Source organism: Ranitomeya imitator, chromosome 2, assembly GCF_032444005.1.
Source record: "Ranitomeya imitator isolate aRanImi1 chromosome 2, aRanImi1.pri, whole genome shotgun sequence".
NCBI classification, from domain to species: Eukaryota; Metazoa; Chordata; class Amphibia; order Anura; family Dendrobatidae; genus Ranitomeya; species Ranitomeya imitator.
The window spans coordinates 51,265,563-51,553,920 of record NC_091283.1 but is presented as its reverse complement, the minus strand read 5'-3'; the positions used below and the strand labels follow the sequence as shown (position 1 = coordinate 51,553,920).

The following is a 288,358-nucleotide window of genomic DNA, read 5'->3' as shown; positions in this document are numbered from 1 at the left end:
ACACTGACTGCTGGGAGTATGGAGCGGGGAGTATGGAGCGGGCGCCGGGGACACTGACTACGGGGAGTAAGGAGCGGGCACTGTGACTGCAGGGGAGTAAGGGAGGGACTAATCGGACTGTGGCCGTCGCTGATTGGTTGCGGCAGCCATGACAGGTAGCTCGTGAGACAAATCAGCCACTTGGATTCCATGACAGACAGAGGCCGCGACCAATGAATATCCGTGACAGACAGAAAGACAGAAGGACAGAAAGACGGAAGTGACCCTTAGACAATTATATAGAAGATTCTTCACATGAGCAGAAAAATTGCAGGCACTTGCACAAAAATTCTACTCCTTGCAGGATGAAGGAATCTGGTGCGTGCGCTGTGCGCCAATGAAATCAGTGTAGGTACACATAGCTTTAATGTGCCTAGGAACTAAAAAAACAACAGCGCGGAATGTAAGAGAGGGCTTGTGATGACATATTCTAATGTCACAGGCAGTGGTGTATTTCCAAAAGCAGAAGACCACACAGTCGTTATGTGACCCCTGAGTGGGGGGAGCCTGGTGCCAGTGCTAGGCCCCTTTCCCACCCAGGATCACACTTTCAACTCTATCTGTATTCTGATGTCTCAGGGAATTTGACGCTATGACGTTCCTACATCGCACTTGCTCTGCAGAGCTGTACAGGGCTTCAGACTACAAACTACGAAGGGGGCCCTTATTCAGATAGGAGGGCTATGTGGGAGGCCATCATACTTACTGTAGGGCTGTGTGGGGCCTTACATACAATTTGGAAGACTATGTGAGGGCTTTTATACAGTTTGAAGGGCTATGGGGAGACCACTATACTATATGGAGTGCTATGTGGGGGCATTATATGTTTTGGAGAGCTAGTGGGTGCCATTATTCTGTGTATGTGCCATTTTGCAATGTGGAGGATTGTGTTGGGACCACCATCTTGTGTGGAGGACTATGTTAGTGCCATAATACTGTATACTGGTCAATGTTGGGTTATGATACTTTTCAGGGGAGAGGGGGTATAGTAGGGTCATCATACTGTGCGTGTGGTGGGTCCTGTGAAGGAATTCACTGTCGGAGTGTAACAACCGGTAAGTCGGTCGTTGCTTGAGATGGGAATACGGCGCTGCTATGAATGACTCAGAACCCAATATGAAGGTAAACCGACTTTTTCTTTATATCTACTGCAGAGAATTACAGAATTTTCTCTCCCAACACATTATGGGCCACAACAGCCACAACTCACACAATACAAGTTATGCAGCCTGAGAGAACCCAAGTGCCAGCTTCACAGACAGGAATCAGACTACCCCACAACTATACCCAGGGGCGGACACAGACTGCAGAGGGCCCCTGTGCAAGAAATCTTCCCGGCCAAACCCCCCCCCCAATAGCGCAATAAAGTTATGTAAACATATAGGCAGGGGTGGGATTCAAATTTTTAACAACAGGTTCTGTGTTTGTGTGTAGGAAAACCACACCCATTTTGTAAGCCACACCCATTTACACACACCTTTTCCTAAAAAATATACAAGTAGGGGCGCAGTTAAACCATACCTCCCAGCTTTTGAAGAGGGGAAAGAAGGATAAAGTTTGCGGCGCGTGCAGCGGCAAATTTTAAGCCACGCCTCTGACCACACCCATTTCACAACTAGTCACACCCATATCCACATCCGAACCACAGCCATTTAGCACTGCTGATCACACTGTTTCATAAACAGTAATTATTAGGGTTGAGCGACCTTTACTTTTATAGGATCGGGTCGGGTTTCACGAAACCCGACTTTTTCAAAAGTCGGGTCGAGTGAAATCGGCCGATCCTATAAAAAAGTCGGGGTCGGGGTCGGACGAAACCCGAAACTCAATGCAGTGCATTGGGTTTCCATGGTTCCCAGGGTCTGAAGGAGCGGAAACTCTCCTTCAGGCCCTGCGATCCATATTTTAGTGTAAAATAAAGAATTAAAATAAAAAATATCGCAATACTTACCCTCTGACGCGCCCTGATACCAACCGGGAACCTTCCTTCCTTAGAAACAGCCTTCCAGGACCTTGCGATGACGTTCGCGGTGACGTCGCGGCTTGTGATTGGCCGCGCGGCCGCCCATGTGACCGCTCGCGCGGCCAATCAGAAGCCGTGACGTCACCGCGACGTCACCGAAGGTCCTGGAAGGGCTGATTATTAGGAAGGAAGGCTGCCGGAAAGAAGCAGGGCGCGTCCGAGGGTGAGTATATTCCTATTAGGTATATACTCACCCTCGGACGCGCCCTGCTTTTTTCCGGCAGCCTTCCTTCCTAAGAATCAGCCCTTCCAGGACCTTCGGTGACGTCGCGGTGACGTCGCGGCTTGTGATTGGCCGTGCGAGCGGTCACATGGGCGGCCGCGCGGCCAATCACAAGCCGCGACGTCACCGCGAACGTCACCGCAAGGTCCTGGAAGGCTGTTTCTAAGGAAGGAAGGTTCCCGGTTGGTACCAGGGCGCGTCAGAGGGTAAGTATTGCGATATTTTTTATTTTAATTCTTTATTTTACACTTAAATCTGAATACCGATACCAATTCCCGATATAAACATATCGGGAATCGGTATCGGAATTCCAATTCTAGATTCAAAAGATCGCCGACTTCATGGCCGACCCCACACAGGGGTCGGGTCGGGTTTCATGAAACTCGACTTTGCCAAAAGTCGGCGACTTTTAAATATTTTCGACCCGTTTCGCTCAACCCTAGTAATTATAAACAAAAAAATATGGCCACACAGTGCTCCATATTGTATAATGGCCAGACATGATGCTCCACACTGTATAATGGCCAGACACGATGCTCCATACTGTATAATGGCCACACAGTGCTCCATACTGTATAATGGCCACACATAATGCTCCATACTGTAAAATGGCCACACTCACATGATACTCCATACTGTATAATGGCCACACATGATGCTCCATACTGTATAACGGCCACACATGATGCTCTATACTGTATAATGGCCACACATGATGCTCCATACTGTATAATGACCTCACATGATGCTCCATACTGTATAATGGCCACACATGATGCTGCATACTGTATAATGGCCCCACATGATGCTCCATACTGTATAATGGCCACACAGTGCTCCACACTGTATAGTGGCCACACATGATGCTGCATACTGTATAATGGCCACACATGATGCTACATACTGTATATTGGCCACACATAATGCTACATACAGTATGATGGCCCCACATGATACTACATACTGTATACTCCCACACACGCGGCTCTGCTCCATACATCTTGCATACACAGCGCCGCTCTGTACACCTCATACACACACACGGCTCCGCTCCGTACACCTCATACACACACATGGCTCCGCTTCGGACACCTTATACGCACACACGGTTTCGCTCCGTACACCTCATACGCACACACGGCTCCGCTCCGTACACTCATACGCACACACGGCTCCTCTTCGTACACCTTATACACACATGGCTCCACTCCGTACACCTCATTCACACACACGGTTCCGCTCCGCACACCTCATACACACACGCGGCTCCGCTCCATATACCTCATATACACACGGCTCTGCAACGTACACCTCATACACACACACGTCTCCGCTCCGTACACCTCATACACACACACAGCTCCGCTCCGTACACCTCATACACACACACGGCTCCGCTTCATACACCTCATACACACACACGGCTTCCCTCCGTACACCTCATACACACACACGGCTCCGCTCTGTACACCTCATACACACACGGCTTCCCTCCGTACACCTCATACACACACACACGGCTCTGCTCCGTACACCTCATACACACACACGGCTCTGCTCCGTACACCTCATACATACACACGGCTCTTCTCCGTACACTTCATACACACACATGGCTCTGCTCCGTACACCTCATACACACACACGGCTCTGCTCCGTACACCTCATACACACACGGCTCCGCTCCGTACACCTCATACACACACACGGCTCCCCTCCGTACACCTCATACACACACACGGCTCCGCTCTGTACACCTCATACACACACGGCTTCCCTCCGTACACCTCATACACACACACGGCTCTGCTCCGTACACCTCATACACACACACGGCTCTGCTCCGTACACCTCATACACACACGGCTCTGCTCCGTACACCTCATACACACACGGCTCCGCTCCGTACACCTCATACACACACACGGCTCCGCTCTGTACACCTCATACACACACGGCTCCGCTTCCTTTTTGGAAGTGCATTTCGACAGCAAGGTGGATTGCTGTTAAGGGAACTAGAGAAAAAAAAAATCTATAAATCTTCAGCAGAGCGAGTGTGAGCGAGCTGAGTGTGAGCTGAGCGGAAGTGTGAACAGCGGTAAGTGTGACTTGTGATTCAGTGACTTTGGGAGTTTCCAAGGGAGGAATTACTGAATTGCTGTCTGTTTTGTATTAATACTTTGTATTTTTTTTTTTTTTTATTATTTAACTGTTCTGTCTGGTGCAATCCCCATTAGGAAATGTGCTCCACTCTTGTTAATGCCATCCAGTGCACATCTTGCCACATGTATGCAGTCCTTGAGCAGCCGATCGAGGGTGCATACTGCTGTGAGAGATGTGAGCACGTTGTGCATTTGGAGACCCAGATTCTGACTCTAAATGTGCAGCTGGCAACACTGAGATCCATAGACAACATGGAGAGGAGTCTTCTGCTCACGGAGCAGACGCTCAATGGGACAGATGAGGGGGGGATGGTGGGATGGAGCTGCAGGACAATGAAGTAGCAAGCTGGGTGACAGTTAGGAAGCGGGGTAGAGGGAAGAGTGCCAGGGAGGCTAGTCCTGACCTGGCACACCCCAATAAGTTTGCTAAGTTGGCAGATGAGGGGGGTGCCAGTACAGGGGTAGCACTGCTGCAGCCAGGCATGTCCTCTGAAAGCCGGAGGAGTGACTGCTCCAGTAAGGAGGGAAATAGGAGAGCAGGGCAGGCCAGGCAGGTGCTGGTAGTGGGCGACTCAATTATTAGGGGAACAGATAGGGCAATCTGTCACAAAGACAGGGATCGTCGAACGGTGTGCTGCCTACCTGGCGCTCGAGTCCGACACATCGCTGATCGGGTGGACAGATTACTGGGAGGGGCTGGTGACGACCCTGCGGTCATGGTGCACATTGGCACAAATGACAAAGTTAGAGGTAGGTGGAAGGTCCTTAAAGATGATTTCAGGGAATTAGGCTGCAAGCTGAAAGCAAGGACCTCCAACGTGGTATTTTCCGAAATACTGCCTGTACCACGTGCCACGCCAGAGAGGCAACGGGAGATTAGGGAGGTTAATAAGTGGCTCAAGAATTGGTGTAGGAAAGAGGGGTTTGGGTTCCTGCAGAACTGGGCAGACTTCTCAGTTGGCTACAGGCTCTACGCTAGGGACGGGCTGCACCTCAATGGGGAGGGTGCAGCTGTGCTGGGGGAGAGAATGGCTAGAAGGTTGGAGGAGTGTTTAAACTAGGAATTGGGGGGGAGGGTATTCAATTTATAGGAGGGGAAGATAGTGCAGATAGAGACCTGGGCACAAATAAGGAAGATGGGGGTGGCGGTGGCATGGGGGGTGGGGTTAGAACAGTTAATAATTTAAGAAAGAATAGAGGTGCAGAGAGATACATAAAATGTATGTATACTAATGCCAGAAGCCTCGCCAACAAAATGGACGAATTAGAACTAATGTTGTTGGAGCATAATTATGACATGGTGGGGATATCTGAGACATGGCTGGATGAGAGCCATGACTGGGCTGTTAACTTGCAGGGCTATAGCCTGTTCAGAAATGACCGTACAGAGGGGGGCGTGGCCAGCAGCTGAAGGAGCAGGACGTGCTTCCACTAAGCTCCTCTGCTGGCTGTTCAAAATCCAGCATAATCCGCGCTTAATAATAACCCATTGGCGGGACTTGGGGTCTTTATTCAGTCCCTTAAGGGTTTGAGAGACTTTTATACCCTTTTGATCCCCCAAACTTATCAATTCTCAAGCCTAGACCCTGAGGCCTACATGTGGGCCTGAGGCCGACTGGAAGACCCTCCTCCCCGCTGTGGACGGACTGAATGGAATATCAGGTGCGTTGATCCAGCCGACTTTCTGCAGCGGGGGCCCCCTCCACCTCCACCTGCATCTACATGTAGGGCACCCGCTCGCCGAGCATATAGAGTGCCCGGCGAAGACGAAAGAACTGGGCTACGGTGACGTGAGTAGAAAGGAGGACTGAGAGAGAAGTGCGCCCCGCGGCGCCATTGCTCCTCCCCTACCAACCGCTGACACCAACAGAGCTCTGCTGTGTCCTGGCGGAGAGGATCAGCCGACGAAGCGACGCTGAGCCGCTGTAAACCCCAGACTGCATCTGAGAGAGCTGCCGCACGGAGGTACCGTTGTTGAGCGCTGCTCCCTCCCCCACTTGCCCCGACCTGGAGACTATACTTACCTGCCTCCCGCCGCTCCGGCTTATGATCACCGGTCTGCGGAGTCTCTGCCTGTGCGTTAGCGTTGCTCTCGCCTCCAGCCCTTAGACGCTGGGAAGCAGGAGAGGGGAGCGCGGTGTGGTTGGCGGTTCGCGGCCCCTCTGCCCCGGCGGGGATAGGCGACATCTGCACTCCTGGAGAGGCGCGGGGTTTTTTCGCGCCAGCGCCATTTTGGTAGTGGCTCTGACACAGTAAAGAAGCCCTGCGCTTGCCGAAGGTAGGGAAGTAGCGACTCGCTCTGATATATCCCCCTCCCTATGGGGGCTCATCTCCTGCTGCCCCATACCCGGAGAAGCTAACTATATACAACAGGGCAGTGTGTTATTAACCCCCTGTGGTGAACAGTACTGGAGCGATTTGTGAAGCCGCTGTTTTTTGTGCTGGGATCCCTCCTGCCTCTCCTTCCCTTGCTGTTAGACTCACTGGAGTCATTTCATACCCCCTGAGGCTGTGGGAGTCAGGCTGCAGATGCTAATAGTGGCTTTGTTTAAAACTTGTTGAGCCTGGATGCTTACTGAAGCCATTATCTACCCCCTGAGACTGTGGGAAGCTAGCTGTGTAGATCACTAATAACCACACACTAGGTTGGCCACACCTTGTGATTCCGCTGCAATAAAAGACTATAAAGAACTGTGCTGTGCCTCAGACCGACCAGGGAGCAACTTGTTTTCATCTATAAAATATTGTGGCTCTCTTGCAGCTTGCTCGTATCTACAGAGAACTAGGGGGTCTGACATACAGTACTTCACTGCCACCTTCTGGTGACCTAGGGAAATCGCTGCTCCAACAAATTTTTACTTAATTTTTCACAGTTACATTTAGTTATTTTTGCTGTTTATTCTGCTCTCTATCTCCGGGAAAAGCAGGACAGCCACAAAGAACAAACTTATGCTCAAACAATAAAAGATCGCTTTACGCTCAATAATGATCTAACACTTCTCATTTGAATGTTCAGGTGGTGACCATTGCATATCACGCCATTAAAAGCTTTACTATGGGCAAAATAAACAAAGAGCGTGAGAAACTTTCAGCTAAATCCCTTGCTGATACTCAGATCCGTAAAACACATGGAAATTTGGAAAAATACCTTAAAAAAGGAACAGAAATGCCTCAGACCCCTTCAAAAAAATCAACTAAGAGACGAATCTCTCCAGACGTCTTGGAAGAATCAGATTCTAGTGGAGAGGGTTCAGACTGTGAATCCACCTTAGAAGACTCAGCCCCAATCTCTAGAGCCTTCATGAAAAAACTACTTGCACAAAGTATACAGCCACTCCTAGAAGAAATTTCTGGTTTACGGGCAGACCTACAACATATGGGCCAGAGAGTAGAAAGTCTGGAGTCTGCCAACATGGAGGCGACCGATGCTATCTTATCCTTACGCGACCAACTCCTACAACAACAACACCAACTTAATACTGCCCTTCTTGCTGCGGAAGACCAGGAAAACCGCAGTAGGAGAAAAAACATCAGGTTGAGAGGTGTTCCTGAATCCTTTGCTCGGGAGTCATTGGACAAGGTTGCCAGAGAAATATTTTCTGATCTCCTAGGGAAAGAAAGAGCGGACTCCATTGCCATTGAGAGAGTCCATCGCGCCCTTAAACCTAAGCCTAAACAGGGAGAGCCGCCAAGAGACATCATCGCCGGCCTCCTGAGCTTCGTTGACACCGCAGCAGTTCTAGCTGGTGCAAGGGAAAAAGACAATCCCTCATATGAAGGAGCTCAATTACAACTTTTCCAGGATCTCGCCCCATCTACGCTGGCTAAACGGAGGGTTCTCAGGCCACTTCTAACCGAACTGAGGTCACGCGGTCTGATGTACAGGTGGCTCTACCCCTTCGGTTTGGCCATCACGGTGGGTAACCGCCAGATTACAATACGATCCCCGGCGGATCTGGAGGAGGCCTGGTCGACCCTCGACATCTCACCGATAGACATCCCCTCCTGGATGCCAGTTGATACAGGATGGAACTTCCCTAAACTGACAAAACCACAGGAATGGTCTATTAAAAAAAAGCACGCTTCGCCTAAACCGAAGAAGACCGCTCCTAAAGTGCTACCAACCTGAATTGGGTCAAAAGTGCTGGTCTGGTTCTTTTTGTTTTGAACAGGGCACTGTTGCGGTTGCCCCTAAGTACCATTTTTTCTTGGTCGTTTCTATTTTGTTACTAATGCTTTTATTTTTCTATTGCAATGACTGGAGATGATGGAGTTTTTGATTTTTCTCTCCGGACTTGGAGAACTTCTCTACATTGCTAGATGTTATACGTTTTATTATCTTAACATTAATACTTTTTCCAATACCTTGAAATTAGCTTTATAGCTATGTTCACATATTTTTTGTTTTTTAAAATAATCTACAAATAAGAGGTCACCACTTGGACCTTCCCTCGCTTATGTCTGGGATTGTGTACCCCCCCCCTGCGATGAGCGAGCTTTATTATGTATATAGTTGGTTAATCACCCTGTTCTGTCATTCTTTCAGGCTCTATGGTGTGATGGAGGACTTTGAGGAAGGAATGGATGGTGGCTAATCGTGTTGATGTGGGTACGGTCACGGTAGCGTCTTTCAATGTAAAAGGTTTGAATTCTCCCGCAAAACGCAGTCAGATCCTTACACTACTTAAAAAACAAGCAACACAAATAGCTTTCTTCCAAGAAACTCACTTTAAATTGGGGAGAACTCCAAATATGTCTTTCTCCTCTTTTCCCACATGGTATAACAGCTGTTCTTCCTCCGCTTCTAAGGGTGTAGGTATAGCACTTAAAAAAGGACTCCCATTCACACTGGAGGATAGTCTAACTGATTCGGAAGGCAGATTTATTTTTATAAAAGGGCTACTAGCAAATACAAGAATAACCTTAGCCAACTTGTATGCCCCAAACATAAATCAGACACAGTGGATCATTAAAACACTGGACACCCTACAACTTTTTAAGGAAGGTTTACTGATTGTGGGTGGAGACCTAAATCTGACACTACAACCCAATCTAGACACCTCCAGCGGCTCCTCCTCCCTATCTCAAAAATCGAGACAAAAACTCTTAAATAAACTAAACTCTTTACAACTAATAGATCCATGGCGCAACTTCAACCCCACCATTAAAGACTACACTTTCTTTTCGCCCCCACACAACTCTTATCATCGTATTGATTTTTTCCTAATACAATCTCGAGCCTTACACTTAATAAAGTCTTCTAAAATTGGCGCAATTACTTTATCAGACCACGCTCCTGTCTTCATTGAAATTCTCATTACAACACTACCCAGACCTGCCATGACTTGGAGACTTAATGAGTCGTTGCTTGATAACCCACAACATGTAAATAAGCTCAAATCTACCATCTCTCAATTCTTTAGTGAGAATATAAATACGGGGCACCTTACTCCCATTATATGGGAAACACATAAAGCTGTCCTCAGAGGAGAACTCATTTCACTTGGCTCATATATTAAAAAACATAGAGAAAAAGAGATCCAATCCCTCCTTCACCAAATAACTATTGCAGAACGCACACATAAATGCACTAAATCACCTGAGTCATACCAAGAACTTAGTCTCCTTCGTAATAAACTTAAAGATTTACTTAACGTGAATTCGGCTAAACTATTTATGTATTGCAAACACCGCTTTTATTTACATGGCAACAAAAGTGGGAAACTCACCACACAACTATTAAAGAAACAAAAAGAGAAAAAATTCATAAAAAGTATTCTCACGACGGCAAACAAGAAAGTAGTAGACTCAAAAGAGATTGCCGAGACCTTTCGGCAATACTATGAGTCCCTCTATAATTTACCCCTTTCCGATGATATGAAAAACTGCTTGACGGCTGAGGCTAAAATTCAAGCCTTTTTGGCTCCTCTTTCCCTTCCGACAATTTCTCCTGAAGATTGTAAAACACTGACGGCCAAAATCACACTTAAAGAACTAAACGACATCTTAAAAACCATCCCGAATGGGAAAGCACCTGGCCCTGACGGTTTCCCGGTGGGTTATTACAAAAAATTCTCCGATATCCTCCTCCCTTACCTAGTAAATCTTTTTAATTCCTTTCTAGAAGGGAAGCTTCCACCTCGCCAAGCATTAGAGGCTTACATTACCATCATACCAAAGGAGGGAAAAGATGATGGCCTGTGCAGCAATTATCGCCCTATTTCATTGCTCAACACAGACCTGAAACTGTGGGCTAAAGTGTTGGCTTCAAGGATGAGTGATGTTTTGGGCAGGATCATTTACCCAGACCAGGTGGGTTTTGTGAAGGGCCGCGAAGGCAAAGACAATTCCACTAAAATTCTTCACGCTATTTCGTATGCAAAGAAAACTAGGACTCCACTGACCATTCTGTCGACTGATGCTGAAAAAGCATTTGACAGAATCAGTTGGAGATACATGGTCTCCACGCTAAAAAAATTTGCCTTCCCGACAGCTTTTATAGACGCTGTTATGTCCCTCTACGTAGATCCATCTGCTAAAGTCGGGGTGAATGGTATTTTTTCCGAAACCTTTAACATAACTAATGGGACCAGGCAGGGCTGTCCCCTCTCACCCTCCCTATTTATCTTGGTAATGGAAACCTTGATGGAAAGGATTAGACAAGATATCGAGATCAAAGGCCTTCGGGTAGGCAAACTAGAAGTTAAAATAGCTGCCTTTGCCGACGACCTTCTAATCCTGACCTCCAATCCCAAAACATCTTTTCCGAAATTAATGTCCCTGTTTGCTGACTTCGGCGAGGTCTCTAATTTCAAAATAAACGCAAATAAATCTGAAGCATTAAACATCTCAGCAAAGATCTCAGACATCTTAGAATTGAAAGAAAGCACCCCTTTTAATTGGCCTTCAGAAAAACTAAAATATCTTGGAATTTATTTAACAGCTAACCCCTCCTCCCTCTATAAATGCAACTACACTCCACTTCTGGTACGGCTTCAAGCGGATCTAAAAAATTATGATCTACCCTATTTATCTTGGATGGGAAGAATAAATGTCATTAAATCCTACATATTCCCAAAAATTTTCTATACCATGAACATGGTCCCCATACCACTTCCCAATTTATTCTTCCATTCAGCCAACCAATTGATCTCTCAATTTATATGGAAATACAAAAAAGCCAGACTCCCTTTTAAAATTCTCTCTCTCCCCAGAGGTAAGGGCGGACTTGGCCTTCCAGATATCAAAACTTATTATAAAGCCATACATCTAGCTAGATGGATAAACCTGCTAAAACCTAATCCAGAAAACCTTAACGCGAAATTAGAACTTGCCCTGCTAGGTGAGGAAGTTGAGCTTTATCTCTGGTCGTCCTTCAACTGCCCACGCAAAAAACCTGATGAGATTCTACATAACACCATATCTATAAGACGCTCTCTTATACCAAATCAGCTCCCGTACTGTCACTTTCTAGACAATATTCCGATGAGGATCATTCCATGGTTGGTAGACCCTACATACAAAGATATCTATGGACTCTGGGCATCGCTTCCAGATGCCTCAATCTCTCAATTCCTATCAAATCAAGTACCTTGCAAAGATAATTGGCCGATCAAAGCCACAAAAAAACCTACTAATTTCCTACAAAAAGATCATATATACCACATATTGGCAAATTTTAGAACCAAGATAAGTAACTCTTCGGATTGGCTTTGGCTTGATTTACTAATAAAGTTAAAATCCCCAATCACCAAACTAGTTTCTAAACTTTATGCGAACCTCCTCAAAAGCCCGACACAATTCAAACCCCTATATCTCTCTTCTTGGGAAACGGAGTTGGGGGTGACATTATCCTCCCAGGAAACACAACAGGTGCTCGCCAATTCCCATGGGTTTTCCAGATGTATCCTACTACAAGAAAATTCGTTTAAGATTCTCTCTAGGTGGTACCGAACCCCAGAAAGGTTGTTTCATTTTGGTTTGGTAGACTCCCCGCTGTGTTGGAGATGCTCTCGATCCGTGGGTTCTTTAACTCATATCTTCTGGTTTTGCCCGGAGTTAAAGCAATTCTGGATGGACATAAACAAATCTCTTCATAGTATGGATCTAATAGATCGAGACCTAACTCCTCAAGATGTTTTGCTTTCCCTCCCGTCTTCCTCCTTTAACCCAAAGAAACACGGTTTGCTACCCATTCTATTAGCAGCTGCAAAACATTTGATCTCAATACACTGGAGAAAAACAATCCCTCCATCGTTCAATGAATGGATCCTTAAAGTCCAAGACCTATACCGCTTGGAGGAATTGTCTAGTTGGGAAACACGAACCCATGAGAAATTTTGTGTCTCTTGGCTCCCTTGGGTCTCTTTTTCATCCCCCAGCCCTAGATCTAGGACAGGAAATTTATAATAAGGTTAGTCTCTATCAGTTCTCTACCAAGTGTCCCTTCTATTTCCCCCTAACTTGAATTTTTCAAATAAGATGCGATGACCGACCCGTCTCCACGTTTGCACTAAATTTTTTACATATTTCAGCCACTTTTCCTGCCATCCATTCCTCCTCCCCAATTAATAACAACTTTATCCGCGATATTATTGTCCTTCCGTTTACACCTCCTAGCCTCACAAATCTCATCTATAGATAATTGATATCTAAGGCTAGTTTTTTCTATGAACCTGAAATTTCGTTTTATGTGTTGTAGGCTCAACTGTTATTATTATCTAAAGACTACATATTGATAATACAGTCTCACTTGTTCATCTTATGACTTGTTTTATGGTAACAAAACATCTGCATTCTAGATTCGAGAGCTTATGTTAATTGTTTTTTCCTTATGTTTATTGAAAATTTAAATAAAGAATTAAAAAAAAAAAAAAAAAAAAAGAAATGACCGTACAGATAAGCGAGGGGGAGGGGTGTGTCTATATGTAAAATCATCCTTAAAACCCATCCTGCGTGATAATATAGGTGAATTTAATGAAAATGTAGAATCCCTGTGGGTGGAGATAAGGAGAGGGGGAAAAAATAATAAATTACTGATAGGGGTTTGTTATAAATCTCCAAAAATAATGGAAGCAATGGAGAATATTCTCGTAAAGCAAATAGATGAAGCTGCGACTCAAGGAGAACTCATTATTATGGGGGACTTCAACTACCCTGAAATAGATTGGGGAACAGAAACCTGCAGTTCCAGCAAAGGTAATCGGTTTTTGACAACTATGAGAGACAATTACCTTTCACAACTGGTTCAGGACCCAACAAGAAAGGGGGGCACTGCTAGACCTAATATTAACCAACAGGCCAGACCGCATATCAAATATAAGGGTTGGGGGTCACTTGGGTAATAGCGATCACAAAATAATAAGTTTTCATATATCCTTTAATAAGATGTGTAATAGAGGGGTTACAAGGACACTAAACTTCAGGAGGGCAAATTTCCAACGGATGAGAGAGGATCTTGGTGCAATTAACTGGGACGATATCCTGAGACACAAAAATACACAGAGAAAATGGGAGACGTTTATTAGCATCCTGGATAGGACCTGTGCACAGTATATACCGTATGGGAATAATCATACTAGAAATAGGAGGAAACCAATATGGCTAAATAGAGCTGTAAGGAGCGCAATAAGTGACAAAAAGAAAGCATTTAGAGAATTAAAGGAAGTAGGTAGTGAGGAGGCATTAAATAAATAAAAAAAATTAAATAAATTCTGTAAAAAGCAAATCAAGGCAGCAAAGATTGAGACAGAGAGACTCATTGCCAGAGAGAGTAAAAATAATCCTAAAATATTCTTTAACTACATAAATAGTAAGAAACTAAAAAATGATTTTGTTGGCCCCCTTAACAATAGCCTGCGTGAAATGGTGGATGAGGATGAGGAAAAAGCCAATATGCTAAATGACTTTTTTCATCAGTATTTACACAAGAAAATCCCATGGCAGACAAAATGACTAGTGATAAAAATTCCCCATTAAATGTCACCTGCTTAACCCAGCAGGAAGTGCGGCGGCGTCTAAAAATCACTAAAATTGACACATCTCCGGGCCCGGATGGGATACACCCTCGAGTACTGCAGGAACTAAGTACAGTCATTGATAGACCATTATTTTTAATCTTTAAAGACTCCATAATAACAGGGTCTGTACCGCAGGACTGGCGTATAGCAAATGTGGTGCCAATATTCAAAAAGGGGACAAAAACTGAACTCGGAAATCATAGGCCAGTAAGCTTAACCTCTACTGTGGGTAAAATCCTGGAGGGCATTCTAAGGGACGCTATACTGGAGTATCTGAAGAGGAATAACCTCATGACCCAGTATCAGCACGGGTTTACTAGGGACCGTTCATGTCAGACTAATTTGATCAGTTTCTATGAAGAGGTAAGTTCCGGATTGGACCAAGGGAACCCAGTGGATGTAGTGTATATGGACTTTTCAAAAGCTTTTGATATGGTGCCACACAAAAGGTTGATACATAAAATGAGAATAATGGGGATAGGGAAAAATATGTGCAAGTGGGTTGAGAGCTGGCTCAGGGATAGGAAACAAAAGGTGGTTATTAACCCCTTAGCGACCGCCTTTTAACAGCGGCCGCTAAGGGTACTTAAACCACAGCGCCGTTAATTAACGCTGTGGAAAAAGTAAATAGCGCCCCCCAGAGTCGGATTTTCTCCGGGGTCTCGGCTGCCGGGGGTAGCCGAGACCCCAGAGAACATGATTCGGGGGGTTTTTTACCCACCCCGCTTTTGGGATCGCCGGTAATTAACCGTTTACCGGCGATCGCAAAAAAAAAAACAAAACGCGATTTCTTTTTAATTTCTCTGTCCTCCGATGTGATCGCACATCAGAGGACAGAGAAAAGGGGAGAAAAGGGGTCCCAGATAGCCCCCCGATACTCACCTGTCTCCCCCGATGCTCCTCGTGGCTCCCGATGGGCGCCGCCATCTTCAAAATGGCGGGCGCATGCGCAGTGCGCCCGCCGGCCGGCCCCGGGAGAATCTTAGGGGTGTTGGCTACCGGGGGTAGCCGAGACCCCAAAGAGCATGATCGGGGTCGGTTTTACCGACCCCTGTTTTGCGATTGCCGGTAATTAACTGTTTACCGGCGACCGCAAAAAAAAAAAAAGCTAAGTGTAATTCTCTGTCCTCTGATGTGATCGCACATCAGAGGACAGAGAAATAGGGGGATTCGGGGACCCTATCATACTTACCGGTGAACCTGGGTCCTTCTGCTGCTCCTCCTGGCCACCGGCGTCTTCTGGGGAAAAGAAAATGGCGGGCGCATGCGCAGTGCGCCCGCCATTTGTCTCCATCTGCCGGCCGGCAGGAGAAAAGCAGTTGGGGCTAAAATTAGGGTTAGGGTTAGGGGTAGGGTTAGGGTTAGGGTTAGGGCTAGGGTTAGGAGTAGGGTTAGGGCTAGGGTTAGGGTTAGGGGTAGGGTTAGGGGTAGGGTTAGGGGTAGGGTTAGGGGTAGGGTTAGGGTTAGGGGTAGGGTTAGGGCTAGGGTTAGGGCTAGGGCTAGGGGTAGGGGTAGGGTGAGGGCTAAAATTAGGGTTAGGGTTGGGGCTAAATTTAGGGTTAGGGTTGGGGCTACATTTAGAGTTAGGGTTGGCGCTAAATTTAGGGTTAGGCTTCTTTCACACTTACGTCGGTACGGGGCCGTCGCAATGTATCGGCCCGACATCCCGACGCACGTTGTGAAAATTGTCTACAACGTGGGCAGCGAATGTAGTTTTTCAACACATCCGCTGCCCAATCTATGTCCTGGGGAGGAGGGGGCGGAGTTACGGCCACGCATGCGCGGTCAGAAATGGCGGATGCGACGTACAAAAAAACGTTACATTGAACGTTTTTTTGTGCTGACGGTCCGCCAAAACACTGATCAAGTGCACGACGGACGTGACGTGTGGCCATCCATCACGATCCGTCGGCAATACAAGTCTATAGGCAAAAAACGCATCCTGCGGGCACATTTGCAGGATCCGTTTCTTGTCCAAAAGGACGGATTGCGATGGATGCCAAACGACGCAAGTGTGAAAGTAGCCTTAGGGCTAGGGTTAGGGTTGGGGCTAAAGTTAGTGCTAGGGTTGGGGCTAAAGTTAGGGTTAGAGTTGGGATTAGGGTTTGGATTAAGGTTGGTATTAGGGTTAGGGTTGGCATTAGGGTTACGCTTGGGATTAGGGTTAGGTTTGGGATTAGGGTTAAGGTTAGGGTTGTGATTAGGGGTGTATTTGGATTAGGGTTAGGTTTGAGGTTAGAGTTGAGATTAGGATTAGGGGTGTGTTGGATTTAGGGTTTTGATTAGGGTTATAGTTAGGGTTGACATTAGGATTGTTTTGGGGTAAGGGTTGTGATTATGGTTAGGGTTAGTGATTAGGATTATGGATCAGGTTGGGATTAGGGTTAGGGGTGTGTTGGGGTTAGGGTTGGAGCTAGAATTGGGGGGTTTCCACTGTTTAGGTACATCAGGGGGTCTCCAAACACGACAGCCAATTTTGCGCTCAAAAAGTCAAATGGTGCTACCTCCCTTCTGAGCTCTGCCGTGCGCCCAAACAGTGGGTTATCCCCACATATGGGGCATCAGCATACTCAGCATAAATTGGACAACAACTTCTGGGGTCCAATTTCTCTTGTTACCCTTGTGAAAATAAAAACTTGGGGGCTACAAAATCCTTTTTGTGGAAAAATATATATATATTTTTTTTTATGACTCTGCATTATAAACTTCTGTGAAGCACTTGGGCATTCAAAGTTCTCACCACACATCTATATAAGTTCCTTGGGGGGTCTAGTTTCCAAAACGGGGTCACTTGTGGGGGGTTACTACTGTTTAGGTACATCAGGGGCTCTGCAAACGCAACATAACGCCCACAGATCATTCTATCTAAGTCTGCATTCCAAAACGGCGCTCCTTCCCTTCCGAGATCTGCCGTGCGCCCAAACAGTGGGTTACCCCCACATATGGGGCATCAGCGTACTCAGGATAAATTGGACAACAACTTTAGTGGTCCAATTTCTCCTGTTACCCTTGTGAAAATAAAAACTTGGGGGCTACAATATCTTTTTTGTGAAAAAAAAATTTTTTTTTATTTTCACGACTCTGCATTCTAAACTTCCGTGAAGCACTTGGGCATTCAAAGTTCTCACCACACATCTAGATAAGTTCCTTGAGGGGTCTAGTTTCCAAAATGGGGTCACTTGTGGGGGGTTACTACAGTTTAGGTACATCAGGGGCTCTGCAATCGCAACATAATGTCCACAGACCATTTTATCAAAGTCTGTATTCCAAAAAGGTGCTCCTTCCCTTCCGAGCTCTGCCGTGCGCCCAAACAGTGGTTTACCCCCACATATGGCGCATCAGCGTACTCGGGATAAATTGGACAACAACTATTGCAGTCCAATTTCTCCTGTTACCCTTGTGAAAATAAAAACTTAGGGGCTACAATATCTTTTTTGTGGAAAAAAAAATATTTTTTATTTTCACGACTCTGCATTATAAACTTCTGTGAAGCACTTGGGCATTCAAAGTTCTCACCACACATCTAGATAAGTTCCATGGGGGGTCTAGTTTCCAAAATGGGGTCACTTGTGGCGGCTTTCTACTGTTTAGGCACATCAGGGGCTCTCCAAACGCGACATGGCGTCCGATCTCAATTCCAGCCAATTCTACATTGGAAAAGTAAAACGGCGCTCCTTCACTCCAAGCTCTGCGGTGCGCCCAAACAGTGGTTTACCCTTACATATAGGGTATCGACGTATTCAGGAGAAATCGCACAACAACTTTTGTGGTCAAATTTCTCCTGTTACCCTTGTGAAAATAAGAATTTGTGGGCGAAAAGATCATTTTTGTGTAAACAAAAGCGAATTTTTATTTTCACGGCTCTACGTTATAAACTTCTGTGAAGCACTTGGGGGTTCAAAGTGCTCACCACACATCTAGATAAGTTCCTTAAGGGGTCTAGTTTCCAAAATGGTGTCACTTGTGGGGGGTTTCCACTGTTTAGGTACATCAGGGGCTCTCTAAATGTGACATGGCGTCCGATCTCAATTCCAGCCAATTCAGCATTGAAAAAGTCAAACGGCGCTCCTTCACTTCTAAGTTCTGCGGTGCGCCCAAAAAGTGGTTTACCCCCACATCTGGGGTATTGGCGTATTCAGGAGAAATTGCATAATAAAATTTATGGTTATATTTCTGTTTTTACACTTGTGAAAATAAAAAAAATGGTTCTGAATTAAGATGTTTGCAAAAAAAAGTTAAATGTTCATTTTTTCCTTCCACATTGTTTCAGTTCCTGTGAAGCACGTAAAGGGTTAATAAACTTCTTGAATGTGGTTTTGAGAACCTTGAGGGGTTCAGTTTTTAGAATGATGTCACACTTCATTATTTTCTATCATATAGACCCCTCAAAATGACTTCAAATGTGATGTGGTCCCTAAAAAAAAAATGGTGTTGTAAAAGTGAGAAATTGCTGGTCAACTTTTAACCCTTATAACTCCCTAACAAAAAAAAATTTTGTTTCCAACATTGTGCTGATGTAAAGTAGACATGTGGGAAATGTTATTTATTAACTATTTTTTGTGACATATCTCTCTGATTTAAGGGCATAAAAATACAAAGTTTGAAAATTGCAAAATTTTAAAAATTTTCGCCATATTTCCGTTTTTTTCATAAATAATCGCAAGTAATATCGAAGAAATGTTACCACTATCATGAAGTACAATATGTCACGAAAAAACGATCTCAGAATCAGCGGGATCCGTTGAAGCGTTCCAGAGTTATAACCTCTTAAAGTGACAGTGGTCAGAATTGCAAAAATTGGCCCGGTCATTAAGTACCAAATTGGCTCTGTCACTAAGGGGTTAATGGAGCACACTCGGACTGGGTAGCGGTTAGCAGTGGGGTACTACAGGGGTCAGTATTGGGCCCTCTTCTTTTTAACATATTTATTAATGACCTTGTAGGGGGCATTCAGAGTAGAATTTCAATATTTGCAGATGACACTAAACCCTGCAGGGTAATCAATAGAGTGGAGGACAATTTTATATTACAGGATGATTTATGTAAACTAGAAGCTTGGGCTGATAAATGGTAAATGAGCTTTAATGTGGATAAATGTAAGGTCATGCACTTGGGTAGAAGTAATAAGATGTATAATTATGTGCTTAATTCTAAAACTCTGGGCAAAACCGTCAATGAAAAAGACCTGGGAGTATGGGTGGATGACAAACTCATATTCAGTGGCCAGTGTCAGGCAGCTGCTACAAAGGCAAATAAAATAATGGGATGCATTAAAAGAGGCATAGATGCTCATGAGGAGAACATAATTTTACCTCTATACAAGTCAGTAGTTCGACCACACTTAGAATACTGTGCACAGTTCCGGTCTCCGGTGTATAAGAAAGACATAGCTGAACTAGAGCGGGTGCAGAGAAGAGCGACCAAGGTTATTAGAGGACTGGGGGGTCTGCAATACCAAGATAGGTTATTACTAGAGTTGAGCGACCTTGACCTTTTCAGAGTCGAGCCAGGTTTTGCGAAACCCGACTATGTCCAAAGTCGGGTCGAGTGAAATCGGCCGATTATGACGTAAAGTCGGGATCGACCGAAACACGAAACCCAATGCAAGTCAATGGGGCAGCATAGTCGGCAGTGAGTGGGGGCCAGGAAAACACCTAGAGTACCCATTTTAATGTCAAAACCATCCATTCTTCTTAATGAAGCTTGTCAAGCGTAATTTACCTTATAATAATTGGAAGGCATTTGAAATTGGGGGTCATTTGGCTAAAGTTGTGGGGGGTAGGGCTGGTTCAAGTAATTAGTGGGCCCAGGAAATCTGGACCACGTCACGGCAGTGGAGCAGGGAGAGGTAAGTATTTCAACTTTGCAAGTGCTGTGAACCTGAGCAAGCAGGGGGGGCCCACTCGTTGGCATTGGCACTGGCACAGGTCCCCTCAAAGTACAGCGGTGTGTTTGCACGGCGGGGGCGCCTCCCACCGGCAGCAACACTTTTGCGTACTATGAGAGGCCCTGTGCCAGTGACGTCGCCAACTAGTATTCCTCCCCCCACCTGATGAAGGAACCTGCACTTTCATCTGCACCTTCCTCTTTGTCCCCGTGTAAGGTGGTATGGTATGCGGGAAGAGCAACCTGACTTTCAGCAGGGTCACAATGTTGTTGTGTAGCGTGCACGGGGAATGTTGCGTTATGGGTCAATGTACCAGCAGACTCATCTATCACTGGCTGGGCAATGGGCACGATGAAGTGGAAACACAGATATAGGCCCAAAGAAGAAAGTGGGCTAAATGCAGTTCAAAATTGGTAACACAGGAATAACCAGGGGGCATTGCAGTGGAGGACAACTGGAATGAGAGGCTGACACAGAGAGTAGGGCCAAATCAGTAAGTAGTCGAAATGCAGTTCAAAATTGGCAACCGTAGTAAACAGGCGGCACAGCTTTGTTCAGTGGAGGAGAACAGCAAGGAGTGGCAGACACCGATAGTAGGCCCCAACCCAACTAGTAGGCCAAATGCAGTCTAACATTAACAACTACTTAACGAGAGGCTGAAAATTGGAATTTCAGGACAGGAAACCAGGAGAACAGCAAGGAGTGGCAGACACCGATAGTAGGCCCCAAACCAACTAGTACGCCAAATGCAGTTGTTCCATTTAACCACAATTTAATGAGAGCCTGAAGATAGAAGCTCAGGAAAGGCAACCTGGGGAACACCTTGGAGTGTAACACACCATCTCTCTCCACCCCATACCCATTTTGTAGGCCTAATGCTGTGTACTTTTCTACAACTACTAAACGAGAGTCGGAAGACCGAAGCAATGGCAAGGAAACCTGGGGAACACCTTGGAGTGTAACACACCATCTCTCTCCACCCCATACCCAATTTGTAGGCCTAATGCAGCCTACTTTCCGACACCTACTAAACGAGAGCATGAAGATCGAAGCTCAGGAAAGGCAACCTGGGGAACACCTTGGAGTGTAACACACCATCTCTCTCCACCCCATACCCATTTTGTAGGCCTAATGCAGCGTACTTTTCTACAACTACTAAACGAGAGCATGAAGATCGAAGCTCAGGAAAGGCAACCTGGTGAAAACCTTGGAGTGTAACACAACCTGTCTCTACACCCCATACCAAATTTGTAGGCCTAATGCAGCGTAGTTTCCACCAACTACTAAACGAGAGCCGGAAGATCGAAGCTCATGAAAGGCAACCCGGGGAACACCTTGGAGTGTAACACAACCTCTCTCTACACCACGAAAGGGCTGATTCTTAGGAAGGAAGGCTGTTGTAAATAAGCATTGCGCGTCCGAGGGTGATTATATTCTTATTCGGTATCTACTCACCCTCGGACGCGCCATGCTTCTTGATTTGTAATTAATGTTTATTTGCAATGTGCTTTTGACTTACTCAATTATTTTTTTAATTATTGATTTTATTAAATTAATAGTTTAACATCTTATTGGAAATAATTTAAAGGAGACGCGACAGGACAACACTCGGTGGATGCCATATCTGTGTTAACAACTCCAAAAAACTTTCAGTTAACTTCTTGCAGGAGAAAGAAATTGTAGCTGTTGGACCTTTGTAGTACAGTTCCAGATATTTGTTGTGTGTTTGTTTTGATTGTTAAAATGTCTGCATTTGAGATCTCAACACGATCTTATTTTTTATAATCAAATTAATTTTTTAAATATTTTATTAGGTTGGTTCAAGGGGTACACGGGCCGCAGTAGACAGGTCAGTGGAGGCCTAGTGGAAGGAGGGACCGCAGATGCGCCACTGTTTCACCCATACACAATTAGTAGGCCTAATGCAGCGTAGTTTCCAACAGCTACTAAACGAGAGCCGGAAGATCGAAGCTCAGGAAAGGCAACCTGGGGAACACCTTGGAGTGTAACACAACCTCTCTCTACACCACGGAAGGGCTGATTCTTAGGAAGGAAGGCTGTTTTAAATAAGCATTGCGCGTCCGAGGGTGATTATATTCTTATTCGGTATCTACTCACCCTCGGACGCGCCATGCTTCTTGATTTGTAATTAATGTTTATTTGCAATGTGCTTTTGACTTACTCAATTATTTTTTTAATTATTGATTTTATTAAATTAATAGTTTAACATCTTATTGGAAATAATTTAAAGGAGACGCGACAGGACAACACTCGGTGGATGCCATATCTGTGTTAACAACTCCAAAAAACTTTCAGTTAACTTCTTGCAGGAGAAAGAAATTGTAGCTGTTGGACCTTTGTAGTACAGTTCCAGATATTTGTTGTGTGTTTGTTTTGATTGTTAAAATGTCTGCATTTGAGATCTCAACACGATCTTATTTTTTATAATCAAATTAATTTTTTTTATATTTAATGATGTTGGTTCAAGGGGTACACGGGCAGCAATAGACAGGTCAGTGGAGGCCTAGTGGAAGGAGTGACGGCAGACAGGCATCAAAGGCCTAACATTGGGCTGGCTGTAGGCAAGTTAAAATTGGTTCCAGGGGAACACGGCCATCAGTGGCCTGGTCAGTGTAGTTGTAGTTGAAAGAACGGGACGCAGACAGGCTTCGAAGGCCTAACATAATAACATAGGGCTGGCTGTAGGCAAGTTAAAATTGGTTCCAGGGGAACACGGCCATCAGTGGCCTGGTCAGTGTAGTTGTAGTTGAAAGAACGGGACGCAGACAGGCTTCGAAGGCCTAACATAACAAACTTGGGCTGGCTGTAGGCACTTTTAAATTGGTTCCAGGGGTACACAGGCAGCAGTGGTCTGGTCAGTGGAAGTCTAGTGGAAGGAGTGACCGCAGACAGGCTTCCAAGGCCTAACATAACAAACTTGGGCTGGCTGTAGGCACTTTTAAATTGGTTCCAGGGGTACACGGGCAGCAGTGGTCTGGTCTGTGGAAGTCTAGTGGAAGGAGTGACCGCAGACAGGCTTCGAAGGCCTAACATAACAAACTTGGGCTGGCTGTAGGCACTTTTAAATTGGTTCCAGGGGTACACGGGCAGCAGTGGTCTGGTCAGTGGAAGTCTAGTGGAAGGAGTGACGGCAGACAGTCTTCGAAGGCCTAACATAACAAAATTGGGCTGACTGTAGGCACTTTTAAATTGGTTCCAGGGTAACACGGCCAGCAGTGGCCTGGTCAGTGTAGTAGTTGTAGAAAGAAGGGACCGCAGACAGGCTTCGAAGGCCTAACATAACAAAAATGTCAAAACAATGGTATTGTCAGTGCCAGGCATTGAAGGATGTCAGCGCCTAGACTACACATTGGTGAAGCTGTGAGAGATAATTTTGCTAGTGGTAGAGCACTGTTTGAGCTGGGGGGGGGAACTGTCTTGTGGCCGGCGGTACAGGCACAGCGCCCCTCATATTACAACGGTGTGTCTGACGTTGGGTGCGCACCACCACCGCCAGAGACACTTTATTGTACTATGAGGGACCCAGTGGCAGTGCCGTCGACCAAAAGCGGCCACACCCACCTCTTCAGACAAACAGCACTCTCACGGGTCCAAGCGCAAAGTGGCGATAGCACGGCCCCGTGTGGGGAGTTTGGCCATTTCGTGAGGTGGAAACATGTCGTATGCTGGACAATCAGGTGAAGAAAATTACGAGATTGGAAAAGTCATTCAGAATAGTCCACAGGCAAGACCTTTTCATAGGAAAGCTAGGTGTCAGCCGGGCAGGGTGGGGCAAAAGATTTTGAAATCCAGTTGTGGTTCATTTTAATGAAGGTTAGATCATCTACATTTTGGGTAGCCAGACGAGTCCTTTTTTCTGTTAGTATTGAACCTGCAGCACTGAATACTCTTTCTGATAGGACACTAGCTGCCGGGCAAGCAAGCTCCTGCAATGCATATTCTGCCAATTCTGGCCAGGTGTCTAATTTGGATGCCCAGTAATCAAATGGGAATGACGGTTGAGGGAGAACGTCGATAAGGGATGAAAAATAGTTTGTAACCATACTGGACAAATGTTGTCTCCTGTCACTTTGAATTGATGCTGCAGTACCTGTCCTGTCTGCGGTCATAGAAAAATCACTCCACAACCTGGTCAGAAAACCCTTCTGGCCAACGCCACTTCTGATTTCTGCCCCTCTAACACCTCTGGTCTGCTGGCCCCTGGAGCTCGTGTGAGAACGATCACGGGCGCTGTGTGCAGGGAATGCCAGAAGCAAACGGTCAACAAGAGTTGATTGTTTTGTTGCTAATATTAGTTCCAAGTTCTCATGTGGCATAATATTTTGCAATTTGCCTTTATAGCGAGGATCAAGGAGGCAGGCCAACCAGTAATCGTCATCGTTCATCATTTTTGTAATGCGTGTGTCCCTTTTGAGGATACGCAAGGCATAATCCGCCATGTGGGCCAAAGTTCCCGTTGTCAAATCTGCGGTTGTGCTTGGTTGAGGGGCAGTTGCAGGCAAATCTACGTCACTTGTGTCCCTCAAAAAACCAGAACCCGGCCTTGCCACGCCACCAATTTCCCGTGCCCCCGGGAAAGCTTCCTCATTAAAAATATACTCATCCCCATCATCCTCCTCATCCTCCACCTCCTCTTCGCCCGGTACCTCGTCATGTACACTGCCCTGACCAGACAATCGCTGACTGTCATCAAGGCTTTCCTCTTCCTCTGGTGCAGACGCCTGATCCTTTATGTGCGTCAAAGTTTGCATCAGCAGACGCATTAGGGGGATGCTCATGCTTATTATGGCGTTGTCTGCACTAACCAGCCGTGTGCATTCCTCAAAACACTGAAGGACTTGACACATGTCTTGAATCTTCGACCACTGCACACCTGACAACTCCATGTCTGCCATCCTACTGCCTGCCCGTGTATGTGTATCCTCCCACAAAAACATAACAGCCCGCCTCTGTTCGCACAGTCTCTGAAGCATGTGCAGTGTTGAGTTCCACCTTGTTGCAACGTCTATGATTAGGCGATGCTGGGGAAGGTTCAAAGAACGCTGATAGGTCTGCATACGGCTGGAGTGTACAGGCGAACGGCGGATATGTGCGCAAAGTCCACGCACTTTGAGGAGCAGGTCGGATAACCCCGGATAACTTTTCAGGAAGCACTGCACCACCAGGTTTAAGGTGTGAGCCAGGCAAGGAATGTGTTTCAGTTGGGAAAGGGAGATGGCAGCCATGAAATTCCTTCCGTTATCACTCACTACCTTGCCTGCCTCAAGATCTACAGTGCCCAGCCACGACTGCGTTTCTTTCTGCAAGAACTCGGACAGAACTTCAGCGGTGTGTCTGTTGTCGCCCAAACACTTCATAGCCAATACAGCCTGCTGACGTTTGCCAGTAGCTGCCCCATAATGGGAGACCTGGTGTGCAACAGTGGCAGCTGCGGATGGAGTGGTTGTGCGACTGCGGTCTGTGGACGAGGTCTCGCTTCTGCAGGAGGACGAGGAGGAGGAGGAGGGGGTGCGAACGGCTACAGCCAACTGTTTCTTAGACCGTGGGCTAGGCAGAACTGTCCCAAACTTGCTGTCCCCTGTGGACCCTGAATCCACCACATTTACCCAGTGTGCCGTGATGGACACGTAACGTCCCTGGCCATGCCTACTGGTCCATGCATCTGTTGTCAGGTGCACCTTTGTGCTCACAGATTGCCTGAGTGCATGGACGATGCGCTCTTTAACATGCTGGTGGAGGGCTGGGATGGCTTTTCTGGAAAAAAAGTGTCGACTGGGTAGCTCGTAGCGTGGTACAGCGTAGTCCATCAGGTCTTTGAAAGCTTCGCTTTCAACTAACCGGTAGGGCATCATCTCTAACGAGATTAGTCTAGCTATGTGGGCGTTCAAACCCTGTGTACGCGGATGCGAGGCTAAGTACTTCCTTTTTCTAACCATAGTCTCATGTAGGGTGAGCTGGACTGGAGAGATGGAGATCGTGGAACTAGCGGGGGTGCCGGTGGACATGGCAGACTGAGAGACGGTGGGAGATGGTATTGTTGCCGCCGGTGCCCTAGATGCAGTGTTTCCTACTACGAAACTGGTGATTCCCTGACCCTGACTGCTTTGGCCTGGCAAAGATACCTGCACAGATACAGCAGGTGGTGCGCTAAATGGTGGTCCTACACTGCCGGAAGGGATGTTGCGTTGATGACTAGCTTCATTGGCCGAGGGTGCAACAACCTTAAGGGACGTTTGGTAGTTAGTCCAAGCTTTCAAATGCATGGTGGTTAAATGTCTATGCATGCAACTAGTATTGAGACTTTTCAGATTCTGACCTCTGCTTAAGGAAGTAGAACATTTTTGACAGATGACTTTGCGCTGATCAATTGGATGTTGTTTAAAAAAATGCCAGACTGCACTCTTTCTAGCATCGGATACCTTTTCAGGCATTGCAGACTGAGCTTTAACCGGATGGCCACGCTGTCCTCCACCAGGTTTTGGCTTTGCCACGCGTTTTGGGCAAGATACGGGCCCGGCAGATGGAACCTGTGGCGATGTTGATGCCTGCTGCGGCCCCTCCTCCTCCTCTGCTTCAGAACTGCTGCCGCCTGCACCCTGTTCCCCCAATGGCTGCCAATCGGGGTCAAGAACTGGGTCATCTAATAACTCTTCTTGTACCTCCTGCGCAACTTCGTCTGTGTCACCGTGTCGTTCGGTGGTATAGCGTTCGTGATGGGGCAACATAGTCTCATCAGGGTCTGATTCTTGATCAGCACCCTGCGAGGGCAATGTTGTGGTCTGAGTCAAAGGACCAGCATAGTAGTCTGGCTGTGGCTGTGCGTCAGTGCACTCCATGTCAGATTCAATTTGTAATGGGCATGGACTGTTAACTGCTTCACTTTCTAAGCCAGGGACGGTATGTGTAAAGAGCTCCATGGAGTAACCCGTTGTGTCGCCTGCTGCATTCTTCTCTGTTGTTGTTTTTGCTGAAGAGGACAAGGAAGTGACTTGTCCCTGACCGTGAACATCCACTAACGACGCGCTGCTTTTACTTTTACCAGTTTCACGAGAGGAGGCAAAAGAGCTAGAGGCTGAGTCAGCAAGATAAGCCAAAACTTGCTCTTGCTGCTCCGGCTTTAAAAGCGGTTTTCCTAATCCCAGAAAAGGGAGCGTTCGAGGCCTTGTGTAGCCGGACGACGAACCTGGCTCCACAGCTCCAGACTTAGGTGCAATATTTTTTTCCCCACGACCACCTGATGCTCCACCACTACCACTACCCTCATTACCAGCTGACAATGAACGCCCCCGGCCACGACCTCTTCCACTAGACTTCCTCATTGTTTTAAAAACGTAACCAAACTAACGTTATTTGTTGCAGTCACACAACTTACACGGTGAGCTATAACTTCAGTATGATTTAGCTACCCCTTTACAGGTTGGTGAGACCACAGCGAAAATCAGGCCCAATGTTACACACTCTTTTTTTGGTGGCTGCAAATTAGAGAGATGCCCCACACGCAGGACTGTCACTGAAGCACAAATGTTAATATTAATGTCACACTATTATTTTTTTTTTATTTTTATTTTTTTCAGGAACACTTTAGAAACCCCCCCCCAAAAAAAAAATAGATTTTTGCAGGGAGAATTTAGAAAACAAATGTAACAAACTATATGCTTTCTATGGGCCACTGAGTGAGAGATGACGCACACAGGAATCAGGAGTGGCACACAAGCCCAGAGGCCAATATTTTTCTACCAATGATTGATGGAGTTATTTTCTCTGGTAGATTTTGGAACCCAAATCAAGGAAAAAAAATATAGGCTTTCTATGGACCACAATTGGAGAGAGAGAGAGAGAGAGAGAGAGAGATGGCACACCCAGGAGTCAAGACTGGCACACAAGCAGAAAGGCCAATATTAATCTCCCATTTTTTTGGGGGGTTTTTTTTTTTTTTTTTTTTTTTTTTTTTCAGGGAGACTTTAGAAAAAAAAATAATAAAAAAAATATGATTTTATCAGGAAGAATTTAGAAACCAAATAAAATAAAATGATTTTTTCAGGGAGAATTTATAAAACAAATAAAAACTAAAATAGGCGTTCTATGGCCCACTGACTGAGAGATGACGCACACAGGAGTCAGGAGTGGCACACAAGCCCAGAGGCCAATATTTTTCTACCAATGATTGATGTAGTTATTTTCTCTGGTAGATTTTGGAACCCAAATCAAGGAAAAAAAATATAGGCTTTCTATGGACCACAATTGGAGAGAGAGAGAGAGAGAGAGAGAGAGATGGCACACCCAGGAGTCAAGACTGGCACACAAGCAGAAAGGCCAATATTAATCTCCCACTGTTTTTTTTGTTTCTTTTTTTTTTTTTTTTTTCAGGGAGACTTTAGAAAAAAAAAATAATAAAAAAAATATGATTTTATCAGGAAGAATTTAGAAACCAAATAAAATAAAATGATTTTTTCAGGGAGAATTTATAAAACAAATAAAAACAAAAATAGGCGTTCTATGGCCCACTGACTGAGAGATGACGCACACAGGAGTCAGGAGTGGCACACAAGCCCAGAGGCCAATATTTTTCTACCAATGATTGATGTAGTTATTTTCTCTGGTAGATTTTGGAACCCAAATCAAGGAAAAAAAATATAGGCTTTCTATGGACCACAATTGGAGAGAGAGAGAGAGAGAGAGAGAGATGGCACACCCAGGAGTCAAGACTGGCACACAAGCAGAAAGGCCAATATTAATCTCCCACTGTTTTTTTTGGTTGTTTTTTTTTTTTTTTTTCAGGGAGACTTTAGAAAAAAAAATAATAAAAAAAATATGATTTTATCAGGAAGAATTTAGAAACCAAATAAAATAAAATGATTTTTTCAGGGAGAATTTATAAAACAAATAAAAACAAAAATAGGCGTTCTATGGCCCACTGACTGAGAGATGACGCACACAGGAGTCAGGAGTGGCACACAAGCCCAGAGGCCAATATTTTTCTACCAATGATTGATGTAGTTATTTTCTCTGGTAGATTTTGGAACCCAAATCAAGGAAAAAAAATATAGGCTTTCTATGGACCACAATTGGAGAGAGAGAGAGAGAGAGAGAGAGAGAGAGAGAGAGAGAGATGGCACACCCAGGAGTCAAGACTGGCACACAAGCAGAAAGGCCAATATTAATCTCCCACTGTTTTTTTTGGTTGTTTTTTTTTTTTTTTTTCAGGGAGACTTTAGAAAAAAAAATAATAAAAAAAATATGATTTTATCAGGAAGAATTTAGAAACCAAATAAAATAAAATGATTTTTTCAGGGAGAATTTATAAAACAAATAAAACCAAAAATAGGCGTTCTATGGCCCACTGACTGAGAGATGACGCACCCAGGAGTCAAGACTGGCACACAAGCAGAAAGGCCAATATTAATCTCCCACTGTTTTTTTTTTTTTTTTTTTTTTTTCAGGGAGACTTTAGAAAAAAAAATAATAAAAAAAATATGATTTTATCAGGAAGAATTTAGAAACCAAATAAAATAAAATGATTTTTTCAGGGAGAATTTAGAAAACAAATAAAACCAAAAATAGGCGTTCTATGGCCCACTGACTGAGAGAGAGAGAGAGATGGAACGCTTAGTACTGGCACACAAGCCCAAAGGGCAATATTAATCTCCCTTTTTTTTTCAGGGAGAATTTCTAAAACCCCAAAAAAAAAAAAAATAGGCTTTCTATGGCCCACTATTTGTGAGAGAGATGGGACGCTCAGGACTGGCACAGATGGCACGCTCAGGACTGGCACAGAAGCCCAGAGGCGAATATTAATCTCCCTTTTTTTCTGGGAGAATTTATAAAACCAAAAAAATATTTAAATAGGCTTTCTATGGCCCACTATTTGTGAGAGAGATGGCACGCTCAGGACTGGCACAGATGGCACGCTCACAACTGGCACACAAGCCCAGAGGCCAATATTAATCTCCCTTTTTTCAGGGAAAATTTATAAAACCAAAAAAAAAATTAAATAGGCTTTCTATGGCCCACTATTTGTGAGAGAGATGGCACGCTCAGGACTGGCACAGATGGCACGCTCACAACTGGCACACAAGCCCAGAGGCCAATATTAATCTCCCTTTTTTCAGGGAAAATTTATAAAACAAAAAAAAAAAATAGGCTTTCTATGGCCCACTATTTGTGAGAGAGATGGCACGCTCAGGACTGGCACAGATGGCACGCTCACAACTGGCACACAAGCCCAGAGGCCAATATTAATCTCCCTTTTTTTCAGGGAGAATTTATAAAACCAAAAAAAAAATTAAATAGGCTTTCTATGGCCCACTATTTGTGAGAGAGATGGCACGCTCAGGGCTGGCACAGATGGCACGCTCAGGACTGGCACACAAGCCCAGAGGCCAATATTAATCTCCCTTTTTTTCAGGGAGAATTTATAAAACCCAAAAAAAAATAAAATAGGCTTTCTATGGCCCACTATTTGTGAGAGAGATGGCACACTCAGGACTGGCACACAAGCCCAAAGGCCAATATTAATCTCCCACTGTATTTTTATCAGGGAGAATTTATACACCCCACAAAAAAAAATACAGAAAAATGAAAAGGCTTTCTATGGCCCACTATGTGAGAGAGATGGCACACACAGGGATGGCACTCTAGCAGAAATGCCAAATTGCCAATCTTAATCTCCCACCAAAAAAAAAAAAAAAAAAAAAACAGGGAATGTCCTACAATTACTATCTCCCTGCCTGCAGTAATCTCAGCCAGGTATGGCAGGCAGCAATAAGGAGTGGACTGATGCACAAATGAAATAAAAAGTGTGGACAAACAAAAAAGATAGCTGTGCAGAAAGGAAGGAACAAGAGGATTTGTGCTTTGAAAAAAGCAGTTGGTTTGCACAGCGGCGTACACACAGCAATGCAGCTATCAGGGAGCCTTCTAGGGCAGCCCAATGAGCTACAGCGCTGAGGGGAAAAAAAAAAAAAAAAAACTTCCACTGTCCCTGCACACCGAGGGTGGTGTTGGACAGTGCAAATCGCTGCAGCACAAGCGGTTTTGTGGTTAATGGACCCTGCCTAACGCTATCCCTGCTTCTGACAAAGCGGCAGCAACCTCTCCCTAAGCTCAGATCAGCAGCAGTAAGATGGCGGTCGGCGGGAACGCCTCTTTATAGCCCCTGTGACGTCGCAGACAGCAAGCCAATCACTGCAATGCCCTTCTCTAAGATGGTGGGGACCAGGACCTATGTCATCACGCTGCCCACACTCTGCGTTTACCTTCATTGGCTGAGAAATGGCGCTTTTCGCGTCATTGAAACGCGACTTTGGCGCGAAAGTCGCGTACCGCATGGCCGACCCCGCACAGGGGTCGGATCGGGTTTCATGAAACCCCGACTTAGCCAAAAGTCGGCGACTTTTGAAAATGTTCGACCCGTTTCGCTCAACCCTAGTTATTACACTTGGGGCTATTTAGTTTGGAAAAATGAAGACTAAGGGTGATCTTATTTTAATGTATAAATATATGAGGGGACAGTACAAAGACCTTTCTGATGATCTTTTTAATCATAGACCTGAACAAGGTTAATCATAGACAGGGACAAGGGGGCATCCTCTGCGTTTGGAGGAGAAAAGGTTTAAGCATAATAACAGATGCGGATTCTTTACTGTAAGAGCAGTGAGACTATGGAACTCTCTGCCGTATGATGTTGTAATGAGTGATTAATTACTTAAATTTAAGAGGGGACTGGATACCTTTCTGGAAAAGTATAATGTTACAGGGTATATACACTAGATTCCTTGATAGGGCGTTGATCCAGAGAACTAGTCTGATTGCCGTATGTGTAGTCGGGAAGGAATTTTTTTCCCCAATGTGGAGCTTACTCTTTGCCACATGGTTTTTTTTGCCTTCCTCTGGATCAACATGTTAGGGCATGTTAGGTTAGGCTATGGGTTGAACAAGATGGACTTATAGTCTTCCTTCAACCTTAATAACTATGTAACTATGTACACCTCATACACACACACAAGGCTCCGCTCCGTACTCATCATACACACACACACGGCTCCGCTGCGTACACCTCATACACACACACACGGCTCCGCTCTGTACACCTGATACACACACCGCTCCACTCTGTACACCTCGTACACACACACATACGGCTCTGCTACATCCACACTGTAAACAACTCCTGACATTACACATAAGCTTACCATCTAGCACCATGACAGCACAGCAGAGTCCTGCAATACACGGAGGCCCCTGATCATGTGAGTCCTGACTCCTCCCCTCCTGTGACCTCATCACAGGTCCTGAGCAAGCTTCAGTGACTCCTCTCTTCCTGGTCCAGTGTCTGCTACCCATCACCTCACCGCAGACCACAGCAGTGACAGCAGCATAATATATGCTAGCAGATAAATAATAAATAAATAATCTTTATTTTTATATAGCGCTAACATATTCCGCAGCGCTTTACAGTTTGCACACATTATCATCACTGTCCCCGATTGGGCTCACAATCTAGAATTCCTATCAGTATGTCTTTGGCATGTGGGAGGAAACCGGAGCGCCCGGAGGAAACCCACGCAAACACGGAGAGAACATACAAACTCTTTGCAGATGTTGTCCTGGGTGGGATTAGAACCCAGGACCCCAGCGCTGCAAGGCTGTAGTGCTAACCACTGCGCCATGAGGAGGGGGGCCCGTTTAACTGTCATATCACATGCGTGCAGCAGAGCAGGCCCCCCTGCTTCTCCTGTTAGCAGTAATACTACCGCCGGCTGTCATTCACATTCATTGCTTTGTATGCCCGTTGGGGGCCCCCTCCCGCTCTGGGCCCCTGTGCGGTTGCACAGGTTGAACAGGCGGTATGTCCGCCCATAACTATACCACTCCCTCCCTTAACTGTAATGGGCCTACACGGGGTTATACTGTGCCTGTGACACGTGGTCCTCTCAGGAATGCAATCTTACACCCGCCTCCCGCCTAATTTACAATAAATCACGGGTACCCGGTTTTTCCCAACATATATATATATATATATGTATATCACAGTATAAACTCAATGTATACGCAGTGCACCGGCTTATTGTTGAGCGCTCAGAGTGTACTCCTTCACAAAATATGCTTCAACAATCAATAACTGAATTTGTTATACAGACGGCCAGCAGCAGATTAACCCCTTACCGGCATCGGACGTACTATACCGTCCGATGCCGGCTCCCCTGCTTTGATGCAGGGCTCCGCGGTGAGCCCGCATCAAAGCCGGGACATGTCAGCTGTTTTGAACAGCTGACATGTGCCCGTAATAGGCGCGGGCAGAATCGTGATCTGCCCGCACCTATTAACTAGTTAAATGCCGCTGTCAAACGCAGACAGCGGCATTTAACTACCGCTTCTGGCCGGGCGGCCGGAAATGACGTTATCGCCGACCCCCGTCACATGATCGGGGGTCGGCGATGCGTCTGGATGGTAGCCATAGAGGTCCTAGAGACCTCTATGGTTACTGATCACCGGTGGCTGTGAGCGCCACCCTGTGGTCGGCGCTCACAGCACACCTCCATTTCTGCTACATAGCAGCGATCAGCAGATCTCTGCTATGTAGCAGAGCCGATCTTGCTGTGCCTGCTTCTAGCCTCCCATGGAGGCTATTGAAGCATGGCAAAAGTTAAAAAAAAAAGTTTAAAAAAATGTGAAAAAAATAAAAAAAACATAAAAGTTTAAATCACCCCCCTTTCGCCCCAATCAAAATAAATCAATAAAAAAAATATCAAATCTACGCATATTTGGTATCGCCGCGCTCAGAATCGCCCGATATATCAATTAAAAAAAAGTATTAACCTGATCGCTAAACAGCGTAGCGGGAAAAAAATTAGAAACGCCAGAATTACGTTTTTTTGGTCGCCGCGACATTGCATTAAAATGCAATAACGGGCGATCAAAAGAATGTATCTGCACCGAAATGCTATCATTAAAAACGTCATCTCGGCCCGCAAAAAATAAGCCCTCAACCGACCCCAGTTCATGAAAAATGGAGACGCTACGAGTATCGGAAAATGGCACAATTTTTTTTTTTTTTTATTAGCAAAGTTTGGAATTTTTTTTCACCACTTAGATAAAAAATAACCTAGTCATGTTAGGTGTCTATGAACTCGTACTGACCTGGAGAATCATGATGGCAGGTCATTTTTAGCATTTAGTGAACCTAGCAAAAAAGCCAAACAAAAAACCAATGTGGGATTGCACTTTTTTTTCAATTTCACCGCACTTGGAATATTTTTCCCGTTTTCTAGTACACGACATGCTAAAACCAATGATGTTGTTCAAAAGTAAAACTCGTCCTGAAAAAATGAGCCCTCACATGGCCAAATTGATGGAAAAATAAAAAAGTTATGGCTCTGGGAAGGAGGGGAGCGAAAAACGAACACGGAAAAACGAAAAATCCCCCGGTCATGAAGGGGTTAAATGGCTTTTTTTGAGCCACCAAATCTTCTGATGCAGATCCAGAAAAAAGTTCACAATTAATTCCAGGAATGTCCCAAGCCAGAATTTTGGAGCACAGGCATCCGCACATTCTCTATTAGTTCATATGCAATTCTTAGTACAAAAGTGTCCTTAAATAGGCTGTGATTCCTATCTAGCTATCCCTAGCTAATTACACAATTGGGGACCGGTCACACTTCTCTGTTTGTTTAAAAGAGCTGTTTTCTAGAAATCACTCGGTCCCGAAACAGGAATGCCTAAAGCTCTGGATTCCCCACTCTCCATCACCGCGCTGCTTCTCCTCAAACGCCCAAATAACTCTCTGAGGTAACTGTCCTGTTTCCAGAATCTTCTTGTCTGTAACTCAAGGATGACCTCCGGTGGCTGGACAAAATTACTGCAACAACATTTTGATACAGGAAAGATATACATGTATATCTTGGTACCATGTTAGGCTACTTTCTCACATCAGGCTTTTTGTTTCAGGCACAATCCGGCAATTTTTTTGAAAAAACTGATCCGTTTTTTTTACGCCAGATCTGTTTTTTTTCCCCATAGAGTTGTATTAGCACCGGATTGTGCCCGATGGCCAGATGTTTCATCCGTTTTTTTCCGGATCCAACGGAGAAAACATTCACTGCAACCTTTTTTTCTCGGTCTCCCATGACAGCACTACGGAGAGAGGGGATCCGCCCTTCAGGGACAGGAAACCTACAGATAAAAGGGTGGTACCTCTCCCTCGCATCAGTTGGTTTCCTGTCCCTGAACAGGGAACCTCTTTTCGGTGGTACCTGTTAGGAAGACCGATGGACCAAGACTGGGCGGTCGGGTACCGGCAGCGAGGAGTCTCCTGCCGCGGCTTGTCCGGCTCCCGAAGCCGCCACCGCTGGAACCGAGGGGTTCTTCAGGGTGAGCAGAGGGAGAACGCCGCCAATTCGGAATGATGAAGGGGCGCTGGATCACCCGGAGCTCCTGTGCCGGTAAGCGCACGCTCCGGGTGTACTAAGATGGCCGCCGCTCCGGAAATGCGGCTGGACTTCCGGGTCATCGCCGCGCGCATGCGCAGTAGCTTCTTTCTCCCGGGAGGATGTGACGCAGGACCGGAAGTGCGGGGAACGCCGGGGGTGGCGCCAATTACAAATAGGGAGATAGTGCGACAACTAAGTGAGCACTATCTCCCTGTAAATCATGGAAGACAGCGATCCACAGGAGCTGCAGCCGAGGCAGCAGCACCATAAGAAGACAGACCCTAAGAGCGCCAGGAGTGGGTCTAGCAGCCGTTCTACACAGCGCAGCAGATCTGCTGCGAAGACTAATTCACCTCCTCGGGAACCGTCCCTTCCAGACCCAGGGCCCCCTCCAGAACCGGTTACCTGCCTGCACGTCCGAATGGTGAGTGATCTTCGTGAATGTGTATATTATAATGGGGCTCCCTCTTCTCCCTTAATGGGGAAAGAAGAAGTTGGAGAAAAGAAAAAACAAATCCTGCCCCATCTGTGACAAAGCTTTACCAGTAGCCTGGGACAAAAAGCTTTGCAAATCATGTATCCAGCGTGTGCTATGTGAGGAGACTCCCAACTTTGCATCTGAACTAAAAAACATAATTAGATCTGAGGTTCAGAATGCTGTATCTTCCTCCAAAAAAGGGAAAGATAAAATAAAGGAAGCAGTACATTCCCACTCTGTCCGATCTTCATCTGAAAACGCAGATTCGGACGATTCTGACTCCTCCCTATCCTCCTCCGAGGAAGATTCGGGCCGACATTGTTTCCCACTCGAGGAAGTGGATACCTTAGTGAGAGCCGTTAGGGCTACTATGGGGGTTGAGGAGCCTAAACCTGACAAAACGGCCCAAGATGTAATGTTTGGTGGTTTGGGACAAAAAAAGCGGAAAACTTTTCCTCTAAATCCCAATGTCCAATCTCTAATCAAAAAAGAATGGGAGAAACCAGATAGGAGAAACTCTTCGGTGCCCTCGCTTAAAAGAAAGTATCCCTTCGAAGATGACGCATCCACTTCCTGGGATATGGCACCAAAATTGGATGTAGCTGTGGCAAAGGCCTCGAAAAAATTTGCGCTCCCATTCGAGGACATGGGTACCCTCAGAGACCCTTTAGATAAGAAAGCAGACACATTTCTTAAAGGGGCATGGGAATCGGCTGGGGGTAGCTTGAGGCCTGCTGTTGCGGCGACCTTCACCTCTGATGGTGTGGGTTGACCAATTAGAAAATCAAATTAGAGACGGGCTACCCAGAAATAAATTACTGGATTCTATCCCTGCAATTAGAGCAGCAGCAGCATTCCTGGCGGACTCCTCGGCAGACTCCGTACGTCTAACATCTAAGGCCGCTGCTCTCTCCAACGCAGCCAGAAGAACCTTATGGCTCAAGAGCTGGCCTGGAGACCTCCAGACAAAGCTAAAGCTATGTTCTATTCCATGTGAAGGAAATTTTCTGTTTGGAGAGACCCTGGATGACATCCTCCAAAAAGCGGGAGACAAAAAGAAGGGGTTTCCAAATTTAGGTCCAGCCCCATTCAGGCAGTCCTTTCGGAATCGGAGATTTTTCCGCCGCAGACCCCCCAGGGAGCAGAATAAATGGGAAGAAGGCAGGAGAAGGGATAGAGGTTACCTCTTTGGCAATACCTCTCGCGACAAAAAACCCTCCAAATGACATTTTTCCTACGGTGGGGGGGGGGGGGGAGACTCACATCATTCCTTCCCGCCTGGAAGAAAATATCCAACAACATCTGGATTCTAAACATCATACAGTACGGTCTAAAAATAGAATTTGTTTCTTTTCCTCCCCGGAATTACATAGAAATGAAAATAAGATCCTCGGCAGCAGAACAAGCAGCTTTAGAGAAAGAAATTATTTCCCTACTGCAAAAGTCTGTGATTCAAGAAATCTCCCCTCAGGAAATAGGAGAAGGTTTTTTCTCCCCTCTTTTTTTAGTACCAAAACCCGACGGGTCCTTTCGGACCATTATAAATCTAAAAAACCTAAACAAATACGTAAGAAATCACAAATTCAAAATGGAAACAATAAAGTCCACCATAAAAATCCTGTTTCCGAATTGCTACATGGTCGTGATAGACCTAACCGACGCATATTATCATGTGCCCATCCACGATCAATCTCAAAAATTCCTAAGATTGGCAGTTCCCATAAAAGGGCAATTAAGGTTTTTCCAGTACAGAGCTCTTCCGTTCGGGATCTCTATAGCTCCTCGAATATTCACGAAGATAATAGCGGAAATGATGGCCCACATAAGGGAACAAAATATATTAATAGTTCCTTACCTAGACGACTTTCTCATTGTAAGCAACTCGGCTCAAAGTTGCAGAGAACAGAGAGACCGAGTAATGACTATTTTGACGGACTTGGGGTGGCTCATAAACATAAAAAAATCAAAGTTGGAACCCTGTCGGGTACAGGAGTTCCTAGGTCTGACATTAGACTCCCGAGTCCAAGAATGTCGACTTCCAGACCCCAAAAAAGACAACATATTAGCCATGATAACACGAACATTTCACCATCCTTCCATGAGGAGAGCAATGTCGCTACTAGGCTCTTTGTCCTCATGCCTACCAGCGATACCCTTCGCACAATTCCACACAAGGGAGCTTCAGTGGCACATACTAGAATGGCAGTCAGTACTAAAGAACAACTTGGAAAGTCGAATTACTCTAAATTCCTCAGTTATTCATTCCCTTCGTTGGTGGGGGGAAAGCCAAAACTTATCAAGGGGAGTTCCTTGGGTGACAAAAATATCCCGGGTAATAACAACCGATGCGAGTCCCAGAGGCTGGGGGGCTCACATGGGGGACAGAGTGGCTCAGGGAACCTGGTCAGTTCAGGAACTATCAGCATCCTCAAACCAAAAAGAACTTTGGGCAGTGCTTCAGGCTCTTCTTTCTTTTCTGACCTACATTCAGGGACATCATGTCCGAATTTTTTCGGACAACAAAGTGACTGTAGCGTATATAAACCACCAGGGAGGAACAAGGTCTCGGGCACTCATGAGTTCTTCCGCCAAAATTTTCAACCTTGCGGAAGAAAATCTACGATCCCTCTCTGCACTACATATTCAGGGTTCAAACAACGAGAGAGCAGATTATCTGAGTCGATCTCAGTTAAAACAAGTCGAGTGGTCCCTAAACCGATCCATCTACGATCAGATCACAGAAATGTGGGGAACACCGACAATAGATTTATTCGCCAATTCCAAAAACAAAAAGGTGAACAAATTCTGCTCACTGAACCCGGAAGGGAATCCACAGGCTCTAGATGCCTTTATGATTCCATGGACTCAAAAATTGACTTATGCTTTTCCTCCAGCTATTCTGATCCCGGCAGTCATTCGGAAAGTCAGAGAGGACAAAACGAAAATGATCCTTATAGCCCCGTTCTGGCCAAAAAGGACGTGGTTCTCCTGGCTGAGGATGCTATCAGTCTCGGACCCATGCGTCCTACCGAATATACCAGACCTTCTACATCAAGGGCCGATCTTCCACCCACAGGAATCGAACTTACATTCGACAGCCTGGCTTTTGAACGGGGACTATTAAAAGAAAGAGGTTTTTCAGACAACTTAGTCACCACGTTGTTAAAAAGTAGAAAACCCATCACTACTAGAATATATGGGCAGCACGGTGGCGCAGTGGTTAGCACTACAGCCTTGCAGCGCTGGGGTCCTGGGTTCTAACCCACCCAGGACAACATCTGCAAAGAGTTTGTATGTTCTCTCCGTGTTTGCGTGGGTTTCCTCCGGGCACTCCGGTTTCCTCCCACATTCCAAAGACATACTGATAGGAATTCTAGATTGTGAGCCCAATCGGGGACAGTGATGATAATGTGTGCAAACTGTAAAGCGCTGCGGAATATGTTAGCGCTATATAAAAATAAAGATTATTATTATTATTATTTATATGGGAAAACATGGAAAAAATTTCTGTCCGTCTCCAAAGTAAAAGTCCAAGATGGGCCCTCAATTCCTAAAATACTTGAGTTCCTACGAAAAGGTCTGGAACTGGGGTTGTCGGTTAGTACTCTTAAGGTACAAATAGCAGCTCTAGGAGCACTCTATAATCATAATATTGCGGCCAACCCATGGATAATCAGATTTATTAAGGCAGTAACAAGATCAAAGCCCTTAGTTTCTCAAAAAGTGCCCTCATGGGACTTAAATTTAGTCCTCTCGGCGTTAACGGGTCCTCCATTCGAACCCATAGAGACGATTCCCATTAAAATATTATCACTTAAAACTATTCTCTTGGTAGCGTTAACATCTGCACGCAGAATAAGTGACATTCAAGCCTTACCCTCCAATCCACCCTTCACTAAAATATTAGATTATAGAATCACTCTTAGACCTGACCCGGCCTATTTGCCAAAAGTGGCATCAAAATTCCATAGGTCACAAGAAGTATCCCTGCCGTCCTTTTGTCCAAACCCAAAAAATGAGAAAGAGCAGAACTTCCATAATCTAGATGTCAGAAGATGCCTAATCCAATACTTGGATTCCACCAGAGAGTATAGGAAGGAAGGCTCTCTGTTTGTCTGTTTTCAGGGTCCCAGAAAAGGATTTCGGGCATCCAAGGGTACTTTGGCGAGGTGGATAAAGAAGGCGATAGTCTTGGCATATTCATCCTCGGGGAATGAGATCCCAGATGGTATAAGAGCACATTCCACAAGAGCAGTAGCTACCTCATGGGCTGAGAGGTCAGAGGTATCGATAGAGCAAATCTGTAAAGCGGCCACCTGGTCATCACCATCAACCTTTTTTAGACACTATAGATTAAATCTAGCCTCTGTGTCTGACTTAACCTTCGGACGAAGGGTTCTCGAGGCGGTGGTCCCTCCCTAAGCTTAGTCTCTGCAATTCTCTCCATAGTGCTGTCATGGGAGACCGAGAAAGTCGTAGTTACTCACCGATAACGGTGTTTCTCAGAGCCCATGACAGCACTCGCTTATTCCCTCCCATCACGAGTGCGGTGAGCACCTTTAATTACATATAATTTATATAGTGTATATAGTATAAGTATAGGCACGGGGTTCCTCTATTAAGAAATGCTATAATATGATTTTTTCTCTGTTGTAAACTAACCTGGAGGTCCTCTGATGCTCTGTAAACCAACTGATGCGAGGGAGAGGTTATTATTATTATTATTATTATTATTTATTGTTATAGCGCCATTTATTCCATGGCGCTTTACATGTGAGGAGGGGTATACATAATGAAAACAAGTACAATAATCTTAAACAATACAAGTCATAACTGGTACAGGAGGAATGAGGACCCTGCCCGCGAGGGCTCACAATCTACAAGGGATGGGTGAGAATACAGTAGGTGAGGGTAGAGATGGTCATGCAGCGGTTTGGTCGATCGGTGGTAGCTGCAGGTTGTAGGCTTGTCTGAAGAGGTGGGTCTTCAGGTTCTTTTTGAAGGTTTCGATGGTAGGCGAGAGTCTGATGTGTTGTGGTAGAGGGTTCCAGAGTAGGGGTGATACGCGAGAGAAATCTTGTATACGATTGTGGGAAGAGGAGATAAGAGGGGAGTAGAGTAGGAGATCTTGTGAGGATCGGAGGTTGCGGGTAGGTAAGTACCGGGAGACGAGGTCACAGATGTATGGAGGAGACAGGTTGTGGATGGCTTTGTACGTCATGGTTAGGGTTTTGTAGTGGAGTCTCTGGGCAATGGGGAGCCAGTGAAGGGATTGACAGAGGGGAGAGGCCGGGGAATAGCGGGGGGACAGGTGGATTAGTCGGGCAGCAGAGTTTAGAATAGATTGGAGGGGTGCGAGAGTGTTAGCGGGGAGGCCACAGAGCAGGAGGTTGCAGTAGTCAAGGCGAGAGATGATGAGGGCATGGACTAGGGTTTTTGCAGATTCATGGTTGAGGAATGAACGGATTCGTGAAATATTTTTGAGGTGCAGTCGGCAGGAAGTGGAAAGGGCTTGGATATGTGGTTTGAAGGAGAGATCAGCGTCAAGGATTACCCCGAGGCAGCGAGCTTGTGGGACTGGGGAGAGTGGGCAGCCATTTACTGTAATTGATAGGTTCGTTGGGGGGGTCGCGTGAGATGGGGGAAAGATGATGAATTCTGTTTTGTCCATGTTAAGTTTCAAAAATCTAGCGGAGAAGAAGGATGAAATAGTGGACAGACATTGAGGGATTCTGGTTAGAAGGGAGGTGATATCTGGTCCAGAGATGTAGATCTGTGTGTCGTCAGCATAGAGGTGATACTGAAAGCCATGAGATTCTATGAGCTGTCCCAGGCCAAAGGTGTAAATGGAGAAGAGCAAGGGCCCAAGGACTGAACCTTGTGGGACTCCGACAGATAGAGGGCGAGGTGAGGAGGTGGTGTGTGAGTGGGAGACGCTGAATGTCCGGTCTGTTAGGTATGATGAGATCCAGGATAGGGCCAAGTCTGCGATGCCAAGGGATGAGAGGGTTTGTAATAATAGGGAATGGTCCACTGTGTCAAAGGCAGCCGACAGGTCGAGGAGGAGGAGAACAGAGTAGTGTCGCTTGCTCTTGGCGGTTAAGAGGTCATTGGTGACTTTAGTTAGGGCAGTTTCGGTGGAATGGTGTGACCGGAAGCCAGATTGTAGGCGGTCAAAGAGGGAGCAGGAAGAGAGATGGGAGGACAGTTCAAGGTAAACGTGTTGTTCCAGTAGTTTGGAGGCATAGGGGAGAAGTGATATAGGGCGATAGCTAGATACAGAGGATGGGTCAAGAGAGGGCTTTTTGAGGATAGGTGTGATGGAGGCATGTTTAAAGCTTGAGGGGAAAACACCAGTTGTTAGAGATAAGTTGAAGAGATGGGTTAGGGTTGGGATGAAGATTGTGGTGAGGTTTGGGATGAGGTGGGATGGGAGTGGGTCAAGTGCACAGGTGGTGAGATGTGATCTTGAGAGTAGAGTGGAGAGTTGATCTTCTGTAATGGTGGAGAAGTTGGTTTTGGAGGTGGAGGGCTGTGAAATCGGGAGGAAGAGCTCTGGGGGTTGTTGACCAAAACTGTCTCTACTGCTATCAATCTTCTGCTTGAAAAATGAGGCAAAGTCTTCAGCAGAGATAAGTGGGGAGGGAGGAGGTGCTGGGGGACGGAGGAGAGAATTGAAGGTGTTGAATAACTGTTTAGGGTTGTGAGAGAGGGAGGATATGAGAGATGAGAAGTAGGTTTGTTTAGCTGTGGCAAGTGTGGTCTTGAAAGTAGTGAGGGACTGTTTGAATGCGATGAAGTGCTCGTTAGAGTGGGATCTTTTCCATCTGCGCTCAGCAGCTCTGGAAGCTCGCCTAAGTTCTTTGGTCAGGCTGGTGTGCCAGGGCTGTCTGTTGATTTTGCGAGCTTTGGTATGTGTAAGTGGGGCAGCAGATTCCAAAGCTACAGCTATTGTGGTATTATATAGAGCAGCAGCGTCATCCGCATTGTGTATGGAACTTATGCCTGTGAGGGGGAGGAGGGATTCAGAGAATGAATGTAGGTCAAGATGTTTAATATTTCTGCGAGGGTGTGAAAGTTTGTGGGGTGGGGATTGTAGACATGGAGTGGAGAGAGATGAGAATGTGAGAAAGTTGTGGTCAGAGAGAGGAAGAGGTGAGTTAGAGAGGTTAGATAGAGAGCAGAGGCGGGTGAAGATGAGGTCCAGTGTGTGACCGTCTTTGTGAGTGGCTGCAGAAGACCATTGAGTGAGGCTGAAGGAGGAAGTGAGAGATAGAAGTTTAGTGGCAGCTGAGAGGGAAGTGTCAATGGGTATGTTGAAGTCGCCCATGATGATAGTGGGGATGTCCGCAGAAAGGAAATGAAGTAGCCAGGTGGTGAAGTGGTCAAAGAAGATGGTGGCTGGCCCTGGGGGGCGGTAAATGACAGCCAGTTGGAGGTTGGTGGGGGAATAGATGCGCATAGAGTGCACCTCAAAGGAAGGGAGGGTAACAGAGGGTGGCAGTGGGATTGGGGTGAAGGAGCAGTTATCTGACAGGAGAAAACCAACTCCTCCGCCATGTTTGCTGCTGGGGCGGGGTGTGTGGGAAAGGTGGAAGCCACCGTAAGAGAGTGCAGCAGGGGAGACTGAGTCAGAGGGGGTGAGCCAGGTTTCGGTGATGGCAAGGAAGGAAAGTTTGGTAGTAACAAAGAGATCATGGATGTAGGAGAGCTTGTTGCAGACAGAGCGAGCGTTCCACAGAGCTCCCGTTAGTGGGACTGGGGAAGCGGGGGCTGGGTGAATGGGTATTAGGTTAGAGAGGTTACGGAAGTTTGTGCTAGAGCGTGGATGGGAGGTAGAAATGATTGTGGGAATATGGTGAGGAGGACCAGGATTTGGAGAGATATCACCAGCAGTAAGAAGGAGCAGAGAAAGTGTTAGCAGGTGGGAGCAGGAGAGGGCTTGAGGGGGCTGTCTGTGCTTGGAGACAGAGGATTGTATGTTAAGGAACAGTTTGGAGGAGGAGGTGAGGTTGATGGGGAGGATTGAAGAGGAGATGAACAGTTCCTTACTAGGTGTAGGGATCAGGGGAGGTAGCAGAAAGTGAAGGATTATAGGGGTGAAAGTGAAAACAAACAGAAACATTCTTTTCAAAGACTGTGGCCAGTTACCTTCAGTTCCCTTCAGGTTCAATTCAGGTTTTAATTCTACTGTAATCCACACTTTTAAGGACACACTTCTAAGGGATCACACTGCAGACTGAAGTCCATGCAGACTTATACTATGCAATATATGGCAAACTAAGTGCGTTCAGGTGTGAAGCAGAGAGGAGTGGTCTCTGCTCATCTTGGTCAGAGAATTAAGGGTGGACCAGATGCATACAATCAGGCCTGAGTAAACAAGGTCATAAATAACACAGGGTATGCTGGGGTTAGCTGAAAAGCATACCATGAGAATGCTAGGAGCAGAGGAAAGTCTGTGTGGAAAGCTGGGTGATGTAATTATGTGCACTTCATAGACAGACAGCGCAGGGAAGCTGGCTGGATAGACATACCATGAGAATGCTAGGAGCAGAGGAAAGTCTGTGTGGAAAGCTGGGTGATGTAATTATGTGCACTTCATAGACAGACAGCGCAGGGAAGCTGGCTGGATAGACATACCATGAGAATGCTAGGAGCAGAGGAAAGTCTGTGTGGAAAGCTGGGTGATGTAATTATGTGCACTTCATAGACAGACAGCGCAGGGAAGCTGGCTGGATAGACATACCATGAGAATGCTAGGAGCAGAGGAAAGTCTGTGTGGAAAGCTGGGTGATGTAATTATGTGCACTTCATAGACAGACAGCGCAGGGAAGCTGGCTGGATAGACATACCATGAGAATGCTAGGAGCAGAGGAAAGTCTGTGTGGAAAGCTGGGTGATGTAATTATGTGCACTTCATAGACAGACAGCGCAGGGAAGCTGGCTGGATAGACATACCATGAGAATGCTAGGAGCAGAGGAAAGTCTGTGTGGAAAGCTGGGTGATGTAATTATGTGCACTTCATAGACAGACAGCGCAGGGAAGCTGGCTGGATAGACATACCATGAGAATGCTAGGAGCAGAGGAAAGTCTGTGTGGAAAGCTGGGTGATGTAATTATGTGCACTTCATAGACAGACAGCGCAGGGAAGCTGGCTGGATAGACATACCATGAGAATGCTAGGAGCAGAGGAAAGTCTGTGTGGAAAGCTGGGTGATGTAATTATGTGCACTTCATAGACAGACAGCGCAGGGAAGCTGGCTGGATAGACGTACCATGAGAATGCTAGGAGCAGAGGAAAGTCTGTGTGGAAAGCTGGGTGATGTAATTATGTGCACTTCATAGACAGACAGCGCAGGGAAGCTGGCTGGATAGACATACCTGTTGGAAGAATAGAGATGCTTGTTAGAGTGCGATGGTGGCAGGTAGCAGGGCACAGTCTGTATACATCTTTCAGGTTTTAATTCTACTGTAATCCACACTTTTAAGGACACACTTCTAAGGGATCACACTGCAGACTGAAGAGGTTCCGCCCTTTTAGCTGTAGGTTTCCTGTCCCTGAAGGGCGGATCCCCTCTCTCCGTAGTGCTGTCATGGGCTCCGAGAAACACCGTTATCGGTGAGTAACTACGACTTTTGTCCGGCGGAAAAAAACGCACAGTAATGGAATCGGCCAAAAACACATGAAACGGAGGTGTGAAACAATGAATCCGGCGCCCGAATCCAGTTTTCAAAGCATTTGCCATACAAATCATGCAGATTTTCCATTCTGGTCTCTCTCTCGGATCCAGCGCATCAGTTTTTCACAATTTATGTCGGATCCGTTATTTTTTTTAAATTAGCCGGATTTAGCATGAAAACGAAAACTGATGTGTGAAACTAGCCTTAGCCAGTGGATAGAAAAATATGTAGAATTGAGAGTCCTCAGTGGTTGATACCTTTTAATGGCTAACTGAAAAGATGCTAACAAATTGCAAGTTTTCGAGACTACTCAGGTCCCTTCATCAGGCATAGACTATGCCTGATGAAGGGACCTGAGTAGTCTCGAAAGCTTGCAATTTGTTACCGTCTTTTCAGTTAGCCATTAAAAGGTATCAACCACTGAGGGCTCTCAATTCTACATATTTTTCTGCAACAACATTGTAATTATCTTGTCTATTACTCAAGGTTTACTTCCGGTGGCTGAACAAAGTTGTTGGATCAGAATTGTTTGGAACCGAAAACATCAGGATTAAATTAGTGCATCATTACTGTTTATGATAGAAAAACATCACCATACTACAGGGGTATCATACTGTGTTTGGGGGTCACTTTTGTTGGCATCATACTTTGTTGGGGCCATGAATGGGGTGATTTTAATGCGTCTGAAAACTAAAGGGCTTCAATAAGAAGAAAATTAACTTGGAAGGGCTACAAACTTGTGAGATATGATCTTCTGTGACCCGTTCAAATATTATTATTTTATTTCGTGGGGTGTGCCCAATTATGAATTCTGCTATAGGACCCCAAGATTTCTATGTACTTTGTTGGTCAGGGTCTTCAGAGAAGCCAGAAAGGTCTTGTTAAGGAGGAGATACTGCACTAGAAGAAGACAGAGAAGCAGACAGATGGACGGGTAGTAGAAATCTAAGTAAGCCGAAAAGTTGTGCACAAGATCTGCTGTAATTCACTTGCTCTGTAGACAGATGGCACTGCGGCTCTGTCATTACTGATAAGATTCAATGGTTGAATGCTGCAATGTGTTATAAAATATGAAAAATAGATAACGCTAAATAAATTGTCTGCTAATAAGCAACATTCAGTTTTCCCAGTCAGTAAAAGAGCCCATACATTATTTTGACTTATGTGATATAATAATATAATAGGGACTAGAAATAGTTGGTTCTTCAGCTGAAACTCTGTCCACCCATAATAACCAGTGACTCCATGAATATGAAACTTGTGCAGTCATTGGGCCACTCTGAGTGGCAAGATTTTGCAGCTGTCCTCTTATGTGTGTGTATGCCATCTGCACATACATAGTATAGAAAATGTTTCAGCACAGCCTGCTAGGGAGGTGCACAAATATAGGTTCCCAAACCTTAAAGGGAACCTGTCACCCCGTTTTTTCAGATTGAGCTATAAATACTGTTAAATAGGGCCTGCGCTGTGTGTTACTATAGTGTATGTAGTGTACCCCGATTCCCCACCTATGCTGAGAAATACATTACCAAAGTTGCCGTTTTCGCCTGTCAATCAGGCTGGTCTGGTCAGGTGGGCATGTTCACAGCGCTCTTTTCTTCCCCAGCTTTCCGTTGGTGGCGTAGTGGTGTGCGCATGTCCAAGGTCCGAATTCCTTGCGCCCATGTGAAGACACAGCACGCGATCTGCGCTGTCATCCCTTTCATCGGTGGGGGCGGCCATCTTCCTGGGGCCGCGCGTGCGCAGATGGAGTACTCTGCTGCACGGGGCTTCAGGAAAATGGCCGCGGGATGCTGCGCGTGCGCACAAGAGATCGCGGCGGCCATTTTCCCAAAGCCGAGATGCAAACTCGGCTTTGGGAAAATGGCCACCGCGATCTCTTGTGCGCACGCGCGGCATCCCGCGGCCATTTTCCTGAAGCCCCGTGCAGCAGAGCACTCCATCTGCGCACGCGCGGCCCCAGGAAGATGGCCGCCCCCACCGATGAAAGGGATGACAGCGCAGATCGCGCGCTGTGTCTTCACGTGGGCGCAAGGAATTCGGACCTTGGACATGCGCACACCACTACGCCACCAACGGAAAGCTGGGGAAGAAAAGAGCGCTGTGAACACGCCCACCTGACCAGACCAGCCTGATTGACAGGCGAAAACGGCGACTTTGGTAATGTATTTCTCAGCATACAGTGGGGCAAAAAAGTATTTAGTCAGTCAGCAATAGTGCAAGTTCCACCACTTAAAAAGATGAGAGGCGTCTGTAATTTACATCATAGGTAGACCTCAACTATGGGAGACAAACTGAGAAAAAAAAATCCAGAAAATCACATTGTCTGTTTTTTTAACATTTTATTTGCATATTATGGTGGAAAATAAGTATTTGGTCAGAAACAACAATCAAGATTTCTGGCTCTCACAGACCTGCAACTTCTTCTTTAAGAGTCTCCTCTTTCCTCCACTCATTACCTGTAGTAATGGCACCTGTTTAAACTTGTTATCAGTATAAAAAGACACCTGTGCACACCCTCAAACAGTCTGACTCCAAACTCCACTATGGTGAAGACCAAAGAGCTGTCAAAGGACACCAGAAACAAAATTGTAGCCCTGCACCAGACTGGGAAGACTGAATCTGCAATAGCCAACCAGCTTGGAGTGAAGAAATCAACAGTGGGAGTAATAATTAGAAAATGGAAGACATACAAGACCACTGGTAATCTCCCTCGATCTGGGGCTCCACGCAAAATCCCACCCCGTGGGGTCAGAATGATCACAAGAACGGTGAGCAAAAATCCCAGAACCACGCGGGGGGACCTAGTGAATGAACTGCAGAGAGCTGGGACCAATGTAACAAGGCCTACCATAAGTAACACACTACGCCACCATGGACTCAGATCCTGCAGTGCCAGACGTGTCCCACTGCTTAAGCCAGTACATGTCCGGACCCGTCTGAAGTTTGCTAGAGAGCATTTGGATGATCCAGAGGAGTTTTGGGAGAATGTCCTATGGTCTGATGAAACCAAACTGGAACTGTTTGGTAGAAACACAACTTGTCGTGTTTGGAGGAAAAAGAATACTGAGTTGCATCCATCAAACACCATACCTACTGTAAAGCATGGTGGTGGAAACATCATGCTTTGGGGCTGTTTCTCTGCAAAGGGGCCAGGACGACTGATCCGGGTACATGAAAGAATGAATGGGGCCATGTATCGTGAGATTTTGAGTGCAAACCTCCTTCCATCAGCAAGGGCATTGAAGATGAAACGTGGCTGGGTCTTTCAACATGACAATGATCCAAAGCACACCGCCAGGGCAACGAAGGAGTGGCTTCGTAAGAAGCATTTCAAGGTCCTGGAGTGGCCTAGCCAGTCTCCAAATCTCAACCCTATAGAAAACCTTTGGAGGGAGTTGAAAGTCCGTGTTGCCAAGCGAAAAGCCAAAAACATCACTGCTCTAGAGGAGATCTGCATGGAGGAATGGGCCAACATACCAACAACAGTGTATGGCAACCTTGTGAAGACTTACAGAAAACGTTTGACCTCTGTCATTGCCAACAAAGGATATATTACAAAGTATTGAGATGAAATTTTGTTTCTGACCAAATACTTATTTTCCACCATAATATGCAAATAAAATGTTAAAAAAACAGACAATGTGATTTTCTGGATTTTTTTTTCTCAGTTTGTCTCCCATAGTTGAGGTCTACCTATGATGTAAATTACAGACGCCTCTCATATTTTTAAGTGGTGGAACTTGCACTATTGCTGACTGACTAAATACTTTTTTGCCCCACTGTACATGGGGAATCAGGGTACACTACATACACTATAGTAACGCACAGCACAGGCCCTATTTAACAGTATTTATAGCTCAATCTGAAAAAACGGGGTGACAGGTTCCCTTTAATACGTGAAATAATTTATAATTGGCACACTCCAGAAATGTGATGCAAAGGGGAAAATTTAATGTACATACAGTAGTCACAAACGTTTTGGTCCGCGTGGACCTTCATCAGAGTGCTAGATATATAGCCAAGGTGATGTGACCCCAGTACAGTTAGTTTGCATCAACTGGAGAGTGTTGCGGAAAACACTAAATGATGTGGCAGTCCAGCCGTAGAAGGAAAGGAAAAAGGTCAAAGGCGCGCAGAGGACTGGTGCAGCTACACGGTATCCACCGCAAGTACATGGTTCTCCCACTTAAAAAGATGAGAGAGGTCTGTAATTGACATCATAAGTAGACCACAACTATGAGAGCCAAAATGAGAAAACAATTCCAGAAAATCACCTTGGCTGATTTGGCAAGATTTATTTTGCAAATTATGTTTGAAAATAAGTATTTGGTCACCTAAAATATACAAGTTTCTGTCTCTCACAGACCTGTAACTTCTTCTTTAAGAGGCTCCTCGGTCCTCCACTCATTATCTGTAGTAATGACACGTGTTTGAACTTGTTATCAGTATAAAAGACAACTGTCCACAACCTCAGTCACACTCCAAACTCCACTATGGTGAAGACCAAAGAGCTGTTGAAGGACACCAGAAACAAAATTGTAGCCCTGCACCAGGCTAGGAGGACTGAATCTGCAATAGGCAAGCAGCTTGGTGTGCTGAAATCAACTGTGGGATCAATAATAAGAAAATGGAAGACATACAAGACCACTGATAATTTCCCTCGATCTGGGGCTCCACGCAAGATCTCACCCCGTGGTGTCAAAATGATCACAAGAACGGTGAGAAAAAATCCCAAACCACATGAGGGACCTAATGAATCACCTGCATAGAGCTGGGACTACCATAACAAAGGCTACCATCAGTAACACACTACGCTGCCAGTGACTCAGATTCTGCAGTACCAGACGTGTCCCCCTGCTTAAGCCAGTACATGTCCCATGGCCCATCTGAAGTTTGCTAGAGAGCATTTGGATTATCCAGAAGAGTATTGGGAGAATGTCATATGGTCTGATGAAACCAAAGTAAAACTGTTTGGTAGCAACAAAACTCATCGTGTTTGGAGGAAACAGAATGCTGAGTTGCATCCAAAGAACACCATACCTACTGTGAAGAATGGGGGTGGCAACATCATGCTTTGGGGCTGTTTCTCTGTAAAGGGACCAGGACGACTAATCCGTGTGCATAAAAGAATGAATGGGGCGATGTAACGTGAGTAGTGATGAGCGAATATACTTGTTACTCGAGATTTCCCGAGCACGCTCGGGTGTCCTCTGAGTATTTGTAAGTGCTCAAAGATGTAGTTTTCCTTGCAGCAGCTGAATGATCTACATCTGTTGGCCAGCTTGATTACATGTGGGGATTCCCTAGCAACCAGGCAATCCCCACATGTACCTATGCTGGCTAGTAGCTGTAAATTATTCAGCTGTGGCGATGAAAACTAAATCTCCGAGCACTTAAAAATCCTCGGAGGACACCAGAGCATGCTCGGGAAATTTCGAGTAACGAGTATATTCGCTCATCACTAATCGTGAGATTTTAAGTGCAAACCTCCATCCATTAGCAAGGGCATTGAAGATGAAACATGGATGGGTCTTTCAGCATGATAATGATCCCAAGCACACCGCCAGGGCAACGAAAGAGTGGCTTTGTAAGACGTATACGATTGTCCTGGAGAGGCCTAGCCAGTCTCCAGATCTAAGTCTGACAGAAAACCTTTGGAGGGAGTGGAAAGTCCGTGTTGACCAGTGACAGGACCAAAGTATCACTGGTATAGAGGAGATCTGCATGGAGAAATGGGCCAACATACCACCAACAGTGTGTGGCAACCTTGTGAAGACTCACAGAAAACGTTTGACCTCTGTCATTGCCAACAAAGGAAATATAACAAAATATTGAGATGAACTTTTGTTAATGACCAAATACTTATTTTCCACCATAATTTGCAAAATAAATTTTGTCAAATCAAACAAGGTGATTTTCTGGATTTGTTTTCTCATTTTGATTCTCATAGTTGTTGTCCACCTATGATGTCAATTACAGGCCTCCCTCATCTTTTTAAGTGGGAGACCTTGCACAAGTCGTGGCTGACTAAATACTTCAACCCCCCACCCCCCCCTTCCCCACTGTTTTACAGCTTTCTTATATCTGTTTCATATGGATTCTAAACTGTAATGAACCTTGGGAGACATTAACCAATCAGAGGTTTAATATTAATTAACAAATACATAAACTTTGATCACCCGAGATTAAACCCATTTGCCCTGTGTTTTCTGGCTTCAAATAAGGATCTGATATCCAGAAGGTCCACACCGAGGAGGTGAATCAAGTTAATTATGGAGGTAAAGGTAATGATAATGATCATGAGGCAAAGTGTTCTATACTGCGAACTCATATTCTCTGCTGCACTTTCACAGTTTGATGTCAAACTAAACAGTCCCTTTAATTCACACACACATTGTAATGTCATAGATGTCTCTATGGTGCTATATGTGCACTAATGGCTCAGTACCGTATGTTGCTTAGTTGATACCTGGTCCATTAGCTTATATTTAGAACAAAAAAGTGTGGTAACTCAAAGGAAATATTTATATATTGACCTGTGAATCTTTAGAGTACACTTCCTATGCCCATGGCATACAAGAGATCAGCAGACATTTATGGTTCCTAACAGCCAGTTGGGCGCTTGGAGAGTTGTGATGTGGGGGAGGGGAAAGCCTAATTGGGGTGCCACCGCTGAGCACTGCATTGTGTGTGATGTTAAGGTGGAGGAAGAGGAGCAGAGGCCACTTCATGCAGCGCTTGCCATCTACTGGAGCTCTTTCTGGCTCTCATCTACAAAGTGTACTGTTACCAATACTCCCCCGGAAGAAGGCACTCGCAGCCGAAACGCGCGTTGGGGTCTTGGCACATCAGACCAGAGGTAAATGATACTATATAAATAGGATACTAAGTATAACTACTATGCTGATTGTTCACTGGCCTATAGGTGGTAACTTTGGATGTCTATGCCATTGTATAGCAAGAGATATTAATTATCCACTGGGTTAATCTTCACTATGGCATTAAGTAGTATATGTTTGTGATACAATTGCCTCTTTGTCTGTGGTGTTTTTGTGTTTATTGGTACCATTACCATTGATAGTGTTTATGACTTTTTTACATGTTATTACTAATAAAATGTATAAAAAATTTTGGTATTGAAGTTCTATGGTGCGCAATTTATTATAGGTTTAAAGCGTACTGTTGTATGGGTGCCAAAGAAAGGGAGCAGAGTTGCCCGTCCAGTAACTGAAGTTGTAAAAATGCTGTGCAAATTCTGACTGCAGCAAAGCAACTTCTCATCCCTCACATCATACCTGTCTCACAACCCTAAACAGCTATTCAGTACTTCAATTCTTTCCTGCGTCCAAAAGTTCCCCTCCCTCTCTTCTGATCTCAACTGAATAGTTTGCCTCACCACCTGTGAACTTGACACAATAACGTCCCACCTCATTCCAAACTTTACCACAGTCTTCATCACAATCATAACCCACCTCTTCAACCTGTCACTAGTGTCTTCCATCCTGATTGAAACATGCCTCACTCACACCCATCCTCATAAAGCCCACCTTTGACCCATCCTTTGTGTCTACTTGTCGCCCCATATAATTTATCCACAATGCCACTAAACTTCTGGAACAACGTGTCCATTTTGATCTATCCTTCCACCTCTCCTCTTGCTCTCTCTTTGACCATGTACAATCTGACTTCAAACCACACCATGCCACTGAAACTGCCCTGACTAAAGTCACCAACGATCTACTAACCGCCAGAGGAAAGCGACGCGAGTTTGTCTTCCTCCTTCTCCCAGGCCTGGCATCTGTCTTCGACACAGTGGACCATTCCCTCTTACTACAGACTTCCTGATCTGTTGACATTACAGACTTGGCCTTTTGTTGGATCTCCTTGTGTAGTGACCAGGAAAGCCATTACTAATGTATGTTATATATCATTTGGTAAGTGTGTTCTCTATTCCTTACATGATTACACTTGCAACACCGGCTTCTTGTCTTGCCTTGGGAGGAGGTAAACTATTTAATTCTATGCTGCCCTCTCCTACCTTGTTTTGGTATTACAACTTGTAGTATTATATTGCCCTTTTCTGCCTTAGTTTGGCATTGCAACGTGTTTTTCTGATTTGAAGATAAGTGGCTGTTGGAGGTGGTGCGTGTGGGACAAAAGGACTTAAAGGACTTTATGGATGGTTTTGGTGGGGAGAGGAGGTAGAAAATTGGGGCTTCTGAATTGGGACAAGTGGCGTGTACAAATAGCACCCTATTCGGAGTGCCCCGTGTCTTACAGCAACAGAGTGCTGAGACAAGAGAAGGAACTGCAAAACTGTGCAGCAGATTCCCTGGATACTCCGATCTGATTAAGGTCAGTTTGATCCTCCCCTCCATGCAGCACAGTTAGTCAAATGAAAAGTTACCCCCATCCTCCCAAAGGCCGGGACCGAGAAAGGGCTATGACCGTCACAATTGTAAGAAAAATTTTATTGGCTTCCCATAACTGTTATATTTTTAAAAATATAAGGATTGTTACAAGTCTTCAGTAAAGTTCATCTTTCAAGTTTGCACGAGACCCTGGTGTATGCTTCTTTCGTCCGCAGCCTCATCCCTTGCGGGCATCAACATAATTCACAGTCTCATATATCCGTCGTCTCCCCCTTTATAAAAGCCACCGAACATAGGGATTGTTAGAGCCATCGGAATCACCGTGACTGAACCATCCTCTGAGATACTAGGCCCTGCATCTCACAAGGCGGTGCGTCACTTGTACCTAACAGACAGGAAATTCAATGTCTCCCACTCACACACCACCTCCTCATCTCGCCCCCTAAAGGCCCTATGTGTCAGTGTCCACCACGATTCGGTTGAAGGAACGGGAACTATGCTTATATGGCACATGCGCATGCTCCCTCCCTCTTAAAGGAACCACTCGCATCAACCTAAGGTATTCCCAACCTATAACTGGGCGACATCTTCTATTTAATGCTTCTCCTCCAATATGGAGGTGCTTGAGCAATGTTGTTAGTTTGCCTTGCATACTTTCTAGTTTTCAGGTTCCCCAGGTCCCCCTGTCTGCTTTTCTACCCTGTACCCATCTGCTGTTACCTGTCTGTGCCCATCTCTTTGTGTGCTGTTCTGTCCATCAGCCAGTCCAGATCTCACCTGCCAGTGTTTTTCTGTTCCTCAGCCAGTCCCAGCTGCACCTCCAGAGTCCCTACAGTGCCTGCCTGCATTTTTTCATCCCTTCTTTGGGCAGTAGCAGCTTACCTGCTGTAGGGGGTCAGCTGCCACATTCTGTAGGTCAGCCATGGAGTAGCACCTGGTGCAAGCTCTTTGTACCTCTTTGGGTCGCAATTTTCGCCTGCTACCACTTGTCCGAGTAGGGATTTGGTACGCCACCTAGTTACGCACCTTACAGGTTTTCAGAGGGATACGGAACAGTAATTACACCACCTTGCCAGTTGCAGTCTCCATCTGCTGGGTTGGCTGTAGTGGAAGAGGTGTCGGGCCCAGCTATACCAATTATACTTTATTGCAATTGATGCCATTTTGTTGGTGTCTGCCAATAATTTTTGCAAATGTGTAGACTCCTTGTTTGGTCTCCTTCATGCGTTTTTCCTGTAGCAGTTAGTGTTAGGGGTTGAGTTCCCGCTTCTGCACAAGGAGAATCTCGGGCCATCTCCGCTGTGGTCTCCCATTCTTCTCCTGCCGCAGTGGAGTCTGCTCAGCGGAGATGTCGGTCCCAGCGTCTCGCTCAGTCTGACTCTGTGCAAAGGGTTACTGCCGCCTTTCCAGCTTCTGCCATTGTAGCCAGTACTGGGCAGCGGCGAGCAGATGTTTTTGGGACTAAGTCCTACTTTTCTCCTTCTGAGCATGCCCAGGGTAAGATCTCTCGTTGGAGATCAAGGGTCACATGCTCAGATACTGCAGCAAATCCCATTGGTCCTCTAGGAAGGCCTGAAGGTGCTCAACTTCTGTGGCAGCCTCCCATTGGTCCTTCTGGGAAGGTTCTGTACTTGCTGCATCTATAAAAGGTTTGCATGACCGCACGGCCATGCGCTGGTGTACATTTGAAAATGTGTGTTGATGAGTGCAAGTTGTTCTTTAAACATCCCCTCCCTTGTTTATGACTGCTCGCATAAGGTGGATGTCTGCTGTCTAGCGCCCGACTAAGCTATCAACATTAAACATACGATACAGTGTCTATTGCTGTGACTGCCAGTGCGGCGCTGTGCGCTATTAGAGCACTTCTCTAGCCCAAGTCTGGGTGGTTGGTGGCGTCCGCCAGTGCGACACTGCTCGTACTCTTGTGCTTAATTTTACTATTATTAGTTATAGTCTGACACCCAGTAGCGATGTCGAGCGCAAGTGGTCTAGACGAACTCTATTCCCGAGTCTTGGGATTGAGTTCTGTGACTCCTTGCTTGCGCTCTTGGTGCGGTACCATGACCCTGTGACGTAACAGAGTTCGCTTCCACCACCATATAGTGCCGCCATTTACCAGCCGCAGGTTCTCTCCTGCACAGTGGACCCCTGGCTGCAAATGCACCAAATATCATCTCACTATTTACTCGGTGCGTTCCGCCTGTCCTAACAAGTAGGCCTCCATGACCGTCAGGTTTCCACTTCCTTGGACTCAAATACCCGTGTTAGGGTATGTGCACACGTCAGGATTTCTTGCAGAAATTTTCCTGACAAAAACCGGACATTTCTGCCAGAAATCCGCATGCATTTTTACCACGATTTTACCGCGATTTTGACGCGGTTTTGACGCGTTGTGGTGCGTTTTTTGTGCGTTTTTTCCCAAATGCATAGAATTGCGGGAAAAACGCAGAAAATCCGCAAAAATAATGAACATGCTCATTTTTTTACCGCGATGCGGTTTTTTTGCGGAAAAAAACGCATCCATGTGCACAAAACATGCAGAATGCATAATGATAGAATGCATAATGTATGCGTTTTTAATGAGTTTTTATAGCGTTTTTAGCCGAAAAAACGTGAAAAAAACGCGAAAAAACCTGTACGTGTGCACATAGCCTTACTATCCTTACATTTTTCTGACAATGGTAGTCTACAAAAATGATATCAGTGCCATCTGAGTGTAGCTCAGCATGAAAGCAGGTAGAGGTGTTACATGTGTTAGTGTACGTTCACATTAGCGTTACGCTAATGTGCGTCGCTGTTGCGTCGGCGACGCAGCGGCGACGCAGCGGCGACGCGCCCCTATGTTTAACATAGGGGACGCATGCGTTTTTTTGGTCGCGTTTTTCGACACGTGCGCTAGCGTCGGACGCAAGAAAATGCAACAAGTTGCATTTTTCGTGCGTTCGATTTTCGTCAAAAAACGACGCACGCGTCGCAAAACGCAGCGTTTTTGCGCGCGTTTTGCGCGCGTTTTTTGAGCGTCGTGCGTTGCGTCGCCGACGCACCGGCGCGCAACGCAAATGTGAACGTAGCCTTATAAGGACTCCCAGCACAGGGGCCCTACACCGATCCCTCACCCACATCGTCTTACTGTGACGCTAAATTGATAGCTGTAAATGCTGTCCCAGACCCCGATACCTCATGCCTGGCTGATGGCTGCAGTGCTGTGCTAAAATCTGTTCAGTGGGTGAATTGAGCCCACTTTCCTGGTGTCTGTCCCACATTTCATGTGTTTTGGCAGCATTTGGGGTCATTATAAGGTCTTGTGCATGCGTTTGTTTTTGCCTCCCATAAACGTGAATGGCGTTAGGCAATGTCCTGTTAATATTTGACAAATTAATCGGCGAATACTCAAATTCGGCGAACGTAATCTGAACCGCACATTGAAATATTCGCTCATCTCTAGCGCTAAAGGAAAACAACGATTATGTAAGGATGCTTTCACACTGTGTTCTGACTCCTGTTCGTTGGTCCCACAAAACAGGATGAGGGCTAATAGACTATAATGATGCTGACAGAGCTAATGTGCATTCTGTCATGCCTCGTTTTTGTGCGTGTACGCCTACTGGAGATGCAAACCCAGACACGGTCTACCAAACATTGTCCATCAAAAGTTGTAAAGGCGTTAAATCTAGGAAACTGTGATAGACTGTAGATAGATTCATAGATAGACATCAAGGAGATTATTTTTTTACATTACAGCTTTCTTATATCTGTTTCATATCTAATATATAATTGCCTAGAATACTACTTCCTGCAATTTGTGCCAACTTCCTGTCCGGAGCTAATGTCCGGAGCTAATGTCCGGAGCTAATGTGCGGAGCTAATGTCCGGAGCTAATGTGCGGAGCTAATGTCCGGAGCTAATGTCCAGAGCTAATGTCCGGAGCTAATGTGCGGAGGTAATGTGCGGAGGTAATGTGCGGAGCTAATGTCCGGAGCTAATGTCCAGAGCTAATGTCCGGAGCTAATGTCCGGAGATAAGTGACGTCAACAGTGTCCAGTGTCTGATTGGTTGCCGCCTGCTGCGAGCGACCAATCAGAAACGTGCCGTACTGTGACACACTCCGCCCGCCATTTTGGTGTGATTTTTGAATTTTTACCTCACAGCAAGTTTCTACTGCGTGGAGGCGGGCCCAGTGACGTTGCTCTTCAAGCTCCTGCCGAATTTCGTCAAAAAAATGATAATACCATTTACCAACACTATATATATTTAGTTGTGAAGTGGTTCAGTGACATTTTCACACCAATTTTGAACTTTTGTTTGGTGTTTTCTCCATATACTGCCTATTATTCACTGACTGTTATACTGAGAGACTGCCGTTTATTAACCTCTTCTTTGCCACATTGGGTATATTGCTCTATTATTTGCCACATAAGGACATTGTCCATTATTGCCCAGCAATTTCTCTGCAATGTAAACTGCCTATTTATTAATATCTGCATTCCTGCAAAGAACTATTGCCTATTATTAACTGGCTATTTTCCTACTACCTGACATTGTTCTTAAGCAAAGAACCGTTGTTGTGGCATTTGCCACAACACGCAAAGTTGTCGTCTGATGTCTTTCATCCCTCCCCTCATAAGCATGTTCATGGATCCTGTGTAACTGTACCTTAAATAACAAGAATTGTCAAGAGCTGGTGAGTGCAGCCATTTTTTGTTCTTTCTTACTATTATTTATTAATTGTATTATTCTTACATTTGAATAAATAAAGTATATATGGATTCTAGACTCCCGATTCTTTAGAATCGGGCTGCCATCTAGTGGATAATAAACTGCGATGAATCTTGGGAGACATTAAACAATCAGAGGTTTAATATTAATCAAAAAGCACATAAACTTTGATCACCCGAGATTAAACCCATTTGCCCCGTGTTTTTCTGGCTTCAAATATGGCAGAAACAGGGAGTCAAAAGATACGGAGCAAGTCAGGGTTCACAGCAGGACAGATCAAGAGTTACCAGAGTCAGGTTCACATGCCGAAGGCAGAACTATAGCTGACACCGCCAGCAGGATGCATCGGAGCTAAATAGCAAACCTGATTCCAGAATGAGGCAGAGAAACGTTAACCCTTGACATGATCCACCCGGAAAAAGGGCAGACAGGATTAAACCCTGGAATGGATCATGACAATTTATATATTGACTTTATTGACCATTTGTGGGGTTGTGGATTTAATTCAGGCAATTCTCAATCAGGCCAAGTGAAAGGCTGTCAATCAAGTTCAGGGGAGGTGCGTGGCATGTTGATTTAGGTGTCGGACTGGTGTCAGCTTTTGGCCATGACAACAGTATACCCAGGAGCCCTCATTTGCATAAGCAATAAAAATGTTTTAACAATCAATTAAAGATAGGAAATTCATACTGCAGGTGTTTTATAGGGTATAAGTCCAATGTTTGTCTATTTGCTGCTCCACCTGGGAAGGACAATTATAGAGATAAACGTTTTACTCACTGCAAGTATCATGCATGGATTTTATTAAATAGACAGTTTACATGCATGATGGAAAGGGGCAGAGAGACAGACCATGCTGCTTTACAGTAAGCGTGTATTTCACAACAATGCTGGATTCACAGCTACACTGTTCACTACTGCTACAGAATGTCCCCCAAGCTGCTGCTTCTGATTATGTGAAACATAGAGAAAGGCGAGCAGAAATACCTCATGTCTGTGTGTTGCTGTGTATGGGAGACAGTTTTTTCAGCTGGTTAAAAGACAACTGAACTAAATAGAGCCCAGGAGAAAAAGCAAGATACAAGTCTTATAATGACCACAAATTGTGTTATTGCAGATGTAGACACACGACTAGCTCTTGAGCCTGCTCCAGGTGATGATAGTGCTCTTTACCTTACATGTATGGCAGTAGTCGCCAATGGGTTAAAAGAGTGATATAATCTAAGGCTAAGTTCACACTTGCATTCGGCAACCCTGCGCAGGGCTGCGTACTTTTTCCCTTGAGCTCTGCCTATGCCCCGCCTACTTCTGCATGCATCCCAATGTTAAAGGTAGGTACGCAGGACGATGCAGGACGCATGCGGAAGTAGGCGGAGCATAGGCGGAGCTTAAGGGAGAAGGTACGCAGCACTATGCAGGGCTGCTGCACGCAAGTGTGAACCCAGCCTAATATTCTACTAATATTATCTCTCTTACAGTTCTGTAGTTCTGTTTCTTTCCTAGAACTGACATAATGATAATTTAAATCTCTATACTACGTGGCTTTGTGCTGGGCAATATACTACGTGGCTCTGCTATATACTAAATGGCTGGGCAATATACTACGTGACTGGGCAATATACCGTACTATGTGGCTCTGCTATATACTACGTGGTTGGGCAATATACTACGTCAATGGGCAATATACTACGTGACTGGGCAACATACTACGTGCCTGGGCAATATACTATGTGACTGGGCAATATACTACGTGCCTGGGCAATATACTACGTGACTGGGCAATATACTACGTGACTGGGCAATATACTACGTGACTGGGCAATATACTACGTAGCTGGGCAATATACTACGTGGCTGGGCAATATACTACGTGGGCTGTGCAATATACTATGTGGCTGTGCAAAATACTATGTGGCTGTGCAATATACTACGTGGCTGTGCAATATACTACGTGGACATGCATATTCTAGAATACCCGATGTGTTAGAATCGGGCCACCATCTAGTAATTAATATTTAGCTAGGTCTTTTTCTCGCTCAGCATCTTCAGGGGCTCATGATAATTCCTGGAGACCATCCAGCAGATGTCACCAATTGCTTCTCCTTTTTACAAACTGAATTTACACCTTGCGGCCCCACTGCATTTTTCATTTTGTGTATTTTCGCTCTATTTTCTCTATTTTCGTTTTTTCTTCCCCCCTTCCCCCCCCCCTTATGGTGTACTTACTTTTATATCCATTTGCTTCAGCCAGAAATTGTATGTACCTATATTTCTTTCCATTCCTTTGTAATTTGAAAAAAACAAAAACCCACATATTCTTTGTCTAAGCTTGTTTACTGTGTCATAACCAACTGGTGTCAGGCTGGCAACATGTTCAGCAGTCTAAAGCAATGAGTCTTTCTACTGCTGCTCCTCCTCCCCTCTCACAGCATGCAGAATAAGTGAAACTGCAGCTGCATCTCCCTCCTCCCTGTCTTATGTTTGCCATTTTATACTAGGTGATTTTTGGCATCTGTGGAAGTTTCTTAACATTTACAGAGAATTTGTGTGCAGATGCAAAGGGGCTGCAGACTGCTGGAATTGAAGGAAATATTTTCCATCAATAGGACCCTGTTCACATTCAATTTTTCCCCTATGTTTAGCATGTCCACTGAGAAAGCTCCTGATGGACACAATAAGAGTTTCTATAGGGCTCAAATGTCAGACAAAGGCTAAAGGTGCTTCCTTTTGTCCACCACCTGGCCAAAAGTTCTGTATACTGCAAATAACATAACATGGAATAGTGGTAGTAGTCTATACTTTTTCACCTTTCTGAGGTCAGTATAAGAAATATAGGAACTTTAATTTATTTTCAAACCTATGAGTGTCTGATTCCAATGTATCAATTTATTGGATATATCATAAACAGATGTGATTAAAGCCTATGATTAATGGATGCCCATGATGGATGACTTAAAGTGGCCTCCATCACCCAAAGACTGTAGTAAATGATTGATGACTGCCATTTTTAGCCTTCCATCATAGCCTTTCTTTAACATGTAGGTAGGGAACTTTCTTTGACTTGTACATATGTATAGTGAACGGAGCCTAAAATTCGAGATGAGCAAAAAGATTTCTAGGACCTTCGTCCTATGGCCTTCTTGGTAGTCTGCGGTCGAAGGACCAGAGCACTGAAAACATCTTACTAGCTGAGATGTCTTCTGATTATTTGGCTCCTTTAATGCCATCCGTGCGTCTCATCACAACATAATGGTGTCTCAGAGCCTACTAATCAGAAGAGGCTCCGGGAATGCTGCAGGTAGGAGGAGATTCACAGTGCTCTTGTCTGGTGACCATGGATTACCGGTGTGGCCATAGGAGAAAAAACATTACAATATTTAATTTACCATAGAAGGGTTTTAATAAGTCTAGCATCAACACTGGAAGATTTTGAAGAACATCTTTTCGAACTGAATATTAGTAGTCCATAGAGAAACTATTCAAGTAAGTAGGTCTTCTATCACGTGAGGCCTCCATATAATGAATCATCCAATTTTCTTACTTTCTTACTTACTGTAGTCATAGTGCCACTACAACAGAGCCTAGGACAATGACAATTTGCAATAGTGCTCTTATAATAAAGCCCAACTACAACAGAAGAAGACCTATGGTTATCAGATGAAGTCTAGATGCATATATATTCAAAGAATGTCTTTATGAGACAACCCCCATTAATATATAGAGTAGCCTGTATATGACTTTATATGATTAATAGCTTAAAGGAAAAACACTGGAGAATCTCCTTCTTTCCTTCTGACTTTTAGGTAACTTGCTCAACACCTTCTGCTCTAGTACATAGGTGATTAGTTGGATAGGTATAAAGAGAACCTGTCACTAGTTTTTGCTTTTATTTTATTCCTGCAGCTCCCCACAGTACTGCCATATGGTTCCAGAGATATAAGGCTTTTTTTTTAGTGCTAATTATTATGACATGGCACGCAGGATCCTCTGGGGTGTGTCTTCAGGCTGCTCTGCCTTACTATCCTGTGAACCATCCTCCCTTGGTAAATATGTTAAAAATTAGCACTAAAGGCCTTTATCACTGTAACTGTATGACGGATTTAAAAAAAAAAAATAGTAACACAAATGCGAGCTGTGGCAATGAAATAAGACCAAAAAACTGGTTACCTTGATCTTGTGCTTTTTCAGGAGCTACAGTTCATCACTTTGAGAGGCATACTAGCTTCTCTTGCCCACTGCTGGTCATTAGCATTCATCTAGTTAAACATTATCTATTTATATAATTGCCTTGTAATATTTTTATTTCCTGTTCTGTCCAGATGTCACCGTATCCCAGAATTCCAAGCAGAAGTTCACCGACCTCCATATTGGGACACCCAAGTGATGGGTGTCTCAATATGGAAACTGCTGCTGTACCAACCTATTGTGCGGTACCACCAGCTGAACACCGTCACACCACACACACACTCTATACGCCGTACACACCACACACACACACACTCTGTACGCCGTATGCACCACACACACACTAACGCTTACACAGTCACACACTCATGCAGCCTCTTGTGTGGTACCACCAGCGGAACACCGTCACAAACACGCCGCCACCTGGATCAGCCGAATGATTCACTGACTGCCGCCATCTTTGTACATTAGGAGCGCATGTGCAGTTTTAATGTGAACCAAAAAGAAACGCAATATCCTAAAAAATACTTTATTAATAATATCTAAAATTATCATAGAAAAAAATACTTAAATGTATGCTACCAACATCAACCACCAGGGTTCGGGTAGGGTAGGAAAAATTCAGGAAGTAGTAACAAATGTATTCCTGACACAGTCCCTGTTAGGTGGCCCTATAGTATCTTTCACCTGCCTAACAGCGGAGGTTGGCACCCTAAATTGCGATGTGGCACCCCCGCTCCACGTCGACTGTCCCTTCTTGCCCTACTGGGCCCTACCAACTACCCACGCCCAGGAGCCCCACAGACATACACACAAATTGACCAAAAGGTCACACTAACCAAAAACGTGAAAAAAGGTGTAAAAAGGTGAAAAAAGTGTAACAAAACCTACTAAAAAACCACGCAGCAAAAAATAGTGCTGCGTAAAAGTCCACTAGATTACATGTACCCCAAGGCTGTGTCAGCCAAACTGGTATATATATTGCTCGAAAAAATATAAATAATAATACAGTGGATCACAGTGGATTCATTTTGTGAGGTAAAATATTTTACTGACTGTTTTAAAAAAAATATTTTACCTCACAAAATGTATTCTCTGCGATTTCCTGTTGTAATGTCAGTATTGTCTTTGAGGGGAGAACACAGCACAGGAAGGAGAGAGACCGGGGGGAGATAGCACATAGGGTATACAGGTCAAAGAAGAGAGCACAGACGGGAGAAGTCAGCACATGGGGAAAGAGAGAATGGATAAGTGGGTGAGCACATGGGGAAAGAGATTCTTATGCATGTTGCCTGTAGCAGTAGGCCTCCGAGACCGTCAGGACTCCACTTCCTTGGACTCAACTACCCGTGTTACTACCCTTAAATTTTTCTGACAATGGTAGTCTACAAAACTGATATTTGTGCCACCTGAGTGTGGCTCAGCATGAAAGCAGGTAGAGGTGTTGCATGTGGTGTCAGGGCTCCCAGCAAAGGGGCCCTACACCGATCCCCCACCCACCTCGTCTTACTGAGACTTTCAATTGAAAGCTGTTAATGCTGTCCCAGACCCTGATATCTCATGCCTGGCTGATTGCTGCAGTGCCATGCTAAAATCTGTACTGGGGTGAATTGAGGCCACTTTCCTGGTGTCTGTCCCTCATTTGATGTGTTTTAGCAGCATTTGGGGCCATTCTAAGGTATTGTGCATGCGTTTGTTTTTGCCTCCCATTGACGGTAATGGCGTTTGTTTATGTTCGATTAATTAATCGGCGAATAATGCAAATTCGGCCAACGTAATTTGAACCGAACATTAAAATATTTGCACATCTCTAATTATGATAAGCACGAGGAAATCAGCCAAAAACTGATCAACAGAAGAACATGTTAGCTGAAGCCACCTAGTGTCAGCAGTAGTGTTGAGCATTCCGATACCGCAAGTATCGGGTATCGGCCGATATTTGCTGTATCGGAATTCCGATACCGAGTTCCGATATTTTTGTGATATCGGGAATCGGTATCGGGATTAAGATTAATGTGTAAAATAAAGAATAAAAATAAAAAATATTGATATACTTACCCTCTGAAGCGCCCTGGTTGTCACCGCTGCCACCGCCTTGCTTTCGTTCCGAAGAATGAGCGCGTAAAGGGCCTTCGATGACGTCGCGGCTTGTGATTGGTCGCTGAGCGGTCATGTGATACCATCCGATACCGATACTTTCAAATATCAGACGGTATCGCTCAACACTAGTCAGCAGTGCAAGAGTTAAAAGAGACGGATAAAGATAATCATGTGGTGTACCAGCTACTTGACATTGTGTAGGGAAATATTTAGTAAAACTTGTTATTACCGTACTTTATTTTGATTACTGCTCATTCTGGTTTTTGGAAGCCAGTTGACCAGGCTACTCAACGATTGACAGCTACAGTATACCTGTAAGCCTCTCAATCACTAATATGACTAGGTTACCTAACCCAGAAAGAGCAGGGTGTTAAAGGGGGGCTATCAGCACAAAATGACTGTTCAAACTAAGTAGACGCACTCGATGCAACCTTGCAATTGAGCAGTTCATTGCATCATCTCACCTTCTTGTATTTCATCTATCTGCACTGTCCCTTTGCTCCTGCAAAGACTGAGCGGTGTCTCAACGCAAGAGGAGGGTGCAGACAGATGAAAAACAAGTAGGTAGGAAGGTGCGCTGAATTTCTCGACCATGCTAAGTTTGCACTTGAATGTCATTTCTTGGTTTGAATAGTCATCTTGTGCTAACAGTTTGCATTCTTGGCTTCTCTAAACAATTTGGCGCATCTTCCCACCTACTTGTTTTCCATTTTTCATCACCCTACATTTCCTTAATTGACAGCTCTGACTTTAAAGGTGCTGGTGGAAAACAGAGAGAGATGGAACAGTGCACTAAACGGTTTGGCCACAAAAAAGGAGCACCGAGCACCTGAGCTTGGTTTCTATCACTTTCAATTTTTGTACTGGCAGAACCCTCTCAAATTAATGCTCAGCTCTATAACAAGCCAGGCGGCCAGAGATCAAACATTCAAGGTCAAAGAGACGGGTTCTTTTTAAATCTTTGACCATTTTGTGTCCTTACATAACCTCTTGCATTTACTTTTTTCATGAGAGAATCTTAGTTTGCTTAGAGCATTACTGAGACGGCAGTTTATTTTGGCCGAGGTTCATTTTATACAAAGATTCCAAATGAAATACATTGCAAAAGAATGGATAAATGAGGCCTGTGATGGGGCTGGCGGGTTAACTATTTTCCTTTCCAAATACTGATTACATAAGGTTTTTATTAGGCATCTCTGTAGTTAGCTGGTAGCATATTCAAACAATTATAATAAAATACTAAACATCATATTGAATTCTTATATGTTTAAATGTGTTTATAGTAAAAAAAATGTGACCCATGCCAAACAGAAAGTATTAATGGGTAACAAAAAATAGAGGTAAAATGAAAAGTTTTTCTGAAAAATAAATGTATATATTTTTACAAATCAAATTTATTACTGAGTGTCAGTAAGGCTACGTTCACATTTGCGTTGTTGTGTCTTGCGTCGGCGACGCAACGCACAACGTATGCAAAACGCATGCAAAAACGCATTGTTTTGTGACGCATGCGTCCATTTTTGGCCGATTTTGGACGCAAAAAAAATGCAACTTGCTGCGTCCTCTGTCCATGCGCCCCCATGTTAAATATAGGGGCGCATGACGCATGCGTCGCCGCGGTTGCGCCCGACGCACCACAAATGTGAACGTAGCCTAATACCTTTACATAAGTGACTGAATACTGTACAATAGTATCCTTAGTCAGTGATGTTCATTGTATGGTAAATTTAATTACAGGGGTTGTACATTTAGAAAGAATGAGCATAGATTCATTGAATCATAGAATGTTAGAGTTGGAAGGGACCTCAAGTGTCATCGTGTCCAACCCCCTGCTCAATGCAGGATTCATTGAACCATCTCAGACAAATGTCTGTCCAACCTCTGTTTAAAGACTTCCATTGAAGGAGTACTTGCCACCGCTAGTGGCAGCCCGTTCCACTCATTGATTACCCTAACTATCAAAAAGCTTTTTCTAATCTCTAATCTGTGTCTCCTCCCTTTCAGTTTCATTTTATTACTTTTTGTGTTTTCATGTACAAATGAGAATAATGATGATCCCTCTAAACCAGTGTTCTCCAACTCTGGTCCTCAAGAGCAACGAACAGGTCATGTTTTCAGGATCTCCTTAGTATTGCCTGTACAGGTGATGCAATTATCACCTGTGCACTACTAAGGAAATATTAAAAACATGACCAGTTGGTGGCACTGCTCTAAACCGTGACATCCCTTCAGATATTTGTAGACAGCTATTAAGTTTCCTCTTAGCCTTCCTTTTTGCAAGCAAAACGTTCCCAGATCCTTTAACCGTTCGTATTTTCCGGCGTATAAGATGACTGGGCGTATAAGACGACCCCCCAACTTTTCCAGTTAAAATATAAACTCTTCTTCAAAGTCGGAGGTCTTCTTATATGCCATGTGTCGTCTTATAGGGCTGGTGACTAATGTGCCTTTTGGGGGGGGAATGGTCCCGATGACGAAGAGAGGGGGCGTCTCACAGGAAAGTGTGAGTTGAGTATCCCCCTATTACCTCATTGTGGGGTCTCTGTGCTGGGGAGCGGCGGCGGCGGCTCCTCTTGTGCCACGTGGGTGCTCTGTGCTGTGGGGTGGCGGCGTATCTTCGTGTCACATCAGGGCTCTGTGCAGTGGGGCGGGATGAGATCTGAATCTGAGCATGCACCGCCCCCAGTGACCATTTTCCCGGAGGCCAACGCATCTCAGCAATGGAGCTGCCGGTGCCTCTGGGCTTTGAGGAAATGCTGGATGGAGCCCTGACGCTGCATGAAGGCTTGCCGCCGCCGCCGCCGCCCCACAGCACAGAGCACCCACGCGGCATAAAGAGGAGCCGCCGCTGCCGTTTACCAGCACAGAAACCCCACGTTGCCACAATGAGGTAATAGGGGGATACTCCACTCACACTTTCCTGTGAGACGCCCCCTCTCTTCGTCATCGGGACCACTCCCCCCCACCCACCATATGCACATTGGTCTGCACCCGGCGTATAAGACGACCCCTGACTTCTAAGAAGATTTTCAGGAGTTAAAAAGTCATCTTATACGCCGGTAAATACGGTACTTTGCAGTCCGCTCACCATCCTGGTAGCTCTTCTCTGAACTTGCTCCAGTTTTTCAATGTCGTTTTTTTTAAATGTGGTGCCCAGAACTGGACACAGTATTCCAGATGAGGCCTGACCAGGGAGAAGTAGAGGGAGATAATTACTTCATGTGATCTAGACTCTATTTTTCTCTTAATACATCCTAGAACTGTGTTGCCTTTTTTGCTGCTGCATCAAACTGTTGACTTGTGCAGTCTGTGATCTATTAATATGCCCATGCCTGTTATCTACTGAGTGAAGTCAGAAGAGCCACCTAATTTTGTCAAAATCATAGGGCCATTTTATGTGTAGGGATGAGGCAGTTTGAAATTAAATGTCCAATTCTTTCATTATTTGTCCTAAACAAGCCACTTCCAGAAGCGCATGTGAGGTGATGGTAAATATGCTGCTGACCGTCGTCCACCATTATCGGTTTGAATGTAATTTGCATTACTGTTCTCTTTTAATAGTAATGTACAATTGACAACATTCTTGCTTGCAGTACTAATCACTGGCCGCAGGAGGCCACTGTTTCCCCTGCAACTGATTGATGACTCTTGCTTATACTGGTTTGTGCAGGGTTTTTATTGAGAGACGATTAATCGGTTCTGTGAGGAGAAATAGAAACAGATTCTGTTAGCAGAGACTTGTGTTATGTTAAACAGACTCTGTTCTGCTGTGTGAACTGTAATTTGGGCAGAACCAGATGGAGCCCCAGCTCAGGGGGCAGTTCAGGCAATTGGTAGGAAATGCCTGACAGGAAGGCGTTGGTTCGGTGGCCATCTTAGGAGAGCGAGGTGAGAGCTGGAAGAAGGAAGAAGAGTGACGTTTCCGTCAAGCACCATTTGCGGAGCCGAAATCCCCAGGATCTGACATCCATGATGCACAGTCAGCTGTAATGCCATGCACTATTTAGAAAGTCCTGAGCTCAGGCCCACCATGAGGATTATGGTGGGAGCATGCACACATCTTTTCTCATACATTCCTAATCCAATTGTCTTTACGATTTTTCCTTAGATGTCCCGATCACCTGGAATTCAGTACCTCATCATGTCAGATTGTCTCCCGTATTTGGAACCTTAAAACTCATGTCTTCAGGAAAGCCTACAATTTACAATAACTCCGCTGCCACCTTGCTACCATGGCATCTGCTACAACCTTCCAACCTACAGTACTGTCTCCTCAGATTGTAGGTCCATGAGGGCAGGATCCTCTCCTCCTTTGTCAATATATCTACTTTATTTCATGTATGTTCTATATATGTAATACATATGTTACCCCTTTCACATTTGTGCAAAAAAATGTAAGAATAAATAATAAATATAATCATAAAAATAAATTAATGCTAATGGTCTAATGCTGGGTCCTCCACAGTGAGAAATGCTTTATGTATCTTTAAGGAGCGGACTTGGAGGATCTCTGCTGGAATGGAATGAAGCCATTTACACTGTCTAAATTGAATACTGATGGAATATTCCATTCCATATTTGTACAGAAGAAGTGTACACTGTGATTTTGACATTTGCTATACAGCAGCAATGAAAAGGAGAAAACGTTAGTACTGATTCTTGTTTGTTCATAACTGCTTTTTGTAAGTATTCTCCGCTTTGAACTCCTGATACGAAAAGACATAACGCCAAATTATAAGGTGCAAATTAACAGTAGAAACAAAGTACAGTATACTGCACCATGTGTATCAAGCATACCATATATACCAAAATGTATCAGGTTCCTTTATTACTGTGCATGTGCAGCGCCCCAGAGTCCTGGTCGTTGCAGTAATGTCGCTCTGCCACTAAGGGGAGTGATGTTATGTCTGATTGCACTAAAGGAGTTCACCTGACCAGGTATCACAGTCACACATTACACTTCACACTCCGGCCACCAGGGGGAGCAAAAGGCACTATGTATTAGGCCACTCCTCACACTTTGGTAAAACTGGGGGTTGGATAGGAAGTTAGAGAGAACACAGCCTGGGAGAGCTCCAGGGAGGACCTGTCAGGGGTGGGTTCCAGGCAGGTACCTAGCAGAAAGGACAGAACGTACGGAGCCGTGCCTGCACTACCTTGAGGCGGCATCCTAAGGAAGGACACGAAGCGAAGGATATTGTGGAGAAGTGAGAAACTAAATCGCAGCACAAGGAGATATCCAGTTGGAGTCGTGCCCCATGATCGGCAACATCCTGCTGAGGCTCGTAGCCGGTGGCCGGAATGCCGAGGAAGTAACAGACTCCAAACATTACTTCAAACAGCGGCAGGACAGTTGATTTTAGGTTGGCTTTCTACCTTACATCACCTAAGCAGACATAGGGGGCAAAGTTGGAGAGGGGCATCTCTAGGGTCCCAGAATAGCTCAGAGCCTTCCCGTTAAATGGGTGCATCCTATCCAGACAATACCTTGGGGGACGGAGAGAAAGAGAAAGAACAGATACGAAAGTTGTGAGGACTATCCCAAATGCTCAGCAGGGAAGAACTACAACACACAGGCGCTAGTTGGTAGGCACTGATTTCCACCTGCAAAGGGAGCTCTGGATGTGCCTTCGGACCGGCCGGACTCAGCCAGCCCTGTTAGCAGTGCTCTGGATTGCGGATCCTGAAGCCTTCAGTAAAAGGTAAAGAGACTGCAACCTTGTGTCCTCGTTATCAACTGCGCCTCACATCATCACCACCTACACTACTGGGAAGCCCTGGGGATGTACTTCACCTGTGCGAAGGTATACCATCTAGCTGCCATTCCATCACCCCAGCGGACCCCTAAGCAGCGTCGGTCACCCTGACCGAAGACCATAGGTGGCGTCACGAACCCTTGACAAACTACCATCACCCCTTTAATTGGACGCCCCTTAGCAGGGTCACGGACCGGGTCCAGCCACCGTGACAACCCCAGCGCCGAGACATAGAAGACTGGTACCGAGTAACCCGCTGCCCTGTGTCTGGGGGTGCTCCAACTTGGCGTCACGAACAGGATCGTACTTAAGCCTGAAGAATCAGGTCATGTGTGCCTTGGAACTGTGATTGAATTGTGCTTAAACTGTGATTTATTGCAAAGACTGTGTATTGCTAGTTGCCGCCAAGATTCCCGCCAAAACCGCCGCCATTGCCGCGCCACGAGGAGCGCAGGAGAAGAAGAAGGGTGTGGAGTTGTGGGCGTGAACGGACTGAGAAGTAATGGCCGCCCAGTCTAAATATTTCTGTACGTTGAGGACATGTCCGTCAGCAGCCGAGATCCGCCTCCTGATCCTCAATGGGGGTGGAGACCAAAGAAGCAAAACCGCCCACGAAGGAGAGAGCGGGAAAAGGACAAGGAGGGAGAAGAAGTGAGCCACGTGGGAGACGCCATGGCCAGCCGCCCAGGATCGGAGCGTGGGGTCGGAGCCGAGGACTTCCCCAGCTACCCAGAGAGATACCGCGGCCAGGCGTCACCTGTTGGCCCCACCTTCCTGCAGGCCGGAGTGGACAAGCTCAGTGATCAACTCCAGCGGACGCAGCTGAGCACTGAGGCCGGGTGGAAGGAGACCGTCATCGGGGGCCTCACCAGACGTCTGTCGGCAGCCTCGTCTGGTCCAGAGCAAGAAAGAAGTTCCAGCGATCCGAAGCCAGAAAGCAAGGCCCTGCCAGAAAGCGAGATACTGCAAACAGAGATTCCATCACCCCAGCAGACCCCTAAGCAGCGTCGGTCACCTTGACTGAAGACCAGAGGTGGCGTCACAAACCCTTGTCAAACTACCATCACCCCTTTAATTGGACGCCCCTTAGCAGGGTCACGGATCGGGTCCAGCCACCGTGACAACCCCAGTACCAAGACAGAGAGGACCGGTACCGAGTAACCCGCGGCCCTGTGTCTCTGGGGGCGCTCCACATGCAAGCAGTCTTTTTATTTACTTTCCGTCTATTAAACATCCTGTCCTGCAATAAGTAAAATCAAACCAGATTATATCTGTTTCCTAAGATTGTCTGGTGCATTACTTATCTCTGCAAATATTACGCAGCATTTAACTCAGGGATGGGGTTGTGAAAGGTAAGCAGCAGTCACAATAAGAAACTGCTGCATGTAGATGCGTCTATTCCCAAACCGTTCTTCAACTGTATCAATAGTAAAAGAATCATAAGTGAAAGTGTAGGCCCCTTAAAAAAATGTGAGGAAAGAATGGTTGTAGATGACAAGGAAAAAGCTATTTTAAACACTTTCTTCTCCACAGTATTCACGGTGGAAAATGAAATGCTAGGTGAAATGCTGAGAGACAAAGAAAACCCAATATCAAGGGTCACCAATCTAACCCAAGAAGAGGTGCGAAACCGGCTAAATAAGATTAAAATAGATAAATATCCACGTCCGGATGGCATACACCCATGAGTACTAAGAGAACTAAGTAATGTAATAGATAAACCATTATTTCTTATATTTAGGGACTCTATACCAAGGGGTCTGTTCCACAGGACTGGTGCATAGCAAATATGATACCAATATTCAAAAAGGGCTCTAAAAGTGAATCAAACTATGTAAAGCAGTCAATACAAGAGAAGATAGTATTTTGCTACAGATAGATCTGGATAACTTGGAAACTTGAGCCGAAAGGTGGCAGATGCGGTTTAACAATGATGTAAATGAAAGGTTACTGCATACACATGGGAAGAAGGAATCAAAATCACCATTACACGCTGAACGGGAAACCACTGGGTAAATCTGACATGAAGAAGGACTTGGGGATCCTAGTTAATGATAAACTTACCTGGAGCAGCCAGTGTCAGGCAGCGGCTACCAAGGCAAACAGGATCATGGGGTGCATTAAAAGAGGTCTGGATACACATGATGAGAACATTATACTGCCTCTGTACAAATCCCTGGTTAAACCGCACATGGAGTACAGTTTTGGGCACCAGTGCTCAGGAAGGATATAATGGAACTAGAGCAAGTACAAAGGAGGGCAACAAAATTAATAAAGGGGATGGGGAAGTACAATACCAGAGAGATTAGCAAAATTAGGATTATTTAGTCTAGAGGTCTAGAAAAAATACGACTGAGGGGTGCTCTATTACCCATGTATCTACTATATAATTGTCTAAGGGTCACTTCCATCTGTCCTTCTGTCTGTCTGTCACGGTTATTCATTCGCTGATTGATCTCGGCAGCTGCCTTTCATAGCTGCCGCGACCAATCAGCGACGGCCACAGTCCGGAAGAAAATGGCGGCTCCTTCCTCCCCGCAGTCAGTGCCTGGCGCCCGCATACTCCCCTCCGGTCAGCGCTCACACAGGGTTAATGGCAGCGTTGACCGCGGTGTAACGCACCTCGGTTAACGCTGCTATTAACCCTGTATGACCCCCTTTTTACTATTCATGCTGCCTATGCAGCATGAATAGTAAAAATATCTAATGTTAAAAAAAAAAAATAAATAAAAAATAGTTACACACTCACCCTCCGGTGGCCCCCCAGGATCAGGAACCGGCCTTTTCTGCTCTGCACGACGCCCTGGTGACCGCTGCATGCATTGCGGTCTCGCGAGATGATGACGTACGGTCTCGCGCAACCGCTACGTCATCATCTCGCGAGACCGCAATGCACTCTTCAGACCGGAGCGCGCGGCATCGGGAGCCGGCCGCTTAGATCCGGAGGCTCCAGGAGGTGAGTATGTAACTTTTTTATTTTAATTCTTTTTTTTAAACAGGGATATTGTGCATACTACGTGACTGTGCTGTATACTACGTGACTGGCCAATATACTATTCAAAAAACCTGATCTGCACATCCAAACATAGACACAGTGTGAACAGGTGCTGAACCCAGAGTCGCCAACTCGTATATATTTAAGTAAATAAGGCAGCACACTGCAGCGCCAAAACATGCAAACTTGAAAACACAAAATTTGAACTGCATTACTGCACTGAAAATATGAAAAATGAGAGCTTTTAGCGCATAAAAATGGCCAATTTTATGTGTACCTCGTAGCCACGATAAGGCATCTCTCTTATACGAGGCCCTACGCTTGACCTACCTCTCTGAGAATAAACGTCTCCATCTGAATGGGTACATGTGAAACCTCTCCTTGGGGAGTGCACGACCAGAAGGCTAGAGAATACATTTCAAAAAACCTGATCTGCACATCCAAACATAGACACAGTGCAGATCAGGTTTTTTGAAATGTATTCTCTAGCCTTCTGATCGTGCACTCCCCGCCTCCTAGCTTCAGGTGTTTTAATTACAATAGGTCCAATACCCCTCCACAGTGAGAGAGAATTTGAGTCCAAGGAGAGGTTTCACATGTACCCATTCAGATGGAGACGTTTATTCTCAGAGAGGTAGGTCAAGCGTAGGGCCTCGTATAAGAGAGATGCCTTATCGTGGCTACGAGGTACACATAAAATTGGCCATTTTTATGCGCTAAAAGCTCTCATTTTTCATATTTTCAGTGCAGTAATGCAGTTCAAATTTTGTGTTTTCAAGTTTGCATGTTTTGGCGCTGCAGTGTGCTGCCCTATTTACTTAAATATGGCCAATATACTATGTGACTGGCAGTATAATACATGGCTCTGTGCTGTATACTACATCGCTGGGCAATATACTACGTGACTGAGCAATATACTATGTGGCTCTGTGCTGTATACTACGTGGCTGGGCAATATACTACGTGGCTCTGTGCTGTATACTATGTGGCTCTGTGCTGTATACTACGTGGCTGGGCAATATACTACGTGGCTCTGTGCTGTATACTACGTGGCTCTGTGCTGTATACTACGTGGCTCTGTGCTGTATACTACATGGCTCTGTGCTGTATACTATGTGGCTCTGTGCTGTATACTACGTGGCTCTGTGCAATATACTATCTGACTGGGCAAGCTGGGCAATATACTCTGTGGCTGGGCAATATACTCTGTGGCTGGGCAATATACTATGTGGCTGGGCAATATACTACGTGACTGGGCAATATACTACGTGAACTACGTGGCTGGGCAATATACTACGTGGCTGGGCAATATACTACATGGTTGGGCAATATACTACGTGGACATACATATTCTAGAATACCCGATGCGTTAGAATCGGGCCACCATCTAGTAAGTATATAAGGGGCAATACAAATATCTCTCCGAAGATCTGTTTATACTAAGGAATGTGATGGTCACAAGGGGGCATTCCCTGCGTCTGGAGGAGAGAAGGTTTTTCCACCAACATAGAAGAGGATTCTTTACTGGTAGGGCAGTGAGAATCTGGAATTGCTTGCCTGAGGAGGTGGTGATGGCGAACTCAGTCGAGGGGTTCAAGAGAGGCCTGGATGTCTTCCTGGAGCAGAACAATATTGTATCATACAATTATTAGGTTCTGTAGAAGGACGTAGATCTGGGGATTTATTTTGAAAGAATATAGCCTGCGCTGGATGGACAAATGTCTTTTTTTGGCCTTGATAACTATGTAATTCTGTGCTCTTTCTACATTTTTCTATGCCTCTAATTATCATCTAAAAATATCATACAGCTGATAGGAAGAAAGTAACATGATTAAATGCAGATGAAATACGAAGAACCCAAGAGAACTTAGGCTGTTTATACACTAAAGTTTGACTAGCATTCTATGTACTGTACAATGAGTGGGCTTTCATGGACAGGCATTGCACAAGCCATTCTGTTCTGCAGGACACAGGACTCCCCCCCCCCCCCCCGGGGCTTTGGTGAACACAGGGATCTAGTCTTTTCCTCAAGGACCCCTGGGATGGGTTTAACAAAGTAGGTGCTTGCTGGTAAAGCGAATTTCAGGAAATGCTAAACAAACCAGGTGAGATTCAGAGACTGGAAGGACAAAATAGGATCCAAAAGAAACTTAGTCTGAGAAATGGAAGTAAGGCAGTAAAAATAGGCAAAGAGAAGGTCAAACACAATCAAAGGGGCAATCCAAAATGGCATCCAGGGGTTAGTTATATATATTTCCAGGACCAGAGCCGGGTCAGAATCACAGAAGATCAAACCAATATCACAGCAACAGGGTAGTTTAGAAACACAATACTGGAAAACACACTGGTGACATAAAACTGTAGGTTTAAATAGGGCATCCTGAGAGCTCATTGGTCATTGAACCTGCCTTTGTTCACTTATTGATCCCATTAATATACTAACTATCCTACAGTGTCCTGTCAATCATATTTGCAGCCCGCAATCAAACCAAGCACTGCCCATACCTCAATTCTGAAACTAGGGACATAGTGGCATCATCTGGCAGAGGTGATGAGCTCAGTATAGGAACATTTTTGGTCAACGATATGTAAAAGCAAAATCAAGAGATGGTAATAAAGCATAAAACACTGTTGTTACATCAATCATTGGGCCATTATTACAAGCGCCGCCGCCTGCGATACTCACCTCACTCCTCCCACCAGAGATGCTCACCATCCTCCTTGCTCTTCCCGGCGTGTCGCTGAGCGGGGCTTCCTGCATGTCTCTCTGGCACTTCCTGCTGTGTGGCCTCTCCGGGGATTCTGCTGCCCGCGTATGCACGCTGGGCAGCTTAGGTCGTGTGCACACGCTCTTCCTGCCCTTCATGCAGCCAGGAGGTCCTGACTCAGAAGTATCCTCCTGGCTTGGCGGTATGTGCTGGGTATATCAGGCTGCTTCCTGCTAGAGAAGGCGCCTGATTATAACTTTAGTGCCTGCTCTACTGCCTGTCCTGGTGCTCGGTTAGGTGTTTTCTTTTAACTCAGGTCCCAGTGAGCTCTCTGCTTAGTCTTGATCCCAGTGTGCTTCCCACTGCGTGCTCTGCTCAGTCCTGATTAAGGTTGAGCGAAACGGGTCGAAAATTTTCAAAAGTCGCCGACTTTTGGCAAGGTCGGGTTTCATGAAACCCGACCCAACCCCTGTGTGGGGTCGGCCATGAAGTCGGCGATCTTTTGAATCTAGAATCGGAATTCTGATACCGATTCCCGATATGTTTATATCGGGAATTGGTATTGGGATTCAGATTTAAGTGTAAAATAAAGAATTAAAATAAAAAATATCGCAATACCCTCTGACGCGCCCTGCTACTAACCGGGAACCTTCCTTCCTTAGAATCAGCCTTCCAGGACCTTGCGGTGACGTCGCGGCTTGTGATTGGCCGCGCGGCCGCCCATGTGACCGCTCGCGCGACCAATCACAAGCCGCGACGTCACCGAAGGTCCTGGAAGGGCTGATTCTTAGGAAGGAAGGCTGCCGGAAAGAAGCAGGGCGCGTCCGAGGGTGAGTATATACCTAATAGGAATATACTCACCCTCGGACGCGCCCTGCTTCTTTCCGGCAGCCTTCCTTCCTAAGAATCAGCCCTTCCAGGACCTTCGGTGACGTCGCGGCTTGTGATTGGTCGCGCGAGTGGTCACATGGGCGGCCGCGCGGCCAATCACAAGCCGCGACGTCACCGCGACGTCACCGCAAGGTCCTGGAAGGCTGATTCTAAGGAAGGAAGGTTCCCGGTTAGTAGCAGGGCGCGTCAGAGGGTATTGCGATATTTTTTATTTTAATTCTTTATTTTACACTAAAATATGGATCACAGGGCCTGAAGGAGAGTTTCCGCTCCTTCAGACCCTGGGAACCATGGAAACCCAATGCACTGCATTGGGTTTCAGGTTTCGGCCGACCCCGACCCCGACTTTTTTATAGGATCGGCCGATTTCACTCGACCCGACTTTTGAAAAAGTCGGGTTTCGTGAAACCCGACGCGATCCTATAAAAGTAAAGGTCGCTCAACCCTAGTCCTGATCCCTGTGTGCTTCCAGTGCGCACTCTGCCCAGTCCTTATCCAGTTGCGCTTTCCCTATTTTTTAGTGCCTGTCATTGTCTGGGTCCCTAGAGGTCCTTGGATCAGTCCTGTCTCCTCAGTCACTGGTCTTCGGTACCCGTTTCTTCATCTCAACCTCCCGCCTCTGGTTTCTGCATCCCAGTGTGTTTCTGGTTCTTCCTGGCTCCTCAGTGTCCTCCGTCCTTCATTGCTTCCTCCGTCTCCTACCAGCCGTCCTCTAGTTACCAGCCATTGTGGCATTTTGAGCCCCCTGGGCCTGCCCCTGATGATCCCTGTATAGGGGTTGGTTTCAGTAGGTCAGCTCATTCAGGGGAGGTTTTGTATCACGACCCAGAGGGTCCACTCTAGGAAGCGTGACAGCCATCCACATAATCCATGGACATGTCGGGTTCTCCAAATTTAGAGACTCCTTTTGATGCATTGATAGGTACAAAATCCAACTCCTACCTGTCCCCAGATGGATCTCTGCCTCTTCTTGTTATCATATCTATAGTGTGTTCCAAAGGCTAAGTTTACAATTATAGTAGAAATGATGATTTTGCATGACGAACAACAATACATCTAAAAGAAGATTGTCAATTCACTAAAAACTAATGCATATGGTAAAAAAATGTCCATAGTATGAAGGCATAAGAATTTTTTGTGTCAGCCCATGGTGCCTTCTTGCAATTCTTCTCCAAAGTTATGAACTTTACACTCGGTTTCAATCTGTTACATCTTTAATATTAATATTTTTAATCACATTCAACAAACCTACTATTTAATGTTTTGAAATGATTCACAAGGTGATTTGCCTCTTCTTGTAGAGGTTCTTCTCAATTCTTCCCTATTTTCATTCCAAAATCTTTGAGGGTCATGAGAAAAAATTATCTTAGTTGACTCCAAGGTTTATTATTAAGAGGCACCAATCCTTAACCCTAGAAGCCCCGAAATTTTGAGCTCCAAAGGTTCCAAAGGTAGAAATGTTAAATGACCCCTCTCTGGGGACCACGTGGCGAAGAACCCAGAGGATTCATCACCGTACATAGACAATGTATTTCCTACCTACGAGACCGGATTGGAGACTTCTTGTGCCGCCTGCGGTACCACCGAGGGATCTTCCAGCCACCTTCTTCCAAGACCCTAAGACTGATAAGTTGAACCGTTGCTTCCCCCTTATTGTTCTTCCCTGCACTCATGAATCTATATTTTACCCCTCTGCTTTCACCCATATACTCCCTGTGCGGAGGGACACTGCTACCCCTATAGTTTTGATAAAATATACCTGTCTAACCCTTGTTCTGCCTCCTCTGTTTCACTGCATCCTACGCACCTTCTAGCAACCTACAATATATCCACTATTGCCAGCAAATATATTTTTGTTTATTATAAACTTACCTTTACTGTGGAATAAATCATCACAAACTGGTACAGTGCCCCGATTAGTAAAAGCATCTCCCAATTCATTTAGTACCAGAGATCTTCTTAGAGGATCGCCTTTCTTTTTCACAATTTCACTTTTTAGCATTGTGCATAGTTGTCTCATGTTCGTAAATTGTTAAAATTGTAAAGTGCACAAACTTTTGTGTCTAGTTCCAGGGTGACGCATTTTTGTGGATTGCAGTTAAAATTATAGCTTCATATATTACGGTTTAGTCGGGAGTGTTGGCGGCAAAATGGCATACAGATGTGTCTTTTCCTATCTTTCTGCTTGGTCTGAAAAAGTCATCATGTTGGTCTGAGATAAATGGAGAAGAAAAGGGAACAACTGAAAGAATTGAGTGAGACCTATTCTCTGTATAAATAAATGTATGTTTGTAATATTAGTCTTTGTAAGTTTTCCTTTAAGCAGTTTTAATATGATTATATTATTTTGTCATTATGTGTCTGTAGTTTGTTTATGGTCCAAAGCTGAGCTAATGTTGGTTGGTGCCATTTGTGATACCTTGATTTGTCACTGTATGATGTATAAATAAATATAAAATACTGTATCTGATGATAAGCAGCACCATACAGTATTAATTCCCTGTTCACATCAATTTGTGAGCTTTTCATGGAGGTATATGTTTGGAAGTCTCCCATATTAAACCTCAAATGGAAGACTACAACTTATATTGCCTTGTAAAGCAGCTTTGTGTCCTATGGAGAACAGGTCGCATGCCCGCAGTGTAGACAAATCTTGTTCCCAGGACTGCTAAGCTTGGGGCAATATGGATAACTGGGGGATGATGGTGTTTCAACATCAGCAGTAATCCACCACTCTCAACACCATTGCAACATCATCGGGTACTGTTGATGTAAAGTGGGGTCTAAAAGTTTCTCTTTCCTATAGTCCGGGTTGCACTAACTACTCAGTTCTCCTATCGATTTCCATGTGAACAGGCGCTTACTGCACCCTTCACCCTCTCTCTAGAGATGTGACTTTTAGCAGGTGGAGAGCATGAAGAAGCCTTCAGAATTATTTGTGGATTTTCCACCTGGAGAAGGTCCAGTGACCGCTGTCCATAGATAAAAATACAATGTACCGTGCGCACAACTATATATGAGGGTGCCTGGGTAGGTTCCCACACCATGAATATACATTAGAAAAACCCAGCACTCATCTTAAATGATCAAACGGGATTTAATAGAATTCACTGTAGTAGAGAAACGTTTCGGTCTTGACTTCAGACCTTCATCAGTTACAGTGTATTAAGATGCAAATTCACTGTGAACCAGAGGTGATCCCATTTATATAGGTAGTTCCGTACCGGAAGAGCTTTTTATGAAGAGATGGATGGTGATGTTGAAATCTGGGAGCAGACAAAGTGCAGCACTAAACCAGACGGATTAGAAGTAATATTCTTGGTATAGGGGTATTATTTGGTCTACCATGAATTCATCCACAATAGATCCATTTACAATGGCTACAAATTGATACATGAATAATTGGTGGCATAATAAGTTTGTGCCTAGGGCAGCATTTATTTTGAACCTGGACCTGTATGTTATGGTGTTATATGGCGATTATCACATTGCAACTCTACAAAGAGGAAATTGACAATGGTAAGAAACGTACCTATGTCAAATATGGCATCAATCCCTCATAATGGAAAACCACACAGCTGCATAAGCTTGTGGATGTCACAGACCTGGCAGTGTATTAATCAGAGTTCAGTTTATCAAGGGTTAATCTGACTGAGGGCTCAGCTACAGCTTAAATGAGTTTGTGTTGTTTGATGGGTTTTTGTTATCTTTCCTCATGAACAGGTCTGGTATGATTGGGCCAGAGAAAGGGCGCCAAAATGTAAACGATAAATAGATCTACATACCTGTCAAGACTGCTGAGCAGCTGAAGAATTCGTTAAGTTCCTGCCCGCCCTCCTAGACTTTTATGGACTTTGCTATTGTATACTGTGGAGGTCCTTTATTAGTGAGAATAAGTCTCCTATCCAAGGTGGATGAGTTTCTGGTTTGTTGCTGTTTACAGCTAAAATCGCCCAGTAATCTGGGCGGATTGGTTCTGGTATTTTATTACATTGATTATTTAATTATTATTTATTCTATTTATGGATTTATGAATTCAAACTCATACTAATATTTTCAGGTAATCTCTTAATAAAGGCACCTCAGCCAATTTTTTGACACCACAGCAGTTGTCACGTGTCTTATTTCCCAGCAGAGTTAAATGGGGTTGGTGCAATAGGTCTTGTGTCATCACGGATCAGGAGAAAGTTGTCCAAAAATTGGCAATTAGAGAGTTCCAAGTGGCATCCTTCCTCTCTTCCATAAAGGTTTTCACTAAGATAAAAAAACAAGAAAAAAGCTGAATGGCACTAAGAAACAGGTGAGTACTCACTGTTTGAGCTAGTCCAGTAAGATGAGCTGAGTCAACAACCCCACCAAACGGTAATCCACTGGAATAAGCCATGCTTGCTTGAAAAAACTTGAGTGGAAATCCAGACAGGAAGAAAATAGCAGCACCACACAAGTCTTCCAATTAAAAAACCCTTGTCCTTTATTTCAACAATCTGATGATCTGGACCCGTTGAAGCGTATACCACGTGAAACGGCCATAGTCCATTAACCTAACCAGTTCATCTTGCAACTATCCTGCCCTCTGTAACCATGTCCACAGCACGTTGTTGAAATAAAGGACAAGGGTTTTTTATTGGAAGACTTGTGTGGTGCTGCTATTTTTTTCCTGTCTGGATTTACTCTAAGATAAGACAACCAGAAAAATAATACCACCAACCAAGATGGCCAAGGCATTCTGCTGGTCAACCATGACTTTGGAATTGCCTTGGTGCTCAGCCTCGTTGCCTTGTATGTGCTAATATGTTGATACTGTTAGGTTCCATTGGATCATTCCCAAATTGTGTAAGAACTTTTCCTGGAGCGGTGCTCTTCAGCTGGCTCTGATTAAGCAGAACTTGCACAAGGACACAGAGAATGCAGACTCGGTGGTAGAGTGAAACAACTTATTTATTAACTATTTACAGGTCAGCAAGTAGAAATGCAATAAACGATATATGGCAATCAGCAAGTTACTGGTAATAAACCCGAGCACAAGTCTTGGAATCTTTCTTTCTCGTTACGGCTATTCTCTGTCCCTACAACCATGGTATCTGACCTATAAAACAATAACCCCCTCACTACATACATAGAAGTGCGACACCGAAAGGTTAATTGTTGACTAAGATTTCAAGGGGTATAGTCTCAGGCCCTCAATTTTTTCTTATTATCCAAAGCACTAATGCTATTTACATTTCATATATTTTAGATTTACATGATTTTATCACTACAAAGTGCAGCTTTATCTGTTTGTTATATATAGAGATGGCCACTCCTGGTTCGCACCTGTACACACCAGTTTTCTGATTTGGAAGTGCCAGTCAGTTTTGTGTTATTTGTACATTAGCTCTCTGACCGAGCACTCCAACCTCCAGTCTGTGGCGGTTTTAATTACAGCAGGATCCTACTTACCCATAAATTGAGGCTTTAACCTAAGAAAGCTATTCACAATAGACACGTAGGTTCCCAGCAAACAGATCGCCTTGTCGTTGGCTGCTGGGCATGCATGAATTGGCCAAATTATGTGCTAAGCATCTCCACTTTTTCTTATTATCTAGAGTAGTAATGATATTCATATTTCATATTTACATGCTTTATCACTACAGAGTGCAACTTTATTTGTTTGTTACTGACAATATACCTGAGCACAACTCTTGTAATCTTTCTTCGATGTTACGGTTATTCTCTGTCCTTACAACCCTGACCACTGCCCTTTGAAACAATAACCCCTGCGCTACATATATAGAAGTGCGACACCGATCGGCTAATTGTTGACTAATATTTTAAGAGCTATAGTCTCAGGCACCAGAGGCTTCACCCCTGGCTATTCTCCAAGGCTGTTATGTTTTGGAGTAGTTGTCATAGACAGTGACCAATGCATAAGAGAGAGGTTTGAGAGTGATACAGAGGCAGAGATTGTGTAGTTTTAGACAACCCCTGTCATTCTTTAATTTATGGGACAACAGGATTACGGGAAAATGATAATTGTGGTGTACTGCGTTTTTTAAAATTCAGAGATTTGAGAGATTTGTGTGCATGAGCCTTGGTGCAAGACTTTATGGTGAAATTTATCCATCCTTTTAGAATTTCATATACAATTTGGCTAGAGAAAATATTTTGTCAATTATTTTTCAAAAATTGTGTTGTGGGCATCGATGAGAGTCTATTGCACAAACAATCCATTATATCCCTGTCATGAGATATAAGAAATACATTGCCAGCTTTAGAAAATATGATATGAAAGGGGGTGTTATGGTGGAATATCACAGACCATTCCTTTTTGGTATAAAGCAAAATTATTTATTTTTCTCACACAGAGGCACAACAGCTTGATGGTTACAGTCACAGTAAATGGTACAATATACTTGATAATTTCTCTCAAACTTGGAAATATTTTTGAATGGATGAATGGTGGAACAGTTGCAGAAATGTAGGTAGTTACATACTTTGGCCGATAGTGCTGTGCTTCACTACAAATTCTTCAGTTGAGCATTTATACAGTTGAGGCATGGAGTAGAAATGAGAAATACTGGATGCAAAGTTTACGGAAGAATCATGTATTGTGTTCTAAAGTAGTTAAAATATAAAATCATGTGTAAGGCGTACAGATCTTCAATTCCTATTCATAAAACGTTGGTTTTCTGACGATAGTTTTCTGCACAGCAAAAGTGGGAAGTTGGAAGTTCCTTAACTACCAATAACTGATAGTATATGTGACCTAAAAGAAGCGACAGCGACCTAATGGAAGACATATTTAGACAATTGCATTCCCAAAGCAACAGGAAGAGAAGAATCTAACCCCAGAAATTACATTTCTCATAATAATTAGTATTACAGTTATATGAAAAAGTTTGGGCACCCCTATTAATCTTGAGCTTAATGTTTTATAAAAATTGTTTTTTTTGGCAACAGCTATTTCAGTTTCATATATCTAATAACTGTTGGACACAGTAATGTTTCTGCCTTGAAATGAGGTTTATTGTACTAACAGAAAATGTGCAATCTGCATTCAAACAAAATTTGACAGGTGCATAAGTATCGGCACCATTATCATTTTCTTGTTTTAAATACTCCTACCTACTTTTTTACTGACTTACTAAAGCACTTTTTTTGGTTTTCTAACCTCATTGAGCTTTGAACTTCATAGCCAGGTGTATGCAATCATGAGAAAAGCTACTTAAAGGGACTCTGTCACCTCAATTTGGAGGGAACAATCTTCAGCCATAGGGGCGGGGTTTTCAGGTGTTTGATTCACCCTTTCCTTACCCGCTGACTGCATGCTGGCTGCAATATTGGATTGAAGTTCATTCTCTGTCCTCCATAGTACATGCCTGCACAAGGCAAGATTGCCTTTTGCAGGCCTGTACTACGGAGGACAGAGAATGAACTTCAATCTAATATTGCAGCCAGCATGCAGCCGGCGGGTAAGGAAAGGGTGAATCAAACACCCGAAAACCCCGCCACTATGGCTGAAGATTGTTCCCTCCAAATTCAGGTGATAGATTCCCTTTAAAGTGGCCACTTGCAAGTTGTTGGAAAAAAAATGTATTCAGCTTACCGGTCTTAGAAGGAATCCCAGACCTGCCAACGCCCAGCACGGATAGGAGTGAGCGCCCACAGCAAATGGAGATAAGAGGAGAAATTATCCAGCTGAAGTCTTACTCATGAGTAAGACTTCATAGTTGAAACGCGTTGATCCTCCCTACTGGTGTGCCAGGTGTTTTCTATGTAAAGACTTTTTTAAAGAACGATTTATCACTTCAGTTGTCTAATAAAGTCTCACAAAGTGTGAACCTCCTCTGCCTTCAGCTGGATAATTTCTCCTCTTATCTCCACTTGCAAGTTGTTCTCCTGTTTGAATCTCCTCTGCATCATGGGCTCCTCAAAACAACTGTCTAATGATCTGAAAACAAAGATTATTCAACATAGTTGTTCAGGGGAAGGATACAAAAAGCTGTCTCAGAGATTTAACCTGTCAATTTCCACTGTGAGGAACATAGTAAGGAAATGGAGGAACACAGGTACAGTTCTTGCTAAGGCCAGAAGTGGCAGGCCAAGAAAAACATCAGAAAGGCAGAGAAGAAGAATGGTGAGATCAGTCAAGGACAATCCTCAGACCACCTCCAGAGAGCTGCAGCATCAACTTGCTGCGGATGGTGTCACTGTGCATCGGTCAACTATACAACGCACTTTGCACAAGGAGAAGCTGTATGGGAGAGTGATGCGAAAGAAGCCGTTTCTGCAAGCATGCCACAAACAGAGTCGGCTGAAGTATGCAAAAGCACATTTGGAGAAGCCAATTTATTTTTGGAAGAAGGTTCTGTTGACTGATGAAACCAAGATTGAGTTGTATAGTCATACAAAAAGGCGTTATGCATGGCGGCCAAAAAACACAGCATTCCAAGAAACACACTTGCTACCCACAGTAAAATTTGGTGGAGGTTCCATCATGCTTTGGGGCTGTGTGGCCAATGCCGGCACCGGGAATCTTGTTAAAGTTGAGGGACGCATGGATTCCTCTCAGTATCAGCAGATTCTTGACAATAATGTTCATGAATCAGTGACAAAGTTGAAGTTACGCAGGGGATGGATCTTTCAGCAAGACAATGATCCAAAACACCGCTCCAAATCTACTAAGGCATTCATGCAGAGGAACAATTACACTGTTCTGGAATGGCCATCCCAGTCCCCAGACCTGAATATCATTGAACATCTGTGGGATCATTTGAAGAGGGCTGTCCATGCTCGGCGACCATCAAACTTAACTGAACTGGAATTGTTTTGTAAAGAGGAATGGTCAAAAATACCTTCATCCAGGATCCATGAACTCCTTAACAGCTACATAAAGCGACTAGAGGCTGTTATTTTTGCAAAAGGAGGATCTACTAAATATTAATGTCACTTTTCTGGTGAGGTGCCCATACTTATGCACCTGTCAAATTTTGTTTGAATGCAGATTGCACATTTTCTGTTAGTACAATAAATGTCATTTCAAGGCAGAAACATTACTGTGTCCAACAGTTATTAGATATATGAAACTGAAATAGCTGTTGCCAAAAAAACTATTTTTATAAAACATTAAGCTTAAGATTAATAGGGGTGCCCAAACTTTTTCATATAACTGTAAATCATTAAAAATAGGTTGAATGTTTATACATTGTCTTGAAATAGTATTCATACTCAATAAATGTTTCCACAATATTTCATGTTACACCCAAAAACTTAGGGGAATAGCTATGGAGGATACCCACTAAATTAAAATATAACCTTTAATAAATATAAATAAAAAACTTGGATCCTAACACAACACACATATAAACATTATATATGTGTTGTGTTAGGATCCGAGTTTTTTATTTATATTTATTAAAGGTTATGTTTTAATTTAGTGGGTATCCTCCATAGCTATTCCCATATTTATCCTGAGGATATAGACAAGGCAAGTTCCTCTCTACGCCTTAGCTATTTTTACACCCAAAAACTTAAATATTTTATTAGATTGTAGGTGATATTAACATTAAGTAGCAAGTATTTGTAAAGTGTAAAGAAAATTATACATGGTTGCTAATTATTTTAAAATTATAAATCTGAAAATTGTTGCGTTCATTTATATTCAGCACCCTCCCCCAGAATCAATACTCAATTTTCAAGTCTTATCACAGATTCTCAGCAGGATTTAGGTCTGGACAGTGCTTAAGACATTCACTCACATACATATATTTTGATCTTAACTATCCATTGTAGCTGAGGCAGAGTGTTTAAATTCGTTGTCCTACTGGAGGTTGAACCTATGCCCCAGTCTCAAGTCTTTTGCAGCCTCTAACAGATTTTCCTCCAGGATTGCCATGTATTTTGCTCCATCTATCTTCCCATCTACTCAAACTAGACTTGCTTTCCTATCCCTGCTGAAGGAAATCAAATTCACAGCATGATCCTGCCACCACCATGTGTGAAGGTGGGATGGTGTTTTCAGGGCGATGAGCAGTGCTAGGTTTCCCCCAAACATAGCATTTTTCATTTGGCCAAAAAAGCTCTACCTTTGTCTCACTTGACCAGAGCACCTTTTTCCACATGCTAGCTGTTTCCCCTACATGGCTTTTTGCAAGATGCAAGTGGGACTTTTTATGGCTTTCTTTTAAAATTGTCTTTCTTTTTTCCAGTCTTCCATAAGGCCCAGGTTTGTGGAGCACAATATGTGTCCTGTGGACAGAGTCTACCACCTGAGATATGGATCTCTGCAGCTCTTTCAGGGTGACTATGGGTCTCTTGGTTGTGTCTCTAATTACTGCTCTCCTTTCTTGGGATATCAGTTTAGGTTGACAGCCATGTCTTGGTAAGTTTGCAGTCCATACTGCTTCAATTTTTGGGTGTTGAGATTAATTGTCCTTTGTCGAATGTTCAGAACTTGGGCTATTTTTTTTTATAACCTGCTCTATTCTTCTCTACAACTTTATCCATGACCTGGCTGGTGTGTTCCTTGGTTTTCCTGATGCGGTTTGATCCCTAATATTCTTTTTTTTTTAACTCAAATAAATTTTTATTGAGAATAACAAGGCAATTAACATATTTCATTTACATTTTCAATACAGAGTATTTCCCCCCCCCTCCCCCTTCAAACAACCCCCTTCGGTCCCAAAGCCCTCCTCCCCCACCCCACAAAGCAGCTCATCTTGTTAATTACTACCATCATTAAAACAATAGAGTATCTAATCCCTCAACCACTCGTATAAGCCACACTTCACATTACTATCCCATAGCAATCCATGGAGACCACGTTTTATTGAACGTTTCAGTTTTCCCTTTCTTCTTATAAATCCCTTTTTCTAGTGTCAGGCCCTGTTTCACATACTGGAGGAATTCTCCTCTTGACGGCTGCTCTTCCCTAATCCAGTTTCTAGCTATCACCATCCTAGCCATGTACAACAATCTAGCTATAGCTATCTTTAGGTGTTTATCCACCCCAATCTCATCCACGCATCCCAACAAACAGACAACTGGGTCCCTTGGCACCGTGCATCCATACGCACCTTCCATACGACTCAAAACTACCACCCAGAAGGCAGCCAACCTCGGACATGTCAACATCATATGGAAAATGTCTGCATCCGTAGACCTACACCTCGGACATTCAGAGTCATTACGCAATCCTGCCTTATATAGCACCATCGGAGACCTATAAACTCTGTGTATCACATAGAGCTGTGACAGTCTATACAGTTCACTCAGCGACAGTCTTGGGATCCATTCCAACACTGACTCCCAAGTCTCATTATCTATTGGGCCCAGATCTCTTTCCCATTTAGCTCTCGCCATTATTGGAAACCCCAATAGGAAAGTGTGCAACAGATCCCTGTACAGAGTGGATATGACTCCTCCAGTCGTCCCGTCATTACACACATACTCCAATACTATATCCCTTTGAATCCTAATACCTCCGTTCCTACTCTGAGCTCCAAAGGCATGCCTCATCCGCAAATACTGATACTCCCCTGCAGTCCCAAGACCAAATTCCGCCTGCAATTGGGAAAATGATTTCAGTTCACCTTGTTCAATTATTTGATACACATACTGAATCCCTTTGCCCAACCATTCTATCAATACCCCTAATGCCTCAAATTCTTTCATATTGTTATTATGCCATAACGGCGAGTATCTAGTCAAGTCCGTGATCCCATGTACGTGCCTCAATCTACTCCACAGCTTGCGTATCAACAGCAAAGTCGGGTATAGCTTCCCCAAACTCTCCAAGGATCCATCCTCCAAACATTGCACCACTGGCCTTCATTTTGTCACCACTTCCATCAACCGCTGTACTGCCCCAGATGACCCCTCATGCGCCCAGCCCCTTAGATGCTGACTCTGGGCTGCAAGGAAGTACAATTCAGGGTTAGGCAATGCCAGACCCCCATCATTCTTGGGTCGCTGAAGTGTCTCCAGTTTAATACGCGGATGTTGCCTCCCCCAAATCAAATTCCTAAACAGAGAGTTGATCTGTCTAAATTTCCCACGTGGTATCCAGACCGGTGCATTGTGGAGAATATACAGTATTTTCGGCATCAGAATCATTTTGATAAGATTCACCCTACCTACCACAGACAAATGTAGCTTGAGCCATGCATCCACTTTTGCCTTGAGGGCACCCAAGATTGGAGTCAGATTCTCATGTATATAGTCAGTGACCGGCATCCCTAATATTCTTATACAAACCTCTGATGCCTTCACATAACAGCTTTAGTTATACCAAGAATGAATTACACACATGTGGACTCAGTTGATTAATTATGTGATTTCTAGAGGCAATTACTTAGGATTTCATGTAGAGGTACAGGAGGCTGAATACAAATGCATGTCTTAATTTTCTGATTTGTTTTGGTAAACACATAAAATCCTAATAAAATACATTTATGTTGGAAGGAATACCGTATATACTCGAATATAAGCTGACCCAAGTATAAGCCAAGACCCCTAATTTTGCCACAAAAAACTGGGAAAACTTAATGACTCGAGTATAAGCCTAGGGTGGAAAATGCAGCAGCTACCGGTAAATGTCAAAATAAAAATAGATATCAATAAAAGTAAAATTGAGACATCAGTAGGTTAAGCGTTTTTGAATATCCATATTGAATCAGGAGCCCCATATAATGCTCCATAAAGTTTATGATGGCCCCATAAGATGCTCCATATTAAAATATGCCCCATATAATGCTGCACAAATGTTGATTATGACCCCATAAGAGGCTCCACACAGATATTTTCCCCATATAATGCTGCACAAATGCTGATTATCGCCTTATAAGATGTTCCATAGAGACATTTGCCCCATACAATGCTGCACAAATGTTGATTATGGCCCCATAAGATGCTCCATACATACATTTGCCCCTTATAATGCTGCACAAATGCTGATTATGGCCCCATAAGGTGCTCCATAGAGATATTTGCCCCATATAATGCTGCATAAATGCTGATTATGGCCCCATAAGATTCCCCATAGAGATATTTACCCCATATAATGTTGCACAAATGCTGATTATGGCCCCATAAGATGCTCCATAGACTATTCTGTCCCATTCTGTTGCTGCGATTAAAAAATATATATATATTTTCACCTCTGGTCGCTCAGACACCGGGCACCGCTGTGTCTTCCCCGTCCTCTGCACTGATGCTCAGGCAGAGGGCGAGCACTAACCACGTCATCGCGCCCTCTGACCTGAGCGTCACAGGCAGATGATGCGGAAGACTGCGCCCGGCGGTGGAACGAGGAGAGGTGAATATTTCCATGCTCCCCCTCCCCATTAAAATCACCTGCTCCCGGCACGGTCCCTGGCAGCTTCTGTGATGGACTCTCTGGGCTTTGAGCGGTCACTGGTACCGCTCATTACAGTAATGAATATGCGGATCCACCCCTATGGGAGTGAAGTGCCATCCATATTCATTACTGTAATGAGTGGTACCATGTGACCGCTCAAAGCTGGAAGAGCTGCCGCGCCTGGAGACCATTCGGGATGCAGGGACCACGCCAGGAGCAGGTATGTCACAGCCACCACTCCCCCTCCCCCGCTGACCCCCCCAGGGACAGTGACTCGGGTGCAAGGCGAGAGGGGCACTTTCAGCCTAAAAAAATGGGCTGAAAAATCTCAGTTTATACTTGAGTATATATGGTAACTTGAAAAAAATTGGAAAAGTTCACTGGTTATGAAGGCACTGCTAATGGCAGTTTGGTCTGTTCATGCAATTACATTGACCCAACTTGACCTAGCTTTCCAGGCTACGAGCAATGAATTGAATTTTATGGTGTGGAGGAATATTTTCAAAACCACTTTCTGTTGGAGTGATATCAAAGTCCTTGGGGTCCACTGTAGACTTCAGAGTGAATTTTTGCAGGATGAAAGTAAAGAAAATAAAAAGTTCCTGGATCACCAACCTTTCGGCGACGCATGCTCTCTTTCCTGCAATGGTGGGAATGTAAGGTACAGTAAATTAGCAGAATAAATCGCTCAGATAAGAATGCATTGAAATATTGACATACAAGACTATGGAGAATTTGCAACATTGGTAATATATGGGCTTAAAGAGGTTTTTGAGAACTAACATATTGATTTTTAGGACACGTTGTCAATATCAAATCAACGGTGCTCTGACATCCAGCACTTTCATCAATCTGCCGTTTGCAGCTTCCATGGTGGCTGCATGTTCACGCATCCATCTGACTTGGGAGCTGCAAACAGCTGATAGGTGGGGCTCCACTAAATTGGTATGCATGACCTTCATTAAGGCTGGGCTATCAGACCCCTTTAAAGAAAAAAACTGTCATCTGATCCATGCTGGCAAAACCACTGCCAGCATAAGTCATAAACAATTCAGCGTTTTAGAGAAATTAACAGTTGAAGAGCCAACTCTTTCCTTGGCTGTTTCAAGTGTTTGACAGGTCTCTCCTTTGTTTATAGATAGTGAGAGACCTGTCAGTCACCTGGTGCAGTGCTGGGAGGAGACGGCTGGAGCAGTGCCGGACTAGTCTGGTCACCGGCTACCTAAGATTTGAACAGCATTAATCAGAAGACAGGATCCCTTTAAAGGTACCGTCACACATAACGATATCGTTAACGATATCGTTGCAACGTCATGCTTTTGGTGACGTAGCAATGATCCCGCTAACGATCTCGTTATGTGTGACAGCGACCAACGATCAGGCCCCTGCTGGGAGATCGTTGGTCGTTGGGGAATGATCAGGACCATTTTTTGGTCGCTGATCACCCACTGTCATCGCTGGATCGGCGTGTGTGACGCCGATCCAGCGATGTGTTCACTTGTAACCAGGGTAAATATCGGGTTACTAAGCGCAGGGCCGCGCTTAGTAACCCGATATTTACCCTGGTTACCATTGTAAAAGTTTAAAAAAAAAACACCACATACTCACATTCCGATGTCTGTCACGTCCCCCGGCGTCCACTGTGTCAGTGCCGGCCGTAAAGCAGAGCACAGTGGTGACTTCACCGCTGTGCTCTGCTTTACGGCCGGCGCTGACACAGTCAGTGCAGGGAAACTCTCGGCAGCAGCGCGTGCATTAGCAGCGCTCCTGCCGAAAGCAGTTTTAACCCTGTTGACGCCGGCAGGGAACGTGACAGACATCAGAATGTGAGTATGTAGTGTTTTTTTTTTTTTTTTACTTTTACCGTGGTAACCAGGGTAAATATCGGGTTACTAAGCGCGGCACTGCACTTAGTAACCCGATGTTTACCCTGGTTGCCGGGTGCTGCAGGTGGACTTTGGCATCGTTGAAGACAGTTTCAACGATGCCGAAGTCGTTCCCCTGATCGTTGGTCACTGGAGAGAGCTGTCTGTGTGACAGCTCCCCAGTGACCACACAACGACTTACCAACGATCATGGCCAGGTCGTATCGCTGGTTGTGATCGTTGGTAAATCGTTTAGCGTGAAGGTACCTTTAGTTTGGTGTTCAGAAGACGTAGACTATGCTATGTAACAGCCAATATTTTTTTAAACGGAAATCAAGTTATTTTCTTTGTAGATTTATATTTTATATGCAGATGCTATGCTACAGAGTCACAATTTATGGGATTGTCCACCTTGTACAACTTGGTTTCTAAATAGTATATACAGGTGCTTCTCACAAAATTAGAATATCATCGAAAAGTTAATTTATTTCAGTTCTTCAAAACAGAAAGTCAAGCTAATATATTATATAAAGTCATTACAAAAAGAGTGATCTATTTCAAGTGTATATTTCTGCTAATGTTGATAATTATGGCTTACAGCCAATGAAAACCCAAAAGTCATTATCTCAGAAAATTAGAATACTTTATAACACCAGCTTGAAAAAGGATTTTAAAATCTAAAATCTTGGCCTACTGAAATGTATGTCCGGTAAATGCTCTCAATACTTGATCGGGGCTCCTTTTGCATCAATTACTGCATCAATGCAGCGTGGCCTGGAGGCGATCAGCCTATGGCACTGCTGAGGGGTTATGGAAGCCCAAGTTGCTTTGATAGCAGCCTTCAGCTTGTCTGCAGTGTTAAGTCTGATGTCTCTCATCTTCTTCTTGACAATACCCTATAAATTCTCTATGGGGTTAAGGTCAGGCGAGTTTGGTAGCCAATCAAGCACAGTGATACTGTTGTTTCAAAACAAGGTATTGCCACTTTTGGCAGTGTGGACAGGTGCCAAGTCCTGCTGGAGAATGAAATTTCCATCTCCATCACTGTGCCAAGCCACTCATGACCAATAGACAATGCCAGAAGCGTCTTACCTGGGCCAAGGATAAAAAAGAACTGGACTGTTGCTCAGTGGTCCAAGGTGTTGTTTTCAGATGAAAGTAAATTTTGCACTTCATTTGGAAATCAAAGTCCCAGAGTCTGGAGGAAGAGTGGAGGCCACAATCCAAGCTGCTTGAGGTCTAGTGTGAAGTTTCCACAGTCAGTGATGGTTTGGGGAGCCATGTCATCTGCTGGTGTAGGTCTGCTGTGTTTTATCAAGACCAAAGTCAGTGCAGCCATCTACCAGGACATGTTAGAGCACTTCATGCTTCCCTCTACGGACAAGCTTTTTGGAGATGGAAATTTCATCCTCCAGCAGAACATGGCACCTATCCACACTGGCAAAAGTACCAATACCTGGTTTACAAACAACAGTATCACTGTGCTTGATTGACAAGCAAACTCGTCTGACCTTAACGTCATAGAGAATCTAAGGGGTATTGTCCAGAGGAAGATGAGAGACACCAGACCCAACAATGCAGATGAGCTGAAGGCTATCAAAGCAACCTGGGCTTCCATAACCCCTCAGCAGTGTCACAGGCTGATCACCTCCAGGCCACGCCGCATTGATGCAGTAATTGATGCAAAAGGAGCCCCGACCAATTATTGAGTGCATTTACTGAACATACATTTCAATAGGCCAATATTTTGAACTTTAAAAAAAAATTTTCAAGCTGGTGTTATAAAGTATTCTAATTTACTGAGATAATGACTTTTGGGTTTTCATTAGCTGTAAGCCATAATTATCAACATTAACAGAAATAAACACTTGAAATAGATCACCCTGTTTGTAATGACTCTATATAATGAGTTTCAGTTTTTGTATTGAAGAACTGAAATAAATTAACTTGTTGATGATATTATAATTTTGTGGGAAGCACCTGTATATAATTCAGAATTGCAAAATACATTCTGGCAGCAACCCTAAACCTGGGAACCTCCTTCAATTATGTCAAGATGCCACAAAAGGAGAGATAAAAATGGAAAGTTCCTACTGTTCTCCTATGTTCACAAAAGTTCTCTGAGGTCTGGACATCACCCAATAGAGATGCGCTAATTAGCAGAAATAAGATTAGCCAAATTAGCTCTGGCTCCTGTTTGTTCTTCCATCTTCAGTCTTCTTCCCTCTTGGGCTCCTGTCTGGGTCTCATATGATGTCATGACGTGAGGCACCCCACATCATCATCACATGAGACCCATTCAGCGCCAGAAGCGCCGAAGAATGAGAATGGAAAAGAACATCAGATCCTTAGAGTGGAAATGGACTGCGGATGACTAGGTGGGGATCGGTAATGCAAGTGTTATGAGTTTTGTTTTTACCCCTGCCTTTCCCTAAAAACAATCAAGGCTGACATTTTATTTAATTTTAGTGAATTAAATTTGCCAAAAAAAATTCATGAAATTCAAAGTGAATTTGATTCACCTTGATTCAATTGAATCGTGATAAGGAGCCATTCATAGCTTTAAAAAAATATTTTTTAGATGAAAATAATGAAAATATTTCAACTATATTCAGTGTAGAGATAGGAGGGGGTGGACTGAATACTAGTCAGTGACTTGTATTTGGTTGGCTGCTAATTGATTTCAAAAAAGCATTAGGGGATTCTGTGCATGCAGAATTTGTGGGGGATTTGAAGACATAGCATAATGTATAGGCACATGTATGAGGAGTACTGTAAGTATAAAATATACAAACCTGCAGACAATGGCATAAATGCATTATTTTTCTTAAATGTATTGTTTTCATCCAAAAAGTGATTGACATAGAACTCATCTGGCTTTTCGAATTGTGAAGGGTCCCGCAATACAGTCGTCAACATGGCAAGAACTTCTGTACCCTGAGAAAAAAGATAGAAATGAAGAATACACGTAACACATGAGCTGTCATCTGCTGATTGGTTGTGTCATGGAATGCATTTTATGTCATTCGACAGACTAAAGGCTGCTATAAGCAGCCCCTTAAATGGAATCTATCATCAAGGTTTTGCTATGTAATCTGAGAGCAGCACGATGTAGGGACAGAGATGCTGATTCAGTGATATGTCACTTACTGGACTGTGCGTTGCTATTTCAATACAATCACTGTTTTATCAGCAGGAGATTATCACTAGGAGACTAGGTATCTCATGCCTCCTAGTTCTCCTGCTATGTAACCCCGTCCTCACAACTGATTGGCAGCTTTCTGCCAATAAACAGTGTGCACAGAAAGCTGCTAATCAGTGGTGTGGGTGGGGTTATAAAGAGCTCAGCAATTCTAGGTCTGCTAGATTTGTGACAGAGAAAAACTGGGTTTTATAAAAAATGGCAGCATGTAGCCCAGTAAGTGATGCATCTCTGAAATGAAGGTCTCGGTCCCCACACCATGCTGTTCTCAAATCCTTATATACTTACCTTGTAATGTCTTCACATCCTGTTCCATCCAGATGTGTCCAGATCCCAGAATTCCAAGCGGCGAAAGTTCACCGACCTCCATATTGGGACACCCAAGTGATTGGTGTCTCAATATGGAAACTGCTGGTGGTACCAGCCTCTTGCGCAGTACCACCAGGGGAACACCGTCGCAACCCACACACACAAACACACTGTATACCCAGTATGCACCACACGCACACACACAAACACACTGTATATGCCGTACACACCGCACACTGTATACACCATAGGCACCACACACCCTATACACCATACGCAGCCTCTTGTGTGGTACCACCAGCGGAAAACCATCGCGAACACACTGCCGCTGGGATCAGATGAATGATTCACTGACTGCCGCCATCTTTGTACAGAAGGAGGGCATGCGCAGTTTTAATGTGATCTCCGCTATTTGGTTGCACAAAGATGGCGGTGGTCTGATTTACTGTGCCTGCGTGAATTCCACGCAGGCGCAGTGAATCATTCAGCTTTTCACGGCGACAGATGCACAACGTGTCTACAGGAGGGAAGAAGACAGCACAGTGGTGGAGAGAGAGAGCAGACAAGGGGGGAGCACATGGGGTATACAGGTCAATGAAGAGATGACATGAGAGGAGAAGACAGCAGATAGGGGAGAGAGAAAGTGCACAGGGGTGAGAGAGACAGCGCACAGAGGAGAGACAGCTCAAATGGGACAGCACAAGAGGGGAGAACACCGCACAGGAAGGAGAGAGACAGCAGACAAGGGGGGAGCACATGGGGTATACAGGTCAATGAAGAGATGACATGAGAGGAGAAGACAGCAGATAGGGGAGAGAGAAAGTGCACATGGGTAAGAGACAGCGCACAGAGGAGAGACAGCTCAAATGGGACAGCACAAGAGGGGAGAACACCGCACAGGAAGGAGAGAGACAGCAGACAAGGGGGAGCACATGGGGTAGACAGGTCAATGAAGAGATGACATGAGAGGAGAAGACAGCAGATAGGGAAGAGAGAAAGCGCACATGGGTAAGAGACAGCACACAGAGGAGAGACAGCTCAAACGGGACAGCACATGAGGGGAGAACACCGCACAGGAAGGAGAGAGACAGCAGACAAGGGGGAGAGCACATGGGGTAGACAGGTCAATGAAGAGATGACATGAGAGGAGAAGACAGCAGATAGGGGAGGGAGAAAGCGCACAGGGGTGAGAGAGACAGCGCACAGAGGAGAGACAGCTCAAACGGGACAGCACATGAGGGGAGAACACAGAACAGGAAGGAGAACAAGGGGGATAGCACATGGGGTAGACAGGTCAAAGAAGAGAGCACAGACGGGAGAAGTCAGCACATGGGGAAAGAGAGAGGGGATAGGTGGGTGAGCACATGGGGGGAGACATTCTCAACGCTGTAAAGCCTGCCCACATCGTGACATTACCGCCCTCCCAATGCGATAGCATCGGGCCTCCACCTAGTTATATAATAAACTCCTGGTGATGGATTCCCATTAAAGGGATTGACTCATCTTCAGGAGCATGCTGTTCCTCTGCCTTTTGCTTTCCTAGGGGGCAAGGTGCACTCCTGATGATTGACAGTTCGTGCGACTAGCCCAAACTGTGCACTTTCCAATGCTGTAAGCAAACACAGTTTTACCTTTGCAGCATCAGAGGAGCACATGAGAAATCCTATTATCGATTTAGTCTAAAGGCCCCTTCACACTCAGCGACACTGCAGCGATACCGACAACGATGTCGATCGCTGCAGCGTCGCTGTTTGGTCGCTGGAGAGCTGTCACACAGACCGCTCTCCAGCGACCAACGATGTCGGTAACCAGGGTAAACATCGGGTTACTAAGCGCAGGGCCGCGCTTAGTAACCCGATGTTTACCCTGGTTACCAGCGTAAAAGTAAAAAAAACAAACACTACATACTTACCTTCTGCTGTCTGTCCCCGGCGCTGTGCTTTCCTGCACTGACTGTGAGTACAGAGGCCGGAAAGCAGAGCGGTGATGTCACCGCTGTGCTTTCCGGCTGGCCGGCGCTCACAGCCAGTGCAGAGAAGCACAGCGCCGAGGACAGACAGCGGAAGGTAAGTATGTAGTGTTTGTTTTTTTTACTTTTACGCTGGTAACCAGGGTAAACATCGGGTTACTAAGCGCGGCCCTGCGCTTAGTAACCCGATGTTTACCCTGGTTACCAGTGAAGACATCGCTGAATCGGTGTCACACACGCCGATTCAGCGATGTCTGCAGGAGGTCCAGCGACGATATAAAGTTCTGGACTTTCTGCTCCGACCAACGATGTCACAGCAGGATCCAGATCGCTGCTGCCTGTCAAACTGAACGATATCGCTATCCAGGACGCTGCAACGTCACGGATCGCTAGCGATATCGTTCAGTGTGAAGGTACCTTTAGACCAGTGATTACATTCTCTGTGGCAAAGAGCTTGTATGAGCTATTTTACTTGCCTAGGAGATAGTCCACTGCTGACAGACTGCAGAGATGGCCGGTAGCTTAGACAACAAGCAATAAAACATAAAAATAAAGGTAAATTGTTTTTTATTTTACAAGCAGTTTGGAATTTTATCCATTTATCATGTTAAAATTACCCTTCCAGCCGACAGGTTTTCAAGGTAAGCTTAGAAAATTTTGGAGTGTATTTGCTATAATATTTGTGATCTGATCTTTAAGCTATGTGCACACGTCCGGAATTGCTGCCGAAATTTCCGCAGCAATTTCGGAATTCCCTGCTGTGGGAAATATGCATGCGGAATTGGCATGCGTTTTCCCGCTATATACTAGCGTTTTACAAGCATAATTAGCTTGCAGAATGCTAGCGTTTTCCAAGCGATCTATAACATCACTTGGAAAACTGATTGACAGGTTGGTCACACTTGCCAAACATAGTGCTTGACAAGTGTGACCAACTTTTTTTTTGTATTGATCCTGCCTACGCAGCATTAATAGTAAAAAGATATAATGCTAAAAATAGTTAAACAAAATAAAAAATGGTTATTCTCACCTTCCGATGGCCCCTGATCTCCTCAGCGGTGCACGCGGTGGCTTCCGTTCCCATGGATGCTTTGCGCAAAGGACCTTTGTGACGTCACGGTCACGTGACCGCGACATCATCCCAGGTCCTTTGCGCAAAGCATCCCTGGGAACGGAAGCCGCCACGTGCACCGCTGAGAGGCGGGAGGACACCGGGGGCCATCGGAAGGTAAGTACAGCATATCACTATTTTTTATTTTAATTCTTTTTTTTTTTAACAGGGATATGGTGTCCACTCCGTGGAGGAGTGTCTCCTCTCCTCCACCCTGGGTACCATCCCACATGATTCGCTTAATTCCAGCATGATGGGCAGAGCCACATGCGGGAAGTAAGTGGATCAATGCATTCCTATGTGTGCGGAATCCCCACGATTCCGCAAAAATTAATGAACATGCTGCGTTTTTTTCCGGGAAGGCGTTTCCGCTCCAGAAAAGCAAGCAGCATGTGCACAAAAATTGCGGATTGCATTCTAATAATGGGATGCTTAATGTATGCGTTTTTTCACGGTTTTATCACGTTTTTATAGCGAAAAAAAACCTCGAAAAAAAAACGTAAAAAATCCGGAACGTGTGCACACAGCCTTAAGAAGGACTTTTTCCAGGAACTACTTGAATTATCTTTAGCATAAAAAATATGAAGCATCTTTTCTTAGATCTCGGTGGTATACCGTTCCTCTGTTATTTCTCTTAAGGTACCGTCACACCAGACGATATCGCTAGCGATCCGTGACGTTGCAGCGTCCTCGCTAGCGATATCGTCCAGTGTGACACGCAGCAGCGATCAGGCCCCGGCTGTGCTGTCGCTGGTCGGGGAAGAAAGTCCAGAACTTTGTTTCGTCGCTGGACTCCCCGTAGACATCGCTGAATCGGCGTGTGTGACACCGATTCAGCGATGTCTTCGCTGGTAACCAGGGTAAACATCGGGTAACTAAGTGCAGGGCCGCGCTTAGTAACCCGATGTTTACCCTGGTTACCATCGTTAAGGTAAAAAAAACCAACCGCTACATACTTACCTACCGCTGTCTGTCCTCGGCGCTGTGCTTCTCTGGTCTGGCTGTGAGCACAGCGGCCGGAAAGCAGAGCGGTGACGTCACCGCTGTGCTTTCCGGCTGCCCGGCGCTCACAGCCAGACCAGAGAAGCACAGCGCCGAGGACAGACAGCGGTAGGTAAGTATGTAGCGTTTGTTTTTTTACTTTTAGGATGGTAACCAGGGTAAACATCGGGTTACTAAGCGCGGCCCTGCGCTTAGTAACCCAATGTTTACCCTGGTTACCGGGGACCTCGGCATCGTTGGTCGCTGGAGAGCGGTCTGTGTGACAGCTCTCCAGCGACCAAACAGCGACGCTGCAGCGATCCGGATCGTTGTTGGTATCGCTGCAGCGTCGCTATGTGTGACGGTACCTTTAGGTATGTTTGAATGAATTGCTAAATTGGGTGTTTCCAGTAGGGGGCAGGTCCCTCCATTATCTGACATTGTCCAATGAATGATGGCAGCATTAGACTGTGGAAGTGCACACTCCTTTCACAATGGGAATGTTAACCCCCAGATCATAGACATATGTTTGGTTAGGACTGAAATCAATAACAGAGCAGATATCCTTCAACAATATTTCTATTTAAATAGACCTAGGAGAGGGTAGAGTTAGTGCTTATAAGGCTCTATCTGTAAGTGAGTTACATCCTATTTACTCAAAGTGCAGTATGTGTTAATTATCATTTTTGTTGATATCAGTATAAGTGAGCAAATTAGGGAAAATAATTTGCCAGATGCTTCTGTCTGTTTATAGGTTCAGTGATATTTGGAAGTGCCATTGATAGCTAGGCCAATTACTTTAGGTTACAAATTAAGGGAAGAACTTAATCGTGTAGACTGAGACCATGTCATGGTAATTGGGCATACAGAACATAAATGTTGCATTTTTAAGGAAATACTAGTATAATCCTGCCGAAAACCTATATCCTCTGTTAATAAAATGTTGACCAGTTAAATGACGACTAAGAAAAGAATTATTGAAGACAAAGAAAAGGCTGAGATGTTAAAGAGGCACTTTTCATCCTTGTTCACCAATGAACTGTCTGTTACAGGAATCATTCAGCAATGTAAAAATCAAAGTTCACTGCCTGATATAACTAGTTTAACACAAAAATAAATACACCTACATCAGGGCAATTTAAACATTAACAAAACCCCCGGCCCAGATGGCATTCATCCACAGATACTGAGGGAATTTAGCTCAATAATTGACAGACTGCTGTATCTCATATTCTTAAGGTACCTTCACACTGAACAACTTAACAACGATATCGCTAGCGATCCGTGACGTTGCAGCGTCCTGGATCGCGATATTGTTGTGTTTGACACGCAGCAGCGATCAGGATCCTGCTGTGACATCGTTGGTCGGAGCTAGAAAGGCCAGGACTTTATTTCGTCGCTGATCACCCGCAGACATCGCTGAATCGGCGTGTGTGATGCCGATTCAGCGATGTCTTCACTGGTAACCAGGGTAAACATCGGGTTACTAAGCGCAGGGCCGCGCTTAGTAACCCGATGTTTAGCATTGTAAATATAAAAAAAACAAACAGTACATACTTACATTCCGGTGTCCGTCCCCTCGCCGTCAGCTTCCCGCACTGACTGTGAGCGCCGGCCGTAAAGCACAGCGGTGACGTCACCGCTCTGCTTTACAGCCGGCCGGCGCTCACAGTCAGCGCGGGAAGCTGAGGCCGGGGGACAGACACCGGAATGTAAGTATGTACTGTTTTTTTTTTTTTATATTTACAATGGTAACCAGGGTAAACATTGGGTTACTAAGCGCGGCCCTGCGCTTAGTAACCCAATGTTTACCCTGGTTACCAGGGGACATTGGCATTGTTGGTCGCAGGAGAGCTGTCTGTGTGACAGTTCTCCAGCGACCACACAGCGACGAAACAGCGACGCTACAGCGATCAGCATCGTTGCCTATATCGCTGCAGCATCGCTTAATGTGACGGTACCTTTAGACTTTCATGTAACAGGGGTGGTGTCACAGGATTGGAAGATGACTCACATGGTACCAATATTTAAGAAAGGTAAGAAGGTGGATCCGGGCAACTACTGGGGGAAACTATATGCAGTTGGGTAAGGAATTGGCTAAATGACAGGAAACAAAGTTGTCATAAATGGTACGTTCTCGAAATGGGATATAGTCAGCAGTGAGGACCGCAGGGATCTGTGCTAGGACCAATTATTTTTAACCTATTAATGACCTTGTGGATGGGATTGAGAGTAAAGTGTCATCTTTGGTGATGACATCAAGCTATGTAGGATATTACAATGTTACCTTGACATTACAATATTGCAAAACGATCTGAAAAAGATGACTGAATTGGCAAACATTTGGCAAATGAGACCTAATGTAGATAAATGTAAAGTAATGACCGGAGTAATCCTATTGATGCATATACTCTACATTAACTGGGAGCATACTCGGGACTACAGAACAGGAGAAGGACTCGAGTATTCCAGTTTCAAGTAAGCTGAGTAGATGCAATGGGAAACAAGATTTTAGGGTGTATAAAAAGTGCGATAAAGTTCCGCAATCCCAACGTATTGTTACTAGTGATGAGCGAGTATACTCGTTGCTCGGGTTTTCCAGAGCACGCCCGGGTGGTCTCCGAGTATTTATGACTGCTCAGAGATTTAGTTTTCCTTGCCTCAGCTGGATGATTTATGGCTGTTAGCCAGCCTGAGTGCATGTGGGGGTTGCCTTGTTGCTAGGGAATCCCCACATGTAATCACACTGTCTAGTTGCCGCAAATCATCCAGCTGTGGCAAGGAAAACTAAATCTCCGAGCAGTCATAAATACTCGGAGACCACCCGAGCGTGCTCTGGAAAACCCGAGCAACCAGTATACTCGCTCATCACTAATTGTTACCCCTTTATAAATCACTAGTGAATCCACATCTAGAATATGAGATCCAGTTTTGGGATCCACATTTTAAAAAGGATATTCAGAAGTTAGAATCAGTTCAAAGATGGGCAACTAAATTATTACAAAGGATGGAAGGCCTCTCATATTATCAAAGGTTGGAAAAGATGGGCTTGTTTAGCTTAGAAAAAAGGCGCCTCAGAGGAGATCTCATTTACATGTATAAATATATGTGTGGGCAGTACAAAACACTGGCACATGACTTATTCCTTCCAAAGACCATACTAAGGACCAGGGGGCACTCATTTCGGGTGGAAGTAAAGCGATTCCGGCAGCTAAATAGGAAAGGGTTCTCTACAGTAAGAGCAGTCAGACTGTGGAATGCCTCACCACAAGAGGTAGTAATGGCAAACACTATAACAGCTTTTAAAAAATAGCTGGATAATTTCCTTGATACACATAACACATCTGGTTATAGTTAAATTAGTGACAAAATGTACAATTGGTGGCAGAAGGTTGAACCTGATGAACCCAGGTCTTTTTTCAACATATGTAGCAATGCAACTATGAAACTCCATCCCTATTTCCCAAACATTTGTAAAGAATACACAGTACACAGAGCATGCAACTCATTTGAAGCTAAAAACCCTGTAGGTAGGTCCGGGGTGGTCTATTGAGTCCGAACAGCACCATGATCGTCTCCACTGGGTGCTTTGACAAATCGATAGGGACTACTGAACTTTTATGGGGTTACTACATATGAAGAAGTTTTCAAAACTAAGTGACCCTTTAACTTCCCACAAACAGCAAAAATCTATGGCAGAGTGGAGGAGGGAGCAGAGGGGTCAGGAATTGAAGAGGGTAATGAGTCATGCAGAGACAAAAGAATTCCTGTTTCTACATAGAGCAGAGAAAAGAGAATAATCACCTGGGTAGAAAGGCAAAATGAGCAACTGTAAGTAGTGATGGGTGAGCACCAAACTGCTGGGGTGCTCGTTGCTCGGTTGAAGCAAATTGGAATGCTCGGGTGCTCGACCTGAGCAACGAGTCCAATGTAAGTCTACGGAGGGACTAGAAATTGCAGAAATAGATGGGAACAGTGCTCAATTAACATGGGAACAGCATGGGGAAGACCCCTGGAAGCATTTCTAACTCCCAGGTCACTACTGTGAACAATGTTGTCAGAGTCTTATGCCACTTTTACAGACTCGCAATAAAAAATACAAAAAGGAAACCAAAATGGATTTTTCCTGGGAAATATGTTAAGGAACATCCTTTCGAGGGTAATGACTTGTACATAAGGCAAAATAAATAGCCAAAAACAAAAATGCTCCTCCACACCTTGGGCTATGTTCACATGTAGCGTTTTTGAACTTTAGCATTGCTTTCAACCCAGACAAATGCAATCAATGGGAAATGTCATTTTAACATTTTACAACCTTATATGGCCTTGTGGTGTATGACATCATCAGACACATTCTGTTTAATTTATGAAGGAGGGACACTGAAAGTCACAAAGCCTATTTTTATAGGGCCATCAGGCGGCCTTTACTATTCTTAAAAGGCCAGCAGTCGGCCCTCACTATTCTTAGAGAGCCATCAGTCGGCTAAGCTTTGTTATTCCCATTCAGTGGGTCTCCTATACTGTTAGTGCGTATGCAGTGAGTGGTAAGGCTGCCCAAAATTTGGACGCACCCCAATACCCCTTTGAAGAGACATACAGGAGAGCCTCCTGAAAGCAATGCTCCCATTATTAGGAACTGGGTCTCCCATACTGTTTGCCTATGCAGCGAATGCAAGGGCTGCCAAAAATTGGGAGGCACTACAATGCCCCTTAGAAATGAAGTGGAGGAGGGCCTCAAAAAATGTTCCCATTAGAAAGAAGTGGGTCTCACATAGTATTTACCTATGCAGTGAATGCAAGGGCTGCCAAAAATTTGGAGGCACTCCAATGCCCCTTGGAAGAGACGTGGCGAAGGGCCTCATAAAAAAAGATCAAATTAGAAAGGAGCGGGTCTCCCATAGTGTTTGCCTATGCAGTGAATGCAAGGGCTGCCAAAAATTTGGAGGCACTTCAATGCCTCTTAGAAGAGACGTGGAGGAGGGTCTCAAAAAAATGTTCCCATTAGAAAGGAGCTGGTCTCCTATACTTGTAATGCCCATGCACTAAGTGTATGGGCTGACAAACATTTACCCCTGGGGGGTATACCTAAACATATTGTATACCAAATTTTTTATGGACACCATAAACACCCTTAAAAAATGTATGTGGGTGTTGCATTACAGACCACGGTCACCCTGGTGATATGGTGGTGCATGATGATGAGGAGGAGTACAACAGCAAATAGCCAAAATCAGGAAGCGTATACCAATGTGTAGGTGTGAAGAGGTGCATGAGAATAGACCTCCCAAAAAAAAGACACTGGATTTGAGTTTATGTTACACTGCTATCATTCGGTGGTGTTGAGATGTCTGGCCCAATCCAGCCCTTGTTCATTTTTATAAGAGTCAGCCTGTCAGTATTTTCAGTTGACAGGTGGATGCACTTGTCAGTTATAATTCCATCAGCAGCACTAAAAACCCGACAAAACGCTAGTGGCAGGGCAGGCCAGTACCTCCAAGGCAGAGACACAGTTCATTCCACGTGTCCAGCTTGGATACCCAATAATTATAAGGCATAGAGGAATCACTGAAGACATTTGTACAGTCAGCAAGGTACTCTCTTAGCATCTTCCCTAACTTTGCACTCCTTGTGAGAGTACCCCGCGCCTCAGGGCCTGTGCGATGGGAGGGACTGAGAAAACTCTCCCAGAACTTTGACAAGGTTCCCATTCCTCTGCCGGATTGGAGTTGTGTACTTCTTGGTTGTTCACCGAACTGTGGTCTCGCCGCCAGCGTTTTTAGATGGGAATTTTTTTAATAATTCCGTACAATGGCCTTCTGGTACTGCCCCATTTTAGTAGACCTGTCCGCCTCGGGAATAAGAGATAGAAAATTCTCCTTGTAGTGTGGGTCTAGAAGACCAAGCAGTAATGACTATCACCCAAAAGTTTGAGAATGTGAGGGCATGGGAAAGGCAGCGTAACATAATCTCAATCACGTAAAAACATGTCAATGTGAAATACGGCTTTAGAAATGTAGGAAAATAACACATGAGATGCTTCGCACAACATTTGGCCAAGTAATGTGAGCCCATCCACCATCTTCATGGACCCATCCTATTCATGAGATTACCCTGAGGATGGTGGATTGGCTCACATAATTGTGGCCAAATTTTTGTGTAAAGCGTCTCATGTGTGCAGATCCGGCAGCTTCGGGTAGGATTTAAGAAACCACTGAACCACAAGGTTAAGGATATAGGCCAGGCATGGTATGTGTTTGAGCTCACCTCGCTTCAGAGCCGCCACCAGGTTCTGGCCATTGTCACACACGACAATGCCTGGCTGTAAGTTCAGCAGTGTCAGTCACAGATCTGCCACAACTTTTCAGCATTGTGCAGTTTGTCACCTAAGCATATTAGCTTCAGCACAGCCTGTTGCTACTTGGCTGAGGCAGTGCTGCAGTGCTTCCAGCTTGTGACTGATGTGGTCATTTATTTTGGAGATGGAGGCTGAAGAGGAGATGGAGGAGGTGCAGGAGCTGTAGACTGTGGGAGCAACCCTGATTGACCTAGGGCCCGGCGTCAGGAGGATGTGTTCCATCCCAAGGTCTGAGTGGGTCTTGGCTTCCTCTATGTTAACCAAGTGTGCCGTCAGCAAGATGTACCATCCCTGCCAGCAAGCACTTGTCCACATGTAGGTGATTAGGTGGACTTTCCCAGTAACTGCACTGTTGAGGGCACGGCTAATGTTGTGGGACACGTGCTTCTGTAACACGGGGACGACACACTGGGAGAAATAGTGGCGGCTGGGGACCGAATACCAAGGGACGGTCGCCGTCAAAGTTGCGAAAAGCTTCCGTCTCTATGAGCCTAAAAGGCAACATTTTGAGCGCAAGCAGTCGAGAAATATGGGAATATACTAGTGTGGCCTGTGGGGTGCTGGCTGCGTATTTGTGCTTGACTTTCAAGGACTGGGGTATGGACATCTAAACGCTGAACTGGGACAAGGACGTGCTTGATGATGGTGCTAAATGAGTGTGTGCAATGACAGGTGCAGGGCAGGAGGCATTATCACATGCACCATGGACAGGGTATTGGCTTGCTCAATAGTGGAAGAAGCAGTGGTATCACTCGCAGATGTGGTGCCCCTGAGGCTCCAGTTGCCAGAGAGTTAATGCACCTCAGCCAGAGGTGTGGTACTCCACTCTCTGGTAAGGAGGGGACACTACCCAGTACCCACACACTAGCATCCAACACTAGACCTCTCCAGGCCAGGGAGGGACTAGGTAGAAGGTGTAGGTGGAGAAAGTAGAGAAGAGGAAGAGTTGTCATGGAAACAGGATGGAGGAGTTAGAGAGTCTGTGAGAAGTGGATGCGAGCAGACGTGGAGAAAGAAGCTCCTAAGAGAAGAGAAAGAACGGCTCCTAGGGGCACGGGAAGTGAAGAATCCACCCGTGGCACCCAAATCCACACCGACTGTAGTCAGGTGGAGGAACTAGGTCACAGTAGTGGACCGGTCCCAGACTAGTGGAGGAACTACAAGGCTCAGCTAGCAAACCAGAGGCTGTGGTATTTGTATGTGCCACAGCCACATCCACACACATTTGCCAAAAAGGGAGCTACATAGGATCAAAGGAACCAGGAGGACGTCGCCCCACAGGATCCGAGGCTGCTGGCTTGGGACACTGTGTGAGGCGCAGGGCAGGAGAGGCGGGAGCCAGCGCAGTGCGACATACAGAGAAGGAAAATAAGAAGGGGGTTCTGACAAAGTGTACCCCAATTTACCTCAGAGCTGACTGAACCACAGACCCAGAGGACACAGCACCTGGTTGGGGATTGCATATAAGAACTGTGAGTAAAGTGTAGAAACTGCACCCTGCTCTGTCCTCTGAGTTATTACTGCATCACCTGCCCTGTACTATAACATTCACCATCATTGACTTTAACACTTTAACTGCCCTGGGGCCTAGCGCTACCCGTGGAGAGCTGTAACATCTCTGCTGCATCACCAACCGCCCTAGTGGACCTGAATCACAGTGTCGGCCTTTCTCTTATTGCAGAACACCACGGGTGACATCACAAACTAATCCCCTATAATCTTCCCTTCCTCTTCCTTTAATTGACTTTTATTGGATGCCCAGGGCCATAAACCGGGTCACCGCTGCCATGACCACCTCCTTAAGAACCGTCAGACCCAGCTGGAATACCCCACGGCCCTGGCGGACACTCCACAGACACTGTTCCTGGACCTTGGGGTTCGTCCCACAAAGTCGGGTGCTTTGCTGCCATATGCCTGATTATGCTGGTGGTGGTCAGGCTGGTCGTTTTGCTCCCTCTGCTGATGCTGGCTGGCAGGTAGTGCAAATGGCCTTTTTGAGGTTATCATCAGAATCTTTAAAAAACAACCAGACTCAGGAAGACCTAACAATTGGACTGGCAACTTCTGTCGTATTGGTGTTATGGGGAACGGTTGCCCGCCTTCTGTCTGAGGCCACTACACTGCTTTTTCCTACCTGATGAGGTGCTACACCTCCCTCCCCCTGTGTGCTGCTGTCCTCATTCTGCATGTCCTCCTGCCAGGTTTGGTCAGTTTCTATATCAACCACCACCTCATCTTCCACTTCCGCACCCTGGCACTCCTCCTGACTTTCTGGCAATTGTGTTTCATCATCGTTCACCTCTTGTGACCCTTTCCCACCATTGCCTCCATATGACCGTGGCTGCTCAAATATTTGGGCATCGCTACATGCGATCTCCTCTTGCCCTGCTTCAAGTGGACCTGGCAAGAGGTCCGAATCTATAAATGGAAAAGTGAACAGCTCATCAGAGTGTCCAAGTGTGGGATCAGTTGCCTCTGGGCACTTGGCATGGTGGGAAAAAGGAGGTTCTGGGTGAGGAATATATGGTCCAGACTCATGGCTACTGAGACTTGACCGTGTGGAAGACAGGGTGGTGGTGATGGCAAAGTGACTGGAAACATTATCTGCTATCCAACCAACAACCTTTTTACACTGTTCTGGGTTCAATAGTGGTGTGCTGTGGTCCCCTAGAAATTGGAACAGGAAGGTCGGGCGAGAAGATGTGGGTGTTTGTTGTGACACAATTTCAGCTTGCTCACTGTTTCGGCCTGTGTATGTACCATCATGTCCAGTTCTCCGTCTTACAAATGGCTGAATTTGGAGCGAACATATATGTGATCCGCGTGACTGGTAAACCACAGTTTTAAATAGCTAGCCTGTAGGTAACTATTTTTACCAGCAAACTGGTGTCAATATCTTCACTAACACACTGCAACAAAATTTAAATGGAGGACAGAAATGGCAGAATTTTGACAGCACTTATATGTGATCCATGTGATGGACAAACCACAGTTTTAAATAGATAGATTTTTAGCGCTGTAATATGAAAGGATCTGGCTGTATCAGGAGCACCTGGCTGTATGCTGCAGCGCCAACAAGCAATGGAGCAGAAAAACGGTGTTCTCTGAATTGCTTTTTAAGCAAATAATCAGGATTCAGAACCCCCCAAAAAATTTCCTTGCCCCTGATACCTGGGGCTGTGTCTAGAAATATGTGTAAAAGCAACAGCAGACAGAACTGGAATGGACCCTCCTGCTATTTGTACTGCAGTGTGCCACATACCCTGCCTGCCTAACACTAATATCTACGCAGCTGGATTAGGCTAGGGTCACATTGCGTTAGTGCAATCCGTTTAGCGCTAGCGCTAGCGGATTGCGCTAACGCAATGTTTTTAACGGGGCCGCGTCCCGGGGTCGCGGTAACGTCCCCGCTCGCGCAGATCCCCGATCTGCGAGAGCGAGGAACGGACCACGGGCGCGCCTCGGACGCTGCAAGCAGCGTCCACGGCGCGCCAGGAAACACCGGCGCGTCGCTAGCGCGTGCCGAACATGGCACGCGCTAGTGATGCGCATTCCCATTGCCGTGAATGGGCGCGCTAACGGACGCGTTGCACGGCGTTAATTTCGCCGTGCAACGCTGTCCGTTAGCGCGTTCCCATTAACGCAATGGGAACCTAGCCTTAGTCCTCATAAGGACTGTTAGTTGAATTGGATATGTGTAGAATATACTGTGACAAAAGCCAGCACATAGGATCAGTATATCTAATCCAACAAATACCTAACCTATCAAGGAAAACAGAATCAAAGCATACCTAGGGAAATTGTTTTTAAAACTTAACCTTTACTAAATACTCTTAAAAGGTCAATATATACCTAGAACAAACATGCAAAAAACCCCCTCAAAAAATAGGTTCTCTTTTTTAACAGTGCTCAGGTAAAAAATGGTTCGATCTCACCAGCATATATACTTATTCAATCCCTCCATGGTTTGTCCATTATAATGGAGGATCCAGCGCCGGGGGGGAGAAGGGGAAGGAATCACAATAATAAGTTAATCTCTCTAATACTCCTTGTCATGCCCCTGTTTAACTCCCGCCCTGACAAGAGCAGTACCCAAGTGTGCGCCTATTTACAAATGTCCATAAAATATGTAGCCTCCCATGTAGCTGTAGGATACTAGCAGAAACAGCGGATGTAGTGACGAGCAGGAGGCAGAACAAGAATTAACAGGTGCTTTATGCAGAGAGAACTGTTTAAGTTAATGCTCCACACTGGGAGTTTGCAGCAAGCAGATTATATGAATGTAAAGAAGGATAACTGTTAACAATGGACAGTAAAACAAGGATTCAACTTATCAGTCTTTGGCTCCCGGAAGGACGAGGTTGAAAGTTCCCATGATAATGACGGAGATGGCGTGAGACTTCTCTGAAGCGATCCTTAATTTAAATTTGAGGCAATGTCTCTGGGCTGAAGCGGTGAATCCTGGTGTTTCCAGACGTCGTCTTCCGGTCCCGGAACACGGTGTTGTCCGAGAGGTGGCACAGCAAACGTCACACAAGATCTTGAGGAGGAGGCCACTGAAGAACCCTCAGAATAAGCATGAACTGGGCAGTGTGGTCTTCCGTTACTGTCGGGGTGCTTACCGGTCAGGACTCATGGTTACAGGAGTCTGCGTGGTGCTCAATTCTATCTCTGCGCAGGTTGTGTGCGCAGGGGCAGACAGGCCGCCAAGAAAGTGAGCTCGTTGGTCAAGAGCAGCAGAGACGGAGTCGACCTTATCCTTGCGAGCGCACTGTCTTCCTGCCAGAAGCCCTGTTTTGGCACGCTCCTCTCCTTTTATGTCCAACCCGCCCCCTACAATCAGGTGCCCAGGTCTGCGTCAGTCAGAATGCCCTTCCCCTGGCAACACTGGTGACAGCCCCAATGGTTCGAGCCCGGGCACACAAGAAGCTGCCCTAGCCCGGTCCATCTTCCTACATAGCCTCCCAATGCATTTCTTCCCCTGTTTAGGGGGTTCATGATACTGTCTCATTATACTGTCTCAGTATATTGCCAGACAGAGGCAGTGACACTACTAGTCAGTTAGCTGGGTTTGACTTGCCACTGCAAGCACCCACATAGCTTCTTTTCTCCCCTGATGAACCCCCTAAACAGGGAAAGAAACGCATTGGGATGCTACATGGGAGGCTACATATTTTAATGGGCATTTGTAAATAGGCCTTTTATATTGACCTTTTAAGGGTATTTAGTAAAGGCTAAGTTTTAAAAGCAATTTCCCTAGCCATGATTTGATTCTATAATATACTGTGATATACCTACACTAATTAAAAACAAGCAAATCTCTCCCTAGCTCAGCAGCACCTCTCCCTGATTCCGAAGTAGCCTGTGACGAGCATGGCGGTGCCAGATCTGATATAGACCTGATGACGCTGTGCGGTCAGTCAATCACTGTAATGCCACAAGCAACATGGCTGCGGCATTACAGTGTGTGGCAGACGATCCCTGCATGTTCATTGGCTCTCTTAAGAGCGCCAAACATGCAGGGCAGGGACCCGAGCTCCCGCCAAGCAACCCCGAAAATACTCGGCGAGCTCCGAGCATCGCAAGTAGTGAGATGCTCGCGCGAGTATCGAATAGTGGCCAGCATGCTTGCTCATCACTAATTGTAAGTACACAGTGCTATATAATATGGTGACTAGGGTTGAGCGACCTTGACTTTTTTAGGGTCGAGCCGGGTTTCGCGAAACCCGACTATCGCAAAAGTCGAGTCGAGTTTTTTTTTTTCTCTCTCTCTCTTACTCTCTCTCTCTCTCTCTCTCTCTCTCTCTCCATCACACAAGCGACAACATGGCGATAGGCGTCCACGCCCCTAAGACCTATGTCATCACTCTGCCCACGCCCCTTCATTGGCTGAAAAAAATGGCGCCAGGCGCGTCATACGAAACGCGACTTTGGCGCGAAAGTCGCGTACCGCATGGCCGACCCCACACAGGGATCGGGTCGGGTTTCATGAAACCCGACTTTGCCAAAAGTCGGCGACTTTTGAAAATGAACGATCCGTTTCGCTCAACCCTAATGGTGACTGCTAGGGTTGAGCGAAACGGGTCGAAATTTTTCAAAAGTCGCCGACTTCCTTAGGAAGGAAGGCTGCCGGAAAGAAGCAGGGCGCGTCCGAGGGTGAGTATATACCTAATAGGAATATACTCACCCTTGGACGCGCCCTGCTTCTTTCCGGCAGCCTTCCTTCCTAAGAATCAGCCCTTCCAGGACCTTCGGTGACGTCACGTCACGTCACGAAACCCGACCCGATCCTACAAAAGTAAAGGTCGCTCAACCCTAGTGACTGCAATATATTAAGATGATAACTACTTTGATGGGAGCACTTCTTTAATGAAGGGCTAAGCAACACAGGTCAATTTGCCACAATTGTAATGATAGCAAATGTTATACTAGGCATTAACCTCAAATCACCATAGACGACTAATATTTCAAATGCAAAAAATGTGTTAGGCCTCTTTCACACTTCAGTCTTTTTGTTTCCGACAAAATCCATCATTTTAAAAAAAAAAGGGATCCAGCGAATTTGCTCGCTGGATCCATCTTTTTCTCATAGACTTGTATTAGCGATGGATTATGACGTTTCGTCCGTCGTGCGCTGCATCCGTCAGAATTTGTTTATCCGCCGTCTGGTGAAGACATACAAAGAAACATTTTCTGTCTGTGTTGAAAAATCGGCCAGCAACAGATCCAGCGGCATCCGTCGTTGGCTACAATGGAAGCCTATGGGTGCAGGATCCGTTGCTGTCCATAATATGATGGAATCCAGCGACGGATTCCATTTTTTTTTACACTGAGCATGCTCCAAATTTGTATTTAGTAACTAAGTGGCCAGACAGCCCCAAATCTATGTAAACATGCCATGTGGCTTCATTCCTCAATGTGCCAACAAGAAGCATAGAAGCCACCAAGAAGCCAGCAGAAGGACTGCCAGCCAGAGGACTGCCAGCCAGCAAGAGGCCTGCCAGCCAGAGGACTGCCAGCCAGCAAGAGGCCTGCCAGCCAGAGGACTGCAAGACAGCCAGCAAGAGGCCTGCCAGAGGACAGCCAGCCACAGTCCTGTCAGCCAGCATGAGTCCTGTCAGCGACTGTGTGGCAAGTGTGTGTTTGTGTGTGGGGTGTATTTTTTTAATACGTTACATATATTTCCAAATGTGTGTGTGTGTGTGTGTGTGTGTGTCCAACCATTTTTTTTTTAAATACTGTACATGTATTTAAAATAAAGTAGTGCGGCGTGTGTGTGAGTGCGTCATGTGTTGCCTGTGTGTGTGTAATGGCGGCATGTGTGTGAGTGCTGCGTGTCTCTGTGTCCAGGCTTGATTGTTTTTTGTAATACTGTACATGTATTTCAAACAAAGTTCTGCGGTGTGTGTGTCTGTGTGGCGTGTTGCATGTGTGTGATGTGTCTGTGTGGCGTGTTGCATGTGTGTGCGGAGAGTGTGTTCCTTTATTTTTTTTTAATTTGCATTTACTGTGCTTGTATTTAAAATAAAGAGCAGTGTAGCTCCTACTTGGTTTTTTTTTGTTTGTTTTTTTTAAATTAAAACAAAACAAAAAAAAATTATCCTAAAACTGTCCGTAGTATCATTTCACCAAGGTAAATTTTACAGGGTGGTTTATGAAAAATAGTAAAACACAACATGCAATACAGAGTTGGTTGAGGGTCTATTTGTTTAAATAAAAAGTGTATTAAAATGTGGATAGCAGAAATTGGATATTTCAATTTTTAAAAGGTATTTTTACAAATAGGATCTGTGGTCAGTAGATTTTAAAGTGCGGGTTTAGAGATTTCAAATTTGAAGGAGGGTATTGTTTGCATGGTGTAGGTTTGGTTTTTTTGGGGGTAAAAGTTTGCCAGCTTGCGCATCGCGCATATTATGGAAGGAGGATATCAAGGTCAGACTTGTGTGCCATGGTAGATTTTTGGGGGTTACAGAAGAGTGATGGCTTAAAACTCCTGATGTAAGTATTAAAGGACACAGAGCTTTACATATAATTTGTATGTTGCTAACAAGTGTTTTTATACTTGCAGATCCAAAAACAGCCATTATGTCTTCTTCTGAGAGCCCTCCCTCCCTCACAGTGTCGACGAATTGAGCTAATTTAAAAATGTATTTTTTTTCTTCTTGTTTTTGGTAACATTTTTGGTTAACACTATATGCATTAATTATGTTTTCACAGGAAGCTGAAGCAGCTGAAGGCCTCCCAGAAGGAGGGTGGAGAAATGCCCGGAGCGGCCACGCACAGTGTAAGTTTTGCAGAAACAGATCATCATACATCACAGTACATACAAAACATGCCTACATCCAACGTAACGTTTTTTTCTAGTCTGCTGCACATTTTGGCCATCGCCCTCAAGGTCCTCCCAGCACCTCACCACTGTGGTCAGCCTGCAATAAGTATCCTTATTTATTTTTTTATATTAGATGTGGATTTCAGTTAAATTTTTTTTTTTTTGTTCGTTTTAACAGTCTTCACAGCATGATCACGACTTGGATGGTGAGGAGGGGGGTATGGATGTGGACCGCCTCATCGAAGAGGTACGCGAGCGGGAGCCGCTGTGGAACATTGCTGACCACAGCCATGCTGATCAATTCATCACCCGTCAGCTCTGGGAGCACGTATGTTTTATCATTGTGGATAACTCGGAGAACCTTGAACCTCGGCAGCAGACTCAAGTGCATAAGTATTCTGATTTCAGGAATTTAGGTTGCAGGATGGAATGTGTTGTAACCAAAATGTATTTTTTCACTTTAAAGGTGAAAGGGTAATGAAGCGGTGGCGGTCATTCAGGGATCGCTTCAAGAGGGAGTTCATCAAGGAGATGCAGGCCCCGAGTGGATCAGGAGGATGCAGGATCCACTACAAGTACGCAAGAGACCTGTCGTTCCTCCGGTCGACGATGGTGAGCAGAAAGTAAATATTCAACAACCCATTTTTTAAGTCACAATGTTTACATGTCTAACCTTATTTTTGAGTTTCAGCCAAGGCTATGCAATATAAATATATTAATTTTTTGTTTTCTTTTCTTTGACAGCACCATCTGCAGCACTCGGGAGCCTTCTGCTGAGTTGGACCCCTCTGGAGCGATCCGACAGGAGTCCGCCACCAGGGACCACATCGATAGACCCGACCCCTCTGACCCTTTGTCTGACCCTTCCTTCACTTCTGGTTCCTCGGCCCCATCCACCAGCACTGGAGCATCATGTCAGACTTCGTCACATGAAGCTGCTGGTGACGAGTTAGCTTTCCCTTTACCGCACCCCTCTGACACTGCCGCCACCTCTAGAACAACTGTATGTTCTGGGCGGCAGCACCAGAAGGGTGAGGAAAGAAGCCATGCACCCGAGTTCTTGCATCTGAATGCAGCCTTCCAGAACTCAATCAAACTTTTGGCTGAGCAAATGACTGCTGGGTTCAACATGTTGAACAAAAGCATCCTTGAACTCGGCAGTTGTCTGGATAGGATACATTCAGATGCAAGTAGGTTGCCGAATCATATTTTTTTTCAGGCAGTCCTCGCGCGCGTGGAAAATCTAAGTCCTGACCAGCTGATGCATGTAATGCAAGTGGATCGCCTCCAGACACAGGGCCACGCGTTTCGGTACCGGGCCCCTCTGGTTCGGTTCTGAGGCTGTCATGGTGGCTAGACCCGGTCTGCGACCCTGCTAAGGGGTGTCCAATGAAAGTAGTGGAACAGTCTGTCAGGGGTTCGTGACGCCACCTGTGGTGTTCGGTCAGGGTGACCGACGCTGCTATGGGGTCCACTGGGGTGATGGAATGGCAGCCGGATGATATAACTTCCCACAGGTGAAGTATGTCCCCAGGGCTTCCCAGTAGTGTAGGTGGCGATGGTGTGAGGTGCAGTCAATAATGAGGACACAAGGTTGCAGTCTCTTTACCTCTTTACTGAAGGCTTCAGGATCCTCAATCCAGAGTACGTTTAACAGGGCTCTCAGAGACCGGCCGGTCCGATGGGCACTTCCAGAGTTTCCTTCACAGATGGAAATCGTTGCCTACCAATAGCACCTGTGTGTTGTAGTCCTATCCTGCTGAGCATTCGGAATAGTCCTCACAACTGCTGTTCTCGTTTGTTCGTTCTCTACAGCTCTCTCTCTCGTTCTTTGGTTCCAGATGTTACTAGTTTCTAATGTCCCCCAGGTATGTTATGGCTAGGATGCCACCCGTATGACGGGAAGGCTTGGAGGTCTTCCGGGACCCTAGAGACGCCCCTCTCCCAATGTTGCCCCTATGTCTTCGTAGGTGTAGTAAGGTAGACAGCCAACCTATGACTAGCTGTCCAGCGGAGTTTGAAGTATGGCCTGAAGTCAGTTACGCCTACGGTGTTCTGGCCACCGACTACGCGCCTCAGTAAGATGTTGCCTCTCTCTCTCTCGGCACGACTCTTACTGGCTCTCCTTTGTGCTTGATGTCGTTTATACGGTTCCACAATATCCTTCCCTTCATGTCTCTTTCTTAGGATACCGCCGCAGGGTGTGCAGGCGCGGTTCCGTTACGTTCTGTTCTGTTCGCTAGGCACCTGCCAGGTTCCCACGCCTGACAGGGGCCCCCCTGTGCCTTCTCCCTGCAACACCCCCTGCCACGGGATGTTGCCTGGTTCCAACCCAGTCAGCTTCTGACTAACTTCCTCCCCAGCCCCTAGTTTTACCAGTGTGAGGAGTGGCCCAATAAATAAAGCCTTTTTCTCCCCCTAGTGGCCGGAGTGTGAAGTGTAATGTGTTCTGGTGATACCTGGTCAAGAGAACTCCTTAGTGCCATCAGACGTACCGCTACTCCCCTTAGCGGCAGAGTGCCATACTGCAACGACCAGGTCTCTGGGGCGCTGCACAAGGCTGTCATGTTGCTCTAACTCAGGCCACCTCTCAAGCCCCTCCACTTACCCCAATAGTTCCTCCCACACCTCTCCCCAGCGACTGTCCCTCCTACCAATCCTTTCCAGTACAAAAATCGTTCCCAGTACACAAACCCTTCCCAGTACTCAAACCCTTCCCAGTACACAAACCTTCCCAGTACACAAATCCTTCCCAGTACACAAATCCTTTCCAGTACACAAATGTTTCCCAGTACACAAATCCTTGCCGTTACACAAATCTGTCCCAGTTCCAAAATCCATCCCAGTTCCAAAATCCGTCCCAGTTCCAAAATCTGTCCCAGTTCCAAAATCCGTATCAGTTCCAAAATCCGTCCCAGTTCCAAAATCCGTCCCAGTTCCAGATGCCTTCCCCACAGTTTCCTTTCCCGTTACATATTCCTTCCCTGGCCCAGCTTCCTGTACCTTATAATTTCCCACCTACACCAACCCAACTCCCCGCCCAACCTGTCCTGCCTGCTCAACCTCATGTTTTCTCCACCCCTTCCACTTCAGATCAACCCCAACCCGGTCACCTTTCCCGCACCATCGACGTGGTCCACCCTGCCAGCCCCTCCGATATTATCTCCAACCAACAGTTTACAAATTTGTAAATATTTGTTAATAAAAACATTTTTTGGTTTAAAAAAGCATTTATTGTCAATAGTATTTATATAACACTTTGTATGAAAAATATAAAACATACAACACTATTTTAAGGCTATGTGCACACGTTCAGGAATTCATGCAGAAAATTCCTGTGGAAATCTGGACATTTCTGCCAGATTTCTGCATGAAATCCGCATGCGTTTTTTTTGCGCATTTTTCCCAGACATTTCCCAATGTATTAGACAGTGGGAAATCCGCGAAAAAACGCAAAATTAATGAACAGGTTCATTTTTCCGCAATGCGTTTTTCATGCGGAAAAACGCACATCATGTGCTCAGAAATAGCGTTTTTATAGTGCAAAAACGCTAAAAATCCGCAAATAATCTGCAACGTGTGCACATAGCCTTAAAGGTAAAAAAAGGTTGTTTTAGAAAAAAAACATACACAACTTTGGGTAAGCTACAAAAATTGGTGTAATACAAAAAACATGGTATAATATCAAGTGTAACTTCAGCAATAAGTTTAGTACTCCCAACATGCATTCTATAAAATCACAAATATATCAAACCATATCATCCTGCAATTCAACTCTTCCTCGAGGTGACAAAGTAATCAGCAAATTTGTCCCTCATTCGGGAAACTGCCACAGCACTCAGAAAAGTTATATTTTGATAATCACGCAAAGTAGTTGGAGACACATTTTCCTCCTTGGCAACCTGTTCCTTGGATAGGACAAAATTGTGCAGGACCACACAAGCCTTCGCACGTCATCCACAGTCTCAGTTTTCAGTTTGATAGCGGTCAACAGAACTCACCATTTTGCTGTAAGAATCCCAAAGGCCCACTCCACCACTCTTGCACTCACGTTAACCCCTTCATGACCCAGCCTATTTTGACCTTAAAGACCTTGCCGTTTTTTGCAATTCTGACCAGTGTCCCTTTATGAGGTAATAACTCAGGAACGCTTCAACGGATCCTAGCGGTTCTGAGATTTTTTTTTCATGACATATTGGGCTTCATGTTAGTGGTAAATTTAGGTCAATAAATTCTGCGTTTATTTGTGATAAAAACGGAAATTTGGCGAAAATTTTGAAAATTTCGCAATTTTCACATTTTGAATTTTTATTCTGTTAAACCAGAGAGATATGTGACACAAAATAGTTAATAAATAACATTTCCCACATATTTACTTTACATCAGCACAATTTTGGAAACAAAATTTTTTTTTGTTAGGAAGTTATAAGGGTTAAAATTTGACCAGCGATTTGTCATTATTACAACGAAATTTACAAAACCATTTTTTTTAGGGACCACCTCACATTTGAAGTCAGTTTGAAGGGTCTATATGGCTGAAAATACCCAAAAGTGACACCATTCTAAAAACTGCACCCCTCAAGGTACTCAAAACCACATTCAAGAAGTTTATTAACCCTTCAGGTGCTTCACAGCAGCAGAAGCAACATGGAAGGAAAAAATGAACATTTAACTTTTTAGTCACAAAAATTATCTTTTAGCAACAATTTTTTTATTTTGCCAATGGTAAAAGGAGAAACTGAACCACGAAAGTTGTTGTCCAATTTGTCCTGAGTACGCTGATACCTCATATGTGGGGGTAAACCACTGTTTGGGCGCACGGCAGGGCTTGGAAGGGAAGGAGCGCCATTTGACTTTTTGAATCAAAAATTGGCTCCACTCATAGTGAGCACTTTGAACCCCCAGGTGCTTCACAAATTGATCCGTAAAAATGAAAAAGTTCTTTTTTTTCACAAAAAAATTCTTTTAGCCTCAATTTTTTCATTTTCACATGGGCAACAGGATAAAATGGATCCTAAAATGTGTTGGGCAATTTCTCCTGAGTACACCAATACCTCACATGTGGGGGTAAACCACTGTTTGGGCACATGGTAAGGCTCGGAAGGGAAGGAGCGCCATTTGACTTTTTGAATGAAAAATTATTTCCATCGTTAGCGGACACCATGTCGCGTTTGGATAGCTCCTGTGTGCCTAAACATTGGCGCTCCCCCACAAGTGACCCCATTTTGGAAACTAGACCCCCCAAGGAACTTATTTAGATGCCTAGTGAGCACTTTAAACCCTCAGGTGCTTCACAAATTGATCTGTAAAAATGAAAAAGTACTTTTTTTTCACAAAAAAAATTCTTTTCGCCTCAATTTTTTCATTTTCACATGGGCAGTAGGATAAAATGGATCATAAAATTTGTTGGGCAATTTCTCCCGAGTACGTCGATACCTCATATGTGGGGGTAAACCACTGTTTGGGCACTCGGCAGGGCTCGGAAGGGAAGGCGCGCCATTTGACTTTTTGAATGGAAAATTAGCTCCAATTGTTAGCGGACACCATGTCGCGTTTGGAGAGCCCCTGTTTGCCTAAACATTGGAGCAACCCCACAAGTGACCCCATTTTGGAAACTAGACCCCCCAAGGAACTTATCTAGATGCATATTGAGCACTTTAAACCCCCAGGTGCTTCACAGAAGTTTATAATGCAGAGCCATGAAAATAAAAAATAATTTTTCTTTCCTCAAAAATGATTTTTTAGCCTGGAATTTCCTATTTTGCCAAGGATAATAGGAGAAATTGGACCCCAAATATTGTTGTCCAGTTTGTCCTGAGTACGTTGATACCCCATATGTGGGGGTAAACCACTGTTTGGGCGCACGGCAGGGCTCGGAAGGGATGGCACGCCATTTGGCTTTTTAAATGGAAAATTAGCTCCAATCATTAGCAGACACCATGTCACGTTTGGAGAGCCCCTGTGTGCCTAAACATTGGAGATCCCCCAGAAATGACACCATTTTGGAAACTAGACCCCCAAAGGAACTAATCTAGATGTGTGGTGAGGACTTTGAACCCCCAAGTGCTTCACAGAAGTTTATAACGCAGAGCCATGAAAAAAAAAAAAAATTATTTTCTCAAAAATTATCTTTTAGCCTGCAATTTTTTATTTTCCCAAGGGTAACAGGAGAAATTTGACCCCAAAAGTTGTTGTCCAATTTCTCCTGAGTACGCTGATACCCCATATGTGGGGGTAAATCACTGTTTGGGCACATGCCGGGGCTCGGAAGTGAAGTAGTGACGTTTTGAAATGCAGACTTTGATGGAATGCTCTGTGGGCGTCACGTTGCGTTTGCAGAGCCGCTGATGTGGCTTAAGAGTAGAAACCCCCCACAAGTGACCCCATTTTGGAAACTAGACCCCCAAAGGAACTTATCTAGATGTGTGGTGAGCACTTTGAACCCCCAAGTGCTTCATAGAAGTTTATAATGCAGAGCCGTGAAAATAATAAATACGTTTTCTTTCCTCAAAAATAATTATTTAGCCCAGAATTTTTTATTTTTCCAAGGGTTACAGAAGAAATTGGACCCCAAAAGTTGTTGTCCAGTTTCTCCTGAGTACGCTGATACCCCATATGTGGGGGTAAACCACTGTTTGGGCACATGCCGAGGCTCGGAAGTGAAGTAGTGACGTTTTGAAATGCAGACTTTGATGGAATGCTCTGTGGGCGTCACGTTGCGTTTGCAGAGCCCCTGATGTGGCTTAACAGTAGAAACCCCCCACAAGTGACCCCCTTTTGGAAACTAGACCCCGAAAGGAACTTATCTAGATGTGTGGTGAGCACTTTGAACCCCCAAGCGCTTCATAGAAGTTTATAATGCAGAGCCGTGAAAATAATAAATACGTTTTCTTTCCTCAAAAATAATTATTTAGCCCAGAATTTTTTAATTTTCCCAAGGGTAACAGGAGAAATTTGACCCCAATATTTGTTGTCCAGTTTCTCCTGAGTATGGTGATACCCCATATGTGGGGGTAAACTACTGTTTGGGCACATGCCGGGGCTTGGAATTGAAGTAGTGACGTTTTGAAATGCAGACTTTGATGGAATGCTCTGCGGGCGCCACGTTGCGTTTGCACAGCCCCTGATGTGCCTAAACAGTAGAAACCCCCCACAAGTGACCCCATATTGGAAACTAGACCCCGAAAGGAACTTATCTAGATGTGTGGTGAGCACTTTGAACCCCCAAGTGCTTCATAGAAGTTTATAATGCAGAGCCGTGAAAATAATAAATACGTTTTCTTTCCTCAAAAATAATTATTTAGCCCAGAATTTTTTATTTTCCCAAGGGTTACAGGAGAAATTGGACCCCAAAAGTTGTTGTCCAGTTTCTCCTGAGTAAGCTGATACACCATTAGTGGGGGTAAACCACTGTTTGGGCACACGTCGGGGCTCAGAATGGAAGTAGTGACTTTTGAAATGCAGACTTTGATGGAATGGTCTGCGGGTGTCACGTTGCGTTTGCAGAGCCCCTGGTGTGCCTAAACAGTAGAAACCCCCACAAGTGACCACATTTTAGAAACTAGACCCCCCAAGGAACTTATCTAGATATGTGGTGAGCACTTTGAACCCCCAAGTGCTTCACAGACGTTTACAACGCAGAGCCGTGAAAATAAAAAATCATTTTTCTTTCCTCAAAAATTATGTTTTAGCAAGCATTTTTTTAGATTCACAAGGGTAACAGGAGAAATTGGACCCTAGTAATTGTTGCGCAGTTTGTCCTGAGTATGCTCGTACCCCATATGTGGGGGTAAACCACTGTTTGGGCACACGTCAGGGCTCGGAAGTGAGGGAGCACCATTTGACTTTTTGAATACGAGATTGGCTGGAATCAATGGTGGCGCCATGTTGCGTTTGGAGACCCCTGATGTGCCTAAACAGTGGTAACCCCTCAATTCTAACTCCAACACTAACGCCCCCACACCCCTAACCCTAATCCCAACTGTAGCCATAACCCTAATCACAACCCTAACCACAACCCTAATTCCAACCCTAACCCTAAGGCTATGTGCCCACGTTGCGGATTCGTGTGAGATATTTCCGCACCATTTTTGAAAAATCCGCACTGCGTTTTACCTGCGGATTTTCCGCGGATTTCCAGTGTTTTTTGTGCGGATTTCACCTGCGGATTCCTATTGAGGAACAGGTGTAAAACGCTGCGGAATCCGCACAAAGAATTGACATGCTGCGGAAAATACAACGCAGCGTTTCCGCGCGGTATTTTCCGCACCATGGGCACAGCGGATTTGGTTTTTCATATGTTTACATGGTACTGTAAACCTGATGGAACACTGCTGCGAATCCGCAGCGGCCAATCCGCTGCGGATCCGCAGCCAAATCCGCACCGTGTGCACATAGACTAATTCTAAAGGTATGTGCACACGCTGCGGAAAACGCTGCGAATCCGCAGCATTTTCCCATGAGTTTACAGTTCAATGTAAACCTACGGGAAACAAAAATCGCTGTACACATGCTGCGGAAAAACTGCACGGAAACGCAGCGGTTTATATTCCGCAGCATGTCACTTCTTTGTGCGGATTCCGCAGCGGTTTTACAACTGCTCCAATAGAAAATCGCAGTTGTAAAACCGCAGTGAAATGCGCAGAAAAAAAACGCGGTAAATCCGCCATAAATCCACAGCGGTTTAGCACTGCGGATTTATCAAATCCGCAGCGGAAAAATCCGCAGAGGACCAGAATACGTGTGCACATACCGAAACCCTAACCCTAGCCCTACCCCTAACCCTACCCCTAGCCCTAACCCTAGCCCTAACCCTACCCCTAACCCTAACCCTAACCCTAACCCTATTCTAACATTAGTGGAAAAAAAAAATTTCTTTATTTTTTTATTGTCCCTACCTATGGGGGTGACAAAGGGGGGGGGGTCATTTATTATTTTTCTTATTTTGATCACTGAGATATAATCTATCTCAGTGATCAAAATGCACTTTGGAACGAATCTGCCGGCCGGCAGATTCGGCGGGCGCACTGCACATGCGCCCGCCATTTTGGAAGATGGCGGCGCCCAGGGAGAAGACGGACGGGACCCCGGCTGGATCGGTGAGTATGATGGGGTGGGGGGAGCACGGGGGGGGGGGGGATCGGAGCACGGAGGGGGGGAATCGGAGCGCGGGAGGGGTGGAACGGAGCACGGGGGGCATGGAACGGAGCACGGGGGGGCTCGAATGGAGCACGGGGGGGTGGAACGGAGCACCGGGGGGGTGGATCGGAGTGCAGGGGGGGTGATTGGAGCACGGGGGGAGCGGACAAGAGCACGGGGGGGAGCGGAGCACTGGACGGAGGGGAGCCGGAGCAGTGTACCGGCCAGATCGGGGGGCTGGGGGGCGATCTGTGGGGTGGGGTGGGGGCACATTAGTATTTCCAGCCATGGCCGATGATATTTCAGCATCGGCCATGGCTGGATTGTAATATTTCACCCGTTATAATAGGTGAAATATTACAAATAGCTCTGATTGGCAGTTTCACTTTCAACAGCCAATCAGAGCGATCGTAGCCACGAGGGGGTGAAGCCACCCCCCCTGGGCTAAACTACCACTCCCCCTGTCCCTGCAGATCGGGTGAAATGGGAGTTAACCCTTTCACCCGATCTGCAGGGACGCGATCTTTCCATGACGCCACATAGGCGTCATGGGTCGGATTGGCACCGACTTTCATGACGCCTACGTGGCGTCATGGGTCGGGAAGGGGTTAAGCTAGAATTAAATACTATTTTTTTGCGTCAATCCACTACTTGCATATGGCTTGAGCAGGTGTGGCGAAAGTTAGAAGGCTTCATCACCAACACACACAAATGGCATTGGTGGGCCAGAGGTTCCAGGGAGTGGTCTTGGAGGTGGAAAATGAAATGTGCCTCCGTATAAAAGACGCCCCATTGCAGACATTTTAAAAACCTGCGAATCATTGGAGCGGCCATATGTACCAATATCCACCGCTATGGACTTGCATTCGGCGTCTCCAATGGCCATCAGCACAATTGAAAAATATTTTTTATAACTAAAATATTCTGAGCCAGATCCAGCAGGCTTAACAATCCTTATGTGCTTGCCATCCACTGCACCCATGCAATTAGGAAAATGGCAAATCTGTTGAAAATTATTATCAATCTCTAGCCACCTCTCCGCTGTTGGATGTGGGATGTACTCCTCCTGTTAACAATCCCACAATGCCCGGCAGGTCTGTTTTACTATCCCTGATATTGTAGAAATCCCAAGCCGAAATTGATAATGGAGGGAGGAGAGGGATTCACCAGTTGCAAGGAATCTGTTAAATAAGGCATAGAAAATAATTAGTACAAACTACCAGCAACAACATTACAGTTATAAGTCTACTGAATGATAATCCATAAAAAAAGGCTTACCGAAGAGTCACCATCAGACGCTCTGCCGGTGATATGGAAAAGCAGCAATAGGTGTCCTTTCTCCTGATTAGCTCTCCAACCCGTTCCATCAAAACATCAAAGTTTTCAGCTCTCATGCGTATGTAATTGAAGAACTTATCTGGGTTTTGCCTCAATTTCATACACAGCGTTGAATAGACCCTACGGGTCAATCGCTGTGTGGTGATCGGACGGATCCAGAGATGTCAGCGACGCCGCAAAGTATGCGCTGTCTTGCTTCCTCCTTTTCCCGAACAATCACTGCCAACCTATTGGCCTCAAAAGCAAAATCTGCATAGATTGTCACAATATTTGCTAAAACTTCTTCCATTTCTGCCACTTGCTCTACAACCTCTCACAGATGGGGTGTTAAAACACTCAATATATAGCTTTCCATTATTTTACAGTAGCCAATCACGTTTGGGAGCCTCCCATTTGGAGATATGAAAAAAAAGGATCCGTCAAAAAAAAAATGGATGAAACGGATGGAAAAAACGGATGCGATGGATGTAACGGATCCTGTTTTTCGATGGATCCGTCGAAAAACAGGATCCGTTGTTTCTGTTTTTCACTATTTTTGACGAATCCGTCGCTCTGTCGCGATGACGGATTGTGACTGATGCCAAAAGACGGAAGTGTGAAAGAGGCCTTAATAGTTTCGAAATTTTGAAAGATCTACATAACTGGGTGAATATTGCCCAGTTATGTTTCCCCATTGTTGAAACCAACACAGTTGGAAGCCCTCTTGAAAAATCCATCCTTAGTCTTGATGTCACTACATGAATTGCACAGGCTTACCTTGGGGATGCTGTAGCCATGAAAGTTCACGTGCTTTGTGGTGCATCGAGGTGCACCCAATGGCATGACATCACTATATCTCTGCATCTCATGTATGAAAGCAATTGTATATTGCATATGTTTCCTGTCATCTGCCCTGGGCTCCTTCTCTCGTCCAATCACTTGGTCAATCTCCTTATGCACTTTATCTGTAGGTCAATAAATAAAATGCACAGATAGTTGGCTTTTGCGGTTTTAAGCTTCTGCAATGTCTTGTATAACAATGAACACTGAAGGAGACAGATATGAAATAAAAAGGAATGAATATCTCAAAATTAGTTTTGGCCAGTTTCACTCGAATCAGTAGAAATTTTGTCCAGTTGGCCAGCATTGTTCTGGATTAAAGCAAATTAAAGGGCAACACATTTAACATTTCACAGAATCTCAAATTTGTAGCAACTTTGGCTAAAATTTTATTAATCAAGAAATGATTTGCTCATCTGAAATAAGCAATAATTATTGGAGAGGATTTTCACATCGGCAACTCAAAAATGGTAATGCAATAGCAGTTGGGTATTATTTACTATATGGCATTCATAAAAGAATAGAAAGGTTGAAAGGTTTTTAGGATTACAATATTGTTAGCAAATCATAAATATACACACGGTCAAAATTGTTGGTACCCCTCGTTTAATGACAGATAATCCCACAATGGTCACAGAAATAACTTGAATCTGACAAAAGAAATAATAAATAAAAAATCTATGAAAATGAACAAATGAAAAGTCAGACATTGCTTTTCAACCGTGCTTCCACAGAATTGAAAAAAAATAAAACTCATGAAATAGGCCTGGACAGAAAAGATGGTACCCCTTAAAATAATGTCACAAAAGGGATATGTTAAATCCAGGTGAGTCCACTAATTAGCATTATAGGTGTCTACAATCTTGGAATTAGTGAGTTGGCATGTGTAGAGGAATAGAGATACTCACTGTACTAACTGTGCTGTTCGGTGACATGGTGGGTATCACACTCAACATGGACCAGAGGAAGCAAAGGAAAGAGTTGTCTCAGGAGATTAGAAGAAAATTATAGACAATCATGTTAAAGGTAAAAATTATAAGACCATCTCCAAGCAGCTTGATGTTCCTGTGCGTTCTTGTTTTTTGCTCCCCTCCTTCCCAGAGCCATAACGTTTTTTTTTTACTTTTCCGTCAATATGGCCATGTGAGGGCTTGTTTTTTGTGGGACAAGTTGCACTTTTCAACGACATCAATGGATTTAGCATGTTGTGTACTAGAAAATGGGAAAAAAATTCCAATCGCGGTGAAATTGCAAAAAAAGTGCAATCCCTCACTTGCTTTTTTTGGTTGCCTACTTTGCTAGGTTCACTAAATGCTAAAACTGACCTGCCATTTTGATTCTCCAGGTCATTGTGAGTTCATGAACACCAAACATGTTTTGGTTACGCTTTATCTAAGTGGTATAAAAAAATTCCAAACTTTGCAAAAAAAGATGTAAAAAAAATTGTGCAATTTTCCAATACCCGTAGCGTCTCTATTTTTCATGATCTGGGGTCAGTTGAGGGCTTATTTTTTGCATGCAGAGCTGTCGTTTTTAATGATACCATTTTGGTCCAGATATGTTCTTTTGATCGCCCTTTAATACATTTTAATGCAATGTTGCGGTGACCATAAAAACATAATTCTGGCATTTCAATTTGTTTTCTCGCTAGGCCATTTAGTGATTAGGTTAATCCTTTTTTTTTATTGATAGATCGGGTGATTCTGAACGCGGCGATACCAATTATGTGTAGGTTTGTTTTTTTATTGTTTTATTTTGAATGGGGCGAAAGGGGGTGTTAGGACTGGCGGAACGCACCAAGATTAAGATGAAATAGTATAGGTGCGTTCGCAGTCTGAGGTCTACCGTGCAGGTGAAAACCCTGCTGCTAGTAGAGACGAATGATATGGCGATACAATGTGAATACACACGGGTTAACTTCACCCTGTGTGAAGGAAGCGAACCCTCTTGCGTCACAGGGCCGCGGTACCGCACCAAGAGCGCAAGTAAGGAGTCTCACAACTCAATCCCAAGACACAGGATTTGAGTACATAGACCTCATGCACTCGACACCGCTACTGGGGTGTCAAAGAGACAGAAATAATAATATTTAAGAAGCACGAGAGGGCGTGCGGTGCCGCACTGGCGGACACCACAAACCACCCAGGCTTGGGTCAGGAAAGCGCAGAGAAAGCGCACGGCACCGCACTGGCGGTCACAGCAATTAGATGCTGTAATGTGTGTAACGTGCTGATGTTTTGGACGGGCACTAGATAGATTCCATCATTCGCGAACAGTCAACAACACTAGGAATGGGAATGATTTAGGAGCTTTCATCCATCGACATACATCCATCTACACACACACATTATCAAGTCAATACTAGTGCATGGCTTTGCGGCCAAGCGAGCCTTAAATAGTTGCAGCACGTTTAGGACCTTCAAAGAAGGACCAATGGAGTTGCTGCAGTACCTGAGTATGTGACCCCAGATCTCCACTGAGAGATCTTGCCCTGGGCATGCTCAGAGTGCAAAGCAGGACTCAGTCCTAGCACCTACAAGGACCTTCCAAGAAGGACCAATGACCTAGCTGCAGTATCTGATCATGTGACCCTCGATCTCCACTGAGAGATCTTACTCTGGGCATGCTCAGAACGTGAAAAGGAGGACTTAGTCCCAGAAGCATCTGCTCGCCGCTGCCCAGCACTGACTTCAATGGCAGAAGCAAGAAATGCAGCAGTAACTCTTAGCACAGAGTCAGACTGAGCGAGATGCTGGGATCGACGTCTCCGCTGAGCAGGCTCCACTGCGGCAGGGGAAGAATGGGAGACCGCAGCGGAGATGGCCCGAGATTCCCCCTGTGTAGAGGCAGGAACTCGATCCCTAGCAGGGCATGATTTAATCTTTTAGATTTTTTTATTTTTTTCATATTTATTTAAACTTTTTGTTTTTACTTTTCCCATGCTTCAATATCCTCCATCAGAGGCTAGATAGCCTTATCGTCACTGCTACATAGCAGCGATCATCAGATCCCTCCTATGTAGCTTAATTGCAGGCCTGCTATGAGCGCCGACCACAGGGTGGCGCTCATAGCAATCTGGCATCAGCAACCATAGACGTCTCAAGGAGACCTCTGGTTGCTATGCCGACGCATCGCTGACCCCCGATCATGTGACGGGGGTCGGCGATGCGCTCATTTCCAGCCGTGCTGCCGGAAGCGCCGGTTAAATGCCGCTCTCAACATTTGACATCAAAGCAGGGGATCCAACGTCAGCAGTAATAGTACAGCGGAGGTTGGTAAGGGGTTAAACTCCATGAGACTGAGTGGTAGTGGTGGGAGACTCACTACTGAGAAACACAGAAGAAGCCATCTGCAGACTGGACATAACCGCAAGAGAGGTATGCTGCCTCCCAGGTGCAAAGATCAAGGATGTGACTAATATGATACCAAAGCTAATCAGTTCCAAGCAAGTCCATCCATTTCTTCTGATACATATTGGCAGTAATGACACAGCAAGGAGGGACCTACCGACAATCTGCAAGGACTTTGAAGAGTTAGGGAAGAAAGTAAAGGAACTGGATGCAGAGGTAATTTTTTCTTCTATCCTTCCAGTAGATGGGTATGACACCAGGAGATTGAACAGGATCCTTGATGCAAGCAACTGGCTAAGATGATGGTGCAGACAACAAGGATTCGCATTCCTAGACTTTGGTGTGAATTACCTGTATGACGGACTCCTTGCCAGAGACGGACTACGCCTCAACAAATCAAGAATCACAAGTGAAAGTGTAGGCTCCTTAAAAACTTGGGAGGAAAGAATGGTTGTAGATGACAAGGAAAAATCTAATGAATTAAAGACCTTCTTCTCCACGGTATTCACGGTGGAAAATAAAATTCTGGCTGAAATGCTGGGAGACAAAGAAAACCCTATATTAAAGGTCACCAATCAAACCCAAGAAGAGGTGCGAAACCGGCTAAATAAGATTAAAATAGATAAATCTCCGGGTCCGGATGGCATACACCCACGAGTACTACGAGAACTAAGTAATGTAATAGACAAACCATTATTTCTTATATTTAGGGACTCTATAGCGACGGGGTCTGTTCCGCAGGACGGGCGCATAGCAAATGTGGTGCCAATATTCAAAAAGGTTCTAAAATTAAAGCTGGAATTTTTTGGCCAATAAGTTTAACCTCTATTGTTGGTAAAATATTTGAAGGGTTTCTGATGGATGTTATTCTGGATTATCTCAGTGAGAATAACTGCTTAACTCCATATCAGCATGGGTTTATGAGAAATCGCTCCTGTCAAACCAATCTAATCAGCTTTTACGAAGAGGTAAGCTATAGACTGGACCACGGTGAGTCATTGGACGTGGTATATCTTGAGTTTTCCAAAGCATTTGATACCGTGCCACACAAGAGGTTGGTACACAAAATGAGAATATTGGGTCTGGCGGAAAATGTGTGTAAATGGGTAAGTAGGTAAGTAACTGGCTTAGTAATAGAAGACAGAGGGTGGTTATAAACGGTATATTCTCTAACTGGGTCACTGTGACCAGTGGGATACCGCAGGAGTCGGTTTTGGGACCTATTCTCTTCAACATATTTATTAGCAATCTGGTAGAACGTTTACAAAGTAAAATATTGATATTTGCTGATGATACAAAACTATATTTAGCAGTCAATAGAAAAGAAGATAGTATTCTGCTACAGATGGATCTGGATAAGTTGGAAACTTGGGACGAAAGGTGGCAGATGCGGTTTAACTATGATAAATGTAAGGTTATACACATGGGAAGAAGGAATCAATATCCCCATTACACACTGAATGGGAAACCACTGGGTAAATCTGACTTTGAGAAGGACTTGGGGATCCTAGTTAATGATAAACTTACCTGGAGCAGCCAGTGCCAGGCAGCAGCTGCCAAGGCAAACAGGATCATGGGGGGCATTAAAAGAGGTCTGGATACACATGATGAGAGCATTATACTGCCTCTGTACAAATCCTTGGTTAGACCACACATGGAGTACTGTGTACAGTTTTGGACACTGGTGCTCAGGAAGGATATAATGGGACTAGAGCGAGTACAAAGGGCAAAAAAAATAATAAAGGGGATGGGGGAACTGCAAAACCCAGAGAGATTAGCAAAATTAGGATTATTTAGTCTAGAAAAAAGACAACAGAGGGGCGATCTAATCACCACGTATGAGTATATAACGGGATAATACAAATATCTCTCTGAGGATCTGTTTATACCAAGCAATGTTATGGTCATAAGGGGGAATTCTCTGCTTTAGGAGGAGAGTTTTTTTTCCTCCAACATAGAAGAGGATTCTTTACTGTTAGGGCAGTGAGAATCTGGAATTCCTTGCCTGAGGAGGTGGTGATAGCATACTCAGTCGAGGGGTTCCACAGAGGCCTGGATGTCTTCCTGGAGTGTAACAATATTGTATCTTACAGTGATTAGGTTCTTTAGAAGGATGTAGATCTGGGGATTTATTCTGACGGAATATAGGCTGAACTGGATGGACAAATGTATTTTTTCGGACTTGCTAACTATGTTACTATGTTACCAATGTTGGAAAAAAAATCATAAAATAGCTAGACTGGAATTTGCCAAACTACATGTTGACAAGCCACAAAGCTTCTGGGAGAATGTCCTATGGACAGATGAGACAAAAATTGAACTTTTTGGCAAGGCACATCAGCTCTATGTTCAAATACTGAAAAATGAAGCATATCAAGAAAAGAACACTGCCCCTACTGTGAAATGGAGTAGGCGCTGTTATGTTCTGGGGCTGCTTTGCTGCATCTGGCACAGGGTGTCAGAAAGCTTGGTCTCAGTCGCAGGTCATGGGTCTTGCAACAGGATAATGACCCAAAATACACAGCTAAAGACACCCAAGAATGGCCTTGGAAAACATTCTGAAGTGTCCTTCTATGATCCCTGACCTAAATCATATTGAGCATCTTTAGAAGGAGCTGAAACATGTCATCTGGAAAAGCCCAAATTCAATCACGAGACAACTGGAGCAGTTTGCTCTCAAGGAGTGTGTCAAAGGGGCAGGACGGTGTACTGGGACCCGCACCTGTCCCTACCACTTTATTGGGGCCCTGACTTTCCCTTATCTCGGGGGTACCTATGATGGTTAGGAGGCCCGAGCCGCCAGCGTTTCCCTGTCTCAGGTGCAGGCCCTATCAGTGGCCCCCTCTCCCCCCAAAGGAGGTGAACTGCACCAGTGTAATAATACAACAAGTAACAGGGTATACAGAGAAGGTAACAAAAAGTCTCAAACTCACCAAATGCTCACACAACCACAGAGGAAGCACAGAGAAGAGAAGAGAAGGAATAAACTTAGGAAGGAAAACAGGTTTAACATGCAAAAAAAAACAGCAGACACCAATCTCTGTAAATAAACCTCCAACAAAAACACTACCCTCCTTCAACCTCCAAGCCAGGCAGTAGAATTGATCACTGACAATAGCTGAAGTCAGGACTGGGTCTATATAGAGGATCAGATTACAAAATCCTCTTCAGCTGAGAGAGACCCAGCTCTCAGCAACTCAGCAATAAGGTTAACTCCTGCACTGCTGGCACAAAGCAGCCAGGTCAGAATACAGATGAAGAGCTTCTGTTCACTGTGCGTGAACAAGGCCCAGAGCGCTGCGGTTCTCTGGACCCTCTCTGTCGTGGTAGCCCCATGACAGTGTGGGCCAAAAAACCTGTCGAGAGGTGCAGAAGTCTCATTGACAGTTACAAAAGTTGTTTGATTGCAGTGATTGTCTCAAAGGGTTGTGCAACAAAACATTAAGTTAAGGGTACCGTCATTTCTGTCCAGGCCTATTTCATGAGTTTTAGTTTTTAAAATTTCTATGGAAGCATGGTTGAAAAGCAATCTCTGACTTTCATTTGTTAATTTTCATATATCTTTTATTTGTTATTACTTTTATCAGATTCAAGTTGTTTCTGTGACCATAGTGGGTTTTTCTGTCATTAAACGAGAGGTGCCAGCAATTTTGACCACATGTGTAAGTCCTCAATATCAGATCAATGAGTGTCTAACTCTCAGTTCAGGCACTCGACTCTTTGAGGGGGAATGGTGAGATGGCCAGTACATCATCTCTGAATTATAGATATAAATTTTTCATTTTGCATTTTATCTTCCTGCTTTGCAAAAATCTATTAATGTCTTGGAAGTAATATGCCATGACCAGAAAACATATTGCAGCCATGTGAATGACGCTTATCACTGTGTGGAATTTTCTAGGGGCACATTTGGTTGCCATGAAACTGTTTCTGAAAGGCCATCTCAAACATTTAAAGGAAATACGTGGAGGTACCAGATAGTATACACCTGACTACTTACCTTGTATCTCAGGATACTTTGCAAGTATTAAGAAACCGAAGCTTATTGTAATCGCAGTAGTCTCAGCACCAGCAAGAAACATGTCATATATAGTTGATTCAAGATTCGGTAGGGTAAAAGCTGTATTGACATTCTTCTCTTCCTTTGAAAAAAAAAACCCCCAAAGGTATTAATCATTTTTCTTGAGTACAACTTGGCCATGGAGAACATAAAGGGGGTTTGTAAGCAAACGTTGACATTTAAACCAAGTGCAGGCGGTCAGAACATCTTTAGCGTGGTAGACCAGTATAGCGCACCTCCACACCACAGTTGTCAATCAAGGAGGACGGGTGCGGTTGGATGCAAATTAACTAGGTTTGAAGGTTCACTAAACTGCTAGCCATGCGAAAGGTGCACTGATGTACAGGTACTTTGTTATAAATTTAGATGCTATCCTAAACGTGTTTACGTAATGCTGTAATTCGTCAATATATTTCACTTCATATGTAATATAATCATATTTGGATCTTGGACCCAGAACAAAGTTCTACAGAGTGAAGAGACAGCAGTCGCCCTGGTGCCCAAGGAGACCCGAAAGTGCTATCATGTGTTCCAGATTTTGCGTTGAGACTGAATAAGGATGATGGGATGTTTGTTTTGGTACTGTCCATATAGACATAAAACAATGGTTGTGGTTGGAGATGACCAAATGTATTCATGTCTAATTTAATTCTCATTTACAAAAATTTGCATTCCTTAGAACAGTGTTCTCCAACTCCGGGCCTCAAGAGCCACCAAAAGGTCATGTTTTCAAGATATCCTTAGTATTGCACAGGTGATGGAATTTTCACCTGTGCAATACTACGGAAATACTAAATACATGACCTGTTTGTGGCTCTTGAGGACCGGAGTTGGGGAACACTGCCTTAGAACATAGATTTTTTCAATTCACTCTATGCGAATTCAGAAAAATGGCACCAAGCTTCAGCTGCCATTTTGCTGAACAGCAGACAGCAAGGCAAAACCGTAAAAAAAAATATTACACACCTTTTTTTGCTCACCTGTCCTGTTGTCCCCATAGCCTCTTTTTTTGTCCTTCTTTTCCCTATATCCCATTGCATGTATCCTGTTCTCTTCAATCCAGGCCATGGCTTCCATCTTGATCTCGCCCCAAGATGTCTCAACACACAGTGTTTTCATTCAGATGTATAGTTGAAATGGAGCCAAAGCCAGGACTGAAGAAACTGAAGAGGACATGGAACAGAGTAAAAGAAGAGGAGCTGAGGACCAAACTGCAGGCTCTGGAGACAGCGCCACTAATGAATAATAATTTTTTTTTTATTTACTCCCATTGGTTATTATGCTTTGGGGTCTACACAGACATTCAATTTGCAATTAGTAACTTTGGTGTAAATTTAATTTCCTTATAAAATCTGTGCACTTTGGCACATTTGAATCTTGGGAAAATTTGATCACTTCTAGATTCTTCTTTGTTTTGTGCTAGAAATTTGGTTCTCAATGAAGCTCCACCATATATAGGCATGTAAATATTCAATTACTACATATGTACACCTTTTAGTCCAAATTTCACTTTGTTCAGCTACTTTTCTTTGATACAATGGTGTCTACCTCTACATATTCATAGTCTGATAGTAAGTAACATGATAAAACTATGGAGAGAAGATGTAGAATTACATCAAATTAATGGCTGTGTAATGTTTGAACAGGCGTGTTCCACCAGAGTGAGAACTACTGTTTGCAGTCTTTCCTTCACTATGGTCCAGTTCTGTACAGATGACCACTACCAGAGATATCTATATCCAGGGCCAGTATTATGGGCAGGCAGACGAGGCCGCTGCCTAGGGCCCCCAGGCACAGAAGGGGCCCCCTGCTGGTTCCACAATGGAGCACAAGGCTCTTAGAGGCAGAAGTAGTCAGGCGTTTTTATACTGATCTAACCTGCTCTCTGCTTGTTCTTCTGCTATGGCCATCCATCCTCAATCCTACAGACTTCAGAGTTATCATTTATACTGTGTCCTGATGGCTGTTGTTCAGCGTCAGGTCCTTACTATGTGACACCTGACCATTGACGTAGTCCTGAGGCTGCACAGTAGCACCTGTCAGGACACAGTACAGTAGCTGTGCTGCCACCCAGGAGAAGTTTTCCCATGTAGACAACGCTACATCACTGGTGAGTTTTTTTCACTGCACCTCCACCCCAGTCACACACTGCACAGCACCACAAACCTCCAATGTAATAAACATAACAAAAGTGAAAAAAAATAAACACGCACAAAGTGATATATGTATAAAAAAAAGATTGTTACCTGCTGTCACTGCTCAGGATCCTGCAGAGGCCGCTCTGTGGTGTGTGCTGGCCCCGGGAGTGATGACTATAGATGAGCGAATTTGTTCGGATTTTGGCCCTGAATCTGATTTTGACATATTCGGGCCATATTCGAACACTACTAGGGCCAAATGTATGTCTTATGTTCGGTTCCAAACATATTCGGTAATTTCTTCTCCCATTGACTCTAATGAAGTTCATCTGTGTGCGACGAACATTGCAAAAACAATATTGGAGTCTGATCGCATTCGGAACCAAATCCAAATTCGCTCATCTCTAGTGATGATGTCACTGTGATCTCTGACCACAGGACCACTGCGTTGTGTAATAAGCTGCATCCCCCGGTTGAGGTTGTGTGCTACTGTGCAGCAGCCGGCATTACAATCGACGGTGGTTGTCACTATTAAAAAGTGTTAGTGTCAGGTCACTCCCCTTATCTTGGACCTCATAGCAGTTCCTTGATCTCTCTGTATGATAGATAAGTCAGTGCTATTTATTGGACTGTCCTTGACCAGATAAGTTTCAATAAGCAGTATACTGCATATCTATCTTGACTAATGTATTATAATATAATCCTTTACATATGAGTTTTCAGAAAACATAAAAATTGAATTTACAGTCATGTTCAGGTGTCCACTTACTTGCTTCATGCGGAGAAGAAAGCAATCAATAAAATCTCGAGGGCAAGCTGGATCCAGTGTTTTTTGGTGGCTTCTAACCATTTCTTCCAGAGCATCTTCAAGAGGTTTGAGAAGACTAAATATTTTATTGTGTGGCCCAGGTAAATAATACATGATTCCAGGAAAGATACCATACAACTGCAAGGAAGAAATAAAAAATAAATAATTGCAGAAGAAATATGTAGAACCCAAGATAGCTTTAACAGTTTATTTATAAGAACTTGGCTAGCCTTCTATGTACTTTACAATGAGAAGGCTTTTCATGGACAGACATTGCACAAACCATCTTGCTCAGCAGGATCCAGGACCAACCTGGTCTCTCACAGATACAGGGATCCAGCCACATTTACAAAGTAACTGGTGGAGCGAGTTTAAGGAAATATTTTAAAAGCCAGGTCAGAATCAGAGAGATTGGAAGGACAAAATATCAACCAATAGCCAAGGCAAAAAAATGAGTCTGAGAACCGGAAACCAGGCAGTAACAATAGGAAGAAATAAAAGTCAGACCTAGTGTAAGGGTCGGGCAGGGCGGTCGTCGTGGCCGAGGACTGCTGCACACCCTGGCCTTCCCTCACCTGAATATAACGTTTCTTAGTCAGCATACCTGTGTCTTCAGGTCCAGCATCGCCAGATTCTCTTCTGTGCCACTGAAGGCTGTCTGCAGACGAATTTGTAAGAATAGAGACACAGTCTATTTCAACTTGAAAATGGGCAACTTTACTGTCTTCATTTTTTACTACATCCAAGTGTGTCACAGCATTTACATCAGGTTGCACATCACATACATTAGCAGCTTTCCAGCGCTTCTTTTCACATCCTCCAGTATCTTACTGGGTAATAACGCCTTAGGTGGTCCCACAGTGTCCACCTTGTCCAGACTCACTGTATTTGGGAATTCTCTCTTCTGTTTCGCATTAGATCTAAAGGCATCTGCCCATGCAATGACCTGCCAAATATTGGACAATTTGCACCCCTGTACTCTTCCTGGACCGTTTCCTTCCTTCTCTTTCACACTGTTGCAACACTGCTGCTTGACACTGTGCTTCTCTTCTAAAGACACCCGGATGACTGGGCTTCAATGCTTCTTCATACGCTTCGGGCCTGCTGAGACCTCTTGGGCTAAGACCCATGTGGATGATGCAGGCACTCAGTCCCTTCTCTCCTCTAGCTAAACATCTCTCTAGACTTACTACTCAGCAGCTTCTCCTGCAGTTAACCCTTTCCTACACTATACACTATCTGGAAGCTCTGTACACTATAATGCCCCCATCTAGTCGCCAAATATAAACATTACATTTTCCCTATCAAAAGTACAAAATACCATACATAGAAATACATTGTTAGGCCGGGATCACACACAGCGAGGTACGGCCGAGTCTCGCTGGTTAAACCCAAGCTATGGCACTGGCACTCCGGAGCGGAGCGTGCGGCCGCATAGCAATACATGGAGCCGCACGCTCCGTTCTGGAGTGCCGGTGCCACAGCTTGTTTTCAACCAGCGAGACTCGGCCGTATCTCGCTGTAGTGTGACTCCGGCCTTATACTGAAAGCGGTAATACACTCATTAGTGTAGCAGTACCATTACTTATAGGCAGTAATACATATAATCATGTGGCAATACCATTATCTAAATATGCACAAATATATATACATATATACACACCCAGCTGGGACGTCCTTAAGGGGTGGGGTTTAAGACAGCTTACCCCAACCCTACTACACTAGGGTCAATTCAATATGGCATCCAGAGGTTAATTAAATATACTGTTAGGAAAGGAGCCAGGTCAGAATCACAAAAGATGAGCCCATTATAATAGAAACTGGTGGTTTAAATAAGGCATCCTAAAAGTTCATTGGTCATTGAACCTGCCATGTTTCACTTATTGGCTAACTATTCCTCAAGAAACCCTGTAAATCATATTAGTCACCTGTTTTGATAGAGGTTATGATAATCAAAATCCATAAAGCCATCTCTTAAGAAGGAAAGTGTCACCCTCACCTTGAGAGCATTCCTGTCTCCTAGTTCACAGCTTTAATCCATTTTTTCCGAGATTCATGCCATTTTTCCCGGTGCCACAAAAAAACATTAAAACTAAACCAAAATGAGCTTTGCTTGGAAATACTGTATGTCAAGGTACACCCTTTGCAGGTTAATGACTTGCCTGTAAGGCCAAATATTTAACCCCAGACCGAAAATTTCCTCCCCCACTTAGGCTTTGTTCAGACGCAGCGTTTTTGAAGCATTTTTCAACTTTAACATTGCTTTCAACCACTACAAATGCATTCACTAGGAAATGTCATTGTAACATTTAACACCCCTAGCTGTAGCTGGCCATGTGGTGTGTGACACATAAGCAGACCCATCTTGTTTCGTTTACAAAGGAGCAACTTTTAAAGTCACAGAGCCTATTTTTAATGGTGCATCAGGCGGCATAAATCTTCACTCCACCTCTTAGCTACAGGTGTTTTAATCGCAGCAGGACCATTACCCCTCCACAGAGAGAGAGAGAAAGAGAGAGATTTTAATCTAAGAAGAGGATTCACAGTACGTTCCCATTCAGATGAAGACATTTATTCTCAGCGAGGAAAGTCTAGGTCCTGGTATACGAGAGATGCCTTAATGTGGCTACCAGGTACATATGAATTGGCCAATTTATGTGCTAAACGCTCTCATTTTTTCATATTTCTAATGTAGTAATGCAGTTCAATTTTCATGTATCATATTTGCATGTTTTGGCGCCGCAGTGTGCTGCCGAGTTAAGAAATAGGCCCAAAGTAATGTCATGCCCAATTCCCCAATGTGGGATCCTTTTTTAAAAAAAATAAAAGTGTGTCATCACAGCCCCCGTGGCGAAAAAGAAACGTACAGAGCACATTCACACTGGTGATCTACTGGCAGGTACAGGATAGATTGCAGGCGACCGAGTTAAGAAGTAGGCCCAAAGTAATGTCATGCCCAATTCCCCAATGTGTTGTCCTTTTTGGACTTAAAAATATAGTGCCTCCATCACAGCCCCTTGCCCAGAATTCACTGGCCTATAACAGTACAGAGCACGTTCACCTTGGTGATATAGTGGTTTTGGATGATGAGGATGAGAATAAGGAGGAGGATAAGAAAAAACAGACCAAATCTGGAAGCGTAAACCCATGTGTGGTTGTGAAGAGGTGCATGAGAATACACCTCCCCAAAAGAGAATGTATTTGAGGTTATGTTTCGCTGTTTTCACTTAGTGGTGTACAGAAGTCTTTCCCAATCCAGGCCTTGTTCATTTTTATAAGAGTCAGCCTGTCAGCATTTTCAGTTGACAGGCGGATGCACTTATCTGTTATAATTTCACCAGTGGCACTAAAAACCCTCTCTGACAGAATGCTAGCAGCAGGGCAGGCCAGGACCTCCAAGGCGTAGAGATCCAGTTCATGCCATGTGTCCGGCTGGGATACCCAATAATTAAAAGGCACAGAGGAATCACGGAGGACGTTTGTACGATCTGCAAGGTACTCCCTCACCATCTTCATAAACATTGCACTTCTTGTGACAGCACCCCTTGCCTCTGGGCCACCATGATGGGAGGGTCTGGGAAAACTGTCCCAGAACTTGGCCATTGTTCCCCTGCCTGAGCTGGACTGCACTTCTGTCTCTCTCGCTTGGACTCCTTGGCTGTACAACAAACTCTGACGCCTGCTGCCAGCGTTCTCACATGGGAATTTTCTAAGTAATTCTGCTACAAGGGCCCTGTGGTACTGCAACATTTTAGAACACCTCTCTGCCTCAGGCAGAAGAGATTGAAAGTTCTCCTTGTAGCATGGGTCTAGAAGTGTCACCAACCAGTAATGAGTGTCACCCAAAATTTTGATAATGCGAGGGTCACGTGAAATGCAGCACAACATAAAGTCAGCAATGCATGCCAGACTGCTAACAGGCAAGTCTTCCATGTCCTCACCAAAAGGACAACTGAACAAGCTGTCCTCCTCCTCCTCATTCTCCTCCTCCCTGTCCTCAGGCCATCCCCGCTGAACACACGCCAATACAGATGTGTTTGTAGTACAGACTATAGCGCATGAAAGTAGCTCCAGTTCTTCCTCCTCCTCCTCATTGCCTACACATCCACGTTGCGAAGTCATGAGGCTGGGCTGAGTGTAATCCCCTGTATGTTTCCTTGCTCCATTTCCTCATGCTCTGCCTGCAATACATCCTCTTTTATTGTGAGCAGAGAGGTTTTCAGAATGCTGAGAAGTGGGATATTGACGCTAATTATTTCGTCATCGCCGCTCACCATCTGGGTGCAGTCCTCAAAGTTTTGGAGGATGTTACATATGTCTGACATTCATGTCCACTCATGAGGTCTTATGTGTGAAGTCTGAACTGAATATCGAATATCGCCCTTGTTGATGTTGGTAGTCAACAACTGCACTATTCTGCTCACAAATCCTTTCCAACATATGCAGCGTAGAGTTCCAGCACGTGGGGACATCACACACCAGTCGGTGAGCTGGAAGCTGCAAACACTGCTGAAGCTCGGCAAGGGCGGCTGAAGCTGTAGCTGACTTTCTGAAATGGGCAGACAGACGGAGTACTTTCACTAGCAGATCTGGAAGTTCCGGGTAGCTTTCTTGAAAACGTTGAACCACGAGGTTAAGACCATGGGCCAAGCAAGGTATGTGTGTGAGCTCAACTTGCCTCAGAGCCGCCTCCAGGTTCAGGCCATTGTCACACACGGCCATGCCTGACTATAGGTTCAGTGGTGTCATCCAAACAACTGACTGCTCTTTCAGAGCTGTCCACAACTCTTCTGCATTGTGCGGTTTCTCACCTATGCAGATTAGCTTCAGCACAGCCTGTTGCCGCTTGGCTGGGGCAGTGCTGCAGTGCTTCCAGCTTCTGACTGATGTGTTGATTTCAGAGAAGGAGGATGAAGAGGAGGAGGTTCAGGAGCTGTAGACTGTGGGGGCAACCCAGATTGACGTAGAACCAGCAATCCTCGGTGTGGGGAGGATGTGTTTCATCCCAAGGTCCGGCTGGGTCCCGGCTTCTACTATGTTAACCCAGTGTGCAGTCAGAGAGATGTACTGTCCCTGCCCACAAGCACTTGTCCACGTGCCATGGTTAAGTAGACTTTCCCTGTAACAGCAATGTTGAGGGCACGGGTAATGTTGTGGGACAAATGCTGGTGTAATGCCGGTACCGCACACTGGGAGAAATAGTGGTGACTGGGGACCGAGAACCTTGGGACGGCCTTCGCCATCAGGTGGCGGAAAGCTTCCGTCTCAACAAGCCTAAAAAGGCAGTATTTCTAGCACAAGCAGAAGAGAAATCTTAGAATTTAGGACTGTGGCCTGTGGGGCGTTGGTGGGGTATTTCCGCTTCCATTCCAATGACTGGGTTATAGACAATTGAAGGCTGTGATGGGACAAGGACGTTGACGGGCGTGCTGGTGGTGCTGCTGGTGGGCCACAACAGGTGCAGGGCTAGAGGCATCTTCACATGCACAGTGTACTGGGGATTGGCTCCTCCGCAAAACAGTGGAAGAAGCTGTGGTGTGACCTACAGGCAGTGGACCTGGAGCTTTGGGTTCGGCCTACAAATTCAGGTGCTTTGCTGCCATGCTGGTGGTGGTCAGGCTGGTTGTTTTGCTACCCCTGCTGATGCGCGAATGACAGGTGCTGCAAATGGCCTGTTTGGGATTATCAGCAGAGTCTTTAAAAAATAGCCAGACTCATGAAGATCTCACAGGTGGAATGGCAACTTCACTCATGTTGGTGTTACGGGGAATGGATGCGCGCCTTCTGTCTGTGGCCACCACACTGCTTCTTCCTGCCTGTTGTGGGATATGCCTCCTTCCCCCTGTGTGCTGCTGTCCTCACTAGAGTTGAGCGACCTTGACCTTTTTAGAGTCGAGCCGGGTTTCGCGAAACCCGACTATCTCAAAAGTCGGGTCGAGTGAAATCGGCCGATTATGACGTAAAGTTGGGATCGACCGAAACACGAAACCCAATGCAAGTCAATGGGGCAGCATAGTCGGCAGTGAGTGGGGGCCAGGAAAACACCTAGAGTGCCCATTTTAATGTCAAAACCATCCATTCTTCTTAATGAAGCTTGTCAAGCGTAATTTACCTTATAATAATTGGAAGGCATTTGAAATTGGGGGTCATTTGGCTAAAGTTGTGGTGGGTAGGGCTGGTTCAAGTAATTAGTGGGCCCAGGAAATCTGGACCACGTCACGGCAGTGGAGCAGGGAGAGGTAAGTATTTCAACTTTGCAAGTGCTGTGAACCTGAGCAAGCAGGGGGGGCCCACTCGTTGGCATTGGCACTGGCACAGGGCCCCTCAAAGTACAGCGGTGTGTTTGCACGGCGGGGGCGCCTCCCACCGGCAGCAACACTTTTGCGTACTATGAGAGGCCCTGTGCCAGTGACGTCGCCAACTAGTATTCCTCCCCCCACCTGATGAAGGAACCTGCACTTTCATCTGCACCTTCCTCTTTGTCCCCGTGTAAGGTGGTATGGTATGCGGGAAGAGCAACCTGACTTTCAGCAGGGTCACAATGTTGTTGTGTAGCGTGCACGGGGAATGTTGCGTTATGGGTCAATGTACCAGCAGACTCATCTATCACTGGCTGGGCAATGGGCAGGATGAGGAGGAAACACAGATATAGGCCCAAATAATAAAGTGGGCTAAATGCAGTTCAAAATTGGTAACACAGGAATAACCAGGGGGCATTGCAGTGGAGGACAACTGGAATGAGAGGCTGACACAGAGAGTAGGCCCAAATCAGTAAGTAGTCGAAATGCAGTTCAAAATTGGCAACCGTAGTAAACAGGCGGCACAGCTTTGTTCAGTGGAGGAGAACAGCAAGGAGTGGCAGACACCGATAGTAGGCCCCAACCCAACTAGTAGGCCAAATGCAGTCTAACATTAACAACTACTTAACGAGCGCCTGAAAACGGAATTTCAGGACAGGAAACCAGGAGAACAGCAAGGAGCGGCAGACACTGTTAGTAGGCCCCAAACCAACTAGTACGCCAAATGCAGTTGTTCCATTTAACCACAATTTACATAGTAACATAGTAACATAGTTAGTAAGGCCGAAAAAAGACATTTGTCCATCCAGTTCAGCCTATATTCCATCATAATAAATCCCCAGATCTACGTCCTTCTACAGAACCTAATAATTGTATGATACAATATTGTTCTGTTCCAGGAAGACATCCAGGCCTCTCTTGAACCCCTCGACTGAGTTCGCCATCACCACCTCCTCAGGCAAGCAATTCCAGATTCTCACTGCCCTAACAGTAAAGAATCCTCTTCTATGTTGGTGGAAAAACCTTCTCTCCTCCAGACGCAAAGAATGCCCCCTTGTGCCCGTCACCTTCCTTGGTATAAACAGATCCTCAGCGAGATATTTGTATTGTCCCCTTATATACTTATACATGGTTATTAGATCGCCCCTCAGTCGTCTTTTTTCTAGACTAAATAATCCTAATTTCGCTAATCTATCTGGGTATTGTAGTTCTCCCATCCCCTTTATTAATTTTGTTGCCCTCCTTTGTACTCTCTCTAGTTCCATTATATCCTTCCTGAGCACCGGTGCCCAAAACTGGACACAGTACTCCATGTGCGGTCTAACTAGGGATTTGTACAGAGGCAGTATAATGCTCTCATCATGTGTATCCAGACCTCTTTTAATGCACCCCATGATCCTGTTTGCCTTGGCAGCTGCTGCCTGGCACTGGCTGCTCCAGGTAAGTTTATCATTAACTAGGATCCCCAAGTCCTTCTCCCTGTCAGATTTACCCAGTGGTTTCCCGTTCAGTGTGTAATGGTGATATTGATTCCCTCTTCCCATGTGTATAACCTTACATTTATCATTGTTAAACCTCATCTGCCACCTTTCAGCCCAAGTTTCCAACTTATCCAGATCCATCTGTAGCAGAATACTATCTTCTCTTGTATTAACTGCTTTACATAGTTTTGTATCATCTGCAAATATCGATATTTTACTGTGTAAACCTTCTACCAGATCATTAATGAATATGTTGAAGAGAACAGGTCCCAATACTGACCCCTGCGGTACCCCACTGGTCACAGCGACCCAGTTAGAGACTATACCATTTATAACCACCCTCTGCTTTCTATCACTAAGCCAGTTACTAACCCATTTACACACATTTTCCCCCAGACCAAGCATTCTCATTTTGTGTACCAACCTCTTGTGCGGCACGGTATCAAACGCTTTGGAAAAATCGAGATATACCACGTCCAATGACTCACCGTGGTCCAGCCTATAGCTTACCTCTTCATAAAAACTGATTAGATTGGTTTGACAGGAGCGATTTCTCATAAACCCATGCTGATATGGAGTTAAACAGTTATTCTCATTGAGATAATCCAGAATAACATCCCTCAGAAACCCTTCAAATATTTTACCAACAATAGAGGTTAGACTTACTGGCCTATAATTTCCAGGTTCACTTTTACAGCCCTTTTTGAATATTGGCACCACATTTGCTATGCGCCAGTCCTGCGGAACAGACCCTGTCGCTATAGAGTCACTAAAAATAAGAAATAATGGTTTATCTATTACATTACTTAGTTCTCTTAGTACTCGTGGGTGTATGCCATCCGGACCCGGAGATTTATCTATTTTAATCTTATTTAGCCGGTTTCGCACCTCTTCTTGGGTTAGATTGGTGACCCTTAATATAGGGTTTTCATTGTTTCTTGGGATTTCACCTAGCATTTCATTTTCCACCGTGAATACCGTGGAGAAGAAGGTGTTTAATATGTTAGCTTTTTCCTCGTCATCTACAACCATTCTTTCCTCACTATTTTTTAAGGGGCCTACATTTTCAGTTTTTATTCTTTTACTATTGATATAGTTGAAGAACAGTTTGGGATTAGTTTTACTCTCCTTAGCAATGTGCTTCCCTGTTTCCTTTTTGGCAGCTTTAATTAGTTTTTTAGATAAAGTATTTTTCTCCCTATAGTTTTTTAGAGCTTCAATGGTGCCATCCTGCTTTAGTAGTGCAAATGCTTTCTTTTTACTGTTAATTGCCTGTCTTACTTCTTTGTTTAGCCACATTGGGTTTTTCCTATTTCTAGTCCTTTTATTCCCACAAGGTATAAACCGCTTACACCGCCTATTTAGGATGTTCTTAAACATTTCCCATTTATTATCTGTATTCTCATTTCTGAGGATATTGTCCCAGTCTACCAGATTAAGGGCATCTCTAAGCTGGTCAAACTTTGCCTTCCTAAAGTTCAATGTTTTTGTGACTCCCTGACAAGTCCCCCTAGTGAAAGACAGGTGAAACTGCACAATATTGTGGTCGCTATTTCCTAAATGCCCAACCACCTGCAGATTTGTTATTCTGTCAGGTCTATTAGATAGTATTAGGTCTAAAAGTGCTGCTGCTCTTAACGAGAGCCTGAAGATAGAAGCTCAGGAAAGGCAACCTGGAGAACACCTTGGAGTGGAACACACCATCTCTCTCCACCCCATACCCATTTTGTAGGCCTAATGCTGTGTAGTTTTCTACAACTACTAAACGAGAGTCGGAAGACCGAAGCAATGGCAAGGCAACCTGGGGAACACCTTGGAGTGGAACACACCATCTCTCTCCACCCGATACCCATTTTGTAGGCCTAATGCAGTGTAGTTTTCTACAACTACTAAACGAGAGTCGGAAGACCGAAGCAATGGCAAGGCAACCTGGGGAACACCTTGGAGTGTAACACACCATCTCTCTCCACCCGATACCCATTTTGTAGGCCTAATGCAGTGTAGTTTTCTACAACTACTAAACGAGAGTCGGAAGCTCGAAGCAATGGCGAGGAAACCTGGAGAACACCTTGGAGTGTAACACACCATCTCTCTCCACGCCATACCCATTTTGTAGGCCTAATGCTGTGTAGTTTTCTACAACTACTAAACGAGAGTCGGAAGACCGAAGCAATGGCAAGGCAACCTGGGGAACACCTTGGAGTGTAACACACCATCTCTCTCCACCCGATACCCATTTTGTAGGCCTAATGCAGTGTAGTTTTCTACAACTACTAAACGAGAGTCGGAAGACCGAAGCAATGGCAAGGCAACCTGGGGAACACCTGGGAGTGTAACACACCATCTCTCTCCACCCGATACCCATTTTGTAGGCCTAATGCAGTGTAGTTTTCTACAACTACTAAACGAGAGTCGGAAGATCGAAGCAATGGCGAGGAAACCTGGAGAACACCTTGGAGTGTAACACACCATCTCTCTCCACCCCATACCCATTTTGTAGGCCTAATGCTGTGTAGTTTTCTACAACTACTAAACGAGAGTCGGAAGACCGAAGCAATGGCAAGGCAACCTGGGGAACACCTTGGAGTGTAACACACCATCTCTCTCCACCCGATACCCATTTTGTAGGCCTAATGCAGTGTAGTTTTCTACAACTACTAAACGAGAGTCGGAAGATCGAAGCAATGGCGAGGAAACCTGGAGAACACCTTGGAGTGTAACACACCATCTCTCTCCACCCCATACCCATTTTGTAGGCCTAATGCTGTGTAGTTTTCTACAACTACTAAACGAGAGTCGGAAGACCGAAGCAATGGCAAGGCAACCTGGGGAACACCTTGGAGTGTAACACACCATCTCTCTCCACCCGATACCCATTTTGTAGGCCTAATGCAGTGTAGTTTTCTACAACTACTAAACGAGAGTCGGAAGACCGAAGCAATGGCAAGGCAACCTGGGGAACACCTTGGAGTGTAACACACCATCTCTCTCCACCCGATACTCATTTGGAAGGCCTAATGCAGAGTAGTTTTCTACAACTACTAAACGAGAGTCGGAAGATCGAAGCAATGGCGAGGAAACCTGGAGAACACCTTGGAGTGTAACACACCATCTCTCTCCACCCCATACCCATTTTGTAGGCCTAATGCTGTGTAGTTTACTACAACTACTAAACGAGAGTCGGAAGACCGAAGCAATGGCAAGGCAACCTGGGGAACACCTTGGAGTGTAACACACCATCTCTCTCCACCCGATACCCATTTTGTAGGCCTAATGCAGTGTAGTTTTCTACAACTACTAAACGAGAGTCGGAAGACCGAAGCAATGGCAAGGCAACCTGGGGAACACCTTGGAGTGTAACACACCATCTCTCTCCACCCGATACCCATTTTGTAGGCCTAATGCAGTGTAGTTTTCTACAACTACTAAATGAGAGTCGGAAGATCGAAGCAATGGCGAGGAAACCTGGAGAACACCTTGGAGTGTAACACACCATCTCTCTCCACCCCATACCCATTTTGTAGGCCTAATGCTGTGTAGTTTTCTACAACTACTAAACGAGAGTCGGAAGACCGAAGCAATGGCAAGGCAACCTGGGGAACACCTTGGAGTGTAACACACCATCTCTCTCCACCCGATACCCATTTTGTAGGCCTAATGCAGTGTAGTTTTCTACAACTACTAAACGAGAGTCGGAAGATCGAAGCAATGGCGAGGAAACCTGGAGAACACCTTGGAGTGTAACACACCATCTCTCTCCACCCCATACCCATTTTGTAGGCCTAATGCAGCCTACTTTCCGACAACTACTAAACGAGAGCATGAAGATCGAAGCTCAGGAAAGGCAACCTGGGGAACACCTTGGAGTGTAACAAACCCTCTCTCTACACCACGGAAGGGCTGATTCTTAGGAAGGAAGGCTGTCGGAAAGAAGCAGGGCGCGTCCGAGGGTGATTATATTCTTATTAGGTATATACTCACCCTCGGACGCGCCCTGCTTCTTTATTTGTAATGAATGTTTATTTGCAATGTGGTTTTGACTTACTCTATTTTTTTGGTAAATAATGATTTTATTATTTTCATTGTTTTGCATCTTCTTGGCAATAATATAAAGAAGACGCGACAGGACAACACTCGGTGGATGCCATATCTGTTTTAACCCTTATCCGGCTGAATAGGTACAATTGTAACTATTCCGTTTTAAAATTGCAATAACTTTTTTTTGAAAAGACGTAGAGGGCTGAAATTTCGTGACATCTCTACATTTTTGGTCCAGAATATATTGGCCAAATTTCAATAAAATATCTCCACCCGCTTCCGAGATAAGGGGTCGAGATCTTTTTGCATCCATAACAAGCTGCATAGGTACAAATGTACCTCATATATTTTGAATGAAGATAATGCAAGGGAAAAAGCATAAATTTTTTTTTAATGATAATGCTATTTAACTATTATAAACAAGTAAAAAACTGTTCATTTACATTATAAAAGAAAATGTAAGAAACTTTTTTTTATTGATTTTCTTTGCAAGTAATGCATGTTGGCTTTGCTACAGAGTGTTCATCGCAAATGGGTTTCACACAAACCACACAAGACTTTCTAGTCTTGCGTTGTTTTCGCCTCAGGTCTCTGCAGACATAGCAACTACCAACAACAGGGGAGGGTCCACGACTACCATGAGGTATTTTGGGGCCAGCTGCTGGCTGCGATGCTACCACAATGCATCGTCCAAGCACCATTTCTACTGCACCTCGAAGAAAATGGTTTCTCATTATCATTTTGTTTGTACTACGATCTTCAATTGCAATCATACACAGCTGATTTGCGAGATCTTTCAGGAACTTTCTTCGTTGATCCTTTGCCCTGAAGCTTGGATTGTGTTCTCTGTAGATGATGTAGGATGCTAACCCACTGACATAAATCATATTGTAGAAAAATGCCAAAGTCCAACGTGATGTTCGTCGTTTCACAGTGTACTCTCCCAACATTTTATCCATAACATCAACGCCACCTTTTGTTATGTTGTAGTATTTTATTATCTCTGGCTTGGCTGCTAGTGTCTCTTCAACTTCTCCCGTCATGTGCATAGATGATAGAAGCACGACTGATTTGTTCTTCTTTGGTACATATGAACAGACTGTTGCATCATGATTGTAGGCAAAATTTGTCGAGTATACAGGCCTTTCTTTGGCAGGCTGCATGTTGTTAGGTAGGAACCTTTTGTTTTTTCTCACTGTACCAACTAGTGTCATGTTCCAGGAGTTCAATACCTTAGCTAGTTCCATGGTTGTAAAGAAGTTATCGGTGGTGACATTTCTTCCAGAGCCTTTATACAAGCTCACTAGGTCCAATACTGTTCGTTCTCCAATGTTTACTTGTCGAGGACCATCAGTTGGTTTCCCAGTGTAGAGCTGACCTTGTAAAGGGTAGGCATTTGATGAGTCACAAGCCCAGAAAATCTTTATGCCATATTTAGCTGGTTTTGAAGGTATATACTGGGTAAATTTAGTATGACCTCTAAATGGAAATAATTGCTCGTCGACGGTGATACAATGATATGGCTTGTAGGCTCTCTCCAGATTACTGTTCAGCATTGTCCAGATGTCCCGTATTGGTGCAGCTTTATCTGTTTGCACACGTTCTGCACGTGTATTTTCGTTGTCAAACCTGATAAATCTGAGTATCATCTTGAAGCGGTCACGAGACATGGCTGCACGTATAAGAGGCAGAGCAGCAACATTCCACATTTCCTCCAGATTCTCTTTGTTGGCTCTGTGCACACCAGCAGCAATCAGTATGCCCAAAAATGCATGAAGTTCAGTTTCAGTAAATTGCTTGAATGTTTTTTGTGGTGGCCGTTTGGAAGAATCAGGAAAACGTTGTACCAGTTCGTTGTTGTAAGCATCACAAACTCTCTTGGCCTTTCGATTCGTTTCCCGTAATATGATGTCACACATCTCGGGAGTCATGATGGACTTGAATAGCTCTTTTGCTGTATATAGGTTGCTGATTGCTGCAGGGCCACCTCTTTGTCGTAGGACATTACGAGATTTTGTTTGTGCATTTGGCAGTGGATTACTGCACCATTGAGTTTCATCCTTAGCAGTCCAAATGTCGCCTGCACTTTGAGGCACAGAATCATCCTCAACACTTTCGTCTGATTCGTATTCATTTTCATGCTCTATGACCATTTCTTGTTCAATGTCTGAATCTTCTTCAGTAACATCCACTTGTGGTACATAGTTTTCATCATCAGATGGAACATATGGTTCATCCTCATGCTCAGAATCAGATTCTTCTAGCATTCGCATTATTTCGTCAGACGTAAATCTGTAAATATGAAAAAATGTAAAATAAATAATTTTCCGAAATACTACATTATTGGCTTTTCACAAAATTATACTAACCTGCAAACACGTTTTCTTGGATTATGGCGGAAACTAGATCCAGCATTACTATCACTCATGATGACTTGCTAGATGAATTTTGGCTTCGTATTTTGTGCTGAATATAAATAAAACATCGTAAAACAATATGTAGATACTAATTATTATCCATTTTTCGTATAAAAATTATACCTATAGTGATAAGTTTCATACAAAATATATGTAAGCCAAGTCCAGGCTGAAAGACAATTTGACTGTTCTGTCCCCACATAATGAGAATAAAGGTATAACTGGCTGTTAGATGCTGTGAGACTTTCCTACCTTCGTTTCCAAGAAATTGAAGACTTCACAAGCCTAGAAATGTGTGCTCACAGCAATGAGATGAACAGCAAAATGGCTAATGAGAGGAGGGAGGCAGGAAGACAAGTAGAAGCCACTCCCAGTTTGAATTAACTTAATTGACAGCAACATAAGTGACCAGTAACAACACTGAACAATAGATATCAGCATAACATTTGTAGCTGAATGAACTTTAGTTTCTGAAACCAAGTAAAGTCTTCCCACAGTGGAGGTATATGTGAAGGTACAATTGTACCTATGCAGCCTGTTAAGGTTGTAAAATTATGCAGCCTGACAAGGGTTAAATTGAAAAAAACTTTCAGTTAATTACTTGCAGGAGAAAGTTATTGTAGCTGGTGGCCATTTTTAGTACTGTACCAGATTTTTGTTGTATGTGTTTGTTTTTAATGTTAAAATGTCTGCATTTGATATCTCTCCAGTATTTTCTTTTTCATAAGCAAAATACTTATTTTTATATTTTCTGATGTTGGTTCAAGGGGTACACGGGCAGCAGTAGACAGGTCAGTGGAGGCCTAGTGGAAGGAGGGACCGCAGACAGGCTTCGAAGCCCTAACATAATAAATTGGGCGGGCTGTAGGCAATTTAAAATTGGTTCCAGGGGAACCCGGGCAGCAGTAGACAGGTCAGTGGAGGCCTAGTGGAAGGAGGGACCGCAGACAGGCTTCGAAGCACTAACATAATAAATTGGCCTGGCTGTAGGCAATTTACAATTGGTTCCAGGGGAACACGGACAGCAGTAGACAGGTCAGTGGAGGCCTAGTGGAAGGAGGGACCGCAGACAGGCTTCGAAGCCCTAACATAATAAATTGGGCTGGCTGTAGGCAATTTTAAATTGGTTCCAGGGGAACCCGGGCAGCAGTAGACAGGTCAGTGGAGGACTAGTGGAAGGAGGGACCGCAGACAGGCTTCGAAGCCCTAACATAATAAATTGGGCTGGCTGTAGGCAATTTAAAATTGGTTCCAGGGGAACCCTGGCAGCAGTAGACAGGTCAGTGGAGGCCTAGTGGAAGGAGGGACCGCAGACAGGCTTCGAAGCCCTAACATAATAAATTGGGCGGGCTGTAGGCAATTTAAAATTGGTTCCAGGGGAACCCGGGCAGCAGTAGACAGGTCAGTGGAGGCCTAGTGGAAGGAGGGACCGCAGACAGGCTTCGAAGCCCTAACATAATAAATTGGGCTGGCTGTAGGCAATTTAAAATTGGTTCCAGGGGAACCCGGGCAGCAGTAGACAGGTCAGTGGAGGCCTTGTGGAAGGAGGGACCGCAGACAGGCTTCGAAGCCCTAACATAATAAATTGGCCTGGCTGTAGGCAATTTACAATTGGTTCCAGGGGAACACGGGCGGCAGTAGACAGGTCAGTGGAGGCCTAGTGGAAGGAGGGACCGCAGACAGGCTTCGAAGCCCTAACATAATAAATTGGGCTGGCTGTAGGCAATTTAAAATTGGTTCCAGGGGAACCCGGGCAGCAGTAGACAGGTCAGTGGAGGCCTAGTGGAAGGAGGGACCGCAGACAGGCTTCGAAGCCCTAACATAATAAATTGGGCGGGCTGTAGGCAATTTAAAATTGGTTCCAGGGGAACCCGGGCAGCAGTAGACAGGTCAGTGGAGGCCTAGTGGAAGGAGGGACCGCAGACAGGCTTCGAAGCCCTAACATAATAAATTGGGCTGGCTGTAGGCAATTTAAAATTGGTTCCAGGGGAACCCGGGCAGCAGTAGACAGGTCAGTGGAGGCCTAGTGGAAGGAGGGACCGCAGACAGGCTTCGAAGCCCTAACATAATAAATTGGGCTGGCTGTAGGCAATTTACAATTGGTTCCAGGGGAACACGGGCGGCAGTAGACAGGTCAGTGGAGGCCTAGTGGAAGGAGGGACCGCAGACAGGCTTCGAAGCCCTAACATAATAAATTGGGCTGGCTGTAGGCAATTTAAAATTGGTTCCAGGGGAACCCGGGCAGCAGTAGACAGGTCAGTGGAGGCCTAGTGGAAGGAGGGACCGCAGACAGGCTTCGAAGCCCTAACATAATAAATTGGGCTGGCTGTAGGCAATTTAAAATTGGTTCCAGGGGAACCCGGGCAGCATTAGACAGGTCAGTGGAGGCCTAGTGGAAGGAGGGACCGCAGACAGGCTTCGAAGCCCTAACATAATAAATTGGGCTGGCTGTAGGCAATTTAAAATTGGTTCCAGGGGAACCCGGGCAGCAGTAGACAGGTCAGTGGAGGCCTAGTGGAAGGAGTGACCGCAGACAGGCTTCGAAGGCCTAACATAAGAAAAATGTCAATACAATGGTATTGACAGTGCCAGGCATTGAAGGATGTCAGCGCATAGACTAAACATTGGTGGAGCTGTGAGAGAAAATTTTGCAAGTGGTAGAGCACTGTTTGACCTGGGGGGGGGACTGTCTTGTGGCTGGCGGTACAGGCCCAGGGCCCCTCATATTACAACGGTGTGTCTGACGTTGGGTGCGCACCACCACCGCCAGACACTTTATTGTACTATGAGGGACCTAGTGGCAGTGCCGTCGACCAAAAGCGGGCACACCCACCTCTTCAGACAAACAGTACTCTCACGGGTGCTGGCGCCAAGTGGCGATACCACGGCCCCGTGTGGGGACTTTGGCCATTTAGGGAGGTGTTAACATGTCGGATGCTGGACAATCAGGTGCTGCAAATTACGAGATTGGAAAAGTCGTTCAGAATAGTCCACAGGCAAGACCTTTACATAGGAAAGCTAGGTGTCAGCCGGGCAAGGTGGGGCAAAAGATTTCGAAATCCAGTTGTGGTTCATTTTAATGAAGGTTAGATCATCTACATTTTGGGTAGCCAGACGAGTCCTTTTTTCTGTTAGTATTGAACCTGCAGCACTGAATACTCTTTCTGATAGGACACTAGCTGCCGGGCAAGCAAGCTCCTGCAATGCATATTCTGCCAATTCTGGCCAGGTGTCTAATTTTGATGCCCAGTAATCAAATGGGAATGACGGTTGAGGGAGAACGTCGATAATGGATGAAAAATAGTTAGTAACCATACTGGACAAATGTTGTCTCCTGTCACTTTGAATTGATGCTGCAGTACCTGTCCTGTCTGCGGTCATAGCAAAATCACTCCACAACCTGGTCAGAAAACCCCTCTGGCAAACGACACTTCTGATTTCTGCCCCTCTAACACCTCTGGTCTGCTGGCCCCTGCAGCTCGTGTTAGAACGATCACAGGCGCTGTGTGCAGGGAATGCCAGAAGCAAACGGTCAACAAGAGTTGATTGTTTGGTTGCTAATATTAGTTCCTCTTCCTCAGCTGCAGACGCCTGATCCTTTATGTGCGTCAAACTTTGCATCAGCAGACGCATTAGGGGGATGCTCATGCTTATTATGGCGTTGTCTGCACTAACCAGCCGTGTGCATTCCTCAAAACACTGAAGGACTTGACACATGTCTTGAATCTTCGACCACTGCACACCTGACAACTCCATGTCTGCCATCCTACTGCCTGCCCGTGTATGTGTATCCTCCCACAAAAACATAACAGCCCGCCTCTGTTCACACAGTCTCTGAAGCATGTGCAGTGTTGAGTTCCACCTTGTTGCAACGTCTATGATTAGGCGATGCTGGGGAAGGTTCAAAGAACGCTGATAGGTCTGCATACGGCTGGAGTGTACGGGCGAACGGCGGATATGTGAGCAAAGTCCACGCACTTTGAGGAGCAGGTCGGATAACCCCGGATAACTTTTCAGGAAGCACTGCACCACCAGGTTTAAGGTGTGAGCCAGGCAAGGAATGTGTTTCAGTTGCGAAATGGAGATGGCAGCCATGAAATTCCTTCCGTTATCACTCACTACCTTGCCTGCCTCAAGATCTACAGTGCCCAGCCACGACTGCGTTTCTTTCTGCAAGAACTCGGACAGAACTTCAGCGGTGTGTCTGTTGTCGCCCAAACACTTCATAGCCAATACAGCCTGCTGACGTTTGCCAGTAGCTGCCCCATAATGGGAGACCTGGTGTGCAACAGTGGCAGCTGCGGATGGAGTGGTTGTGCGACTGCGGTCTGTGGACGAGGTCTCGCTTCTGCAGGAGGACGAGGAGGAGGAGGAGGGGGTGCGAATGGCTACAGCCAACTGTTTCCTAGACCGTGGGCTAGGCAGAACTGTCCCAAACTTGCTGTCCCCTGTGGACCCTGCATCCACCACATTTACCCAGTGTGCCGTGATGGACACGTAACGTCCCTGGCCATGCCTACTGGTCCATGCATCTGTTGTCAGGTGCACGTTTGTGCTCACAGATTGCCTGAGTGCATGGACGATGCGCTCTTTAACATGCTGGTGGAGGGCTGGGATGGCTTTTCTGGAAAAAAAGTGTCGACTGGGTAGCTCATAGCGTGGTACAGCGTAGCCCATCAGGGCTTTGAAAGCTTCGCTTTCAACTAACCGGTAGGGCATCATCTCTAACGAGATTAGTCTAGCTATGTGGGCGTTCAAACCCTGTGTACGCGGATGCGAGGCTAAGTACTTCCTTTTTCTAACCATAGTCTCATGTAGGGTGAGCTGGACTGGAGAGCTGGAGATCGTGGAACTAGCGGGGGTGCCGGTGGACATGGCAGACTGAGAGACGGTGGGAGATGGTATTGTTGCCGCCGGTGCCCTAGATGCAGTGTTTCCTACTATGAAACTGGTGATTCCCTGACCCTGACTTCTTTGGCCTGGCAAAGAAACCTGCACAGATACTGCAGGTGGTGCAGAAAATGGTGGCCCTACACTGCCGGAAGGGATGTTGCGTTGATGACTAGCTTCATTGGCCGAGGGTGCTACAACCTTAAGGGACGTTTGGTAGTTAGTCCAAGCTTGCAAATGCATGGTGGTTAAATGTCTATGCATGCAACTTGTATTGAGACTTTTCAGATTCTGCCCTCTGCTTAAGGTAGTTGAACATTTTTGACAGATGACTTTGCGCTGATCAATTGGATGTTGTTTAAAAAAATGCCAGACTGCACTCTTTCTAGCATCGGATACCTTTTCAGGCATTGCAGACTGAGCTTTAACCGGATGGCCACGCTGTCCTCCAACAGGTTTTGACTTTGCCACGCGTTTTGGGCAAGATACGGGCCCGGCAGATGGAACCTGTTGCGATGTTGATGCCTGCTGCGGCCCCTCCTCCTCCGCTTCAGAACTGCTGCCGCCTGCACCCTGTTCCCCCAATGGCTGCCAATCGGGGTCAAGAACTGGGTCATCTATTACCTCTTCTTGTAGCTCGTGTGCAACTTCGTCTGTGTCACCTTGTCGGTCGGTGGTATAGCGTTCGTGATGGGGCAACATAGTCTCATCAGGGTCTGATTCTTGATCAGCACCCTGCGAGGGCAATGTTGTGGTCTGAGTCAAAGGACCAGCATAGTAGTCTGGCTGTGGCTGTGCATCAGTGCACTCCATGTCAGATTCAACTTGTAATGGGCATGGACTGTTAACTGCTTCACTTTCTAAGCCAGGGACGGTATGTGTAAAGAGCTCCATGGAGTAACCCGTTGTGTCGCCTGCTGCATTCTTCTCTGTTGTTGTTTTTGCTGAAGAGGACAAGGAAGCGACTTGTCCCTGACCGTGAACATCCACTAATGACGCGCTGCTTTTACTTTTACCAGTTTCAGGAGAGGAGGCAAAAGAGCTAGAGGCTGAGTCAGCAAGATAAGCCAAAACTTGCTCTTGCTGCTCCGGCTTTAAAAGCGGTTTTCCTACTCCCAGAAAAGGGAGCGTTCGAGGCCTTGTGTAGCCAGACGACGAACCTGGCTCCACAGCTCCAGACTTAGGTGCAATATTTTTTTTCCCACGACCACCTGATGCTCCACCACTACCACTACCCTCATTACCAGCTGACAATGAACGCCCCCGGCCACGACCTCTTCCACCAGACTTCCTCATTGTTTTAAAAACGTTACCAAACTAACGGTATTTGTTGCAGTCACACAACTTACACGGTGAGCTATAACTTCAGTATGATTTAGCTACCCCTTTACAGGTGGGTGAGACCACAACGAAAATCAGGCACAATGTTACACACTCTGTTGTTGGTGGCAACAAATGAGAGAGATGCCACACACGCAGGACTGTCACTGAAGCGCAAATGTAAATATTAATCTCCCACTGATTTGTGTTTTTTTTTTTAAAAAGGAGACTTTAGAAAAAAAAAAAAAATGATTTTTTAAGGAAGAATTTATAAACCAAATAAAATGAAATGATTTTTTCAGGGAGAATTTAGAAAACAAATAAAACATAAAATAGCCTTTATAGGGCCCAGTGAGTGAGAGAGGACGCACACAGGAGTCAGGAGTGGCACACAAGCCCAGAGGCCAATATTTATCTCCCACTGATTGATTTAGTGATTTTTTCAGGTAGATTTTGGAACCCAAATCAAGCAAAAAAATTAATAGGCTTTCTATGGCCCACAATTGGAGAGAGAGAGATGGCACACCCAGGAGTCAAGACTGGCACACAAGCAGAAAGGGCAATATTAATCTCCCACTGATTTGATTTTTTTTATTTTTTTTCAGGGAGACTATAGAAAAAAAAATACAAAAAAATGAATTTTTCAGGAAGAATTTAGAAACAAAATAAGATAAAATGATTGTTTCAGGGAGAATTTAGAAAACAAATAAAAAAAAAATAGGCTTTGTAGGGCCCACTGAGTGAGAGAGGACGCACACAGGAGTCAGGAGTGGCACACAAGCCCAGAGGCCAATATTTATCTCCCACTGATTGATTTAGTGATTTTTTCAGGTAGATTTTGGAACCCAAATCAAGCAAAAAAATTAATAGGCTTTCTATGGCCCACAATTGGAGAGAGAGAGATGGCACACCCAGGAGTCAAGACTGGCACACAAGCAGAAAGGGCAATATTAATCTCCCACTGATTTGATTTTTTTTTTTTTTTTTTTTTCAGGGAGACTTTAGAAAAAAAAAATACAAAAAAATGAATTTTTCAGGAAGAATTTAGAAACAAAATAAAATAAAATGATTGTTTCAGGGAGAATTTAGAAAACAAATAAAAAAAAAATAGGCTTTGTAGGGCCCACTGAGTGAGAGAGGACGCACACAGGAGTCAGGAGTGGCACACAAGCCCAGAGGCCAATATTTATCTCCCACTGATTGATTTAGTGATTTTTTCAGGTAGATTTTGGAACCCAAATCAAGCAAAAAAATTAATAGGCTTTCTATGGCCCACAATTGGAGAGAGAGAGATGGCACACCCAGGAGTCAAGACTGGCACACAAGCAGAAAGGGCAATATTAATCTCCCACTGATTTGATTTTTTTTATTTTTTTTCAGGGAGACTTTAGAAAAAAAAATACAAAAAAATGAATTTTTCAGGAAGAATTTAGAAACAAAATAAAATAAAATGATTGTTTCAGGGAGAATTTAGAAAAGAAATAAAAGAAAAAATAGGCTTTGTAGGGCCCACTGAGTGAGAGAGGACGCACACAGGAGTCAGGAGTGGCACACAAGCCCAGAGGCCAATATTTATCTCCCACTGATTGATTTAGTGATTTTTTCAGGTAGATTTTGGAACCCAAATCAAGCAAAAAAATTAATAGGCTTTCTATGGCCCACAATTGGAGAGAGAGAGATGGCACACCCAGGAGTCAAGACTGGCACACAAGCAGAAAGGGCAATATTAATCTCCCACTGATTTGTTATTTTTTGTTTTTTTCAGGGAGACTTTAGAAAAAAAAAATACAAAAAAAATGATTTTTTTCAGGAATAATTTAGAAACCAAATAAAATAAAATGATTTTTTTCAGGGAGAATTTAGAAAACAAATCAACCAAAAAAATAAATAGGCTTTCTATGGCCCACTATTTGTGAGAGAGATGGCACGCTCAGGACTGGCACACAAGCCCAGAGGCCAATATTAATCTCCCACTTTTTTTTTTTTTTTCCAGGGAAAATTTATAAACCCAATAAAAAAAATAATAAATAGGCTTTCTATGGCCCACTATCTGAGAGAGAGAGATGGCACGCTTAGGACTGGCACACAAGCCCAAAGGCCAATATTAATCTCCCACTGATTGATTTATTGATTTTTTCAGGTAGATTTTGGAACCCAAATCAAGCAAAAAAATAAATAGGCTTTCTATGGCCCACTGAGAGATGGCACACACAGGAGTAAGGAGTGGCACACAAGCCCTGAGGCCAATATTTTTCTCCCACTGATTGATGTAGTGATTTTTTCAGGTAGATTTTAGAACCCAAATCAAGCAAAAAAATAAATAGGCTTTCTATGGCCCACTGAGTGAGAGATGACACAGACAGGGATGGCACTCTAGCAGAAATGCCAATCTTAATCTCCCACAAAAAAAAAAAAAAAAGGAACTGTCCTTCAATTACTATCTTCCTGCAGTAATCTCAGCCAGGTATGGCAGGCAGCAATAAGGAGTGGACTGATGCACAAATTAAATAAAAAGTGTGGACAAACAAACAAGATAGCTGTGCAGAAAGGAAGGAACAAGAGGATTTGTGCTTTGAAAAAAGCAGTTGGTTTGCACAGCGGCGTACACACAGCAATGCAGCTATCAGGGAGCCTTCTAGGGCAGCCCAATGAGCTACAGCGCTGAGGGGAAAAAAAAAAATGTAGCTTCCACTGTCCCTGCACACCGAAGGTGGTGTTGGGCAGTGGAAATCGCTACAGCACAAGCGGTTTGGTGGTTAATGGACCCTGCCTAACGCTATCCCTGCTTCTGACGAAGCGGCAGCAACCTCTCCCTAGGCTCAGATCAGCAGCAGTAACATGGCGGTCGGCGGGAACGCCCCTTTATAGCCCCTGTGACGCCGCGGACAGCAAGCCAATCACTACAATGCCCTTCTCTAAGATGGTGGGGACCAGGACCTTTGTCATCACGCTGCCCACACTCTGCGTTTACCTTCATTGGCTGAGAAATGGCGCTTTTCGCGTCATTGAAACGCGACTTTGCCGCGAAAGTCGCGTACCGCATGGCCGACCCCGCACAGGGGTCGGATCGGGTTTCATGAAACCCGACTTTGTCAAAAGTCGGCGACTTTTGAAAATGTTCGACCCGTTTCGCTCAACCCTAGTCCTCACTATGCATGTCCTCCTGCCAGGTTGGGTCACTATGTTATCCACCACCTCGTCTTCCACATCCGCACCCTGCTCCTCCTCCTGACCTTCTGGCAATTGTGTCTCATCATCGTCCACCTCTTGTGACACTTTCCCACCATCGCCTTCATGTGACCGAGGCTGGTCAAAGCTTTGGGCAGCTCTACATGCGATATCATCTGTCCCCACTTGAGGTTGACTGACAGAGTCTGGAATCTTAAATGGAAAACTGAACAGCTCTTCAGATTGGCCAAGTGTGGGATCAGTTGTCTCAGGGCACTCCGCATGGTGGGAAGAAGGAGGATCAAGGTGAGGAATATCCGGGCCACACTCACGGCTACTTAGACTTGACCATGTGGAAGACATGGTGTTGATGGTGGTGGCTAAGTGACTGGAAGCATGATCCGCTATGCAACCAACAACCGTTTCACACTGGTCTGACTTCAATAGTGGTGTGCTGCGGTCCCTTAAAAACTGGGACAGGTAGGTCGAGAGAGAAGATGTGGGTGTTTGTTGTTGCCCACTTTCACCTTGGCCACGGCCTCGTCCTCTGCATACACCATCATCATCACGTCCACCCTTCACCCTTGCCTTGCCCATTTTAAATGGACTACTGCACTATTTCAAATGCTAAACAAAAATATATTTATTAGTAGTGAAATAATATCTGATTAGTATGTCTGCAAATCTACGATTTTTCTAACCCAAACACCAGGCAAACCTCAGCCTGATCTAACAGACTGTATTCAATATTTAGGGGCTTTTTGGTAAAGTAATTGTATGCAAAATACTGCTGTATAGAATTAGAGTATCACACAGCTAAAAAAGAGGTACACCGGCCTACAATGACAAAACTTGGAGCACGCTGTTAGGTGTCGAGTTCCCACTTCTGCACAAGGGGAATCTCGAGCCATCTCCGCTGCGGTCTCCCATTCTTCTCCAGCCGCAGTGGAGTCTGCTCAGCAGAGACGTCAGTCCCAACGTCTTGCTCAGTCTCACTCTGTACAAAGAGTTACTGCTGCTTTTCCTGCTTCTGCCATTGAAGTCAGTGTTGGGCAGCGGCGAGTAGATGCTTTTGGGATTAAGTCCTGCTTTTCTCTTTCTGAGCATGCCCAGGGCAAGATCTCCTGTTGGAGATCGAGGGTCACATGCTCAGGTACTGCAGCACATCCCATTGGTCCTCCAGGAAGGTCCTGAAAGGGCAAAACTTTGGTAGCAGCTTCCCATTGGTCCTTTATTGGAAGGTCCTGAATGTGCTGCAACTATATAAGCTGCGCATGACCGCACGGCCATGCGCTAGTATAGACTTGATAATCGTGTGTGTGTGTTGTGAGTGAAAGTCGTTCATTAAAATCCCCTCCCTATTTGATGTCTGTTTGCGGAAGGTGGGTGATTGCTATCTAGCGCCCAACTCAGCTACCAGCACGTTACACACTATTCAGCGTCTATTGCTGTGAACGCCAGTGCAGCGCCGTGCACTTTCACAGCGCTTTCCTGACCCAAGCCTGGGTGGTTAGTGGCGTCTGCCAGTGCGGCACTGCATGCACTCTCGTGCATATTGTATTATTACTTTGGTTACGCTGACACCCCATTAGCGGTGTTGAGCGCAATTAGTCTAGTCGGACTCGGATCCCAAGTCTTGGGTCTGAGTTTGATGACTCCTTGCTTGCGCTCTTGTGTGCGGTGCCACGACCCTGTGACTTAACAGGGTTTGCTTCCTTCACACAGGGTGAAGTTAACCCATGTGTGTATTCACATTGTACCGCCATATAGTCCGTCATTCCTTGGCAGCAGGTTCCATCTCTGCACGGTGGACCCCGGGCTGCGAGCGCACCTTAATCTATCTTATTATTTGGTGCGTTCCGCTAGCCCTAACACACAGAGATATATGAGGCCTTTTTCGGTGAATTTAAAACACACAAAAAAAAATGTGGCACAAGGCTAGCACAGATCTATACTACGTATGGCTGACAAACTATGATTTTTAAACAGGCCTCAGTCTGACAGAACAGACTGTATTTTTTTTTCCGGGGGGGTGAATTTTTTGAAAAAAAAAATCCAACTAGGTATAGAGTAAAGAAGCTGCAGCAGCAGACAGATATGGATCTTTGGGAGAGATACAGGGGAAGCTATGTACGCACATACAGTGTCTGCAGGCCTTGCACTGATGTGGATATGCCGTGCCCTGCCTACCTAGCGCTGCAATATTGGGACCCGCAAATTAGCCCTAAAATGGACTGTTGGTTTCTCAGGAGTTGTGGATGTAAGAGTTGCAGACCTACACTACCTCTAAAAACCACAATTCTGACACTATTTTGGCACCAACTCTCCCTACTCTCACTAAAACAGGAACAAAATGCGGGCTAGCAGGGCGGTGCCATGTCCCTTATACTCGGATGATGCTTCACAGCCAAGCCAATCACTGCACGACCACAACAAAGATGGCTGCGGTGTTTCATGGCCTGGCAGACAATCCCTGCACCGTGATTGGGTCTCTAAAGTCTGCCAAAAATGCTGGGTGGAGACACCAGTTACCACTAAATAATCCCGGAAATGCTCGCTGCTCGCCGAGTACACCGAGCATAGTGATACTCGGGCGAGTAAAGAGAAGTGGCGAGGATGTTCGCTCATCACTAGTATTGATGATTGACTACTTCACTGCAGGCCCGGCTCATCTTGGATATGAACACTGTCTGGTGATGACCGACCACTTCACCAAATTTGCTGTGGTGACCCCGACACAGAACCTGACTGCTGAATTGGCAGCGCAGGCCATTTGAAGAGACTTCATTCAAGTGTACAGCTGTCCAAAGAGAATTCATTTTGACCAGGGCGCCTGTTTTCAGGGATGACTGATGGAAAAACTGTGTCGTCTATATCAGATTAGGAAATCCCGGAAAACGCCATACCACCCCTAAGGAACTGTTTCAATCGTACATTGATTCAGGTGCTGAGGAGATTAGATTAAGACAGGAAAGTTAGCTGGCCTGAGTTTGTGGCTGAATTAGTTTGGGTGTACAACAACCGAGTCAATTACACCTCTGGATACACCCCATACACCCTGCTGTTTGGCTGACAAGGGCGAGAGATCACTGACCTGGAATTGGAACCAGAGGAGGACTAACCGCAGATGGGGGTGTCCACCTGGGTCTGTGAACATCGACACCGATTGCAGATCATTGTCTGGTCTTACATTGTCTGTGCAGACCAAGTTCCGGGAGTTTGAACATTCTGAGATAACTCCCCTGCGAGGGACAGCTCTTAAGGCTGGTGACCGCGTGTTGGTCCAAGACAAGCGTCCTCAAGGCAAGTTGGAGTATTAGTGGGAAAACACCGCAGGTGAAACTAATCGGGACCAATGGTTCTGTTTATGAGATTCAACCTGAAGGGGAAGAAGGCTCTCCTACTCGAGTCGTGCATTGCAACATGCTACGTCCTTGATTGTCATGAGACCCCGACCAGCCAGAAAGAGCACAAGTTGCTCCTGAGCTACCTCTTCCTGCAGCCTTTGACTATGACGAGGAATAATTCTCTGACGCATCACCCATCGGCCCAGCAGAGGAACAGGAGCCTAAATCTCCCGAAATTGCTCCTTCATTGAACCTGGGTGCTTCCCTGCCCTTGCCCATTCAACCTGACTCCACTACTCAACCTGACGACCCTACTTAATCCAGCTTACGCCGCACCAAACGGACAAAAGCTGGAGTCCCACCCAACTGATAAGAACAAGACCAATTTATTTGGCAGCGAATTGTTCAAGCGAAGGAAGAGTGTCAATGTTTGCTACAGGAACTTTCGCCTGTGGAATTGCGAACAAGAGGAGAGGGGCAGTGTAAGAAGAAGGACTGGGCCATGGGTACTTGCTCTGCGCCAGGTCCGGAATTGTTGGGGCTGTCTCCTCTGTTGTCCAGGGGAAGGCTTAGTGGACCGGACCTAGACTTGCATCCAGGTGCAGGGGGAGTGGCTAGGCTAAAAAAGCCACAGCGCGTGGAAGCTGTCAGATCTGGCGGGAACAGACAGCGCGCAACAGACAGAAGTGAGTGCTCCTGCCCTAGAGCACTGCAGCAGTGCTGAACCACGCCCAAGCATCCCCGCTACCATCTGCAGAGACTGTGCACAGAGACGGGCAGCATTCCCGCTAGCCTTCACAGAGCAAGGTGCAGAACATTTCGGGCTCGTGAGTACCGAGCATGTGCTGTCTGAGAACGACCGGGGGTTCAAATAGTTTTTAAAAATATTAAATAAAATATATATACCGTATATACTCGAGTATAAGCCGACCCGAGAATAAGGCGAGACCCCTAATTTTGCCACAAAAAACTGGGAAAACTAAATGACTTTAGTATAAGCCTAGGGTGGGAAATGCAGCAGCAACTGATAAATTTCATAAATAAAAATAGATTCCAATAAAAGTAAAATTAATTGAGACATCAGCAGGTTAAGTGTTTTTGAATACCCATATTGAATCAGGAGCCCCATAAGATGCTCCATACAAAATACACCAAATATAATGCGCCATACAGTTCATGATGGGCCCCATATAATGCTCCATAGAAAATACACCCCATATAATGCTCCATAAAGTTTATGATGGACCCCATAAGATGCTCCATACAAAAAATATGCCCCATATAATGCTGCGCAAATGTTGATTATGACCCCATTAGATGCTCCATAGAAACATTTTCCCCATACAATTCTGCATAAAGGTTGATTATGGCCCCATAAGATGCTCCATAGAAACATTTGCCCCGTATAATGTTGCACAAAGGTTGATTATGGTCCGATAAGATACTTCATAGAAACATTTGCCCCATATAATGCTTCACAAAGGTTGATTATGGCCCCATAAGTGCTCCATATAAATATTTGCCCCATACAATGCTCCATAAAGGTTGATTATGGCCCCATAAGATGCTCCATAGAAACATTTGCCCCATATGCTGCTGCGATTTTCAAAAAATGACATACTCACCTCTTGTCCTAAGCAGACGTGGACACCAGCATTTGCGATATTCACATGTCCCCGTTCCACTGCCGCATGCCGCTCTGTCTTCTGGCTCTCTGCAGTGACTGTTCAGGCTGACTGTTCAGGCAAAGGGCGGAGTGCACACTAAACATGTTATCACGCCCTCTGACCTGAATGTCACAGCCAGAGGATGCAAAAGATGGAGCGGCACGCAGCAGTGGAACGGGAACAGGTGAATATTGCAATGCTCACCCTCCCCCATCATACTCACCCTCTCGGCGCGATCCTTGGCAGCTTCTCTGATGCAATGGTCTCTCCGGCGTCGGCAGCTTGTTCTGGTGTTCAGCGGTCACAGGGTACCGCTCATTAAAGTAATGAATATGCACTCCACCCCTATGGGAATGGAGTCGCATCCATATTCATTACTTTAATGAGCAGTACCACGTGACCGCTGAGCACAGGAAGAGCTGCCGGCATCAAAGACAATCTAAGAAGCAGGGACCATGGCGGGAGGGTGAGTATGTGACAGAGAGACGGACCGGGGGGAGAGGGGAGACAGACCGGTGGGAGTGACTCGAGTATAAGCAGAGAGGGGCACTTTCAGCCTAAAAAAAATGGGCTGAAAATCTCGGCTTATACTCGAGTATATATGGTAAGTTTAATTTACCCCCCTTTCACCCCAAAATAAAACAATAAAAATCGCCCAATCAGTAAAAAAAAGGATTAACCTGATCGCTAAACGGCGTAGCGAGAAAAAAAAAAGTCAAAATGCCAGAATTACGTTTTTTTGGTCACCTTGATATTGCATTAAAATTCAATGATGAGCGATCAAAAGATTGTATCTGCACCAAAATGGTATAAATAAAAAGTCAGCTCGGCATCCAAAAAGTAAGCACTAACCAACCCAAGATCACAAAAAAGAGAGACGCTAGGGGTCTCGGAAAGGGACTTACTTATCTTGTGGAATGGTGTCATGTATGATCTTCAGTATGTGGAATGCACCATAGGTCCATTAAAAAGAAGGATGAGAAAACACCTCTTAGCAGTGGCAAGCCCCGTGACCCTCAATATCTCAGCAGTGTCTAATCATTGTAAAACAACACATCCTGGCAACACTAATACCCTCAAGGTTACTGCTATTGAAAAAGTCTTTAAGCCAGATTTATCACCCCAGGTAACAAGTTTTTACAGTGGCATTGCTTTCCTCTTTGGGATGGTGATGCCATGCTCGGAAGCAAGGAAGGATCCCTTTAACCGGTAACAAGTACATACAACGCTGTTCTGACTCCAGGCCAGAAGGGGGATCTCGAGACCCTGATTCAGGGGAACTTCCCTATATATTCTGGCTGGGGATGAAGTTAGAGGTCAGTCTGTGGAAAGCTGAGGCCATGCATACAATTGGTTCTGCAGCTCCTGTAAAGAGGAGAGGGAAACAGAGTAGTCCGTAGGAGACCGATAGGGGAGAAGAAGCGAAGGAGAGGAAGAGCTGGAGGGGAGAGGCGACTGAGCTCCCTCCACGCTGAAGTACAGAATACCAGACGCCGGAATTCTGAGGTTGTGCGGGTCACTGTATGCCCCACAGCAGAAACTGACAGACAGGAGATTTCAAGTTGTCTGTCCACCATTAACACCCAAAGGCACAGCAGCACATAAAGACTGGAGTCATACCTAGAGACCCCTGTAAAAAGACTCAAGTTGCCTGCCATGCGGGTAGTGTCCTACCAAGAGGGGACAGAGAAAAAGTGAGGATCTTGTGTGAAGCCTTAGGCAGCAAGGAACTACAACACAGCCCAGAAAGGAAGGCTTCCAATGCCACCTGGCTAGGGGGATTCCCGAATCGCTTCTAAGCTGGCCAGACCTGACCATCACCTGTGATCCATACCATGGACTGTGGCTGATTACTACAGTAAAAGGTAAAGAGACTGCAACTTTGTGTCCTCTGATTCTTTCTGGCAGCACACTATATTTGCCTACTACACCGGGAGCCCTGGGGATCCAGCTTCACCTGTGGGAAGCCATACTATCCCTGCTGCTGTACCATCATTCCCCAGTGGACCCCTTTAAGCAGCGATGGTCATCCCTGACCGACTACAACAGGGGGCATCACGAACACTGCTAACATAGACTTTACTTCCAAATGCTGTGTCCCCTTATATTGGATGCCCAGGGTCACGATCGGGTCACTGCCACCGTGACACATCCCTTTAAGAACCGGCCGGGTTCCGAGTACCCCACAGTCCTAGAGGGCGCTCCACACACAGGGGGGATATTTCAAATGAAAAGTGTTAAATCGTGAATCCTTTTGGATATTTAGACTGCAGACACGAGTGCTGCTGGATTTAAATGGCTGGATCTAATACTGCAGCTTGATTAGTTAATTTTTCCTGGGGGTAAAGACTATGCAAGAATAAATCTTCTGTGATTTTTTCGTTAGCCCTAATTCATTCCAGTATTCCTAGCAAGTTTTCTTACTAACAAAATTACCGCCAATGTCACGTCTATATTTATATTTTACGTTTTATTATTGCGGTTTTTGCAAGTTACTGTTTCATTATTACAAAAGTTTGTTATGTGAATGTTATATTTTTAATTCATATTGTTTCATTATGATTAATTGTTTGGAGAGTCTCTGATTGCTCCCCAATGTTTTTAATTAATGCACCTGTTTCTAGTATGTTCTTTTGTATTTAACACCAGCGATGAGAGTCTGTCTTCATACCATGAATAAGACCTGAATGATCGAAACGCGTTGGTTTGAACCACTAGGGACCCCATTCCCCATTGCATATAGCCTAATATTGGTTTTAAGCCCTTAATCCCATATGACGTACTATCCCGTCCAGGTGACCTGGGACTTAATTCCCAGGGACGGGATAGTACGTCATATGCGATCGGCCGCGCTCACGGGGGGAGCGCGGCCGATCGCGGCCGGGTGTCAGCTGCCTATCGCAGCTGACATCCGGCACTATGTGCCAGGAGCGGTCACGGACCGCTCCCGGCACATTAACCCCCGGCACACCGCGATCAAAGATGATCGCGGTGTGCCGGCGGTGCAGGGAAGCATCGCGCAGGGAGGGGGCTCCCTGCGGGCTTCCCTGAGACGATCGGTACACAGTGATGTACTCACCGTGTACCGAGCGTCTTCTCCCTGCAGTCCCCGGATCCAAAATGGCCGCCGGGCTGCATCCGGGTCCTGCAGGTAGCACTTCCGGGTCAGGATCAGGCTGCAGCTGCAGCTCTAATCCTGCCCGGCTGTATGTCAGATCACCGATCTAACAGAGTGCTGTGCACACTGTCAGATCGGTGATCTGTATTGTCCCCCCCTGGGACAAAGTGAAAAAGTAAAAAAAAAAATTTCCACACTTGTAAAAAAAAAAAAAAAAAAAATTCCTAAATAAAGCAGAAAAAAAAAATATTATTCCCATAAATACATTTCTTTACATAAAAAAAACAAAAAAACAATAAAAGTACACATATTTAGTATCGCCGCGTCCGTAACGACCCGACCTATAAAACTGGCCCACTAGTTAACCCCTTCAGTGAACACCGTAAGAAAAAAAAAAAAAAACGAGCCAAAAAACAACGCTTTATTATCATAACGCTGAACAAAAAGTGGAATAACACGCGATCAAAAAGACGGATATAAATAACCATGGTACCTCTGAAAACGTCATCTTGTCCCGCAAAAAACGAGCCGCCATATAGCATCATAACCAAAAAAATAAAAAAGTTATAGTCCGCAGAATAAAGCGATGCCAAAATAATTATTTTTTCTATAAAATAGCTTTTATCGTATAAAAGCGCCAAAACATAAAAAAAATGATATAAATGAGGTATCGCTGTAATCGTACTGACCCGAAGAATAAAACTGCTTCATCAATTTTACCAAACGCAGAACGGTATAAACGCCTCCCCCAAAAGAAATTCATGAATAGCTGGTTTTTGGTCATTCTGCCTCACAAAAAATCGGAATAAAAAGCGATCAAAAACTGTCACATGTCCGAAAATGTAACCGATAAAAACGTCAACTCGTCCCGCAAAAAACAAGACCTCGCATGACTCTGTGGACCAAAATATGGAAAAATTATAGGTCTCAAAATGTGGAGACGCAAAAACTTTTTTGCTATAAAAAGCGTCTTTTAGTGTGTGACGGCTGCCAATCATAAAAATCCGATATAAAAAACGCTATAAAAGTAAATCAAACCCCCCTTCATCACCCCCTTAGTTAGGCTAGGTTCACATTGCGTTAATGGGTTAACGCTAACGGACAGCGTTGCACGGCGAAAATGTCACAATTAACGCCGTGCAACGGGTCCGTTAGCACAACCATTGACAGCAATGTGATTTTCGGGTGTAGCGCATCGCTAGAGCGTGCCATTTTCGGCTCGCGCTAGCAAGGTGCCATTCTTTTGTGGCGCGCCTCAGACGCTGCTTGCAGCATCCGCGGCGCGCCCGAGGTCCGATCCCCGATCTTCCAGACCGGGGACGTTAACGCGACCACTAAACACGACACCTAAAAAGACATTGCGTTAGCGCAATCCGCTAGTGCTAAACGGATTTCGCTAACGCAATGTGAACCTAACCTTAGGGAAAAATAATAAAATTAAAAAAAATGTATTTATTTCCATTTTCCCATTAGGGTTAGGGTTAGGGCTAGGGTTAGGGCTAGGGTTAGGGCTAGGGTTAGGGTTTGGATTACATTTACGGTTGGGATTAGGGTTGGGATTAGAATTAGGGGTGTGTCAGGGTTAGGTGTGTGGTTAGGGTTACAGTTGGGATTAGGGTTAGGGGTGCGTTTGGATTAGGGTTTCATTTATAATTGGGGGGTTTCCACTGTTTAGACACATCAGGGGCTCTCCAAACGCGACATGGCGTCCGATCTCAATTCCAGCCAATTCTGCATTGAAAAAGTAAAACAGTGCTCCTTCACTTCCGAGCTCTCCCGTGCGCCCAAACAGGGGTTTACCCCAACATATGGGGTATCATCGTACTCGAGACAAATTGGACAACAACTTTTTGGGTCCAAGTTCTCTTGTTATCCTTGGGAAAATAAAAATTTGGGGGGCTAAAAATCATTTTTGTGGGAAAAAAAAGGATTTTTTATTTTCACGGCTCTGCGTTGTAAACTGTAGTGAAACACTTGGGGGTTCAAAGTTTTCACAACACTTCTAGATAAGTTCCGTGGGAGGTCTAGTTTCCAATATGAGGTCACTTGTGGGTGGTTTCTACTGTTTGGGTACATCAGGGGCTCTGCAAATGCAACGTGACGCCTGCAGACCAATCCATCTAAGTCTGCATTCCAAATGGCGCTCCTTCCCTTCCGAGCTCTGCCATGCGCCCAAACAGTGGTTCCCCCCCACATATGGGGTATCAGCGTACTCAGGACAAATTGAACAACAACTTTTGGGGTCCAATTTATTCTGTTACCCTTGTAAAAATACAAAGCTGGGGGCTAAAAATCATTTTTGTGAAAAAGAAAAGAATTTTTATTTTCACGGCTCTGCGTTATAAACTGTAGTGAAACACTTAGGGGTTCAAAGTTCTCACAACACATCTAGATAAGTTCCTTGGGAGGTCTAGTTTCTAATATGGGGTCACTTGTGGGGGGTTTGTACTGTTTGGGTACATCAGGGGCTCTGCAAATGCAACGTGACGCCTGCAGACCAATCCATCTAAGTCTGCATTCCAAATGGCGCTCCTTCCCTTCCGAGCTCTGCCAAGCGCCCAAACAGTGGTTCCCCCCCACATATGGGGTATCAGCGTACTCAGGACAAATTGGACAACAACTTTTGGGGTCCAATTTATTATGTTACCCTTGTGAAAATACAAAACTGGGGGCTAAAAAATAATTTTTGCGAAAAAAAAAAAAATTATTTTAACGGCTCTGCGTTATAAACTGTAGTGAAAGACTTGGAGGTTCAAAGCTCTCAAAACACATCTAGATAAGTTAGGGGGTCTAGTTTCCAAAATGGTGTCACTTGTGGGGGGTTTTAATGTTTAGGCACATCAGGGGCTCTCCAAACCAACATGGCGTCCCATCTTAATTCCAGTCAATTTTGCATTGAAAAGTCAAATGGCGCTCCTTCCCTTCCGAGCTCTGCTATCCACCCAAAAAGTGGTTTACCCCCACATATGGGGTATCATCGCACTCAGGACAAATTGCACAACAACTTTTGTGGTCTAATTTCTTCTCTTACCCTTGGAAAAATAAAAAATTGGGGGCGAAAAGATCATTTTTGTGAAAAAATAAGATTTTTTATTTTTACGGCTCTGCATTATAAACTTCTGTGAAGCACTTGTTGGGTCAAAGTGCTCACCACACATCTAGATAAGTTCCTTAAGGGGTCTACTTTTCAAAATGGTGTCACTTGTGAGGGGTTCCAATGTTTAGGCACATCAGGGGCTCTCCACACGCAACATGGCGTCCCATCTCAATTCCAGTCAATTTTGCATTGAAAAGTCAAATGGCGCTCCTTTCCTTCCGAGCTCTGCCATGCGCCCAAACAGTGGTTTACCCCCACATATGGGGTATCGTCGCACTCAGGACAAATTGCACAACAACTTTTGTGGTCTAATTTCTTCTCTTACCCTTGGGAAAATAAAAAATTGGTGGCGAAAAGATTATTTTTGTGAAAAAATATGATTTTTTATTTTTACGGCTCTGCATTATAAACTTCTGTGAAGCACTTGTTGGGTCAAAGTGCTCACCACTAGGGTTGAGCGAAACGGGTCGAACATTTTCAAAAGTCGCCGACTTTTGGCGAAGTCGAGTTTCATGAAACCAGATCCGACCCCTGTGCGTGGTCGGCCATGCGGTACGCGACTTTCGCGCCAAAGTCGCGTTTCAATGACGCGAAAAGCGCCATTTCTCAGCCAATGAAGGTAAACGCAGAGTGTGGGCAGCGTGATGACATAGGTCCTGGTCCCCACCATCTTAGAGAAGGGCATTGCAGTGATTGGCTTGCTGTCTGCGGCGTCACAGGGGCTATAAAGGGGAGTTCCCGCCGACCGCCATGTTACTGCTGCTGATCTGAGCTTAGGGAGAGGTTGCTGCCGCTTCGTCAGAAGCAGGGATAGCGTTAGGCAGGGTCCATTAACCACAAAACCGCTTGTGCTGTAGCGATTTCCACTGCCCAACACCACCTTCGGTGTGCAGGGACAGTGGAAGCTCCTTTTTTTTTTTTTTTTTCCTCAGCGCTGTAGCTCATTGGGCTGCCCTAGAGGGCTCCCTAATAGCTGCATTGCTGTGTGTACGCCGCTGTGCAAACCAACTGCTTTTTTCAAAGCACAAATCCTCTTGTTCCTTCCTTTCTGCACAGCTATCTTGTTTGTTTGTCCACACTTTTTATTTAATTTGTGCATCAGTCCACTCCTTATTGCTGCCTGCCATACCTGGCTGAGATTACTGCAGGGAGATAGTAATTGAAGGACAGTTCCTTTTTTTTTTTTTTTTTTTTTTTTTGTGGGAGATTAAGATTGACATTTCTGCTAGAGTGCCATCTCTGTCTGTGTCATCTCTCACTCAGTGGGCCATAGAAAGCCTATTTATTTTTTTGCTTGATTTGGGTTCCAAAATCTACCAGAAAAAATCACAACATCAATCAGTGGGAGAAAAATATTGGCCTCAGGGCTTGTGTGCCACTCCTTACTCCTGTGTGTGCCATCTCTCACTCAGTGGGCCATAGAAAGCCTATTAATTTTTTTGCTTGATTTGGGTTCTAAATTCTACCTGAAAAAATCAATAAATCAATCAGTGGGAGATTAATATTGGCCTTTGGGCTTGTGTGCCAGTCCTAAGCGTGCCATCTCTCTCTCTCTCAGATAGTGGGCCATAGAAAGCCTATTTTTTATTATTTTATTGGGTTTTTAAATTTTCCCTGGAAAAAAAAAAAAAGTGGGAGATTAATATTGGCCTCTGGGCTTGTGTGCCAGTCCTGAGCGTGCAATCTCTCTCACAAATAGTGGGCCATAGAAAGCCTATTTATTTTTTTGGTTGAATTGGGTTCATAATTCTACCTGAAAAAATCAATCAATCAATCAGTGGGAGATTAATATTGGCCTTTGGGCTTGTGTGCCAGTCCTAAGCGTGCCATCTCTCTCTCTCAGATAGTGGGCCATAGAAAGCCTATTTATTATTATTTTTTTTATTGGGTTTATAAATTTTCCCTGGAAAAAAAAAAGTGGGAGATTAATATTGGCCTCTGGGCTTGTGTGCCAGTCCTGAGCGTGCCATCTCTCTCACAAATAGTGGGCCATAGAAAGCCTATTTATTTTTTGGGTTGATTTGGGTTCCTAATTCTACCTGAAAAAATCAATCAATCAATCAGTGGGAGAAAAATATTGGCCTCAGGGCTTGTGTGCCACTCCTTACTCCTGTGTGTGCCATCTCTCACTCAGTGGGCCATAGAAAGCCTATTAATTTTTTTGCTTGATTTGGGTTCCAAAATCTACCTGAAAAAAATCACTAAATCAATCAGTGGGAGATTAATATTGGCCTCTGGGCTTGTGTGCCACTCCTGACTCCTGTGTGCGTCATCTGTCACTCAGTGGGCCCTAGAAAGCCTATTTTTTGTTTTATTTGTTTTCTAAATTCTCCGTGAAACAATCATTTTATTTTCTTTGGTTTCTAAATTATTCCTGAAAAAAATCATTTTTTTTGTATTTTTTTTTCTCTCAAGTCTCCCTGAAAAAAAAAAAAAAAAAAAAAATCTGTGGGAGATTCATATTGCCCCTTCTGCTTGTGTGCCAGTCTTGACTCCTGGGTGTGCCATCTCTCTCTCTCTCTCCCCAATTGTGGGCCATAGAAAGCCTATTAATTTTTTTGCTTGATTTGGGTTCCAAAATCTACCTGAAAAAAATCACTAAATCAATCAGTGGGAGATTAATATTGGCCTCTGGGCTTGTGTGCCACTCCTGACTCCTGTGTGCGTCATCTGTCACTCAGTGGGCCCTAGAAAGCCTATTTTTTGTTTTATTTGTTTTCTAAATTCTCCCTGAAACAATCATTTTATTTTCTTTGGTTTCTAAATTATTCCTGAAAAAAATCATTTTTTTTGTATTTTTTTTTCTCTCAAGTCTCCCTGAAAAAAAAAAAAAAAAAAAATCTGTGGGAGATTCATATTGCCCCTTCTGCTTGTGTGCCAGTCTTGACTCCTGGGTGTGCCATCTCTCTCTCTCTCCCCAATTGTGGGCCATAGAAAGCCTATTAATTTTTTTGCTTGATTTGGGTTCCAAAATCTACCAAAAAAAATCACTAAATCAATCAGTGGGAGATTAATATTGGCCTCTGGGCTTGTGTGCCACTCCTGACTCCTGTGTGCGTCATCTGTCACTCAGTGGGCCCTAGAAAGCCTATTTTTTGTTTTATTTGTTTTCTAAATTCTCCCTGAAACAATCATTTTATTTTCTTTGGTTTCTAAATTATTCCTGAAAAAAATCATTTTTTTTTGTATTTTTTTTTCTCTCAAGTCTCCCTGAAAAAAAAAAAAAAAAATCTGTGGGAGATTCATATTGCCCCTTCTGCTTGTGTGCCAGTCTTGACTCCTGGGTGTGCCATCTCTCTCTCTCTCCCCAATTGTGGGCCATAGAAAGCCTATTAATTTTTTTGCTTGATTTGGGTTCCAAAATCTACCTGAAAAAAATCACTAAATCAATCAGTGGGAGATTAATATTGGCCTCTGGGCTTGTGTGCCACTCCTGACTCCTGTGTGCGTCATCTGTCACTCAGTGGGCCCTAGAAAGCCTATTTTTTGTTTTATTTGTTTTCTAAATTCTCCCTGAAACAATCATTTTATTTTCTTTGGTTTCTAAATTATTCCTGAAAAAAATCATTTTTTTTGTATTTTTTTTTCTCTCAAGTCTCCATGAAAAAAAAAAAAAAAAAAAAATCTGTGGGAGATTCATATTGCCCCTTCTGCTTGTGTGCCAGTCTTGACTCCTGGGTGTGCCATCTCTCTCTCTCTCCCCAATTGTGGGCCATAGAAAGCCTATTAATTTTTTTGCTTGATTTGGGTTCCAAAATCTACCAAAAAAAATCACTAAATCAATCAGTGGGAGATTAATATTGGCCTCTGGGCTTGTGTGCCACTCCTGACTCCTGTGTGCGTCATCTGTCACTCAGTGGGCCCTAGAAAGCCTATTTTTTGTTTTATTTGTTTTCTAAATTCTCCCTGAAACAATCATTTTATTTTCTTTGGTTTCTAAATTATTCCTGAAAAAAATCATTTTTTTGTATTTTTTTTTCTCTCAAGTCTCCCTGAAAAAAAAAAAAAAAAAAAAAAATCTGTGGGAGATTCATATTGCCCCTTCTGCTTGTGTGCCAGTCTTGACTCCTGGGTGTGCCATCTCTCTCTCTCTCCCCAATTGTGGGCCATAGAAAGCCTATTAATTTTTTTGCTTGATTTGGGTTCCAAAATCTACCAAAAAAAATCACTAAATCAATCAGTGGGAGATTAATATTGGCCTCTGGGCTTGTGTGCCACTCCTGACTCCTGTGTGCGTCATCTGTCACTCAGTGGGCCCTAGAAAGCCTATTTTTTGTTTTATTTGTTTTCTAAATTCTCCCTGAAACAATCATTTTATTTTCTTTGGTTTCTAAATTATTCCTGAAAAAAATCATTTTTTTTGTATTTTTTTTTCTCTCAAGTCTCCCTGAAAAAAAAAAAAAAAAAAATCTGTGGGAGATTCATATTGCCCCTTCTGCTTGTGTGCCAGTCTTGACTCCTGGGTGTGCCATCTCTCTCTCTCTCCCCAATTGTGGGCCATAGAAAGCCTATTAATTTTTTTGCTTGATTTGGGTTCCAAAATCTACCTGAAAAAAATCACTAAATCAATCAGTGGGAGATTAATATTGGCCTCTGGGCTTGTGTGCCACTCCTGACTCCTGTGTGCGTCATCTGTCACTCAGTGGGCCCTAGAAAGCCTATTTTTTGTTTTATTTGTTTTCTAAATTCTCCCTGAAACAATCATTTTATTTTCTTTGGTTTCTAAATTATTCCTGAAAAAAATCATTTTTTTTGTATTTTTTTTTCTCTCAAGTCTCCCTGAAAAAAAAAAAAAAAAAAAAAAAAATCTGTGGGAGATTCATATTGCCCCTTCTGCTTGTGTGCCAGTCTTGACTCCTGGGTGTGCCATCTCTCTCTCTCTCCCCAATTGTGGGCCATAGAAAGCCTATTAATTTTTTTGCTTGATTTGGGTTCCAAAATCTACCAAAAAAAATCACTAAATCAATCAGTGGGAGATTAATATTGGCCTCTGGGCTTGTGTGCCACTCCTGACTCCTGTGTGCGTCATCTGTCACTCAGTGGGCCCTAGAAAGCCTATTTTTTGTTTTGTTTTCTAAATTCTCCCTGAAACAATCATTTTATTTTCTTTGGTTTCTAAATTATTCCTGAAAAAAATCATTTTTTTGGTATTTTTTTTTCTCTCAAGTCTCCCTGAAAAAAAAAAAAAAAATCTGTGGGAGATTCATATTGCCCCTTCTGCTTGTGTGCCAGTCTTGACTCCTGGGTGTGCCATCTCTCTCTCTCTCCCCAATTGTGGGCCATAGAAAGCCTATTAATTTTTTTGCTTGATTTGGGTTCCAAAATCTACCTGAAAAAAATCACTAAATCAATCAGTGGGAGATTAATATTGGCCTCTGGGCTTGTGTGCCACTCCTGACTCCTGTGTGCGTCATCTGTCACTCAGTGGGCCCTAGAAAGCCTATTTTTTGTTTTATTTGTTTTCTAAATTCTCCCTGAAACAATCATTTTATTTTCTTTGGTTTCTAAATTATTCCTGAAAAAAATCATTTTTTTTGTATTTTTTTTTCTCTCAAGTCTCCCTGAAAAAAAAAAAAAATCTGTGGGAGATTCATATTGCCCCTTCTGCTTGTGTGCCAGTCTTGACTCCTGGGTGTGCCATCTCTCTCTCTCTCCCCAATTGTGGGCCATAGAAAGCCTATTAATTTTTTTGCTTGATTTGGGTTCCAAAATCTACCTGAAAAAAATCACTAAATCAATCAGTGGGAGATTAATATTGGCCTCTGGGCTTGTGTGTCACTCCTGACTCCTGTGTGCGTCATCTGTCACTCAGTGGGCCCTAGAAAGCCTATTTTTTGTTTTATTTGTTTTCTAAATTCTCCGTGAAACAATCATTTTATTTTCTTTGGTTTCTAAATTATTCCTGAAAAAAATCATTTTTTTTGTATTTTTTTTTCTCTCAAGTCTCCCTGAAAAAAAAAAAAAAAAAAAAATCTGTGGGAGATTCATATTGCCCCTTCTGCTTGTGTGCCAGTCTTGACTCCTGGGTGTGCCATCTCTCTCTCTCTCCCCAATTGTGGGCCATAGAAAGCCTATTAATTTTTTTGCTTGATTTGGGTTCCAAAATCTACCAAAAAAAATCACTAAATCAATCAGTGGGAGATTAATATTGGCCTCTGGGCTTGTGTGCCACTCCTGACTCCTGTGTGCGTCATCTGTCACTCAGTGGGCCCTAGAAAGCCTATTTTTTGTTTTATTTGTTTTCTAAATTCTCGCTGAAACAATCATTTTATTTTCTTTGGTTTCTAAATTATTCCTGAAAAAAATCATTTTTTTGGTATTTTTTTTTCTCTCAAGTCTCCCTGAAAAAAAAAAAAAAAAAAAAAATCTGTGGGAGATTCATATTGCCCCTTCTGCTTGTGTGCCAGTCTTGACTCCTGGGTGTGCCATCTCTCTCTCTCTCCCCAATTGTGGGCCATAGAAAGCCTATTAATTTTTTTGCTTGATTTGGGTTCCAAAATCTACCAAAAAAAATAACTAAATCAATCGGTGGGAGATTAATATTGGCCTCTGGGCTTGTGTGCCACTCCTGACTCCTGTGTGCGTCATCTGTCACTCAGTGGGCCCTAGAAAGCCTATTTTTTGTTTTATTTGTTTTCTAAATTCTCCCTGAAACAATCATTTTATTTTCTTTGGTTTCTAAATTATTCCTGAAAAAAATCATTATTTTGGTATTTTTTTTTCTCTCAAGTCTCCCTGAAAAAAAAAAAAAAAAAAATCTGTGGGAGATTCATATTGCCCCTTCTGCTTGTGTGCCAGTCTTGACTCCTGGGTGTGCCATCTCTCTCTCTCTCCCCAATTGTGGGCCATAGAAAGCCTATTAATTTTTTTGCTTGATTTGGGTGCCAAAATCTACCAAAAAAAATAACTAAATCAATCGGTGGGAGATTAATATTGGCCTCTGGGCTTGTGTGCCACTCCTGACTCCTGTGTGCGTCCTCTCTCACTCAGTGGGCCCTACAAAGCCTTTTTTTTTTTTTCCTAAATTCTCCCTGAAACAATCATTTCATTTTATTTGTTTTATAAATTCTTCTGTAAAAAATAATTTTTTTTAAATTTTTTTTTTTTCTGAAGTCTCCCTTTTAAAAAAAACAAACACAAATCAGTGGGAGATAAATATTTACATTTGCGCTTCAGTGACAGTCCTGCGTGTGTGCCATCTCATTTGTTGCCAACAACAACAGAGTGTGTAACATTGTGGCTGATTTTCGTTGTGGTCTCACCCACCTGTAAAGGGGTAGCTAAATCATACTGAAGTTATAGCTCACCGTGTAAGTTGTGTGACAGCAACAAATACCGTTCGTTTGTTAACGTTTTTAAAGCAATGAGGAAGTCTGGTGGAAGAGGTCGTGGCCGGGGGCGTTCATTGTCAGCTGGTAATGAGGGTAGTGGTAGTGGTGGAGCATCAGCTGGTCGTGGGAAAAAAAATATTGCACCTAAGTCTGGAGCTGTGGAGCCAGGTTCGTCGTCTGGCTACACAAGGCCTCGAACGCTCCCTTTTCTGGGAGTAGGAAAACCGCTTTTAAAGCCGGAGCAGCAAGAGCAAGTTTTGGCTTATCTTGCTGACTCAGCCTCTAGCTCTTTTGCCTCCTCTCGTGAAACTGGTAAATGTCAAAGCAGCGCGTCGTTAGTGGATGTTCACGGTCAGGGACAAGTCGCTTCCTTGTCCTCTTCAGCAAAAACAACAACAGAGAAGAATGCAGCAGGCGACACAACGGGTTACTCCATGGAGCTCTTTACACATACCGTCCCTGTCTTAGAAAGTGAAGCAGTTAACAGTCCATGCCCATTACAAGTTGAATCTGACATGGAGTGCACTGATGCACAGCCACAGCCAGACTACTATCCTGGTCCTTTGACTCAGACCACAACATTGCCATCGCAGGGTGCTGATCAAGAATCAGACCCTGATGAGACTATGTTGCCCCATCACGAACGCTATACCACCGACCGCCACGGTGACACAGACGAAGTTGCACACGAGCTACAAGAAGAGGTAATAGATGACCCAGTTCTTGACCCCGATTGGCAGCCATTGGGGGAACAGGGTGCAGGCGGCAGCAGTTCTGAAGCGGAGGAGGAGGGGCCGCAGCAGGCATCAACATCGCAACAGGTTCCATCTGCCGGGCCCGTATCTTGCCCAAAACGCGTGGCAAAGCTAAAACCTGTTGGAGGACAGCGTGGCCATCCGGTTAAAGCTCAGTCTGCAATGCCTGAAAAGGTATCCGATGCTAGAAAGAGTGCAGTCTGGCATTTTTTTAAACAACATCCAATTGATCAGTGCAAAGTCATCTGTCAAAAATGTTCAACTACCTTAAGCAGAGGACAGAATCTGAAAAGTCTCAATACAAGTTGCATGCATAGACATTTAACCACCATGCATTTGCAAGCCTGGACTAACTACCAAACGTCCCTTAAGGTTGTAGCACCCTCGGCCAATGAAGCTAGTCAGCAACGCAACATCCCTTCCGGCAGTGTAGGGCCACCATTTTCCGCACCACCTGCAGTATCTGTGCAGGTTTCTTTGCCAGGCCAAAGCCGTCAGGGTCAGGGAATCACCAGTTTCGTAGTAGGAAACACTGCATCTAGGGCACCGGTGGCAACAATACCATCTCCCACCGTCTCTCAGTCTGCCATGTCCACCGGCACCCCCGCTAGTTCCACGATCTCCAGCTCTCCAGTCCAGCTCACCCTACATGAGACTATGGTTAGAAAAAGGAAGTACTTAGCCTCGCATCCGCGTACACAGGGTTTGAACGCACACATAGCTAGACTAATCTCGTTAGAGATGATGCCCTACCGGTTAGTTGAAAGCGAAGCTTTCAAAGCCCTGATGGACTACGCTGTACCACGCTACGAGCTACCCAGTCGACACTTTTTTTCCAGAAAAGCCATCCCAGCCCTCCACCAGCATGTTAAAGAGCGCATCATCCATGCACTCAGGCAATCTGTGAGCACAAAGGTGCACCTGACAACAGATGCATGGACCAGTAGGCATGGCCAGGGACGTTACGTGTCCATCACGGCACACTGGTTAAATGTGGTGGATGCAGGGTCCACAGGGGACAGCAAGTTTGGGACAGTTCTGCCTAGCCCACGGTCTAGGAAACAATTGGCTGTAGCCGTTCGCACCCCCTCCTCCTCCTCTTCGTCCTCCTGCAGAAGCGAGAGTTCGTCCACAGACCGCAGTCGCACAACCACTCCATCCGCAGCTGCCACTGTTGCACACCAGGTCTCCCATTATGGGGCAGCTACTGGCAAACGTCAGCAGGCTGTATTGGCTATGAAGTGTTTGGGCGACAACAGACACACCGCGGAAGTTCTGTCCGAGTTCTTGCAGAAAGAAACGCAGTCGTGGCTGGGCACTGTAGATCTTGAGGCAGGCAAGGTAGTGAGTGATAACGGAAGGAATTTCATGGCTGCCATCTCCCTTTCCCAACTGAAACACATTCCTTGCCTGGCTCACACCTTAAACCTGGTGGTGCAGTGCTTCCTGAAAAGTTATCCGGGGTTATCCGACCTGCTCCTCAAAGTGCGTGGACTTTGCTCACATATCCGCCGTTCGCCCGTACACTCCAGCCGTATGCAGACCTATCAGCGTTCTTTGAACCTTCCCCAGCATCGCCTAATCATAGACGCTGCAACAAGGTGGAACTCAACACTGCACATGCTTCAGAGACTGTGTGAACAGAGGCGGGCTGTTATGTTTTTGTGGGAGGATACACATACACGGGCAGGCAGTAGGATGGCAGACATGGAGTTGTCAGGTGTGCAGTGGTCGAAGATTCAAGACATGTGTCAAGTCCTTCAGTGTTTTGAGGAATGCACACGGCTGGTTAGTGCAGACAACGCCATAATAAGCATGAGCATCCCCCTAATGCGTCTGCTGATGCAAAGTTTGACGCACATAAAGGATCAGGCGTCTGCAGCTGAGGAAGAGGAAAGCCTTGATGACAGTCAGCCATTGTCTGGCCAGGGCAGTGTACAGGACAAGGTAGCGGGCGAAGAGGAGGAGGAGGACGAGGAGGATGATGGGGATGATTATATTTTTAATGAGGAAGCTTTTCCGGGGCCACTGGAAATTGGTGGCGCGGCAAGGCCGGGTTCTGGTTTTTTGAGGGACACAAGTGACGTGGATTTGCCTGAAACTGCCCCTCAACCAAGCACAACCGCAGATTTGAGAACTGGAACTTTGGCCCACATGGCGGATTATGCCTTACGTATCCTCAAAAGGGACACACGCATAACTAAAATGATGAATGATGACGATTACTGGTTGGCCTGCCTCCTTGATCCTTGCTATGAAGGCAAATTGCAAAATATAATGCCACATGAGAACTTGGAACTAATATTAGCAACCAAACAATCAACTCTTGTTGACCGTTTGCTTCTGGCATTCCCTGCACACAGCGCCCGTGATCGTTCTCACACGAGCTGCAGGGGCCAGCAGACCAGAGGAGTTAGAGGGGCAGAAATCAGAAGTGGCGTTGGCCAGAGGGGTTTTCTGACCAGGTTGTGGAGTGATTTTGCTATGACCGCAGACAGGACAGGTACTGCAGCATCAATTCAAAGTGACAGGAGACAACATTTGTCCAGTATGGTTACAAACTATTTTTCATCCCTTATCGATGTTCTCCCTCAACCGTCATTCCCATTTGATTACTGGGCATCAAAATTAGACACCTGGCCAGAATTGGCAGAATATGCATTGCAGGAGCTTGCTTGCCCGGCAGCTAGTGTCCTATCAGAAAGAGTATTCATTGCTGCAGGTTCAATACTAACAGAAAAAAGGACTCGTCTGGCTACCCAAAATGTAGATGATCTAACCTTCATTAAAATGAACCACAACTGGATTTCGAAATCTTTTGCCCCACCTTGCCCGGCTGACACCTAGCTTTCCTATGAAAAGGTCTTGCCTGTGGACTATTCTGAATGCCTTTTCCAATCTCGTAATTTTCAGCACCTGATTGTCCAGCATACGACATGTTTACACCTCACTAAATGGCCAAACTCCCCACACGGGGCCGTGGTATCGACACTTGGCGACAGCACCCGTGAGAGTGCAGTTTGTCTGAAGAGGTGGGTGAGCCCGCTTTTGGTCGACGGCACTGCCACTGGGTCCCTCCTAGTACAATAAAGTGTCTCTGGCGGTGGTGGTGCGCACCCAACGTCAGACACACCGTTGTAATATGAGGGGCCCTGGGCCTGTACCGCCGGCCACAAGACAGTTTCCCCCCACCCCAGCTCAAACAGTGCTCTACCACTTGCAAAATTATCTCACAGCTCCACCAATGTTTAGTCTATGCGCTGACATCCTTCAATGCCTGCCACTGACAATACCATTGTATTGACATTTTTGTTATGCTAGGCCTTCGATGCCTGTCTGTGGTCACTCCTTCCACTAGGCCTCCACTGGCCACACCACTGCTGCCCGTGTACCCCTGGAACCAATTTAAAATTGCCTACAGCCATGTGTTATTATTTTAGGCCTTCGATGCCTGTCTGCGGTCACTCCTTCCACTAGGCCTCCACTGACCACACCACTGCTGCCCGTGTACCCCTGGAACCAATTTAAAATTGCCTACAGCCAGCCCAATTTTTTTATTTTTGGCCTTCGATGCCTGTCTGCGGTCCATTCTTTCAACTACTACTACACTGACCAGGTCACTGCTGCCCGTGTACCCCTGGAACCAATTTAAAATTGCCTACAGCCATGTGTTATTATTTTAGGCCTTCGATGCCTGTCTGCGGTCACTCCTTCCACTAGGCCTCCACTGACCACACCACTGCTGCCCGTGTACCCCTGGAACCAATTTGAAATTGCCTACAGCCAGCCCAATTTTTTTATTTTAGGCCTTCGATGCCTGTCTGCGGTCCATTCTTTCAACTACTACTACACTGACCAGGTCACTGCTGCCCGTGTACCCCTGGAACCAATTTAAAATTGCCTACAGCCATGTGTTATTATTTTAGGCCTTCGATGCCTGTCTGCGGTCACTCCTTCCACTAGGCCTCCACTGACCACACCACTGCTGTCCGTGTACCCCTGGAACCAATTTAAAATTGCCTACAGCCATGTGTTATTATTTTAGGCCTTCGATGCCTGTCTGCGGTCACTCCTTCCACTAGGCCTCCACTGACCACACCACTGCTGCCCGTGTACCCCTGGAACCAATTTAAAATTGCCTACAGCCATGTGTTATTATTTTAGGCCTTCGATGCCTGTCTGCGGTCCATTCTTTCAACTACTACTACACTGACCAGGTCACTGCTGCCCGTGTACCCCTGGAACCAATTTAAAATTGCCTACAGCCATGTGTTATTATTTTAGGCCTTCGATGCCTGTCTGCGGTCACTCCTTCCACTAGGCCTCCACTGACCACACCACTGCTGCCCGTGTACCCCTGGAACCAATTTAAAATTGCCTACAGCCAGCCCAATTTTTTTATTTTAGGCCTTCGATGCCTGTCTGCGGTCCATTCTTTCAACTACTACTACACTGACCAGGTCACTGCTGCCCGTGTACCCCTGGAACCAATTTAAAATTGCCTACAGCCATGTGTTATTATTTTAGGCCTTCGATGCCTGTCTGCGGTCACTCCTTCCACTAGGCCTCCACTGACCACACCACTGCTGCCCGTGTACCCCTGGAACCAATTTAAAATTGCCTACAGCCAGCCCAATTTTTTTATTTTAGGCCTTCGATGCCTGTCTGCGGTCCATTCTTTCAACTACTACTACACTGACCAGGTCACTGCTGTCCGTGTACCCCTGGAACCAATTTAAAATTGCCTACAGCCATGTGTTATTATTTTAGGCCTTCGATGCCTGTCTGCGGTCACTCCTTCCACTAGGCCTCCACTGACCACACCACTGCTGTCCGTGTACCCCTGGAACCAATTTAAAATTGCCTACAGCCATGTGTTATTATTTTAGGCCTTCGATGCCTGTCTGCGGTCACTCCTTCCACTAGGCCTCCACTGACCACACCACTGCTGCCCGTGTACCCCTGGAACCAATTTAAAATTGCCTACAGCCATGTGTTATTATTTTAGGCCTTCGATGCCTGTCTGCGGTCACTCCTTCCACTAGGCCTCCACTGACCACACCACTGCTGCCCGTGTACCCCTGGAACCAATTTAAAATTGCCTACAGCCATGTGTTATTATTTTAGGCCTTCGATGCCTGTCTGCGGTCACTCCTTCCACTAGGCCTCCACTGACCACACCACTGCTGCCCGTGTACCCCTGGAACCAATTTAAAATTGCCTACAGCCAGCCCAATTTTTTTATTTTAGGCCTTCGATGCCTGTCTGCGGTCCATTCTTTCAACTACTACTACACTGACCAGGTCACTGCTGCCCGTGTACCCCTGGAACCAATTTAAAATTGCCTACAGCCATGTGTTATTATTTTAGGCCTTCGATGCCTGTCTGCGGTCACTCCTTCCACTAGGCCTCCACTGACCACACCACTGCTGTCCGTGTACCCCTGGAACCAATTTAAAATTGCCTACAGCCATGTGTTATTATTTTAGGCCTTCGATGCCTGTCTGCGGTCCATTCTTTCAACTACTACTACACTGACCAGGGCACTGCTGCCCGTGTACCCCTGGAACCAATTTAAAATTGCCTACAGCCATGTGTTATTATTTTAGGCCTTCGATGCCTGTCTGCGGTCACTCCTTCCACTAGGCCTCCACTGACCACACCACTGCTGCCCGTGTACCCCTGGAACCAATTTAAAATTGCCTACAGCCAGCCCAATTTTTTTATTTTAGGCCTTCGATGCCTGTCTGCGGTCCATTCTTTCAACTACTACTACACTGACCAGGTCACTGCTGCCCGTGTACCCCTGGAACCAATTTAAAATTGCCTACAGCCATGTGTTATTATTTTAGGCCTTCGATGCCTGTCTGCGGTCACTCCTTCCACTAGGCCTCCACTGACCACACCACTGCTGCCCGTGTACCCCTGGAACCAATTTAAAATTGCCTACAGCCATGTGTTATTATTTTAGGCCTTCGATGCCTGTCTGCGGTCACTCCTTCCACTAGGCCTCCACTGACCACACCACTGCTGCCCGTGTACCCCTGGAACCAATTTAAAATTGCCTACAGCCAGCCCAATTTTTTTATTTTAGGCCTTCGATGCCTGTCTGCGGTTCATTCTTTCAACTACTACTACACTGACCAGGTCACTGCTGCCCGTGTACCCCTGGAACCAATTTAAAATTGCCTACAGCCATGTGTTATTATTTTAGGCCTTCGATGCCTGTCTGCGGTCACTCCTTCCACTAGGCCTCCACTGACCACACCACTGCTGTCCGTGTACCCCTGGAACCAATTTAAAATTGCCTACAGCCATGTGTTATTATTTTAGGCCTTCGATGCCTGTCTGCGGTCCATTCTTTCAACTACTACTACACTGACCAGGGCACTGCTGCCCGTGTACCCCTGGAACCAATTTAAAATTGCCTACAGCCATGTGTTATTATTTTAGGCCTTCGATGCCTGTCTGCGGTCACTCCTTCCACTAGGCCTCCACTGACCACACCACTGCTGCCCGTGTACCCCTGGAACCAATTTAAAATTGCCTACAGCCAGCCCAATTTTTTTATTTTAGGCCTTCGATGCCTGTCTGCGGTCCATTCTTTCAACTACTACTACACTGACCAGGTCACTGCTGCCCGTGTACCCCTGGAACCAATTTAAAATTGCCTACAGCCATGTGTTATTATTTTAGGCCTTCGATGCCTGTCTGCGGTCACTCCTTCCACTAGGCCTCCACTGACCACACCACTGCTGCCCGTGTACCCCTGGAACCAATTTAAAATTGCCTACAGCCATGTGTTATTATTTTAGGCCTTCGATGCCTGTCTGCGGTCACTCCTTCCACTAGGCCTCCACTGACCACACCACTGCTGCCCGTGTACCCCTGGAACCAATTTAAAATTGCCTACAGCCAGCCCAATTTTTTTATTTTAGGCCTTCGATGCCTGTCTGCGGTTCATTCTTTCAACTACTACTACACTGACCAGGTCACTGCTGCCCGTGTACCCCTGGAACCAATTTAAAATTGCCTACAGCCATGTGTCATTATTTTAGGCCTTCGATGCCTGTCTGCGGTCACTCCTTCCACTAGGCCTCCACTGACCACACCACTGCTGCCCGTGTACCCCTGGAACCAATTTAAAATTGCCTACAGCCATGTGTTATTATTTTAGGCCTTCGATGCCTGTCTGCGGTCACTCCTTCCACTAGGCCTCCACTGACCACACCACTGCTGCCTGTGTACCCCTGGAACCAATTTAAAATTGCCTACAGCCAGCCCAATTTTTTTATTTTAGGCCTTCGATGCCTGTCTGCGGTCCATTCTTTCAACTACTACTACACTGACCAGGGCACTGCTGCCCGTGTACCCCTGGAACCAACATCAGAAAATATAAAAATAAGTATTTTGCTTACAAAAAAGAAAATACTGGAGAGATATCAAATGCAGACATTTTAACATTAAAAACAAACACACAACTAAAATCTGGTACAGTACTAAAAATGGCCACCAGCTACAATTACTTTCTGCTGCAAGTAGTTAACTGAAAGGTTTTTTAAATTGAAAACACACATATGGCATCCACCGAGTGTTGTCCTGTCGCGTCTTCTATATATTATTGCCGAGAAGATGCAAAACTATGAAAATAATAAAATCATTAATTACCAAAATAATAGAGAAAGTCAACACCACATTGCAAATAAACATTCATTCCAAATAAAGAAGCAGGGCGCGTCCGAGGGTGAGTATATACCTAATAAGAATATAATCACCCTCGGACGCGCAATGCTTATTTCCAACAGTCTTCCTTCCTAAGAATCAGCCCTTCCGTGGTGTAGAGAGACGTTGTGTTACACTCCAAGGTGTTCCCCAGGTTGCCTTTCCTGAGCTTCGATCTTCCGGCTCTCGTTTAGTAGTTGTTGGAAACTACGCTGCATTAGGCCTTCAAATTGGGTATGGGGTGTAGAGAGATGGTGTGTTCCACTCCAAGGTGTTCCCCAGGTTGCCTTTCCTGAGCTTCGATCTTCCGGCTCTCGTTTAGTAGTTCTTGGAAACTACACTGCATTAGGCCTTCAAATTGGGTATGGGGTGTAGAGAGAGGGTGTGTTACACTCCAAGGTGTTCCCCAGGTTGCCTTTCCTGAGCTTCGATCTTCCGGCTCTCGTTTAGTAGTTCTTGGAAACTACACTGCATTAGGCCTTCAAATTGGGTATGGGGTGTAGAGAGAGGGTGTGTTACACTCCAAGGTGTTCCCCAGGTTGCCTTTCCTGAGCTTCGATATTCCGGCTCTCGTTTAGTAGTTGTTGGAAACTACACTGCATTAGGCCTACAAATTTGGTATGGGGGAAACATTGGCGCATCTGCGGTCCCTCCTTTCTCTAGGCCTCCACTGACCTGTCTACTGCTGCCCGTGTTCCCCTGGAACCAATTTTAAATTGCCTACAGGCAGCCCAATTTATTATGTTAGGGCTTCGAAGCCTGTCTGCGGTCCCTCCTTCCACTAGGCCTCCACTGACCTGTCTACTGCTGCCCGTGTACCCCTTGAACCAACATCATAAAATAAAAAAAAAAGTAATTTGCTTATAAAAAAGAAAATACTGGTGAGATATCAAATGCAGACATTTTAACATTAAAAACAAACACACAACTAAAATCTGGTACAGTACTAAAAATGGCCACCAGCTACAATTACTTTCTCCTGCAAGTAGTTAACTGAAAGGTTTTTTAAATTGAAAACACACATATGGCATCCACCGAGTGTTGTCCTGTCGCGTCTTCTTTATATTATTGCCGAGAAGATGCAAAACAATGAAAATAATAAAATCATTAATTACCAAAATAATAGAGAAAGTCAACACCACATTGCAAATAAACATTCATTCCAAATAAAGAAGCAGGGCGCGTCCGAGGGTGAGTATATACCTAATAAGAATATAATCACCCTCGGACGCGCAATGCTTATTTCCAACAGCCTTCCTTCCTAAGAATCAGCCCTTCCGTGGTGTAGAGAGACGTTGTGTTACACTCCAAGGTGTTCCCCAGGTTGCCTTTCCTGAGCTTCGATCTTCCGGCTCTCGTTTAGTAGTTGTTGGAAACTACGCTGCATTAGGCCTTCAAATTGGGTATGGGGTGTAGAGAGATGGTGTGTTCCACTCCAAGGTGTTCCCCAGGTTGCCTTTCCTGAGCTTCGATCTTCCGGCTCTCGTTTAGTAGTTCTTGGAAACTACACTGCATTAGGCCTTCAAATTGGGTATGGGGTGTAGAGAGAGGGTGTGTTACACTCCAAGGTGTTCCCCAGGTTGCCTTTCCTGAGCTTCGATCTTCCGGCTCTCGTTTAGTAGTTGTTGGAAACTACGCTGCATTAGGCCTTCAAATTGGGTATGGGGTGTAGCGAGAGGGTATGTTACACTCCAAGGTGTTCCCCAGGTTGCCTTTCCTGAGCTTCGATCTTCCGGCTCTCGTTTAGAAGTTCTTGGAAACTACACTGCATTAGGCCTTCAAATTGGGTATGGGGTGTAGAGAGAGGGTGTGTTACACTCCAAGGTGTTCCCCAGGTTGCCTTTCCTGAGCTTCGATCTTCCGGCTCTCGTTTAGTAGTTCTTGGAAACTACACTGCATTAGGCCTACAAATTGGGTATGGGGTGGAGAGAGATGGTGTGTTACACTCCAAGGTGTTCCCCAGGTTTCCTTGCCATTGCTTCGGTCTTCCGACTCTCGTTTAGCAGTTGTAGAAAAGTACACTGCATTAGGCCTACAAAATGGGTATGGGGTGGAGAGAGAGGGTGTGTTACACTCCAAGGTGTTCCCCAGGTTGCCTTTCCTGAGCTTCGATCTTCCGGCTCTCGTTTAGTAGTTGTTGGAAACTACGCTGCATTAGGCCTTCAAAATGGGTATGGGGTGGAGAGAGAGGGTGTGTTACACTCCAAGGTGTTCCCCAGGTTGCCTTTCCTGAGCTTCGATCTTCCGGCTCTCGTTTAGTAGTTGTTGGAAACTACGCTGCATTAGGCCTTCAAATTGGGTATGGGGTGTAGAGAGAGGGTGTGTTACACTCCAAGGTGTTCCCCAGGTTGCCTTTCCTGAGCTTCGATCTTCCGGCTCTCGTTTAGTAGTTGTTGGAAACTACGCTGCATTAGGCCTTCAAATTGGGTATGGGGTGTAGAGAGATGGTGTGTTCCACTCCAAGGTGTTCCCCAGGTTGCCTTTCCTGAGCTTCGATCTTCCGGCTCTCGTTTAGTAGTTCTTGGAAACTACACTGCATTAGGCCTTCAAATTGGGTATGGGGTGTAGAGAGAGGGTGTGTTACACTCCAAGGTGTTCCCCAGGTTGCCTTTCCTGAGCTTCGATCTTCATGCTCTCGTTTAGTAGTTGTCGGAAACTACGCTGCATTAGGCCTACAAATTGGGTATGGGGTGTAGAGAGAGGGTTTGTTACACTCCAAGGTGTTCCCCAGGTTGCCTATCCTGAGCTTCGATCTTCCGGCTCTCGTTTAGTAGTTGTTGGAAACTACGTTGCATTAGGCCTTCAAATTGGGTATGGGGTGTAGCGAGAGGGTGTGTTACACTCCAAGGTGTTCCCCAGGTTGCCTTTCCTGAGCTTCGATCTTCCGGCTCTCGTTTAGTAGTTCTTGGAAACTACACTGCATTAGGCCTTCAAATTGGGTATGGGGTGTAGAGAGAGGGTGTGTTACACTCCAAGGTGTTCCCCAGGTTGCCTTTCCTGAGCTTCGATCTTCCGGCTCTCGTTTAGTAGTTCTTGGAAACTACACTGCATTAGGCCTACAAATTGGGTATGGGGTGGAGAGAGATGGTGTGTTACACTCCAAGGTGTTCCCCAGGTTTCCTTGCCATTGCTTCGGTCTTCCGACTCTCGTTTAGTAGTTGTAGAAAAGTACACTGCATTAGGCCTACAAAATGGGTATGGGGTGGAGAGAGATGGTGTGTTACACTCCAAGGTGTTCCCCAGGTTGCCTTTCCTGAGCTTCTATCTTCAGGCTCTCATTAAATTGTGGTTAAATGGAACAACTGCATTTGGCGTACTAGTTGGTTTGGGGCCTACTATCGGTGTCTGCCACTCCTTGCTGTTCTCCTGGTTTCCTGTCCTGAAATTCCATTTTCAGGCTCTCGTTAAGTAGTTGTTAATGTTAGACTGCATTTGGCCTACTAGTTGGGTTGGGGCCTACTATCGGTGTCTGCCACTCCTTGCTGTTCTCCTCCACTGAACAAAGCTGTGCCGCCTGTTTACTACGGTTGCCAATTTTGAACTGCATTTCGACTACTTACTGATTTGGGCCTACTCTCTGTGTCAGCCTCTCATTCCAGTTGTCCTCCACTGCAATGCCCCCTGGTTATTCCTGTGTTACCAATTTTGAACTGCATTTAGCCCACTTTATTCTTTGGGCCTATATCTGTGTTTCCACTTCATCGTGCCCATTGCCCAGCCAGTGATAGATGAGTCTGCTGGTACATTGACCCATAACGCAACATTCCCCGTGCATGCTACACAACAACATTGTGACCCTGCTGAAAGTCAGGTTGCTCTTCCCGCATACCATACCACCTTACACAGGGACAAAGAGGAAGGTGCAGATGAAAGTGCAGGTTCCTTCATCAGGTGGGGGGAGGAATACTAGTTGGCGACGTCACTGGCACAGGGCCTCTCATAGTACGCAATAGTGTTGCTGCCGGTGGGAGGCGCCCCCGCCGTGCAAACACACCGCTGTACTTTGAGGGGCCCTGTGCCAGTGCCAATGCCAACAAGTGGGCCCCCCCTGCTTGCTCAGGATCACAGCACTTGCAAAGTTGAAATACTTACCTCTCCCTGCTCCACTGCCGTGACGTGGTCCAGATTTCCTGGGCCCACTAATTACTTGAACCAGCCCTACCCCACACAACTTTAGCCAAATGACCCCCAATTTCAAATGCCTTCCAATTATTATAAGGTAAATTACGCTTGACAAGCTTCATTAAGAAGAATGGATGGTTTTGACATTAAAATGGGCACTCTAGGTGTTTTCCTGGCCCCCACTCACTGCCGACTATGCTGCCCCATTGACTTGCATTGGGTTTCGTGTTTCGGTCGATCCCGACTTTACGTCATAATCGGCCGATTTCACTCGATCCGACTTTTGAGATAGTCGGGTTTCGCGAAACCCGGCTCGACTCTAAAAAGGTCAAGGTCGCTCAACTCTACTCACCACACCTCTAGATAAGTTCCTTAGGGGGTCTACTTTCCAAAATGGTGTCACTTGTGGGGATTTCAATGTTTAGGCACATCAGGGGCTCTCCAAATGCAACATGGCATCCCATCTCAATTCCAGTCAATTTTGCATTGAAAAGTAAAATGGCGCTCCTTCCCTTCCGAGCTCTGCCATACGCCCAAACAATGGTTTACACCCATATATGGGGTATCAGCGTACTCAGGACAAATTGGCCAACAATTTTTGAGGTCCAATTTCTTCTCTTACTCTTGGGAAAATAAAAAATTGGGGGCGAAAAGATCATTTTTGTGAAAAAATATGATTTTTTATTTTTACGGCTCTGCATTATAAACTTCTGTGGAGCAATTGGTGGGTCAAAGTGGTCACCACACATCTAGATAAGTTCCTTAGGGTGTCTACTTTCCAAAATGGTGTCACTTGTGGGGGGTTTCAATGTTTAGGCACATGAGGGGCTCTCCAAACGCAACATGGCGTCCCATCTCAATTCCTGTCAATTTTGCATTTAAAAGTCAAATGGCGCTCCTTTCCTTCCGAGCTCTGCCATGCGCCCAAACAATGGTTTACCCCCACATATGGGGTATCAGCGTACTCAGTACAGATTGTACAACAATGTTTGGCATCCATTTTATCCTGTTACCCTTGGTAAAATAAAACAAATTGGAGCTGAAATAAATTTTGTGTGAAAAAAAGTTAAATATTCATTTTTATTTAAACATTCCAAAAATTCCTGTGAAACCCCTGAAGGGTTAATAAACTTCTTGAATGTGGTTTTGAGCACCTTGAGGGGTGCAGTTTTTAGAATGGTGTCACACTTGGGTATTTTCTATCATATAGACCCCTCAAAATGACATCAAATGAGATGTGGTCCCTAAAAAAAATGGTGTTGTAAAAATGAGAAATTGCTGGTCAACTTTTAACCCTTATAACTCCCTAACAAAAAAAAACTTTGGTTCCAAAATTGTGCTGATGTAAAGTAGACATGTGGGAAATGTTACTTATTAAGTATTTTGTGTGACATATCTCTGTGATTTAATTGCATAAAAATTCAAAATTGGAAAATTGCGAAATTTTCATAATTTTCGCCAAATTTCCGTTTTTTTCACAAATAAACGCAGGTACTATCAAAGAATTTTTACCATTGTCATGAAGTACAATATGTCACGAGAAAACAATGTCAGATTCACTGGGATCCGTTGAAGCGTTCCAGAGTTATAACCTCATAAAGGGACAGTGGTCAGAATTGTAAAAATTGGCCCGGTCATTAACGTGCAAACCACCCTCGGGGCTTAAGGGGTTAAATATGTCTCCAATAAAATTGATGTTTTAATTCCATGAAAATCCACGCTGGAGAATTTTCTCTCTTCACTATCGGCTTTGGACAACGTTTCTGATCAGGGAAGCCCTGTGCGTGAACATACATTGGATTTCGTTTGAGACTGGTGAGCTGACCTATTTTTCCCCTCTTTTTCCCCATTCCTCAATATACATATGGGTCTCGAAAAATGGCGCTTTTTTTTTTAACAAACTTTGGATTTTTTTCACCACTTAAAAAAAAAAAAATAACCTATACATTTTTGGTGTCTATGAACTTGTAATGACCTGGAGAATGATAATGGCAGGTCAGTTTTAGTATTTGGAAGCATTGTGGAATTGCCCTTTTTTTTAAATTTTACCTCATTTGGATTTTTTCCCATTTTTGAGTACATGATGTGGTAAAACTAATGGTCTTGTTCAAAAGAACAACTTGTCCCTCAAAAAACAAGCCCTAATGTGGCCATATTGATGGAAAAATAAAAACGTTATGGCTCTGGGAAGAAGGGGAGCGAAGAACAGATGCGCAAAAATGAAAAAGGGCAAGGTCTTAAAGGGGTTAAACAATCCTGGACTGCCCATATGATGATGTCATGTGTTTGGAAGTTTGGAAGCTTCTGATAGTTTTTTTGGCAACATATGAGTTAGAGATATACCTGTGAAAGTATTTTAATGCACACCTGAAACACACTGCTTCTTTGTGTAACATCATGGGAAAGTGTCAAGAAATCAGCCAAGATATCAGGAAGAGAATTGTGGACTTGTACAATTTTGGCTTATCCTTGGGTACAATTTCAGGATACCTGAAGGTGCCTTGTTATTATGTACAAACAATTATATGCAAGTACAAATAAGATGAGAATGTTCAGCTATCATACCGCTCAGGAAGGAGACTGGTCCTGTGTCTCAGAGATGAACGTGCTTTGGTCCAACATGTGCATATCAACCCAAGGACAAAAGCAAAAGACCTTTTGAAGATGATGGCAGAAGCTGGAAAGATTGTGTTAATACCACATTGAAATGAGTACTGCATCAACATGGGCTGAAAGGCCACTCTGCCAGGAAGAAACCATTACTCCAAAAGAAACAAACAAATTAATATTTGAAAATGCAGACAGGAGCAAAGACCTTAAATTTTGGAGACATTTCCTGTGCTCCGATGAAACCAAAATTGAACTTTTTGGGCAAAATGACCATCGTTACTTTTGTGTAACCATATGTAACGACCGAACGGGGGGGGGGTCTGTTGGCAGACGGCACAACACACACAATGGAATGGAAAGGGGAGAGGAAGGTCCTACTAATAGAGAAATGATGGATGGACACCTCCTGCTCAAAACTGAGCCTGACCCTGCACTCTCCTAATGCCCTGAGTGAGTCATTCCCCCCACCACCATCAGGAACCTCATCCCTCACCGTCACCTAGCACGGCCATGGCTAGTGCACTGGCCGGCAAGAGCGCTAGCTTCACCACTGCAGATGGAACAACACAGGGGACAGTGACAAACACGAGACAGATCAGGAAAAAACACCAAACTCATCTTGATAGCCTCCTCTGCTGCAAATCACCGCACAGCAGAAGAAAGGCACCCAGACCACAGACTCAAGAAAACCAGCTGATACACCACAGCAGCCAGAAAGCTCCTTACTCCAGGATTGGTCAATATAGATTGCTCTATCACTGACAGTCAGCTGATAAATCAGGTGACCATTTAAATGATGATGGGAGTGGTCACCACCCATATCAGCGGACCTAGTAACTCTGCAGTTTCAGCAAGCTGCCAGAAAGGGAAACCGACATTAACCCCTGCTGGTCTGAAAGGAAAAAAAAAATCAACATTTAAATCATAGTGGAAACAGAGCTGCCACAAATCCAAAAATGGATTGTGACAGTTTGGAGAAAAAAGGAAGAAGCTTGGAAGCCTAAGAACACCATCCCAACTATGAAACATGGGGGTGGCAGCATGTTGTGGTGTTATTTTGCTGCAAGAGGGACTGGTGCTCTCCACAAAATAGATGGCATCATGAGAAAAGATTATGTGGCCATACTGAAGCAACATCTCAAGAAATCAGACAGGAAGTTAAAGCTTGGGCCGAAATGGGTCTTCCAAGTTGACAAGAACATATCATACTGCTATAATGGTAACAAAGAGTCTTAAGGATAACAAAGTCAATGTTTTAGAGTGGCCATCACTAGAGTTGAGCGACCTTGACCTTTTTAGAGTCGAGCCGGGTTTCGCGAAACCCGACTATCTCAAAAGTCGGGTCGAGTGAAATCGGCCGATTATGACGTAAAGTCGGGATCGACCGAAACACGAAACCCAATGCAAGTCAATGGGGCAGCATAGTCGGCAGTGAGTGGGGGCCAGGAAAACACCTAGAGTGCCCATTTTAATGTCAAAACCATCCATTCTTCTTAATGAAGCTTGTCAAGCGTAATTTACCTTATAATAATTGGAAGGCATTTGAAATTGGGGGTCATTTGGCTAAAGTTGTGGTGGGTAGGGCTGGTTCAAGTAATTAGTGGGCCCAGGAAATCTGGACCACGTCACGGCAGTGGAGCAGGGAGAGGTAAGTATTTCAACTTTGCAAGTGCTGTGAACCTGAGCAAGCAGGGGGGGCCCACTCGTTGGCATTGGCACTGGCACAGGGCCCCTCAAAGTACAGCGGTGTGTTTGCACGGCGGAGGTGCCTCCCACCGGCAGCAACACTTTTGCGTACTATGAGAAGCCCTGTGCCAGTGACATCACCAACTAGTATTCCTCCCCCCACCTGATGAAGGAACCTGCACTTTCATCTGCACCTTCCTCTTTGTCCCCGTGTAAGGTGGTATGGTATGCGGGAAGAGCAACCTGACTTTCAGCAGGGTCACAATGTTGTTGTGTAGCGTGCACGGGGAATGTTGCGTTATGGGTCAATGTACCAGCAGACTCATCTATCACTGGCTGGGCAATGGGCAGGATGAGGAGGAAACACAGATATAGGCCCAAAGAATAAAGTTGGCTAAATGCAGTTCAAAATTGGTAACACAGGAATAACCAGGGGGCATTGCAGTGGAGGACAACTGGAATGAGAGGCTGACACAGAGAGTAGGCCCAAATCAGTAAGTAGTCGAAATGCAGTTCAAAATTGGCAACCGTAGTAAACAGGCGGCACAGCTTTGTTCAGTGGAGGAGAACAGCAAGGAGTGGCAGACACCGATAGTAGGCCCCAACCCAACTAGTAGGCCAAATGCAGTCTAACATTAACAACTACTTAACGAGCGCCTGAAAACGGAATTTCAGGACAGGAAACCAGGAGAACAGCAAGGAGCGGCAGACACTGTTAGTAGGCCCCAAACCAAGTAGTACGCCAAATGCAGTTGTTCCATTTAACCACAATTTAACGAGAGCCTGAAGATAGAAGCTCAGGAAAGGCAACCTGGAGAACACCTTGGAGTGGAACACACCATCTCTCTCCACCCCATACCCATTTTGTAGGCCTAATGCAGTGTAGTTTTCTACAACTACTAAACGAGAGTCGGAAGACCGAAGCAATGGCAAGGAAACCTGGGGAACACCTTGGAGTGTAACACACCATCTCTCTCCACCCGATACCCATTTTGTAGGCCTAATGCAGTGTAGTTTTCTACAACTACTAAACGAGAGTCGGAAGATCGAAGCAATGGCGAGGAAACCTGGAGAACACCTTAGAGTGTAACACACCATCTCTCTCCACCCCATAGCCAATTTGGAGGCCTAATGCAGTGTAGTTTCCAACAACTACTAAACGAGAGCATTAAGATCGAAGCTCTGGAAAGGCAACCTGGAGAACACCTTGGAGTGGAACACACCATCTCTCTACACCCCATACCCATTTTGTAGGCCTAATGCAGTGTAGTTTTCTACAACTACTAAACGAGAGTCGGAAGACCGAAGCAATGGCAAGGAAACCTGGGGAACACCTTGGAGTGTAACACACCATCTCTCTCCACCCGATACCCATTTTGTAGGCCTAATGCAGTGTAGTTTTCTACAACTACTGAACGAGAGTCGGAAGACCGAAGCAATGGCAAGGAAACGTGGGGAACACCTTGGAGTGTAACACACCATCTCTCTCCACCTGATACCCATTTTGTAGGCCTAATGCAGTGTAGTTTTCTACAACTACTAAACGAGAGTCGGAAGACCGAAGCAATGGCAAGGAAACCTGGGGAACATCTTGGAGTGTAACACACCATCTCTCTCCACCCCATACCCATTTTGTAGGCCTAATGCAGTGTAGTTTTCTACAACTACTGAACGAGAGTCGGAAGAACGAAGCAATGGCAAGGAAATCTGGGGAACACCTTGGAGTGTAACACACCATCTCTCTCCACCCGATACCCATTTTGTAGGCCTAATGCAGTGTAGTTTTGTACAACTACTAAACGAGAGTCGGAAGACCGAAGCAATGGCAAGGAAACCTGGGGAACACCTTGGAGTGTAACACACCATCTCTCTCCACCCGATACCCATTTTGTAGGCCTAATGCAGTGTAGTTTTCTACAACTACTAAACGAGAGTCTGAAGACCGAAGCAATGGCAAGGAAACCTGGGGAACACCTTGGAGTGTAACACACCATCTCTCTCCACCCGATACCCATTTTTTAGGCCTAATGCAGTGTAGTTTTCTACAACTACTAAACGAGAGTCGGAAGACCGAAGCAATGGCAAGGAAACCTGGGGAACACCTTGGAGTGTAACACACCATCTCTCTCCACCCCATACCCAATTTGTAGGCCTAATGCAGCCTACTTTCCGACAACTACTAAACGAGAGCATGAAGATCGAAGCTCAGGAAAGGCAACCTGGGGAACACCTTGGAGTGTAACACACCCTCTCTCTACACCACGGAAGGGCTGATTCTTAGGAAGGAAGGCTGTCGGAAAGAAGCAGGGCGCGTCCGAGGGTGATTATATTCTTATTAGGTATATACTCACCCTCGGACGCGCCCTGCTTCCTTATTTGTAATGAATGTTTATTTGCAATGTGGTTTTGACTTACTCTATTTTTTTGGTAAATAATGATTTTATTATTTTCATTGTTTTGCATCTTCTTGGCAATAATATAAAGAAGACGCGACAGGACAACACTCGGTGGATGCCATATCTGTGTTTTAAATTGAAAAAAACTTTCAGTTAACTACTTGCAGGAGAAAGTTATTGTAGCTGGTGGCCATTTTTAGTACTGTACCAGATTTTTGTTGTATGTGTTTGTTTTTAATGTTAAAATGTCTGCATTTGATATCTCTCCAGTATTTTCTTTTTTTATAAGCAAAATACTTATTTTTATATTTTCTGATGTTGGTTCAAGGGGTACACGGGCAGCAGTAGACAGGTCAGTGGAGGCCTAGTGGAAGGAGGGACCGCAGACAGGCTTCGAAGGCCTAACATAATAAATTGGGCTGGCTGTAGGCAATTTAAAATTGGTTCCAGGGGAACACGGGCAGCAGTGGCCTGGTCTGTGTAGTAGTAGTGGAAAGAACGGGCCGCAGACAGGGTTCGAAGGCCTAACATAACAAAAATTGGGATGTAGGCAATTTACAATTGGTTCCAGGGGAACACGGACAGCAGTAGACAGGTCAGTGGAGGCCTAGTGGAAGGAGGGATCGCAGACAGGCTTCGAAGGCCTAACATAATAAATTGGGCTTGCTGTCGGCAATTTTAAATTGGTTCCAGGGGAACACGGGCGGCAGTAGCCAGGTCAGTGTAGTAGTAGTGGAAAGAACGGGCCGCAGACAGGCTTCGAAGGCCTAACATAACAAAAATTGGGCTGTAGGCAATTTAAAATTGGTTCCAGTGGAACACGGGCAGCAGTAGACAGGTCAGTGGAGGCCTAGTGGAAGGAGGGACCGCAGACAGGCTTCGAAACCCTAACATAATAAATTGGGCTGGCTGTAGGCAATTTACAATTGGTTCCAGGGGAACACGGGCAGCAGTAGACGGGTCAGTGGAGGCCTAGTGGAAGGAGGGACCGCAGACAGGCTTCGAAGCCCTAACATAATAAATTGGGCTGGCTGTAGGCAATTTAAAATTGGTTCCAGGGGAACACGGGCGGCAGTAGACAGGTCAGTGGAGGCCTAGTGGAAGGAGGGACTGCAGACAGGCTTCGAAGCCCTAACATAATAAATTGGGCTGGCTGTAGGCAATTTAAAATTGGTTCCAGGGGAACACGGGCAGCAGTAGACAGGTCAGTGGAGGCCTAGTGGAAGGAGGGACCGCAGACAGGCTTGAAGCCCTAACATAATAAATTGGGCGGGCTGTAGGCAATTTAAAATTGGTTCCAGGGGAACACGGGCAGCAGTATACAGGTCAGTGGAGGCCTAGTGGAAGGAGGGACCGCAGACAGGCTTCGAAGCCCTAACATAATAATTTGGGCTGGCTGTAGGCAATTTAAAATTGGTTCCAGGGGAACACGGGCAGCAGTAGACAGGTCAGTGGAGGCCTAGTGGAAGGAGGGACCGCAGACAGGCTTCGAAGCCCTAACATAATAAATTGGGCTGGCTGTAGGCAATTTAAAATTGGTTCCAGGGGAACACGGGCGGCAGTAGCCATGTCAGTGTAGTAGTAGTGGAAAGAACGGGCCGCAGACAGGCTTCGAAGGCCTAACATAACAAAAATTGGGCTGTAGGCAATTTAAAATTGTTTCCAGGGGAACACGGGCGGCAGTAGACAGGTCAGTGGAGGCCTAGTGGAAGGAGGGACCGCAGACAGGCTTCGAAGCCCTAACATAATAAATTGGGCTGGCTGTAGGCAATTTAAAATTGGTTCCAGGGGAACACGGGCAGCAGTAGACAGGTCAGTGGAGGCCTAGTGGAAGGAGGGACCGCAGACAGGCTTCGAAGCCCTAACATAATAAATTGGGCTGGCTGTAGGCAATTTAAAATTGGTTCCAGGGGAACACGGGCGGCAGTAGCCATGTCAGTGTAGTAGTAGTGGAAAGAACGGGCCGCAGACAGGCTTCGAAGGCCTAACATAACAAAAATTGGGCTGTAGGCAATTTAAAATTGTTTCCAGGGGAACACGGGCGGCAGTAGACAGGTCAGTGGAGGCCTAGTGGAAGGAGGGACCGCAGACAGGCTTCGAAGCCCTAACATAATAAATTGGGCTGGCTGTAGGCAATTTAAAATTGGTTCCAAGGGAACACGGGCAGCAGTAGACAGGTCAGTGGAGGCCTAGTGGAAGGAGGGACCGCAGACAGGCTTCGAAGCCCTAACATAATAAATTGGGCTGGCTGTAGGCAATTTAAAATTGGTTCCAGGGGAACACGGGCGGCAGTAGCCATGTCAGTGTAGTAGTAGTGGAAAGAACGGGCCGCAGACAGGCTTCGAAGGCCTAACATAACAAAAATTGGGCTGTAGGAAATTTAAAATTGTTTCCAGGGGAACACGGGCGGCAGTAGACAGGTCAGTGGAGGCCTAGTGGAAGGAGGGACCGCAGACAGGCTTCGAAGCCCTAACATAATAAATTGGGCTGGCTGTAGGCAATTTAAAATTGGTTCCAGGGGAACACGGGCAGCAGTAGACAGGTCAGTGGAGGCCTAGTGGAAGGAGGGACCGCAGACAGGCTTCGAAGCCCTAACATAATAAATTGGGCTGGCTGTAGGCAATTTAAAATTGGTTCCAGGGGAACACGGGCGGCAGTAGCCATGTCAGTGTAGTAGTAGTGGAAAGAACGGGCCGCAGACAGGCTTCGAAGGCCTAACATAACAAAAATTGGGCTGTAGGCAATTTAAAATTGTTTCCAGGGGAACACGGGCGGCAGTAGACAGGTCAGTGGAGGCCTAGTGGAAGGAGGGACCGCAGACAGGCTTCGAAGCCCTAACATAATAAATTGGGCTGGCTGTAGGCAATTTAAAATTGGTTCCAAGGGAACACGGGCAGCAGTAGACAGGTCAGTGGAGGCCTAGTGGAAGGAGGGACCGCAGACAGGCTTCGAAGCCCTAACATAATAAATTGGGCTGGCTGTAGGCAATTTAAAATTGGTTCCAGGGGAACACGGGCGGCAGTAGCCAGGTCAGTGTAGTAGTAGTGGAAAGAACGGGCCGCAGACAGGCTTCGAAGGCCTAACATAACAAAAATTGGCCTGTAGGCAATTTAAAATTGGTTCCAGGGGAACACGGGCGGCAGTAGACAGGTCAGTGGAGGCCTAGTGGAAGGAGGGACCGCAGACAGGCTTCGAAGCCCTAACATAATAAATTGGGCTGGCTGTAGGCAATTTAAAATTGGTTCCAGGGGAACACGGGCAGCAGTAGACAGGTCAGTGGAGGCCTAGTGGAAGGAGTGACCGCAGACAGGCTTCGAAGGCCTAACATAAGAAAAATGTCAATACAATGGTATTGACAGTGCCAGGCATTGAAGGATGTCAGCGCATAGACTAAACATTGGTGGAGCTGTGAGAGAAAATTTTGCAAGTCGTAGAGCACTGTTTGACCTGGGGGGGGGACTGTCTTGTGGCTGGCGGTACAGGTACTTTGAATTGATGCTGCAGTACCTGTCCTGTCTGCGGTCATAGCAAAATCACTCCACAACCTGGTCAGAAAACCCCTCTGGCCAACGCCACTTCTGATTTCTGCCCCTCTAACACCTCTGGTCTGCTGGCCCCTGCAGCTCGTGTTAGAACGATCACGGGCGCTGTGTGCAGGGAATGCCAGAAGCAAACGGTCAATAAGAGTTGATTGTTTGGTTGCTAATATTAGTTCCAAGTTCTCATGTGGCATAATATTTTGCAATTTGCCTTTATAGCGAGGATCATGGAGGCAGGCCAACCAGTAATCGTCATCGCTCATCATTTTTGTTATGCGTGTGTCCCTTTTGAGGATACGTAAGGCATAATCCGCCATGTGGCCCAAAGTTCCAGTTCTCAAATCTGTGGTTGTGCTTGGTTGAGGGGCAGTTTCAGGCAAATCCACGTCACTTGTGTCCCTCCAAAAACCAGAACCCGGCCTTGCCGCGCCAACAATTTCCACTGGCCCCGGAAAAGCTTCCTCATTAAAAATATAATCATCCCCATCATCCTCCTCGTCCTCCTCCTCCTGTTCGCCCGCTACCTCATCCTGTACACTGTCCTGGCCATTCAATGGCTGACTGTCATCAAGGCTTTCCTCTTCCTCAGCTGCAGACACCTGATCCTTTATGTGCGTCAAACTTTGCATCAGCAGACGCATTAGGGGGATGCTCATGCTTATTATGGCGTTGTCTGCACTAACCAGCCGTGTGCATTCCTCAAAACACTGAAGGACTTGACACATGTCTTGAATCTTCGACCACTGCACACCTGACAACTCCATGTCTGCCATCCTACTGCCTGCCCGTGTATGTGTATCCTCCCACAAAAACATAACAGCCCGCCTCTGTTCACACAGTCTCTGAAGCATGTGCAGTGTTGAGTTCCACCTTGTTGCAACGTCTATGATTAGGCGATGCTGGGGAAGGTTCAAAGAACGCTGATAGGTCTGCATACGGCTGGAGTGTACGGGCGAACGGCGGATATGTGAGCAAAGTCCACGCACTTTGAGGAGCAGGTCGGATAACCCCGGATAACTTTTCAGGAAGCACTGCACCACCAGGTTTAAGGTGTGAGCCAGGCAAGGAATGTGTTTCAGTTGGGAAAGGGAGATGGCAGCCATGAAATTCCTTCCGTTATCACTCACTACCTTGCCTGCCTCAAGATCTACAGTGCCCAGCCACGACTGCGTTTCTTTCTGCAAGAACTCGGACAGAACTTCAGCGGTGTGTCTGTTGTCGCCCAAACACTTCATAGCCAATACAGCCTGCTGACGTTTGCCAGTAGCTGCCCCATAATGGGAGACCTGGTGTGCAACAGTGGCAGCTGCGGATGGAGTGGTTGTGCGACTGCGGTCTGTGGACGAGGTCTCGCTTCTGCAAGAGGACGAGGAGGAGGAGGAGGGGGTGCGAACGGCTACAGCCAACTGTTTCCTAGACCGTGGGCTAGGCAGAACTGTCCCAAACTTGCTGTCCCCTGTGGACCCTGCATCCACCACATTTACCCAGTGTGCCGTGAAGGACACGTAACGTCCCTGGCCATGCCTACTGGTCCATGCATCTGTTGTCAGGTGCACCTTTGTGCTCACAGATTGCCTGAGTGCATGGACGATGCGCTCTTTAACATGCTGGTGGAGGGCTGGGATGGCTTTTCTGGAAAAAAAGTGTCGACTGGGTAGCTCGTAGCGTGGTACAGCGTAGTCCATCAGGGCTTTGAAAGCTTTGCTTTCAACTAACCGGTAGGGCATCATCTCTAACGAGATTAGTCTAGCTATGTGTGCGTTCAAACCCTGTGTACGCGGATGCGAGGCTAAGTACTTCCTTTTTCTAACCATAGTCTCATGTAGGGTGAGCTGGACTGGAGAGCTGGAGATCGTGGAACTAGCGGGGGTGCCGGTGGACATGGCAGACTGAGAGACGGTGGGAGATGGTATTGTTGCCGCCGGTGCCCTAGATGCAGTGTTTCCTACTACGAAACTGGTGATTCCCTGACCCTGACTGCTTTGGCCTGGCAAAGAAACCTGCACAGATACTGCAGGTGGTGCAGAAAATGGTGGCCCTACACTGCCGGAAGGGATGTTGCGTTGATGACTAGCTTCATTGGCCGAGGGTGCTACAACCTTAAGGGACGTTTGGTAGTTAGTCCAAGCTTGCAAATGCATGGTGGTTAAATGTCTATGCATGCAACTTGTATTGAGACTTTTCAGATTCTGCCCTCTGCTTAAGGTAGTTGAACATTTTTGACAGATGACTTTGCGCTGATCAATTGGATGTTGTTTAAAAAAATGCCAGACTGCACTCTTTCTAGCATCGGATACCTTTTCAGGCATTGCAGACTGAGCTTTAACCGGATGGCCACGCTGTCCTCCAACAGGTTTTGACTTTGCCACGCGTTTTGGGCAAGATACGGGCCCGGCAGATGGAACCTGTTGCGATGTTGATGCCTGCTGCGGCCCCTCCTCCTCCGCTTGAGAACTGCTGCCGCCTGCACCCTGTTCCCCCAATGGCTGCCAATCGGGGTCAAGAACTGGGTCATCTATTACCTCTTCTTGTAGCTCGTGTGCAACTTCGTCTGTGTCACCGTGTCGGTCGGTGGTATAGCGTTCGTGATGGGGCAACATAGTCTCATCAGGGTCTGATTCTTGATCAGCACCCTGCGAGGGCAATGTTGTGGTCTGAGTCAAAGGACCAGCATAGTAGTCTGGCTGTGGCTGTGCATCAGTGCACTCCATGTCAGATTCAACTTGTAATGGGCATGGACTGTTAACTGCTTCACTTTCTAAGCCAGGGAGGTATGTGTAAAGAGCTCCATGGAGTAACCCGTTGTGTCGCCTGCAGCATTCTTCTCTGTTGTTGTTTTTGCTGAAGAGGACAAGTAAGCGACTTGTCCCTGACCGTGAACATCCACTAACGACACGCTGCTTTTACTTTTACCAGTTTCATGAGAGGAGGCAAAAGAGCTAGACGCTGAGTCAGCAAGATAAGCCAAAACTTGCTCTTGCTGCTCCGGCTTTAAAAGCGGTTTTCCTACTCCCAGAAAAGGGAGCGTTCGAGGCCTTGTGTAGCCAGACGACGAACCTGGCTCCACAGCTCCAGACTTAGGTGCAATATTTTTTTTCCCACGACCAGCTGATGCTCCACCACTACCACTACCCTCATTACCAGCTGACAATGAACGCCCCCGGCCACGACCTCTTCCACCAGACTTCCTCATTGTTTTAAAAACGTTACCAAACTAACGGTATTTGTTGCAGTCACACAACTTACACGGTGAGCTATAACTTCAGTATGATTTAGCTACCCCTTTACAGGTGGGTGAGACCACAACGAAAATCAGGCACAATGTTACACACTCTGTTGTTGGTGGCAACAAATGAGAGAGATGCCACACACGCAGGACTGTCACTGAAGAATTTATAAACCAAATAAAATGAAATGATTGTTTCAGGGAGAATTTAGAAAACAAATAAAAAAAAAAATAGGCTTTCTATGGCCCACTGAGTGAGAGAGGACGCACACAGGAGTCAGGAGTGGCACACAAGCCCAGAGGCAAATATTTATCTCCCACTGATTGATTTAGTGATTTTTTCAGGTAGATTTTGGAACCCAAATCAAGCAAAAAAATAAATAGGCTTTCTATGGCCCACAATTGGAGAGAGAGAGAGATGGCACACCCAGGAGTCAAGACTGGCACACAAGCAGAAAGGGCAATATTAATCTTCCACTGATTTGATTTTTTTTTTTTTTTCAGGGAGACTTTAGAAAAAAAAATACAAAAAAATGAATTTTTCAGGAAGAATTTAGAAACAAAATAAAATAAAATGATTGTTTCAGGGAGAATTTAGAAAACAAATAAAAAAAAAATAGGCTTTGTAGGGCCCACTGAGTGAGAGAGGACGCACACAGGAGTCAGGAGTGGCACACAAGCCCAGAGGCCAATATTTATCTCCCACTGATTGATTTAGTGATTTTTTCAGGTAGATTTTGGAACCCAAATCAAGCAAAAAAATTAATAGGCTTTCTATGGCCCACAATTGGAGAGAGAGAGAGAGATGGCACACCCAGGAGTCAAGACTGGCACACAAGCAGAAAGGGCAATATTAATCTCCCACTGATTTGATTTTTTTTTTTTTTCAGGGAGACTTTAGAAAAAAAAAATACAAAAAAAATTATTTTTTCAGGAATAATTTAGAAACCAAATAAAATAAAATGATTTTTTCAGGGAGAATTTAGAAAACAAATAAAACAAAAAATAGGCTTTCTAGGGCCCACTGAGTGAGAGATGACGCACACAGGAGTCAGGAGTGGCACACAAGCCCAGAGGCCAATATTTATCTCCCACTGATTGATGTAGTGATTTTTTCAGGTAGAATTTAGAACCCAAATCAACCCAAAAAATAAATAGGCTTTCTATGGCCCACTATTTGTGAGAGAGATGGCACGCTCAGGACTGTCACACAAGCCCAGAGGCCAATATTAATCTCCCACTTTTTTTTTTTTTTTTCAGAGAAAATTTATAAACCCAATAAAAAAATAATAAATAGGCTTTCTATGGCCCACTATCTGAGAGAGAGAGATGGCACGCTTAGGACTGGCACACAAGCCCAAAGGCCAATATTAATCTCCCACTGATTGATTTATTGATTTTTTCAGGTAGAATTTAGAACCCAAATCAAGCAAAAAAATTAATAGGCTTTCTATGGCCCACTGACTGAGAGATGGCACACACAGGAGTCAGGAGTGGCACACAAGCCCTGAGGCCAATATTTTTCTCCCACTGATTGATGTAGTGATTTTTTCAGGTAGATTTTAGAACCCAAATCAAGCAAAAAAATAAATAGGCTTTCTATGGCCCACTGAGTGAGAGATGGCACTCTAGCAGAAATGCCAATCTTAATCTCCCACAAAAAAAAAAAAAAAAAAAAAAAAGGAACTGTCCTTCAATTACTATCTCCCTGCAGTAATCTCAGCCAGGTATGGCAGGCAGCAATAAGGAGTGGACTGATGCACAAATTAAATAAAAAGTGTGGACAAACAAACAAGATAGCTGTGCAGAAAGGAAGGAACAAGAGGATTTGTGCTTTGAAAAAAGCAGTTGGTTTGCACAGCGGCGTACACACAGCAATGCAGCTATCAGGGAGCCTTCTAGGGCAGCCCAATGAGCTACAGCGCTGAGGAAAAAAAAAAATGTAGCTTCCACTGTCCCTGCACACCGAAGGTGGTGTTGGGCTGTGGAAATCGCTACAGCACAAGCGGTTTGATGGTTAATGGACCCTGCCTAACGCTATCCCTGCTTCTGACGAAGCGGCAGCAACCTCTCCCTAGGCTCAGATCAGCAGAAGTAACATGGCGGTCGGCGGGAACGCCCCTTTATAGCCCCTGTGACGCCGCGGACAGCAAGCCAATCACTGCAATGCCCTTCTCTAAGATGGTGGGGACCAGGACCTATGTCATCACGCTGCCCACACTCTGCGTTTACCTTCATTGGCTGAGAAATGGCGCTTTTCGCATCATTGAAACGCGACTTTGGCGCGAAAGTCGCGTACCGCATGGGCGACCCCGCACAGGGGTCGGATCGGGTTTCATGAAACCCGACTTTGCCAAAAGTCGGCGACTTTTGAAAATGAACGACCCGTTTCGCTCAACCCTAGCCATCACAAAGCCCGGTTCTCAATCCGATTGAAAATTTATGGGCAAAGCTGAAGAAGTTGGTGTGAGCAAGGCGGCCTACAAACCTGGATCAGTTACACCAGTTTTTTCAGGAGGAATGGGCCAAATTCCAACCAACTATTGTGAGAAGCTTGTGGAAGTATATCCCAAACATTTGACCCAAGACATACAGTTTAAGGGCAATGGTAGCAAATACTAATTAAATATATGTAAACTTTTTACTTCGCAGTAAGTAATAAAAATGCCTTAAAATATTCTCTCTCTCATTATTCTGGCATTTGGCGAGTTTGCATCTCGGCTTTGGGAAAATGGCCGCCGCGATCTCTAATGCGCACGCGCGGCATCCCGCGGCCATTTTCCTGAAGCCCCGTGCAGCAGAGCACTCCATCTGCGCACGCGTGGCCCCAGGAAGATGGCCGGCCCCACCGATGCAAGGGATTACAGCGCAGATCGCGCGCTGTGTCTTCACGTGGGCGCAGGGAAGTCGGAACTCTGGACATGCGCACACCACTACGCCACCAACGGAAAGCTGGGGAAGAAAAGAGCGCTGTGAGCACGCCCACCTGACCAGACCAGCCTGATTGACAGGCGAAAACGGCGACTTTGGTAATGTATTTCTCAGCATACATGGGGAATCAGGGTACACTACATACACTATAGTAACGCATAGCGCAGGCCCTATTTAACAGTATTTATAGCTCAATCTCAAAAAACGGGGTGACAGGTTCCCTTTAACCCTCCGTCACATACAACTGATCTGACAGGCGCTTCTCTTTTACTTTCATTTCTCCTTCCTCACCAGATTGTGAGGAAACCCCCTCCCTCCAGGTAGTCTCCTGTCTCTTGAAGGTCTGTGAAACCTGATATCACAGTTGGATTTCAGAGCTTCAGGGGAGAGGATATAGCTGCACAGATCTCTCAGGCTCATTGTATGTGAATACGTCACATTCAGTAAGGTTGGTATTTTATGTTTTTATTCATCACAATAGTTTATTTAGCTTGTTTTGTGAATGTATGGCACAAAATGTGAGGATATTTCATAGAAATAAGTGAGATTTTAGAAAAGAAAGTGTGCTGCTCAGGCATATACAGTAGTTCCCTAACATATTCCTTCTCTTGCTTCAGATTATCTGCTGAAATGGAGAGGAAAATGTACAATTTATCCAAACAACTTGATGTTGAGGAAGTAACAAACATGCTGTTAGATGATAGAGACCTCACACTGAATGAGGATTTAGGAGAGGAAAGTGAGATTGATTCTCATGATGAGGTGGAAGAATGTGTCTTGGATTCTGAAACAGAGCAAGATGGTTACAGTGGTGAGGATGAAGAAGTTGGATCATATTATATTGGAAAAGATAAATGTCATAAAGCAATTTGCCTGACACATGCAAAAATGGTGTGTAATTCTTGCTATTTGCTCTGCAAGTGTGACTTTTCTGGGGAAACCTCAGCATCTACTTCTGATTGAATATGTTTTTAATAGTACTTAAGGTACCTTAAAATTAAGTTTGTGTTCAAAAATTTTCTTTGTACATTTTTTTGAGAGAGTCGCACTGGGGACTATTTGGCGGGAGTTTTGAAAAGTTTGTATTTCATAGTTATTAGTTTTATGTTAAGTAAATGTTTTTTTTTGCAACTGATTATGTGTAGTCTCTTTTATTACATCCCTATGAAGGTCACTGATCACTTTTAGAGCACTGAAATTGCAAACATTAGATATTATAGGTATTTTTCCAGCAGGCGCCTGACAGGCACATTGTATGTGAACTCGTTAGTCCGAATATTGTATGTGACGGAGGGTTAATGGTGTTTTCCACCAGAAGCGAGACAGTTTTAATGTTTTCTCTGGACATTGTTCGTCTTAATGAAAATAAATATATGTACATGCTGCATTCCCCCCTCCCTCCTTGAAATATAGCAGACTTTGTGGCGCTGGATTCCAGTTGTGAATATTACATTTTTTGTGGGTGACGTAGGTCCTCTAGTTATGAGAAACATTTTTAGTGTTGTGATGAAGTGGTAAACATTTTCTTACATCACTGGGCAGCCTTCTCTTCAGCTCCAAATTAATATCAGAGAGATGAATAATGATATATGCGCCATGTTTGGAAAGCTAAACTCATGAAAGGAAATATGGCATCTCCTGACTTGGACCTCTAGGTGCACAGATATCCTGAAATTTGGGGATCCCATAATTTATGGCGATCTAGCCACATCCCATTGACTAGCCCCAAGCTGAGGTCACCATGGGAAGGTAAGTGGGCATTAGGGTTGAGCGAAACGGGTCAAAATTTTTCAAAAGTCGCCGACTTTTGGCAAGGTCAGGTTTCATGAAACCCGACCCGACCCCTGTGTGGGGTCGGCCATGAAGTCGGCGATCTTTTGAATCTAGAATCGGAATTCCGATACCGATTCCCGATATGTTTAAGATATCGGGAATTGGTATCGGAATTCAGATTTAAGTGTAAAATAAAGAATTAAAATAAAAAATATCGCTATACTTACCCTCTGACGCGCCCTGGTACTAACCGGCAGTCTTCCTTCCTTAGAATCAGCCTTCCAGGACCTGGCGGTGACGTCGCGGTGACGTCGCGGCTTGTGATTGGCGGCGCGGCCGCCCATGTGACCGCTCGCGCGACCAATCACAAGCCGCGACGTCACCGAAGGTCCTGGAAGGGCTGATTCTTAGGAAGGAAGGCTGCCGGAAAGAAGCAGGGCGCGTCCGAGGGTGAGTATATACCTAATAGGAATATACTCACCCTCGGACGCGCCCTGCTTCTTTACGGCAGCCTTCCTTCCTAAGAATCAGCCCTTCCAGGACCTTCGGTGACGTCGCGGTGACGTCGCGGCTTGTGATTGGTCGCGCGAGCGGTCACATGGGCGGCCGCGCGGCCAATCACAAGCCGCGACGTCACCGCCAGGTCCTGGAAGGCTGATTCGAAGGAAGGAAGACTGCCGGTTAGTACCAGGGCGCGTCAGAGGGTAAGTATTGCAATATTTTTTATTTTAATTCTTTATTTTACACTAAAATATGGATCGCAGGGCCTGAAGGAGAGTTTCCGGGCCTGAAGGAGAGTTTCCGCTCCTTCAGACCCTGGGAACCATGGAAACCCAATGCACTGCATTGGGTTTCAGGTTTCTGCCGACCCCGACCCCGACTTTTTTATAGGATCGGCCGATTTCACTCGACCCGACTTTTGAAAAAGTCGGGTTTCGTGAAACCCGACCCGATCCTATAAAAGTAAAGGTCGCTCAACCCTAGTGGGCATGAATTTTATCTGATAATTAGTCCTGGAAGATACAGTTTGGTGCAGTTCTGTACAATTTTCCAAAAAGGAGAGCTTCCCTCCGATAAGATCTGCGTCATTTTCTACTACACAAGTTTAGTACTTTTCTTTTGTTATCCATTTTTATTTTATGCAATTGTCTAAACTGTATTGTTTTATTCCCCTTTTTTGACATCTTTTGTATTTTTTTATAAACACTACCTACTTTTTGGATAAGGTTTATACATTTTTATATCTTCACTCCTATTGCTCTATAAACAGAGTCACTGAAGCCATGCGCTACCTGTAACAGAGCTCAAAAAAAGATCATTGGGTACAGCCGGGACCAGCTGATTGGAAAGCATTGCTTATCCAGGGACTGAAGCTTGAAGAGGACAATTTGCATATTACAGGTGCCTTCTGGGAAAAGCGGAGTCTCCCTTAGCAAGAAGATCGTTGGGTACAGCCGGGATCAGCTGCTTGGAAAGCATCACCAAACCAAGTATTGAAGCTTGAAGAGGACAAAATACATATTCCAGGTGCCTTCAGGGAAAAGCGAACAGTTTCCATCAGCAAGATTGTTGGGTACAGCCAGGACCAGCTGCTTGGAAAGCATCGCCCATCCAGGGCTTGAAGCGTGAAGAGGACAATTTGCATATTCCAGGTGCATTCTGGGAAAAGTGAAGAGTCTCCCTCAGCAAGAAGATCGTTGGGTACAGCCTTAAGGCGTGCAAATTTTTGCTTCTAGGACATTATTCCTAAAAAGCTTGGCTGATTGAGTAGATTATGCAAGAAAGAAAACACAGCACATTACACAAGAAGGTTACACACAGTAGATGGCCATTTTAGAAAAAAGGTGCCGGGTCTGGAAGAAAGAATTGCAACTTTGAAACTCAAAGAAAACTTCCTAGACAGAAAAGAAGCATCTCTACTGGTCACAGAAGGTGAAGAAAGTGTTAGAGAACCTCCAAAAGCTGACGAGTGTCAGCATGTGACCAAAAGCAGCAAGAAGACCATGGAGACATAACCAACCACACAACTGAGAAACTGATACCAAGGCCTTGTAGAGGATGAAGATGGCACACCTAAAGATGAGGCACTACCAGCAAGCAAAGAAGAAAAGGGCACACAGCAATGCCCAGAAGTGTCAACAAAAAGTACGGCCAAGAAACAAGAAGAGTGGTAGTGGTGGGAGACACACTTCAGAGAGGCACAGTAGTGGACATCTGCAGACCAGACATAACCACAAGATTAGTATGTTGCCTCCCAGGTGCGAAGATAAAGGATGTGACCAATAGGATACCAAAGCTCATCAGTTCCAAGGACGAACATCCAATTCTTCTGATACATGTTGGCACCAATGACACGGCAAGGAAGGACCTACCAACAATCTGCAAGGACTTTGAAGAGTTGGGGAAGAAAGTAAAGGAACTGGATGCACAGGTAGTTTTTTCTTCTATCCTTCCAGTAAACGGGCATGGCACCAGGAGATGGAACAGGATCCTTGATGTGAACAACTGGCTAAGACAATGGTGCAGACAACAAGGATTTGGATTCCTGGACCATGGTATGAATTACCTGTATGACGGACTCCTTGCCAGATACGGACTACACCTCAACAAAATTGGGAAACACACATTCACCAGAAGACTATATGTCACACAAAATAGTTATGAAATAACATTTCCCACATGTCTACTTTATATCAGAACAATTTTGGAACCCCCAATTTTTTTTTTTCGTTAGCAAGTTATAAGTGTTAAAATTTACCAGTGATTTCTCATTTTTACAACAAAATTTACAAAAACATTTTTCTTGGGACCAACTCACATTTGAAGTCACTTTGAGGGGTCTATATGGCAGAAAATACCCAGATGTGACACCATTCTAAAAACTGCACCCCTGAAGGTACTCAAAACCACATTCAAGAAGTTTATGAACCCTTCAGGTGCTTCACAGGAGCAGAAGCAACGTGGAAGGAAAAAAATGAACATTTAACTTTTTAGACACAAAAATGATCTTTCAGCAACAATTTTTTTTATTTTTCCAAGGAAAAAAAAGGAGAAAATGGATGTTAGGGTTGGCGGAACGCACCAAATATATAATTTATTAAATGGAATTGGTGCGTTCGCAACCCGGGATCCACCGTGCAGGAAAGCACCTGCTGCTAAATAATGGCGGCTCTATATGGTGGTATAAACCAGCTCTGTTAGCTTCACAGAGTAACCGCGAGAGGAAAGCTCTGTGCCCTGTTAGACTTTCACAGAGGCACAGGCCAACTACCCAGATGTGAGCAGTGAGTGGTCATGCATGCATACAAAACTCCTCGCCGGAGATGCCAGCATTCTAGGGGCTTATTTCAGCCGGGTCCCTGAACACACTTAAACACAATCTCCTCGCCGGAGGTGCCAGCATTCTAGGGGCTTATTTCAGCCGGGTCCCTGAACACATTCAAACACATGACCACATTGACGCAAAGCATATAGCATAAGACGATACTAGCGCATGGCCGTGCGGTCATGCGCAGTTTATATAGTTGCAGCACAGGAAGCTGCTACTGAAGTTTTTGCCCTTTCAGGACCTTCCAGAAGGACCAATGGAAAGTGCTGCAGTACCTGAGCATGTTTTGCCCTTTCAGGACCTTCCAGAAGGACCAATGGAATGTATGCATGTGACGGAACATGTGGCCCTCGACCTCCAATGGGAGACCCTGCCCTGGGCATGCTCAGTGTGAGTAAACAAGGACTTAGTCCCAGAGAGGCTCGCTCGCTGCAGATCAGTGCAGGGTACCATAGGAAAGCCAGAAAAGGCAGTAGTGACCCTATGCACCGAATCAGCCCCAGCGAGACGCTGGGAGCGACGTCTCCGCTGAGCAGAGCCCACTGCGGCCGATACCGAATGGGAGACCGCAGCAGACACGGATCGAGATTCCCCCTGTGCAGCAGAGGAAACTCGACTCCTAACATTGGACCCCAAAAGTTGTTGTCCAGTTTGTCCTGAGTATGCCGATACCCCATAAGTGGGGGGAACCACTGTTTGGGCGCACGCCATGGCTCTGAAGGGAAGGAGCTCCGTTTGACTTTTTTAAACTAAAATTGGTTGGAATTGAGATTGGATGCCAGGTTGCGTTTGGCAAACTCCTGATGTGCCTAAGCAGTGGAAACTCCCCACAAGTGACCCCAATTTAGAAACTAAACCCCCTAAGGAATTTATCTAGGTGTGTGGTGAGCACTTTGAACCCCCAAGTGCTTCACAGAAGTTTATAACGTTAAAATAAAAAAAAAAAATTTTCACAAGGGTAACAGGAGAAATTGGACCCCAAAAGTTGTTGACCAATTTATCCCGGGTACGCTGATACCCTATATGTGGGGGTAAATCACTGTTTGGGCACACAGCAGAGCTTGGAAGGGAAGCAGCGCCGTTTAACTTTTTTAAACTAAAATTGGCTGGAATTGAGATCGGACACCATGTCGTGTTTGGCGAGCCCCTGATGTGCCTATACAGTGGAAACCCAACAATTCTAACTCCAACCCTCACCCCAACACACCCCTACCTATAATCCCAGTCCTAACCATAACCTTAACCACAAACCTAACTCTAACACACCCCTAACCCTAATCCTAACCCTAATCCCAACCCTAACCCCAACCCTAACCCTATTCCACACCGTAACCCTAACTTTAGCGCCAACCCTAACCCTGACTTTATCCCCAACCCTAACCCAAATGGGAAAATGGAAATAAATACGTTTTTTTATTTTATTATTTTTCCCTAACTAAGGGGGTGATAAAGGGGGGTTTGATTTACTATTTATAGCATGGTTTTATATCGGGTTTTTATGTTTGGCAGCTGTCACACGTTAAAAGATTCTTTTTACTGCAAAAAATAATTTTTGCATCACCACAATGAGCGCTATAATTTTTGCATATTTTGGCCCACAGAATCATGTGAGGTCTTGTTTTTTATGGGACAAGTTGTCGTTTTTATTGGTACCTTTTTTGGGCACATGAAATTTTTTTATCTCTTTTTATTACGATTTTTGGAGGCAGAGTGAACAAAAAACAGCAATTCATGAATTTCTTTTGGGTGGGGCAATTATACCGTTCTGCGTGTGGTAAAATTGATAAAGAAGTTTTATTCTTTGGGTCAGTACGATTGCAGTGATGCCTTATTTATTTTTTTATGTTTTGACGCTTTTATACAATAAAAACTATTTTGTATAAAAAATAATAGGTTTTGCATCACTTTATTCTGAGAGCTATAACTTTTTTATTTTTTTGCTGATGATGCTGTGTGGTGGCTCGTTTTTTGCAGGACAAGATGAGATTTTCAGCGGTACCATGGTTATTTATATCCGTCTTTTTGATCGCGTGTTATTCCACTCTTTGTTCAGTGGTATAATGATAAAGCATTGTTTTTCACCTCGTTTTTTTTTTTAACGGTGTTCACTGAAGGGGTTAACTAGTGTGACAGACTCATAGGTCGGGTCATTATTGACGCGGCGATACTAAATACGTGTACTTTTATTGTTTTTTTTATTTACATAAATAAATGTATTTATTGGAAGAATATTATTTTTCTTTTACAAATGTTTTTAAAATATTTTTACACAGTATAATATTTTTTTTAAACTTTTTACACTGTCCCAAGGTGGGAAATGACTGTATAAAGTCAGATAGCTGATCTGACACTTTGCACAGCACTGTGTCAGATCAGCGATCTGACAGGCAGTGATGGAGGCTTGTTGGTGCCTGCTCAGAGCAGGCACCGAGAAAGCCCCCTCCTTGCAGGACCCGGAAGGACCCCATGGCCATCTTGGATCTGGCAGCCTGAAGGGAGGAGATCCTCGGAACAACGCGATCACATTGCGTTGTTCTGTGGGTCTCAGGGAAGCACGCAGGTAGTCCCCTCCCTGCCCAATGCTTCTTTATGCCACTGGAACGCTGAGATCTTGCTTGATTGCAGTGTTCCAGAGGTTAAAGTGCCGGGAGTGGTCCATGACAGCTCCTGGCACTTAGTGTGACACCCGATCGGCCGCACACCACCCGTGAGCGCGGCCGATCGACTTCGACGTACTATCCCGTCCATGGTCATACGGGCCCAGCCCACATGGACGGCATAGTAAGTCGGATGTCAGAAAGGTGTTAAACTAGAAGAAGAGGGGACAGGAAGAAAAACATTAGACTCAAACATGAAGGCAGAAAATATACTAATGAAGGTTATGAGGTGCGGAAAAGAAGACCCAAGACAACATACTCACAAGTGAGGTAAGAAAATTTCTAAAACAATCCACAGCGAGGAGATTGGAACAAAACTAATTCCTTTTAACTGCATGCTCTCAAATGCCAGAATCCTGACAAACAAGATGGAAGAACTAGAAGCAGAAATATTTACAGGTAATTATGACATAGTGGGAATAACCGAGACATGGTTAGATGAAAACTATGACTGTGCAGTTAATTTAGAGGGTTACAGTCTGTTTAGAAAGGATCGTAAAAATTGGAGAGGAGGAGGGGTTTGTCTCTATGTAAAGTCTTGTCTAAAGTCCACTTTAAGGGAGGATATTAGCGATGGGAACGAGGATGTCGAGTCCATATGGGTCGAAATTCATGTAGGGAAAAATGGTAACAAAATTCTCATTGGGGTCTGTTACAAACCCCCAAATATAACAGAAACCATGGAAAGTCTACTTCTAAAGCAGATAGATGAAGCTGCAACCCATAATGAGGTCCTGGTTATGGGGGACTTTAACTACCCGGATATTAACTGGGAAACAGAAACCTGTGAAACCCATAAAGGCAACAGGTTTCTGCTAATAACCAAGAAAAATTATCTTTCACAATTGGTGCAGAATCCAACCAGAGGAGCAGCACTTTTAGACCTAATACTATCTAATAGACCTGACAGAATAACAAATCTGCAGGTGGTCGGGCATCTAGGAAATAGCGACCACAATATTGTACATTGTATATTGTATTGAGGGGCGATCTAATAACCATGTATAAGTATATAAGGGGACAATACAAATATCTCGCTGAGGATCTGTTTATACCAAGGAAGGTGACGGGCACAAGGGGGCATTCTTTGCGTCTGGAGGAGAGAAGGTTTTTCCACCAACATAGAAGAGGATTCTTTACTGTTAGGGCAGTGAGAATCTGGAATTGCTTGCCTGAGGAGGTGGTGATGGCGAACTCAGTCGAGGGGTTCAAGAGAGGCCTGGATGTCTTCCTGGAGCAGAACAATATTGTATCATACAATTAGGTTCTGTAGAAGGACGTAGATCTGGGGATTTATTATGATGGAATATAGGCTGAACTGGATGGACAAATGTCTTTTTTCGGCCTTACTAACTATGTTACTATGTTACTATGTTACAGTTTCACCTGTCTTTCACTAGGGGGACTTGTCAGGGAGTCACAAAAACACTGAACTTTAGGAAGGCAAAGTTTGACCAGCTTAGAGATGCCCTTAATCTGGTAGACTGGGACAATATCCTCAGAAATAAGAATACAGATAATAAATGGGAAATGTTTAAGAACATCCTAAATAGGCAGTGTAAGCGGTTTATACCTTGTGGGAATAAAAGGACAAGAAATAGGAAAAACCCAATGTGGCTAAACTAAGAAGTAAGACAGGCAATTAACAGTAAAAAGAAATCAATTAAACCACTAAAGCAGGATGGCACCATTGAAGCTCTAAAAAAACTATAGGGAGAATAATACTTTATCTAAAAAGCTAATTAAAGCAGCAAGAAAGGAAACAGAGAAGCACATTGCTAAGGAGAGTAAAACTAATCCCAAACTGTTCTTCAACTATATCAATAGTAAAAGAATGATAAGTGAAAGTGTAGGCCCCTTAAAAACTTGTGAGGAAAGAATGGTTGTAGATTACAAGGAAAAAGCTAATGTATTAAACATCTTAACCATGGTATTCACAGTGGAAAATGAAATACTAGCTGAAGTGCTGAGAGACAAAGAAAACCCTATATTAACCCCTTTCTGACCTCGGACGGGATAGTACGTCCGAGGTCAGATCCCCTGCTTTGATGCATGGCACTGCGGTGAGCCCGCACCAAAGCCGGGACATGTCAGCTGTTTTGAACAGCTGACATGTGCCCGTAATAGGCGCGGGCAGAATCGCAATCTATTAACTAGTTAAATGCCGCTGTCAAACGCTCACAGCACACCTGCAATTCTGCTACATAGCAGCGATCTGATGATCGCTGCTATGTAGCAGAGGTGATCGAGTTGTGCCTGCTTCTACCTCCCATGGAGGCTATTGAAGCATGGCAAAAGTAAAAAAAAAAAGTTGACAAAAATGTTAAAAAAATAAAAAAAATATAAAAGTTTAAATCACCCCACTTTCGCCCCAATCAAAATAAATCAATTAAAAAAAAATCAAATCTACGCATATTTGGTATCGCCGCGTTCAGAATTGCCCGATCTATCAAATAAAAAAAGCATTAACCTGATCACTAAACAGCGTAGCGGTAAAAAAATTCTAAACCCCAATATTACGTTTTTTTGGTCGCCACGACATTGCATTAAAATGCAATAACGGGCGATCAAAATAACGTATCTGCACCGAAATGCTATCATTAAAAATGTCATCTCGGCATGCAAAAAATAAGCCCTCAACCGACCCCAGATCATGAAAAATGAAGACGCAACAAGTATCGGAAAATGGCGCAATTTTTTTTTTTTTTTTTTAGCAAAGTTTGGAATTTTTTTTCACCACTTAGATAAAAAATAACCTAGTCATGTTAGGTGTCTATGAATTTGTACTGACCTGGAGAATCATAATGTCAGGTCATTTTTAGCATTTAGTGAACCTAGCAAAAAAGCCAAACAAAAAACAAGTGTGGGACTGCACTTTTTTTGCAATTTCACCGCACTTGGAATTTTTTTCCCGTTTTCTAGTACACGACATGCTAAAACCAATGATGTCGTTCAAAAGTACAACTCGTCCCGCAAAAAATAAGGCCTCACATGGCCAAATTGACAGAAAAATAAAAAAGTTATGGCTCTGGGACGGAGGGGAGCGAAAAACGAACACGGAAAAACAAAAAATCCCAAGGTCATGAAGGGGTTAAGGGTCACCAATCTAACCCAAGAAGAGGAGCGAAACCGGCTAAATAAGATTAAAATAGATAAATCTCCGGGTCCGGATGGCATACACCCACGAGTACTAAGAGAACTAAGTAATGTAATAGATAAACCATTATTTCTTATATCTAGGGACTCTATAGCGACGGGGTCTGTTCCGCAGGACTGGCGCATAGCAAATGTGGTACCAATATTCAAAAATAGCTCTAAAAGTGAACCTGGAAATTATAGGCCAGTAAGTCTAACCTCTATTGTTGGTAAAATATTTGAAGGGTTTCTGAGGGATGTTATTCTGGATTATCTCAATGAGAATAACTGTTTAACTCCATATCAGCATGGGTTTATGAGAAATCGCTCCTGTCAAACCAATCTAATCAGTTTTTATGAAGAGGTAAGCTATAGGCTGGACCACGGTGAGTCATTGGACGTATTATATCTCGATTTTTCCAAAGCGTTTGATACCGTGCCGCACAAGAGGTTGGTACACAAAATGAGAATGCTTGGTCTGGGGGAAATTGTGTGTAAATGGGTTAGTAACTGGCTTAGTGATAGAAAGCAGAGGGTGGTTATAAATGGTATAGTCTCTAACTGGGTCGCTGTGACCAGTGGGGTACCGCAGGGGTCAGTATTGGGACCTGTTCTCTTCAACATATTCATTAATGATCTGGTAGAAGGTTTACACAGTAAAATGTCGATATTTGCAGATGATACAAAACTATGTAAAGCAGTTAATACAAGTGAAGATAGTATTCTGCTACAGATGGATCTGGATAAGTTGGAAACTTGGGCTGAAAGGTGGCAGATGAGGTTTAACAATGATAAATGTAAGGTTATACACATGGGAAGAAGGAATCAATATCACCATTACACACTGAATGGGAAACCACTGGGTAAATCTGACAGGGAGAAGGACTTGGGGATCCTAGTTAATGATAAACTTACCTGGAGCAGCCAGTGCCAGGCAGCAGCTGCCAAGGCAAACAGGATCATGGGGTGCATTAAAAGAGGTCTGGATACACATGATGAGAGCATTATACTGCCTCTGTACAAATCCCTAGTTAGACCGCACATGGAGTACTGTGTATAGTTTTGGGCACCAGTGCTCAGGAAGGATATAATAGAACTAGAGCGAGTACAAAGGAGGGCAACTAAATTAATAAAGGGAATGGGGAATTACAATATCCAGAGAGATTAGCAAAATTAGAATTATTTATTCTAGAAAAAAGACGACTGAGAGGCGATCTAATAACCATGTATAAGTATATAAGGGGACAATACAAATATCTCGCTGAGGATCTGTTTATACCAAGGAAGGTGATGGTCACAAGGGGTCATTCTCTGCGTCTGGAGGAGAGAAGGTTTTTTCATCAACATAGAAGAGAATTCTTTACTGTTAGGGCAGTGAGAATCTGGAATTGCTTGCCTGAGGAGGTGGTGATGGCGAACTCAGTTTTGGGATTCAAGAGAGGCCTGGATGTCTTCCTGGAGCAAAACAATATTGTATCTTACAGTTATTAGATTCTTTAGAAGGACGTAGCTCTGGGGATTTATTCTGACAGAATATAGGCTGAACAGGATGGACAAATGTCTTTTTTTGCCCTTGCTAACTATGTTACTACGTAAAATGGGGAGTCGAAATAGCCTATATAAACAATTAGTGGTGGCGGCTAGTTTTCTTGATTTATTACTGAGCTTGGCAGTGACTGTAAAGGATTATATATATATCATGGATTTAAATTGGATATGTAATAATCTATACATTTATTCTGAGTTCCCCAATATCCGACCTAGTAGTGAAAGCAATTGTGGCCTCGTCCATCAACTGTCAGTTAATTGCAAAATTGTTCTGACAATTGGAGACAGTGGCGTTCAGGCTTGTAACAGGCGGGGGGGTGGGGGGATATCTGTGTCATCATCAAGTACTCTCAACACCTCAACTCTGCAATGAGGGACAGAGTGGCTTCCTCTGGCAGAGGTGACAAGAGCAGTAGAGGAATATTTTTGAACAAGAATATATAAAAATAAGATCAAAAGATGGTGCTAAAGCATAACACAGTTGTTACAGAAATCATTGGACCAGCCACATAATCCATGGACATGTCAGGTCCTCCTTAATGACAGCCTCTCCTTGGTGCATTTATAGTTGCAAAATTAAATTCCCACCTGTCCCCAAATGGATGAGATGAGTTGAAAAGAACCACGAATATCCTGTAGAATTTTCTGCCACCCTTTGTCATCATAGTCTTTGCGTGATCCAAATAGTAGGTTTGCAATAACATTGGAAGATGCAAACATCACAATGTTGTTGGGGTCAACAGGCTCCCCTAAAGGAAGAAATAACATTGAATGGAATGTTTTAACTACACGGTAAATTTGCATGTGAACAACAATAATTCAGCAGAAAACAGATTGCTCATTTACTAAAAACAAATGTTTTTGGTAGAAAAATGTCCATACTATCATCATGGCGTTGTCCATGTTTCCAGGGACACATTTTCCATGGTAATGAAACCAAAGTCCTGGTGGGCATAGGCTTCTGACTATAGTGACGGTTTTGACAGCGCATGTGTTGCCCATGCATTCGCAACATATGCTCCATCCTGCACCTGTGATATCCATGACATTCAGTGCACTAATGGTTTTATTATGCACTAACTTAATGAATGCCGCGTCCTACACTCGCGACCCACGTAAAATGTCTGACGATCTGATTGGTCGATCTCCCCTGGTTCCTGTATATGCCACACCTCGTACAGGTGACATACAGATGATGTTTTGCACTCCGATTGTTTAATTTGCTGTCTTTACAGTTTCATGATTGGCTGTCTCTTTATGACGCACTTATTATCTATCCTTTTCCTGTAGGTTGCCGGTCAATTGAGTCCACCTATATACTTACCTTTCTGTTCGTTTAAAACATGCCACCTGACAAAGCTTGGTTAAATGCGCATTGGGATACTAGGGCATCACCGTGGCCAATCTCCGCTACTCTAGCACTTTGTAAGTCTTTTCAACACTTATGTTTGACCTTTTATTCTCCACAGGAACACAGAATTTAGGCATGTATAGGGTATAACAGTTGTACAGTTCAAACTGAGCTTGTGTCTGTAGCCCTCCACAGAGTTACTCTGTCATTTTAAATGAAACATTAAATGGAATTATATATTTTCTTTATATTAAAAAAGTATTTTTTCTTAGTGAGAAATTCTTTGCACCTCTAACTGTTTTAATTTGATTCTTTGGGGATTGTCTCTGACACGCATTCAATACTTCTTGGCTATAGAATAATTTGTTTTCTAAGATACTATGAAGCCGTAGGAACTTCAGTTGCCCATATTGTCTCCATGCAACCCTTCTATAAAATTAAGAAATGTATTCTTGACTCTAATGTTTCTATGTCTTTAATAGTTTAACCTCCTACATATAGCTATGGTCTTAACTACATGTCACAATACATGTTTGGATCCATGGCAGATCTGGCCTCTCAGATTAAAGTTATTTTTCCTTTCAGGCTATCGGGGGTTAATGTCAGTTCCCCCCCTGGTGGTCGCTGGTGTAATTACATTGCTGCTGAGTTTGCTGATGTAGGTGGTGACCACTCCCACTTTCCTTCAATAGGTCACCTGACTGTTGGTTATACAGGTCCTTTTGGATACCAACAGTGCTGAAGACTGGAGGTTGCTGGTTTAGTGGTGCTTCAGCTGAATGCTGTAATTTGGTGCCTTACTCTGGTGTGCGGTGCAATTCAGCAGGGAAAAGCTAAGTGTTGTTTTGTGTTTCTTTTTCCCCATGGTGTTCATCTTACCTAACCTTGTGTTGTCTTAGTGCAGCGGTGGGACCAGTGTCTTCACTTGCTAATTCCCTACTCAGGGATAGGGGCAGGGGCAAGTGAGGGTTTAGGTACTCTTCTCAGTGACGGGGTGAAAGAACCCATATAGGGACACTAAGGGAGATTTGGGAACAACCTCAGGTGAGTGCAGGAGGTGTCCATTTCCCCATTCCCTATTGTCAGGGCACACCGTTGTTATTGCGTTCCCTTGTTTGTTCGGCTGTTGGTGACTGACCTATGGTTGGGTCGTTTCATGCCGAGTCAGTCACTTTCGTGACATTATAACCAACCATCCCATTTTTACTGGTGAGCCATGGCGCAAATGAAGGCCTTTGCCCAACTGCTTCAGACCCTCACAGAGGAGTTTAAGGTGCTGTGTGGTGAGGTGGTGCAGCAGTTGGTGGGGTTTTGAGCTTCGGCCCAGGTGTATGTTCAACCAGAACCCAAGATATCTCTTCCTGACAAGTTCTCTGGAGGGAGAGATACACTTTTGTTTTTTCAGAAAGCCTGTAAATTGTACTTCAGGCTCTGCCCTTGTTCACCTGGGAGTGAGGAATAGCATGTGGGGATTATAATCTCCCTTCTTAAGGGTGATCCCCAATCCTGGGCTTTCTCCCTGCTGGCCAGTTCTCCATCTTTACAGTCAGTGGACGAGTTTTTTGCAGCTTTAGTGCTTGTGTATAGGGATTATGATGACGTCTCCCTGGTGGAATCTCGGCTGCATAAAATCAAGCAAGGGGGGCGGCCGGCTGAGGAGTACTGCTCGGAGTTCAGGAGGTGGGCCACTGACACACAGTGGAATGACCCTGCCCTTAGGAGTCATTTTAGGCAGGGTCTGTCTCCAAGGTTGCTGGATACTCTTGTGCAGTACAAAGCTCCTAGGTCATTGGAGGCTGCCATGTCTCTCGCCATCCAGGTAGATAGACACTTGAGGGAGGGACATACACCAAATGTGCCCCCGGTAGTCCTTGCTAGGGAGGTGACACACCTGAGCAGGCAGACAAACCCATGCAGGTGGGAGGAGTTGGTTCCCAAACAGGTTTTCCCGTGGTTCGCCGTGGTGTGAGGACATGTTTTTACTGTGGGCAGACTAGTCATTTCATCGGTGTCTGCCCAGCTCATGCAAAAATACCTGTACCACCTAAGAAGCTGCGTACCCCTGGTTGTGTGGAGGGAGGCGACCAGGGAGTGTATATTTCCTCCATTTTTACTCAACCCTCACAACATGCTTACCCTGAGTGTCAGAGTCCCCTTAGGAGGAGGGGTCAGGGGAGAGTGGTGGTTCCCTCTGAGCATTGTGGGGAGGCGAGTGTGGTGACACAGGGGGACACCTCTGTTGTCAATTCCTCAAAGAATTCACCGTCTTGTGGCAAATGTATGCATGGCAATAAACATTCCGGACCTGTGTGTGAATGAGTACGTATGGGTGTCCACCAAAAACTTCAGATGGAAGTATGCAACTGGGACCTGGAGTTCCAGGGTGATTGGGCCATATTGGGTGTTGGCCATTTTCAGTCTGGAGAGTTTTCAGTTGGAGTTACCCCCAGTTATGCATGTTCACAACTCATTCCCCTTGTCGGCGCTCCAAAGATTTGTGGCGCCTCTGGAGCCTACGTTGTTGGCATTTCCATCAGGCCATGTTTGCAATAAACCTGAGGATCAGGTGACTGCTGAGGTGAACTCTGGTGGATCGAGGCATCCTTACCATGGGTTGTTGTCCGGTGAGGTCCAGTGTTGAGGGTCCAGAGGCCCCTCATTGAAAGGGGGGTACTTTCACGATCCATGTTTGGATCTGTGGCAGATCTGGCCTCTCAAATTAAAACTTTTTTCCTTTCAGGCTATTGGGGGTTAATGTCAGTTCCCCCTTGGTGGCCGCTGGTGTAATTACATTGCTGCCGAGTTTGCTGATGCAGTTGGTAACCACTCCCATCTTCCTTCAAAAGGTCACCTGATGCATCAGCTGACTGTTGGTTATACAAGTCTTTTCTGGAGACCAACCTAGCAGGAGCAGCTCTCTGGTATTAGCCAAGTCTGGTGTTTGGAGTCCTGTTGCCGTGCTATCTGTGGTGTGGAGTTTAGCAGCGGTGTGCACAAGCTAAGTGCTGAGTTTATGTTACCTTGCCCCTTTGTTATTTGTGCATTCCCCTTTTGGTATTGTGTTCCCCTCACTCTCATATTGTGTTATCCTGTTAATTTACTTTGATGTGCTGTTTACATTGTTCACATCCTGGGGTAGGGGTTTAGCTCAGGGTTTAACAGGAGATCGGGACAGGTCAGTGACTTGTGCCTCCCTACCTTCAAGGGTACCCCCAAGTTAATGAATGACAGAGCTCCCCCTAGCCTGAGGAGCAGTTCAGGGACCCAGATTCCTCATCTTCTGTTTTCCCATTACTGCCCCGTGACACTACATTTAACAAACCTACCATTCAATCTTGCGAAATGATCCACAAGGTGCTTTGCCTCTTCTTGTAGAGGTTCTTCTAAACTCTTTTTACCCATTCCAAAATCTTTGAGGGTTGTGAGAGAAAAAAGTCTCAGTTGACTCCAGGTTTCATCATTGGCGAGCGTCAATCCTTAAAAGAAAAGGACAAATATGAAATGTACATAATATGGCTCAATTTGCCAATGAAAACTTCATTTGATATTCCTTAGTTATACAGTTAGGGCCAGAAATATTTGGACAGTGACACAAGTTTTGTTATTTTAGCTGTTTACAAAAACATGTTCAGAAATACAATTATATATATAATATGGGCTGAAAGTGCACACTCCCAGCTGCAATATGATAGTTTCCACATCCAAATCGGAGAAAGGGTTTAGGAATCATAGCTCTGTAATGCATAGCGTCCTCTTTTTCAAGGGACCAAAAGTAATTGGACAATGGACTCTAAGGGCTGCAATTAACTCTGAAGGCGTCTCCCTCGTTAACCTGTAATCAATGAAGTAGTTAAAAGGTCAGGGGTGGATTCCAGGTGTGTGGTTTTGCATTTGGAAGCTGTTGCTGTGAGCAGACAACATGCGGTCAAAGGAACTCTCAATTGAGGTGAAGCAGAACATCCTGAGGCTGAAAAAAAAGAAAAAAACCATCAGAGAGATAGCAGACATGCTTGGAGTAGCAAAATAAACAGTTGGGTACATTCTGAGAAAAAAGGAATTGACTGGTGAGCTTGGGAACTCAAAAAGGCCTTGGCGTCCACGGATGACAACAGTGGTGGATGATCGCCGCATACTTAATTTGGTGAAGAAGAACCCGTTCACAACATCAACTGAAGTCCAGAACACTCTCAGTGAAGTAGGTGTATCTGTCTCTAAGTCAACAGTAAAGAGAAGACTCCATGACAGTAAATACAAAGGGTTCACATCTAGATGCAAACCATTCATCAATACCAAAAATAGACAGGCCAGAGTTAAATTTGCAGAAAAACACCTCAAGAAGCCAGCTCAGTTCTGGAAAAGTATTCTATGGACAGATGAGACAAAGATCAACCTGTACCAGAATGATGGGAAGAAAAAAGTTTGGAGAAGAAAGGGAACGGCACATGATCCAAGGCACACCACATCCTCTGTAAAACATGGTGGAGGCAACGTCATGGCATGGGCATGCATGGCTTTCAATGGCACTGGGTCACTTGTGTTTATTGATGACATAAGAGCAGACAAGAGTAGCCGGATGAATTCTGAAGTGTACCGGGATATACTTTCAGCCCAGATTCAGCCAAATGCTGCAAAGTTGATTGGACGGCGCTTCATAGTACAGATGGACAATGACCCCAAGCATACAGCCAAAGCTACCCAGGAGTTCATGAGTGCCAAAAAGTGGAACATTCTGCAATGGCCAAGTCAATCTCCAGATCTAAACCCAATTGAGCATGCATTTCACTTGCTCAAATCCAGACTTAAGACGGAAAGACCCACAAACAAGCAAGACCTGAAGGCTGCGGCTGTAAAGGCCTGGCAAAGCATTAAGAAGGAGGAAACCCAGCGTTTGGTGATGTCCATGGGTTCCAGACTTAAGGCAGTGATTGCCTCCAAAGGATTTGCAACAAAATATTGAAAATAAAAATATTTTCCTAAAATGTGGAGTGTTTGTAAAGAAATGTGTTCAATTCCTACATTTTCTATCAGATATTTTTGTTCAACCCTTCAAATTAAACGTTACAATCTGCACTTGAATTCTGTTGTAGAGGTTTCATTTCAAATCCAATGTGGTGGCATGCAGAGCCCAACTCGCGAAAATTGTGTCACTGTCCAAATATTTCTGGCCCTAACTGTAGGTACAAGATATGAATCTACTAAGAAACTCGTATGACATAACCACCAGTGATGAGCGAGCACTAAAATGCTCATGTGCTCGTTGCTCGGGTCAAGCAATTTGTAATACTCAGGTACTCGGCCAGAACAAAGAGCCCAATGGAAGTCTATGGGCAATCCGAGCATTTTTACTGCAATCCCACCCAGGGGCGGACACAGACTGCAGTGGGCCCCTGTGCAAGAAATCTTCCCAGGCCTCCCCCCCAATAGTGCAACAAAGTTATGTAAACATATAGGCAGGGGTAGGATTCAAATTTTTAACAACAGGTTCTGTGTTTGTGTGTAGGAAAACCACACCCATTTTTAAGCCACACCCATTTACAAACACCTTTTCCTCAAACATATACAAGTAGGGGCGCAGTTAAACCATACCTCCCAACTTTTGAAGAGGGGAAAGAGGGATAAAGTTTGCGGCGTGTGCAGTGGCAAATTTTAAGCCACACCTCTGACCACACCCATTTCACAACTAGTAACACCCATATCCACATCCGAACCACACCCATTTAGCACTGCTTATCACACTGTTTCTTGAACAGTAATTATAAACAAAAAAATATGGCCACACAGTGCTCCATATTGTATAATGGCCACACATGATGCTCAATACTATATAATGGCCACACATGATGCTCCATACTGTATAATGGCCGCACATGATGCTCCATACTGTATAATGGCCACACATGATGCTCAATACTATATAATGGCCACACATGATGCTCCATACTGTATAATGACCGCACATGATGCTCCATACTGTATAATGACTCCACATGATGCTCCATACTGTATAATGGCCACACAGTGCTCCATACTGTATAATGGCCACACATGATGCTCCATACTGTATAATGGCCACATATGATGCTCCATACTGTATAATGGCCACACATGATGCTCCATACTGTATAATGGCCACACAGTGCTCCACACTGTATAATGGCCACACAGTGCTCCACACTGTATAATGGCCACACATGATGCTACATACTGTATAATGGCCACACATGATGCTACATACAGTATAATGGCCACACATGATGCTCCATACTGTATAATGGCCACACATGATGCTCCATACTGTATAATGACCACACAAAATGCTCCATACTGTATAATGGCCACACAGTGCTCCGTACTGTATAATGGCCACACTCACATGATGCTCCATACTGTATAATGGCCACACATGATGCTCCATACTGTATAATGGCCACACATGATGCTCCATACTGTATAATGGCCACACATGATACTACATAGTGTATGATGGCCACACATGATGCTCCATACTGTATAATGGCCACACATGATGCTCCATACTGTATAATGGCCACACATGATGCTCCATACTGTATAATGGCCACACATGATACTACATAGTGTATGATGGCCACACATGATGCTCCATACTGTATAATGGCCACACATGATGCTCCATACTGTATAATGGCCACACATGATGCTCCATACTGTATAATGGCCACACATGATACTACATACTGTATGATGGCCACACATGATGCTACATACTGTATAATGGCCACACATGATGCTCCATACTGTATAATGGCCACATATGATGCTCCATACTGTAAAATGGCCACACAGTGCTCCACACTGTATAGTGGCCACACATGAAGCTGCATACTGTTTAATGACCACACATGATGCTCCATACTGTATAATGGCCACACATGATACTACATAGTGTATGATGGCCACACAGTATGCTCCATACTGTATAATGGCCACACATGATGCTCCATACTGTATAATGACCACACATGATGCTCCATACTGTATGATGGCCACACATGATGCTCCATACTGTATAATGGCCACACAGTGCTCCACACTGTATAGTGGCCACACATGATGCTGTATACTGTTTAATGACCACACATGATGCTCCATACTGTATAATGGCCACACATGATGCTCCATACTGTATAATGGCCACACAGTGCTCCACACTGTATAGTGGCCACACATGATGCTGTATACTGTTTAATGACCACACATGATGCTCCATACTGTATAATGGCCACACATGATACTACATACTGTATGATGGCCACACATGATGCTGCATACTGTATAATGGCCACACATGATGCTGCATACTGTAAAATGGCCACACATGATGCTACATACTGTATAATGGCCACACATTTTTACTCCTACACACGCGGCTCTGCTCCGTACACCCTGCATACACAGCTCCGCTTTGTACACCTCATACACACACACGGCTCTGCTCCGTACAACTAATACACACACATGGCTCCACTTCGGACACCTTATACACACACATGGCTTCGCTCCGTACACCTCATACACGCACACGGCTCTGCTCCGTACACTCATATGCACACACGGCTCTGCTCCGTACACCTCATACACACACGGCTCCGCTCCGTACACCTCATACACACACACGGCTCCGCTCCGTACACCTCATTCACACACACGGTTCTGCTCCGCACACCTCATTTACACACATGGCTCCACTCCGTACACCTCATACACACACACGACTCCGCTCCGTACACCTCATACACACACACGGCTCCACTCCGTACACATCATACACACACACAGCTCCGCACACCTCATATGCACACACGGCTCCACTTCGTACACCTCATATACACACGGCTCCGCTCCGTACACCTCATACACACACGGCTCCACTCCGTACACTCCTACGCACACACGGCTCAGCTTCGTACACCTCATACACACACGGCTCCGTTCCGTACACCTCACACACACACACACACACACGGCTCCGCTCCGTACACCTCATTCACACACACGGTTCCGCGCCGCACACCTCATACACACACACGGCTCCACTCCGTACACCTCATATACACACACGGCTCCGATCTGTACACCTGATACACACACAGCTCCACTCTGTACACCTCATACACACACACACACGGCTCTGCTACATCCACACTGTAAACAACTCCTGACATTACACATAAGCTTACCGTCTAGCACCATGACAGCACAGCAGAGTCCTGCAATACACGGAGGCCCCTGATCATGTGACTCCTGACTCCTCCCCTCCTGTGACCTCATCTCAGGTCCTGAGCAAGCTTCAGTGACTCACTGTGACTGAGAGGCCCTCCCCCTCCGTCCTCCTCTCGTCCTAGTCCAGTGTCTGCCACCTGTCACCTCACCGCAGACCACAGCAGTGACAGCCGGCTGGACAGCAGCATAATATATGCTAGCAGGTGAGGAGGGGGGCCCGTTTAACTGTCATATCACATGTGTGCAGCAGAGCGGGCCCCCCTGATTCTCCTGTTAGCAGTAATACTACCTCCAGCTGTCATTCACATTCACTACTTTGTATGCCCGTCGGGGGCCCCCTCCCGCTCTGGGCCCCTGTGCGGTTGCACAGGTTGAACAGGCGGTATGTCCACCCATGATCCCACCCCCCTGGGGGTCCTTTTAAAGGGAACCTGTCACCTGAATTTGGCGGGACTGGTTTTGGGTCATATGGGCGGAGTTTTCGGGTGTTTGATTCACCCTTTCCTTACCCGCTGGCTGCATGCTGGCTGCAATATTGGATTGAAGTTCATTCTCTATCCTCCATAGTACACGTCTGCACAAGGCAAGATTGCCTTGCACAGGTGTGTACTATGGAGGACAGAGAATGAACTTCAATCCAATATTGCAGCCAGCATGCAGCCAGCGGGTAAGGAAAGGGTGAATCAAACACCCGAAAACTCCGCCCATATGACCCAAAACCAGTCCCGCCAAATTCAGGTGACAGAGTCCCTTTAAGGTCTAAAAAAATCTGAAAATGATGGAAACACTGCTCAAGTTACACAGGTACGTCATGGGGATCGCCCCTGGAAGCATTCCTGACTCCTAGTTCACAGCCTTAATAAATTTTTTCCGAGATTCATGCCGCTCTACCCGGTGCCACAAAAACACATGAAAACAAAACCAATACGGGTTTTGCTTGGAAATATGTCAAGGTACATCCTTTGCAGGTTAATGACTTGCCTGTAAGGCCGAATACTTCACCCCAGACCGAAAATTTCCTCTCCCACTTAGGCTTAGTTAAGACTCAGCGTTTTTTAAGTGTTTTTCAACTTTAACATTGCTTTCAACCACTAAAAATGCATTCACTGGGAAATGTCATGTAACAATGTAACATGTAACAACACTAGCTGGCCATGTGGTGTGTGACACATAAGCAGACCCATCTTGTTTCATTTATGAAGGAGCAACTCTTAACCCCTTCACCCCCAGAGCTTTTTCCGTTTTTTCATTTTCGTTTTTCGCTCCCCTCCTTCCCAGAGCCATAACTTTTTTATTTTTCCGTCAATATGGCCATGTAAGGGCTTATTTTTTGCGGGACAAGATGTACTTTTGAACGATACCATTGGTTTTACCATGCCATGTAACAGAAAATAGGAAAAAAATTTCAAGTGTGATGAAATTGCAAAAAAAAGTTCAATCTCACACATGTTTTTTGTTTAGCTTTTTTGCTAGGTTCACCTAATGCTAAAACTAACCAGCCATTATGATTCTCCACGTCATTCCGAGTACATAGACACCTAACATGTCTAGGTTATTTGTTATCTAAGTGGTGATAAAAATTCCAAAGTTTGATTAAAAAAAAAAAAAAAATTGCGATTTTCCGATACTCGTAGCGTCTCCAATTTTCATGATCTGGGGTCAGGTGAGGGCTTATTTAATGATACCATTTTGGTGTAGATATGTTCTTTTGATCGCCCGTTATTGCATTTTAATGTAATGTCGCGGGGACCAAAAAAATGTAATTTTGGCATTTTGATTTTTTTCTCACGACGCCATTTAGCGGTCAGGTTAATCCTTTGCTTTTATTGATAGATCGGGCGATTCTGAACGCGGTGATACCAAATATGTGTATGTTTGATTTTTTTTTAATTGTTTTATTTTGATTGGGGCGAAAGGGGGGTGATTTGAACTTTTATATATTTTTTATTTTTTAAATATTTTTAAACACTTTTTTTAATTTTGGCATGCTTCAATAGCCTCATTAGGAGGCTAGAAGCATGCACTACACGATCGACTCTGCTACATAGAGGTGAAGTACAGATCACCGACCACAGGGTGGCGCTCAAAGCAATCTGCCATCAACAACCATAGAGGTCTCAAGGAGACCTCTGGTTGTTATGGCAATACACCCCTGACCCCGGATCATGTGGCGGGGGTCAGCGATGCGAGCACTCCCGGCCGCACAGCCGGGAGCGCCGCTTAAATGCCGCTGTCAGCGCTTGACGGCGGCATTTAACTAGTTAATGGGCGCGGGCGGATCGCGATGCCGCTCGCGCTCATTGCGCGCACATGTCAGCTGTACAAAACAGCTGACATGTCGCGGCTTTGAGATGGGCTCACTGCCGGAGCCCACCTCAAAGCAGGGGATCTGCCAGCTGACGTACTATTCTGTCAGCTGGCAGAAAGGGGTTAAAGTCACAGAGCCTATTTTTACTGGTGCATTAGGTGGCATTAATCTTCTTAAAGGGCCATTATTAAACAGAGGGTCTCCTAAGCTGTTGCCGCCTATGCTGTGAGTGGATGTGCTGCCAAGAACTACGACGCACCACAATACACCTGTCATAAGATGTCCAGGGGGGACTCCTGAAAAAGTGTTGCATTGAATTCAAGGCCTGCCCTGCTACAAATTCATATGCATCCCAATAAGCCTTTGAACCCACATAGTGGATGGGCCCATGAAAATCCACTTCACAATATGCATTTTGTGCTCCATACTCCTTTGTTTTACATATTGGCAGGAAGGCCAGCCCTGCTGCATAGTCATATGCACCCCATTAGGCCTTGGAACCCACATACTGGATGTGCCCAGGAAAATCCACTTCACAATATGCATTTTGTACTTCCGTACTCCTTTGTTTTACACATTGCCGGCAAGGCCAGCCCTGATGCATAGTCATATGCACCCCATTAGGCCTTGGAACCCACATACTGGATGGGCCCAGGAAAATTCACTCATATTTTTAATGGTATGATGGTTCCCTCTTTGCAAAATTATTTACAGGAGAATTTGGCAATTGTGTTTGCCATTTTTTTAACACTAAGGTTCATATACAGCTTTAAATAAGGATAATCCTTGCAATACAAGGCCATTTCATTGCAAACTACAAAATTCAAGGAATCCCAAGATTGAATAGTTTGAGTGCATACATTTTTGTGTATGTTAACAATAACATACAAAGGTTAATAAGTACATATAAGGATTACATAAATATACTGATTACGTATATATGAAGATTAACTGCATACAGTATAGTTAGATCATCACCAAAAGGCTTTTAAACATCATCTGTCTGGAATATCAGAGAAGCAACACCAAGACAGAGAACCCCTGGGAGATTATCTACACTGTATGGGCGTCCCCAATTATGCAGGTATCAGCATACTGTACATGTACAGGTACCCCAGTTTTGGCATCTGTCTTAGTCATGTTTCTCTGGTCTTATATAGTGAATAACACTATGTAGTAACTATAGATTCACCCACACCTTCAAGTGGCCACTTTTCAAGGTTGAATGAAACTGAGATATCATGGAGTCATCAGACGAGGGGCCATAAACCCCTAGAAAATAAAAGCCACAAGGATTTAGATCAAATCACCATAGTGTGAGTAAACCTTAATGTTTTACAATGACAAACAGCAAACATATAGAGGCTTTGAACTGTTTATGAAGTGAATAAACAAACATTTATCAAGATTGTGTCACTATGAGCATTGTCTGTCACATCTGTAAATGTTTTACAAGAAATGCAGCTATGTGATTGTCTGAATGCATTCGGTATACAGTATTTCAATCTTGTTTACAAATCGCCATTTGTATATTCTCCATTTGAGACAGACAAAGTTAAGGCTCGCAGGGAGAGAAACAAATATAGTGGACAAAGCTATATTTTTAACCCCTTCAAGTCGCGGCCCTTTTTCATTTTTGCGTTTTTGTTTTTCACTTCCCTCCTTCCCTGAGCCATAACTTTTTTATTTTTCCGTCAATATGGTCATGTGAGGGCTTATTTTTTGCGGGACAAGTTGTACTTTTGAACGACACCATTGGTTTTACCATGTCTTTTACTAGAAAATGGGAAAAAAATTCCAAGTGCGGTGAAATTGCAAAAAAAGTGCAATCCCACACTTGTTTTTTGTTTGGCTTTTTTGCTAGGTTCACTAAATGCTAAAACTAACCTGCCATTATGATTCTCCAGGTCAGTACGAGTTCATAGACACCTAACATGACTAGGTTATTTTTTATCTAAGTGGTGAAAAAAAATTCCAAACTTTGCTAAAAAAAAAAAAAAAATTGTGCCATTTTCCGATACCCGTAGCGTCTCCATTTTTCGTGTTCTGGGGTCGGTTGAAGGCTTATTTTTTGCATGCCGAGCTGATGTTTTTAATGATACCATTTTTGCGCAGATACGTTCTTTTGATTGCCCGTTATTGCATTTTAATGCAATGTCGCGGCGACCAAAAAAACGTAATTCTGGCGTTTCGGGGTGACACGGCATGCGCAGTACTAGTACGGCGCATGTCGTGAAGGGGTTAATGAACTACGGAGGCAAAGTAACAGTATTGCTTTATCAAATTTATATGAAGTGTATTGTGTCCAATGTTAGCAACCAGGCAACACAAAAAGGAGCTTTTCAAGTGAGCTCTTTAAGGTACAGAAATGTTATGAGGTGTTTTCCAACAAGGATGTGGTTTCACCAATTGGGGGTACTTTTTGTAAAAATAGACTAGTGCCATTACAGCCCCCTTGCCCAAAATGCACTGTACAGAGCACGTAAACCCTGGTTATCTAGTGGCAGGTAAAGGGCACATTGCAGGAAACAGAGTTAAGAAGTTGGCCCAATGTTGGGGTGTGGGTCTCTTAGACTTGTAATGGAGTGCCTGGCCTGACAAGTATTTGCTCATAGGTGGTTAAATTGTAAAAAATTGTTCATGTGGATCCTAGACACCCTTTCCCAAAAACTGACTTTCTGTAGCAGCAGGGAACACCTGAACCATGGTGTTCTAGTGGTGGAATATGAGAAGACATTGCTGAAGGCCTCATTAAAACCTAGGCCCAATGTAAAGGATTGTGTCTCCTACACTTGCAATGCTCATACACTAAGTTAATGAGCTGACAAACATTTACCCATGGGGGTGGCAATTAAAAAAAATTGTTTACGGGCATCATAAACACCTTGCAAAACTGTAAAGTTGTTTTGTACACCGTTGCTGTTGTGAAGGTGCAGGTTTGCAGTAAAAATATGGCGGACTAATCGTTGGATGAAGTGATCAGGAAAAGGGGCATGGTGATGGCAGGAATTGGAACGTACATGAATAACAGTGGTGGCTATGGGAGGTATGATATCCAGGATACAGCCTACAATGATTAGTCGTTTAGCCACCACCAATTACCTGAATGTATTTCATGCCCATCAGAAGATCGGTGTAACAGATGCACGTGTTTGACTCGGCCTAAAAAATGCCTGTCAAAAACATGTTGCCAAACCAAAGACGCACGTGTCTGTCTAAAGGGCAAAGTGCAACATGTTTGTGAGATGCTGAATTATAGAAAGCAGATCAGTGTTGGAGGAAAACCAAACAAACTGATGGATGCTTGTGAAAAACTAAGTTTAAAGAGGAGTGCACGAGGAGGGGGACAAGGCGGGTCATCTCCATTCTAGAATACTGGCGGCACAGAGAGACGCCACACATATAGTTGTTTTGAAGGGAAAGGATGGGTCAGAGCATACTGGTCGTGTGGCAATTTGTTGGTGATGACGGAGTATTATTCAGATCTTTCTAAGTCACGGGTACAACCAACGATGGAGGAGGTGGATGGTTTTCTGGCAGAGGTTCAGCTTCCTAGACTTTGTACGGTTGATCAGGGACTTCTTGAAGAGCCGTTTAATTTAGAGGAGCTTGACGCCGCACTGGCCTCTATGCCTAATGCTAAAACCCCAGGGGTGGATGGTATCCCATGGTAGGTGTAAATAAAATGTAAAGAGTAGGTATTGTTTTACGTTTTGTTGGAGGTGTATGCTTCTGGTATGGTGGAGGGTGAGTTGTCGCGGTCCATGCCTGTGGCAATAATTGAAGTGTTCCCATAACAGGTTAAGGATCTGACGGATCCAGCTTCTTCTCCCCAATCTCATTATTACCATAGATATCAAAATCTTGGCCACAATATTGGCTTATCGTCTTAATAAGGTGATAGCGACACTAATAAACCAGGAACAGTCCGGTTTTATGCCCAATAGTTCTACAGCATGTAATCTTAGACGATTATTTCTCATTATCCAGGTAAAGTCAGACAATATGGGTCATAGGGTTGTGGTGTCTTTAGAGGCCGCAAAGGCTTTTGATAGTGTGGAATGGCGTTAATTGTGGGCGGTTATGAAGGCTATGGATTTTGGCGAGAGATTTATAATTTGGGTGCAATTGTTTTATGATTCACCAAGAGCCAGTATACGGGTAAAAGGGCTCTTGTGGGGGGATTTCCCTTTGCATAGGGGAACACGGCAGGGTTGCCCCTTGTCTCCTCTCTTGTTTGCAATTGCTGTTGAGCCCATGGCGGCGGTGATACTGAGGTATGGGGACATAAAGGGATTTAGATACAGAAACTATGAAGAAGAGATTGTCCTGTACGCGGACGATGTGTTACTGTTCTTGGAAGATGCGCAGTAGTCTTTGGGTGCTGTTCTGAACAGCATTAAAAAAAATTGGTCTTCTTTCCGGATTATCTATTAATTGGTATAAGTCTGTGTTGTTGCCCATGGATGTGGCGGCTCCTCTGACACTAGACCCTGGGGTTCCCTTAACATGAGTGTAAATATCTGGGCATCGTGGTTTCGGCAAAATAGAGGACTATGTGCTGCTCAACCTGCCTCCTATGCTTGTGAAGTTCCAGCTGAAGATTGGGGCCTGGAAGAAGCTATTTCTGTCGGTTGCAGGAAGAGTAAATTTGATCAAAATGATACTTATGCCTCAGCTCCTATACATATTGCATAATGCTCCAGTGTGGCTGCCTCAGAGTACATTTTATAGGATCAAGACTAGTGTTGAGCATTCCGATACCGCAAGTATCGGGTATCGGCCGATACTTGCGGTATCGGAATTCCGATACCGAGATCCGATATTTTTGGGGTATCGGTATCGGAGGTGTAAAATAAAGAATTAAAATAAAAAATATTGTTATATTCACCTCTCCTGCGGCCCCTGGAACATCACCGCGAGTCACCGGCGTCCGGCAGGCTTCTTTGTTCAAAATGAGCGCCTTTAGGACCTGCGGAATGACGTCGTGGCTTCTGATTGGTCGCGTGCCGCCCATGTGACCGCCACGCGACCAATCAGAAGCCGCGACGTCATTCCGCAGGTCCTAAAGGCGCTCATTTTGAACAAAGAAGCCTGCCGGACGCCGGTGACTAGAGGGGAGGCCAGAGAGTAGAAGGTTGCAATAGTGTAGGTTCGAGATCATAGGGGCGTGCGCAAACATTTTTGCAGTTTCTTGGTATTTAGGGATGCTGGAAATATTTTTGAGTTGTAGGGGTCAAGGGCTTGGATATGTATCTTGAAAGAGAGGGCAGAGTTGAGGATCACCCCGAAGCCCCGAACATGTGGAACTATTTGTACCGGCCCGGCATTACACAGGCACGTGTCGCACAACATTACCCGTGCCCTCCACAATGCTGTTATTGGGAAAGTCCACCTAACCACATACACGTGGACAAGTGCTTGTGGTCAGGGACAGTACATCTCACTAAAGGCACACTGGGTTAACAGTGGAAGCCGGGACACAGTCCAACCTTGGGATGGTGCACGTTCTCCCAACCCCGAGTATTTCTGGCCCTACATCAATCTGGGTTGCCACCACAGTCTACAGCTAACCCAAGAAGAGGTGCGAAACCGGCTAAATAAGATTAAAATAGATAAATCTCCGGGTCCGGATGGCATACACCCACGAGTACTAAGAGAACTAAGTAATGTAATAGATAAACCATTATTTCTTATTTTTAGGGACTCTATAGCGACAGTGTCTGTTCCGCAGGACTGGCGCATATCAAATGTGGTGCCAATATTCAAAAAGGGCTCTAAAAGTGAACCTGGAAATTATAGGCCAGTAAGTGTAACCTCTATTGTTGGTAAAATATTTGAAGGGTTTCTGAGGGATGTTATTCTGGATTATCTCAATGAGAATAACTGTTTAACTCCATATCAGCATGGGTTTATGAGAAATCGCTCCTGTCAAACCAATCTAATCAGTTTTTATGAAGAGGTAAGCTATAGGCTGGACCACGGTGAGTCATTGGACGTGGTATATCTCGATTTTTCCAAAGCGTTTGATACCGTGCCGCACAAGAGGTTGGTAGGTACACAAAATGAGAATGCTTGGTCTGGGGGAAAATGTGTGTAAATGGGTTAGTAACTGGCTTATTGATAGAAAGCAGAGGGTGGTTATAAATGGTATAGTCTCTAACTGGGTCGCTGTGACCAGTGGGGTACCGCAGGGGTCGGTATTGGGACCTGTTCTCTTCAACATATTCATTAATGATCTGGTAGAAGGTTTACACAGTAAAATATCGATATTTGCAGATGATACAAAACTATGTAAAGCAGTTAATACAAGAGAAGATAGTATTCTGCTACAGATGGATCTGGATAAGTTGGAAACTTGGGCTGAAAGGTGGCAGATGAGGTTTAACAATGATAAATGTAAGGTTATACACATGGGAAGAAGGAATCAATATCACCATTACACACTGAATGGGAAACCACTGGGTAAATCTGACAGGGAGAAGGACTTGGGGATCCTAGTTAATGATAAACCTACCTGGAGCAGCCAGTGCCAGGCAGCAGCTGCCAAGGCAAACAGGATCATGGGGTGCATTAAAAGAGGTCTGGATACACATGATGAGAGCATTATACTGCCTCTGTACAAATCACTATTTAGACCGCACATGGAGTACTGTGTCCAGTTTTGGGCACCGGTGCTCAGGAAGGATATAATGGAACTAGAGAGAGTACAAAGGAGGGCAACAAAATTAATAAAGGGGATGGGAGAACTACAATACCAAGATAGATTAGCGAAATTAGGATTATTTAGTCTAGAAAAAAGACGACTGAGGGGCGATCTAATAACCATGTATAAGTATATAAGGGGACAATACAAATATCTCGCTGAGGATCTGTTTATACCAAGGAAGGTGACGGGCGCAAGGGGGCATTCTTTGCGTCTGGAGGAGAGAAGGTTTTTCCACCAACATAGAAGAGGATTCTTTACTGTTAGGGCAGTGAGAATCTGGAATTGCTTGCCTGAGGAGGTGGTGATGGCGAACTCAGTCGTGGGGTTCAAGAGAGGCCTTGATGTCTTCCTGGAGCAGAACAATATTGTATCATACAATTATTAGGTTCTGTAGAAGGACGTAGATCTGGGGATTTATTATGATGGAATATAGGCTGAACTGGATGGACAAATGTCTTTTTTTGGCCTTACTTACTATGTTACTATGTTACTGCATCTCCTCCTCCTTCACATCCTCTTTCGGCATCCATCTCCGAAAGTAACACATCAGTCACAAGCTGGAAGCACTGCCTCAGACAATGGACAACAGGCTGTGCTGAAGCTAATATGATTAGGTAATAAACCGCACAATGATAAAGAGTTGTGGACAGCTCTGAAAGAGCAGGCAGATCTCTGGCTGACACCACTGAACCTACAGCCAGGCATGGTCATGTGTGACAATGGCTGGAACCTGGTGGCAAGCTCACACACGTGCCATGCCTGGCCCATGTGATTAACCTCATTGTTCAACATTTACTGAAAAGCGACACGGAGGTGCCAAATCTGCTAGGAAAAGTACGAGGCTTCAAATACCCATTTTAGAAAGTCAGCTACAGCTTCATCCGCCCTTGCCGTGATTCTGCAGCGCTTGCAGCTTTTGGCTCACCGACTGGTGTGTGATGTCCTCCCCATGCATGGAACTCTACACTGCATATTTTGGAAAAGATTTGAGAGCTGAAGAGGGCAGTTGTTGACTACCAACATCAACAAGGCCGATGGTATTGAGTTCTGAGTTCACACATAAGATCTCAGGAGTGGACATGGAAGTCAGACATATGTACCATCCTCCAAAACTTTGAGGAATTCACCAAGATGGTGAGCGGCAATGACGCCATAATTAACATCTCCATCCTTCTTCTCTGTGTTCTAATATAAAAAATTTATATAGCGTCAACATATTTACTGTTTAAAACACAACAGTCCTAAGTAAAAATGATAATAATACAATAATCACATAGAAATAAAACAACTCTGCTCATGATATCTTACAATCTACACTAAGTAACAACGAGAACAATAATTAAACCTTCCCCAAAAAAACATCCTACTCATGACAACTTACTATCTACAATGAGGTGGGGGAGATAAAAATTACAGGGGAATGTATTTACAAGGATGTATTTACAATGATATTACTGAGGTTTGCTGAAAGGTATGGAGGCCGGAGGACAAGGAGAAGGAGGAGTGCATGGTCAGTTGTCCTCTTGGTGATGGCATGGAAGTATCAACTGTTAGCAGTCTTGCATGCATGCCTGAGTTTGTTCTGCTGCCTTTCCAGTCACCCTCGTGTTATCAAAATTTTGGGTGACAGGGAATACTGATTGGTGACACTTCCAGACCCATGCTACAAGGAGAACTTTATTTCTCTTATTCCAGAGGCAGACAGGTGTAGTCCAATGTTGGAGGACCATAGGGCCCTTCTTGCAGAATTATTAAAACAATTCCCATCTGAAAACGCTTGCAGAAGAGGTCACAGTACGTTGGCCAAGCATGTAGTACAGGTGAGAAAGAACTCCAATCCAGCAGAGGCAGTGGAACACTGACAAAATTCAGGGAGAGTTTTCTCACACCCTCCTATCGCCCGGGCCCTGAGGCGTGGAGGACTGTCACAAGGAGTGCTTTGCTTTGGAAAATGCTGACGGAGTACCTTGCTGACCGTACCAATGTCCTCTGTCATTCCTCTGTGCCCTTTAATTATTGTTTTGCAAAGCTGAACACGGAACATGAACTATCTCTCTACTGCGAACGTGCGCTGTACTCACGGTCATGGAGCACACGGTGCCTCGCTTTCTGGCGGTCACTGTGAACACGGCTCCTCGCTTTCTGGCAGTAACGCTATTATTGGCGGGAGCACACGCCTTCGTAATACAGAGAAAGAAACCACCGGAGACTAGACGGAGGTGGACATGACTTGGGGATGAGTGGACCGAGAACTCTTGCAGCTTTTTGTATTGCGGTGTAGATTTTAAAGAAGAGTGTTGTTGCTTTAAGAGGAAGGAGTTTAGATGTTTGTGCCTGGTGTATTACTGTGAGGAGGGTGGGGCTTAAATATGGGAGGCAACTCTGGCTCTCCCTCTTTCTCTCACAGGATGAAAAGGAGGAAACATTAAGGAAACCTGTCTGCAGCTTCAGGCAGTATAATACTGGGGTTATCACCTCACATTACAGTATAGCTGATATGAGTACATTCGCCTCACACATAATGTATTAGTGTAGTATCAGCTCCTACATCATATATGGGATCAATTTTACCTCGGAAATTCATGTAGTTTTTGAGGCATGATAGATGTCATTATACAGGTAGTCAGACTGTGGCTACCCTTTTATTATGGTTTAGTTTCCGCATTCCCCATTATAGGATCCTCATTGCAGGATTTTTAGCGGCTGTTATTTTGCTGTAGTTACCGTATTATCGATCATAATTTGGTAGTGTTGCATTGTTAAAATTAATCTGTTGTAGCCCTGGAATTTTGGTTACTCATATGCACAGTCTTTCCATAGCATGCAGAACTGGTTGATGACTTTATTAGGCACGGGTGATGGGGGTCGAGTCCATTCAAGGTGTCAAATGACCTCGCTGGTAGCGGTTTAGGAGTCAGGTGGAAGTTGCAGACAAGATAAGGTGGACTCATTTTAACTAATAGAGGATGTAAAACCTCATGGTGGTGAGCAGGCCCGGCTTTGGTGACCAGCCTCAAGGACGTTGGAATGGTAACATAAATCAGGGGCGGGCACAGTGGTTAAGCACAGGAGTGAGGATAATGGGGTCATTAGTGCCCTGAAAGATTACTGGCTCTGCTTGAATGGCAAGCCAGTGCGTGCCACCCCTTTATGGCTGTCTGTCCTGGTGCTGTATGTCAGACAGCTGGGGATATCACAGTACTTGTGAATCCCAATGTACTAGCACTCCACCTGACTCCGACTGTGATTATTTAATCCTGTGAATTGAATAAAAGCTGTGGCCATTTTGACAACCAAAATAATGTTTTGTGTATTTATTTTAGTACCTAGGTTTACAGTAGTTATGGTGGCTTTAAGATGGAGTGGGGTCCATGCCATATCCAAAAGTCAAGAGTACAACACTGCAAAAGCATTCACACTCTGCTCCTCAGAATTTCTATGTGCACAGTGACGGCCTCTAGGCAGAAGATGATGATGGTAGTAATTGGAGCATTTAACACAGTCATGAAGCAGCCATAACAACTTGAAAGAGAAGTATTTTTAACAAGATACCACACTGTTCGATATGTGGCCTGTATTTGTTAATTTTGTAAAGTAAAATAGTGTACCGAACTAGGGTAACAGACATCAAATAAAGCTGAATGTAGGCCTGAATTTCCACATTTTGTAGGCCACAAATACATCAGAAGTCTGACAGCGATACCACACCGGCAAATGTGTCTTTTTTTTTTATTTCGGAAGCTAAATAGTGCTGTATAGAATTAGAGTATCAGAAAGCTCTTATAGAGCTGATGACGCTGTGCGGCCAGCCAATCACTGTAATGCCACAAGAAAGATGGCTGCGGCATTACAGTGCATGGCACACAATCCCTGCATGTTGATTGGCGCTCTAAAGAGCTTAAACAAAGTCCAGCTCACCATAATCGACATCCTTGGAAGCTCGGAGCCGCTGTGTCAGGGCATGGAGGAATCAAAAAAATGAAGAATCCAGCTCAACGACGTAGTGAAAAAAACCTGTTCTTTAACCCCTTCAAGACCCAGCCTATTTTGACCTTAAAGACCTTGCCGTTTTTTGCAATTCTGACCAGTGTCCCTTTATGAGGTAATAACTCAGGAACGCTTCAACGGATCCTAGCGGTTCTGAGATTGTTTTTTCGTGACATATTGGGCTTCATGTTAGTGGTAAATTTAGGTCAATAAATTCTGCATTTATTTGTGATAAACACGGAAATTTGGCGAAAATTTTGAAAATTTCGCAATTTTCACATTTTGAAATTTTATTCTGTTAAACCAGAGAGATATGTGACACAAAATAGTTAATAAATAACATTTCCCACATGTTTACTTTACATCAGCACAATTTTGGAAACAAAATTTTTTTTTGTTAGGAAGTTATAAGGGTTAAAATTCGACCAGCGATTTGTCATTTTTACAACGAAATTTACAAAACCATTTTTTTTAGGGACCACCTCACATTTGAAGTCAGTTTGAGGGGTCTATATGGCTGAAAATACCCAAAAGTGACACCATTCTAAAAACTGCACCCCTCAAGGTACTCAAAACCACATTCAATAAGTTTATTAACCCTTCAGGTGCTTCACAGAAGCAGAAGCAACATGGAAGGAAAAAATGAACATTTAACTTTTTAGTCACAAAAATTATCTTTTAGCAACAATTTTTTTATTTTCCCAATGGTAAAAGGAGAAACTGAACCACGAAAGTTGTTGTCCAATTTGTCCTGAGTACGCTGATACCTCATATGTGGGGGTAAACCACTGTTTTGGCGCACGGCAGGGCTTGGAAGGGAAGGAGCGCCATTTGACTTTTTGAATCAAAAATTGGCTCCACTCTTTAGCGGACACCATGTCACGTTTGGAGAGCCCCCGTGTGCCTAAAAATTGGAGCTCCCCCACAAGTGACCCCATTTTGGAAACTAGACGCCCCAAGGAACTTATCTAGATGCATAGTGAGCACTTTGAACCCCCAGGTGCTTCACAAATTGATCCGTAAAAATGAAAAAGTACTTTTTTTTCGCAAAAAAATTCTTTTAGCCTCAATTTTTTCATTTTCACATGGGCAACAGGATAAAATGGATCCTAAAATGTGTTGGGCAATTTCTCCTGAGTACACCAATACCTCACATGTGGAGGTAAACCACTGTTTGGGCACATGGTAAGGCTCGGAAGGGAAGGAGCGCCATTTGACTTTTTGAATGAAAAATTATTTCCATCGTTAGCGGACACCATGTCGCGTTTGGATAGCTCCTGTGTGCCTAAACATTGGCGCTCCCCCACAAGTGACCCCATTTTGGAAACTAGACCCCCCAAGGAACTAATTTAGATGCCTAGTGAGCACTTTAAACCCTCAGGTGCTTCACAAATTGATCTGTAAAAATGAAAAAGTAATTTTTTTTCACAAAAAAATTCTTTTCGCCTCAATTTTTTCATTTTCACATGGGCAGTAGGATAAAATGGATCATAAAATTTGTTGGGCAATTTCTCCCGAGTACGCCGATACCTCATATGTGGGGGTAAACCACTGTTTGGGCACTCGGCAGGGCTCGGAAGAGAAGGCGCGCCATTTGACTTTTTGAATGGAAAATTAGCTCCAATTGTTAGCGGACACCATGTCGCGTTTGGAGAGCCCCTGTGTGCCTAAACATTGGAGCTCCCCCACAAGTGACCCCATTTTGGAAACTAGACCCCCCAAGGAACTTATCTAGATGCATATTGAGCACTTTAAACCCCCAGGTGCTTCACAGAAGTTTATAACGCAGAGCCATGAAAATAAAAAATAATTTTTCTTTCCTCAAAAATGATTTTTTAGCCTGGAATTTCCTATTTTGCCAAGGATAATAGGAGAAATTGGACCCCAAATATTGTTGTCCAGTTTGTCCTGAGTACGCTGATACCCCATATGTGGGGGTAAACCACTGTTTGGGCGCACGGCAGGGCTCGGAAGGGATGGCACGCCATTTGGCTTTTTAAATGGAAAATTAGCTCCAATCATTAGCGGACACCATGTCACGTTTGGAGAGCCCCTGTGTGCCTAAACATTGGAGATCCCCCAGAAATGACACCATTTTAGAAACTAGACCCCCAAAGGAACTAATCTAGATGTGTGGTGAGGACTTTGAACCCCCAAGTGCTTCACAGAAGTTTATAACGCAGAGCCATGAAAATAAAAAAAAAATTATTTTCTCAAAAATGATCTTTTAGCCTGCAATTTTTTATTTTCCCAAGGGTAACAGGAGAAATTTGACCCCAAAAGTTGTTGTCCAGTTTCTCCTGAGTACGCTGATACCCCATATGTGGGGGTAAATCACTGTTTGGGCACATGCCGGGGCTCGGAAGTGAAGTAGTGACGTTTTGAAATGCAGACTTTGATGGAATGCTCTGTGGGCGTCACGTTGCATTTGCAGAGCCCCTGATGTGGCTTAACAGTAGAAACCCCCCACAAGTGACCCCATTTTGGAAACTAGACCCCCAAAGGAACTTATCTAGATGTGTGGTGAGCACTTTGAACCCCCAAGTGCTTCATAGAAGTTTATAATGCAGAGCCGTGAAAATAATAAATACGTTTTCTTTCCTCAAAAATAATTATTTAGCCCAGAATTTTTTATTTTCCCAAGGGTTACAGGAGAAATTGGACCCCAAAAGTTGTTGTCCAGTTTCTCCTGAGTACGCTGATACCCCATATGTGGGGGTAAACCACTGTTTGGGCACACGTCGGGGCTCAGAAGAGAAGTAGTGACTTTTGAAATGCAGACTTTGATGGAATGGTCTGCGGGTGTCACGTTGCGTTTGCAGAGCCCCTGGTGTGCCTAAACAGTAGAAACCCCCCACAAGTGACCCCATTTTAGAAACTAGACCCCCCAAGGAACTTATCTAGATATGTGGTGAGCACTTTGAACCCCCAAGTGCTTCACAGACGTTTACAACGCAGAGCCGTGAAAATAAAAAATCATTTTTCTTTCCTCAAAAATTATGTTTTAGCAAGCATTTTTTTAGATTCACAAGGGTAACAGGAGAAATTGGACCCCAGTAATTGTTGCGCAGTTTGTCCTGAGTATGCTAATACCCCATATGTGGGGGTAAACCACTGTTTGGGTACACGTCAGGGCTCGGAAGTGAGGGAGCACCATTTGACTTTTTGAATACGAGATTGGCTGGAATCAATGGTGGCGCCATGTTGCGTTTGGAGACCCCTGATGTGCCTAAACAGTGGTAACCCCTCAATTCTAACTCCAACACTAACCCCAACACACCCCTAACCCTAATCCCAACTGTAGCCATAACCCTAATCACAACCCTAACCACAACCCTAATTCCAACCCTAACCCTAAGGCTATGTGCCCACGTTGCGGATTCGTGTGAGATATTTCCGCACCATTTTTGAAAAATCTGCGGGTAAAAGGCACTGTGTTTTACCTGCGGATTTTCCGCGGATTTCCAGTGTTTTTTGTGCGGATTTCACCTGCGGATTCCTATTGAGGAACAGGTGTAAAGCGCTGCGGAATCCGCACAAAGAATTGACATGCTGCGGAAAATACAACGCAGCGTTTCCGCGCGGTATTTTCCGCACCATGGGCACAGCGGATTTGGTTTTTCATATGTTTACATGGCACTGTAAACCTGATGGAACACTGCTGCGAATCCGCAGCCAAATCCGCACCGTGTGCACATGGCCTAATTCTAAAGGTATGTGCACACGCTGCGGAAAACGCTGCGGATCCGCAGCAGTTTCCCATGAGTTTAGAGTTCAATGTAAACCTATGGGAAACAAAAATCGCTGTACACATGCTGCGGAAAAACTGCACGGAAACGCAGCGGTTTACATTCCGCAGCATGTCTCTTCTTTGTGCGGATTCCGCAGCGGTTTTACAACTGCTCCAATAGAAAATCGCAATTGTAAAACCGCAGTGAAATGCGCAGAAAAAAACGCGGTAAATCCGCCATAAATCCGCAGCGGTTTAGCACTGCGGATTTATCAAATCCGCAGCGGAAAAATCCGCAGAGGACCAGAATACGTGTGCACATTCCTAACCCTAGCCCTAACCCTAGCCCTAACCCTACCCCTACCCCTAACCCTACCCCTAGCCCTACCCCTAACCCTACCCCTAACCCTAACCCTAACCCTACCCCTACCCCTACCCCTAGCCCTAACCTTAACCCTAACCCTACCCCTAACCCTACCCCTAACCCTAACCCTATTCTAACATTAGTGGAAAAAAAAAATTTCTTTATTTTTTTATTGTCCCTACCTATGGGGGTGACAAAGGGGGGGGGTCATTTATTATTTTTTTTATTTTGATCACTGAGATAGATTATATCTCAGTGATCAAAATGCACTTTGGAACGAATCTGCCGGCCGGCAGATTCGGCGGGCGCACTGCGCATGCGCCCGCCATTTTGGAAGATGGCGGCGCCCGGGAGAAGACGGATGGGACCACGGCTGGATCGGTAAGTATGATAGGGTGGGGTGGGACCACGGGGGGGGGATCGGAGCACGGGGGGGGGAATCGGAGCGCGGGAGGGGTGGAACGGAGCGCGGGGGGCGTGGAACGGAGCACGGGGGGGCTGAAATGGAGCACGGGGGGGTGGAACGGAGCACGGGGGGGGTGGATCGGAGTGCAGGGGGGGTGATTGGAGCACGGGGGGGTGATTGAAGCACGGGGGGAGCGGACACGAGCACGGGGGGGAGCGGAGCACAGGGCGGAGGGGAGCCGGAGCAGTGTACCGGCCAGATCGGGGGGGTGGGGGGGCGATCGGAGGGGTGGGGTGGGGGCACACTAGTATTTCCAGCCATGGCCGATGATATTTAAGCATCGGCCATGGCTGGATTGTAATATTTCACCCGTTATAATGGGTGAAATATTACAAATCGCTCTGATTGGCAGTTTCACTTTCAACAGCCAATCAGAGCGATCGTAGCCACGAGGGGGTGAAGCCACCCCCCCTGGGCTAAACTACCACTCCCCCTGTCCCTGCAGATCGGGTGAAATGGGAGTTAACCCTTTCACCCGATCTGCAGGGACGCGATCTTTCCATGACGCCGCATAGGCGTCATGGGTCGGAATGGCACCGACTTTCATGACGCCTACGTGGCGTCATGGGTCGGGAAGGGGTTAATCACTTAGAAAATGTACTCAGTGGATGATGAATATCATGAATAAGGGTGCTTGGTCACCAGAAACGCGTTGATATCGCATTTTACTCATTATTGCTGATGTTTTTATCCTCCACCGAACACATTTTCTAATTGAATAAAGAAAGGTTTTTTCACTACCTCGTTGAGCTGGATTCTTCATTTTTTTTTAATCTCTATAAAGAGCGCCTAAAATACAGAATGGTGACTCGAACTCCCCCGAATAATCCCAGAAATGCTCGGAGCTCGCCGAGTACCACGAGTATAGCGATGCTTGGGCGAGTAATGAGCAGTACCGAGTATGCTCGCTCATCACTAATAACCACCATTAGCAACAAATTTATTCCCAGCAAGCTTACCTCCGTTGCGAAGCATACGCTCTAAAACTGGTGAACTGGGTCGATTAGTAAAAGCATCTCCCAATTCAACTAGTGCCTCCTTTATTGTCGGATATCCAGTCAGAATCAGTGTAGGTGATGAGCCGAAGTAGAAAGTATAAACGGGGCCAAACTTCTCAGCCAACTGTGAAAGTAAGTATCAGAAACTTTCTTAGAAGGTAACTTTTTATTTTACTATTGCATACTTTAGCATTGTGCATAGGAAAAGCAGTTGTCTCATGTTTGTAAATGGTTAAAATGCACAAACACTTTATTCTAATGTCAGGGTGGCGCATTTTTGGCGGTTGCAGTGAAAATTGTAATATTTTGTGGGATTTCCACTGGGGACACCTGTCCATAGACTATCATGATGCAAGGTTATGGACATGTTTTTCAAGAACTTTTTTACAGTTGGCCAAATAACAATGTTAGACTTAGTGGCCAACATCGTAGACTACAAAAAACATCCTGCACAGTTCCACAAAAGCAATGTCACAGTACCTAAGTTGACACTAAGTGACTAAAGCCAAACTATATACTTAAAATAATATAACAACATTGCTATAAATGTAAGATTTATGGTAGTTGCAAGCCTCAAATGCAAAATCATCTGTGGCTCCCAGCTCAGCAGATGTGACTGATGGTCCTACCAGAGAGGTTGGCAGTAATATTCTTGGTATATAGGCATTAGTTGGTCTTTTTATAGTGGTGTTGGTGTACTATGTATCCATCTGCAATGGGAACAGATTGATATATGACTAGATGGCACCACTGAATAAATGGAAGTCTAAAAAGTTTAGGTGTCCATGCCAGCAGTAATTTCAAACATCTACCCTATAGGTTATGGTGATTATCACATTGCAACCTCACATGACAAAGTGTAAGAAGAAGCTGATACTGGGAACAAACTTACCTTTGTTAAGCATTCCACCATTCCCCCAGACCGGATCAGGAGAAAGTTGCCCAAAATCGGCAATGGGAGAGGTCCAGGTGGCATCCTTCTCCTCTTCCATAAATGTTTATAGAAAAATAAGGTGATCATAAAAGTAATGACACAGACCAAGATGGTCAAGGCATTCTGCTGGTCAAGCATGTCTCTCTGCAATTACTTGCATCTACTTAGTTCTCTCTCTATTTGTTCTGTATGTGCTAATATGTTGGATACAGGGAGGTTACATTGGATCATCCCCAAATATTGTGTGAATGTTTCCTGGGGCTGTGCTTTGCAGCTGGCTCTGATTTTGCAGAACTTGCATAATGATTAGATCTTCAAAAAAAGTAATAAACAGAGCAAGAGCAAGCATGAAAGTTTGGAATTTCATGATGAAATGATTAGTGATGTGGTTGAGTCAGGCATGCTGGGAAACTGTCCTGGCTCTTTTTCTGTCTTCCAATTTGACCAGAGCCCTGGCATATTTTTTGCAAATGTATAATATTTTCTAGAGTATCTACCACCACAATTGTCCATTACAATAGTATCACATAAAGTAAATATTGTATTTTTTATTTAGTATAAATTTTGGTCCAGACTTATTTATCGACTCAGAATGCACAAAGTTCTTGAGTTTTCCTATCTTTATGCTGTAGGGTGCAGGAGTCTGTGCCTTGCTGTGTTCTGTACTTGAAGATCCTACGTATTTCGCTCCCCCGGGCAAATTTAATCCTAACCATTTGTTGGATTCTGAGGGAAATTTTAAAAGAAATGAGGCCTTTGTAGCATTTTCTTTAGGTAAATATGCACAAGGCAGAATTTCTATGGGTTTCTAAAACCCCTTCCTTACATTAAAAATTTAAATTCATCATGAACACACGATCATGCATCAGACTTTCAATTCTTAGAATGTTCATGTTCTTGCTGAAAAGTAAAAAATGTACTGCATATTTCTTGCTTTCCATGCAGAATTGGAAAGATTTTCTTACTAAATGTTTTTCTGACTTATAAAATGGAAAAATGGCAGCACACAAATTAGTAGACATATGGAATATGCAAAAACTAGGGAACGGGGCATTGGAAGAATTATAAGTTATCATATCCATTTTAATTCAATTTGATCCACCAATCTGTTTTAATCAGTGTGAAGGACCTGCCACTTCAGCTGGAGGTACGTCCTCGGATGCACATTCAGCTGGAGTATATTGCAGTGCACAGACCCATCAGCTCTGTGCACCACAATACAGGCGGCCAGCTAATCAGAGGGCAGTATCTGACTTTGACATGCATGTGACCAGGGGTGTATGTGTTGTTAATTCTGTGGCAGAGCTCCCTCCTGTGGTCACAAGTGGTACTTCGGCTGATTCTCTCTGTGAGCTTCCGTTGGTGGAGGGAAGTGGTACTGCGGCTTCTGAGTTTCCTCCCTCAGGTGATGTTATGAGGTCGTTAGGTGCTGCTCTACTTAACTCCACCTAGTGCTTTGATCCTGGCTTCCTGTCTATGTTCCAGTATTGGACTTGTTTTCCTCCTGGATCGTTCCTGTGGACTGCTGCTCTGCATAGCTAAGTTTTCCTTTGCTATTTTGTTTGCTTTTCTTCTGTCCAGCTTATCTATTTGTTTGCTGGAAGCTCTGGGACGCAGAGGGTGTACCTCCGTGCCGTTAGTTCGGTACGGAGGGTCTTTTTGCCCCCTTTGTGTGGTTTTTAGGGTTTTGTGTTGACCGCAAAGTTACCTTTCCTATCCTCGCTCTGTTCAGAAAGTCGGGCCTCACTTTGCTAAATCTATTTCATCTCTACGTTTGTCTTTTCATCTTAACTCACAGTCATTATATGTGGGGGGCTGCCTTTTCCTTTGGGGTATTTCTCTGAGGCAAGGTAGGCTTATTTTCTGTCTTCAGGCTAGCTAGTTTCTCAGGCTGTGCCGAGTTGCATAGGGAGCGTTAGGCGCAATCCACGGCTGCCTCTAGTGTTGTTGGAGAGGATCAGGGATTGCGGTCAACAGAGTTCCCACGTCTCAGAGCTCGTTCTATGTTTTTGCGTTATTGTCAGATCACTGTATGTGCTCTGACCTCTATGTCCACTGTGGTACTGAATTGCCTAATCATAACATGTATGGCAGTGACGTCATACGTTCCCGTTACTTGCACGGTGAAGTCAGCTGCTAACTTCTGAAGAGTACATCACATGGAAGGAGGAGCAGAGGGAAGGTGAGTATTTATATATTTTTAAATCAGTGAGTACACGGTGCCCATAGTCATAATGCTACATGGATGACTATGGGCTGAGCATTAAAGTACATGTATGACTATAAGCTATTAAGAAAGTAGCTAAATTACTCAATTATATGCAATATCTTCCACTTGGTGTTGTTTTACACCTTATTATTATTATTATTATTATTACTTATTGCTATAGCGTCATTTATTTCATGGCGCTTTACATGTGAGGAGGGGTATAAATAATAAAAACAGGTACAATAATCTGGAACAATACAAGTCACAACTGGTACAGGAGGAGAGAGGACCCTGCCCACGAGGGCTCACAATCTACAAAGGATGGGTGAGGATACAGTAAGTAAGGATAGAGCTGGTCATGCAGTGGTTTGGTCGATCGGTGATTATTGCAGGTTGTAGGCTTGCCGGAAGAAGAAAAATACCAATGACATCCAGAGTATCTAATTTGTCAAAGGGTGAACAGGAGGCCCTACTAAAACTGACAAAAACTAATGAATTAAGCCCTCTGATAAAGGGGGCAACCTTGTTATTATGACTGAAACAAACTATTTACAGATGTGCTATACCATCCTGAAAGATTCTACTACCTATGAAGACCTTCAATCAGACCCTTCGATCCAATATAAAACTGAACTGACTAGTCTACTGGCAGCAGCATTCACCAATAAACTAATTTCTAAAAGTGAACTAGAATTCCTATTACCTACCTACCCTCTTATAGCCACTTTCTATACTACGCCTAAAGTGCACAAAGGGCTAGAGCCATTAAAGGGCCATCCAATTGTGTCAGGGTCGGACTCCTTGATACAAAACTGTGGTGTGTATATAGATGAAGTGCTTCGGCCATTCGTGTTGACACTCCCCTCATATATTAGAGATACAGCCGATTTGCTAATGAAACTTGAGGGTATACAACTGACAGAGGATTCCTTCTTGGCCTCTATAGACGTGGAGGCATTATATAGCAACATTACACACCGATTGGGACTTAAGGCTGTTGAGCATTTCCTGAGATCAAGGGCAGTCCAACACAGGGCACACGGTCAATTTGTACTAGACCTCCTACAATTCACCTTTGAATTGTAAATTGAATTGAAAAAAAAACTTTTTTCTTTTTGACAGGAAGTACTTCCACCAGCTCAGGGGTACTGCGATGGGGAGCCCCTGTGCCCCATCGTATGCTAATTTATTCCTGGGCTGGTGGGAGGAAACCATGGTCTTTACTGATGATATCAAATTGTGGCATCAATATGTGGGGGTCTGGTACAGATTTATTGATGACATCTTTGTAATATGGCAGGGGACAAAACAAGAGTTTTCTGACTTTGTGCAGGAACTCGATACCAATAATATTGGCATGAAGTTTACTTTTGAAATCAACAACAAGACCCTGCCATTCTTGGACGTGCCTATTCAGAAAAAAGATGATGGTTATCTGAAAACTAAGATTTATCATAAACCCACCAGTACTAACAGCTTACTCAGGTGGGATAGCCATCACCTTAGGGCATTGAAACGTGGCATACCCAAAGGACAGTTTGAGGCTGAGAAGGAATTGCTTGGATGTTGATACATTCATTGAGCAATCAGGCGATATGAGGAAGAGATTCCTTGAGAAGGGTTATCCAAGTACTTTGTTACAACCAAAAATTGGGCCAGCTTCCATAAACAATGAGCAAATCAGAATTATTGGCACTTTTGATAGCCAGAATGAAAGAGTTACAAATTTATTGTCAAAGTACTGGGATATTCTGACATCTGACCCCGATTTGAGCAATTGGATTGGCCCTAGACCTCAGATTACATACAGGTAGGGACGCTCTATAAAAGACAACCTGGTGCACAGCCACTTTAAAAGATCAACTCCAGTAGGGACATGGTTGGACCGGAAGACATGTGGCTTTTATAGATGTGGCAGTTGTGTAAACTGCAGGTATATGAAACCAGGGAAATTTGTTATGAGCTCCTCAACGGGTAATAGGTACTATATTCGTGATTTTATCAATTGCAAAACCAGTGGACTAGTCTATATAGCCACATGTAGCTGTCCAAAAGACTATGTAGGCAAAACAAGGAGGAAGTTTAGAAGACGTGTGGGGGAACACATGGGGGATATCAAGCATAAATGTGACACCCCCATAGCAAGACACATGAATGATATTCATGGGGGCAATGTCAATGAGATATCCTTCAGTGTAATTGAGGCATATACAGTTATGATCAGGCGGGCTTGGAACAACATGAAAGACCTTCGCTGGAGTAGTGGTAACTATACAGACCGCTAACCCTGAACTTATCACAGACACTAGAAGTAGCCGTGGGGTGTGCCTATCAGACCTAGACACCTCGACACAGCCGGAGGACTAAATATCCCTAAAGATGGAAAATAGGAAAACTGGCTTGCCTCAGAGTAGACCCTCAAAGTATAGGCAGCCCCCCACAAATAATGACGGTGAGAGGAAAAGACACACACAGGCGGAAAACAGATTTAGCAAAGGAGGCCACTTCTACCTAGATAGGAAAGTATAGTACAGGATACTGAGCGGTCAGCACAAAATCTACAAAATATCCACCGCAGAAAAATACAAAAACTCCACCACCTAACTAAAGGTGTGGAGAGTATATCTGCAACTCCAGCGAATCCAACCAGACTGAGAAAACAACAGGACAGTCGAAGCTGGAACAAAATAGAAACTATGAACAGCACTGAAAAATAGACACACAGCCTGTGAGCCTAAGAAAAAGAATAAGACACTTATCTTTAGCTGAAATGGCAGCAAGCAGGAGAGACCAGGCAGAGAACCATTACTGGCAATAGAACATTGACAACTGGCAGGGACTAATGAGTCCTGCAAAGCTAAATACCCCAGTCAGCTTTGCAATTAGCAGATACACCTGTCCAATCCTGCAGTCCAGGCACAACTGCATTACCATCTACAACCACCGGAGGGAGCCCAAAAGCAGAATTCACAACAGTGCCCCCCCCTCGAGGAGGGGTCACCGAACCCTCACGAGAGCCCCCAGGCCGATCAGGATGAGCCCCATGAAAGGTACGAACCAAATCAGCAGCATGGACATCAGAGGCAGAAACCCAAGAATTATCCACCTGGCCATAACCCTTCCATTTGACAAGGTACTGAAGCTTCCGTCTCATAAAACGAGAATCCAAAATCTTCGCAACAACATATTCCAACTCCCCATCGACCAACACAGGGGCCGGAGGATCAACAGAGGGAACAACGGGCTCCACATATTTCCGCAACAAAGATCTATGGAAAACATTATGAATAGCAAAAGAGGCCGGAAGCGCCAGGCGAAAGGACACCGGACTAATAATCTCAGAAATCCTATAAGGACCAATAAACCGAGGCTTAAACTTAGGGGAAGAAACCTTCATAGGAACATGACGGGAAGATAACCAAACCAGATCCCCAACCCGAAGCCGGGAACCAACACACCGATGACGGTTAGCAAAACGTTGAGCCTCCTCCTGAGACAGCACCAAATTGTCCACCACATGAGCCCAAATCTGCTGCAACCTGTCGACCATAGAATCCACACCAGGAAGGTCAGAAGGCTCAACCTGCCCAGAAGAAAAACGAGGATGAAAACCAAAATTACAAAAAAAAGGCGAAACCAAAGTAGCCGAACTAGCCCGATTATTAAGGGCAAACTCGGCCAATGGCAAAAAAGCCACCCAATCATCCTGATCAGCAGACACAAAGCATCTCAAATAGGTCTCCAAGGTCTGATTAGTTCCCTCAGTCTGGCCATTTGTCTGAGGATGAAATGCAGAAGAAAAAGACAATCAATGACCAGCTTGGCACAAAAGGCCCGCCAAAACCTAGAAACAAACTGGGAATCTCTGTCGGACACAATATTCTCCGGAATATCATGCAAACGGACCACATGCTGAAAAAACAACGGAACCAAATCAGAAGAAGGCAATTTAGGCAAAGGCACCAAATGAACCATCTTAGAGAATCGGTCACAAACAACCCAGATAACCGACATCCTTTGGGAAACAGGAAGATCGGAAATAAAATCCATAGAAATATGCGTCCAGGGCCTCTCAGGGACCAGCAATGGCAAAAGCAACCCACTAGCATGGGAGCAACAAGGCTTGGCCCGCGCACAAGTACCACAGGACTGCACAAAAGACCGCACATCACGCGACAAAGAAGGCCACCAAAAAGACCTACCAACCAAGTCTCTGGTACCAAAAATACCAGGATCACCAGCCAACACAGAACAATGAACCTCAGAAATCACTCTACTAGTCCATCTGTCAGGAACAAACAGTTTCCCCACAGGACAACGGTCAGGTTTGTCAGCCTGAAATTTCTAAAGAACCCGTCGTAAATCAGGAGAAATGGCAGAAAGGACCACCCCCTCCTTCAAAACACCGACTGGCTCCAAGACCTCAGGAGAATCAGGCAAAAAACTCCTAGAGAGGGCATCAGCCTTAACATTCTTAGTACCAGGAAGGTACGAGACCACGAAATCAAAATGAGAAAAAAACAAAGACCATCGAGCCTGTCTAGGATTCAACGGTTTGGCAGACTAGAGGTAAATCAAATTCTTATGGTCGGTCAAGACCACAATACGGTGCTTAGCTCCCTCAAGCCAATGTCGCCACTCCTCAAACGCCCACTTCATAGCCAACAATCCCAATTGCCGACGTCATAATTGCGTTCCGCAGGTGAAAATTTACAGGAAAAGAAGGCACACGGTTTCATCAAGGAACCAACAGGATCCCTCTGAGACAAAACGGCCCCTGCCCCAATCTCAGAAGCGTCAACCTCAACCTGAAACGGAAGAGAAACAACCGGCTGGTGCAACATTGGAGCAGAAGAAAAACGACGTTTAAGTTCTTGAAAGGCAGAGACAGCCGCAGAGGGCCAATTCGCCACATCAGCGCCCTTCTTAGTCAAATCAGTCAAGGGTTTAACTACGCTGGAAAAATTGGCAATGAAACGGCGATAAAAATTAGCTAAACCCAAAAATTTCTGAAGGCTCTTCACGGATGTGGGCTGAATCCAATCATGAATGGCCTGAACCTTAACCGGATCCATCTCCATAGATGAGGGAGAAAAAATAAAGCCCAAAAAGGAAACCTTCTGCACCCCAAAAAGACACTTAGACCCTTTCACAAACAAGGCATTGTCACGAAGGATCTGAAATACCATCCTAACCTGCTGCACATGAGCCTCCCATTCATCGAAAAAAATCAAAATATCGTCCAAATATATGATCAAGAATTTATCATGATAACTCCGGAAGATATCATGCATGAAGGACTGAAAAACAGATGGAGCATTAGAGAGTCCGAATGGCATCACAAGGTATTCAAAATGGCCTTTGGGCGTGTTAAACGCAGTTTTCCATTCATCACCCTGCTTAATAGGAACAAGATTATAAGCCCCCCGAAGGTCAATCTTAGTAAACCAACTAGCTCCCTAAATCCTAGCACACAAATCAGAAAGCAAAGGCAAGGGGTATTGAAACTTGACCGTGATCTTATTTAAGAGGCGATAATCAATACAGGGTCTCAAAGATCCATCTTTCATAGCAACAAAAAAGAACCCCGCTCCCAACGGTGAAGAGGATAGACGAATATGCCCCTTCTCCAAAGACTCCTTAACCCCTTTCTGACATCGGACGTACTATCCCGTCCATGTGGGGTGGGCCCCTATGACCATGGATGGGATAGTACGTCCAGCGCGATCGGCGGCGCTCACGGGGGGAGCGCCGCCGATCGCGGCCGGGTGTCAGCTGCCTATCGCAGCTGACATCCGGCACTATGTGCCAGGAGCGGTCACGGACCGCCCCCGGCACATTAACCCCTGGCACACCGCGATCAAAGATGATCGCGATGTGCCGGCGGTGCAGGGAAGCACCGCGCAGGGAGGGGGCTCCCTGCGTGCTTCCCTGAGCCCCCCGCAGCAACGCGATGTGATCGCGTTGCTGCGAGGGTCTTACCTCCCTCCCTCCCTGTTCGAGCCCCGGATCCAAGATGGCCGCGGATCCGGGTCCTGCAGGGAGGGAGGTGGCTTCACAGAGCCTGCTCAGAGCAGGCACTGTGAAGCAGCCTGCACTTCTCTCAGATCGGTGATCTGACAGAGTGCTGTGCAAACTGTCAGATCACTGATCTGTGATGTCCCCCCCTGGGACAAAGTAAAAAAGTAAAAAAAAAATTTTTCAAATGTGTAAAAAAAAAATAAAAAAAAATATTCCAAAATAATGAAAAAAAATATATATATTATTCCCATAAATACATTTCTTTATCTAAATTAAAAAAAACAAACAATAAAAGTACACATATTTAGTATCGCCGCGTCCGTAACGGCCCGACCTATAAAACTGGCCCACTACTTAACCCCTTCAGTAAACACCGTAAGAAAAAAAAAAAAAAACGAGGCAAAAAACAACGCTTTATTATCATACCGCCGAACAAAAAGTGGAATAACACGCGATCAAAAGGACAGATCTAAATAACCATGGTACCGTTGAAAACGTCATCTTGTCCCGCAAAAAACGAGCTGCCATACAGCATCATCAGCAAAAAAATAAAAAAGTTATAGTCCTGAGAATAAAGCGATGCCAAAATAATTATTTTTTCTATAAAATAGTTTTTATCGTATAAAAGCGCCAAAACACAAAAAAATGATATAAATGAGGTGTCGCTGTAATCGTACTGACCCGAAGAATAAAACTGCTTTATCAATTTTACCAAACGCGGAACGGTATAAACGCCTCCCCCAAAAGAAATTCATGAATAGCTGGTTTTTGGTCATTCTGCCTCACAAAAATCGGAATAAAAAGCGATCAAAAAATGTCACATGCCCGAAAATGTTACCAATAAAAATGTCAACTCGTCCTGCAAAAAACAAGACCTTACATGACTCTGTGGACCAAAATTTAGAAAAATTATAGCTCTCAAAATGTGGTAACGCAAAAAATATTTTTTGCAATAAAAAGCGTCTTTCAGTGTGTGACGGCTGCCAATCATAAAAATCCGCTAAAAAACCCGCTATAAAAGTAAATCAAACCCCCCTTCATCACCCCCTTAGTTAGGGAAAAATTAAAAAAATGTATTTCCATTTTCCCATTAGGGCTAGGGTTAGAGTTAGGGCTAGGGTTAGGGCTAGGGTTAGGGCTAGGGTTAGGGTTAGGGCTAGGGCTAGGGTTAGGGCTAGGGTTAGGGTTAGGGCTAGGGTTAGGGTTAGGGCTAGGGTTAGGGTTAGGGCTAGGGCTAGGATTAGGGCTAGGGCTAGGGCTAGGGCTAGGGTTAGGGCTAGGATTAGGGCTAGGGTTAGGATTAGGGTTAGGGCTAGGGTTAGGGCTAGGGCTACAGTTTGGGTTGGGGCTAAAGTTAGTTAGGGTTTAGATTACATTTACAGTTGGGAATAGGGTTGGGATTAGGGTTAGGGGTGTGTCTGGGTTAGAGGTGTGGTTAGGGTTACTGTTGGGATTAGGGTTAAGGATGTGTTTGGATTAGGGTTTCAGTTATAATTGTGGGGTTTCCACTGTTTAGGCACATCAGGGGCTCTCCAAACGCGACATGGCGTCCGATCTCAATTCCAGCCAATTCTGCGTTGAAAAAGTGAAACAGTGCTTCTTCCCTTCCGAGCTCTCCCGTGTGCCCAAACAGGGGTTTACCCCAACATATGGGGTATCAGCGTACTCAGGACAAATAGGACAACAACTTTTGGGGTCCAATTTCTCCTGTTACCCTTGGGAAAATACAAAACTCGGGGCTAAAACATTTTTTGTGGGAAAAAAAAAGATTTTTTATTTTCACGGCTCTGCGTTATAAACTGTAGTGAAACACTTGGGGGTTCAAAGTTCTCACAACACATCTAGATTAGTTCCCTGGGGGGTCTAGTTTCCAATATGGGGTCACTTGTGGGGGGTTTGTACTGTTTAGGTACATTAGGGGTTTTGCAAACGCAATGTGACGTCTGCAGACCATTCCATCTAAGTCTGCATTCCAAATGGCGCTCCTTCCCTTCCGAGCTCTGCCATGCGCTCAAACGGTGGTTTCCCCCAACATACGGGGTATCAGCGTACTCAGGACAAATTGAACAACAACTTTTGGGGTCGAATTTCTCCTCTTACCCTCGGGAAAATACAAAACTGGGGGCTAAAAAATAATTTTGGGGGGAAAGATTTTTTTTTTTTAATTTTCATGGCTCTGCGTTACAAACTGTAGTGAAACACTTGGGGGTTCAAAGCTATCACAACACATCTAGATGAGTTCCTTAGGGGGTCTAGTTTCCAAAATGGTGTCACTTGTGGGAGGTTTCTACTGTTTAGGTACATTAGGGGCTCTGCAAATGCAATGTGACACCTGCAGACCATTCCATCTAAGTCTGCATTCAAATGGCACTCCTTCCCTTCTGAGCCCTCCCATGTGCCCAAACAGTGGTTCCCCCCACATATGGTGTATCATCGCACTCAGGACAAATTGGGCAACAAATTTTGGGGTCCAATTTCTCCTGTTACCCTCAGGAAAATACAAAACTGGGGGCTAAAAAAATAATTTTTGTGGGAAAAAAATTTTGTTTTATTTTTACGGCTCTGCATTATAAACTTCTGTGAAGCACTTGGTGGGTCAAAGTGCTCACCACTAGGGTTGAGCGACCTTTACTTTTATAGGATCGGGTCGGGTTTCACGAAACCCGACTTTTGAAAACGTCGGGTTGAGTGAAATCGGCCGATCCTATAAAAAAGTCGGGGTCGGACGAAACTCGAAACTCTCCTTCAGGCCCTGCGATCCATATTTTAGTGTAAAATAAAGAATTAAAATAAAAAAATATTGCAATACTTACCCTCTGACGCGCCCTGGTACTAACCGGGAACCTTCCTTCCTTAGAATCAGCCTTCCAGGACCTTGCGGTGACGTCGCGGTGACGTCGCGGCTTGTGATTGACCGCAGGGTCCTGGAAGGCTGATTCTAAGGAAGGAAGGTTCCCGGTTAGTACCAGGGCGCGTCAGAGGGTAAGTATTGCGATATTTTTTATTTTAATTCTTTATTTTATACTTAAATCTGAATTCCGATACCAATTCCCGATATCTTAAACATATCGGGAATCGGTATCGGAATTCCGATTCTAGATTCAAAAGATCGCCGACTTCATGGCCGACCCCACACTGGGGTCGGGTCGGGTTTCATGAAACCCGACCTTGCCAAAAGTCGGCGACTTTTGAAAAATTTCGACCCGTTTCGCTCAACCCTACTCACCACACCTCTAGATAAGTTCCTTATGGGGTCTACTTTCCAAAATGGTGTCACTTGTGGGGGGTTTCAATGTTTAGGCACATCAGTGGCTCTTCAAACGCAACATGGCGTTCTATCTCAATTCCTGTCAATTTTGCTTTGAAAAGTCAAACGGCGCTCCTTCCCTTCCGAGCTCTCCCATCCGCCCAAACAGTGGTTTACCCCCACATATGGGGTATCAGCGTACTCAGGACAAATTGTACAACAACGTTTGGGGTCCAATTTCTTCTCTTACCCTTGGGAAAATAAAAAATTGGGGGCGAAAAGATAATTTTTGTGAAAAAATATGATTTTTTATTTTTACGGTTCTACATTATAAACTTCTGTGAAGCACTTGGTGGGTCAAAGTGCTCACCACACCTCTAGATAAGTTCCTTAGGGGGTCTACTTTCCAAAATGGTGTCACTTGTGGGGGGTTTCAATGTTTAGGCACATCAGTGGCTCTTCAAACGCAACATGGCGTCCCATCTCAATTCCTGTCAATTTTGCATTGAAAAGTCAAACGGCGCTCCTTCCCTTCCGAGCTCTCCCATCCGCCCAAACAGTGGTTTACCCCCACATATGGGCTATCAGCGTACTCAGGACAAATTGTACAACAACTTTTGGGGTCCAATTTCTTCTCTTACCCTTGGGAAAATAAAAAATTGGGGGCGAAAATATAATTTTTGTGAAAAAATGATTTTTTATTTTTACGGTTCTACATTATAATCTTCTGTGAAGCAATTGGTGGGTCAAAGTGCTCACCACACCTCTAGATAAGTTCCTTAGGGGGTCTACTTTCCAAAATGGTGTCACTTGTGGGGGGTTTCAATGTTTAGCCACATCAGGGGCTCTCCAAACGAAACATGGCGTCCCATCTCAATTCCAGTCAATTTTGCATTGAAAAGTCAAATGGCACTCCTTCGCTTCCGAGCTCTGCCATGCGCCCAAACAGTGGTTTACCCCCACATGTGGGGTATTGGCATACTCAGGACAAATTGTACAACAATGTTTGGGGTCCATTTTCTCCTGTTACCCTTGGTAAAATAAAACAAATTGGAGCTGAATTAAATTTTTTGTGAAAAAAAGTTAAATGTTCATTTTTATTTAAACATTCAAAAAATTCCTGTGAAGCACCAGAAGGGTTAATAAACTTCTTGAATATGGTTTTGAGCACCTTGAGGGATGTAGTTTTTAGAATGGTGTCACACTTGGGTATTTTCTATCATATAGACCCCTCAAAATGACTTCAAATGAGATGTGGTCCCTAAAATAAAATGGTGTTGTAGAAATGAGAAATTGCTGGTCAACTTTTAACCCTTATAACTCCCTAATAAAAAAAAATTTTGGTTCCAAAATTGTGCTGATGTAAAGTAGACATGTGGGAAATGTTACTTATTAAGTATTTTGTGTGACATATCTCTGTGATTTAATTGCATAAAAATTCAAAGTTGGAAAATTGCGAAATTTTCATAATTTTCGCCAAATTTCCGTTTTTTTCACAAATAAACGCAGGTACTATCAAATAATTTTTACAATTGTCATGAAGTACAATATGTCAAGAGAAAACAGTGTCAGAATCACCAGGATCCATTGAAGCGTTCCAGAGTTATAACCTCATAAAAAATTGGCCCGGTCATTAACGTGCAAACCACCCTTGGGGGTAAAGGGGTTAATATAAATCCGCATGGCGGTATGTTCAGGTACAGAAAGGTTGAAAAGTCGACCCTTAGGCAACTTACTGCCTGGAATCAAATCAATAGCACAATCGCAGTCCCTATGCGGTGGAAGGAAACTGTACTTAGGCTCATCGAATACATCCTGAAAATCAGACAAAAACTCCGGAATTTCAGAAGAGGGAGAAGGGGCGATTGACATCAGAGGAACATCATTATGAACCCGCTGACAACCCCAACTAGTTACAGACATGGACTTCCAATCCAAAACAGGATTATGGACCTGCAACCACGGGAAACCCAGCACGACAGCATCATGCAAATTATGCAACACCAGAAATCGACAATCTTCCTGGTGGGCTGGCGCCATGCGCATGGTCACCTGTATCCAAAACTGGGGCTTATTTTTAGCCAAGGGTGTAGCATCAATGCCCCTTAAAGGAATAGGATTCTGCAAAGGCTGCAAGGGAAAACCACAGCGCCTAGCAAAATCAAAGTCCATCAAATTCAAGGCGGCGCCTGAATCCACAAACGCCATGACAGAAAATGACGAAAATGAACAGATCAAGGACACAGATAGCAGAAATTTAGGTTGTACAGTACTGATGGTAAATGAACTGGCTACCCTTTTTGTCCGCTTAGGGCAGACAGAAATGACATGAGAAGCGTCGCCACAATAAAAACACAACCTATTGAGACGTCTGAAACCTTGTCGTTCCGTTTTAGACTGAATCCTATCACACTGCATAGGCTCAGGACCTTGTCCTAAAGATAATGCCATATCACGCACAGCCCTGCGCTCCCGCAAGCGCCGGTCAATATGAATGGCCAAAGACATAGAATCATTCAGATTGGAGGGTGTGGGAAACCCCACCATAACATCCTTAACGGATTCAGAAAGACCCTTTCTGAAAATTGCCGCCAAAGCATCATCATTCCATTTAGTCAGCACAGACCATTTTCTGAATTTCTGACAATACAATTCAGCCGCCTCTTGCCCCTGAGATAGGGCCAACAAGGTCCTCTCAGCTTGATCTACCGAATTAGGCTCATCATACAATAATCCCAATGCTTGAAAGAAAGACTCAACATTAAGCAAAGCAAGATTGCCAGATTCCAGGGAAAATGCCCAAGCCTGTGGGTCACCACGCAGCAGAGAGATGATGATTTTAACCTGCTGAATGGGATCACAAGAGGACCGGGGTCTCAATGCAAAAAACAGTTTACAATTATTTTTGAAACTCAAAAATTTGGATCTGTCACCAAAAGCAAAAAACAAATCTGGAGTGGGAATCTTAGGTTCTAAAGCAGGAGTCTGAACAATATAATCTGAAATATCCTGTACCCTAGCAGCAAGCTGATCCACACGAGAAGCTAACTCCTGAACATTCATGTTAGTACTAGGTTCCTCAGCCACCCAGAGATTAAGAGGGCGGAAAAGACAAAACAGGCTAAGGGAAAAAAAATGGCTCAAAACCTTTCCTCCCTTCTTCTGAGATGCAATTAACTCATTGTTGGCCAGTTGTACTGTTATGATCAGGCAGCCTTGGAACAACATGAAAGACCTTCACTGGAGTAGTGGTAACTATACAGACCGCTAACACTGAACTTATCACAGACACTAGAAGTAGCCGTGGGGTGTGCCTATCAGACCTAGATACCTAGACACAGCCGGAGGACTAAATATCCCTAAAGATGGAAAATAGGAAAACTGACTTGCCTCAGAGTAGACCCCCAAAGTATAGGCAGCCCCCCACAAATAATGACGGTGAGTAGGAGAGGAAAAGACACACACAGGCGGAAAACAGATTTAGCAAAGGAGGCCACTTCTACCTAGATAGGAAAGTATAGTACAGGATACTGAGCGGTCAGCACAAAATCTACAAAATATCCACCGCAGAAAAATACAAAAACTCCACCACCTAACTAAAGGTGTGGAGAGTATATCTGCAACTCCAGCGAATCCAACCAGACTGAGAAAACAACAGGACAGTCGAAGCTGGAACAAAATAGAAACTATGAACAGCACTGAAAAATAGACACACAGCCTGTGAGCCTAAGAAAAAGAATAAGACACTTATCTTTAGCAGAAATGGCAGCAGGCAGGAGAGGCCAGGCAGAGAACCATTACTGGCAATAGAACATTGACAACTGGCAGGGACTAATGAGTCCTGCAAAGCTAAATACCCCAGTCAGCTTTGCAATTAGCAGATACACCTGTTCAATCCTGCAGTCCAGGCACAACTGCATTACGATCTACAACCACCGGAGGGAACCCAAAAGCAGAATTCACACCAATATACACAGAATCCGAGGGGCGGTGACTTTGATAGACTCCTATTACAAAAGGAGTGCGCATGGATCTATCGTTTTGATTGCATAGCCCCACGAGGCCTGAATGAGAACGTCTCCTTTGCTTGCTTCCTATAAACTACTATTATTTTTATGGCATTAGTAATCATCCTAATTCCAATTCATATTAGGATGTTTTTCGTTTGTTGGCTATTCTCAAATATAGTGGTTTATTGCAGGGTCCAGGCTTGGAAACCTGTTGCTAACCATGCCACCACTAGAGCCCTTTACTGATAAGGGTTATACAGTATTAACTGTGACTATAATGTATATCAACCTTTGAATGGTATCAATGTTGTAATTATATCATAGTCATTATATACATGTGTTCATGGTACTAAATATAATGCTGAGTGGAAATTTATAATTAATGTCTATCTATGATGGGTTTTATGTAGTTTTATCAAAGGAACCAGTAGAGTCTATTTTTTTCATGGGCTCATCGAGAGAAGGCGTTAATATTAGGCATCTAAATTAATCTTTAATATAAATGTAATAGGTTTTCACATTGTTAGTATATGTTCTTCCTACCACCACCCAAATAACACTAATAAAGGTAATGTGCACTATCCTGCAGACACACCACCTATTATCCCTGCGTCAAAAAAAAAAAAAAAAAAAGGGCATTATGTATTAACTCCTTATTCCAACCTGTGAGCATTATGTGAACCAAAGTATAGGGGTTGGTCTATGAGGTGGAAACTATGGTGACCGCTGTGTGTATCTCTGCTGCTGTGACATGCGCAGTAATGCGCGGCAGGGGTTTATGAGGAGGGAACCATGGTGACCGCTGTATGTATCTTTGCCGCTCTGACATGCGCAGTAATGCGCGGCAGGAGTGCTTTAGCCCCAATGGGTTTATGTGGTTGTGATAGGGGTCGGCGTGCGCGATGACGCCCCTGACACGCGCAGTACGATGCGGGCCATTCTGACATGCGCAATTGAGCGCGGCTGTGCTGTGAAGTCTGTATTATTGGTGTCATGCGCAGTGGTGTGCGCTCCATCCTGACATGCGTAATGATGCGCGGATGGCTCGTAGTGATGGCATCACACTGATGTGCTGTTCGGCAATGGCGGCGCATATTGTGACGTCAGCGATATGCAGAGCATTAAGGATTGAGGCTGTAATACACGCTGGTACAACTTCCTGATGAAGTGGACAGGTCAGTCATGTGATGTATGTCATGTGGCACCTATATCTAATGATGTGGAGGTATTCCACAATTACCCATGTGTCCATTACGTGGGGGGTTACCACTGGTATATGGATTGGAAAAAACCATTGAGGTTATCATAGTCTGAGCTTCAACAAAATGGTGGCTCGGACCCGGCCTCTAGTGTCTCCACAATAGTACCGCCCAGATACACGCCCTCTTGCCTGGACACATGTATATAAGGAGTTCAAGTAGGATTCCATGCAGCATCTACATATCAAGGCCTCCTGACGATCCGCTGAGGTGAAACGCGTTGAGGCGCATTATACATCAACTTTGATAAGTATCTGTTCTCACCCTATTATCTGTGATATGCCATGCAATGTTCAGCTATAGATAGAACTGACTAATGCTATTTTCCTGGCACTGCCGTTTTGACTATACATATGTGTGGCTACTTTCAATTTGTTAATCTGAGAATTATCATCAGCTCAGTTACAGGGAATCTGAGGGTCAGCCACCGGTGAGTGGGGGCGCCATATCCGCTGACAAGTAGGGTGCCAACCTCCACAGCCAGGCAGGTGCACAGCAGTAGGAGTCAGAGGTAGTGAGTTGAGGTTTTTATATATATATAAATATATACATAATAACTAGCCTTTTTGTTATCCTGCCTATCTTTTTTCCGGTGGAATATATGACGAGGCATCTGTGACACCTTTTAACAGGGAATATAGTAGGAGTCACAGGGTCAGCCGACGATGAGCGGGGGCGCCAATCTCGTTTGTATGTGTAAGGTGCCAACCTCCGCTGATAGGCAGGATTTGTATATAGGTGCTAATAACAGGGCAATCTAGAGCGCACGGTTGTGTGTTATTTTTGTGTATATCTGGTTGTAGTTGTGTCATGGTTTTAATTGAACGTAATAAACTTGATGTTTTATCTATATCATCGTAGAAAATTAAGGGTTATTTGCTTTACTTAATTTGAATTTTTCTGACTCTTTTGGTGGCTGTATTAGCCTATGGTTGCTATACAATTCTAAGAAAGCTCTCTTGGTTATCTAGAGGATAAGACCCTATTTTGCGCTTTGTGTCTCCATTTTTTTTCCTATAGCAAAGTAGGCTAAATGCAGTTCACAATTGGTAACAGGACCTAACAGGCGGCATAGCTTTGTTCAGTGGTAGACAACTGTAATGAGTGGCCAACACAGTTAGTAGGCCCAAATACTAAGGAAGGCTAAATGCAGTTCAAAATTTATAACAGGACTAAACAGACAGCATTGCTTTGTTCAATGGAGGACAACTGTAATGAGTGGCCAACACAGTTAGTAGGCCCAAATAAGAAAGTGGGCAAAATGCAGTTCAAAATTAGTAACAGGACTAAACAGGTGGCATTGCTTTGTTCAGTGGAGGAACACAGTAATGAGTGGCAGACACAGTTAGTAGGCCCAAATAATAAAGTGGGCTAAATGTCTGCCCAAAAATTGTTCATAAATAAACAGGTGGCATAGCTAGGTACAGGGGTGGGCTCCCCTGCTGAGTAGCAGACAGTGGTGGTAGGCGCAAAGTATTAACTGGTCTAAATGGAGGCCAGGGCCCCTGTATATTTTAACTATCATTTCAACAAATTTGTATTGGCAGTGCCATTGAAGGATTTAACAGCACAGACTACACAGTGGTGGAGCAGGGAGAGGTAAGTATTGCAAGTGGTAGAGCACTGTTCGAGCTGGGGGGGAATACTCTCTCGTGGACGGCGGTACTGGCACAGGGCCCTCATATTACGACGGTGTGTCTGACATTGATTGTGCACCACCACCGTCAGAGACACTTCATTGTACTATGAGGGACCCTGTGCCAGTGCCGTCGCCCAAGAGTGGGCACACCCACCTGTCCAGGCAAACGGCACTCACACGGGTGCTTGAGCCAGGTGGTGACCACGGCCCTGTGGGGGGAGGCTGCCCATTTAGGGAGGTATAAAAATGGCCTATGGTAGACATTCAGCAGCTGCAAATGGAGGAATTGAAGAAGTCAGTAAGAGGAGGCCAAAAGCAAGACATTTTTCAGGCAAGCTACGTGTCAGCAGGAGAAGGTGAGGCAAAATAATTTGAAATCCATGATTTGTTCATTTAAATGAAGGTTAGATCATCAACATTTTGGGTAGCCAGACGTGTCCTTTTTTTGTCAGTATTGAACCAGCAGCACTGAAGACTCTTGCTGATAGCACACTAGCAGCAGGGCAAGCGAGCTCCTGTAATGCATATTCTGCCAATTCAGGCCAGGTGTCTATTTTAGATGCCCAGTAATCAAAGGGGAATGACCTGTGAGGGAGAACATCAATAAGGGAGGAAAAGTAGTTCGTAACTATACTGGACAAATGCTGTCTCCTGTCACTTTGAATCGATGCAGCAGTACCTGTCGTGTCACGGTCATTGCGAAATCACTCCACAACCTGGTCATTAAACCCCTCTGTCCAACGCCACTTCGGATTTGTGCACCTCTAACACCTCTGCCATGTTGCCCCTACGGCTCTTGTGAGAACCATCACTGCCGCTGTGTGCTGGGAATGCCTGAACCAAACGGTCTACAAGAGATGCTTGTTTGATAACCAATATTTGCTCAAGGTTCTCATGTGGCATGATATTTTGTAATTTTCCTTAATATTGTGGATCCAGAAGGCAGGGCAACCAGTAATCATCATCGGTAATCATTTTGATAACACGGGGTCCCTTTTTAGGAAACGCAAGGCATACTCAGCCATGTGGACCAATGTTCCAGGTGTCAATTCACTGCTTGTGCTGGGTTGAGGAGCACTTTCTTGCAAATCAACATCACTTGTGTCCCGCAAAAACTCTGTACCTGACCTTGTAACGCCACCAGTTTCTATCCTCCTCCCATAAATATTCATCCCCATCATCCTCCTCCTCCTCCTCTTTGTCCACCACCTCGTCCAGGAGAGTTCCCTGAGCAGACAATGGCTGACTGTCATCAAGCCTTCCCTCCTCCTCGGCTGCAGACACCAGCTCCTTAATGTGCATCAAACTTAGCATCAGGAGACGCATTAGTGGGATGCTCATGCTTATGATGGTGTCGTCTGCACTTACCAGCCATGTGCATTCCTCAAAACACTGAAGGACTTGACAGAGGTCTTGTAGCTTCGACCACTGCACACCAGACAACTCCATGTCTGCCATCCAAGTGCCTGCCCGTGTATGTGTATCCTCCCACAAATTAATTACAGCACGCCTCTGTTTGCACAGCCTCTGAACCATGAGCAGTGTGGAGTTCCACCTTGTCGCAACGTCAATTATTAGGTGGTGCTGGGGAAGATTCGGCGATCGCTGATGGTTCAGCATACGTCTGGAGTGTACGGGCAACCGGCGGATGTGAGAGCAAAGTCTTTGCACCTTCAGGAGCAGTGCTGGTAACTCCGGATAAGTTTTAAGGAAGCGTTGCACCACCAGGTTCAAGGTGTGAGCCAGGCAAGGTATGTGTTTAAGTTCTGAAAGGGCTATGGCAGCCATAAAATTAATTCCATTATCACTGACTACCTTGCCTGCCTCAAGATGTACACTGCCCAGCCATGACTGAATTTCTTGCTGCAAGTACTCAGCCAGTACTTCCGCGGTTTGTCTGTTGACGAGCTTTCGCTTCTGGAGGAGGAGGAGGGGTGGTGAATGCCTACAGCCAACTGTTTCCTAGACCGTGGGCTAGGCAGAACTGTCCCACTATGGCTGTCCCCTGTGGATCCTGCATCCACCACATTAACCCAGTGCACCATGATGGCCACGTAAGGTCCCTGGCCATGCCTACGTGTCCATGCATCTGTTGTGAGGTGCACCTTTCCCCTGACTGATTGCCTCAGTGCATGGACAATGCGGTCTTTGACATGCTGGTGGAGGGCTGGGATGGCTTTTTCGCAAAGAAGTGCTGACTGGGTAGGTCATAGCATGGTACTGCGTAGGCCATAAGGTCTTTGATAGCTTCGCTTTCAACCAACCGGTAGGGCATCATCTCTAACGAGATTAGTCTAGCAATGTGGGCGTTCAAACCCTGTGTACGTGGATGAGAGGATGAGTACTTTCTTTTCCTAACGAAAGTCTCTTGTAGGGTGAGCTGGACTGGAGAGCTGCATATGGTGGAACTGTTGAGGGAGGATCTAAAGTGACCCTTCACGGTTGACTCAGTGATTTCCAAATTAATCTAAAGGGTGTTGCCGGCAACTGAAAATGACCAGACGGAGACTCGTGCCTCTGTGTGGGGGGTCGAGCAGATCTCTGGCCCCCGTTTATTGTCTGACTTTTCATAGTCATAGAAATTATACTTCAACCAATCAGCATAAGAACACGTTCACAGTTCTTAACCTATAAGAATACAGGAAAAACTTAACCCATGAGGATACAGGAAAAATGGAAACTACAGATATGGTCATGTCTTTTTGGCATAGAAAAACATATTAACAGATGCCTCAGTCTTGTATAGCGATACCCCCACGAGTCTCTTATCTGGCTCACTCAAGTTAGAATACTCAAGGTCTTTATACCAATTATGAACCATAGACTAGCTGAATAACAAAATGTTATCTTCGTGAGAAACAGGACAGAGTTATTTCATAGCAGCTGTAACCTTCTACCTAAGTAAATAACAGAATTTATCTTTAACCAACAACAAAATGGAGTCAAAGCACAAAATGGAGAATCTTTCATAATTTGTTCCTTCACATTCCCCCCTAGATAAATTTTGTTAATTAATGTCCAGCATCAGAGGTACTATCCCAAGCTATAAGCTCGAGGGGTACTGGTCTTCACATGACTGGTGCCATGTTACCAGCCATGGCTGTTGCGGCGTACCCGTCCCCCCTGTATACTAGAATTTATGAATAACAATTATTGATAACGGTGGTGAGGATCTTTTGAAGATAGCCATGCGCTTGGCTTCAACATCTTCATCTGGTAACTTTGTGAAATCGGTGTAGAGAGCAGGGGTGGCAACGCTTTTGGTTTCATCATTAGTTGTCTTAGTGCAGAATTTCCTAATACATACAGAAATACACCAAAGAACAAGTTTTAGTATTACATACATGACAAGGATAAAGGCAGCGATGTGTAACAAACTTTACAAGATTCTAGCTATCCAGCCCCCAAAGTCCCTCAAACCAATTGGCTGGATTAAGAAAGGAGAAGATATCTGCCCACCAACTGTCCTTATTACGGTCTTTGTCTTTATCATATTATTCTCTGAGTCTTTGAATATCTTTTAACTTATGTGAATACTGGCAGCCATCTTAAATACAGTTAAATTTGCATTAGCAAACATAAGGGAAAAAACTTATTGTTTCACAGCATAAGAATATATAAAAGTACAAAAGAGTATAAAGATATATATTTTCACCTTGACAATCCCCCCTAAACACTAAGTTTTTCCCTAAAAAGAAAGTTCCTTCGAGACTGTCCATGTGATGGGGAAAGGGGAGGTGGATTTCTTCATCCAGACACCTCAGAAGCTCTCCCCTTGCGAGAGGCCTCCAGGCAGCTGAACCCTTCACTAGCTTCACATGGAGTTCTCCCGCTGTCCCTAAACTAAATCTCTTAGCATCATCTGAGAGTAAAGGGTATTGTCTATCTTCTTGAGGGGGACTGTTGTGAATTCTGTTGTCGGGCTCCCTCCTGTGGTCATGAATGGTACTTCGGCTGGTTCTGTCCATGGACTTCCTCTGGTGGGTGTTTCTGAGTTTCCTTCCACAGGTGACGAGGTTAATTCGTTAGCTGGCTGCTCTATTTAACTCCACTTAGATCTTTGCTCCATGCCACCTGTCAATGTTCCAGTGTTGGTCTAGTTCACTCCTGGATCGTTCTTGTGACCTGTCTTCCCAGCAGAAGCTAAGTTCCAGCTTGTATTTCTTTTGTTTGCTATTTTTCTGTCCAGCTTGCTATTTTTATTGTTCTCTTGCTTGCTGGAAGCTCTGGGACGCAGAGGGAGCGCCTCCGCACTGTGAGTCGGTGCGGAGGGTCTTTTTGCGCCCTCTGCGTGGTCTTTTTGTAGGTTTTTGTGCTGACCGCAAATTAACCTTTCCTATCCTCGGTCTGTTCAGTAAGTCGGGCCTCACTTTGCTAAATCTATTTCATCCCTGTGTTTGTATTTTCATCTTTACTCACAGTCATTATATGTGTGGGGCTGCCTTTTCCTTTGAGGAATTTCTCTGAGGCAAGGTAAGCTTTATTTTTCTATCTTCAGGGCTAGCTAGTTCCTTAGGCTGTGCCGAGTTGCATAGGGAGCGTAAGGCGCAATCCACGGCTATTTCTAGTGTGTTTGATAGGATTAGGGATTGCGGTCAGCAGAGTTCTCAAGTCACAGAGCTCGTCCTTTATTATCAGTAACTATCAGGTCATTCCGTGTGCTCTTAACCACCAGGTCCATTATTGTCCTGACCACTAGGTCATAACAGGGGACGTACTTGGGGATCTCCCCTGGATCAGTGCCATCATACTCTGGTGAGTCTACTTCTTGGTTGAGGAAGGTGCCAGTCGGAGTTGCCTCAGTGATAACCTTTTTATACAGGGGAATAACACAACAGAGGATTATCGATCCAACTACAAGGAGAGCAATCAGTACTAGACAAGCTTGTTGAAAGAATCCTTTGAGCCCACCCAACCAGCCGGAAAAGAAAGATGCGTCTACTCCAACATTAGTTTTTAATTCTGCTGCTAACCCATTTATCTTTTTAAGGGCTATCATGGTCTTTCCATTTACCCCAGAGTTCTGAGGGATATAGGTACAACATTCCTCTCCCACCATCCCACAGACTCCTCCTTTCTCAGCTAAGATCATATCAAGGGCTAGTCAGTTTTGGAGGGTCATTCTAGTGTTAGGGCTCAACTCCTCAAGGCTCAACTCCTCAACTATACCTTGGAAAGCATCACAGGTAAAATTGACAAACCTTTGTTCACTGTAATATATGTAATTGATCCAATCAACATTTTTATTAATCTGTACCTGTGGGATTATAGAAGCAAAGCTAGCATAGATCTAGTTCTGGGCTTTAAATTGGTCAGGCACCCCCCTTGGCACTCCAATGCCATCGACATATATCAATGGATTTTCTTCATAACTCATATGGAGCTGATCGAGACTTCTCCTCTTTCTGGTATATTCATCAGGTGTCTCCGGATCCCAAGGTAAAATCTTGAACTGCATAGCTAGTTTAACAAGGGTGCATTGACCTGTCCAGGCATTAGGCAACCTAGGACGGAGCTTACCATCTCCACATAACCAATAAATATCGTACATATACTGTGTATGATTAGCTAGCAAGTCAGTATCCAGGGAACTGTTCTCTATACAGAAACCTGTCTCGAAGACCCCTACTGGTGTACCTGTAGTGTCGTGGGAACTATAGCAGGTATAATTATCAGCTAATACGGTTATCCCCCCTGGGACCTTTAGTGTGGGTTCTTCATGAATTAGTGGGACATAATCTGAGCAATCAGTGGGCTTTAAACCCTTCAACAGATTCATAACACAGGCAGTGGTATTAAGTATATCCAATATATCCCAAATTTGATCATCTGGATAATCTGTGGCCCTAACCAATTTATCCCACATTTGTATAACTGACAATTTTATTGGCTATACCCATCTGTACTACTAATCATTCATGATATTGTACAAACTTATTATTCAAGGATGTTGGAGAATTTAGGCTGTCCCATTCGGTTATCAATATTATTATATGGAAATACGAAAAACTAAAACATTATGTCCCCTTATTTGCCACTAGTCTGTTTGACCAGCTTGCAGTGTGATACGTTGATCCACGTCGGCCTTCCTTCCAGCTTTACTGACATAGGAGTAATGAGGAGGACTTGGTAGGGACCGTCATACAAGGGTTCTAGTCCGTGTTTTCTGACATAGCTTTTCACGACCATAAAACCACCAGGCTTCAAATTGTGACAAGTGTCGGTTTCTGCTTAATCTGGAAGGGAAGAAAAAAACTAAAACATGGGTGTTAGCAAGATTTTTACGAAGCTGAATAACATATTGAACAGCACGGTCAGTTTCCTCCTGACAACTACTGAGACTGAAAATTTACAACTGAGAACCTAGCACCAAACAATATCTCATATGGGGACAGGCCATATTTTGCAATAGGGGTAGTACGAATGTGTAAGAGCCCTGGCCATGGAGCCGTAGTCTCCTGCATCATTTTGGTCAATTGTCCCTTCAGTGTGCCGTTCAGCCTCTTAACTTTCCCTGTGGATGGTACGGAGTATGGAGGGCTACAGTGGATCCAAGCATTGTCAGAACCTCCTGATACACATGAGAAGGAAAGTCCGGGTCTTGGTCACTTTCAACAACTTCTGGAACACCATATCTGCATATAACTTCCATCACCAGTTTCTTTGCTGTGGTCTTTGCAGTCACGTTGGTAACGGGGAATGCTTCTGGCCAATTGGAGAGCATATCGACAACCACCAGACAATATTCATACCTTCAGACTTAGGCAACGTGATGAGGTCCACCTGGAGCCTTTGGAAAGGATAGTCGGGCTTATCAAGGTGCTTCGGGGTTACACATTGAAGTTGACTGGGATTGCAGGTCTGACAGATACCTCGATGTGTGGGCCCATGTGCCCACGTGGCAATAGCAGGGTACATCCGCTTAGGGAGACACACAAGTTGGTTCTTTTTCCAGCGACCATTGTCCATACGTGCTCCATCAGCTTTCCACTGCTTCACTTCTTCCTTTGGAGACATTCTCTGCATCGTCATTAAGCGGTCTTTCGGGGTCCGGCAGAAAACCTCAGTCTGTCGTAGATCATCAGGTTCCTGTAGAGTCAGTGTTTCTTGTAACTGTTTACGCTGAGAGCGTGTGGTCACCATAGCTGGTATGGTCTGTTCAACGGACAGAAGAGCAGCGGCTTTTGCTTGCATATCCGCAAAGGCGTTACCACCAGTCTGTGGACTGTTCCATAGTACCATGCTCCTTAACTTTGATAATGGCCACCTGGGTAGGTAATTCGATTGAGTCCATGAGGGTTTTAACAGCTTCAACATTCTTCACTGAGTCCCGGCGGTAGTAACAAACCCTCGATTGGCCCATAGGGCTCCGAAATCATGAGCAATACCAAATGCATACTGTGAGTCCGTATATATTAGCCCGCCTGTCTTTGGCCAGAACACATGCAGTAGACAGAGCCTGACGTTCTGCTTCTTGTCCTGACAGGGAGGGAGAGAGTGCAGCTCCGTGCACTACAGTATCTTCCGTAGTAACAGCGTATCCTGTGTGGGATCTGCCAAAATCATCACCATATTTTGAACAGTCTTTCAGGGCATTGTAGAGAAGTAGCATTATGCGGGATGCGTCCGGTATTCACTGACAACAATAAGTACATAATCCAAGAAAACGCTGGAGTTCAGTCTCATCTTTTGTAGCTGACGGCTATTTTTCTTTTTTTTCTCTGTGAGGTGTCTGGCACCCTGAAGGAGACAGTGACCCAAAAATATCACTTGACCAAGGCAGAACCGAAGTTTTGAGGCCAAAACCCGACAGTTCAGATCTGCCAGATACTTGCGAAAACTAACAGTGGCAACAATGGCTTCCTGCTCTGTCTGTGCACACAACAAAAGATTACCCACATACTGAAGCAGCGTGACATAAGGATATTCTAACTGCCAGGGTTAAAGACACTATCCCCCCTATTTTTTTTTTCCAAACTGATCTGGAAAGGGCGTGTAAGATACAGGTTATATAACATAAGGACCATCTGACCATCATCTTGGCTCACCAACTCTCTAGGTCTGCTCAGGTGCACTTATACGTCCATCATATTGTCTTTGTCTGTAAAATGGGAAAGGTTTGTTCTCAGGGTCAGCCAATTGTTTTAGCGTAGCTAGCTAGTCAGAGGGCTTCCAGGGATAATACTCCTGTATCTGTCTTACACTACCTGATGTGGTTGGTTCTCTGGTGGTGGGGGTGACTAGATGACCGGTTGGGGGTGACATGACATGCTGGTCTACAGCTCCTTCCCAAAAGGATTACTGTCAGCTTACTCCCAAAAGTTAATGTCCCCACTACCCACTAACCACAATCCTGTGTCAGCTTCTTATGTCACTACATGTGATCTTGTCTGGACAGGATTCAGTGTAATTCACTTAAGTTGGGTTGCAGCACAGATTATACAAGTATTTCTCCAGTCTGGGTTTGTCTGACCGCAATGTTTACAAGTCCATCTGTCTTGTCTTGGTCTGAGAATTAACATGGCGAGGAAGATTTCCAGACACAGGGTTAAAATGGATATTGGAGTATGAGACTAGATTTGTGTAAGGGAGGGGGGCTGGAGCTGGAGTCTAGTGGGCCACTGATAAGGAATGGAGCTACAAGCTGTGTCCTTGAAGCTGCCGTTCCTGCTCCTTGAAACTGCGGTGGGGGCTACAGAGCTTACAGTCGGGAGAAGAGGCTTGATTTCCTGGGGAGGGACCTTATCATCTAGCAGGGAGCCCCCCTGTTTCAGATTATTATTTTTAATTGTTTGTCTTTCTAACACATTACCCTCAATCACTTTCTCAGTTCCTTCTTGCACCACAAACATCCAGTTTTTGTCATAGTAATAGACAACTTTCCTTTTTTCAACGTAACAAAAACAAATCCGAATTCACTTTCTCTGTTAATCCTTAATTTGCTATATATCAACCACTCAACTTGAAGCAGGTGAATCTTTTACCAATCTTTCAATCACACTGATAACCATCTCTTTCAAGTTTCCTTCTAAAACTAGGCGCCATTTTTTACTTTAAACTTACAGTATTTCTTTCTACTTCAATACAATATTGTACTATTGCACATACTACACAAGGATAGAAAATTCAGAGAGGACGCGGCATTGTGCCCCCTCCATACCAGAGACACAGAGATAAGAATTTACAGCATTCCTCAGCACAGAAAACAGAAAGACACAGCGTAGATGTTTGACCCCTCCCATCGGGAAATCTACACAGAAACAGAATACAGCAATTCTCAGACTTAATTAATTTCTACAAAACCTTCATCACACAATTCATATGCCAGAACACCTTAGAAAAACCAATGATTGAGAATATTTTCCTCATCTTTGGGCTAGCAGTATCAGATTCAACACACAAATTCAAAGTCTTCTCTTACTTCCATGGAAACATGATTCTCCTTTAGAGCTAAATATCCTTATCTAGTTGTGCACAATACCGAGAGGCCTTTACGGTTTGTTCCACTGGGTCTCTCTGTCCCCCACTGGGACAACCCAAAAACGCGGTACTCAGTGAAAGGAGAAGGGCGTCTTAGACTTCCCTCCGAATACCTCTGGATATATATACTGTATACTTCTATATATTCCTGAGTTACGTATCCTACCCAATCTTCGATCACCTCACCGTGCCTGATTCTAACAATGATCAGGAATTCAGGATATTTTGACTATAAAGAGAATTACATCACTGGTCAATCCGGGGTGTCCGTCCCTTAGGAGGTACGGTTCGAGCACTGGGCTCCCAACGGAACTACACCTCTATATGATTCCACCCAAAAATCACCCACCATCGGGGACAAACCTCAGATCCTCTTTGCAGCAACAAACACAGGAAAAGAAACATCAAACGGTCAGTCTGGACAGTAAAACTGCCAACTTACCGTGGTTGTTGTGGGGTATGATCAGTCCCAATTTTCCAGTGCCTGTGTCCGCTCCGAGGGTCCTTTGTCTTGTTGTCCTCCGGGGGGCAGAGGCGTTCCTGGTTGGGGCCCCAAGTTTTCGGGCGCCAAGCTGTTGAGGGAGGATCTAAAGTGACCCTTCACGGTTGACTCAGTGATTTCCAAATTAATCTAAAGGGCGTTGCCGGCAACTGAAAATGACCAGACGGAGACTCGTGCCTCTGTGTGGGGGAGGGAGCTGATCTCTGGGCCCCCGTTTTTTGTCTGACTTTTCATAGTCATAGAAATTATACTTCAACCAATCAGCATAAGAACACATTCACAGTTCTTAACCTATAAGAATACAGGAAAAACTTAACCCATGAGGATACAGGAAAAATGGAAACTACAGATATGGTCATGTCTTTTTGGCATAGAAAAACATATTAACAGATGCCTCAGTCTTGTATAGCGATACCCCCACGAGTCTCTTATCTGGCTCACTCGAGTTAGAATACTCAAGGTCTTTATACCAATTATGAACCATAGACTAGCTGAATAACAAAATGTTATCTTCGTGAGAAACAGGACAGAGTTATTTCATAGCAGCTGTAACCTTCTACCTAAGTAAATAACAGAATTTATCTTTAACCAACAACAAAATGGAGTCAAAGCACAAAATGGAGAATCTTTCATAATTTGTTCCTTCACATTCCCCCCTAGATAAATTTTGTTAATTAATGTCCAGCATCAGAGGTACTATCCCAAGCTATAAGCTCGAGGGGTACTGGTCTTCACATGACTTGTTGTCATGATCCCAATGGCAGGGGATCACAAAAAGGACAAGCACAGATACAAACAAGCTCTAGGGCGATGGAACCTGAGCTGACCGCGACCCTGAACCTAACAAACAAATAAAAGTAGCCGGGGAACGTGCCTACGATGATCCTAGACATCTCGCTCCAGCCGAAGATCTAACTTCCCCTATCAGAAGAAACACAGACCTCTCTTGCCTCCAGAGAAATACCCCACAGCAAATAGCAGCCCCCCACATATAATGACGGTGAAATGAGAGGAAAGCACATACGTAGTATGAAAACAGTTTCAGCAAAATGAGGCCCGCTAAAGCTAGATAGCAGAGGATACAAAAGTGAACTGCGCGGTCAGCGAAAAACCCTTCAAAAAACCATCCTGAAATTACTTGAACTCATGTGCCAACTCATGGTACATGAAGAGCAATTTCAGCCCACTAGAGCAACCAGCAGCAGAGAATCACATATCTGCAGGCTGGACTGAAAACCAAATTAAGCAAAACACAAAACAGGAAAATCCAAACTTAGCTTGTCCAGAAGGTTCTAGGAGCAGGGAGCAGAGGTAACAAGACACACTGGATACATTGATAACCGGCGAGGAAATGCCAGCAAAGCCAGGTTAAATAGGAAACTCCCATATGCTGATGGAACAGGTGGAACCCAGAAACCCAGGAAAGACAAGTCACCCAGTACCATCAGTAACCACCAGAGGGAGCCCAAAAACAGAACTCACAACAGTACCCCCCCCTTGAGGAGGGGTCACCGAACCCTCACGAGAACCACCAGGGCGACCAGGATGAGCCCTATGAAAAGCGCGAACCAAATCATCAGCATGAACATCCGAGGCAACCACCCAAGAATTATCCTCCTTACCATAACCCTTCCACTTGACCAAATACTGGAGTTTCCGTCTGGAAACACGAGAATCCAAGATCTTCTCCACAACATACTCCAATTCTCCCTCCACCAGCACTGGAACAGGAGGCTCAAGAGAAGGAACAACAGGTACCTCATACTTCCGCAACAACGACCGATGAAACACATTATGAATAGCAAACGATGCCGGGAGATCCAAACGAAACGACACAGGGTTAAGAATTTTCAAGATCCTATAGGGACCGATGAACCGAGGCTTGAACTTAGGAGAAGAGACCTTCATAGGAACAAAACGAGAAGACAACCACACCAAGTCACCAACAAGAAGTCGAGGACCCAGGCGGCGACGGCGATTAGCAAACTGCTGAGCCTTCTCCTGGGACAACTTCAAATTGTCCACCACATGACTCCAAATCCGATGCAACCTATCCACCACCATGTCCACTCCAGGACAATCAGAAGGTTCCACCTGACCAGAGGAAAAACGAGGATGAAACCCCGAATTACAAAAGAAAGGAGAAACCAAGGTAGCAGAACTAGCCCGATTATTAAGCGCAAACTGGGCCAGCGGCAAAAAGGTAACCCAGTCATCCTGATCAGCAGAAACAAAACACCTTAAATAAGTTTCCAAGGTCTGATTAGTTCGTTCAGTCTGGCCATTCGTCTGAGGATGGAATGCAGACGAAAAGGACAAATCAATGCCCATCTTAGCACAGAAAGTCCGCCAAAATCTAGACACAAACTGGGATCCCCTGTCAGAAACGATGTTCTCAGGAATCCCATGCAAACGAACCACATTCTGAAAAAACAGAGGGACCAACTCAGAGGAGGAAGGCAACTTAGGCAAGGGTACCAGATGAACCATTTTAGAAAAGCGATCACACACAACCCAGATGACGGACATTTTTTGAGAGACAGGGAGATCCGAAATAAAGTCCATGGAAATGTGCGTCCAAGGCCTCTTCGGGATAGGCAAAGGTGACAACAATCCACTGGCCCGAGAACAGCAAGGCTTAGCCCGAGCACAAACCTCACAAGACTGCACAAAAGAACGCACATCCCTCGACAAGGAAGGCCACCAAAAAGACCTGGCCACCAAGTCTCTAGTACCAAATATTCCAGGATGACCTGCCAACGCAGAAGAATGGACCTCGGAGATGACTCTACTGGTCCAATTATCCGGAACAAACAGTCTCTCAGGCGGACAACGATCAGGTTTAGCCACCTGAAACTCCTGCAAAGCACGTCGCAAGTCTGGGGAGACAGCAGACAAAATCACCCCATCCCTAAGGATACCAGAGGGCTCAGAATTTCCAAGGGAGTCAGGCACAAAACTCCTAGAAAGAGCATCCACCTTCACATTCTTTGAACCTGGCAGGTATGAAACCACAAAATTGAAACGAGAGAAAAACAGTGACCAACGAGCCTGTCTAGGATTCAGACGCCTGGCAGACTCAAGGTAAATCAAATTTTTGTGATCAGTCAAGACCACCACACGATGTCTAGCACCCTCTAGCCAATGACGCCACTCCTCAAATGCCCACTTCATGGCCAAAAGTTCCCGATTACCAACATCATAATTCCGCTCAGCCGGCGAAAACTTTCTAGAAAAAAACGCGCATGGCTTCATCACTGAGCCATCGGAGCTTCTCTGTGACAAAACCGCCCCCGCTCCAATCTCGGAAGCATCAACCTCAACCTGAAAAGGGAGCGAAACATCTGGCTGACGCAACACAGGAGCAGAAGAAAACCGGCGCTTAAGTTCCTGAAAGGCCTCCACAGCCGCAGGAGACCAATCAGCAACATCAGCACCCTTCTTAGTCAAATCTGTCAAAGGCTTAACAACACTAGAAAAATTAGTTATAAAACGACGATAGAAATTAGCAAAGCCCAAGAACTTCTGTAGACTCTTAAGAGATGTAGGCTGCGTCCAGTCACAAATAGCCTGAACCTTGACGGGATCCATCTCAATAGTAGAAGGGGAAAAAATATACCCCAAGAAAGAAATCTTCTGGACTCCAAAGAGACACTTTGAGCCTTTTACAAACAAGGAATTGGCCCGCAGGACCTGAAACACCTTCCTGACCTGCTGAACATGAGACTCCCAGTCATCAGAAAAAAACAAAATATCATCCAAATACACAATCATAAATTTATCCAGATATTCACAGAAAATATCGTGCATAAAGGACTGGAAGACTGAAGGAGCATTAGAAAGTCCAAAAGGCATTACCAAATACTCAAAATGGCCCTCAGGCGTATTAAATGCGGTTTTCCACTCATCACCTTGCTTTATTCGTATAACATAGTAACATAGTAACATAGTTAGTAAGGCCGAAAAAAGACATTTGTCCATCCAGTTCAGCCTATATTCCATTATAATAAATACCCAGATCTACGTCCTTCTACAGAACCTAATAATTGTATGATACAATATTGTTCTGCTCCAGGAAGACATCCAGGCCTCTCTTGAACCCCTCGACTGAGTTCGCCATCACCACCTCCTCAGGCAAGCAATTCCAGATTCTCACTGCCCTAACAGTAAAGAATCCTCTTCTATGTTGGTGGAAAAACCTTCTCTCCTCCAGACGCAAAGAATGCCCTCTTGTGCCTGTCACCTTCCTTGGTATAAACAGATCCTCAGCGAGATATTTGTATTGTCCCCTTATATACTTATACATGGTTATTAGATCGCCCCTCAGTCGTCTTTTTTCTAGACTAAATAATCCTAATTTCGCTAATCTATCTGGGTATTGTAGTTCTCCCATCCCCTTTATTAATTTTGTTGCCCTCCTTTGTACTCTCTCTAGTTCCATTATATCCTTCCTGAGCACCGGTGCCCAAAACTGGACACAGTACTCCATGTGCGGTCTAACTAGGGATTTGTACAGAGGCAGTATAATGCTCTCATCATGTGTATCCAGACCTCTTTTAATGCACCCCATGATCCTGTTTGCCTTGGCAGCTGCTGCCTGGCACTGGCTGCTCCAGGTAAGTTTATCATTAACTAGGATCCCCAAGTCCTTCTCCCTGTCAGATTTACCCAGTGGTTTCCCGTTCAGTGTGTAATGGTGATATTGATTCCCTCTTCCCATGTGTATAACCTTACATTTATCATTGTTAAACCTCATCTGCCACCTTTCAGCCCAAGTTTCCAACTTATCCAGATCCATCTGTAGCAGAATACTATCTTCTCTTGTATTAACTGCTTTACATAGTTTTGTATCATCTGCAAATATCGATATTTTACTGTGTAAACCTTCTACCAGATCATTAATGAATATGTTGAAGAGAACAGGTCCCAATACTGACCCCTGCGGTACCCCACTGGTCACAGCGACCCAGTTAGAGACTATACCATTTATAACCACCCTCTGCTTTCTATCACTAAGCCAGTTACTAACCCATTTACACACATTTTCCCCCAGACCAAGCATTCTCATTTTGTGTACCAACCTCTTGTGCGGCACGGTATCAAACGCTTTGGAAAAATCGAGATATACCACGTCCAATGACTCACCGTGGTCCAGCCTATAGCTTACCTCTTCATAAAAACTGATTAGATTGGTTTGACAGGAGCGATTTCTCATAAACCCATGCTGATATGGAGTTAAACAGTTATTCTCATTGAGATAATCCAGAATAACATCCCTCAGAAACCCTTCAAATATTTTACCAACAATAGAGGTTAGACTTACTGGCCTATAATTTCCAGGTTCACTTTTAGAGCCCTTTTTGAATATTGGCACCACATTTGCTATGCGCCAGTCCTGCGGAACAGACCCTGTCGCTATAGAGTCACTAAAAATAAGAAATAATGGTTTATCTATTACATTACTTAGTTCTCTTAGTACTCGTGGGTGTATGCCATCCGGACCCGGAGATTTATCTATTTTAATCTTATTTAGCCGGTTTCGCACCTCTTCTTGGGTTAGATTGGTGACCCTTAATATAGGGTTTTCATTGTTTCTTGGGATTTCACCTAGCATTTCATTTTCCACCGTGAATACCGTGGAGAAGAAGGTGTTTAATATGTTAGCTTTTTCCTCGTCATCTACAACCATTCTTTCCTCACTATTTTTTAAGGGGCCTACATTTTCAGTTTTTATTCTTTTACTATTGATATAGTTGAAGAACAGTTTGGGATTAGTTTTACTCTCCTTAGCAATGTGCTTCTCTGTTTCCTTTTTGGCAGCTTTAATTAGTTTTTTAGATAAAGTATTTTTCTCCCTATAGTTTTTTAGAGCTTCAATGGTGCCATCCTGCTTTAGTAGTGCAAATGCTTTCTTTTTACTGGTAATTGCCTGTCTTACTTCTTTGTTTAGCCACATTGGGTTTTTCCTATTTCTAGTCCTTTTATTCCCACAAGGTATAAACCGCTTACACTGCCTATTTAGGATGTTCTTAAACATTTCCCATTTATTATCTGTATTCTCATTTCTGAGGATATTGTCCCAGTCTACCAGATTAAGGGCATCTCTAAGCTGTTCAAACTTTGCCTTCCTAAAGTTCAATGTTTTTGTGACTCCCTGACAAGTCCCCCTAGTGAAAGACAGGTGAAACTGCACAATATTGTGGTCGCTATTTCCTAAATGCCCAACCACCTGCAGATTTGTTATTCTGTCAGGTCTATTAGATAGTATTAGGTCTAAAAGTGCTGCTCCTCTGGTTGGATTCTGCACCAATTGTGAAAGATAATTTTTCTTGGTTATTAGCAGAAACCTGTTGCCTTTATGGGTTTCACAGGTTTCTGTTTCCCAGTTAATATCCGGGTAGTTAAAGTCCCCCATAACCAGGACCTCATTATGGGTTGCAGCTTCATCTATCTGCTTTAGAAGTAGACTTTCCATGCTTTCTGTTATATTTGGGGGTTTGTAACAGACCCCAATGAGAATTTTGTTACCATTTTTCCCTCCATGAATTTCAACCCATATGGACTCGACATCCTCATTCCCTTCGCTAATATCCTCCCTTAAAGTGGACTTTAGACAAGACTTTACATAGAGACAAACCCCTCCTCCTCTCCGATTTTTACGATCCTTTCTAAACAGACTGTAACCCTGTAAGTTAACTGCCCAGTCATAGCTTTCATCTAACCATGTCTCGGTTATTCCCACTATATCAAAGTTACCTGTAGATATTTGTGCTTCTAGTTCTTCCATCTTGTTTGTCAGGCTTCTGGCGTTTGCGAGCATGCAGTTCAGAGGATTTTGTTTTGTTCCAATCTCCTCACTGTGGATTGTTTTAGAAATGTTCTTACCTCCCTTCTGAGTATGTTTTCCTGGGTCGTCTTTGTTCGAGTCTAATGTTTTTCTTCCCGTCCCCGCTTCTTCTAGTTTAACGCCCTCCTGATGAGTGTAGCGAGTCTTCTGGCGAATGTGTGTTTCCCAGGTTTGTTGAGGTGTAGTCCGTCTCTGGCGAGGAGTCCATCATACCAGTAATTCACACCGTGGTCCAGGAATCCAAATCCTTGTTGTCTGCACCATCGTCTTAGCCAGATGTTTGCATCAAGGATCCTGTTCCATCTCCTGGTGCCATGCCCGTCTACTGGAAGGATAGAAGAAAAAACTACCTGTGCATCCAGTTCCTTTACTTTCTTCCCCAACTCTTCAAAGTCCTTGCAGATTGTCGGTAGGTCCTTCCTTGCCGTGTCATTGGTGCCAACATGTATCAGAAGAAATGGGTGGACGTCCTTGGAGCTGAAGAGCTTTGGTATCCTATCGGTCACATCCTTGATCATCGCACCTGGAAGGCAGCATACTTCTCTTGCAGTTATGTCCGGTCTGCAGATGGCTGCTTCTGTGCCTCTCAGTAGTGAGTCTCCCACCACCACCACTCTTCGTTGCTTCTTGGCTGTACTTTTTGCTGTCACTTGTTGCTGTGTGCCCTTTTCTTTTTTGCTTGCTGGTATTGCTTCATTCTTAGGTGTGCCATCTTCATCCTCTACAAAGATTTGATATCGGTTCTTCAGTTGTGTGGTTGGTGATTTCTCCATGGTCTTCTTGCTTCTTTTGGTCACATGCTTCCACTCATCTGCTTTTGGAGGTTCTCTGACACTTTTTGCACCTTCTGTGACCAGTAGAGATGCTTCTGTTCTGTCTAGAAAGTCTTCATTCTCTTTGATGAGTTTCAAAGTTGCTATTCTTTCTTCCAGACCCCGCACCTTTTCTTCTAAAAGAGCCACTAGTCTACACTTCTGACAGGTGAAATTGGATTCTTCTTCTGGTCGATCTGTGAACATGTAGCACATGCTGCAGCTCACCATGTAGGTTGTCACATCTGCCATGTTGCTCCTAGATCCTGCTGACTTCCTGTGTGTTTTCCTTCTTGTGTAATCTACTCAGCCAAGCTCTCTTGCAATAATGTCCTACAGGCAAAAATTCGCGCGTATAAGATTATACGCACCCCGAAGATCAATCTTACTGAACCATTTAGCCCCCTTAATGCGAGCAAACAAATCAGTCAACAATGGCAAAGGATACTGATATTTTACGGTAATCTTATTCAAAAGACGATAATCTATACAAGGCCTCAAGGAACCATCTTTCTTGGCCACGAAAAAAAAACCTGCTCCCAAAGGGGACAAAGATGGACGGATATGTCCCTTTTCCAAGGACTCCTTAACATAATCCCGCATAGCAGTATGCTCTGGCACTGACAGATTGAACAAACGACCTTTAGGAAATTTACTGCCCGGAATTAAATTTATAGCACAATCGTAATCCCTGTGAGGAGGAAGCGAAGTGAGCTTAGGCTCCTCAAAAACATCCCGATAGTCAGACAAAAACACAGGAATCTCAGAAGGAGTAGATGAAGCGATAGAAATCGGAGGTGCATCATCATGAACCCCCTGACAACCCCAGCTTAACACAGACACTGATTTCCAGTCAAGGACTGGATTATGAGTTTGTAACCATGGCAGACCAGGTACTAGAACATCATGCAAATTATACAGTACCAGGAAGCGAATCACCTCCTGATGAACGGGAGTCATACGCATGGTCACTTGTGTCCAGTACTGAGGTTTATTCATAGCCAAAGGTGTAGAGTCAATTCGCTTCAAAGGAATAGGGACTTCCAGAGGCTCCAGACTAAACCAACAGCGATTGGCAAATGACCAATCCATAAGACTCAGGGCAGCGCCTGAATCCACATAGGTATCGACGGAAATGGATGATAATGAACAAATCAGAGTCACAGACAGAATGAACTTAGACTGTAAAGTACTAATGGCAACAGACTTATCAACCTTTTTTGTGCGTTTAGAGCATGCTGATATAACATGAGCTGAATCACCACAATAAAAGCACAACCCTTTTTTCCGCCTATACTTTTGCCGTTCACTTCTGGACTGAATTCTATCACATTGCATTATCTCAGGTGACGGTTCAGACGACACCGCCAAATGATGCACAGGTTTGCGCTCCCGTAAACGCCGATCAATCTGAACAGCCATAGTCATAGACTCATTCAGACCAGCAGGCGCAGGGAACCCCACCATAACATCTTTAATGGCCTCAGAAAGGCCATCTCTAAACTTTGCAGCCAGAGCGCACTCATTCCACTGAGTAAGTACCGACCACTTCCGAAATTTTTGACAATAAATTTCTGCTTCATCTTGCCCCTGAGAGAGGGCCAACAAAGCTTTTTCAGCCTGAATCTCTTGGTTAGGTTCCTCATAGAGCAAACCCAATGCCAGAAAAAACGCATCTGCATTAAGCAACGCAGGGTCCCCTGGTGCCAATGCAAATGCCCAATCCTGAGGGTCACCCCGCAGGAAAGATATAATTATCTTGACTTGCTGAGCAGGGTCTCCAGAGGAGCGAGATTTCAAAGAAAGAAACAACTTGCAATTGTTCCTAAAATTCAGAAAACGAGATCTATCTCCAGAAAAAAACTCTGGGACAGGAATTCTAGGTTCAGACATAGGAGCATGTACAACAAAATCCTGTATATTTTGAACCTTAGTGGCAAGATTATTCAGGCTGGAAGCCAAACTCTGGACGTCCATGATAAACAGCTGAGATCAGAGCCATTCAAAGATTAAGAGGAGGAGGAAGTAGCCAGGCTGCAATAAGGCTAGGCAGCAAACTCTGAGGGGAAAAAAAAAAAAAAAAAAAAAAACTTCCTCAGACTACTTATCCTCCTACTTCAGCCAATACAATTAACACTTTGTGGGCCGGTTATACTGTCATGATCCCAATGGCAGGGGATCACAAAAAGGACAAGCACAGATACAAACAAGCTCTAGGGCGATGGAACCTGAGCTGACCGCGACCCTGAACCTAACACACAAATAAAAGTAGCCGGGGAACGTGCCTACGATGATCCTAGACGTCTCGCTCCAGCCGAAGATCTAACTTCCCCTATCAGAAGAAACACAGACCTCTCTTGCCTCCAGAGAAATACCCCACAGCAAATAGCAGCCCCCCACATATAATGACGGTGAAATGAGAGGAGAGCACATACGTAGTATGAAAACAGTTTCAGCAAAATGAGGCCCGCTAAAGCTAGATAGCAGAGGATACAAAAGTGAACTGCGCGGTCAGCGAAAAACCCTTCAAAAAACCATCCTGAAATTACTTGAACTCATGTGCCAACTCATGGTACATGAAGAGCAATTTCAGCCCACTAGAGCAACCAGCAGCAGAGAATCACATATCTGCAGGCTGGACTTAAAAACAAATTAAGCAAAACACAAAACAGGAAAATCCAAACTTAGCTTGTCCAGAAGGTTCTAGGAGCAGGGAGCAGAGGTAACAAGACACACTGGATACATTGATAACCGGCGAGGAAATGCCAGCAAAGCCAGGTTAAATAGGAAACTCCCATATGCTGATGGAACAGGTGGAACCCAGAA

General features: G+C 44.8%; 1 protein-coding gene across 1 annotated transcript; it reads right to left on the bottom strand.

The window, feature by feature from the left end:
• Positions 1 to 91,329: 91,329 nt before the first annotated feature.
• On the bottom strand, positions 91,330 to 249,710 carry LOC138661794 (cytochrome P450 2G1-like). The gene is made up of 9 exons (XM_069746718.1): positions 249,465 to 249,710; positions 248,534 to 248,696; positions 225,075 to 225,224; positions 220,986 to 221,146; positions 136,758 to 136,934; positions 133,791 to 133,932; positions 126,378 to 126,565; positions 95,685 to 95,826; positions 91,330 to 91,664 (listed from the first exon to the last, which is right to left on the bottom strand). The coding sequence occupies exons 1-9, from the start codon at positions 249,642 to 249,644 to the stop codon at positions 91,471 to 91,473; spliced, it is 1,497 nt and encodes a 498-aa protein (XP_069602819.1). The 5' UTR covers positions 249,645 to 249,710; the 3' UTR covers positions 91,330 to 91,470.
• Between the last annotated feature and the right edge of the window lie 38,648 nt (positions 249,711 to 288,358).

Coding starts and splice junctions, on each gene's coding strand:
- LOC138661794 (XM_069746718.1), bottom strand. CDS start 249,644: ATGCTTGACCAGCAGAATGCCTTGACCATCTTGGTCTGTGTCATTACT. Junction 225,225..248,533: donor GCGTATGCTTCGCAACGGAG/GTAAGCTTGCTG, acceptor TTTTCTTTTAAG/GATTGACGCTCGCCAATGAT. Junction 95,827..126,377: donor ATGGCTACAGCATCCCCAAG/GTAAGCCTGTGC, acceptor CTTTTTTCTCAG/GGTACAGAAGTTCTTGCCAT.